At 39.4% G+C, this 215,166-nt stretch overlaps 2 protein-coding genes across 3 annotated transcripts in view; both read left to right on the top strand.

Moving 5' to 3' along the window:
* Positions 1–95,093: 95,093 nt before the first annotated feature.
* Positions 95,094–202,852, top strand: zmiz2 (zinc finger, MIZ-type containing 2). Of its 2 annotated transcripts, none has more exons than XM_028797914.2 (19): positions 95,094–95,584; positions 161,890–162,019; positions 167,796–167,910; positions 168,472–168,665; positions 168,802–168,994; positions 169,576–169,794; positions 175,753–175,932; positions 176,810–176,890; positions 177,136–177,307; positions 177,398–177,539; positions 177,677–177,887; positions 179,928–180,033; positions 180,263–180,420; positions 180,518–180,585; positions 184,072–184,140; positions 185,113–185,357; positions 189,191–189,360; positions 190,053–190,295; positions 202,673–202,852. In XM_028797914.2, exons 2-19 carry the CDS (start codon positions 161,970–161,972, stop codon positions 202,778–202,780), a joined length of 2,724 nt encoding a protein of 907 aa, XP_028653747.1. In that variant the 5' UTR covers positions 95,094–95,584; positions 161,890–161,969; the 3' UTR covers positions 202,781–202,852. The 2 variants fall into 2 exon arrangements, with proteins under 2 accessions (XP_028653747.1, XP_051792226.1); XM_051936266.1 differs by lacking the exon at positions 95,094–95,584 and adding an exon at positions 138,858–138,879.
* A 9,333-nt stretch (positions 202,853–212,185) lies between these two features.
* LOC114648709 (peptidyl-prolyl cis-trans isomerase-like) overlaps positions 212,186–215,166 on the top strand; it is a 4,665-nt gene continuing 1,684 nt past the window's right edge. Inside the window, exons 1-2 of the mRNA XM_028797895.2 lie at positions 212,186–212,365; positions 214,184–214,214. Of these exons, the coding sequence (XP_028653728.1) occupies positions 212,297–212,365; positions 214,184–214,214 (100 nt within the window). The 5' untranslated portion in view covers positions 212,186–212,296. The remainder of the gene's footprint in view (positions 212,366–214,183; positions 214,215–215,166) is intronic.

The following is a 215,166-nucleotide window of genomic DNA, read 5'->3' as shown; positions in this document are numbered from 1 at the left end:
GAGTGACCAGCCTTTGTCAAGTCGAGTCACCATTGTATTCTGACTCGGCCAATGCAGGATATTCACTTTGTTGTTTTGAAGCCATTCCTGTGTAGCTTTGGCCTGATTCTTGGGACTGTCGTTTTCCCAAGGTGTAGGTTACCTGCAGACTGCATCAGGTTTTCCTACAGCTTTTCTCTGTATTTTGCTGCATTGAGTGTTCCCTCTGCTAGCCTTCCAGATCCTGCTGCAGAGAAGCATCCCCACTGTCTGATGCTGCCACCACCACACTTCATAGTGAGGATGGTGTGTTTTTAGCAATGGGCAGTGTTCAGATATGACATTTAGTCTGGTGGCAAAAAGCTCAATTTTGGTCTCATCCGACCATAGAACCTTCTTCCGGCTGATTTCAGATTCTTCCACATGCCTAGCTAAGATTTCACGTGTGTGTTTCTACCAGTGCCTTTCTCTTTGCTTCTCCCATAAAGCTGCGACTGGTGAAGCACTGAGGCAACATTGGTTGTCTGCACAGCCTCACCAGTCCCATCCACTGTAGCTGGTAAATCCTTCAGAGTTCTCAGAGGTCTCCTGGTGGCCTCCCTCAGTCATTTTCTTTTCACATGGTCACTCAGTTGCTGTGGATGACCCACAGATTTCCAGCTGTGCCCTGCACTTCCCATTTCTTCATGGTTGGTTCAACTGGACTTCAAGGGATATTCAGCGACTTGGAGATTTTCTTGTCTCCATCCCCTGACTTGTGCTTTCCAATCGCCTTTCCAGTGAATTGCTTCGACTGTTCTTCTGTCTTCTTTGTGCTGGTTAGACCACCATACTGACTCACCACATGCTGATGCATATTCAGTCGCATTTAACGTTCAACCAACTGATATGTTTTCACTTTGACATTAAAGAGTCTTTTTCTGTTGATCAGTGTGTCAAAAAGCCAAACTAACTCCATTGTGTTACATAACAATAAAATGTGAAAAAATCTTGGGGGGTGAGGCACTGTACCTAAAAAACATGATATATATTCACATGATTTCACTGATGAAAAATTACATTTCTTAAGCATTTAATTTGTATTTACAATGTAATTCCAAAAAAAAATCAGCATAAATTCACAGAAAAGCCTTGTTAAGGACATGGAGTGCTAATAAAGGATTACAATTAATGGCAATAAAAGAATGTGCAAGCCTGCATTGGATTACGGGGGTCCGAGACACTGATGTCTGTACGGAGTTTGCATGTTCCACAGTGCTTGCCTGGGTTTGCCTTCTTGATTTTGCTCCCATGCCATCAAACAATCACAGGTTAGGTGAGCTGGGGGCAGACCACATATCAGCAGAGTGTGTCTGTGTGTGTTTGGGGGGCCTGAGATGAACAGCTAACTGGTTAGGACTTTTACCACCTTGCCCCCACTGGTGCCGGATTGTCTCTGGTGCCACACAGCTCTGATTTGCAGTGGACTCAGACAATACAATACAGTACAATACAGTTTATTTTTGTATAGCCCAAAATCACACAAGAAGTGCTGCAGTGGGCTTTAACAGGTCCTGCCTCTTGCCAGCCCCCCAGCCTTGACTCTCTAAGAAGACAAGGAAAAACTCCCAAAAAAAAAAAAAACCCTTGTAGGGAAACAATGGAAGAAACCTTGGGAAAGGCTGTTCAAAGAGAGACCCCTTTCCAGGGGTGCAGTGCAGTGGGTGTCAAACAGAAGGGGGTCAATACAATACAATACACTGAACAGAACAAATCTTCAATACAGTATAAAAATAAAAATATTACAAGTATGGAGCAGAATTTAACATTAAATGATATCACATAATATGATTTGGATTTGTTTAGAGTCCTGGAGATCTCAGCCATCAAGCTGCCTCCCCCCAATTGGCCATTCCACAGCTGAGACAGCTCTGGGACAGCCAATCCGATTAAAGGACCCCTCTACTCCACGATTCCTGTGATCCTCCATCAGGGATGACTTTTCCTTAGGCAGGCAAAACAACTTGGCAGGTGGGCCGTGGCACCAAGTGCCACATTTGAGTACCGAGAAGAGAAACAGAATAGGTGAGGGTTAGTAACAAATTATAACTATCAAGTTACTTATGTTTTAGTGTTAATGACCAGTGTGAGGGATGGGACCAGTGCTGAGCCCCACGGGACACCATATCTCACTTCTGTGTGTAATGATGGAGTACTGTCAGCACATTTCTGTACATATTGGAATCGATTTGATAAGTAAGAACTAAACCAAGCGAGCACAGTGCCTGTAAGCCCAACATCATTTTCTAGCCTGTGCAGTAAAATAGAATGGTCAATGGTGTCAAATGTTACGCTTAAGTCTAACAACATACTGTAATTACAGTGGAGTTTCCTTCATCAGAGGATATCAGAATGTAATTTACAACCCGTGTTAGTGACGTTTCTGTACTATGACCAGTGCAGAAACCAAACTGGAATTTCTCAAAAAAATTGTGATGCGTAAGGTGTGCCCGAAGCTGATTGGCAACTACTTTTTCTAGTATTTTAGAGAGAAAGGGTAAATTTGAAATTGGTCTATAATTATTAAGTATGTGTGGGTCTAGGTCTGACTTTTTAAGTAATGGTTTATTGACTGACACTTTTAGTGCAGTCTTGACCCCTTTAGTGTTTACACAGTTTGTTATGTTGCATCCTTGTGCTAAAATCATCTAAATTAATTTTCTCATCAAGCATCACTCAATACCCAAGAATGACAAAGCAAAAACAGGACTTCATAAATTTTTTTGCAAATGTATTAAAAGTTAAAAACTGAAATGCCACATTGGTACAAGTACCCGGACTCTTTGCTATGATGCCTGAAATCTGGCTGAGGTGCATCCTGTTCTATTGATCATCATGGAGATGTTTCTGCATTTTGTTTGGTGTCCACCTGTGGTCAATTCAATTGACTGGACATATGAAACGCAGGCAGCTGTTGATAGAAGGTCCTGCATTTGAGCAAAGACAAGCCATGAGGTCTAAGGGACTGCCTGCAGAGCTTAGAGATGAGATTGTGTTGAGGTACAGATCTGGTAAAAGGCTAAGGAGAAATTCCTGCAGCATTGAAGGGTCACAAGGTGGCCTCCATAATTCTTAAATGGAAGATGTTTGGAACAACCACCCCTCTTCCAGCCAAACTGAGCAATCAGGGAAGAGTTAAGAGAGGAGATTGAAAACCTCTGGCTGAGCTCCAGACAGACATTCTGTATGTAGATGGGTGAAATGTTTAGAAAGACCACCACCACTGCAACACTCCACAATGGCCAAATAGAAGCCTATTCCTCAGTAAAAGACACATATATGTCTGTTTGTAGGTTGCAAAATGTCACGTAAAGGACTCGCAGACTGTGAGAAACAAGAGGCTCACGTGGGATGAAAGCAAGAGTAGCGTCATGTCTGGAGGAAACCAGGCCCCGCTCATCAGATGGTGGCAGCGTCAACAGGCTGTTGGGTTGGGGACTGCGAAACTAGTCAGGGTTGAGGAAAAGCGACACGGAGAAAAGTACTTATGAAGACCTGCTCCAGAATGTTCTGGATGTCAGACTGGGCTGAGGGTTCACCTTTCAACAGAACAATGACAAAGACAGCACAGGAGTGGCTTTGGGGTAATGCTGAGAATGGTCTGAAGTGGCTCAGCCAGAGCCTGCATTTGAACCTAATGGGATGTTTCTGGAGTGACCTGAAGACAGCTGTTCACTAATGGTCCCAACCAGTTTGACAAAGCTTGAGAGAACCTGCAGAGAGAATGGCAGGACGTGCTCATATCCAGGGGAGTGAAGCTCGGCTGTGTCAGACCCAAGAAGACTCCAGGCTGGAATTGCTGCTAAAGGGGCTTCAATGTAGAACTGACCAAAGGGTATCAATGTGAAATTTCAGGTATTTTTTTTTGTTTAATAAATGTGCAAAAGTTCCTAAAATCTTTTTTTTTTGCTTTATTACTCTGGGCTACTGAGTGTTGCTTGATGTGGAAAAAAAATAATTTTAATGATTTTAACACAAGGCTGAAACATAAGAAAATTTGAAAAAATCAAGAGATCCAAATACTTTCTGAAGACTCCGCAGACCAAATGGATGGGATGAGAGGAGCCGCAGAACATTACGTCAATAATAACAGGACCTGCATCACTGGTCTGGTGTAAATACGGCTAATATTCAAACGGTGCGTTAAAGATGTTTCACAACAAATCTGATTTGCAGTTTTTTTAACATAACATAACCTCTATGAGCCCACCTAACCTTGGACACCAGTCCCTGCAAGGATCCATCAGGCATTCATTTACACACAAAGCCAAGTGCATGACTTTAAGTGAAGAGTACTTGATGGAAAAGCCACACAAAACTAAGGGGAACATGCAAACATCAGAATCAACCCACAGGTGCGTATTCTTGGAGTAAATGTTTTCATACAGATGTTGTTCATGGACCGCAAGGCAAGTGTGTGCCTTCAAGAAACACTTGGTAACACTTTAGTTTAGGTACTGCAGTAAAGCATCTATTACTCATTTACTCTTATGAAACAAGACCTTAACAGGTCTTCATGACACTTATGAAACTTCAGTACATTGGTTATTCCTCTCTGTGTGGTGTGGCATATTGATAAGATGGTCAAATTACTTGTTGATATGAAGGATTCACAGGAATTAAACTAAATGTATAACATCAGGGGGTGGCATTGTGGCACAAGGTAGCACTGCTGCCTCACAGTTAGGAGATCTGGGCTCGCTTCCCGGGTCCTCCCTGCATGGAGTTTGCATGTTCTCCCCGTGTCTGCGTGGGTTTCCTCCCACAGTCCAAAGACATGCAGGTGAGGTGCATTGGTGATCCTAAATTGTCCCAAGTGTGTGCTTGGTGTGTGTGCCCTGTGGTGGGCTGATGCCCTGCCTGGGGTTTGTTCCTGCCTTACGCCCTGTGCTGGCTGGGATTGGCTCCAGCAGACCCCCGTGACCCTGTATTAGGATATAGAGGGTTCTTGACGATAACATCAGGAGACACGTGTCTTAGTTACGCCAACTCACATCACTCCAAAGTGACGTTCTGTTAGCAGGTCACTTTACTGATGCTTCATAAGTATTATGGAGACCCAAAGAAGCCTTTGTTAAGGTCTTGTTACAGAAGCGTAAGTGTGTAATTGATGCATTTTTGCAGTACCTAAGCTTAAATGTTAACAAAAACCTGGCTTATTGTCTCAGACTCTTTAAAACATTAGAAAGGTTGTGACGAGTATAGGCCATTCGGCCCAACAAGCTTATCCATGTTATTTAACTAGGTTGTCCAAAATAACATCAAGTTGATATCTGAAGGTCCCTAAAGTCACACTACTTGGTCATGTATTCCATGTGCCTGTGGTTCCTTGTGTGAAGAAAAACTTTCTAACATTGCGTAACATTTGCCCTCTACAAAGTTCCAACTTTGTCCCTGTGTTCTCGTTGCACAATTTATTTGAAAATAACAACAGGGATCCACTGTACTAAGCCCTTCCGTAATTTTAAATACTTCAATCCTGTCACCTTTTAATTTCAATTTGCTGTAAACTGAAAAGATTCATCTCCTTCACCTTCTCTTTATAGCTTTTCACCATGTAGCCGTTAAGAAGGTAACGGTTAAGGAAAATGGAAGAATAGATTCCTCGATGCTATCTGTCAACAGCTTTTTTGCGGTTGCTTACGGGCATTCACGTCTGTATGCCTCGAACGTTTCACGTTTTGCAGTCCGATTCTTGTTGAGCGCCTACGGACAATTAATCCAGTTCTCGCTAGGTGGCACCATTAAACTTAGCAGCAATCCAACTGCCTTTGCGGCGAGAAATAACTACACAGTTTTTGTCATTTCAACACGGAATAAAAATGAGTCACATCGCTAAATCAGCACGCTTTTAGCGATCCAGAACAAAGACTCAACTGATACGGCCCTAAAGCGTGGAAAAAAACGGACCCATATGTCATCTTCAAAGTCCAAACAGGTAGCTAATGCTAAAAAATGTTCTGCTCTTAGCGGTTTAAAATAATTATGGTCATAAACTAAAGGGTCCTGCTGATTTCCACTTTGTTTTATTTCCCTCCCTCCTCCTCTTTCTTTCCTAACATTCCATTTGAGCGGGGAGAGCGTCGGCCCCATCCCGGCAGGGAGCGCACCTGATCGAGGGCTCAGTTCATCTCACACCGGTACATTATTCTGTTTTCTTATTCTTTTCCGAACTCTCCAGCCTCGTAAGGTCCTCTAATTCTTATTCGTGATTTTTTTTTCATCAGGTCTCAGTCCTCATGCGATCAAATTAAAGGTCATGTTTTACTGATTGCTGTTCTCTCCGCCCTTATGTTCACCTTAATGTGACCCTTCCTTTCTTCATTCCTTCCGTCCTCCCTTTCCCTCCCTGACATTTTTCACCTGCTAATTTCCGTCACACGTTTTCTGCCTGATGGCTCGTGCTTTTTTCAAAGGTATTTATTTATTTCATTATTTTAACTCGTGTTCACCTATGCCTTACTCTTCCTTCTACATCTCCCCTGCCTCTGCCAACTCAGCTATTCCTCGCTCCTGAAGCTCCACTAACAGGTTCAAGTTGCTATGGAGATCTTTGTCCTCAGCACAATCACAAACTCAGCTGGCGTGACGTCAATGACATGCTGTTCTCCGTGTCCTAAAAAATAATCATTAACCCGTTAATAGCGGAAAGGTGCAGTCTCCAGGGCACCTTCTGATCCCAATGAACTCCTTGGATTGAGGGATCGATTTACAGGGGTGACATTCCAGGAGGACGGGCAGCTCCCAACTGCGTTGTGATTGTGCCGTGCACACGCAAGCTGCTATTTTATTGCGGCTTTACGCGAGCAGCTGAAAACGGGCTTATCACCACGGACAGTGGGGCGGCAAGGTGGCGCAGTGCTTAGCGCGGTGAATTCACGAGTCCTGCCCTTGTCGTTACGCAGTTTGTGTGCTGTAACGTTGTCGTTTCACATTTCTGTCGACAACTGTGTGGTTAGGTTAAAAGCTAACTTAATTGTGAGTCGTGTGCCTGAGTGCGCTCTTGAAAGTAAAAGTGCCAAAGTGGTTCTTCAGAGCGATGCCATAAGGGAATTATATTTGCTTCCTCATGAAGGTTCCAGAAAGAACCTTACTTTAAATAAAAAGAAATAATAACAGATTTGTGCAATACTGGAAGCTTCATGATTTCAGAAGGACTCTTGCTCTATATCTCTTGTGTTCTTGACTTTGTATTTTCCTGCTAGTCAGCCTACTGTACATTAAAGATGTCTGTTTGTCTGCATATTTTCAAAGCCCGAAGGTCAAATTTCATATGCAAAGAACCCTTCCTAACCAATGGTCCTACAAGGAACCACACAACTCAATATAGTGCCATCCCAGAACCAGTGTTTTCAAGAGTGTGGGCATTGTGACGGACTGGGTTGGTCCATGCCTTGTGTCCAAAGCTGCCCATCAATTCTTGCAAGTCAGCCATCATATTACATGCACTTCAGAAGTGGTCATGCACCTGAAGATAAACATGTACAGGCCTAGCTGTCTAGATGAAGAAGGAGAAAAAAGACAAAATAAATAACAATTAAAATTAGGGAACAGGGTGCAGGGTGTATCCTGATGTCCTGGCTAAACTGCTCAGAACTGTCTAGCCACTCTGGACCCCTAATCATCCCCTGTCTCTGATTGACTAACTATGTCTCACCACTTCACCCCCTTATAGCTAATGTGTGGTGAGCGTACTGACGCAGGATGGCTGCTGCCACATCATCCAGGCGGATGCTATTATACATTAGTTGTGGCTCCCCACTCCCTATGAAAAGTGCTATATAACTGTAAAGATTATTAAGTTTTTAAATGTTACATTGACATACAAGCTGTACCCCTACTTTATATATCGATTACTAAATCTGCCACTTCCAATACACAAGCATGATTAGCCTCATCTAGCATATGGTAATGCCCCATCATCCAGCCCCACCTACATCTGACCCCGCCCCACCACATGTCCTGCCAGGAGGGGCACTTGGCTGCAGGCATGCAGGAATGCAGGTGTTTCACTGTACCTCTCTCAGGAGTGGTTGTCAAATGACTAAAAAGGAAAATTTTAAAAATTGAAGTTGAAGTAACCGCTCTCAATGTAAGATTGAAACAGTAAACTAATTTGTAACTGAAGTTGCACAAAATGTTTCTGCTTTAAGACAGACAAGTTTACAAATTCAGCAGTTCTTTTCAATGGGTGGTTTTGAAATTTCAAAAATGTGTACAATACACTTTATTCGAGATACGTCAATGAAAATGGAAATATCTTGACAAATATCCTAGAACAGGGGTAAGGCAATGTCAGTCCTGGTGGGCCGCAGTGGCTGCAGGATTTTGTTCCAACCCAGTTTCTTAATGAGCAGTCAATTATTGCCGATGAAGCCCTTGTTGCTTAAGTGACATTTTTCTGCTTCATTTTAGTGGTCTCGCTTGTTAAGGTTCTCCACCCTTAATTGCTTATTTCAATCTTAAACAGCTGCATTCAGTGTGTTAATGACCCCTTATTAGCAATAAGATGTAAATGACAAAGGAGCCTGCAGTTCTCCATCTAACTTGTTTCCATTTACATCTGTGTGTTCATCATGCACCGATTTAATAAAAACACTTAATAGAAAAATGTCACAGACTGAAAATGAACAGTTTTAGGCTTCAAATCATCTGGATGATACCCTTGGAAAGGAAAAAATCTACAAAATTAGAACCTAACATTGCAGACTAACAAGCCATAACATTAAATAAGGTCTGAGATTGGCAAGGATTGGTTTCTAATGAAGCAACTGGGTTGGAACAAAAACCTGTAGCCACTATGGCCCTCCAGGACAGACTTTGCCTACCTCTGTCCTACAAGAACAAGAACAATAAAATCGATCTGCTGGTAGCCAAGTTGTTTAATGTGAACGGACAGACCGGTCAGACAGACAGGACTATTGCAGTAGGTGCTTTTTGCATTATAAAAACCAATGAAAGGGACGCATGGTGGTGTAGTGAATATTGGCTCTGTCTCACAGCTCCCATCAGACATGGAGATTTTGCTGTCCACATTTTCCTTTGTCTATGTTAAGTGATCCGAGGCTCTGAGTGCCAGAAACTTTTTTATTTATTTATTTATTAATTTTTATTGAAATCATTCCAAACTATTCTAGTAGCATTAGACATAACCCTGGAAATAGTGTGCCAGTCCATCACAGGGTTACTTATGCACACAAATGCACACACCAATCAACCTAACTTGCATATTTTTGAAATATGGGAGAGGACCCCAGAGTACTAAAGACCTACACATACACAGAAGAAAATATGTGAGCTCCACACAGGCAATAACCAGTTACTACCACCGTAGTAGACATGGCCAATTCTGGTCCTGGTAAGCTGCAGGGGTTGTAGTTTTTCATTCCCACCAATTTTCTAAGCAAATGTCAAACTTGCCTGTTAATTGCACTTCTCCTCTAATTATATGGCTTGCTCCTGCCAACTACTGTATCTGCTGTCTCAGAATTAATAAAAATGTGACTTTAACTTCTTTTTGAAATGCAACTGCTTTGCCAAAGCCACTCATGTGTGAGGTGCATAAGAATGAGAAAACAAAAAGAAAATTTTAGGCATCACATCATTTTACAAACAGCTGGTTCAGGCGGCATTGGCTGTAATGTAGAAACCCGCCCTGCATGAGATGCCAGTTGGACAGAGAGCCCACCCACAAGGACACATCCAAAGTGGTTCACAGTAACCTGTACCTACCCATCGACCTGACTGAACAACAAACTGTGTTTGTCTGTGGTAGGAAATGACAAGAGGAATACTGGAAAACCTTAAGAAGTCCACACTGCAGCCACTCCAGTCAGACACCACAGCAGGGTTCAAGCAAACTGAGACAAAAAGACAGCCCACACCAACCATACCACCACAAACTTGAAGTCATTGAATTCAACATCTCAGTGGCATTTGGTTAGTCCTGCCTGTATTTGTAGCTCCATATGGTTGTGGTCTATGTGGACTTTGTTTCATATTCTCAGTGTGTCTGTTACAGTTTTCCTGCAGATACATAATTTTCATCCCATCGACATCCCCAAAGACATGCAAGTTTAATCAACTGGAGACCCTCAATTGGCACCATGTGTGTCAGTGCACATTACAATAGACTGTGTTCCCCATCTAAGGCTTGTTTTTCCTTGTTCCCGATACTACTGGGACAGGTCTTGATGCCAAGACCTGGTATCAGATTAGGTGGGTTTCAGAATGTTGTGTTATGAGTTTGTGCCAATAAGAAACATAAAACTGAACACTTTTTAGAGTCATTTTAATGTAACAGAATTTGAGATCTTCATATCTGGATTTTATACAAGCTACTGAGGTGGACAGCCCTTACTTGACTGGGATGCCTTTGAGATGGAAAGACTGGAAGAGAAAGCGTGCTCACATCTCCCCCGATTCACTAGATGGCAGTCCCCCTGGGTTGCTACAGCACCCCAGATTCCCAAAGGGCATACTGGGTCTTGGACTTTGGTGGCTCAGCCCTGTTGGGTTCTGGGGGTGCCACCAGGGGGTACTAGAGGGACTGTAGAGCCCTGCTTCTTTGGGCTCCCACCTTACCCAGAAGTGTTTCTGGACCAAGCCTACAGGACACTGGAAGTACTTCTGGGTATTACATAAAAAGAGCCAGCTGCCACTGCTTTGAGAACAAGAGTCAGGAGGGAGAAGTCAATGCTTGCTGGAGGAGGAATGGAGGCAGAGAAAGAGAGAGACGAAGAAGAAGACAAAGTGCTGTGGGCTGCTTTGTACTTGTAGTATTGTGCTTTTGTCTGCTGGACTTGTGTCTGCATTTGGCTGTGTCGGGTTTGGGAAGCTGGGGCACCCCCTGCAGGCCACACTACTTAACTGATGCCTTTATCCAGAATGAGTGCTCATATGTTTAAATAGTGGGAGCATTGGCCTCTCTGGTAGCTCATTTAAAAGGTCATGTTGTTCATCTGAAGAAACAAGCAAGCAGCCTTGTGGTTTCCAGTCCAGCTCTGAAGCCACTAAGCCGCACTTCCCGCATCTGTGTAAGTAGGCATCTCAAATGTCTCTCTAGGTGGTTGACTGTCCTTTTTTCTCCTTCAGATTCCTAATGCAGATTCTGCACTGGTGCCGGTCCAAGTAACATTAGGTGTAAGGCAGGAGTACCGAGGTAAGGTGAGTTAATACTGAGTAATCATTGGTGCCAGGGAGTGATGACATGTTACATACTGATCAACACATTCAAGTAAGAATTTGACTGTGCTATGTACACCAATGTGACCCTATCTACACTCACTGAGTGAATTCTTAGGACCACTATACTAATATTGAGTGGTCCCCCCTTTTGTTCTCAAAACAGCCCCAGCTCTTTGTGGCATGAATTCTACGAGATGTTGTAAACACTCCTTTGAGATTCTGGTCCATGCTGACATGATTGCAACCATGCAATTTCTACAGATTTGTCAGATGCATATTCGTGCTGTGAACCTCCTGTTCCACCACATCCCAAAGGTGTTCTGTTGGATTCTGATCCAGTGTTTGGGAAGGCCACTGAAGAACTCATTAACATGTTCATGAGACCAGTTTGAGATGGCTTTTGCTTTGTGATATGATGCATTATCATGCTGGAAGTAGCCATCAGAAGATGTGTAATTGTGGTCATGAAGGGCTGCACATGATCATCAGCAACACACAAATAAAAGCTGTGACATTCAAGTGGTAATTGATTGGTATTAAGGGACCCAAAGTGTTCCAAGAAAGCATTCCTCACATTATTACACCACCTCCAGCCTGGATGGTTGACACAAGGCATGTTGAGTGCCTGGATTCATGCTGTTGACACCAAATTCTGACCCCTAACCCCACATCAGTGTGCCTCAGTAGTAACTGAGATTCATCCAAGCAGGTGACATTTTTCCAGTCTGCAACTGTCCAGTTTTAGTGAGTCTGTGCCCACTGCAGCCTCAGCTTTCTGTTCTTGGCTGACAAGAGTGGAACCCAACGTGCTTTTCTGCTCACCACAGTTGTACAGAGTGGTTATTTCAGCTACCATTGCCTTTCTGTCAGCTCAAACCTGTTTGGCCATTCTCCACTGACCTCTCTCTTCAACAACTTATTTCCATTTACATAACTGTTGCTCAATGGATGTTTTATTTGTTTTTTTTGTACCATTCTTAGTAAAGTAAACTCTAAGAGACTATAGTGGGTGTATATCCCAGCAATTATGGAAATATTTAAACCAGATCATCAGGTACCAACAATCAAATTCACTAAGATCACATTTTTTCCCTTTTCTGGTGTATAATGAGAACATTCAATGAAGCTCCTGACCGGTATCTGTATGATTTTATGCATTGTAATTGCATGGACAGACAGGTGTACAGGTGTTTCTTACCATCTGCTCAGTGAGTGTATAACCTATCTTGAACAGGGATGCCAGTCTAAGTGCAGTGTACAAACCCACTAAAGGAGTTACCTGTGAATGTAACCGGCATGTCCTTGAGGATGTGGAAAAAAAATACAAATAGGGAGAACATACAAACCCCATATAGACAATGAATGGGTATGGCACAAAAAGCCAAGACACTGGATTTGTGGGGCAGGAATGATAAGCAGTGCCATGCAGTTTGGCTTGTAAACATTCTGTGTGTGTTTCTTAGGACATTCCAAGGAGCCCTGAGATGGTATTCTCCGTGAAAGTAATAAAGCTTGAATGATCGACCCTTGCAATGGACTGGCATCCTATTCAGAGTTGGTCGCTGGTTTGTGCCTCATTCTGTCAGGTCAGACGTTGACCTGTCATCACACTGGAATGGAAGAAATGGGTTCAGGAAATTGATGGATGAAGAAATATCTGACTGAAATATTTTCACATTGTGGGTGGTTGTGGGTGCCAGCTATACAACCGAATAGTGCCAAGGTGGCCAAAGAATTACAAGCAGGCCTGCTTCTATACTTTAGTGTTGCTGGACCACTAATATTACTTCAAAAGACGACCATTAAATCAACAAGCTGATTAAGAAAGCGGACTCAGTTATGGAGCACACTCTCGACCTTCTGGAGGTAGTAGTGGAGGAGAGACAAAGGAACTCAAGGGTATTCCAGAAAGAGAGTTCCAGGTTATGTTATCAGCAATGACAACACGGCCGTCTAACTAAGTGTGTAGCTGCAGAAGGATACACACACTTTTTTTGCAATACACCTTATAATCTATCTATCTATCTATCTATCTATCTATCTATCTATCTATCTATCTATCTATCTATCTATCTATCTATCTATCTATCTATCTATCTATCTATCTATCTATCTATTATAGTGCCTTTCATATCTATCCGTCTCTCTATCATACAAAGAAATCCCACGTGGTGAAGGCCAAACCCAAGTATAACAGATTTTTCCTCCTGTCCAACAGGTGGAGTGCCCAACTGCACATTCCCACCCACAAGTAACACACTAAGCACTCCTTTTCTGACCCACTGTTCCTCTCTAATGTGACCTCTACCCCCTCTTCTTCATGCCAGCTCATCCCTTTCCACCAGAAATCCTCCCATCTTCCAGCTCAGCTCTGGACTGGCCCTTAGAGACTTCTGAATTCTGACCAAGAACTCTTTCCAGGGACACCTCAGGAATAATTTCCAGGTTCAGGCCTAGCCTCTGGAACTTCAAGGGCTGTCCTTGTAGCCCTCCCTCTAGTGGCCACAGGTTGTCTCTTAAAGCCACCAGACAACCTTCAAGTCACTTGCCCACTTGTTACAGAGAACTATCCATAGCATACTGAGACTCCATACGCACACCTCTCATACTGGGGGATCTCCTTCCCTTCTTGGCCCCAACATTCTTCTGTTTCTGATGACCCCAAAAGTACCTGCTCCTCAGGTTATTAGTACCACCCAGTGCTGGCACATTATCCACATTTATAGGATCATCCAAATTTATTAATGAATGTGCCAACATTCTAGCATCTTGGAAAACATGACCACTTCCTACATGGTGCTCTGTGAAAGTATGGGGCATAATGCCACTGTTTGTGGCAGCCCAATTCCATTGGCATAGCTATTAGTGTAAACAATGCCAGTGCACTCTCTGCTAGGGTGTCTCAGGGTGTGGGTGCTGCCCTCAGCAAATCACAAATATCTTTCCTCTACAACCCCTTTTTTTTACCGATTGTGGAACATTTGTCCACACACTCATTTCATGACCTGGCTGGAGAGAAACTAAAGTATGAGCCAACGCTGTGGTCGATTTAAGCTGCCTCTGGGTACCCAAGCTAAATTATGCCCATTCCCTTTACTAGGATGCTCCATCTTTATTATAGTAAAAAAATAGAAAGTAACTCTAAATTGCCCCAGTATGTGTGAATATGTGGGCCTGTGTGCTCAGCAGTGGACAGATGACCTCTCCAATGTTGGTTCCCACCTTATACCCAGTCCTGCAAGGACAGACTTTAACTCTTAATGTTCCTGAACTGACTTACAAAATGGTTGGATAGATATTAGTCCAAGAGGATTATACAGTGTTACGATATATTTACAGACATCCAACCAGCATAATAACACGAGAGCAGAGCCTGCAGTCTTTGTCTCTGCATTGAACTCTTTACTTTTATTTCAGTTTGTGGCATAGATTTTCAGAAGAAGATAGATCAAATAAAGACAGAAGGTAAATACATTTGTATTTTTGAATTTGTTTAGATTGTACACTTTTGTAGCATGTTGGCACAGTTGTAGGGCTGCCCTCAAGTTCTCCCCATGTCTGCATGGGTTTCCTCCCACAGTCCATAGACAAGCAGGCTAAGTGGATTGATGTTGGTAAATTGACCCCTGGTGGGTTTGCATGTTCACTCTGCAATGCGCTTTCATCCACTCCAGGGGTCACATCCATAAACTTGAGTTTGCACAAAAAGAATTTTGAAATGTGCACACGTGGCTTTCCACACAAACATTGGGATTTATTTATTGACGGGGGAATATGTGTATATTTACTGTAACTCTGACCCTTACATACGCAACATTTTGGAGAAACTGGGAAATGGCGACACCAATGATCAAGTAGAGAAATGCAGCCAAACCAGCTAAGTGATGCAATACGTGTATAATAATTCAATTAACCAAGCTGTTATTATAATAGGTGTTGATGTTGCAAATATACTAAACTCAAAAGTAAAAGGATATGATGTTCAAACTCTGTTTTAGTTTCCTTTAAGAGGGCCAATGCTTCCATTTTGCCCATCAGTTTATATCAGCCACCTGTTCTCACTTCTAAGTATTAGAAACCAAAGCAAAGTAAAAACACAGGCGTGATTCACTCTCCGCTCTCATACCCTACAAGTTATTCACGGCCTAATGATTTGACACAACATGGCTTATTTGGCACTGCCTGAAGACCGGCCACACGAAGGGAATGAGATGTTAGGGACTGGTCGGATTTTTTTTTGCTTGTGATGAAGACTGGCTTATGAGCTCATTCAGACTTTCCAGAGCCATTCTTTTGGAACTTTGAGCAGAGTTGGCCCTGGCATTAGAAATACAGGCCGCCCAAAATGGGAGTACACCAGTTGATATGCCCACCAACAGTAGGCTTTCGGTTAACAGGCACTTACTGGAACGAAATAACAGACAGGTCAGGAATATCTCAGCTGTGTTATGCCCACTGTGCTGGAAGCCATAAACAACTGATGAGGTGCTACATTCAGTTTCTATATGGTATGGCTGCACTATGCAATATAAAAAGGAAAGCAGTGTTGTAGCAGTGTTCAGTTTTCCTACACTTATATTGCAATAAGGGCACCCAGCAAGAACAAAGCTGCTTTTATTAACAATAAGCAGTTACATTCCAGCAATACACAAGTCATCTGTGACACCACGATGAGACTGACAAACGTCACTGCTTGGTGGCCTGGGTCATCCTGATTTTGAGGCAAAACAATGTTGATCAGACAAAGTGATGGCTGGCTTGTTGGTAAGGGAACTGGCTGAAACCTCAGTGTTTTATATGGCCAGTACTATTCATTGTAACAGCAATCTGCTCATTACATATGCCAGGTGGTAGTGGCTACCTTCTCAGATGCTGGCACTTTACGCCTTTTGCAGACCCCCAGAGCGCAGAGGAGAGGTGCTACAATGGGATGTGGAGCACACCATACAACTCCTTAGATGCAGTTGGTGGCGTCTCATCTGGAGGGAGCCTCCTCTACCAGCTAATGAAGGCCTGAGGTATTGTGATTGCATATGCATGAGGTACATTACCATAGCCCATATATGGTTGATTTAGGGTGGCAACCATGCACATTCATTTTATTTATTTAATTTTTTATTTTGATATATTTTTTTAATTCCCGAGGGGAAAACTGCCTTTTTCACATGATCTTTAGGGGTCAGATGCTGGGTTCAGCGAATTGTACAGCAACCCCGGAGCAATTTTATTGTAGGCACATTTAAAAGACCACTGTGGTTTATAAAGATAAATTGTGTAGAAATTTGCATATGTTAGGCTTTATAAATTTCTTTTTTGGAGTATGCATTTTCCTGTTTTTTGACATACACATTTTTTCATGCTTGAATCCATTCACACTTTGACAAATGAGATCACTCGGCTTGTTCCTGCCCTGTGCCTGATGCTTACTGGGTTAGGCTCCAGCTTCCCTGCTATCCTGTATCACCTTACCTATCTCAAGATAATCATGCATCTTCTCTATATGATATCATGCCTTCCACATTGAGGACTAGGAGAAAATGCTTTCCAGGGTAGTTCATGTTACGGTGCAAGGGCAAACACACATCATGCTGTTGGTGAACAAATGCAGCAACTGAAGACAACTAAGAGGACACATGAGTCAACCATTTCAACTGATGTCTTCGTGTTCAGCACTGCCTTTAAGCAGCAACTTTCTGACACAAGACACATTCCACCAAAAAGTTGGGGTCTCATTTATGTGAAAGACCAGCTTGCTCAGGTATGCCAATTAATTGTCATGTTCATTACCCTTGTGACCACCGCTGGAAAGCCACATATCAGCCTCTTTATAAGATCAGATTATGATGACCTTATGACACTTCTACATTAAATCAAGAAGACCTCATTGATAATACTGGCATTGGATATTCTGGAAACTTCTGAAAATGTTTAATCAGAGATGAATAGTTGGTAGTTTTTTTCCTTGGGAGTTTTTTCTCGTCTTCTTTTGGATTCAACCCTGGTGAGGTGGGTGGGTGGTTTCTGTCAAAAAACAGGGCCTGTTAAAGCCCATTGAGGCATTCCTTGTGTGATTTTGAGCTCTACAAGAGCTAAACTGTTGTGTAATTACTTTGTGAGAAAGTAATGGATGAGATAGGATGATGCTTCTGAGAGGAAGAAAACCACTGGAGAAGCAGCTGAATGCATGATGGAAATGTAAACTGTGTCAAATAATCCCACCTTCTACAGAGATGTGGCGATTTTCATATCAAAACTTCAACAACTCCAATCATATACTTACAACTTGCAGAGATGGGACTCCATTCCCAACTTTGCAGCATCTGCCACTGACGTCTCCCCATCATCAGCATCCTGAACACTGGACTGGTGTCAGCAGCCTGAAGTAGCAGTCACATTGAGACCTCAGCTCATGTCTGGTGATGAATTCTTTCTTGGGGCTAATGATCAGCAGATTTGCACACAGAGATGTGAGGGACAGCCTTCTTAAATGGCATACAGCAGGTGTCATGGTTTGGGTTGCCACCACTTACAGTATCTCTCTTGCTTGTTAGGGGCAGAATGATGCTTGGCCTATACATAGTATCTACCACCTCACTTACAACCTTCAAAGATTGGGCTGCTTAGTGCCATTTTTCCCCTGAGCAATGTCCAACCACAGATGACGCATATATCCCAGAGCTGCTAGTGTGATGACAAACACCTTCCTTCAATAGCCATGTCCCTTCTACTTGTTCCGATAGAACACATTATAAATAATGTTCTGAAAAACAAGAGGAAGACTAGGGGATTTAACCAGAAATCCAGCTTATCAAGATGATACTCGTGTGGTGATGAAAATCAATATACACAGAAGACATTGCCAGCGGGCACCATGGTGTTTATTCCTGAATTCTCAATTCTACAACTCTATTTTCTCAAACTCATTTAAAGTTTCATGATTGGCTGGGCTTAGGCCACTGCTGCTTAAAAGGAAATAGGCCAGTGATCTTATGGTCTGCGGTGGGTTGGCACCCTGCCCAGGATTGGTTCCTGCCTTGTGCCCTGTGTTGGCTGGGATTGGCTCCAGCAGACCCCCGTGACCCTGTGTTCAGATTCAGCGGGTTGGAAAATGGATGGATGGATGGATCTTATGGTGTCTTTTTGCCTGCATTACCTTTAGTATAATAACTCCCATAAAGTCAGTGTAGTGGTCATTGCACTTTGTCTGTGGACCTTTGCTTCTGTGGAGGAGCAGTTTCACAAGATTTGATTCCATGACACATTCAAATATTAAACATTTGACAAATGAGAGGAGACTATTGAGGCCATCAGACTCATTTAGATAACTAATGGCTAAGCCACCCCAGTGCTTCATCCACATATTTACTAAAAAAGATCAAGGCTTGAACCTCTACAACATGAGCTGGTACTTTATACCAGGTTCCTATGAATTGTTCCGTAAACAAGTGCTTCTTGGCTTCAGTGTTAAATGCACTTTTCTTTCATTTGTGTCACTGTCTTCAAGGATATGTTTCATTATTTAAAAGAAATAATGTTGTTGGATTAACTTTATGAAATTCTCTATTGAGGACACATAGCTTCTCGTATTGTCAGCCATCAGGGTTTTATCTGATACTAACAGCCCTGACAGGAAGCCCATCCTAGACTGATAAATCATCCCCTTGCTCTGGTCTTATAATTATTTGTCACTCACATGTCACCCTCTCTGCATGTCTCTCTTCATTGAAATTGAAACACTGTGGTTTGGGTGCAACTGTTTGCATTTGTCACACAGTATAAGAAAAACAACCTGGAAAGGAGACTAGAATGTAAAGTATAAATGGCTAGCCCAAATCAGTAATGCCTGCCTTCTTATCGCTACTGTTCTGCTCTGGCTGTCTTCCTCATTACACAAAGCATCCATAGCTGCTCAAAACAGTTCAGCATCACAGGAGCCAGTGTCCATCGGGCTGCATTGTGCCCAAGGCAGGAACTGGTTACTGGGTTTGAATGAAGCAATGAACCAAAGTTGAAGAACATTAAGAAGTGGGAAGCAAACAGGTGTTGCCCATGCCAACACTGGGGGAGATGAAAGATCCACACAGACAGAGGCCTGAGCTTGAAGCCAATGTGCTGACAACAGAGTTAAACACTGCACCTACAATCTCAAAGGAATGGTTCCAACATTTTGTGAATTAGCTCAGTGAGTATAGATCAGAGTTTCTTAAAGTATGGGTCTTGACCCAAAATGGATCATGTAAGATCGGTATTCATTGTTGCATTAAATGGAAATGGGTTACGCATGGTTTGCGAAGTTTGTGGCAGTGAGTCTTTACAGACTGTGATAGATAGATAGATAGATAGATAGATAGATAGATAGATAGATAGATAGATAGATAGATAGATAGATAGATAGATAGATAGATAGATAGATAGATAATTACTTATATTTATGTACATATACTAGGGGGTTTTGCTCCCTGCTTGCTTTGCTCGGCAACCCCCGTGCTTGCGCTATGCGCTAGCCTCTTTGCGGTTCTGCCACTCACGAATGTGGATGTACAATTTACTAACTATTTTACATTACAACCAGTAATTAACCATATTAAAAATAGTAAAATGTAATAATTTGAAAGTAAATTATGTTTCATGTTGCATTAGAGTTATTTGTTGTGTAATACGATTTCATTCTGTTTGGCTTTGAAATTAACACGCAAAAACTTTTTAAACTTACACTTTTACTGTAAAACTGCAGTAAAAACAATTTTTTGAATTACATTTTCATCAATATCGCATTGAAGTTTGATTCTGTGTTTGGACTTTTTCGAATGTTTGGCTCTGAGAATTGTTAATTGTCTTTGCAAAAGCTATTCTAACGGGAAACTGTTTAATATGAAAATTTTAATATGAATGGCATATCAAGATCTCCTTTGTTGTCTAATGTTGTCCCCTGAAGATGTACTACATTACCTTTCTTGGATACACCCATTCTTTCTAATTTGTGTGGAGGAAGACTGGACGGTGTTAACGGTTGTAGATATTCTTTGGGACATTGTAAGTTGATGTTTTCATCTTCCGCACGATCACTACCAACTGTTTCAGCATAGTCTATTGATACGTATTTAACCAATTTGCCATGTAACCGATCAACATTTTTTGCATTAATTTATTTGACTTCATCGTTTCTCGCTGCTAGGATTGCCCGTGTGCTCATTTTTACTCTTGATAACCCTACATGATGAAATTCTTCAATAAGATCTGGACATAATAAGTCTTCTTTAATTGGGAACTTAAAATGAGGAAAACGTTAAAATTTATAAGAGCTGAGAGAGCAAGAACTGTGTCTGTCAAAAGCATTCATATGAATGAGAGGTGAGACAACCGTGTGCCTGGCTGAATATGGTTGAGAGGAGGGTGTTAATTGAAAACATCTCATGGCCAAAGTCTCGACTTGCGGGACTTGAAAAAATCTTCTGAAAAGTCTTGTCTTGTTGCTGGATTTTTTTATATAAGAGAGACATATACATTTTTCATACTTCAAAGCACTTTAAATACTGTATACAGAGGAGAGCTACTTCTACCACCACCAATGTGACAGCAATCATTCTTGCTCCAGTATGCTCACCACATGTTAGTTATTAGGTGGTGAAGAGATGAGAGAGATACCCAATTAGAAACAGGAGATGACTAGGGGGCCAGAATGGACAGGGTGTGGTGAGCAGTTTAGCAAAGACATTTGGGTACACCCTTCTTTTTTCAAAAGATGTCCAGAGACCTTAAATAAAAACAGAAAGTCCCATTCGAGTACTGGCCCGGTCTGCTTCAGGTGGATTAGTTGTTCTGAAGTGGCAGTGGTATGGCTGCTGACAATACAGACAGATAGATAGAAAAGACACTATACAATAGATAGATAGATAGATAGATAGATAGATAGATAGATAGATAGATAGATAGATAGATAGATAGATAGATAGATAGATAGATAGATAGATAGATAGATAGATAAGCTCAAAGGTTATCACTATCATAAGGAAGAACAACTACAAATAACTCCCTTAAACACATACAAGAAAAACAAAAACAGAAGAAGAACTGCTGACTTGGCTAATGATAAGAGAGCAGCTCCAGTTAGCAACCTTGAAGTTAACAGTCCAGTTTCTTAACCACTTAGCTATTCTCCCCTTAATGTTGGTCCAAGTTGTTTTCACTGCTTAGCTTTAGTCCTAGTATGTAACTGCTTAAAAGCATCAATAATAAATAAGGAAAAGAAAAGATTCAAGAGTGGAGTTTGTGACCTAAAGTTCAAGTCCACATCAGAAGCCAAACCTGCCTCTGTGACACATCCATCAGTTATCTGTAGAGCGTAGTCCTGTTTAGAGTCACAGAGACCTGAAGCGTATCTGTCCGTATTTTGTTCTCCTGTTTTTGGATCACAAGGAGCTGAAGCCTATCCATCCAACCATTATTTGTAGAGTATGTAGATCTGGGACTATGCCAGAAGCAGCAGGCACCAGGTATCAAGCAACCTAGGACAGGGTGCCAGTCACACACCCTTGGCTGATTTAAAGTTGTCAGTCAACTTAATCAGAAACTGCAGGTTAGCCCATGCAGAAACCAGAGAATGTACAAATTGTACACCAGCAGTGACTGATGGTGTTAGGATAAAATCCATGGCTGTATATGTGAGAAAGTGAAAGAGAGTGAGATGAGACAGAAAGTAAATGTGTAACCTGCCATTCTCAAAAGTACTTAATCCAAGTCAGGGGCACAGAGGTCAGAGGCTATCCCAAGGTGTCCATCACTTCTGCTCATACCCACCCATGCAAAGCAAATTTAGAGCCACCAGTTTACCCAAGCCTGCTCAATTTTGGGGATGTAGAAGAAAAGCCTGAATGAAAACTCACACAGGCACAGGAAGAATGCACAATTTCCAAACAGGCAACAACCAAGCAATACACTGGATCTATGAAGCAGAACCAAGCTACTGCAGCAGCAGACAAGTGACAGAAAGTGGATTTTCCAAATGAGTGGAAAATCAGCGATCAGGAAGAACCCCTACAGCACAAAGGAGCACAGCCACCCTGGTGTAGTTAATATTTTACATGTCTTCTGCTGCCAGCACACTGTTTACTGAACGCACCTCAGAAGAATGCTTTACTACAGGAAGAGAAAGAAAATGAGCAAATGGGTGAGCGCACTCAGCTAGAATGAAGGAAATCTGAAAAAAGGACAAATCTTGCAGTTATCTGCTGTAACCTGGTAGCAGATTGTAATGAATAGTTAGGATCAAAGCCGTGTCTCTGTGTGCGAGGTTGGCATCACATACCAAAGCAGACAATTGGCAGCCTGTGTGTAAATTACCATAGCTTTGAGACATCTGCCTTTTCCACTTATACTTCGGCTGGACTCTTTTTTAGACAAAGAAACCTTTCAGATCCTCGAAGTCTCTCCCCACCCCCGCGTCAACCAAGTGCACCGGAGAGGTTCCCGATTGGCAGAGAAACTCCCGGGTGCCATTATAGGGAAGGCAGCCAGTTATATCCACACAAGAAAAAAAAAAAACAGCTGCATATCCTCCAAATAAAACAAACAAAACAAAACAAAAAAAAAAAACCATGGATTTTGTAGCTGTGTGGAGCATTGCTGCTTTCCAGGTTATTCTTCAGTCACATGCTTTGGATGGAGGGGAGTGGAGGATCCGTTTTTGTTACTTACACATAATCCATCTTTCTAGATCAGGCAAGGCAAACAAATATGAATGTCCTGGCATAAAGTGTAGTCATGTGGGCCAGGTGGTGGACTTTACGCTGCCTGCCTGCCTCCTCCTCACTGTGAGATCTTCAGGAAGTCATCTCTCCCACATTTGTGCCCAATTTTGTATTTGGTAAGACACAACAAAAGATAATCCTCTCTGTTTTGTATTGTGGGCAGTAGACACTGCATTCTGATGCCCAGGTGAGGGTGCATTCTGGATCAGATTCATGTGTGGTAACACTGTGCAAGTGCAGGGATGCCCTCTGTTTTGGATTTATAGAAGATGCCATGTTCTAAGAAGATAGGGTTGAGTGAGGGTCAGTGAAGGGCTGGCCTGTTATGTTCATGGAAATTTGTGGATCATAAAAGTAAGAGACAGCAGTGAGGACTACTGAATAAGCATCAGCATCCATACCATTTGCACTTCAGAAGAGGTCATCCACCTGAAGCTAAGCATGCTCAGGCCAGGCCAGTACTTGGGTGGGAGACCAACCAGGAAAAGCTTGGGTTGCTGCTGGAAGAGGTGTAGGTGAGGCCCTTACCCTGTGGTCTGAATATGGACCCAAATGTCCCAGTGCAGTGACTTGGACACTGTGCTGTAAAAATGGCACTGTCCTTTGGATGAGATGTAAAAGCGAGGATGTGAAACTCTGGTCATTAAAGATCCCAGGGTATCCTTCATAAAGAGCAGGGTGTATCCTGAGTCATTCTGGTCCCCTAATCATCGTCTGTCTCTATTTGGCTAACTATCTCTCATTACCTAATAGCTAACATGTGGTGAGCATACTGGCACAAAAAATGGCTATCGTCACATCAGTAAATGCTTCACATTAGTGGTGGTTGAAATGGCTCCCCACTCTGTCTGTGAACATTGTTGGGAAAAATGACTTTTGCCCTGCACTAAGTAGATGTCTTAAACGATATGCCAAATTTATAGTTTGTTAATATAAACTCTGTGGAGGGGTTATAAAGTGAGTTCTAAAGAATTCACCCTAAGTGTATGCAAACGTCTGACTTCAACTGTATACATATATATTGTGATGGACGGCCGGCAGCTCAACCCGTCTGGGATGCCCGTGGAATAGAAGGATGGGGGAAGGCAGCTACTTGCCGACACTACTTCCCCCAAAATGCTAGATGGCAGCTTCCCTGGAGTGCAGTGGTACCCCGCATTCACGCAGGGCACTATGGAACATGGAGTTCGGACACACAGACCTGCTGGGTGCCGTGGGTGCCGCCAGGAGGAGCTGTCAAAGGACCTGGGGATATATTCTTTCATTGTAGCCCAGAAGTGCGAGGTAGTCCCGAGGATGGAAGCCCCTGTTCTTTATTGGAACCGGAAACGCCTGACAATCATGGAAAGACAGAAGCACTTCCAGGTCAAAGTCTATTTAAAGGACTGATGGGAACCCAGCAGGCGAGTCAGAGTTGGGAGGGAGTGAGAAGGAGCTTGCTAGGAGGAGTGAATTGTTTTATTAATTGGTGTTTATTGTGGATGTGGTGTTTATAAGGCACTATTTTGGAAGAGAAAAGAATTAAAAATCTTCTTATCTGTCTGTTGGGTTCCATGGGGCAACAGTGCCCTCTAACGTCTACAATATACATATATATATATATATATATATATATATATATATATATATATATATATATATATATATATATATATATATATATATATACTGTATATGCATATTTTGCAGCTCAAGATCCACAAAGGGAGAAAATGAGTCATGTATCTTAAAATAGTTTTTAATTCCTAAGCTTTCAACAACCTGTCAGGTGTCATCATCACAGGAAAATGATTAGACATACAGGAATCAAAGGCAATATACAGCTAGTGAAGGGTGGGGATGGAGGGGGAGGTTGTAAGGGGGTTGAGGCTGGATTAGTAGGGTGGGGTTCGGAAGGTGTTGGTCATAAAGACTTTTTTGTTATTTAGATGTTCTTCTTTTTAAGCCTGCATATGCTGGATTTAAGTCCAAGTGTCAAGATATCTGGTTCTCTTAGTATTGGCCCTGAAATTTACTTTCTCAGTGTCTTAGTTAGATGTGTGTCTGGTGGAACTTGTATGAGTGTACAGTATATCAGAGACCACGGGTCTTTCCTTCTGACAGCATTCGATGTTCCTGTATACGTGTTGTGAGTCTTTTAGATGTTTGACCCGCACGTACACTGCTGGGCATGCATTGCATTGAATGCTGTAAACTGTGTTTTTTGTCTCTGTTGTTGACTTTTTGCTTTTAGTATTGAAAAGGACAGTCTGTAAAGTGTGTGCTATCTTGTTCCCAAATCTGGACAGGACACATGCTGTACTTTCCAACATGCCACAATGATAAGGGAGGGTGTGGTACATGTGGTGGGGGACAGAGTTGGAGTCGACTCTTTGCTGAGGTCTGTGTCCCTATATAGGCATTGTTTAGTAAATGTTTGACGTGAATAGACAAAAAAGATAATGTCTTTTATTTATTTTGTGTCCATTATGTTACAATGGGTGTTAATCCTTTGTTAGTCCTAGCACTTATATATATATATGTGTGTGTTTGTGTGTGTCTGTCTGTGTGTACACAGTAATATAAAAATGGTTATTAAATGACAAGGTCTAGGCCAATGTTACAGTAAGATGATAAAAATTTTGTAGTCCCTGCCTTGAATTGTTTCAGTTTAACTTGCTTTGTCTTGTCTAAATGCATTTTGTCATCTTCATCTCCCACACTGCTCCTGGCTCTGTGACACACTGACCTTGAAGCATAATTCACTCCAAACCAATGAGGATTCAAATAGTTGGCCGCCAGGACTTCTTAAGTCTGCCCAGTCGATAGATGTTGACATCTTTGTATTGTGCTGTTCACAAGGAGAGCCTGAGCGTCAGGGTCACTTACCAGGGGTCGCTGTGCTTACTCAGAGGCTCTAGAACAAAGCATGTTGATAACGACATGCAAACCCAAGGTACTTTCTGTATGCTGAAGGGTAACGCTTTGATAGCACTGAGAAGAAACTGGCCAGCTGACTGTCCATCCTGACACTAAAGTAAGGGGCGAAATACCAGCATCAGCCTGAATGACTTGTCACTAATTTCCACAAATACATCACTCAGAGATGGCTACATGACTGTGAAATTCAGTCTAGAAAAGACACCAGTTGAAAAACATCCTACCAGAACAGCCCACTTCTCATTTCAAACCTTATGTATGACCTGTTTAGTCTCATTTGCAAAAACAGGCTCATCACACACTTACATTCCATGGTGAATAAAAATATCCTGCTCTTTTCTGAAGATGCTCACAAAGCATCTCATTTTCATCATCTGACCTCAGTAAGTCTACCAACTGGTAAAGATAGTTGAGTTAGACAGAACAGATCAGCCCAGTGGGAGTGTGATGTGAGTGTGCCCTGCAATCGACTAGTGACCTGTCATAGGTTGGTTATGGTCCTTCAACATAAGCTCTCACCACTCTATGATCCTATAAATGAATGAATATGTAAAATTAATATATATAAAAATTGCACAATAGTTCTGCACAGGTATATAGCTTTTGTTGATTAGAATGGAAGTAAAAGTCATCCATCTTTGATCTCTACCAGCAGTGGTGCTTTCAGGGTCATAGAAGCTGGAGCTTAACCCAGCAGCACTGAGCACAAGAGAGGAATCAGCCACGAATAGAGCACATTGAATCACACACACACACACACACACACACACACATGCCCGCACACACCCACCTCCCCCATACACACACACATTATGACAAAACAGTCCCACTCTTGTGTAATTAACAAGGGTCACAGGGGGCTGAACAGGATCAAAGGCAAGAACCAGCCAGGCAGTTGTCCACTGCAACGTCCAGCACTGCATAGTGAAAGAGGCCCGTGGCAATGTGCAGTTTTAAATACATAAAGGAGCCCTTGGGCTCAGGGTGGGTGCAAGTGCATTTGTGTCCATGGGGGTAATCAGCTGTTCTTGCATTCATGTGCGGATATGTGCAGCAGCCAGTTTCCTATAGCACTCCATGATTCCGTTGTGTTGTGACTTTTGTTTAGCGGTGAGAATGTCTGAGAAAAAGTTTGAAGTTTCAGAGTACAGATGGCGTAAACATTGTTGTGTACCATTATGTCGAGCTAGTACAATAAGGTACAGTAAGGGATGATTTATACTTCACACTCAAAACACGTAACGTGCACTCAACATTGCTACCATGCATTCCCAGCGTTCATTTGACGCATTTTATGAGCACGTCCTCAGAAATTAACACGACACGTGTGTGTGTTGTAGTACCAGCAAAAACTCACGGGGCACAGTGTGATAAAGTGGGAAAGTGACGTCAGAGTCTCTGTTTACTATCCACATGTAACAGCAAGCCACTCTGCAGATCCTACAAGATCAATGTATGTGCTTCGATGTTTGATGAATGGTTCGATGTGGCAAAGCAAAATGCTGACATACAGATGTATTCATGGTTGCTTTTCAAGCATCAAATATTCTCCATTGCAAAGACACGATACATTTTAAAGGTCTCACATACCATCTTCATTGTTGTTTGTTTTTTTCTTTTTTTTTGTGCACCTTCATAACAACATTAGAATGTATGGCAGCATATTTGAGGCACAGAGAAAAAAAATTAGGGACACAGTGAAAAGGTCTATTTTGTGATTAAAGTGGAAATTTTGGCTTTAATCTTAAAATTTCCACTTTAATGTTGTAGTTTATTTTGTAACTAGCAAAATACCCGCGCTTCGCAGCGGCGAAGTACTGCCTTAAAATTTTTATTAAGAAGAAAAGTAAACCTTTTTAAACTGAGGGAAAATATACCAATAATTATTTGTTAAGGATCTCTTTGTATACCACGTTGTCAGTTCGGCCCTCCGGTTGTAATATGACCAAGCTGTGCGCTGAGCTTACTCTTGAGCATGAAACGTATAGTTGGCCATGTGAAAAGTAATCTTGCCTCAAATCAATGCCAACCTTTTGTAGGGTCTGTCTCTGAGACTTATTAATTGTCATTGCGAAGCAGAGCCTTGCTGTAAATTGTTGCCTCAATTAGGTTCTTTTACAGACACGTGACCTGAAGTCTCGTGCTGTTACAAAGTTTCAGTGGCTGTAAGTTTCTCAGTAACATTATTGTTTCCCTTACCTTTAAAATTAGATTATGCTCAGGAGTGCCTGGAGGATTCAGAGTGTGGAGAAACTCTATCGGATAATGCACCGCATCTTCCACTTCTACAACTGCATCCACAGACTGATATGTTTTCGGTTGTGAAGGTAGTTCTTGAAGTAAAATGTGGTTTATAGTCATAGTCATGTCATTTCTTGGTGTCAGGATAGCTCTCTCCCTCAACCATGACACGTCATTTTCATGGAGATTTTGTAGATTGGGGTAAACATTTTGACAAAGGCTTTATAAGAGGCATTGGTGGTGTAGTCCAAAGATGTAGAATATTTGGCCATTTCGGTACACTTGAAAGCGACAACTGAACAATTCAGCAGCAGCCATCAACTCACATGCAGAACCATAGGTGAAGGGCTTAAGCATTTCACTCTTATAGTGTTCCAGTGTAGTATAATTATCTCCTGTACTGTCATCAGTCCACACCTTGAACCTGTCCCAGTTATTCAATACATAAGACACAATGTTCCTCCAGATATCAAGAGTGAGCCTGATATGGCTGTGCAATATGTAACACAGAGAATGGAAAAGGCAGGCGCCATCTCCGGGCATGGAAACCACTCTGTAAGTGACAGTTCTTTGATCGATGGTGATCACCTTGATAGACATGTTAATGGGGTACGATTGGAACGATAAAGGAAATGGGTACCTGAACAATGTAAGCTAAGTCTAAAATACCTACACAATAACTATAATCATAATAAACGAACAATAAAACAGCGGAGAAGCCATAGATTAAATAAAAATGCTGCAGTTATCAGCAGGGAGACGTGAATACCATGGCGAAGCAAGGAAGGGAATGAAGAGACCAGAGTGACGGATGGCCTTATATAGGCAGGCAGCCAACTACGTGGGAGGCATGGGGATGGGGGACGCAACGCCGCCTCACACGGCGACCGAGCTACAGGCTATGGACATATATGTACGTAAGTAGGATTCAGTTAGCGTTGGGAACCTGCGTACCAAATTTCTTGAAGATGGGCCCATAAGTAACAAACACTGTTGGACAGTTCAATATGGCGGCCGACAGTGGCGTCATACCACCGAAATAAGTACGTACATCGGTTTTGGTTAGCGCAGGGAAGCCACCTACCAAATTTCGGGAAGATGGGGCTATAAATAAGAAAGTTTAACATGGCGGACGTTGTCGACCGCTATTACCGTTACGCGTAGAATTTCGAAATGAAACCTGCTTAATTTTTGTAAGTAAGCTGTAAGGAATGAGCCTACCAAATTTCAGCCTTCTACCTACATGGGAAGTTGGAGAATTAGTGAGTGAGTGAGTGAGTGAGTGAGTGAGTGAGTGAGTGAGTGAGTGAGTGAGTGAGTGAGTGAGTCAGTCAGTCAGTCAGTCAGTCAGTCAGTCAGTCAGTCAGTCAGTCAGCCAGTGAGGGCTTTGCCTTTTATTAGTATAGACTAGCCAACCCGCGGCGTAGCATACGCCGCATAATTATATATTGATGGGTGAACACTTCCTGAAAGACACAGTTGTCCAAATGGGGTGGGTTTGAGGATACGACTGTAATTGAATGAAAAGATGGAACTCTGGAGAGAGCAACATACAATCGTTCATGACTGAAAACTGGGTTTGGCAGATACAAAGCTTGTGCTTATGTGCTAACTTTCCTGTGTTTTAAGAAACTGCAAAAGTGTTAGCTGCTTTGCTAGAAGGCGGTAAGCTAGGTGTGTGTGCTTAATTTGAATTAGAAAGGGTGACTGTCCTTTATTAGAACTTTTCCTGAGAAGAATTCAGTTTTTAGGTTAGTTTTAGTTCAGCTGATTCTTTTTCGGCCAGAATGGCTCATTTGCTGCACTTTAAGAGGAGCCATAGACATTTAAATGGAGCTTGCTATCTGCTTAGCTACTGGATACTTTCTAAGGAGCTCTGTCTCCTGCATTAAATCTTTCTGGTAAGTTTTCAATTAAGGATACATAGTCAATAACGTAAGGAACTGGACCATCCGGGAAATGACATTTGGGACTAAACAAAGACTTGTTGTATAATTCTTTATGTTGCTTATATTTATTGCTGAAATTGCTTATTATGCAAATAAATGTAAAAGCTTAAACCCAATGTCAATGTCCAATTACTGAATACTTGCATTTCTGCTTGCTCCGATTATTTATGTAGCGTTGTCTAGCCTGTGGTCCTTTAAGACATGAAGGATGCTTTAAGAAGTCTCCTATTGGTAGTAAACTGGGTTGACATTAAGGAATGAAGACAAAAGACCCAGTCCCAGTTGGTGAGCAGCTTTCCATCAGAGGTCTCTTGGGTGGCATATGCAGGGTACAATAAGGACAGTGAGACAGCTGGAAGGTTACAGACAACGGTTACCTAGCTGGTTTGGACATTTCTTTTAATTCCTCCCATTAAGAAAAGAACATAAGAGGTTAGTGTGTTATGTGCATGTCACAGGTGATCTGATTACCCAAAGAAACACATGGCCATTATTGTCACAGATGTGCAGAGCACAGTACAATTCTTACTTGCCTGTGCTAATCAACATGCGCTCTTTGACTATTGTTATTGGTATTATTTATTAATTTTTTGCACTTTTTAGAGGATTTGTTTGGGACTCCTTGATGGCTATCATGGGGTTTCTGAGGCCAAGGAATATGAATCAAACATTTTTATCTTATCATGGTTCCTGACTAAGATGTGATTTTTTAATGTCTTATTGTGGCACCATTTTAAATATTGACAGATGGTGTCATCTTGGTGATTTTTGTGTTGACCATTTCCAAGGCAACCTCTCTGAAGTCCTCAAGAACATGCTCTCGTGACCAATAAAGTGTCATATTGTGTGCTGTTGTGATAAAGACTTAACATGCACATTTCTGGATTAGTGAAAGACTATTTTGTCTCATTGGTTTTGACCCTGGCTCATACTCTCTGTTGTTCCTGTTTCATCTTCTGATCCAAAAAAAAAATCATTCTTTTTTGACAGAACATCGACACTGTGATTAATGAGTCTAATAACCTTACCTCAAATCTATTGTCTTAAATAATTACCTGCCCTAAAAATTTCAGTCTTTCTTACCTGAAAAATCTTAAAGAATTAAATTTAAAATTCAAGAGACAATATTACATCAAGGTAAGTGACTGGGCAGAACTTTCCCCCTAGAAATAAAAGCCTAGAAATAAATTGCTGAGTGGGCTATTTGGGAATGATTTAGTCACCCTGTGGCGTCTGATTCAATGCTCATCTTATGACTTTCTGTACATTTTTTCTCTGGTCTTACATCCCCCTGGTCTTCTCACATTCCTGAACTCCAAGGTTAATGAGCTGAAAGCTGAAAGAGCTTTTTATTATGAATTCTCTGGCTCCATACAACAGTGAAGGGAGAAGCCTTCAAAATGGTCCATTGACAACAAGCCAGAAAGATCTCAACAAAGATCTGAACCTATGTAAATAGGAGGCTTCATGCCTGTCTAGGCCTCAAACTGGTCAAAACTGGTCAAACTGGGAGTGCTGTAAAACTCTAGCTTGTACAGAGACAAGTTCCATCAGAATCTTTATAAAAGTGGATTTATTACCAAAAATAACAAAATACTCTAAAGATATTAAAAAATGAGGCAATCCTCAGCAAACAAGTCAAAATACAAAAAACAGAAATCAGAAACCTTAAAATGCTAGCCACAAAAATCAGTAAATACAAAGAAGCAATTAATGAAAACAAGAACTCACCACATCACCTAGCACATTCAATAAACAACAAGGGAGTGCATTACCCATCAGCCCTCAACTGTAATAGACAGGTGGCCCCACCTCTTGGGGAACCACCTGCAAAATAAATGGAACACAAAGACATTGAAAGAAACAGTAGATAAATATTTTTACATATCATAAAAACAACAAGACTGCTATGTTCCACCCAGGATTCCTTCCCTGGCTGGGGTTCAAATCTTTGTTTTATGTCCTTTTTGTCCATTTTTTAATCATCTATTGACATTAATATTTCTTGTGTTCATTATTTGTATTCTTTGTTTTTCATTTTATCTATGTATTGTAACAAAGGCGCTATATTGGTGCTGACCCAAAACAGACTGACACGGAGGCACATATAAAATAAACACAAGACTTTTATTTCTTTCTTCAGCTGGAGGGCACGTCTTCCCCGTGAACTCTCCAGCCACAACACAGTCCCACAATAAAAAAAGCACAAGCAAAACCAAAACACATCCTTTTAGTACTACCACTCCTCCCTTGAAGCTTCGTCCTCTCCTCCCGACTCTGGCCACTGAGTGGTGGTGGCTGGCCCCTTTTATAACCCACTCGGAAGTGTTCCAGGTGCTTGACCACCTGGTCCCAATTGCACTTCCGGGTGGGGCTGAAGATTAGTCCAGCCGGGTTGTGGAAACCAGGTAGCACCCCCTAGCGGCCAGCCCAGCTCCCAACCAGGCTGTGGAGGACTCCATCTCCCATGGAGCCCTGTGGGAGGTTGGGGAATCACTGTCAGCCAGGGAGGCTGCCCCCAAGTGTCTCGGGGGAGGTATTGAGCTGCCCATGGTTGCTTCCCCAGAACATATGCAGCAGGGGCGTTCCGGCCGGGAACGGGACCTGGCCGCCCGTCACTGTATCAATGACTTAGTTATGTTCTATATGTTTTGTGGGTGGTCCCCAAAATGAAGGGCTGTCCGCCAATCACCATCAGGACAGCCCTCTGGCCTATATATCTGGAGTATTTCCCGCGGGTCCTCCGTTTGGGAGTTTTGCTGAGTTTCAGTGTTTCAGCTGTGCTTTTGAAAATTTCTGGATTTTTTTTTTAACTCAGTTTGAATTTGTGATTTATGTGCCTAAGTTTGCTCGGGATTGCCTTATTTTATAGGCCTGCTCTATGCAGCTTCACTGTTTGGCAGAGCAGTTTTGAGGAAATAAAGCCTTTTTATTTTTATAAAGTTAGGTGTTTGCCCTTGATACATGCCAGGCTGGATGGTTTTCCCCTTTAGTGAGCATTTATAGAAGTACTTTTTGGGTCTAAAGTGCTTTGCGGCTCCCATGTCACAACAAATGCAATAAACATTTCAATTAAATGAGAAATGCACATAACAGAATTAATGGAAATAACAAAACTAAATGATTCAAACCAAGCAAATAATGAGAAACACAAAGAAAAAGAGCATGCACATAAGCCAGAGAAGAAACCCTGGCCACAGCCAGAAACTACTTCTAGGGTCAAGGAGGTTCTCTGGAGCCTGTCCAGCATGACGCATAGAGAGCAGACATGCATAGCTTAATGGGCCTGCCTGCTTCCAGATATGTCACAGTTCACTGACCCCAGTGCCACTGTCTATGTGCTCCCTAGGTGCTCTTTGAGCATTCAACTTTTAACTATTCCACGGTCCTTTTTCTAACCCATCAGAATGATGGCATGTACTTTGCTTGCCACATAATTTTAGTACCATCCCCTCCCCACCACCCCATTTCCTTCACATCCCAGCCATCCTCTACAATAGGCCTGGCCCGGTGATTCAGTTGTAAAAGTAGGGGTCTTGTGACGTGCACTGAGAACTGTGAAATTCTTACACAATGGGGCACAGTGGTTAGAAGTGTTGTAGAAAGTTGGCATTGAAATCCAGCTGAGTCATCATCTATATGGAGTTTTTGTGCTCTGCCCTTGTCTTCCTGGGTACTCTGTTTTCCTCCCACTTGCTAAAAAAAAAATGTGCATGCCAGGTTGTTTTTGACTCTTAACTGGCGTCATATGAGCCTGGTCATGAGTGTGACCATGTGATGAAGGGATGTCCCACCCTGGGTTGCTTCCTGTCTGTGACTGAATTAGGAATGTTCAAGGTTGGATAGGAAGACTTGCTATTATTGTTGAAGTAGCTCTGAGAGTTCACTTTGCCACAACCCCTTCTTTAGAAGGTAAAGTTGTTGTAGCTGGATGGCACTGTTATACACTCTGTTTAATTGTCCATATGTGATTTTTAAAAGCAGGGATAAAAGTAATCTCACCACCACACTGCTCTTTCTTTACAAATAACACATTTCATATCTCTCTGTCACACATGATTTAACCATTCACATTCCATTTTTTAACCTACAGTCACAGGAAGTCACTCATCACAGTTCTGTGATGCTGTCTTGGACAGAATATAATTTAGACATCAAATATAGACCACCTCAGACCACTCCAAAGTGAAGTTTTGCTACTAAGTAACATTGCAGAGATCATTAAACACTTTACTGATGCTTTGTAAGTGTTATCTTGTTACATAATAGTAAATGAGTAATAGATGCATTTTTGCAGTACTTAAACTAAAGTGCTACCAAGACTCTTTAATGTCAAAGTGAAGACAGATCTCTAAAAGGTTGTCTAGATAATTTACAAAGTAAAGCACAAAATAAGTGATCACAGAAGTATTTACCACTGTGGCACTTTGGAGGTGGGTGTCAACTTATGTCAACACATACGGGTGAAAGCAGATGTGGACATTAGGTCTAGGGATAGATGGCAGCAATCAGCCGTAAACGTACTGGCCATTACGTTTTAGTTTGACTCTCTTTGCAAGAAGGGAAGTTAGCTTCGTTTTTTGACCTCATTCGATTTGACCTCAATTCCCTGCGTTTGTATGAGTAGTGAAGAGCAAACAACAGCTAAAATGGCATCAACATCTGGCGAGAAAGCAAAGCGAAAAATACTTTGTGGACAACGTTTGCCATATTATCGTTGAATTGGACTCTGAGTTTTCAGACTCTGATTTTGATGCAAGTGATCTGGAGATCGAAAAGGAAAGTAAGGTACCAGCATTAGCTGATCTCCCCCAGCTGATTGTGGTGCTGAACCTGCTCATTTAGCTGATGTGCACCACTGCAACGTTTGCTTGGGAGGACTACCTAGACATCACTCTGTGGGAGACACGCTGGCTATAGGACTTCACAAAGTAACTTCAAGCTGTTCTTTCCAGAAAGTTCATTTCTGCTGACTGATGAGACAAACAGTAATACCAAACAAGCTTTTGATTCCCAGGCTAAGCTTGCACCACATTGTCATTTCCCAAAGTGGAAGCCCACAACTAACGACGAAATGAAGGGCTACATGGAATTGCAGACTGAGATGGGACTGGACTAGTGCTATAACTATAGGAAGCACTGCTCCAGATGTGCTCTGTCTCCTGGAACTTTTGGACAAGTCATGCAATGTGACAGGTACATGCTACTGCAAAATTTCATTCATTTCTGTGACAATGAGAAGCAAATCACGAGGGGTGAACCAGGGTATAACCCCCTGTATAAAATTCAACCTTCGCTGGACCTAACTGTACCAATGTACAAACAAGTTTATCAACCTGGCTGTGATGTGTCTGTGGACAAGTCAGCGATCAAGTACAAGGGGCACCTGTTTTCCCTTCAGTATATGCCGGACAAACCGAAAAAGGATTTTGTGTTGGCAAAAACAAACACTGGTTTCTGTCTAAAAATTATCAAGTATATGGAAAATATTCCTTTCCTCAAATGGACCATCCCTTGACGAGTGAAGTTGTTCTGGATTTACATGTTGGTAATGAAAACACAGGTCACGTAGTGTACTGGGATAACTTCTGCTCATCTCCACAATTATTCATTGAGTTACAAAACACTGGAACTGGAGCATGTGGCACAGCTTGGGTAAACTGGAGACATATGCCTTCGCAACTGAAGCCAGGTAAACTGAAAATCAAATGTGGTTATGATCCAGTTTTATGTGTGCAGAAAACTTGGTGGTAGTGGCATAGCATGATGTGACAACTGTTGTCTGACAATAATTCACACAAATAACAGCTGTGAAAAAATGATTTGTGATAAGGGGAAAGCCAGAAGTCAGTAATATATCAGGAATATAATTCGAAAATACCAGGAGTCGATCAATTGGATCAGATGCTAGAATCTTACACCTCAAGTTCACAAAATGGTACCATACTGTGTATCATCATGTGCGTGAGGTTGAACTGACCAATGGCTTCATACTGTACAAGCAGGTAAACAGCGATAGGTCAATGAATGCAGCTGATTTCCACGTCCACTGTGAAATGAGGAAGGCCATCACAAAGAATGCTTCCAGACAGGCTTGACTAATTTTCTTCATTCCTTTAAATAATTAAAAACATTTCAATCATGTCTCCTCTTAAGTTTCTTTTGATTAAATTGTGTGACAGATTATTGGGTCCCCATGACCCCTTGAACCCTCAGACCAGACGTCAGACACCAGATAAAAGTCAAAATGAATATTTATTATAATAATAAGTGCACAAAGCACCCTCCACTCCACTATACTCCAATAAATCGCCAATAATAACCAATAATCAATCAATACAATCCTCCACTCCCAGACGTGTTGCCACCCTTCCACCCAGCTCAGCTCGACGTCTGGGATTTCCCATAGTCCTTTAATAGTCCTTGACCTGGAAGTGTTTCGCCTTCTCTGTCCACGTGACTAGGAACACTTCCAGGTCATATAAACACTCCAGTTCTTCACCCCGGAAGCACGTTGTTCCTTCCGGTCATGTGTTCATGACGCACTTCCAGGTTATAGGGCACATAGCACTCTGTGAGCCTCCCTCCAGCGGCTCCTAGTGGTCCCCATGGTATCCAGCAAGGCTGTTTATAAAAACTACAATGTCCATATGGCCCTGCTGGAATTTGGGGCACTTCCATGTTGTTGGGAGAGCTCCATCTAGCGGCTTGGAGGTGTGGACCGGAATATTTGGCCGGCCATCCCTCACAATTGTAAAGGCTCAGCTCTTTCAATCTTTCCTCATAATTCATCCCCTATAACCCTGGAATAAGCCTAGTCGCTCTTTTCTGGACTTTTTCTAGCACTGCGATGCACTCTTTGTAGTCGGGAGACCAAAACTGTACACAGTACCCCAACTGAGGCCTTACCAGTGTGTTATAAAGCTTGAGCATCACCTCCTTGGAGTTATTCTCCACACATCAGGGTGCTATATAACCGATCATTCTGTTAGCCTTCTTAATGGCTTCTGAACACTATCTGGCAGTTGACAGTGTTGAATCCACGATGACTCCTAAATTCTTCTCATAAGATATACTTTCAATTTTCAGGCCTCCCATTGTGTATTTAAATCTAACATTTTTACTTCCCATGTATCATTCTTTACATTTACTTACATTAACTTTCATCTACCACAAATCTGCCCAAGCTTATATGCTCTCCAAGTCCCTCTGTAATGACTCAACAGATTCCAGATTATTCACCAGGCCACCTATCTTGGTATGATCTGCAAACTTAACCAGCTTGCTATTTATATTCCTATCCAAATCATTTATGTATATTAAATAAGCAGATGCCCTAGCACTGACCCCTGTGGAACACAACACTCATTGTGTAGGTGTAGGTTTGGCCACCATACTGACTCACCACAACTATGGACCTTCCACATTCAGGAAAATGTAGACTACAAACCCCGGACGGGTGAACTCCATTGAAATAACTCTGTGACTTCTAAAGTCAAGTGGCTGTACCAGGGGTTATGGTTAAGGAGAATACTCCTGTGATCAATGATGTTGTGTTCAGTCAGTCAGTCAATCATCATCCAACCCGTTATATCCTAACACGGGGTCACGGGGGTCTGCTGGAGCCAATCACAGCCAGCACAGGGTGCAAGGCAGGAACAAACCCTAGGCAGGGTGCTAGCCGACTGCAGGGCACACACACACACACACACACAGACAGAGCACACACTAGGGACAATTTAGAATCACCAATGCACCTAACCTGCATGTCTTTGGACTGTGGGAGGAAACCCACGCAAACACAGGGAGAACATGCAAACTCCACGCTGGGAGGACCCGGGAAGTGAACCCAGGTCCCCTTACTGAGAGGCAGCAGCGCAACCACTGTGCCACCGTGCCGCCCCATGTTGTGTTCTAAATCACTAATTAATTTGGACCACTTTACAGGGGTTAATTTTTACTTTGACATTATGGAGTTTTTTTGTAACCATTGTGATTCTATCTGCTTCCAAGAGGGTGAATACTTACAGGTACAGTAAAGTACAATACAAGGCAAACCAATCACCACACGTTCCTTGCATGACATGCAGATAATACCATAAATGTTCAACAGGATAACACGTCAATAAAGCTAGGGTTAAAGGTCAAAACGAAGTGTCACATAATAAGTGCAGGGGTGGCATATTTCAAATGAAATCAGAGGAAAGCCGGCTCTTCAGCTTTTGTTTAGTAAGTGCATTCCAGAATGTGAAGCTGCCTGGACGATAACTTGGCTGTGGCCGCCCCTACACATGGCCTCCCAGATCAAAAACCTTGAGGCCGCAGGGACAGGCAGTGGGCGGCAGTAAGGAATCTCCATTCAAATAATGTCAAGTTTGTTTTTTCCTCATGTGCAGCACACTTACAGTACAGAACAAAAAGAGTTCACTTCTCTTGTGAAGAGTGAAGCGCCACAGCAGTGCACACACACACACACACACACACGTACACGGAGACTAGCAGTGCAGGAAAGTGGCACCTAGCAGCTTGTCCAATCATGCGAGCCCCTGCCCGGTCGTCAGCCATGCGCTGCACACTCACTGTTATTTTTGGTGCTTGACTTCCCAAGAATGTCTCTCATCAGGCCAGAGAGGTGCTGTCAAGCGAATGGAATGTGCAGCCCTCAGACCAAAAAAATAATATTGACTTAAAAAGGCCAAAAACAAGCCACTCAGACAAGATTTGTGAAAGCTTGTTTTGTAAAAGCAGGAGAGCATTCTTGCACAAGTCTGACTGCTTTGTTCAGGGCAGCTCTGTCACTTTAGAAACGCATGGTGGTCTGTTTTTAAGAGGCTTACAAAGGGAAATCAATGGTACCATGCAGGTCAACACCACCAGTGTGTTCTCTTTGAACAGAGATCTGTGTACACTTGGTCAGCAAGCTAATGGCTTACTTGGAGACCATGGAAAAGGGAAAAAGAGACACTGATTTCAAACCTGCTGAATCCAAAACAGGGGTGTGGGGTACAGGAGCTTATCTTAACAGAAAGGAACCAGCCTTCAACACTACCCATCCGTCACTGTCGTCACCCTCACACACCTGACAGTAACAACAAGTATTGGAATGTGGGAGGAGAATAGAATACTCAGAGGAAAAAACACTCATGCAGATACTGGAGCAACATGCAAATTCCAAACAGTCAACCACCAGGCATGGGACTGAACGGCCACATGCTGAATTCATGAGGCAGCAGAGTTAATCACTATGCTGCCATGCTGCCTATGGGAAATATATGCCTGTGTTAAACCATTGGATAGCACACTGCGTACCGATAACAACTCATGCACCTATGATCTGACACAACTTTTTCCTTCATGGCTACATCCATCCACCCTGCTACATTTTCATTTAAAACGTGGACATTAGTCTTTGTTTTCGCCTTCATCCACACTACACAGGTGTTTTTAATCCCTGAAAACTCAGTCTTTGAAATGCCCCGCAGAGCAGCAGACTTCTGAAAACACTTGGTCGGCATTGCAATGTGAATAGGCGAAATCTTAAGACTTAAAAAAAGTGCAAACTCCAATCACGCTCTGATTTGCTTATGTTAATTTTGTGGCCTTTCCCTGATTGGATCAGCTCATTACAACATCTCATTCTCTGATTGGTCACCCTTTTCGGAAGAAAATCATATTCTTACACACGGGGCAGAGAAGAGTGGCTTTCCATGGTGCTTGTTATGTTGCTTATCTGTATGCATTTAAACTGAGTTTGGTAGAGTCTGAATGAATGAATGAATGAATGCCAGCAAATTCAAGAATAATTCAAGTGGGACAGCATGATAGCCTAAGCTGAATGGGTCATCTTGAAAACAAAAATCATTAGGTAGGACAGTGCACTAAAAAGACTTCAAGACTAAGACACCCCTTGCTTTGGGAACACCCATCAAACTCAATGCAGGATATATATGACCACTGCCTGCCATGATGCTTTTAGTCGAGATTTGTGACAAATACTTACTTGTGATAGTTTGTGCAGCCAGTTTATACAGAGAACTAGAGTTTAAATATGAGCTGGACTGTGGCATTTAAAGGCTGCTGGGCAATTTAGCCAACCATTTTTGACAGGGTAACCATGTTTATAGTCTAGCCCAATGGGATTGCAGAGGTTTCCTTGCTTTTTAACAAAATGCAAAAAAAGAAAAAACTCCCAGAGTGGTGGTGCAGTTTGCATGAAAACAGGAACAGAACATCTGCATGAGTAGGCATGCAAATAACCAAGTCTGCATGTCTATTAAACTCACTTCTACCACTAGAGGGCCACACATCATGCATACCGTACATAGCATTCTCAAGACCACTAAAGCCAGTTCAGGGATACTGGGGGCCTATCCCGACAGCACTGGGTGCAAGGTAAGAAATAACCCTGTACCACTTCCCAACACTCACACCGGGACCAATGTAGTATCACATGTTAACCTACCTAGTAAGTGTTTGGACATAGGGTTATTACAGGGGTTCAGTCTCAACCAGGTGAGGACTTTTGCACATTGTGCGCATGTTCTCTCCCTGCTTGTCTGTATTTTTCCTCTCTGCTCTCTAGTTTTCCTATCACATCCAAATATCGGATATGATCGTCTAATTGGTGACTCTAGATTAACACCATACGATTATGTGTAAGTATATGCCTGAGTGTGCCCTGCAATGGTTCCTCCATTGTGCTTGGTGCTGCCAAGAAAGGCTCCTGCCTAAGCTATCCTGAACTGGACCAGACAAGTCCAATAAACAATAGATGGACTGGATCATTGCCACCACATCTTGCCGCTAGCGCTTGATGGTGTATTTATTGTGGGTTGCGTGAAGATCTGACTGAATTTAACTGAGGCCGAGTGGGTTTTGTTCATGAAATCAAGGAGTCAGCCTGTGTCAGACAGTGAGATGATACTAGTGATGAGTGGGAGGCCCAAAGTAATAACACTACAAGACAATTGGGCCATCTCAGAACTTAAATACATTTGTAAGAAAAAGTATGTGAACCCTTTGGAATTCCCAGGATTTCCATATTGATTACTAATAAAATGTGGCCTGATCTTCATCAAGGTCATAATTATAGACAAAAACAATCTGACTAAACTAATAAAACACAAGCCGGTGCTGTATATTATATCATATTGAGTATTTTGAGTAATCATTGATAGTGCAGGTTGGAAAAAATAAAGTGAACCTCTGGGTTAGTGACGTCCCCAAAAGCTGATCAGAAGTGTGGGTTGCACAGGTCCTTCACCCTTTAAAAAAAGGCACACACCATGGGTACTGGCAAATCTATTCTCAAGAACGATTGATTAGTGTGAACCATGCCTCCGTCCAATAACTATCACAGGACCTTAGAAAATGCATTATAGAGACACATGAAGCTGGAAAAGGCTAAAAAGGCTAAAAAAGCATTGCTGGGTGTTCATCAATCCAAATGGAAATAATCCAGGACTGTAGCTACTCTCCCTAGTAGTGGACATCCTAAAATGATCACTTTTATTGATGTGTCCACCATGAAAAACACTTAACAAGAATGGTGTCCGTGAAAGGATGACACAAAGATTATCACTGCTGTCAAAAAAAAAAAAAATCACAGCACATGTCAAGTTTGCTATGTTTGAAGGAAAAAAGAGCACTGCACACCAACACCAAAACATCTTCTAGACTGTGAAGCATGGACGGCTTGGACTTGCTTTGCTGCCTCAGGGCTTGGAGTCATTAAGGCGAACAATGAATTTTAAGGTATATCGAGTCATTTTACAGGTGACCGTAGTAAGGGCAGAAGTCCATTAACTCAAGTTTAAAATAGGTTGTGTGGTGCAACAAGACAATGATCCAAAGCTCACAAGTAAATCAGCTAAAGAATGAATGAAAACAAAGAAGAGCCAAGGCACAGTCCTGACCTTAACCTAATTGATCTGCCATGGCATGACCCGAAGAGGAACATCAGTGAACTGAAATGGATTTGTAGGGAGGAATGGTCCAAAATTCATCCTCAACGTTGTGCAAGTCATATACGCATCCATCCATCCATCCATTATCCAACCCGCTATATCCTAACTACAGGGTGACGGGGGTCTGCTGGAGCCAATCCCAGCCAATACAGGGCGCAAGGCAGGAAACAAACACCGGGCAGGGTGCCAGCCCACCACAGGGCGCAGTCATATACGCAGCTACAGGAAATGTTTGGTGGAAATTGTTGCTGCTAAAAGAGGATTTGCAAGTTATTCAAATCAAGGGTCCACTTACTTTTTCCAGCCTGCATTGTAAATGATCGCTCAGTGTGCTCAATAAAGACATAAACTGTATGACTCTTTGCAAGTTATTAGTTTAGTCAGATTGTGTTTGCCTATAATTGTGACTTTGATGAATTTCAGACCACAGTTTATTAGTAGTCAATGCATGAATTCAGGGAATTCCAAAGGCTTCTTGCAACTCTAAGTACTTTTCATCTTCTGTGGAGATGTGCTGCAATCTGTAGATCAGTCATTCAGAGTGGAGACTCCACAGTGTCCTTTATAATGGCAACACTTGGCTGCACATCAATGTATCTTGCTGGTGTTATGCTCAAGTAGCCTAGGCTAATGCAGGCTGGCACTGGGTCTTTCTTTGAATTTATGTTCACTAGATTAAGAAACAGGAGTGGGCATGGACAACATTCTAACAAAACAACGTGCTACAAGCATATGTAATTTGAGATGCTATTGCCTACAGTAGCTGTTTGCTTCTAATGCTTGTTAACAGTACAAGAATACATGAGGAGGAACTGCCTTCTTGGAAGGCCTACGTGGTGCCTAACTACACTGAACTGTCATTTCCCATGACTACCCATACAGTTTGGAAGAGCATTTGTGGGATATTTTCAAACACCATCCATTCAAGTCTGCAGTCTTTATGGATTACTGGTCCAAGGATGAATGGAGGATGTTGTCCTGGACACCACTTGCTACTTTTATGACTCCATGCCATTATGCATAGTTGTACTGATCATTTTACCCGTTGCTTTGTCCTCTACATATGACTCCTTTGATCTGGTTTGAGAAGCATTTTTTTGCTCATGTGACACCTATTCTATATGCTGTTTCTAGGTTCAACTATTCTGTGACACAGAGGGCATGCTGTACCTCTTACCTAACCAATCCCCTTTTCATATAGTGTAGTAACACTTGGACCTTCGGTCCTCAAAGGAAGCTCCTTTAACTTTTTTGTGGGCCAATTATTTTTTTTTTTCCGTTTTGGCCCAAGGTTGAATATTTTTTCCAAAAAACTCAGTTTTCTGAAAAACACACAAATAAATGGTTCACACTTAAATCAATATTTATTTATGACAAATGTCACTATGTTTTATGTTCCATGAGCCTCTACACTATGTGAATTCACATACCTATTGCACAGCAATGTCCTGCATGGTATAGTAACATTAGAAGCAGCTAATTGTGTGCATTGCCACATCACACTGCTTGCAGTATGTGTTACACTGGTTCCGCTGTTTCAGACGTTTGCTGCTACATACTGTTACTACTAACGCTGATGCTGTCAGCTGCCAACTGCACGATGCAACTGCTGCAGGCAGCTGGTGGTGGCCAGTGGCGGTATGCAGCAACAGATGCATGAAACAGTGGAACCAGTGTAACACATATTGCAAGCAGCATACTGCTAGGAAATAGAGTCGAACTATAATGTAACAGTGGGGTCTGTTGATGTTTACAGCTGATTACTGCACTTTTCTACTGGATGTCGAGTAATGTCAACATCTGCCTCAACGATATGTGTTGACATAAAGTCGACACCTGCTCTGAAAGAGTTAACGAAACAAAGCACCCTAGATCACTCCATCAAGGTTGCTGCAACTGTCCTTCACTGCTGGCCCATGTCGCCACACCTCTTTCCCTGTCAGACATGCTACATACTCACACCGCTACTGTATACTGTATAGACGTGCATACTGAACAACATTGTTAAGGAATCCCTAACATCTCCAATTCTTTGGTTGTACATGACTTTCTGTTGTGCTTGGAGTGTATGACTTGTATTTGCAATGAAAATGATCAGTCACCCCATGCCATGCATTGTATTCAGAGCAGAGGTTCAGTTCCTGCTGTCAGCAATGCCACAAAGTTCATGCATCTTTTCTTGTCCTGTCAGCTAGGGTGGCACAAATGTGTCGCCCCCTGCTGTGAGCAGAACCAGAAGTCCAACTACTTGGTTGAGGTAGCCCGTACATCCAATTCTTTGTTTGCGTTATGTGTTTCACAACATAAGCTCTAATTAAGACGAAGAACAAGGTACAAGTCCAGGTGGTTTATGAGTTTTTTGCAAGACAGATGGACAGGTGGGGTTTCCCAAACATGTGTGAGTAAGGTTAAGTGACGGTAATAAATCGTCCCTGTTTAAGGGTGTGATTGAATGGGCCTTGTTTTGGACTAATGACAGGTCCCTGATTGTGTCCAGTCCTAGCCAGAATAAGCCCTGGGCTCCTGTGACTCAGAATTGAATTAAGGTGGGTTCCAGATGATGATCTATAGAACTCTACTGGCTTTTTGTTCAGGGTCACAGTTATCTCTGTAATAATATGAGAGCCATATGGTCCATCAGTTAATATCTCCAGTTGTTTCCTCTGTCATTTTCTCTCACACACAGCTCCCTGGCCTAACAAGAGGCTGAGCTAATAAAGGCACTGCTACAAACAGTAAAGATGCTGTCTGCTGCTTTTACAAGTCTTGCCTGGATGTCCTCGGAGAGAGAAAAAACAAATGACCCTATCTGGAGTGGTTTCCATGGAAACACTTCTTAAAGCAGCACAGAAAGAGAACAACCCGCCTGTGGAATCTGGCCAACTACAATGATCAGCGGTATTCCATTGCTGAAATTTCAGGTGTGAGTTCACATACTGTATGTAATTAAGAAGGCTCCTTCTCACTAGCTAATGATGCATAGAGTGGAGGCAGTGCACTCTAGGGTGGGAGCATACGCCATGACAACAGGATAGTCAGTGCCCCCCACAGAGCAGGTAGCATACAGAAAGTGCGTGGGCGCTGGGAATAGAAGATGATGAGGAGACAGTCAGGGAACATGACACAGGAACAGAAGTCAGCGCCCACAGAGCAAGTAGCATAGAATGGGTGAGTGGGCTGCTAAATCAAATACAGAGGAGATGGTGAAGTAATGTTTCATTTATACAGTGCCCTCACATAGCACACCATTACAAGGTACTTTACAAAGCAAAGAAGGGAATCAGTGACTAGTGAGTACCGTCACCTCTTCTCATATTTTAATGGAGGACTCTCTCCCCCTGCTCTTCAATTGAATGCTAAAGTATGCCAGTGTTTGAAGCTTCCCACCAACTGAACATTGATCAAAAGTCATAGCATTGAGTACCACCAGTAATAGGGATAACGTACAAGTAAACTAACTTTGAAGGGCCTGCATAAGTAAAGATGAACTACTTTGAGGCAGCAGCGGATTGACAGGATGAGCTGACAATATGGCAGAGCGAGGATCAGTCCAGCTGTTAAAGAACATTCAAATTAGAAGTAATAGTCATAATTGTAATCAATTCAAATGCAAGAGAGCTAAGGTGAGTTTTAAATATGATTTGAATGGAGTCACTAATACAGCATCAAAAACCATTTAGGGAGGGAATTCCAGAGAGCAGGATCCACATGGCTGAATGAGTGCAGGCTGAAAGTATTTGGAATAGTGAGCAGGCCCACATCAGAAAGGGGGCTGGCAGGTGGGCACTGTTAAAACAAGAAATGTGTGTAATAATTTTTATGACCAGGAGATGATGATCATAGACAAAATATGTAGTCAAGGAAACGGCAGCGGTCAAAACTATGAGATCTGAATAATGTGGCAACTCAAATTGAAGAGGAAAGACGACAATCAAGAGTTGAGGAACAAAATGAAAACCTAACACTAACTATGCTGAGAAATGCAAGATGTAGATCCCTTTACCGAGGGATAGTTGTTGTTGTGACCCCTGCTATATTAAGAGCATCACATTTGGTGATGTCAGCAATGCGACAGGCAAGGCCACGTGACACTACACAAAAACAATCCATCCATCCATCATCCAACCCACTATATCCTAACTACAGGGTCACGGGGGTCTGCTGGAGCCAATCCCAGACAACACAGGGCGCAAGGCAGGAAACAAACCCCGGGCAGGGCGCCAACCCACCACAGGGTGCACACACACACTAGGGACAATTTAGAATCGCCAATGCACCTAAGCTGCATGTCTTTGGACTGTGGGAGGAAACCGGAGTACCTGGAGGAAACCCACGCAAAGTTTTCACAGGAAGGATATCCAAACAGCTTACTGATTTCATCCATCCATTTTCCAACCCGCTCAATCCAAACACAGGGTCACGGGGGTCTGCTGGAGCCAATCCCAGCCAACACAGGGCACAAGGCAGGAACCAATCCCAGGCAGGGTGCCAACCCACCGCAGTGCTTACTGATTTGCACAAGCCAACATCCTTCAGTGAATTTCAGCAGGTATCACTCCCTCTGTTCAAAGTAGAGAAAAACTAAGCAAAATGACAGCTTTTATTGGCTAACTAAAAAGATTACAATATGCAAGCTTTCGAGGCAACTCAGGCCCCTTCTTCAGGCGAGATGTAATCAAAAGAAATCTCTTTACAGCACGTGGTTCAACAATAGTGCAATTCTGCAGTGGAGCGCCCATGTTCACTTGATCCTGGCTTCTACTAGACTAATGGCAGAGTTCTGCACTGTGTCTGTTTGATCTACCCATAAGCCATCATGAACATGTTGTAGTGTGTCCATTCCTATCCATTGCAGTTACCAAGTAATTTTCAAATTGCCTTTACTTTTTGATTCGACCTTGTATTACTGGTACAAGGCAAGCAAGGATGAGATGCTAATCTGGGGGAAATGGAATTAACGGCTTTAAAATCCAGCAAAAGTGTTTTAACAGAAGACAATTATCAAACGTGAAGTCAGTGCAGTCATGTCGGTCATGGGGCGTTATGCTTGTCAAGTCAACTCATGCTTCTGGTCATGGATACTCAATACAAAGAAATTTTATGTCTCCTCATAACAATTGACAATAAAACGATAACAACAAACAACACACAGACACAAATAGCATACATAACATGAATTCATGTATATATGTGTATATATACACATATCCAGTATATGCTGTAATGGGAGGCGACACTGGACTGATGGCCTGGCCATGATGGATGATGTTCCCTTTCTTGGTCAGAACAATAAAATGGATGGACAGGGGGAGATAGCCTTCCAGTATTGTATGCTTCCTTGATACATTTGGTAGCAAAATTCCTGCTGCCGGTGCATTCATGTACACACCCGGAGGTCATACTGGGAACTGTAGTCCCATTAGACAGCCCTGCTGCGTTCTGTGGTAGTCACCAGGGTGGAGCTCCCGGAAATGATTGTTCCTACTTTAAATGGCTTCCACCTTACCCACAAGTGCGTCCTTCATGCAATGTCATGGCACCGGTGTGGAATCAGGGACAACAGATGGAGAACACCACTTGCTGGAGGAGATTTTGGGAGAAAGTAGAAGAATTTGTGATTTGTGTCTGTTTATGTGGAAGATTCAACTCACTGCTGACTGAATTATACACACACACACACACACACACACATACTGTATATATATACTGCCTTGTCTTGAGCTGTGAGACTCTGTGAAGTAAATGTGTAAGGATGGTGTCACCTTTATAAGAGACATAAATTCATTTGGTTTTTGCCAAGTTTCTATTAAGCATATCATATCACGGTTGGAGTCTGTATTGAATTCTGATAGCACCAATGCTTTGCCATTAAGCTATCTTATGTTAAACAATGTGGGTTTGTTGTGCACAGTTTATTTTAGTATACTGCAAATTTGGCACACTGACACTCTTATTTCCAAAGCCATGAGTGGGATGGCGTATTGCTGAACAAATGCTGCTGGTGAACTTTCTATTCGCAGCCCAGCTTGTGGCAGCGACCTGATCCACGTTGTAAATATTTTGGGCATCGCACAAAAGCAGTTTCTTTTAGGACATTTCAGTCTGACCATTTGCTCTGGAGAAACTGTTTAATATGCTAAAGTTTATCACAAGAGTATTTCAGCATAGTAGAAGGTCAATACTTATCTGATTATAGTAGAGCACACTTAAGCAGGGCAGAACAGCAGAGGGGTTGCATAAACGAGAGGTGCTAGTAACAGCTAAAAATCTAAAAATAGAAGCATAGCCTGATGCCACTGGAGGACTGATCCATTAAATATGTAGGAGATATTATAATATGTGCAGGAAGATAAACCATATAAATATAACCATGGGTATTGCAGGTGTGATCACCTTAGAGCCACAAGCCAGGCAGGTGTGAATATCAGATAATTTCTCTAGTTGAAGTATGTATAGAAGGCAGTAACAGGAATCCAGAATATCCATTTTAATTAAGAAGACACAATATTCCCAGATACTAGGTCTCCACAATGCAAATAAAAATTATCACAAATCAGGCAACAGGTAGGAGTGGGCAATCAAAAGAAAGTTTCATCCAGTGAACCACAAAAAGATTGATGCTGCAAACTCAGTCAAGAATAAGTCCATAAAAATAAATCCAAATCAATACAAAAAGTAATCGGTTACATCCATAAGGTATACATACAGTAAGAAAAAGTGAAAGAAGTGCAAAAAGTGCAAGTTTCAATGCAAATTTTAGTGAAAAGTGTTGCTAACAGTGAGGGGTGGCAGCAACATGCGTGTGCCAGCATTCCAGTACTTCAAGTACTTGGAAGTCCACCAGATTGGACTGGTCTAGGAACACAGAGAAACTATATAAGAAAGGGCAAGAACAGGCTCTTTAACCTCAGGAGACTGTGCTCCTTTAATGTGGGAAGTGACATCCTTCACATCTTCTGTAACTCTGTGATGGCCAGGGCGATTTTCCACACTGTGGTGTGCTGGGCTGGTAACATCACTTCAAGAGATTCTCACTGAATAAACAAGCTAATTGATAGGGCAAGCTCAATTTATAGGACACACTCTGGACCCCATGGAAGTCGTACTTAAGGAGACACTGAAAACAATAACTGAGTGCCATTATGAACAATGCTGCGCATTCTGTCTCTGACACACTAACACTGAGGACTTTCATTCAGCAGAAGTGTGTCAAGAAATGAGACTGGGGCTGCTTCATACCAATGACAAAATGCCTTTATAATGCCTCACTGTGACTGTGACAGCCGCGTCACAACTTTTCTTTTGAATTTTCTTGCTTTATAGTCATTTTGGTATGTGTTCCGACCAAAGTGTGTGCATTTATTAAAAAAAGTTTATTTTATTCTTTGTTAAATAGTATTGCCTAGTTTTATTTTTATATTTTTTCTTTCTTCATCTTGTAAAGCACTTTGAGCTACATCATTTTTATGAAAACATGCTATATAAATAAATGTTGTTGTTGTAGTTGTAAAAAGCTAAATTTCCCTCTGAGGACAAATGAAGTTCGTTCTTCGTTTGTTCTCTATCTATCTATCTATCTATCTATTGCAATTTTACTTACATTCTTAAACCTAAATTGGCCCAGTGTAAAAGTGGGCCCTGCAATGGACTGGTACTCTGTCCAGGTCAGTCCCTGCCTTGTGCCCAGTGCTGCTAGGATATCCTCAGTTCCTCTGAATTGAGAATGTGTGCAGCTGTTTATGCTTGAAATAACATGCCACTTGATAGTCACATCAAAGTTGGTATTAAGACGACTAGTTTTCACAACCCCTTATTGAGGTCATCTGGCTTCTCTAATAAGGCAGACAAATAAGCAACTGCTCTGCAAAGACAGAGCTGCTTGAATATCAGGAGGAAATACTCAAGTTGCCAGTATGGCTCCAGGTTGTGACACTAACAGCTCTAGGCCACTCAAATGTGGCCTTTCCTCTTTCAACTGCTACTGTCTGGATGTAGAGTTCAGTTTCTCTTCTAATTATCAGGATGAAACACTCAGGCACAACACAAGTGACAGTCTGAGTAGGGGTGTGACATGTTTTGTGAGAACTGTGTGAAAACTTGCTCAGAGGGGATATGCTAATGCTGTTCATTTAAAGTGCAGAATTTTCAAGTGTAAGCATAATTTCTAAGCTGCTAGGTGATAGGAAATAAAAATCAGGCCCTTAGGTTTCATTTATGTTTCTCCTCACCCCTGAACAGCTATTGGTATGATCCTTTTTGTCCTGGTTTGGCTAAGTGTCCTCTGACTCAAGGTTTGCAGTCCCTGACTGTGTGGAGGTGGGGGGTGGGTGTACAAATGTTAAGGTGGAGCTGCAGCCAGAAATATTAAGGTGTATTTAGTAAGTTGGAGGAAAAGCCTGTCTCTTCAGCACAGAGAAAACTGCCGTAGACTTTGTCTGAATGCTCTAAGAGAATTGTTAAATAGGTACACAGAAAGCTACACATTAAAATAGAAAGGAGCCGTGCAGCAGACCTCTGGCAAGCTTTATACTGAACCTGACAGTTGTGGTGCTCTGTTTATGGGATGTTCTAATACTGAGCTCCAAAGTGTGACAAAAGTAGTGTGAATATCACAGGCATGACTAGGCTGGTGAACATCATGAGTGAGACACAGGAGATTCCCAGATCAGGCTGTGGGGGTTCCCCTGAGGTTGGTGTACTTGAAAAAAACAATAAATTAAATCAATTCAACTCCATTATGAAGTCATTCAATTAAAAGAATGAACATGTTATTTTGATGCAAACTGTCAAATTTAAGTCAGAGACCATGAAAATGTTACGAAAACACAACATTATCAGACCTACTTAATTCAATTCAGGGCTTTTGGGGGCTGGGGCCTGTTCTTGCAGCATCAGGCCTGTATGGTGTTTTGACTGAGACGCAACTTTAAAAATTATGCAAATAATATTGGATTCTCTTTTCGAAAGTTTTGAAGTTCATAGATCATATGTGTTTTGTTCATATTTAACTTCTAAGATAAAAGAGAGAATTTTTTATTTTGGTAGTGTTTTCATTTTATTGTGATACATGAGGGACATCATCCATGCAACACTTTATAAACCAGCGGAAAGGAGTCTGCTTTATCTGAGACTGAAATTGTCCTAAACATTTTATCTGTTTCTCTTTATGTTTTGTTACTGAAAACTTCAGCAATTCTTTGTAATTAGTGTTTTTGCTTTGGTGTATCTATTTTTGACATTCTGGCGACTTTTTTCACTTATGGTCCATTTCCTGATTCCTTCTTGTCAGACTTTCTTTGCATGAAAAGCATGGGGTTAAAAATGCAGGTGGGTTTACCTAAGCTGCAGCTGAGCTGAACTGTTGGCCATTTGTTGCGAACTTTATTAGTAGAGCTTTCTTTGTTTCCACTCTGCCATCTCACTACAGCAGTACAGATGGGTGACCAGTCCATCACGGGACACACTCACTCACACTCACACTCTCTCTCTCTCTCTCACACGGGGCCAACTCTGAATCACCCAATTAAGCAAGACTTCAAGTTGTGGAGGAGAAAACCCCATGTAGGTATAGGAAGAACATCCAAATACCACAGGGACGTTCCAAGCCCACGATTCAAAATCATTAACTACTAATCACTATGCCATTGTGCCATGCCATGTTTCTCTATGTCATTATTTTTTATTCCATCTTATAATTTTGGTGGCATGGCACTGCAGCATTTAGCACTGCTACTACAAAGCCTCAGAAGACTGTCCAAATCTAGTTTTGGTCATGTCTGTGTGGGTTCTTCTCCAGGTGCTCCAGTTTCCTCCAACTCTCTAAATTTTGGCAGATTAGGTTACTGGTACTTGAATTGACCCAGTTGTGTTTTGAGCTCAATGCCCTTTTAGAAAATGGACAAGTCTATCTATCTATCTATCTATCTATCTATCTATCTATCTATCTATCTATCTATCTATCTATCTATCTATCTATCTATCTATCTATCTATCTATCTATCATATAATGCCTTTCATATCTATCAATCTAATTATACAAATTAAGTCCTACTCAAACGATTCATTTATGTCCATTCACTATAAAACTCCTTTTGACCAGTTTAGGACTGTGCAGGATGGAGCCTAGCTAGACAGCATTGTGCAAAAGACACAAACTATCATAGGGAGGAATGGTAGTCCATCGTACTGTCAGGTAACATAGTTGCTAGAAATTTCCCCTGCTGTTACATCCATACACATAACAACTAAAATACAATTAAACAACACAATATACAATACATGACACAAAATTATATACAGTAGCAGTGAAATATGTTTCATCCATCCATCCATTTTCCAACCCGCTGAATCCGAACACAGGGTCACGGGGCTCTGCTGGAGCCAATCCCAGCCAACACAGGGCACAAGGCAGGAACCAATCCCGGGCAGGGTGCCAACCTACCGCAGGACACACACAAACACACCCAGCACACACTAGGGCTAATTTAGAATCGCCAGTCTACCTAACCTGCATGTCTTTGGACTGTGGGAGGAAACCAGAGCGCCCGGAGGAAACCCACGCAGACACGGGGAGAACATGCAAACTCCACGCAGGGAGGACCCGGTAAGCGAACCCAGGTCCCCAGGTCTCCCAACTGCGAGGCAGCAGCGCTACCCACTGCACCACCGTGCCACCGAAATATGTTTCACAAAACACAAATATATAAAACAATATAAAACCTGCCCAATACAATATGAAGCAAGTCTTTAGAAACTGAAAACAAACATTATTTATATTGAATGGAGATGAACAAATGAATCAGAAACTGTGTTTAACTAGAATGACTGTAGTAGGAAATAAACTCTTTCTATGTCTAGCAGTTTTTGCCTTTAATCACTGGAAACGTTTCCTTGAAGGCAATAACTGAAAGAGACAGGTGTGTGTAGTCTGCTTATAAATTGAAATGATTCCAAGCTGTTCACAGTGACACCATTTATAACCACGGGTGTAGAATCAGAATCAGAATTCACTTTATATTTCTCTTTATATTATTGGTGCAACATACAAGACCAACACTGAATACAAAGGATAAATATAAGAAAATAAAATACAATATGATAAAATATGATACAGCATACAAAGGCAATACAAAAATAAAGAGATAGTAAGATTAAAATGTCCAGGCAGTCTAGTGTGCAGGTATATATAGATACTGAATAGAAGCACAGACCTAATTAGAAAGTGAAGTGTCAGTCCTTTTCTAACCCACTTAGTCCTGAGCAGGGTCACAGGGGGTGCTGGAGCCTAGCCCAGCTAGCACAGGGCACAAGGCAGGAACAAAGCCTGGACAGAGCACCAGTCCATTGCAGGGCGAGCACACACATCCCAAACATAGAGCATGGCCAATCTATTATCTCCAATCCACCTAACATGCACGTCTTTGGGAGGAAACTGGAGCACATGGAGGAAATCAATCCAGCCATGGGGAAAATATGCAAACTCCATGTAGAAAGGACTCGGGACGCGAACCCTGGGAAGATGAAGAGTGTCTCCTAAAATCCTCAATTATTTCTACTATTTTCTAGAAAGTCAAGTTAAGATTGGTGTGGGGTCACCAACTGGCCAGCTGATTCGCCTCCCTCTGATGTGGCACCTCGTCCCTGTCTATGATCAGGCCAGTCAGGGTGGTATCATCAGCAAACTTCAGCAGTTTAGCAGAAGGGTCACTGGAGAAGCAGTCATCGGTGTAAAGAGAGGAGAGGAGACAGAACTCAGCCCTCAGAGGACCCTATACTCAGGGTCAGGGGCCCTGACTGATATTCGCCCATCTTCATTGTTTGCAACCTATTACTGTACTTAGAAAGTCAGAGATCCAGAGATACTGTATGTAGCACAGTCCACATTCATTCTGAGACATCTGCAATCGAGAAGCCCTGGTATGATTGTATGAAATGTAGAACTGACATCCTGGTATTAGTAGCTGAGGTGTCTAAATGCTGATCTACCTGATGGTACAGTAAGCAAACCGTAGTGGGTCAAGGAGAGAATTTGTGACAGATTTGAGATGGTGAAGAATCAGACATTTAAATGTTTTGGAGGTTAGTGCCCCTGGCCTATAGGCATTTAGACAGGAAATAGTTTTCTTCTTAGGCATATGGATGATTGTAGCTTCTTTGAAACAGGCTTGGATTTTGCCTTGAGCCACAAACTGAGTTTGTAGTGACAGGTGCTAACTGGCCAGCACAATGCTTTAGTGGGGAGTGAGAAATGTTGTCTCGATCAGGAGCTTTACGATAGAAGAGCAAATTGACTTCATGCTCAGAAATGTGGAGAGGGGAGGTGCAGTTGGACTGTAAAAGAGATAAGTCCTGGGTCCTTTGATGTCCTGAATGGTGGAGGTTGGGGGCCTTTTCAAACCTGCAATAAAAACTGTTCTACTGGTCAGGTGGAGGGGGATTAGTCTGTGACAAGAAGGGCTTGCATTCATAAACAGTAAATACTTGTAAAGGATTCTAGATAGAGGAACTACAATTGAGAAATTCTGTTCCATCTTGACATTATTTCTTTCAGAATTTTTTTAACGGTCTGGTCCAATAGACAATTGCCAGTTAATCTAACACATCTTTGGATGTGGAGGCTGAGTACTTGGAGGAAAACTCGTCTAAAATTGAGGAGAATGTGCAAAGTCCTCACAGGTGCCAGGATCAGCCCCAGGGTTTTGAACCTGTCAAGCTTGTTATAATGAACCGCTTTATTAAAATAATACAATATCAAACAGTAAGTCTGTATAGTCAAATTAGTTTAGAGATGCTCCTTCATTGTTCTTGGACTTGAATAGGAAACTTCAAAAAAACACCCATTCATTTTCTGACCCACTTGTCCATTTAAAGGCTACAGTGAGTTACTGCCTATCCCGACAACAAGAACTGGCCCCATCCATAGCAAGACACACTCACACACATACCCAAACCTTCCCACTCCACCAAGATTACAGTTACCAAACAACCTAACATATGCCCAGAGAAAAATATGTACTGATATACAAATGTGCCACCAAGCCAGAGTTTGAACCCAAGACCCAAGGGGTGGTATGAGGTGGCAGCGTTAACCACTGTGCTACACTTAAGAATTGAAAATGCATTTCAAAACTTTTCAAATTTTGCAAAATATTTTGTAGCTCTCTTGTAATACCAACACTGAAGACTTTCGGCTTGTGTTTTGAATGGACTGGCATCCCCATTTCCTTGATTGATCTAATTATTTAAAGTCCTCCTCCGCAGTCTAATGTGTTTGGCCTTAGATAAATGTTAAAAAACACACACCTGTCCATGTCTTTGCTCCTCACCCTTTCAGTAGTCATTGTGTTCAACTCCCCCTTACATTTCTTATCCTCACATTTTCACTTTCGTTCTCCCACCCCAGCTTCTGTTTCCTCCCTTTGTTTCCATGGGTCTACTGCTCATATTTCTGCCCTTTCACCTCTCTCCTCCACGACAGAAAGAACTGGGCTGGTACACTTTGTACTCCCAAGCTTTCAATCGCCAAGGATGAACCAAGTTGTCTGAGGCACTCATCTTCTAGGCCTCCAAGAACAATTTAGATTAGTGAGTTATCTATCTGGCCGGTTTCCAAGCCTGCCTTTTCCATTCTAGTGTTTTTTAGGGTGGAATCAATTTAGGGAGCATTATGGGTAACACTGAATGGAATAGCAATCCATCATAGGGAACATTAAGCTAATCACAGCAAACCAATTTAGTTGCCAATTACCTTAACATGTGGGTATTTGTTAACTGGAGGATGAAATGAATTATTTTTCTTCCTCTTCATCTTTTCCCACTTGTATGTAGGTCCAAGGAGAATGAAATGAATTATTTTTCTTCCTCTTCATCTTTTCCCACTTGAATGTAGGGCCAATGTATTTGATCAACTTTCTCCAAACAGTTTGGTCCTGTACCTCCTCACCAGTCAAGCCCTTTTCCTTCAGATTTTCTTTGACTTTATCCATTCAACTCTGCTTTGGCCTTTCTCATTTTCTCTTCTCCTATACTTTCATTTCAATCACACTTTTTCCCACATATTTATTGTCTCTCCTTATCACATGTCCATACCACTTCAATCTACTTTCCTGTACTTTCTTAGACATCTCTCCCACGTCTATTGAGTCAATGATTGTCTCATTTCACATTCTGTGTCCACTTCAAGGCTCTTATTCTTATTCTAGTATTATGTAACTCCACACATTTATCTAAACCTCATTTCTGCAGCATTTAACTTCTTCTCCTGTGCTTCCTGACCACCCAAGAATTAGCTCCATATATCATTGCTGGTCTTACAACTGCCTTAAAAACCTTACCTATAACCTTCACCAAAACTACTTCTTTTGGGACTATAACCAGTCAGTTTGGGCATCAACTGTCAATTTCCTGATCTTCCTAAGGTCACTTCTTCCTATAAACTGTCACCTTACTCCTCTCTATTGCACATAATATTCAGTAATGAGATCAATGATGTTGACCAAACGCTGCTACTGGGACAGACCACAGGGTGTGATGATGTGGGTTCCGCTCCATGCTCCCATCTTGCTTCTGGGAGCTCTGGAACCCGAAATCATCAGTAATGTCGATGAGCTAGGGAGTGAGGCACAACATTGAAGCAAGGGGAATGTTGCAAAAAGTGCAAAGTACTTTTATTTAAAAATCAACAAAACAAAACAAGTGTTCAAATAAATAGTGCTGTGCATCAAAACCTTCAAATAAATAATCCAATAAAAACAAGGTGAAATCATGGAGGTTAAAATCCAATAGAAAAAAATCTTTTAAAACCCGAGGTTAAAACAATGGCTGGAAGCTTTCCTTTAACACAAAGCCCTGTGCCTTTCTACTGGTGACTCCCCTTCTCTTGTCTAGGCCAGGGGTAGGCAACGTCGGTCCTGGTGAGCCGCAGTATGTGCAGGTTTTTGTTCCAACCCAGTTCCTTAATGAGAACTCAATTATTGCTGATGAAGCACATATTGCTTAAGTGACATTTTGATGCTTCATTTTAGTGGTCTCGCTTGTTAAGGTTCTCCAACCTTAATTGCTTATTTCAATCTTAAACTGCTGTATTCAGTGTTTTAATTGCTCCTTATTAGCAATAAGATGTAAAAGACAAAGCAGCCAGCAGTTCTCCAGCTAGCTTTTTTCCAATTACATCTGTGTGTGTTCATCATGCACTGTTTGATTTAATAAAACACTTAATAGAAAAATGTGACAGACTGAAAATGATCTGTTTTAGGCTTCATATCATTTGGATGATATCCTTGGAAAGGAAAAAAATCTACGATATAAGAGCCTTACATTGCACAGACTAACAAGCCATAAAATTAAATAAGGTCTGAGATTGGCAATGATTGGTTTCTAATTAAGCAATTGGGTTGGAATGAAAACCTGTAGCCACTGCGGCTCACCAGGACCAAGGTTGCCTACCCCTGGTCTAGGCTATGCACCAGGGGAGCCACCCTACCTGCAGCTGACCTTCTCTCTCCCTTGTCCTGCTGGTCTGTTCGCCTCGCCGATCCCTGGCTCCGGTAGGCATAACCAGACCATGACTTGGGCTCCCCAGTGACCAGGGCGCTCACGCTGGGGCTTTCACATCCCAAGTCCCGACTCCCGCTGCCTTCTTGGCCTTACATGGCAAGCCAATTTTCTTTCCGGCACTCCTGCTCTTCAAAAAATGCTCAGCGGGAGCGACCACAATCGACTGCTCCTCAGGTGCCGGCCAAACACCCAGGCTCACTGCTCAGCTGCCCGCAAGCCGGCGCTCACTCATTCTTCTCTCTCTCTCGCACCGGCTTTCTTCTCCCTGCTTCCTGACACCTTCTTCTCCTGCAACCTCCGTTCACTTTTCCTTTTCTTTTCTCTCGTAGCCGCTTCACGCTTCTATTTATCATGAGGACATGAATCAGATGTGGCAATCAGCAGCTCCCGGCAACAATTACGGATGCGGACGACTCCTCACCTGTTCACTTAAGAGAGGACCGCCCACATCACGAACCTCCCCGGGAACTGCTTCCGGCCACACTACCACGCCCTCTCTAGAAGCCGCGAAGATGGCGATTATTTATTTAAAGTGGCCTTTTTGACGTGAGCTGTGGACCCGCTATACCACATAGGGATTGTGTTTGTCATGCTTTTTACCTGCTCAACCAGAAATGTTTTGGAAGAAAAGTCTCTGTCAATATTGAAAGGGAAAACAACGGTTCAGCATTAACAGCCTCAAGTCTATTTGAGATAGCGTCTCCCAGCTTCTAGCCAGTTCTTTTGACCAGATTTGCTGGGTTCCTTGTGTGGCTTGGCCATTTTAAGCTGTGTCACAGACTGTTGTATGGGTTAGAATTAAAATGTGCTAATGTGAAGAAGCCTTAGTGTTGATCCAGCACTTTGGGACACTGTCATAGCTTCAGTAGGTGGAATGAGCTGAAACAAATTTTCTTGAGTTATCTGCATATATTTTACTGTGTCTGGGAATTAAAATGTTTCTCAATGTTCATAAGGGGCACCACCTCAGAACGTATCAGATGTGTATAGTGTGGTTGGGCCTCATTAGTTTCCCACTGTCACGCATGCAGGTCTGAGGATCACACTCCAAATTCTTCCCAGGTATGTACCGGGCCAAGAAGGGGTGCTCGTCTTTTTCTTCATACATAGTACCGAGAAACTGCCCAGTGAAGGCAACTGACTCCGCCCCTTCCAGCCCCTGGGTTATAAAAATGCAACCACAAGGAAGGAGGTGTCAATTCTTCACAAATTGCCCAGCGCTAAGGAGCTGCATAAATTCCCCAAGGCATACCAGAAAGCCACTTTTTTTTGTGTGGTGACTATTTTGTTTCCTTTTGTGCTTGTTTTGAACTAAAATTATATAGGGATGGCCTGGTTATCCCTCGGATGACCACACTACCTTTTATAATATTTAGCAATTTGGCCTGACAGCTTAACTAACTAGGGCCTGGCAGTCAGCCTGTTACTGATGAAGCTAAGGCACAAGGTAAAAATACAGTGGTTAGAAGACAATAACAAGAGCTTACTACCTAAATAATGCATCAGTGGAAGAATATCATAATACATTGGAGTTGAGGAAGAACTGTGGGACTTTGGTTGGCTATGTTTTTGTCCTGGGCAAAAAAGATTAATTTTGAGCTATGCTAATAATCCATATGTTACAATGGTGTAGTGCATATGATAAACCGGACAGTAAGCATGTCATCCATCACCAATTTGTTGGACCTTATTCCAATACAAGGTCACAAAAGAATGCAAGGCAGGAACCAACCCTGGAAAAGACGTCCATCACTGAGTACTGTCCCATATTATTCACAATGTGATCAACATAACTTTCACATCTTTTGAAATCCAGAAAAATACAAACTGCTCCCAGTGAATGAATGCATTCCAGAGATGTAAGGCAGTAGCCCTAGTTACTATACCACCTTAGGAAAGTAACTTTCAGGTCATGTTATTTTCTACTGTAGATACTGTGTGTGCTACCTGTAACTAAGTGTGTGTCTTTCATCAAGAAACACATATTAACCTCTTAAGGCCAACACATTACTAACTGTAAGGCTCACACACATCCATAGTTATGCATAGCTTATTAACTCAGTTCCAAATTTCAGTCTGTACTGTTACCTCAAAGTGACATGGAAGATAAGATTTTTTATGTCATAGGTCAGAGTGTTAAGCAAGTGTGGCAAATCTGAAGCAGCAACCTTGACTTCTGAAAGAGAGCAAAACAAAAATACAGTAAAGTGAAAGACATCTCAGTCAGGTACTTGAAGACAGAACTTGTGTTGACCAACAGATGAAAATTGACATTTTGACCCAACAGGCAGTATGGCAGTGTCTAATGTAGGTCACTGCAAAGCATAAGACTGACAAATCCATACCACCAATGTATGACCCTCACATTGCAGAAAGATGGAAACAATTACTCTCCACTGTCTACATAAAGCATCCCAGGATAATATTCACTACTGAATAACACCATGCTGTGTACTACATAAGGATAGGAAAAAAATTAATATTTTTACTACATTTTCGAATGTAGATTAAATGATGAATGTGTCACAGTTATACAGAATGATACCTTTTACTCCAGTATCTATGTATGCTTTGGCTTCCATCACCCATTAACTTTTGGAATATGTGGCAGCTTGGTACTCCTTATTTAAAGATTGTTTCATGTTGTTATGATAGTGCAGACATTAAAGAATCGGGAATATGCAGCACTGGATTTACCTTTTACTCTACCTGTTGTTGTCAGCCTTTGTCCACAGTAGACCTAATTTGACAGGAAGAATAGAAGACTATCTAATAAAGAAAAGCAATTAATATGCATTGTAAATCAAAACTCAATAGCTTTACATAACAAAATCAACTATATGAAATAAGTTTAAAATCTTGACATAACAAAACCAACTATGTGAAATATTTTGAAAAATTAAAAAAAAAAGCACTAGTGAATTTGGCAATGGCCAAATCAGTTGAGGAAAACAACTGCAGTTGGTGATAGGGCTCAGAAGAATAACTTTGAAATTAATGTGCAATCAGAAATTAAAGTCTGTTAATCTTAGGACGCACTCACACAGATGTCCAGACTTATTGTTATTATTGTCACTAGTTACTTGAAATGTATTTACTATATCTCTTTATTATAATAAAAAAATCTTGGGGCGAGACGAGACTAATCCTGTGACGAGACGTGACTTTTTGAAGAGACTTTTTGGAAGGAAGTCCCGCAAGACGGAGACTTTTACCATGAGATTCTTTCAAGTCACGCCATACTTACAACTATTTTCAAACAAGACCATGGTCATCTGGTGCATTCCAGCACTTAACCTGAACAGACACCAATCCATTAAAGGGCATACTTATGAACACACACACTTACGAAGATCCAGTTTAGAATCACCCATTCATCTAAATATGGCAGTGAGAAACGATGAAGTCAAATGAATTAAAGCGAAAATTGTTGATTGGTTACACAGCAAATTGATTAAATGTGTATCATTAGACTATGCTGAAGCAGTTGGTGGTGATCATTGCGGAAGATGAAAACATCAATTTACAATATCCCATAGAATATCTAAAAGCATTAACACCGTCTGGTCTTCCATTGGCCAAATTACTGTTGAAAGAAGGATGTATCGTGATGTTATTGTGTAATTTATGTATGAGTGATGGGCTATGCAATGGAATAAGATTAGTTGTATTAAAAATTGGTTGAACAATTCTAACATGTCAAATTGTTGCCTCACATTTTTATGCAATCGTTTTGTTCACCCCACTGAATTACAGCTGAAAGTCTGCACTTCAACTGCATCTGAGTTGTTTCATTTAAAATTCATTGTGGTAATGTACAGAACCAAAATTAGAAAAAAGTTGTCTCTGTCCAAATATTTATGGACCTAACTGTACCTTTATAATTGCGAGATGGCTGTCTTCAAAGTGTCCTGCCTCTCACATGAGAGTATGTAGGGTTAAGCAGTGCAGGACCAGCTTTTTGTCTGGTACAGTATAGCCTCAGAACTCTGCATTAGTAATAGTCTGGAAAATGGTTTACAATTCTCATTTATTAAACCCATTGATCGGCCGGTTTTCACCATAAAAAAAAGCAGTACAACATGACATTTTCATACCCACTTAATTGTAATTCACAGTCAGGTGGAGATGGTGTCTACCTTGTTGGCAATGGGCACAAATCAGGATCCAATAAAACAGGGGAACAGTCCAATACAGGGTCTACTCACATGTACATCCACAGTCTCACAAAGCAAATAGAATAATCAATTAAACAAAACATACTCACTTGAATTCAAAGCCAGTACACTGTATCCATGAAGTAGCAGTGCTAACTGATGTGTCCTTGTGCTGCCCTACATATCAAGTAACTCACATAACATTCTCAAACCTGCTTAATCTGTGACAGGGTTACTGGGGGCCAGTTCCTATTCTAGTGGCAGTGGCAATGAGGCAGTAAACATCTTGAGACAAGTTGCCAGTCCACTGCAGGACCCATTCATGCACACAGCCACACTCACACAGGGATTAATTTTGAATTGCTAATTAAGCCAATCATCCCATGTGTTTGGGATGTATACATGCAGATAATTTGCAAACTCCACACCAGCAATGACAGAGAAAGAGATTCAAACACAATATCCATGTAGCAGTTATGCTAACCACTGAGCTACTGTGCTGCCCACCAAGAAACTGCCTGAATTTAAACAATTTTGTCAAGTACTATTTAAAATGCTGTTATTTTTATTTCTGGCAACTTACATAAAATGAATGTAATTTTATTGTCTTTTAATATATAATGAATGGTTCTTAAACTGAAAAATCTTAATTGAAACTGAGTAGCTCCAGAGGAGACATGCAGACTAAATGGATAAATCGAAATGCTAAATGAGTTTCATTCATATCTTGAAACATTTGTCCACCATTTGGCTATGCAATTCTGCTGAGATCTGTCAAAGCCTGCTTTCGGGTGCTTTACCATGTATTGGCATGCTGTGCTGGGCGGCATGGATAACAGCAATGTGGCAATCCCCTTAAGACTGTAATCATAATTAATTTAACTCTGTATTATTCAGTGATTAGGGGCTCCGCTGCATTGAAACTAAGTAGACAAGGGAGGTCAACATGCTGCTCTGAGGATTTACTTGTTATTCTTTTCCGACTTTACAAATGGAAAGCAGGTCACTGGAAGAACAAAGGTGTTATGCAATGAGTACTGAAATTATTATAGCCTGATGATACACATGATTTATCTCACCTCAGAAATTTGGACAGAAGCCTAATTTACATAGCCAAAGCTTTGGGATCAAATTAGAATTGATTTAATGCTGGGTACATCACCCTAAATGCATATGTGTTTGAACATTTACACAGATGAGTATGTGAAAGCATATTTTACTATTCATTTTTTTACATTGTTTAGTCTAAATTAGGTATCATCCACTTTCTTGAATGACTAACATTAGAAATATATAAACTTATTTACTGAAATGCACACAAATATTTATTGACTAGTCATTTAGCTCGTTAACAATAACGGGCGCTAGAACAGTAGTGCATAAACATTAGTAGGAACAGTCTATATTAAATGGCAAGGGACTTTGACCTCATTATTTTTGTTGGTCGTATTTTTCTTTCTTTCAGCCTTTCTTTTGTTGATGTTTACTTGCTGACCGTTCTTTGTGGGCTGCCGCCGTGTATTGTGTGTGTTTAATTTTCTGTGACAGTAATACTGTCTTGTACGTCCGTAATATACCTTTAATTTTCTCTGGCGGTAATACAGGCGTGCGTGTTGGTAATATGCCTTTAATCTCCTCTGACAGTAATACTGGCTTGTATGTGGCTGTAATATGCGTCACTGTATTGTGTACCTTTAATTTCCTCTCGCAGTAATACTGGTTTGTATTTCCATAAAACGTCTCTAACTTTCTCTGACAATAATATCATGCATCGCACCGTGCTCCGCGCACGTGCACTTCACCAGAAGACACACACACACGGACACCTGGACGCACACAGGGATTTTATTAAAGAGGATAATCACATAAAAACCTTAATCACATAAATGTCTTAAAGCATCTTAGCATTTTGTTTCTTGAGATATGTGCACATGCTGTTTACTGTTATCTACTTAATAACTCATTAAAATAATATCTTATGTTATTATTGGTTTAATGATAAATGAACATTCACATGGCACAGTATCCCATTGCTGTGATACAAGCTACAGGGACACTTACAGTTACCCCAAAAACCAGGATGAAAACCAGGAAGGACAAGTGGGGTCATTATAGAAGATAAAGCACACAAGGGAGACAACAACCAAAAAGAGTAACACATGTACAAAATAAATAGATAACAGCAAACCTACTGTCTCTCTGGGTGTTCTGGTACAAGGCTGTAACCCTGACAATTAGACGGGGTGTCTGTTTCACTTCCTGCTACTGCATCAAACACTCCCCTTCCTTATCTCCTGTACCTCTGTTTGTGACACTCTGACCTTACGTCTTCCTACTAGTTCAGCCTTTCAACACCTTCAAGCTTAACACTTAGCTACAGTGTGGCTGGGAGGAGAATTTAATCTCCAGCCAACAACTTCTGGAACTCCTTATACCAGACACTTGACTCACAATGTAAAGGACAGGCAACTTACAGGTAGTCTGTGCAGCAATTGACCACACAATTCTACTGAGATATTAATTCAAGCATTCATTTCTAGTAGGACTGAACAGCTGCAATGTGTTATTCACTGGCTGTTCAAACTGTGCTTTATGTAGTTTTAAGTCAATTAAAAATGCTGTTTAAATAATTATTGCAAGTACTAGAAAGTATGACCACATAGCTCCTTTTCTAAGGTCTTTATATTGGCTTTGAGTAAAGCTTTAACCAATTTCAAAATCCTCCTTTTTTACATATAAAGCCCCAAATGGCTAAGGCCTTACTTACGTATTTGAGCTAATCATTAAGTACAAAACAGAGAGCATTAAGATAACAAGATGTCGTACTACTAAAGATTCTAAGGATATACAAAATAACATTAGGATTTCAAGCTTTTAGTTACAGGATCCCAAAGCTGTGGAATGATCTGCCTGCTTATATAGGAGATGTCCTTTCAGTCTCAGCTTTTAAGCCCAGGCTTGAGACTCACTACCTTAGCAGAGCTGTCGGTTAGTTGTGCACACTGCATCTCTGTATGTTAGTCATTTGTACAACAATATAAATAATACAATTATAATGACACATCACTAAACCACCTCTATTCTGTTTCTCATCTTGGTATCCTGCTGTGGCACTTGGTGCCACTTCGGTTTGTCCAGGGTGTTTCCCTGCCTATGTAAGGACACCAGAGAATACTGGGAGCTTTGGAATCATTGAATGGAAACATTCTGTCATTAGATTAGACTGACCAGTACAGACTTGACTGGAGACTGCCAAGAAGGCAGTGGGAGGCCAGTTGGCAAAGTCTCCACAACTCTGACTGCCTTTGTGTTACAACTGACTATGGTGGTTTATTTTCTCCAGCGATGATGCTAATTGGAGTTTTTGTTTTCCTCTCCTCTGTTGTCAACAATTAATTAATGGACAGATGATGCTGATCTCCATTTATGTTAAGCAGTTTCAAACTACTTTGTTTCCTGTTGGCATGCTATGCTGTGAGGCATAGACAACAACAATGTAACAATCCCCTTAAGACTACAATCAGGGCCCCATGCGTATTGCAATAGGTCTCCTTGCAGTCTCTTGTCAGAGATTCATAGTAAATAAACATAACTGTTGTCAGTTTTTTTCTTTCATTATTAGGAGCACCTTGTAATGCCGTGTGCATGTTTTGTTAGACCCTCCGCTGCCTACAATTCGGGAAACCCAATAAACGTTTTTTATGGGTTCTTGTAATGCTTGTGAACAACACATCATACTGTACTTGATTTCTTGCACCACACATCTACATTAAGCACTTATATTTTTGAGTCATTCAGTTCATATTTACTAGCTAATTTGTACCATGTATGGCGTTTAAATGTTATTAAGAAAATTATGATGCTTCTTCTCACCATGTATTGCCACTGTAGTTATCAAAAGGTAAAAAGATAAATTAGGATTATATCAGCCATGATCTGTGCTTTTCCAGATACCTCTGACTAACTTAATGCTACTGGTATTTTGGCAGGTTTAACAGCAAGACAGTTAACCTGGGGATACAAAATACCACCAATGTCATATTAAAAAAAACATAGGACAATTAAATTTCATTTTGAAATTTATTTTGTAAAATTATACAATTGGTGGAGGGGCTGAATATGTTTACAAGACACTGTATACATGTTTATATTGTATTTCTGATGTTGCTGGGACAGGTCCTAAAATAGATCAAAAGGGTTTCAGAATGTTATGTGTAATCTTTTGTTACATGTGGTAAGGCATTATTTAATGATCTATTTCTGTTTAATAGTGCAAAAGTTTATTATTCCTGATACAGTAAGATACCAAGGACAATACACATATTTTAACTGCTATCGGAGCTTTAGATCGCTAATAATGTTGCCTACATAGAGAGTTCTTCAGTTTCTCATCAGTTTCTCTCAGCTGTTATGACACATAACATTCTGAGCTTTAATTTGTTTCAGATTTAGCTTGGTCTGTGTTGTACTTCTATCTGAAAAATAAGAAAATTTAAAAAATGTTCCTTTTTGTTATCAAACTGGCTATCTGCTGTCAGGTATTGCTCTTTGTAGCGAACAAGTCATTGTACTATCTGCTTTTTGGTTACTCAGTTGAGTTTTGTAATACAGTGATAATTATTATCTAAATAAAAACACTCTGTTGTACACTCTTAAAAATCAAGGTGCCAGAGTGATCCCATAGCAGAACCATTTTTAAATCCCAATAGAACTATCCGTATGAAGGTTCAAGTAAGACCTGTCTGTTTATTCAGATCTGTAATAGGCTCTATACAGTAAATAACCATAAATAGATGGTAACATTCTAGTGAAATACTAATGGATCCGGATTTTAAAAGAACTCTTTCTGCATATGTCCAGTAACACAGGCTAAGTCCAAGTTTTTTCAATGTTAATGCCCAGTAGCCCGCCATATATTAAACATTTTGTATTTTTTTTTACACACATATTAGAAAGTTTACCAAAGCACAAAGAACCAACTTATATGCAACATATTTGAAGAAGCTGCCCCAGAACTAGATGGTGCTTTGTCAATCAATGGCTCTGTAAGGAACTACACAACCCAGAAAAGAAACCTACTGTGCCATTATATAACATTTATTTTTGAGAGTGTAAGGCTACAGTCGAGTCACCTGCACAACTGAAATGTGAATGACCAAGCTATTGACAAAAGCACTATTTTAAATTACCCAACCTGCTTTTGTCAGAAGGCTTTCTACACATCTAAAGCATCACAAATGAAAAGACATTATGTTATGCTATTTTTCAATACAGTCCTTTTTAGAAGCAAACTCCCTTAATCTGCTGAAACTATGTACATTATTCCTTCTTTCTAAGACCTAACCTGCATAAAAGACCATTTTTATACCTGTACATAAGCTATGGAAGTATAATAAAATCCATTTTACACCTGCAAACAGGTTGCAAAAGAGTAACATTTGTGTATTAATTGATTTCCTTAATCCACTTAATTCAATGCAGCATTACAGGGAACCAGTGCCTGGCCTGGCAGCATCAAGCACTACACGGATTCCAGCCTTGGAATCAGTGTCAGTGTTGCACACTCACACACATTAACTCACCCTCACTTAAATAGTCATCATTTATCCTAATAGGACATACATAATCCAACATTCTCAAACTGCTTAATCCAATTCAGGGTCACAGGGGGCTTGGAGTTTATTACAGCAGCACTAATGTGGCAGAAAAACTGCCAAAAATGGGAGTACATGAAACCTCCACAAAACATTATGTTTCAAAAACTGTCTTTGGTATTTTATAGTAAGAAAGAAAAATACTCATCCTTTCAGGACCCATTAAGTATGCAAATGTGATTAAACCCTCAATAGATTCTTCACAAAACAGCAATGCACAGAATGATTACTGGGTATTTGGGTGCTTAGATCGTGCACTTTAAGTATTCTTTAAAGGCAAACTCTCTCAATTAGACTAGAATGTTTGTTCTGCACATCCAAAATAGAATAAATGATAAAAATGATACTAGCACGTCTAAAAATATGATTGGAATGATGTAGTAGAATGATCATAAATTATAAAAATTTTCTCATTTCACAGACTTCCTGTTCAGAGTTGCTAGCAACTATCTGATTTTCAACTAAAACAAATACTTCCAAGCTGGTAGTGGAAGCAGTTTGCTGAGATTAACACTACTGTCTTGCAGTCTATAGCCCACCGCAAAAAAGAAAGTTCACGAGAAATTTGTGTTATTCATCCACATTACCAATATTGTCATGTATAAATCTGTGACTCCAAACTGGCATTACATACTTTATGTGAGTGTGCTCTACTATAACTAGCATCTGGTTCCAGGTCAGGTTTCTGCCTTATTCTGAAAGAATAAACAAGTTAATAAAACTTACAGGCTGAGTAAATGACTAACTATAATTTTTACTTAACATAAACTGGTATAAGGTGGTTGCAGGTTACACAACTAATGTTTTTTATGACCGAGCATCCTGAGTTCATATTCTATACTTTTGGTCATCAATGTGTAGTTTGTCTGCATGGGTTTTCCCCTCACATGAGCAGGTTGGTTAACTGGTAATAAATCAGACATCCTGTGCAAGTGTACATGTGAGTGCCTTATGCCCAATGTATTTTGGCAGGATTGAAACTGACTCTGATACTGCGGAAATATACTCCGTCCCCTGAGATGCTGACTTGGATTAAGCAAGCTTAAGAATGTTAGTTTTTTTTTCCTCTCATAGGAGTGTATTTTATCGAACTGCCCTTTAGAATTTTGCACCCAAAAATATGAACCTATAATTAATTTGAATACAAGTTTACATATTATCCTTAAAAAAACATACGTTAACACCCCAAGACATTGCTTGTCACTGCATACATTTCAGTTTTATCTCTAGTGCTCCCTTAAAAGTATACTCCACTCAAAAAAATATATTTTTAAGTTACTTACCCTGTGTGTTTTTCAGTGATTGAGAAAAAAATGTTCATCTCGTTTTCCAGAAAAATAAAGATGATAAAATTATGATAGAACTGAATTTCTTCTTTATGTCTGGTGCAGATTTTAGTTAGAAAATACATGCATTTTGCATATTGTGGGCATGATAACTCATGTTTTTACATGGATACTTTAAATATTGATTACTGAAGTCCAGCGTGGGTCACCATTCTATCATAAACTCTTTTTTATCTTCATTTTCAGTTTAAAATGTTTTCTCAGTCACCACTACAAAATACTTAGAGTAAGTAACATATAAAAACATAATTTTTGGATGAAGTATTCCATTCAACCATTAAAATCTGAATTTTCTTTGAAATTATGTGAACAAATTACCTTACTTAAATGAAAGATTTACAAATTTTAACACACCCAAACTTCAATCTGTTGTGGAAAATACGGAGAGCTCTCCTCATTTTGCAGCATATAACCATGTCAGATTTTACCTTTTGAGCCTGTTAGGAAGCAGTCTTTCAGCACAAGACAGACAAACAGAAAAAGGAAATGACTGGCTTTCATGTGAATGTTTTCAAATGCTGTTCCACATTTCTTCAAATCTCACTCCCTTTTCCAGCTCTTGGTGAGGTAACAGTGTTTTGACAGGTTTGATGTGTAGTGAAACCCCATCATCAAAACCTTAGAATAAGAACTTAAACAAATTATTAAGTTTAGATGCTGTATATAGGGCAAAAAATTAATTTAAAAAAACCCCAACAAAATATGCAATGCTTGCCAATTTCACATTTCCTCTGCTTATTCCTAATATTTTACAAATATAATTTTTAAAAGTAATGTTAAAAACTGCTGGAAAACTTGTAAAATCTCCATGTTTTTTGTTGCCATTAAATTACTTTATTTAAATGACAAAAAAAGCAGGAGGCTACTGCATGGTTGAAGGGCTTACACACGGAAATACAGAAAGCAAAGGTCACCCAAGGTCAGTCCCAGCCATGCCTTGCTCCAGTTGTGGGGCTAAATGGACAGCCAGGCAGTAACTCATAAAAAGCACATGGCTTGAGCAACAGGAAAGCCATTTTGCCCAATATTTGTCATCATTCTGTACATAGAACCACTGCATTCTGATGAGTCCGCACAAGTTTCCATTGTTTCCTGATATTTTGAGAGGTGCTCTTACGCTTTACTGCAGTGCCACAATGTTCTGCACGCCAGACTCGGTGACATCCCTCCCCCACTCCATTGACTCCAAAGTCACTTACCTTCCAGGAACTTGATTCTCACTCCAGCGGTTCTCAAGCACACAGTGCACTCCAGCCTTGATTCACACTCTGACAGGGAACCTAAGCCTCCAGTGCACTCATTTAGCAAACTCTGCTTTATGTATGTGAATATACAACTTGCCTTGCCTATAGCTCACTTTTTCAAAACTTTAATTTTGTTGGGCAAACAGCCTTGATTCAAGTGTTAGAAACATTAAATCTGATTTTTGTTTGATCTACACTATGACACACTACTCCAAATGATTAACAAATGCACACATATTCATGAGGGTCACACTGTAGCATGACGTTAGCGCTTTTGTATTACAAATCTTCACTTTAATACTGCACCCAGATGTTATCTATGTGTAATTTGCAAATTTTCTAGTTGTGTATCTGTGTAACCTTTCCTCCAAAGACATGCATGTTAGATTAACTGCCATTTGTAAAAAATAAGAATTTCACTGTACTCTGCTACTGCCACTGTTTCTGAATGGATGAGTAGCAATTTTCGCAAACTAAATAAGGACAAATCAGAAATCTTAGTGATTGGCAAAAATGGATATAATGAGGGTATTAAAAATAAACTTGACCCGTTAGGCTTGAAAATCAAGACAAAGGTAAACAATTTAGGGGTAATTATTAACTCTGACCAAAATTTTAAATCATATATTAATGAGATTACTAAAACAGCATTTTTTCACTTAAGAAATACAGCAAAAGTTAGATCCCTTATAACTTTGCAAGATGCTGAAAAATTAATTCACGCTTTTGTTTTCAGTCGACTAGATTACTGTAACGTACTCCTCTCAGGACTACCCAAGAAAGACATCAATCGTTTGCAACTAGTGCAGAATGGAGCTGCCAGAATCTTAACTAGGAAAAGAAAATTTTCAAGCACATCTCTCCAGTTTTGACGCCACTACATTGGTTACTTGTGTCATTTAGAATTGACTTTAAAATAGCGCTTATGGTTTACAAAGCCTTAAATAATCTTGCTCCATCATATATTTCGGAATGCCTTTCACCTTACACTCGTAAATCGTAACCTTATCTATCTATCTATCTATCTAGATCTTCAAATGAGTGTCTGCTTATAATTCCAAGAGCTAAACTTAAAAGAAGTGGTGAGGCAGCCTTCTGCTGTTATTCACCTAAAATCTGGAACAGCTTATCGATATAAATTCGCCAGGCTAATACAGTTGAGCATTTTAAAAAACTGCTAAAAACCCATTATTTTATCATGGCTTTCACATAGCTTCGTTCTAGTGTAACCCTGATAGTCTGTATATGCATTTAATTATCTTTTTTTTTTTTTTTTGATGGCTCCAAAATCTGTACTAACTCCTACTTTCTCTGCTGTTCCTTTTCTGATTTTTTTGGTGGTGATTTGCGCCACCACCACCTGATCAAACCACCGTGCCATCCCTATATTGATGGATTGAAAGGCAGATGTCCACTTGACCATCATTGTCTAATTCTTCCATGTGAAGCCTGCAAAACATGAAGACAGATTTAGATCATTTGTTAGGTAGAATGCCTAGTGGGGGCTGAGCGGTCTCATGGCATTGGAACCCCTGCAGATTTGGTTTTTTTTTTCTGCAGCTTTCTGGAGTTTTTTTTCCTCTGTCCTCTCTGGCCATTAGACCTTACTTTATTCTTTGTTAATTAGTATTGCCTAATTTTATTTTTAATTTTTTTCTTTCTTCATCTTGTAAAGCACTTTGAGCTACATCATTTGTATGAAAACATGCTATATAAATAAATGTTGTTGTTGTTGTACTAAAATAGTTTTGCGTGACATTGGGGGGTCTACATGACTAGGACTGGATTGTGTGTTCATTGTTGTCAGAAACAACAATAACTACATCCCTAAACTGGATTATGCAGGTTAGATAAAAAAAAAAAACATTTTTAGAAAACCAATTCATAAATAAAACCTATGAATATATAAATGTACAAATCTCTGAGTTAGTACTTGATGAAACACTTCTGTTCACTTAACATGCAAAACTGAATTACTATACAGTAGTCTTGCATAGACAGAGCACACCTACTGTGCATGACTTAATATTTTAGAATTCCTTCATTTAAAATTTGTTAAACTCACTCCAACAGTATGTGCAACAGGCTGCTCCTTTCAAGTAATTTCCTACATTTGCAATTGGACTTAAGTCAGAGCAGTGACTCTGCATATGAAAGGATAGTAACCTTTTTGTTCTTTAGCCTCTCAAAAGTTAAATTTGGCTTTTGATTTGGATAATTCTAATACTAAAAGGTACACTTATTTTGTTTAGGACCTTTTCTGCATTTAGACTTCCTTTCTAACTTGATAATTTCACCTTTGGGTTATAGAAAAAAGGAGCCTGTCTTTATGTTCAGCTCACATTCTTACCAGTATACTGCTTATTTTCACTCATCGGACTTGTGCTAATACCACCTTGTGCTAATTCTCAGTGCACTCAGAATGGGAAAAAGGTGTAAAACCTTTACCAAATCCCATAAAAGGGGTAGGGCCTTCCCTTAACAGCCCACAAATAGGCCTCACCCCAGGCAGTGGGACCCAAAACACTACTCCCAGTCTTTAGCCTGGCCTGACCCCACATATCGGACACAGGCTTATAAAGAACAATAACAACATTTATTTATTAGCTGTAAATGAGAACAAGCCATTCAGCACAACAAAGCTCACCATTTCTTCTAATAAAATATCAAGCCTAGTTTTGAAAGTACCTAAAGTCTTACTGTTTATCATGCCACTTGGTAGCTAATTCCAAGTGTCTGTGGTTCTCTGTGTAAAGAAAACCATCTTAATGTTTGTGCGAAATTTACTCTTGACAAGTTTCCAACTGTGTCTCGGTGTTCTTGATACACTCATTTTAAAATAACAGTCTTGATCCACTGGACTATTCCTTTCATACTTTTAAACACTTCAATCATGTCACCTCTTAATCTTCTTTTGCTTAAACTGAAAAGGCTCAGCTCTTTTAATCTTTCTTCTTAATTCATCCCCTGTATCCCTGGAATGATCCTAGTCACTCTTCTCTGGACCTTTTCTAGCACTGTGATGTTCTTTTTGTAGTCTGGAGACCAAAACTGCACACAGTACTCCAGATGAAGCCACACCAGTGCAATATAAAGCTTGAGAATAACCTCCTTGGACTTGTACTCCACACATCGTGCTATATAACCTAACATTCTGTTTGCCTTCTAATGGCTTCTAAACACTATCTGGAAGTTGATAGCGTAGAGTCCACTATGACTCCTAAATCCTTCTCATATGGTGTACTCCTGACTTTAAGACCATCCATTGTGTATTCAAACCCAACATTTTTACTTCCTATGTGTAATACTTTACATTTACTGACATTAAATTTCAACTGCCACAAATCTCCCCTATATGCTGTCCAAGTCCTTCTGTAATGACTGAACAGATTCCAAATTATCTGCCAATCCACCTATCTTGGTATCATTTGCTAACTTAACCACCTTGTTACTTATACTCCTATCTAAATCATTTATATATATTAAAAATAGCAGTGGCCCTAGCACTGACCCCTGTGAAACAACACTCTTAACATCAGCCAATTCTGATTAGGTTCCTCGCACCATCACCCTCTTCTTTTCGTGTTTGAGCCAATTCTACACCCATCTGCACACAACACCCCAGACATCTCATGTGGCACCTTATCAAATACTTTCTGAAAGTCAAGATAAATAATATACTATGCTCCACTTTGATCATATACTTTTGTTGCTACCTCATAGAATTCCAGCATGTTGGTAAAACATGACCTCCTTCTTCGGAACCCATGCTGACTATTCAGTAAAACTCCTGTACTTGTCATGTGCTGCTCAATCTTATCCTTAATAATTCCTGCCATTATTTTTCCTGTGATGCACATTAAGTCACCCTTTTTATATAACGAGTTAATATTTGCCATTTTTCAGTCCTTCTGAATCTCCCCATTGTGTAGTGACTTCCTAATTTCATATAGAATATTTTCATACAAACAAAATAGCTCAAAGTTCAACAAAATCCTAAATGTTCAAAATACATCAAAATGACCTTCAAGGATATTAATGATAAAAATAGAAATGGTATTTATTTATATTGTGAGAGAACGATTTAGAGGTAAAAGTAGTTAAGTGTTTTGGTTTGTAATGCACAGTAAAATATATAAACATTTGTTTTAGAAATGTAAACAGACTGCTGAAATGGCTAAGTAAACAAGCAGAATGTTCCGTGGGGATGGTTCAAGAAACTGGCTGATCTCATAAGTACAGATAAGTACAGAAATACAGATTTCATAACAGAATAAGAGCTGAATTCAATGAGTACTGAAGAACACGGATATAAAGGACAAAGACTTATTTTAGGTTGCTTATGCTTTATGCTAAAACACCTTATGTCTTTTAACTAATCAGAGTATGATTGGTATGCATTAATCAGCACTTTTATGTAAATTCAATTATCACTAAGTATGAACTTCCACCATTATTCTAGGATCATTCTGTAACAGACTGCTGTGATGGATGTTCTCTGTTCAGTATTTACTGAAGAGTAAATGATGCAGTGGACAAGTGTTCTCCTGCCTGATTATTTACTCAAAATGATTTTATCAGACTTGTCCAGGTTGAGGAAAAGTTTATTACTTTAATTAATATGTTGATTTCTACCACAATAACAAACAAAGGAGGACAAAATGGCAAAAAATAAACACAAAAACAGACAAGAAAGTAATTTCCTTAAAGGCAATCCACAGCAAACAAAATCCAAGGTTAAATCCAATTTTCAAAAACCACAAAAAGAAGCAGAATGTTTTATCATTGGTTGCTGCCTCTTGACATTAAACGACCTGTTCATTGCCAGATCAAGAAAGATTGCAGTTACCTCCACCCACCCCAGCAGCCATCTGTTCATTAAATTGCCATCACAGAGGAGGTACAGGTCTATTACGTCCCGAAATACACTTCATCTCCGCAGCTTCTTTATTCAAATTATTCAGATCCTAAGTGAACTTCCATTGGTTTATTCCTAACTGTTTTTGCAACATACATCTGGTAACTGTGTTGTTTGCCTATTTCAAAATACTTCATACTTGCTCAACTTGTACTATTTTAAATCTATATTATTTTGTACAGTTTTTGGTTTATTTAACTGTTGAAGTTTGTAAATGCTTTGTTCAAAAAAAAGTTGTACTTGTATATTGGTTTGCACAGTGTCAGGTTAATTGGGGATTTAAACTTTGTTGTCTTGAGTTGGTAATGTCTTGCATCCCATGTTTTGCACTTAATCAAAGTTAATTCTGGTATGTTTCACATTCTAGCAATGAAGTGATTCTGAAAGGTGTCCACAAAAAGCACTTCAGCCTCCTAAGATTTTTTTTTGTGTGGTGGTGGACAAGGTATTTATAGAAATGCCTAAATAATGCTCCTGAGCTTACTAACTTTGTGTTACAAATACACATCCAAGGGCAGGCTGCACGCTGCAGAGACCAATCTTGCTTTCAGGTTTCCCAGCCCTGAAAGGAATTAAAATTTAACCTCTGAATATCTTAACAATTGGAAGTTTGCACACTGCTGGGGGCAATCCTGCTTACAGTTTTCTACCCCTACAAGGCCTGAACTTCTAAATAGCCTAACAAAACCCAGCAGTCTACACCTTCTGGATCACAGATCACAGCCTACTCCTAGTTTGCTAATTCTGAAAGGACTTAACCTGAATGAGCTCAACTCATTAGATTACTGAGCCTCTGAACACTTATGACCTCAGGTTAGGATCCTACAGAACCTGGATAACTAGTTTAATCCCTCATTCTACAGCATCTCTGACTCGCCAATGTAATGTCAGTAAGCAAAAAGGTTGTTTAAGTGAGATGACAACAAACTTTACTCTCATCTAAATTTAAGTTTATTTGTAGAGAAACCAGACATATTAAACACTAGAACTGAAAATAGAAGAAAACATACAACTTGAACAATTCACACCAAACTCCATAGAGCATGCTTCACATCAGAGAGTTTGTTTGGCTTTTTAGATTTTGCAGTCTTTATCTTCTTAATCCAGATATGCATTTCTTTAAAGTGCAAGACATAGATCAGTTATGATGTGTGTGAACACTGGGACAATTTCTGCAGGTGGCTAACCAGACAGAGATGTCAAAGAAGTACCTTCTTACAAACATACGGACACTGGTTAGTTTTCTGGAGCATAAACTTGTATATTTTAATACTTATAATGTTTTTGTTTCAGCATATCCCCCTATAATTTCAGTCTTATCTGCATACATCCTAATATCCTCTTCTTCCTGAAAAACATGTATTCATTCCTATGAGTCACTGTGTGCCTGCTGACCAGTCCCTCTTTCCAAAAAGGCACTTGCTTGTTAAACTCCTGTTTAAATGCACATAATCAATAATGCTGTCTTCCCATATGAACTATAAAATATAGTCTTGTTTACACAGTTTTTTTCACTTAAAGCTGCATCTTATCTAAATAACTCCACACAAATTAAATATTACAAGTCTGATTTATAAACTGTAAAAAGCCTTATTTTTCTCACCCAAATACAAAAAAGCTCCCAAAGAACACACTCTCTAAACAATACTGAACCACTGAAGAATCCAACCCTCTGCCTCATAATATATAGGCTGAGGGTGGTTCATAAGCAATGACATCAAGGTGGTCCCTCCTGTTCCTGTTGGGGTTCCACCCGCAAAACACAAGGGACAAATAAGAACACATAATACATAGTGTATAAACAAACAGAATATTATTAGAAGAAATAAATACAAAAATGCAATAACATTGGAAAAATAATACTGTACAACAACTGAAGAAGATACAAAGAAGAAAAATAAACAGATGTCAAAACAGGCCCTGGGTGAAACATGACACCACGACAGCTTCCATTTCCTGCTGACTTGCAGAGCAAACTTAGCATGGTTAGACCTTAATGTCAAGATTTGGCAGAAGAAATAGAAAGGAAAAAATAACCCTTTCTTAGAAGCAAAACCCAAAGCCACAGTAAAGGGATTCAAAGAGGAATTGTCACAATATAAATGTTAATAGATAGATAGATAGATAGATAGATAGATAGATAGATAGATAGATAGATAGATAGATAGATAGATAGATAGATAGATAGATAGATAGATACTTTATTAATCCCAATGGGAAATTCACAATTAATTTCACTTTTTACAAAACAACAGTAACTATAACATTAAGGAAAAAGCAGCCATTTAGACCTGTATATTATCTCAGGCTAAGAGAAATATATATTTTGCATATGGCTTCTTTTGCTTTTAGCACAAGTGTAGCAGAGCGCATGATCACTAACAAGTTAGAAAATTTAGGCATGGTATAATATTTAGGTGAATTTTGGATATTGACATCAAAGAGACAGAAATGAAATTTTTGTTTAGTAAATATTTTTGTATCTCAGTCAAATTAAAAAAATAACAGTGATAATACACATTTTTAATAACATTTTACAATATCGTGTAGTGAAAAACAGTCCAAATACGCTTGTGGTGGCTCACATAAAATACTAAAAGAACCACCTGATGGAAAGTTAAAACCCATATTGAAGTTCATCTGCCAAATTCTGCTGATGCTTAAATAACAAAGTAGGCTTTGTGCCTCGGGGACCAAGTTACCTAAACTATTCTATAACATTTTACTAATTATTTACTGCTCCGGTGCTGATCTTTCTTTTCATAAAATAGGTCATTACGATAGAAATTTACAAGAAGAATTCATAACTAATTGAAGAATTACAGTATTTGATGGGTTCCTCTACAGTATCTCTTTCTCTTCCACGATTTGGCTCAAAAACTAATCAGCACGTTGTCATCTCATAACAGCATTAAGTTTGGAGTGTGGTATTTTTTTTCTAGCCGTTTTAACTCCAGACCATCCTCAAGAAACTATGACACACAGACAAACGCGAGCGCGTGCGCACACACACACACACACACGCACACACACACCTACACAGGCAGACAGGCATACTGCCATCATTGAGATATCAATGTTTTCGATATCAGGGGAGCCTAAAATGTCGAGATCCATCAAAAACCGGAGATTATAATTTGTGACAAATCTAAAGCTTTTGCTCCTCCCCCATAGATGATAAATTATGGTGGGGGAGGGCGCAAAGCAAAGATCTTGCACAGTTGTTAATGTCAATGTGGTTTGGGATTTGTGACATACACGGATTACAATCGTTGGACAGAAAAATCTCCTCTGGCTTTACAGGATCTTCCATGATGCTACCTGCAAGGCTCAGATGTGTTACTTCCCAGTGTGGCTCAGAATGCAAAACAAAGTCCTAAAATTCTGGGCCCAACTATCAAGTTCACACTCTTACTGTCACTCTGTATTCAAAAGTCAAGTCTCCAACACCAGCTCATATGCCCTGGCATAGTTTCTCACTAAGCTGATCTATGTTAGCCATGAAAGGAAGAACACAATCAACAAGACCACAGTTGTTGCTCAAGAAACTGGGAAATATATATTGGCCACAATAAAATCTGTAATAGAACAAACTTTTTCCATGGGCTGTCCAATTACAGAGGTCTATGCATTCTCAGAATTAAACTTCTACCCAATTAGGAGAAGACATCTGAACAACAGAAAAAGAAGCCAAAAACAACATAGCCTGCTAGAAATCTAAAGGGGCAGAAGCCATAAACAAATACATTGTCTGTGTAAGGACATTTATAAATAAGCATTTGCATGTATAAACAGCACATTTAGCTGTATATAGATTTCCTATGGCACCATATCTAGCGTATCTTGCCTATAATAAAGATGGTACTCATTGGTCCATGTCCTGGCCTAATTTCCATTTTTAAGTCAGTATGTCAATATTTTTTCTCAAAATTGTTATTCTGCACACCTCACAGTAGACTTGACTTTAGCTTTTTTGAGTGGATTTCTTCTTGTTAATCTCAAATACACTGCAGAAGTAATGAAGAGCTTAACATATTATTTAAACACATGCCCATTGACCAGATTTGGACCAGAATTGTCATGGTCCTTTAGTTTGCTTTTGATCCCTCTTATTCTCCTCCTTCCAGAATTCATTTTGAAATTGGAATCTCATCTAGCCAAGGTCTTGCTGCTGGTATATGTCTTCTTAATGACGGCCTTGACTGTTATCCTGTCAATATTAAAAGCCTTTAAATTCTATCTTTATTCATCTGTAAATCTGTACCATTCACCTTCTTTACCTAGGAAGTCTTTTTTTTTTTTAAACAGCAACTTGTTTCTCACAGTTGACTCTTTACTTTGTAATGCACTACACCTAGCAGAGGAAGTCTAAAAATATACTGATTTCATTTGAAAATAGTGAGAATCAGCACAATTAAACACACAACAGGAGGTTAGTTAGCTTACTATGTGAGTATAAAGGCAGCTAAGTATATCAGAGTTAGTTAACATTGATACCATTATGAGCAATGAACACTTACTTAACCCACTTCTATAGCATTTCGTTCATTTTTAGAATCTTTCAGGACTCACCAGTTCAGCAGCAGTATTGTGCAGTGGTGGTTAGAGCAGCTACCCAACAGTTCAAGAGTTCTAGATTTGAATTAAGTCAAGTTTATTGTTATGTGTAAACAATACAATGAAATTCTTACTTATGGTCTCCCCAGAACAGTTGATAGAAAACACAATGCCAAAAAATACATGAAAAGTATACATAATATGCATCATACACGTAGTGTTCATATACACAAGCATAATATTTGTTCTTATGATTGACTGTTGAGTGACTTAATGCCTGTGGGTAGAAACTGACCCTGAATGTACTGGTTCGTTAGCTAATGGCTCTGTAACATCTGCCAGAATGGAGGAGTAAGAAAAGCAACCATGCACGATGGCGGACGTCTTCAATTAACACTGTTTACCTTTGTAAGGCAGCGAATGTTGTACACATCTTGAAAAGAAACCAGCTGGATGGTGGTAATATTCTATGCCACCTTCACCACCCTCTACAATGTTTGCAAAGCAGGTGCTGTACCAGGATATTATGCTACCAGTGAGGATGGACTTCACTGTGCACTTGTAGAAATATGCCAGAATAGATGGAGAAATGTGAGCTACCTTCAGATGTCTGAGGAAGTAAAGGCACTTTTTGACAAGAGCCAAAATGTGTTGTGCTCCCTTCACTTTGTCAGTTATGGTTACTCCCAGAAGTTTAAAGCTGCACACCCTTTCAACAGCATTCCATTCAATGCAGATGTCAGTGTGGTCTGCCTTCTGACATCTATGACTAGCTCCTTGATTTTGCTGACATTACAAGCTGTTGTCCTGGCACCAATGAGTCAGCAAGTAACTCCTTCATTGCAAACTGTCTCAATACTGGCCAATGATAGTGCTGTCAACAGCAGATTACATGGTGGAGTCATCTCTGGCCACACTGTCATAAATGAACAAGGAGTTCAGTGGTGGGATCAGCACAATACCCTGTGGAGTGCCTGTGTGTTGGATATTAGCATAGGAGATGTCATCCATCCATTTTCCAACCCGCTGAATCCGAACACAGGGTCACGGGGGTCTGCTGGAGCCAATCCCAGCCAACACAGGGCACAAGGCAGGAACCAATCCTGGGCAGGGTGCCAACCCACTACAGGCATAGGAGATGTGATGCTGACAATCCATACATGTTGAAGTCTGGTTATGAGGTCTAAAATCCAATTGCAGAGGGTGGCACAAAGTCCTAAATTGAGAAGTTTGCTAGCACAACAATGTTAAACACCAAGCTGACACTTATAAGCAGGTCTTTGGCATAATAGTTTTTATTATCCAGATGTGCCAGGATGGTATGAAATGCAAAGAATAGATCATTCTATGTGGACTGGTTGTGACAATAAGCAAACTGGAGGTGATCATGACTAGAACATTTGCTTTAATGTTATTTTTTTTAATGCTTTAATAATTAATTCTGTGCCTAATTGTTGTTTGTGTGAACTTGGCACGTTCTCCGCATATGTGCATGGGTTCTTCTCCAGGTACTCCTGTTTTCCTGTCATAGCCCAAAGGAGGTTCTTGTTAAGGTTGACTAGTGAATCTAAATTAGCCCTGTGGGTGTGTGTGCATGAGTGGTCTAGGTGATGGACTATTGCCTTGTTACCCTGTAACCCTGAATGGATTATCAGATTCTAATTTGAAATGGTAAATTTATTATGTGTAAGTTACAAGTACATGAAATCAGTGTGTCTTTTATTTGTATTTTAGGCTGAAAATTACATTTTTTTAAAAGGGTGTGTTGATTTTCTGTAGCTTTACAATTTGACTGTGGAATGTAGGATAAATATTTCTGTGTGCACATATTAAGTGGATTCTTTATTCTTGTTAGCAAAATTAGCCTTTTACATACAGAATTATTTCTTCCAAGAGGTGCTGTTTACATGTAAACTCTCCTCAGGTTATCTAAAATAATAGCAGAACCATGAAATAAGCGCTAAACTGGGTTGAAATTCAAAACAAAGTCGGTCTTTCTTGATTTTTCACAGCTTTGCAACTGATGAAGCGCAGAGAAAAAAAATGAAATCAAGCTATCAAAAGAGATGAACAACCAAATTTTGTTACACACTGTGGCAGTATGTATGTTGGTAGCTGGCACTTAAAATCTGATGATTACATAAGGTTTATGAACTGCCATAAGAATGATGCTGTGCTGAGCCTGTTTAACTGGAACAACTTTGATGTCCTACCACAATGGGAATCAACTTCTGAAAGAGCAACATGCAGAGATAAAATAGAAAACGGCACACTTGATGGCACATGACTATTGAACAGCACCTTCTGATCAGTATATCCAATTTAACTGCTGTGTTATGAAATTATTTTTGTTTTCGACTAACAATATGAGCTGTAACTTTAAAACTACATCCAATACTAAATGCTTGTGCATTTCCTGGAAGAACCTTAATTCACATAAAACAAACATGAAAAAAAAACTTTTGAAACAAGATGAAGATAAATGGTCACTAGGAAAACAAACAAAATACATTTAATATATAAGCTTACAGCTTGTTTATTTTAAATTACAGTATACTTTATCTCTGTTCAAACGCTAATGTTAAATGTGAAGAAAAAAAAAAAGGTTAGCTGAAACTGCTAGCATATTGGCAATAAGAAAGTTAACAACTAACCTTGGTAATTATATCCCTAAAAAAATGATAGATTTTGTCCACTTTTAAAGCTTGTGTTACGTAATGTTTTTCAACAATATTCTTTACATCATTAAAATCGATTTTGGAAGATAAACACGATCAATTGTTGGCTAATTGACAGGAAGCAGGTTCAGCTGTCAATGTGTCCCTTCCAAATTTTGTGAAAAGGGCTAATTTGCTTGCTCCTTCAAACAGATAATAAAAAGGCTAAAACTTGAAACATACTGTACATATAGCATTTAGATAAGGTAAAATGGCCAAAATGTGTAATCTAAGTGACTTTGATCATCTCAGAAACAACCGTCATCCCAGGATTTTCAGACAGTACCATTTTTACAGTTTACAGATGGTACAATAAAAAAAAAATATATCCAGTAAGCAACAGCTTAGATGGTGAAATTAGCTTGTTAATGAGATAGATCAGAAGAGAATAGCCAGACATGTTCAAACTAATAAAAAGTCCAAAAAAAAATCAAAAACTTTGTAAGAATTTTGTGCAGTGGGGCATTTCGGCAACCACAACATTTTCTCATGTTAAAATAGGTTGTCTATATCAGTGGAAGACCATACCAGTTTCTATTCATGTCAGCTAAGAACAGCAAGATTAGGTGATATTTGACACTCAATCTGGTCTGTCAAACCTCAAATTCTGCTGTGACATGAAGACAGTAAGATCAGACTTTGGCCTAAACAGCACAAATTCATAAATATAATACCTAAGCATTGTTACTGCCAATGCATCCCATTATGGCAACAATTTACCATTTTTAAATCAATACAACGAACAGGATGATGCACAATATTACAAAACACATATCATCTGAAGCTGGTTCACAAACATGGCCATTACAGTCCCTGCATTTTAATCCAATACAGAACCTTTGGGCTGAGGTGGAGTGGGGGGCTTGCACAAAATGTATGGCTGGATAATCTGCAGGGACTAGGTGAGGTTGCTGTGTCAGCAGGAACTAAAATCCCTACTTCCAGTTTCTTGTTGAATACAGGCTATTTTGATAGCAAACAGGGTGCTACCTGGTACTTCACAATTCAACATGATAAAATGGCCTGTGAGTGTATGCATCTAATACATAAAGCTTAATGAGTGTGTGTGTGTGTTTTTGTGATATGCCCACATCCATTTTTGCTGAACTTTGCACAGATTCCCCATTTGTACAAGTGAAGACCAGAGGCTATGTTTCATTTAGAAATTCAGTTTGTGCCTCCATTCCTAATAGAATATGCATGCACACACTGCACGTGGTCACAAGAGCACATGTACTACTACTACTACTATTACTACAACACTACACCCCGACTTTGGTACACTGTTAACCTTGCATTCCCATGTGCAGTATACAGAACTAATTAGTCTCAGAGCTCTCAATCTTCTAGCCAACAAATCCCACAAGTAAACTTTGCTCAGTATAACACATTTTTATGCTGCCTGCTACACTAAGCTCATATCTTGCGGATCCCACGGTTTCCTGTCTTACTGTACTCCTCCCCATCTGCTTCTCAAATCGGATATTCTTGTGGCACAAATTCAGAAGATTCACAGCTTATTAGTTTACTGTGGTTGCACTTGGTGAAATATATCTACATTATTAAGAAAGAAGTTTGAAAAGAAGAATGCTTTCATTCTTTGGCAGGTTGCAAACACATTGACTTACCTTGCAAATTAGCATTAAAACTTTTATATGAGGCCCACCCAACCCCAGCTTCCACTAAGAAAACAACCTCCGGAAAATGTGGTTTGGTTCTTGACACTGCTTATGAGAAAGGTGAATGAGCAAAAACAGAAACTATGTTTAAGTTCAGGGTGACAACAGACTGTGTCCTAATGCCTAGCTACTGAACATGTGAAAGTTTTATTTTACCATGTAACTGAAAAATATCATTAAAGTGTACAGAAATACCTGTAGAGCAACTAATTTTTCTTACATTACAATCAGTAAAATAAAGAACATACATATTTGAAAAACAGTAGGAACACCAAAGCTATATTCAAAAGCAAGAGATCCTTTTCTCTGAAATTCAATAAAACTGAAAACCTAGATTAGCACTTTTAACATTAAGTTGTGGTAAATCTTAATAGAAATTACTTTTTATTTTAAGATTTTTGTCACATTATTTGAAAAATGATTTCTAAGGCAGTCTTTAGCATTAGTGATTTTTGTATGTTGCAATACTCACTAAACATCTTTCTTCAGAGGTTCATTCAATTTCAGCATTGACATTCTGTACTTTTACAGCTTATTAGAAGAAGAAGATGATACATTTGTTTGGTACACTGAAACCTGCACCCAAATATCACAAGATATACACCAGTAAAGTTATTGTGACAAGAAAACAGCAGAGAAGCACACTTGTAGCCACCCATTCAAAAGCATTTACCATTTGTGGTGATCCATACCACCACTGGACTAAAAATCTGTTCTGCCACTTTAAAGCAAATCTGCAGCTACTCTGGTCCAAATCTTCTATAAACATTTTATTTCTCAAACCTATACTTCATAATAGAGGTACATTCGGTTTCAAAGGACAACGCTACCACAAATGAAAATCCATGACACAATTTTGGAAAGAAAATAGGATTCATAAAATGAAGATATTGGCGTTAATCTGAAAGCTGGTTTGTTTTGAGTTTGCCAAAAATTCCTGTCCTTATCTATGCAGGCATCCAACTCTGTTGCTGGCCTTTTATTTTTAATTTTGTGGATCTGATTAAATATATTTTTAAATGAATGAAGATCAAAACCTTAAAACCACTGTAGCTATTACTGTATTTTTCTGCCATATGATTTACAGTATAGTCTCTTTACTTTGAGAGATATTTAGTATTACAACATTACACCCTATACCGTTTTACATACGTTATATTTAGGCAGCATTTAACCTCCCATGTTTTTGATGTGGTGAGTGTTTGGACATATTAAAAAATGTATTATTGTTGTGTCCTGCCCTTTACACTTTGCAAATGTTTTATTTACAACTGAGGCACTGCATTTATGATGAACTTTTATTCATTCCTTTTGTGAAACTTGCTATCATGTAATGAAAACAACTGAACTAACATATCGCTTACTTTCATTATTTCTTACTTTGTTCTCTTCTTGGTGAAACGTTTAACTAAAAGATGCAGTTTGTATTTTTTAAATTTGGAGTATGACATGCATACTTACTCACTTGCAAACATACAAAAAACAAACAAAAATCATACTAAAACTGACATGGACGTTCTTGAATGTGCAGGATTCTTACTAGGACTAGGTGTTAATATCCCTAATTATTCAGCACAACAGTTGAAAACAGAAGTCATCTTGAATGGAGTGGAATTTGCCACAGAATTGCGTGGTGGAACCAATGTGACACATCTACAGTTGTGTGCCCCGACTTCATTGGGTGTTTCGGCCGCTTATCACAAGACACCCTCCGCCAGGGTTGGCCCACCCCTGGTTGATCAGGCCCGGGTGTATGTTGCATGGTGACACCACTCGATCAATTGGCAGCCCATATTAAGTCCCTACGTTTCGGCCACAGCCAGTGACTGCTCCGTTCCGCTACATTGGCAAGCTCTTTAATTGCCTTCCGTTGAGCCTGCCCTCTGATCCCTACTTCCTTCAATAGCCTCGTGGTGGAACTGGCTATAAACCCTCTGCATCCCACCTCCACTGGCCACACTTTGATGTTCCAGCCCCGCCCCTCTGCTTCAGCTGCTAAACTGGCATATTGCAGCCTCTTCCGTTCGAATGCCTCATCGATAGCATCCTCCCATGGGACTGTCATCTCAACGATGAAGACACGCCGACAGGACTTGGACTAGAGCACAAGATCTGGACGCAGGTTAGTTGTCGCAATTTCGGGTGGGAAGGTGAGCCTCTGATTGAGGTCCACTCGCAACTCCCAATCCCGGGCTAGGTTCAATGGACCATTATCTTGGAGTAAAGGCTTGGTCCGCTGTTTCTCCCCTTCCCGCACGAAGGTTGTTCTCTGTTGGATGATACTTTGTGCTTGTAGAGGCATGGCGTTAATGTTTATTCTCTTGTTCTCAATTTCAGCTGCCAAGCATCTCAGCACTTGGTTGTGGCGCCAGGTGTATCTTCCTTGAGTTAAGCTGGTCTTGCAACCCACCAGTATGTGTTTGAGGGTTGCTGGGATAGCGCACAGGGGACATGCTGGATCCTTTCCATGCCAAAGATGTAGGTTGGTTGGGAAGGGCAAGACGTCGTATGTGGCTCTGATGATAAAACTTAGTCTATTAGCCTCCATGCTCCACATCTCGCTCCAAGTAATTTTCCTCCTCTCCACACCATCCCACTTCATCCAGCGGCCTTGTTGGGCTTGGGAGACCGCCTTGGCACACCTGGCTGCTTCCTCCTGGCGGCGGACCTCCTCCACCACCATTTGCCGCCGCTCCATTGGAGTAGCCTTTTGCCATGTGGGTGTTACTGCTTCGAATCCAAAGCCAACTCTACCATGTTGGACATGCCCCACTACATCCCGGTGTCTGAGGGCAGCCTTTGCCTCCGCAACTACTGCCGATGGCTTCCATTTCCTCCCTGTTGCTAGGGTTGGAGCAGCTCCTCTGACAACTGAGTCCCGGGATTCTGTGAGAGTCATTTCCAGCCTTGATTTCGCGCATTTGTACTCCTCCACTAGGCTTGAAATTGGCAAAGAGAGGGCTCCGTTACCATACAGGCCAATGCTGGTGAGGCACCTGGGCAGCCCAAGCCACTTCCTCACTTGTGCGTTCACTAGTCTCTCCAGCCGGTTGGCCTGGGATAATGTGACCTCATAGATAGCAATTGGCCACATGAACCGGGGCAGTAGCCCAAATTGAAAGCACCACAGTTTCAGCTTCCCTGAAAGGGCAGTGTTATTGATCTTATTTAGGCCGTTGATTGTGTCCTGCCTGAGTTGTTCCACCTGCTTCGAGTCTTTGAGCTCTGCACTATACCAACGGCCAAGGCTTTTGATAGGCTTCTCCAGAACTGTTGGTATTGGTTCGTTGTTAACCTGGAACCTCTCATTGGTAAGCTGGCCTTTGACTATGGAGATACTGCGGGATTTGCTGGGTTTAAATTCCATTCGTGCCCACTTGATGTTTTCCTGAAGTTTATTCAACAGACGTTTGGTGCATGTGTTTGTTGTTGTTATTGTTGTCATATCATCCATGTATGCCCTGATTGGGGGGAAACGCAAACCAGCCTTCGACCGTTCCCCTCCAACCACCCATCGGGAGGCTCGAATAATTAGCTCCATCGCCATGGTAAACGCCAGTGGAGAGATGGTACAGCCCGCCATTATGCCTATCTCAAGGTGCTGCCAGGCCGTTGTTCTAGTCTGTAATGTCACACAGAATTGCAGGTCCTGGAAGTAGGCTTTGACCAGCCTTGTGATTCCCTCTGGGACTTGGAAGAAATTGAACGCTGCCCACAAGATCTCATGCGGCACTGACCCAAAAGCATTGGCAAGATCTAGGAAAACCACGTGCAGATCTTTCTTCTCCTTCTTAGCTGTCTGTATCTGGTGCCAGATGACATTTTGGTGTTCCAGGCATCCTGAAAATCCTCTTATCCCTGCCTTCTGCACTGAGGTGTCCACAAAATTGCTCTTCTGCAAAAACGCTGAGAGTCTCTGGGCCACAACACTGAAGAATATCTTTCCTTCCACATTCAGGAGGCTGATCTGGCGGAACTGATCGATGGTTGCAGAATTCTTCTCTTTGGGAATCAGGATACCTCCTGCCCGCCGCCATTCCTTCGGTATGACTCCTTTCTCCCATGCCACCTTCATTAGCTTCCAGAGGTACTTCAAAACGCCTGGCGCATTCTTATAGAGCCTATATGGGATGCCATTGGGCCCAGGGGCTGAGGCTGCTCTTGCCCGCTTTACTATCGTCTCAACTTCACTCCATGTTGGGGGCCTTAATTCCAACTGGTGCTCGGGTGGTTGAATTGGCGGCATGTCATCTGGAATCCTGGCTGGCACATGCCTCTTGTTATCGGAGTAGGTCTTCCTCAGGTGCTCCTCTAGTTCCCTTATAGGTGCTTTTAGGGTTCCAGTTTTCTCCTTTACGAAGAGATCTTTAACAAACTTATGGGGGTCTCTGTAGAAGCAAGTCCTCGTTCGTTCTTTCTTCTTATGTTTCTTTCTTAGGCATTCTGCTCTTCGCAGTGTTGCAGTTCGCTGCCTAATTTCGCCCTGTAGTGCCTCAAGTCCTTTCCTTTCCAATTCTGTGGCCTTTCTCCATTGTTTTCTCAGTTTCCTTCTTTCTTTCACCAGTCGTTCGATCTCTTGTTGTCTCCTGGACTTTAGGTTGACGGATGGATCCTTCTGCGTCCTAAGATTTGTGCTTTTCACCCCAAATCTGTCTGTTCCATAGCTGTAAATGATCTCCCCGATCTTGTCTAGCTTTCTTTCCACGCACCCTTTCAGCCCCTCTAGAAGATGGACGAGGTCCGTGTCTGTGGTTTCCCACTCCTTTTTTTGGCAGGATTTAGGCCATAAGATTTGAGGCTTCCGTCTCTTCATCTTCCACTCTACTGCTATCTGTGGCTGGATGGGTTCTGGACTCATGAGCGTTGGCGGCTCTGTGCTTGATTAAGCTTCGTCTGGGGTTCTGATACCCTGTGGACTGTGGTGACTAACCTGCCACTGGGCTTCACTCGACTGATTTGCCCTACCTCTAAAGAAGTAGTGGTCAATGCGAGGCCCCTCGCAACGCTCTCTCAGGCACTTTTTCCTGCCCTGGTGTATCTTGAGACCCTTCTCTGATGTTACCTTTTTCCAGCCACAGATGCAGCTTTGAAGCCTGTGTCCCGCCTGTTCTCTTACATCAACTCCTGTGCTGAACAATTGGTTCATTGTCGATTCCATTCCAAAGTCTGTTACCGTATAATCCGCCGTCGAGTCATCTTCCGCCCCCGCTCTCGCAGACTCAGGGGGTATTTTTCCTTTTGATCTTGTTGTAGCCATTATTGGGTAGATCCAAGTCACTATATAGTGCAAGGCTCCTGCTAGCATGGGTAGCTAACCCATGCCGGCCCCTTTGGGGTCTATTCCCTCCTGCCAGCAGTCTCTTCAAGCCGTCACCAGGTCTTTCCCAGGTTGTCAGCTGCCCTTTCGCAGCAGTCACTGGTTTTAACACCAGACATCAGGATTCTTACTAGGACTAGGTGTTAATATCCCTAATTATTCAGCACAACAGTTGAAAACAGAAGTCATCTTGAATGGAGTGGAATTTGCCACAGAATTGCGTGGTGGAACCAATGCGACACATCTACAGTTGTGTGCCCCGACTTCATTGGGTGTTTCGGCCGCTTATCACAAGACACCCTCCGCCGGGGTTGGCCCACCCCTGGTTGATCAGGCCCGGGTGTATGTTGCATGGTGACACCACTCGATCAATTAGCAGCCCATATTAAGTCCATAATATAATGAAACTTAAAATGAGAAAAAAATAAACCAGAAAAGCTTAACAAAAATAGAAAACACTATTAAAACATACTACAGTTTTCACAAGCTTTTAAATACAGTATATGGAGCTTTGGAGTTTAGGCATTTATACTCCAAAATCATGGTTCTTGTTGATTAATGCATGCTGGTAAATGTTTACTGTACTCTATATGCGACAACTTATAGGAAAAACCTCAAGGTTGGTGGAAGGACTGGCACTCCAGCCACCATCAGAAAAACCTCATACTGTTCCAGTGTGGTGCTGAGGTGTTACTTGCTGCACTCGGATCCCAATCCAGGTGGTTCGTCAAGTGAATCACAGTCTGATTATTTGGATGGTTACCTACCATGTACCATTTGTGGCTGGTCGGCCAGTTGGCAAACCATTGAAATAATCAGATTGCGATTCAGACCTATAAATGCAATACTCCGATCTTCACCCTGTCAAGTAAACGAAACAGCTTTTGTGGCGCAACTTTAGATGCTTCACCTCAGGCGCTGAGGTCCGAGGTTCCATTCCCATAAGTGAAAGTAAAGGTTTGTACACCTTTGTGTACACTCTTTGTATTATTTGGCAGGTACTGCATCATGCGTGTACATGGAAGACAGCTTATGAGCTTTGGTGAAGGTAATTATATGCCAGACCAGGGTTTGGCGCCATGCACTATTCCCATATCTTCTCCCTCTGCAGAGTAGAAGACACACTACAGCTATTCCATCGCCATCTTTGATGTCATTTTCATGTCTGTCAGCCTGCACCCTTCCCTTCCTGCTACTGAAACTAATAACCCAGAAATCAGCCATCTTGTTTCAGTTCCTATTATATATAAAAACACATCTATCCATCCATTGTCTAACTCCTTATCAGGTTTGAGGTTGTGAGGACCTGGCGTCTCTATACATGTGACAGTTTTATACTGCTGTCCTAGCAGCATTCAGCAAAAAGCAGGAAAAAATATACAAGAAGTAAGCAATACTAACAACATGAAAAATAAACTACAGAAAAAAAAATATATTTTGATTGGTGTATTATACCTAATTCTAACACAACTAATACACATTACTAATCATATAACTGATACAATTTGTATTCATCCAACATAACACAAAAGTTATTTTTTATACTTTTTTCTTTTTTAAAAATTGCATATTTTAGCTTATTTCAAATATACTTGCAAGTGTCTTCTTTGATTTGGACACTTTTGAGTAAAAAGGGCAAATAGCAGAAGACAAACAATAACTCTAAAGAGGAGTTCCACCTGATGATCATATCCACCAGGGAAGATGGATTTAAAACTCTGACAAACTGGCATTTTTAGATTTGCTTACATAAGTTACACTTCACACCAAAGTAATTTAAAACTCACAACTCTATAGTACAATTGCGTCCATCTTTCCACAGTTTATGTACTGCTAGATTAAGTGACTCCCTCAGATAGGATTATTCACTGGACACTAAAGCTGCGGCCTTATGCTTCATAGTTCAGAGCCATGGCCAGTGGCTGCACTTCTTTATACATGAATAGACACAAGTCTGGTATCTCTAACTAGTATCACAAGTGCACATGTAGTTTATTTAAGAGGCAATATTTTCTCTGCCTTCTCTGCCACAATGTGTGTGCTCAGCCCTGCCACTGAAAACATAAGTTACAATTATTTTTTAGTCTTCTCTATGACTAAAGCAGGAACGAACAATTAAAATAGTATTGTTTATGTATTACAATTGTATAAAAATAAGTGGGAAACTAGTTAAAATCTCAATATAAGAGAGTCAAGCACACAAATTAAAGTGAAGAGGTGACACAATGAAGGGAAAAAAAAAAAACAAATTAGATGTTTAAGCAAAGAGAATGCAAAATATATTCCACAGTCAGCCTGGTAATACTGATGAGAATGGAGAGCATTAAAGTGCTCACACCTGAAGTCTAAAGATTCAAAAAACATGCAACTATGTAGGCCACAAATGGGCTTTTCAAAACCAGACCATCTGAAATAACAAAATGTCAATGATTCTTTTTGGGGGGGGGGAAAAAAAGAATGTAATGGCCTATCACAATTAAATTAACCATAATAAATTATAGAAGGTTTGCAAACGATGCAAGGGTCTGTTCTTACATCACAAATTTTCGCTTTGGAAAAAATAAACCAGACCTGTAAGATAACTGGAAGACTGCTAGAATTAAAATGTTACTGGGAATGCATAATTAAAAGGAGTGGTTGTGTATTCTATTATGGGTTATAAAAGACCATTGTAAAGTGTAAGACTTTTACATTTTAACTACAGACAGTATCTAACAGAACACATCACTTAATCTTAACAGTTTTACACTATTGGCTCTATAGGCTACAATACCTCACTTGATCAATCAGTCACTCAGTATGTGTTGCACGACTACCAACTGAGCAGAAAAAAAGAAAAAAAAGAAACAGTGCATACGAGACACAGCGGATGTATTAAGCAGCCTTCAATCAACTATCCATTCATCTACCCATTATCTGTAACCACTTCATCTTTCAAAGGGTTGCAGTGAGCCATGCTGTAAACCTGTTAGCACAAAGCATTTAGCAAGACTACACCCTGGATGAGATGCTTATCCATCACAGCACATCCAGTCAATTTTACACAAGCCTCTTACATAGCTAGACACTACCACAAAGCTCTTTACGCAGCTCACGCAAGAAAGGCTTGCTCACCAACAAGACAGCATTCTAAAATCTATACATACAAGAACATTTTACAGTGAGACTCCCATTCAAGCTTTACACAGCTAAACCCACCATGATTTGATATAGTCATTGATCATTAAATTGATTAATCGTTATATGCAATAAATAGCACTTGTCATTGTGAGGTGCCATTTCAAAGCAGTTTTGTGCAACAGACCTAGCAACACATTAGGCTGCCATCCATCTATTTTCCATCTATCCTGCAGTTCATCTATAACCACTTCATCCTTCTAAATAAAGGTCACATACACCCCGAATGTTCACTTAGCTTGTTGAATTACAAGGCTGGGCTGTATTTATGAAAGCTGCTGGGCAATGAAAAACCAGTAAAACTGGAAAAATGCAACACCTTTTATTAGGACAGTGACATTAAATTCTTAAAAAGCAGATGTGACAATATACAGAGTCAATGTTTTATTAATATCTATTCTTGAACTATTCCTTTATGATTTTTTTAATCCCAAGTAGAGATTCCACATTCTATTAATCTGAATGGGTTTTCCTTCCACAACCCTAATTGCACACAAGGACAAGTTAATTAGCTACTCTAATAGGTGCGAGCATAAGCAGGCCCTGCAATGGACGTCTAGGGCTTTTTCCTGCCATGACCCAGATGCTGCAAAGATAGGCTACTGCTTCTACAACCCTGAATTAGACTTTAGCAGGTGTGTGAATGTTATTCACACTAACAAGGTTTTATAATGTCAAGAAATTTGCCTTATTAGTTACAGTTTTGGACCGCGTGCACCAAAATGACGAAAGTGCATTAAGTGTTTGGATCTCCAAGGGATGCCCTGTTAATATGCCAAATATAATGTGATTCAATCACAATATTGTAGCTCTCCTGATGAAGATATCATTCCTCTAGGGTCCTGAAAGAACATCCACTTCCGGCTGAGAGGCTTCTTATATAGCAGCTAAGGTGGAAAAGGCGGGATGGCAGTAACATTACAAGTCTGCCGGGAAGCCCTCAGGCCAGATGTGAGAGACATGTTTACTGGTGGTGTGACACTATAAGTCTTTCCCCTGTTAGTTACATGACAAAGACACTCCCTAAGTCCTTGTATGACAACTATTAAACACAAGAGTGCATATTACATCTTCACCAGTGACCCAGTGAGAAGGCAAGGACAAACCATGTAACCTCCTAGAATTTGTATTACTGAAAAATTAAATAAAAAATTATTTTCTACACTGTACATATAAAGCATCCTAGCATTTTGTTCATTGCTGAAAAGCACCCTGTGACAGTGAGAAAGTCCCGTAATTTTCCAGTGAATTAACTACACATACATAGAAAGAACTGTTCTCTAACCTGAAAGTTACGTCATTTTGGAAAAATGCATCTGCTACTACACGTAGATAAATGGAAAATGCTTTTTATTTTTATGTATCACATTTGACACAAATGATCCTACAAATTTGCCTACCACTTCTAAATCAATTAGCATTTTCATAAAGAATCATCCACAAACACTACACAATAAAAATAAATGTTTTACTTGGGGTACAGTCATGTCAGGTCGCTACTCTCAGATGTCAACTATTTATTTTGTTTCTCACAGAACCTTTAAGTGTAAGCCAAGAATATGCCAGTCTTATAACAGAGCATTTTCAAGCCTTCGTTTTCCAATTTACAGTCGTGGTAGCACTGAGGACAAAGCAGTAATTAACCTTCTGTCCATCATAGGGCCCACTAACTGACACACACCCACAAAGTTAATCCATACTCCAGTCACCTGTAAAGGAGTCTAGAATATTAATAATAAACCTTATTTATGTTTCCAGTGGCAACTGTTTGTTTTGTATAGCCAGTGTAAAATTGGGAACTCAAGATTATGGAGGTTCCAGCTTTTGAAGAACTGTAAACATGTGGTGCCATCTTGAAATATCAAACACCATAGTTACCTAGATTATGAAACACAATGGTGCCTGACCAATGCCAATCACTAACGTAAAATGTGACTGCAAATAAGTCACTTAAGCGTCAGGGCTTTTAGCCTGCAGAATGTATCTGAATATTTTCAGAGTGCAATTTTGATTTAAGCCCTATGGATAAAAAGAAGTAGCTGATTAAATAAATGATAATGAGAGCATACCTGGGAGGTGCAGTTGATAGCACTACTGCCTTGCAGCTCTTGAGTTCTGGGCATTGCTTGTGTGGAGCTTGCATGTTCTCCCTTGTGTCTGCAAAACCTGATTTATAAAGGGAATACTGGACCCAGACCGGTTAAAAATATGAATGTGACCGTTCATAGGCTAAGATTCAACCCTGTGTCCAGCTCTGATAATATGAACACCAGTTCTCTGAGACCCAGAATGAGATACAGTATGTAGTTTAGAAATGGATGGTCAAATTAGACAAATATCCAGCTTACATCGGTGAAGGGCACTATACAAAAATAAACTGAACTGAATAAAGAAACCGATCACTGCGGCTTACATTTCACAATCAAAAGATGCACGTTTAAACCTTCCAAGAAGAAGCTCTAAAGCCAAAAGGACAAGACAAATTCATCGAGATATCAAGTAATCAACTACCGGTCATTGTAAAGTGAATCTTAATACGGCGGTAGTGCGCTGCAGAGTAACGCCGTTTAGCTTAATAACTACCCCCCTCCTTCCCAGCCATTTATCTCGCACGACCATAACCAAAGCAGTGTGTCAGAGCCACTATGGCGTTTTTCTCAGAGCCAGCCTCTGGGAGGAGAGTTAGCGGACGTGGGTTGTCTTGTCATATCGTGCACTTATCACTCTATTGCTCTTGTCTGCTGGTGAAGGCAGGCAAGAAAGAAAGGGAAAAAAATTGCTTTTTTTTTCCTCCTCCGACACACAAAGCCTCCACCATCGTGAGCTCATGAATAAATTACAGCAGCCCATTGTGCAATAAGCAGGGGAGCCGATCGTCAGAGGCAGCCGTCTTTCTAGCCGCTCCGCCGTGCACACTGCGGGCTCAATGCCGCCGCCGTCAGCCGCGGGGGAGAGAGCAGCAGCAACAACACGGGCCCTGCGGGAAGCAGTTGCCGCCGTCAGATAAAAGAGCCCGAGGAGGCTTGGGCTGTATTCGCCTTCTTGCCTGTCCACATACTCACGGAGTCGGTATGGAGCTCAGGTGTTGAACACCTTCACACGCTTTATCTTTTATCACCACCCCTCCCCCTTTCTTCTTTGATTTTTGAGACGATCACCGGTAAACAACTGAAAGAAAGAAAAGAAGGACGAGGCTAGCAGAGGGTGTTTCACGCGCCGGCGGCTACCGCTTCGAGGTAAGTGCCAGATCGAGCCGTGTGAGCTGGGGATGGAGAGAGGGCAGAGGAACCGCGTGGAGCGGAGCAGTCTGCCGGTGGTGTAGGGCCACGGGCTTCGAAGAGCTGTGAAGTGGATGGCACTTGACTTGATGTATCTAGAGACAAAATGTCCACCATTGTTTCACCTCTCCGTATGTCTCCGCGGTTTGTCATGTACTTTTGCGCCGAATTGGTACTCATCTGTTTTGTGTTAGTGCGGTACGTTTTGTAGGAGCGATTTTGTCTCGGCTACTGCGACGCACGCGCTTAGTGTCAGGCAACGGTTTTACCCCCTTTAGATAGGGTGGAGAAAATGTACTAGGGTATGATTTTTTTTCTACGTTCCTTATTTGTATATCTAACGTATTATAAGAAATCGAGTGAAGATTATTACAGGGGAGAGTGCCGTCCTACCTGCGTGTCGCGGCTAGACAGAATGTGACCGACAAATGAACGTTACTACGAGCTGCTAAAGTACGAGTGCTCGTGGGCACCGGTACGTGTTGTCGCCCGCGCTGCGAAGCCATACTGGTGTCGTGACTATATGTGCGTGGTTGAGCACCGCGTGGCCGTTGAGTAACAGATACGCACGAGTTAAGATCGCGCGTGGCTCACAAGCTGGTTGTGAACAGCTCCCCCCACCCCCCGAGTACTTCACACCGGTCTGTGCAGGCCCTCTCTCTGCGCATGTGTGAGCGACGGTGAGATTCGAGACGTTAAAATAACCGCAGCGCATTCTTTACATTGCTAGCAAACGTGCAGGCGAAATAGTGTAGAGTGCTATTGTTGTGAGTAGGAAAAGATGGCCTACACTTCTGTGGTGATAGTTTTCCATAGTGATTTTCACGTTTCACAAACCAACTGCTTCCTTTACAGTATTTCATCTAATTTACTTCCAGTATGATAAAAAAGGCTCTTTTTTTAGTATTTTGTCATTTTAGAGTGGTGGGAACAAACTAACAAGCTTTCATTCTAACCGTCCTCTTGATCAGAACCAGCCTTACCAGTACATTGATTATAAAGTAATATTACTTTGCAAAGTGCCTAGAGTCGGCACAGCAGTCCTGGGTTCAAATCCTGTATATCTAGCCTCTCTCTGTATGGATTCTATGCATTCTCCAAGTATTTGTTGGTGTTTTCCCAGGTTTTCTACCACAGTCTAAATTGTAAATGGCCTCCATGTAAGTGTGTGCATCAGTGTACCCGAGTGATGTAATGGGACCCTATCTGGTTATGCCAAATGTTGCTGAGATTGGCTGTAGCTGTTTGAGACACTAAAAGTGGAGTAAGCAGGTATATTAAATGAAATAATGGATAATGTATTGGCAGAGTTGTGGCTTCACAATGCAGTAATGTTACTACTGTATCTGTATGGATTAGGCACATTCTCTGTGTTTTAGTGAGCTTTCTCCAGGGTTCCTCTCGTATACTAAGGAAATGCAAGTTAGGTGGAGTGGCACCTCTAAAATGGCTTAAGGGTAAGTGTGCATGACAGAGTTAGCTTTTGCCTTGTGTCTGATGGAGTCAGGACAGGCCCCGGCCCTCAGTTACTCTGCATACAAGAAGTGTTTTTTTTTTCTCTCCAAAATGGATGTATACATTCTGTGATAGAGGTGGTATAATGTCACAGTGTAGTTGTAGGTGCTGATGCCTTGAGGCTCCATGGACTCGAGTCATTGTTTTGTGTGGTATTTGCATGTTCCTTCCAGCATTTTAGGTTAATTGTTGACAATACATTGGTGTGGTGCCTTCCTTCTAAACAAGGTTTCCTGTTTCTGCCTAATGTTCCAGAAAACAGCATTCCAAGATTAATTTTTGTTCATTCAGAACTTTTACTTCTAAGATAATACAACTGTAATTGTTTTACATAATCTGTCCAAATACTGTACATTTAATACACTTCAGGGTCACCGCATGTTGGTGCCTATCCTGGTAGCATCAGATGCAAGGCAGAAAACAACCCTAGAAGGTGCTTTGGTCTATAAGAGGCAGCAGTTGGATCATGGAAGATTAATAAACCCATGCAGCCATCTTATAGTAAGAACCCAAGTTGTTAGTTGAACTGGGAGTAGAAGCTATGTGGTGCAATAGTGTTACCATGCTTGGTGGGAGAAAAAGCCAGTTACCCACTTTTAGAGTCTCATGAAATGAATGGTTCGGGGAGAAAAAGGGCAAACATCAAAACACACAAAATGCACCCTAAGTAACAGTCAAAACCCTTGGAGAAGCACACTGGTTATCATACTGTTACCTTCCATCTTCCTTGGATAGGGCAACCTTTATACTCATGTGGCTTGTCTCTTGCTCTTTTTAACTTTATGAAAAGTGTGCAGTTTGTAATAAGCAACCTTAGAAGTTACTGCTTCTCTTCCTTTTTATATGCCACCTTTCATAGTGAACATTACCTCAAGGCAATCTGCAACCATATTTCTACAACTTGAGGCTACAGGGGCTAGTAGACCTTAAGAAATACTTCGGTTAAATTGCACGTGTGGTAAGATTGTCATCCCTAGCTGGTATGAAAGGCAATTTTTTCACTTTTTAGAATGTTTCATTTAGCTGGGATGAAACTAAAATCAAGGCCCAACCCCCACAATTGTAATGCTGACTTCTTGTAACTAACAGTGACAGTATGGTGTGTGTGTGTGTGTGTGTGTATATATATAGGAGAAGGACTAAGCTGTGGAAGAAGGAAGTGGGAGTATAGTCTGCCAACATAAAATCAACTTGAAAGTTCAGAAAATAATGAATGTATGAACTGAGGATTTATTATTGACAACTTAGTACACTTGTATGATTACATTGGAAATACAAATACATTAATTCTCAAATGTGCTTAATTGAACTCAGGGCTGATCCCAGCAGCTGTGGGTTTAAGGTGTGAAATAACCCATGACAAGACACCAATCAATTGCAGGGTAATGCATGCACATTTATATTTACATTTATTTACTTAACAGGTGCTTTCGTCCAAAGCAGCTTAAAAAAAGGGCAACAGTATGAAGTAAACATCAATCTTGGGGACTATTTGGGTGGAAGTCGTAAAGGACAAGGGTGCAAAATTGATTATCATATGTGAAGAAGGCAAAACAAAATATAAGCTAGTTATAATCCTCCGATTTACAAAACGTAAATTCACCAAAAGAGAGAATCTTCAAACGCTTCTTAAACACATTGAGGAATTCAGAGTTTTGAATGGAAGTGGGCAGTTCATTTCATCAGCCAGGAGCTACATATTAAAAGTGTATGGACTGAGTATTGATGCCACACAGAAGTGGCATCACCAGGTGCAGTTCAATGGCAGACCTGAGTGGTCAAAAAGGAGCATAGGACCTCACAAGTGCCTCCATATATAGGTGCAGAACCAAAAACTACTCTGTAGGCAAACATCAAGGATGTGAACGTATTACACACACACACAGACACACACACACACACTGTCCATTACTCATTTTCAATTTAGAGTCTCAAGTTAAACTATCCTGCATGTCTTTGTGCACAAGGAGCTATGGAGCCAGACCTTTACATAGAATAAAGCAATGGGGGGACACAGTCTGCTGCGCTAAAGAAACCATTCTTTGGTCAAGTAAGCTTATACTGATCATCTTTAGTGTGGGATGGTGATATTGTTACACTGTTTCTGTAAAAGACATTCAGCTTAGTAATTGCAACATTTTGTTTAATGAAGTGTTATATCTTATAGGTATTCTTTTTTTTTTAATCTATCATTTAAATAAAATGTTAACTTTTGTAGCTGTTGTTTTTATCCAAAGTGACACACAAGTTACAAATGTATATATTGACTTTATAATTCCATAGCAGTACATTTTTAATAAAATAGTATATATTGTCACCGTTAATTGCATTAAGCAGATTATGTCAATGTGCAGCATGGTAGTGCATTGGTCAGTGATGCTGCCTCACCTACACAGTCTAGGAATCAAAATCATTATAGTAGTTGCCATGTTTCTCTCATGTCTTTTTGAGGTTTTTCTGCCAAATAATGCAGAATTGCATATTAGGTTAATTTTTTTTCTCTCTCTGCCTGATGGTTTAACAGCCATTTTCTGGCACATCCAAGTTGGCTAGCTGCTCTCCAAATTTTTTGGAGTATTTGAGCAGAACTTTTTAGCATTCTTGATGACAACCTCCTTTAGCCACCTTTTATTGTAACCCCAGATCACAGGGGGACTGCATATTAGGTCACCTGGCAACACAGGGTTGGCTCAGTAATAGTGAATGTGAGTGTGAGCACAAATGTGTCTCACTAAGCACTTGTCCAGTTTTGGTTCTCACTTTGCATCCAACACTGACCCAAATGAATGGATTAGAAAATGGATAGATCAGTTCTGTTTAATTACCTCATATTTTTATCCGGATGATATACAAATCACAAGAGTACCATTTAGTCATTTCTAAATTTTTAAACATGCTGCACCTGTAAAGTAAGTTTGTTGTACAGTGAACTTTAATAAGCTGGCTCATTTACCAGCAGGCCATACTTCAAGTCACTGTTTGCACTTCTGTTTTGTTGCATAAAATCCACCTAACATTTTTGATATTGTGCATAGAGAGAGAGAGAGAGAGAGAGTTATTAACATATAGGTGAAAGAGAAAAGTGGCTATAGAATTTTAGATTTTTGACCAGGTCTTATAAAATTGCATTTCTGGAATGATAGTTAAATATGGTGTGCAGAGTCAGTTTTAGTTCAAGGGATGTGTGCTGCAAAAAGGAACAGCAAATAAGGTTTTCATGCTGCCTGTTTAGTTAAAGGCTGAATTTAGTTTCTGATTATGAAATTAGTTGCAGTGGAAACCCACAAATACTCCCTGAAACCACAGTGTATCTCTCAGTTTACTAGTCTTATTAGCTTATCCTTTATGATCTTTGAACAGACTGATCCTTGGACAGCAGACACCACTTCATAAACCAGTATGTCCAGAACTCTTTTGGATAAATTATGTTGACTTTTACAGCTAGTAAGAGGAAAGAGAGGAGAGGCTAGTAAATTAGTTTAATTCTGTATCGTAAGTTATCTGTATCTAAGTTCATCAAATGTGACCAATATTGCTGCTGGTACAGACCCCTGGATCCTCCTTTATAGAGTGAGTAGGCTCAGAAAGTGGATAGATGGATGGGATATTTACTGATGCCTCTTGAATAAATAACTGAAGCAGTGTCTAAGTGCAACGTGAGAAATTAAGTGATGACATGTAGTGTTTTTGTGTTATTCTTAATTTAATATTCTGCGGTTATGCTTTCTCATTTCTTTCTTTATTGGAGAAAGATTTATTTGTTGTCTGCAAACCGTACTGTGTTGTGCATCTTAGCTTTCCAGCTGCTGCTAGGTAATCTGTAATACATTGGCAGGAAGGCATTGTGAATAATGCTATCACAGTGTCATCTCCAATTGGTTCACTGCATCACTCTCTGGTTTGTGACATAAGTAAAGGTGTGCAGAATTTGTGCCTTTCTGACTAGCCCAAGGCGACTCATTCAGATATGCAGGTGTTTGTCCCTTGGAAAGTGCATTTTCAAGGTTAGATGGAAGAAATCTGTGATCTCTTGTGTTCAATATTCATTTTGTAGATTGCTACAATTTGAAATCACTTTTTTTTGTGGAGTTGTATTGTGTAAAGTGAACAGCAACATCTTTAAGGCCCTTGCTTTTTAAGGGCATATATGTAGTACTAGGGTGTTGTACCGTGTTAGCCATTGTGAATGTAGAGAAAAGCCAAGTAAAATGAAACCTTTTATTGGCTAACTAAAAAGATTACAATATGCAAGCTTTTGAGGCAACTCGGGCCCCTTCTTCAGGCAAGATGTAATCATTACATCTTGCCTGAAGAAAGGGCATTACATCTTGCCTGAAGAAGGGGCCTGAGTTGCCTCGAAAGCTTGCATATTGTAATCTTTTTAGTTAGCCAATAAAAGGTGTCATTTTGCTTGGCTTTTCTCTAAGGGCATGTATGAAATGCATTTGCAAATCAGCATTTTTTACACACCAATGTAAATGTAAGATGTAAAACTGAGATTTTGTCAGTGGCTGAAGTTTCTGCAATTCAGAACAACAGCAACATTTTGACAGTAGACTAGTTTTGGAATGTGGTGTGCCTTATGTGCAGTAGACTTTATTCATCAATATATGTATAGCTGTTAAAATGTACATTTTCATGATAGAGATGAAGCACTAGGCCATTTTACTTAATTTCTTATCCACCAATCCATTTATTGTGTAAATGCACCTTTTCCATTAAGTGTTTTTTTTTTTTTTTTTTGGAAGTTATCATTGGGCACATGGAGGAAAATAGCCTTGGGCAGGAATCGGTCAATTACAAAGGACATCTATAGAGAACAACAGACCTACCAATTGACCTATCATGCATATCCTTTCGATATGGATAAAAACTTATGATAAGTTATTAAAGAAAACTTACACAGACATGATGAGAATGTGCAAACATGCCACTGATAAGGTGTAATCAGGCCAGGAATTTAACTCTGGCTCCTGGAGCTCCGAATTATCCAAGCAGACATTGGTAAAAACTGGATTGTTTAGAGTAAATTCTTTATTGGAAGTTTAAAATCTACTAGAAAAAGTATATCACTACAATAAACCATTGTAACTTTTTGCAGAGCTGTTCAAAATCTAATGGCCACCTTTAAGTGTGCGCTGAATAGTTGCTATTAATTATGTCTAAAGATGCACCTTCAAGATCAATTTTCCCATCCTTTTTAAATTGGGGATATTGGGTGTGTCTTTTTCAGCAAGGTAGAAGTAGAATTTTCAATGAGTTGACATATATAGTTTTAGTCTGTAGTAATTTTATAACAAACGTTATAAATTTAAGATGTCTGATCTTGACTGAAAAATAATTAAAGCACCTACTGGCAAATATCATTGTATTCTATTAGAATCTGTAGTTAGTGGGGATGACCAGACAATTATTAATTTCAGTCTTTGGAGTTAAAATCTGCTGCAGAGTATTTTTGCATAATCAAAAAAGCAAAGAGTAAATGTATGTTTTGTCTTAATATAGTAAATCATGGCTGTCAAAATATTTTATATTAGGCATTGAAACAAACCGTGAGAGAGATACTTTGATGCCCAAACACCCGAAGATACAGCTCAAGTGCTGGTAGGGTTTGGCCCAGTCTTTGGACCTAGAAGGTAAACCATAAGGTTGAAGATTCAGTCCCGTCCACAAACTGTGTAGTAACTTTCCATTGCACCAGGTAGTATAAGTGTATCATTGTTTTTAAGGCTAAACCTTGTACAGTTACAAAGCAAGTAAATGTTTTTATACATAGTTATAAAATGTAGAAGGTTTTCACCATAAAAGCCTCTATATAAATTTTGTTTCTTTTTCTTTCAAATGCAAGTATAAAATTAAAATAAACATTGCCAAATTGACAAATTTAGTTTTGAGTTCTAACATATAGCTAAAGTTTTGTGTTTTATTTTATTCCTGGGTCGATATTTAGGCTGTTTCAGGCAACTAGGGCAAAGTTCATCTTCCTTGTTTCTTCTACTGAGATGCAGTGGATCCTGAATTGAAATACAAGCACTTCATCTGTATGTAAAAAGGATGAAATCTGATCCCAGGGTTTTAAAGTAGACCCTGTGAAGCTGCTTTCTCTGACTTGGTGGGTTTCACCCTGTTGTCATGGTATCTGATCCACCATTCTGTTAAGGTCTGCCCTTAATAGCCCTGGTTCCATTTGGTTGCTTGGGTGATTTGGATAACTTACTGCTGAAGTTCCTGGCATAGTGATTTGCAAGAGCCACAGCCTGCTGGGAGATGGTCCTTATCAGTTTTTGAGCAATCAGTGTTGCTTAGTCCCTTAAATTCACATGGAGCGTTCTTTGTGTGTATTGTTTGAAATTTTTAAAATCAACCAAATTTTCTCAATGGGTAAGTAACTATGTATTCCAGTGCCCTGTATGTAGTAAAACTGAGTTGATTTAGATAAAAGTTAAAATTGCTTAATGGCAGCTACTTTTAATTGCATCTTTAATTTGCTTTCTGTCTTGATTTTTATGTTAATGGTGCTAAGAATGGGGATAGACTATTTCATATTAATTGCTACTTCATGTCACTTTAAAATCAGTAATTTTTGTACATAAACTTCATTTAAACTGAACAAGCTTTGGACTTTAGTACGCTCACGACCACCCTGACCTTTATGGCTACTGATGCCAACCAGGGTAACATGGCTGTTATAAGCAACATGGCATTGTTGTAAATCTTGAGTCAGACCTAGTAATTCCTTCACTACAAGTGGAGCTTACCGACCAAACTGCTTTGTGATTAAATGACCAGTCCAGGTTTTACAAGGATAAACTGGTTTTCGTAAAAAAAAAAATAAATAATGTATTTCAAAAAAAAAAAATAATGTATTTCAAATGCATGAAATAGACAAGTGTGTCCGGTTTTCCCACATTACCACCACAACCCTTAACAATTGTGCCATGGCTGTCTTAATAAGGGGTCTGCCCCTCTAGTTTGTGGCAAACTGTGGTATACCCTATATGCAGACTAAGTCTGAGACAAATACATTTTTGAAAATGTGTCTGGGCCTTCCATCTCACTGTTGTCTTAGAACTTTGTTTGTGGGACATTGTAGAGCAATGAAATGAAAGACTAGATTCATATATTATTTGGAGAGGCGGAAGAGAAAAATGTAATGTTGCAAACCCCCACTGATAACAAAATTTTAAAGACTGTTTTGGTGATAACACACTCTTGTGAAGCAGAGCCTAAAAAGTAATTTTTACAAATCTGTATTTTTTTTTCAGTACAAATTATAGGTTGCCAATTATGTATGTGTTTCCCATCAGTTAAAAAAACAATATTTGACAAGTGAGGTTGAGCATGGTCGGTTAGCCATCAAGACTACAACCAGTTCATACTAATTAGAATGTTGCTTGCTTTGCCTTTTCAGATATTACAGTTTCACCTGTTGTATAATCCTGTAGAAATTTACAGATGATCAGATATTAAAAATTGAAGCTTTTGAGCAGAAATGCAAATTAATTTGTTGGTTCTGGTAATACTTACTGTACCATATATATGGGTGTTTCAAATGACTATTTCATTTTCACTGAAATAGTCATTCTTTGTGTTTTGGTGGTTTGGTTCTGAGGTTCAGAGTTATCTGATATCAATAAAAATTTTAATTTGTAGATCTGTGGGAAGTTTACATCATTTTCTATGCATGCTTGTTAATTTTACTCTGTTAACAAATTAGTAAAATTAATTCCTTCTGTTTTTTGGACCCACATATTCAGTGTATTCCTATTCTTACTAAGGATGCTTCCACTGTACAACCCAGTGTGCTTTACAATAATTTAAAATATAACATTATTAGATCTTCTTAATTGAATTTATAGTAATGAGGAGGGGGGCTATGAAGAGGAGCTTACCCTGGACAGGATGCCAGTACATTGTAGGGCCCACTCATATACACACCGACATGGGGTCAGCATAGAGCAGATTAACTTCTCCTGCATGTGTTTGGCGATGCAGGAAGAAAACCAGAGTATCCAGTGAAAAACCTACGTGGGCAAAAGGAGAATGTGCAACCTCCACATGGACAACAACTGGGCATGGGGGTTCCAACATTTGTGACAATATGTCCATTCAAAGCAATGAAAATGATTCTTGTACTACATTTTAATTATAATAAAATAATATCACAAGCCTATGCAGCAGCAGCTCCAAGTGAAACCACATGCCTTAAAAAATGAGTCTTCGTTCTGATTTCAAAGTAGTGGCTGTTCGGGTCTCTCTAGTATTGGTAAGCAGCCTATCTGGTGCTTGGAAGCTAGTGTTGGAACTATACTAAAGTTTTGACTTCAATGTCAATGCTAGCCTTTGGAACTTATTATTAGTACCAAAAATGGTTCAGAAGCAAATAACGGATAACTCCAAACAAACTATCTTCTTTCATCACTCCTGGTGTGCCACTCAACTGTGTACTGCAATGTGCACCACTTTTCTCTTGATAGCTGTTGAATTCCCATTCATAGTCTGGGGATGGGGGTTGGACCCTGTGAAGTCGTGATCACACCGAAGCCTGTGGTCTACATAACGGACGTTTTTCAATATCTATATTACCAAGTATCAAGGGAAGAGGAGGAGGAGGGGTATTGAGAGGAAAACCGAGCTGATGTTTACTTCTGGTATTGATAATCCCAAAATGTTGCTACTTTATCATTTTAAAATGTGGATTTTTCAGTACAGTTATACAACACAACCCTGTTAGAAGCAGGGATATTAAGTTTACTCTGGAATCATTTAGTGCAAGGCAGGAACCCATGCTAGAAGTGGAATTTAATTCATTTTAGGGTAAATGAATATGAGCTAGTGGTCAACAAAATGCACATACTGTATCTTGGAAAACAATCTTTGCAAACACAGGGACTACAGCAATATTCCCTGCAGATACAAACCCAGTCTCTAGGTAGGCATAATTGATAGCAGCAATCCTAAGATCGCCTGCTTGCATGACAAAAGCAGGCAAACACTTTCACGTCATTTGGGACTTTATTTTTTACAGTAGTCATCAATAAATGCATTTTAGTGTTTAAACGTTTTTTTATGTTTTCTTCTAATATGTCTGCAGTAACAATTTAAAAGACTAAAGACAATCATATTTGTGAGACTTCAGTGGCACAGTTAGTACTGCTGCTTCAAAAACCCAGCATTTTGAATTCAATTCCTAGCTCAGTAATTGCCTGTGTGGAGTTTCCCTATGGGATTATGGGTTCTTCTCCATGTATTTGTTATGTACCTGTTTATCCCATGGGAACACCATAACACTTCTGCCTTAAAAAGCTGTGACCAATTTCAGTTGTCAAGTCAGGTGCTTGCTGTAAAGAGTTTGTATAGGTTTACTCGGCCAGTATTCAAATTGACACAATTTATTGGCATATGTGATTGGAGCTAGTATTGCTGTTGGGATACACTCTGAACTTGGGTAAAGTGGGTTTGAGAAAGTGATGTTTGTGAGGCCATCATTAGTGTTTCAGTAAAGTAGCATCGCTTACATGAGTGCTAGTGTGTGTGTGATAACTACATTTCTCAAACATCAAACCATATGTAGTGGAGTTCTGACAAAATGAGGTACAGCTTACATATATAGATGCTGCCTGTGTCATTCCTCCACATGAGCACAGAAAGTGTGGATATCCTTAGCTTTTGGTACACAGTTTTAAAATAATGTCTTTCATTATCTGCACTTTTCAAATGGAGTTAAATGGATTAAAAACAGTGCATCCATGATCATGTGTAGAAATTATAGTAGTATTCATCTTGTAATCTACCGTTAAACAGTCCCACTGCCATATTCAGTTTGAATCTAACAGTCTTAATGGGAAGCAGTGACTAATACAGTGGGGGAAATAAGTATTGAACGTATCAATATTTTTTTCAGCAAATGAAATTCTCACCAGACATTGGTATTAACTCAAGAAATCCCAAAATATAAAGAATTCACAATATTGAAGGCCATAAATAAAGGTATGTGTAATAAAATGGAATGAAACAAGGAAAAAGTATTGAACACGCTAAGAAAATGCATGTTCAAGGCAAGGAACCAGCAGAAATCCGAAAATAGAATGTAATTCCACCTCCAATTTGTGCAAATTTATATCAGCTGGGTTAGTACATATTGATGGGCAATAAAAAGGTGTTTTGCTACCAAAGTGTCACACTGGTAAAAGCAAGCAGCTCTCTCAAGGCCTTCGCAACCGGATTGTTGCAAACCATATCAATGGAACTGGTTACAGACATATTTCAAAACTTCTGAATCTTCCAGTAAGTACCATTGTGTCCATTATCCACAAGTGTAGGGAACCTCTCTCAACCATCAATCAGCCACGTACAGGAGCTCCGCACAAGATTTCTGACCCAGGGAATCAGAAGGATAGTCAGAAGAGTAGCCCAAAAGCCAAGCACCACTCGGAAAGAGCTCCCGGGAGGCAGCAGGTACAATTGCTATGCCTCAGTGTTAGCGCTGCTGCTTTGTATTACAGAGATTGTGGGTTCACTTCACAGGTCCTTCCTGTGTGGGAGTGCTTTGAGTAATGAGAAAAGCACTTTATAAATGTAAAGAAGAATTATTACAGAGAAAACGATAGGTAATGCAATCCACCGGCATGGCCTGTATGCATGCTCACTCTGCAGGTCTTCATTGCTACAGAAAAGGCATGTTGAAGCTTGCTTAAAGTTTGCTGCACAACATTTGGGCAAGCCTATGAAATACTGGGAGAATGTAATCTGGTCAGACAAGACCAAAGTTGAACTATTTGGCTGTCATATTACGCAGCATGTTAGGAAGAGAAATGGCATTGCACAACACCCAGAAAACACTATACCAATAGTAACGTTTGGAGGTGAATGCATCATGGTGTGGGGCGGTTTCTCATCTTGGAGTACTGGCAGACTTCATATCATTGAAGGAACAATGAATGGGACCATGCACCAAGAGGTTCTTGAATAGAATATGTTGCCATCTACCAGGATGATGAAGATGAGTCATGGGTGGACCTTCCAGCAGGACAATGATCCAAAACATACAGCAAAGGAAACTCTCAGTGGGTTTCAGAGAAAGAAAATCAGGTTGTTAGAATGGCCCAGTCAGTCACCTGACTTAAATCCAATTGAACATTTGTGGAAGGAACTAAAGGTCAGGGTTCACAAGATGGTCCCCCTGGAATCTTCAAGATTTAAAGACATTCACTTTAAAAGAATGGGTCAAAATCTCACCTGAGCACTATAGGCGATTTGTCTTCTTCATACAGGAAGCGTCTTGAAGCTGTCATTACAAACAAAGGCTTCTCCACTAGGTAATAAATTGTGTTCAATACTTTTTCCCTGGGTCATTCCTCTTTATTACACATACCTTTTATTTATGGCCTTTACTTAATGTTGTGAATTCTTTATATTTGTGGATTTCTTGAATTAATGCCAATGTCTGGTAACTTTTAAAAATATCGAAGAGAGTAATAGCAAAAACCTGACAGATGGGTGTAACCACAGATGATGCTGCAATTACCCTCCATGAACTAAAATACATGTCACTTAATTATCACGGCCACCAAGAGTCAGAAACAGCCAAATGGATAAAACAACATAATTAAGATGGAAGGTGACCCTAATCAAAACTTCGGTCTCCCTGTATTTTGTAAATAATTCAAATGGGTAAAATGAGTCAAATTTTGCAATATGAAGGACAGTCAAGGCAAGTGACACTGAGTTTCCAGATTTACTGAATGTATTTGTGCATAACTAGTAATATGTGTTTTTATTAAGGCGTTTAGCATATATCTGTTTGTGTTCATTTGACATGCTGTGTTACTACAAAAGTAGTGTTATTTTTCAAGAATGGACTCTTTCTGTGTAGTATATAGAAGGGATTGGTTGGCAGAAAATATTACGTGTGTCATTTTAGCGACTAGCTTTAAGAGAAAAACCTTTCTAAACCATCTGGTAAGTTGTCTCATGTTTCAAAGAAACCCTACACTGCCTAGTATTCTGGATTATTAAACAGAAAACATAAAGACTAAGTTATGATGAATGTATGATGATGGATTTGTTGATTTGATTTGATTTCATTATAAATAAATAAGAGAAACTTGAATCCATGAGCCTGAAGTATGCTGCACAAAGCAAATTTATAAATGGTTTTGACTTCAGCTATTAATTAATCTTCTATTATTTCTATAGTATTGCTAAATAGTTTGTTGGCATGATTATATAATCAAATGAAAAAAATGTAACATTTGTATGCCTATTTTTTTTTTTAATTTTTGCACTACCCTGTAATTTTACCTATTTTATGAGTAATTTACTAATATAATTTGCTTGTAAATTCATTTTCACCATTTGAATAATAGTTCCACAACAAATATAAGCAGTGGGAAGTTCCTTCTCACTGGCCTCACAAGAAAACTACTTTAGCTGCTTTTGTTTTCAGGACACAGATACTAAGTTTTTGATTGAAATCTAGTAGTGGCTAAGGCGCTGGACTGTAAAGCACAGGTTGCTGCTTCAGTTCCCATGACTGATTTGTTGTGTGATCCTGAAAAATCTCACAGTGCTCTAACTGCAGAAATATGGAAGCCAGTATATTTTGCACTTGTGATTTGTAAAGTAATTTTAAAGTAAAGAAAGAGTAAATGAATCAGTTTCAGGTCTCCTGATACTTAACAACTATTGGACAAGTATTCCATGTCCATCCAACAGCTTGGTCAATTCTTTTTTGGTTCATATGGAGGAATAAACACCTTTCAATCAGATTGACTTATTTTTAAATATTGTCTGTTTGACTCAATATCAAGGTATTGACTTGACTTTATATGGCATCTGCTTTTGTAAAACATCAAATGGTTTCCTTTTACTTTCCCTACATATGCTGAATATTTATGTAAAAGCAAAACACAGAAATAGTCTCAAAGTTTTGCTTTTGATGAGCTTTCAGTAGATTTGCATTTTAAACATATCCCTGAACGCTTTCAGGGTGATTGTGTGTTTCAGGTTCTGAGGCCGTTGACATGAAACTCAAAAGCAAGTCACATGGTCATATGATTCAAATGGAACTTGCCACACCTATTAGCACTATAGAATTATAACTACTGGTCTAGTAGATTTTGCTGTACATTTACTGTAGATACAGGGAACAGATCATGATTGGTTAGAATTAAAAAAAAAAAAAAAAATCACGCAGGACACATGAGATTATTTAGTTTTACTACTCTGTAACCCAGCAAGGTTGTTTTCTGCGTAGTAAATAGTCCCATGACTATGTTGCTTAAAAGAAACATAGCATCACAACTTTTCAGGAGGTTTGCAGGGAGAACTGTCTTGTGGCTAACTCTCATGGTCTTTGGTGCCTTGTGATAATGTCTAGCTTGCAAATAGTAGTTTATTCAAGGTCATTTGTTCTGCACTTGGACTGATAGTACAACAAAACAACCTGGTCTATCAAAAATCCAACCATATTTGACTGACTGATCCAAGAAAGGAAATATATAATAAATAATATAATGATGAAAGTGCAGTGCAGACTGAGAGCATAAGGCAGTTTAATCTGGCAACAAAACATCAGATATAGTTAGATGAAGAGAGGAGGCATGACAGCACAGTGGTAGATCTTTCAGGCTTCAAGAAATCTGGGTTCAGATCCCACTGTAGCTTGTTGCCTAGTGTCACAGGTGGCTGGGGGGCGACCTGGCCCGGACACCCCGGAGGACCAGAGGAGGACTTGCGCCTCCCCCAGACCACGTGGGGGCGACCGCCCTGGTGGCTATGGGGACCACGGGTACAGAGCTTTGAAGCTCAACCCTGTAGGGGCACGTGATCACTGCCAGGGGGTGCCCCAATGCCTACGGAGCCCTGGACCTCAGCACTTCCGCCACACCCGGAAGTGCTGTGGGGAAGAGGATCAGGGACACCTGGAGTGCTTCCGGGTGTGGAGGCGGTACTTCCGCCACACTGGGGAGTGCCAGCAGAAGCTCATCGGAAGACACCTAGAGCACATCCGGGTGTGTTTAAAAGGGGCCACCTCCCTCCATTCGATGGCTGGAGTCGGGAGGAAGAGGACAGAGCTCAGAGGAGAGGAGTGGAGGCGGTCAGGAGAAGAGAAAAGCATTGTCAAGAGGCCAGGACTTTGGGGTGATTGGTGCTGTGGCACTGGGCTTGTGCGTGTTGACCATTGTAAATATTCTGTAAATAAACGTGTGTTGGGTGACAAAACAATGTCTGCCTGTCTGTGTCCGGCCTGTTCCCCACGCTATGCATATTCTGTCCATGTCTGCATGGGTTTTCCTCCCACATTCCAAAGACATGTTGACGAACTCCATGTGAGTTAGCCTTGTGATGGACTGGCACCCCACCCAAGTTTTATTCCTGCCTTGTCAGCATAGTCACCAGCTCCAAGGCCCTCTTAATTGAATTGAGCAGGTTTGGGAATGTTATGTTATGATAGATGTGGAGAGTAGTGGGGAGGAGAATAAGATCTGGGATCAGGCAATGAAGAGTGTTTAAACTGTCTGCAGTCATTTAAAAGGGTAATGAACAGTGAAAAATGGAGAGGAGCCAGACGAAGGGGCAGAAGAGAACATAAAATCAACTGGAGCCAGACAGAAGGGCACTGGAGATGGGATAAGGGCACAGGCTAGACTTGCAGACAGTGGAATATGATATGGGAACTGGAGCCAGACACTGGAATTTCACTACAGGGAGGAATATGTATAAATGGTCCAAAGAGGTAAGATTACTTGTTAAATTCAGATGAACATGTTGATCTCCACGGACCTGCTCATTTAACTTGTAATTTATTTAATATGTTGCTTTACATTTGATTGGATTTTTTGTTTTTTTTTGCAAAGTGCTTTGTGATGGTATTCTTTCTTGAAGACAATAATTAAATGAGTTAGTTACTTGTTCCTGCTGTGTAAACTGGAGTGCTGACCACATCTGAGTAACAAGGCTTTATTGCCTGAGGTCAAGATCACCGAGCAAACACCTCAATACAAATAGATTTTTATGATATGGTTTATTATGAAGACGCTGTATTAAGTAAAATCAGGCTGAATCCAGGATATGTTCTCCTTTGTTTTCTGAGTGCAGATCATGTTTTGACTTGGGACAGCTGAAAGGTGGGCTTAACACCACCTTGTATGTATATTTGTGCATGTCCCACTTGATTTTTCTCTTTTTTGTTGAAGCTACATTTCTTATATTCATACTAGCAATGTGGTGTTGTGGTTAAGACCTAAAACCGGAAGGTTGCTGGTTCGATCCCACCTCCAACTCATTGTTGGAGCCTCAGCAAGTCACTTACACCTGAAGCATAGGCAAGTTAACACTTGTGTAAGTCACTTACCAATATGATTGTATTTTTTTCTTATCTTGTAAGTTTCCTTGGGTAAAGATGTCAACCAAATACAAAAAAAGGTCCTTTTTTGTATTTTGTTTTGAACTGAAAATAGAGAGAATGTGTGCTTGATTTTAATAAATTGAAATTGAATTTGCTATTTAAGAAAGGGGGCTTAAGGGGCTGAGGTTTGATCTTATTAACAACAGCAATTTTGGCTTAGCTGGCTGTATCAGGCTTGCTGTACACTTGTAGATTTTAGGCTTGCATGTATTTTGACATGAGCAAGTGTGGCTTCTACAGTCTGGACGACTGGTCTCATTATGCAGGGTTTTTCCATGATGGGTTCAGTCAGTACATGGTGGATCACTCTGATTTTGGAATTCTCTTGCCAGACTTTTCCGTTAAGTCACATTCTACATGATAATTATTTTGAACAAAGGATGTTTATTTTATGGATGGCAGACACTGTCATCCACAGCATGGGTGTGTGATGTACAGGCTTATTTTTATTTCTTTTTTTTGTCTCACTTTTGTCAACTGTTGGGTGGAGTGCCTTCACCTCATAGGCTAAATCTTGAGTGACCAACACAGTGCAACTGCTAGCACTCCAGAATGTGCTTTAACATCATGACGTGGGTGACACAGTGACATGTCTGCTCTGTGGTGTAGGACTTGAGGGATGGCTCATCAAATGACTTGCCTGAGGCTAGACAGCAGCTGCGTTAGCGGGGTTGTGAAAGTAAGACTGTAGTCATAAGTCAGTTTTCAGCCTCAAAAAGCTAAAGATGTTCATTGACTCATACTTCATTTTATGCAGCATTTTTTTTCTATCCAATGCAATGAAAGGAAACCTTCTAAAAAAACTGCCTACTTTCACCCATCTCTGTTGAAGATGGTTTTTTTTCTGGAGGTAGTGTGGCCCTATGTGTTACTTTTAATTATACATAGAGTTCAGTTCCACTTCTGACCTTGAGCAAAACATGTAAAAATATATACTGTGTGTAGACAGCTGTAGGGTAGTTGTGTGCTTGCAAAGCACCTTGGGATGCCTTTCACTAAAGGAAACCCATCTGTCCATTTGTTAAGGTAATCTGATAATGAAAGCAGGGATTTCTGTGTGGTTACTTTCTGTCTGCCCCTTATATTTTAGTAAGAATCACAAGAGTGCTGCAGCTTACAGGTTGGGGTACAGAGTGCCTGGAGAGAACGCACGGCAGCCTCCACAGTGTGCCATTCATAATTTAGGCTGAGAATAAACAGGAAACTCTATGCTAAGCCATAGGTCACTTCGGAGTTGTCCTTGCAGGAATCCAAGAATCGCGTGGGTGGATAGAGCTGTCTGGCATCTCGGCAGAGTTTTCTGTCAGACTCCTTTGTGTGCGATCATGATGGCACAAGTTTGCTAGTGTTGTTAGCTCCATGTCTTTATCTGTTTTGAAATGTAGTGTATTGGCTGCAGGGGATGTGAGTGATGGTTAAATCTGCTGCCAAGCTTTTTTCTTATCAAGTAAAACTACTAATGCTGTTGTCAGGCTCTGCTTTCCAAAAGGTACCAAAAGGTACATGCATTGATATATTTTCATTGGCTTCACTGGATTTTTTTGTTATCTAGCTGTGACGTTGTGGAGTGATTATGTGGTCGGTGATGGCTTGCACTATGCATATAAAAAGCTTGTACCATGGTCTGCTTCATCTAAATATTTCATGTGAAGTAATCATAACAGTTGTAATGAGAACAGGCCATTCATCCCAACAAGCTCATCCATCCTATCAAAAATAAAATCAACTCGAGATTTGAAGGTCCCTAAAATCCAAGGTCAATGTTAAGTGCCATTGCCTCAACATCCCAAGTTTAAATCATTGTCTCTATCTGCTGTGGAAAGCCAGCCCCAGACACAGACAGACAGACACCAGAATGTCCATAATGCATTACTTTATTAATCCACAGCACCACAATGCCTTATTCTCCAACAACTGTCTCTTTTTCTCTCTCTATATATGACTTCCACTCCCCTCCTCACAAGCTCCGCCAACAACTGTCTCTTTTTCTCTCTCTCTCTATATGACTTCCACTCCCCTCCTCACAAGCTCCGTCTCCTTCCTCCCAACTACGGCTCGTCTACTGGAGGGAGGCAGCCCCTTTTATAATGACCTGGATGGTCTCCAGGTGCTCCGTCTGACGACACTTCCTGGTATGGCAGAAGTGTCAGGAGAACACCCGGAAGCACTCCGGGTGCCCCTGAGATTTCTTCCTGCAGCACTTCCTGGTGTGGCGGAAGTGCTGCCGTCCAGGGTTCCATAACTGTCCGGGCGCCTCCTGGCAGTGGCCACGTCCTCCCACAGGGTTGAACTTCGGAGCACCGTGACCCCCATGCAGTCCAGGAAGGCTGCCCTCCTGCGCTCCGGGGAAAGTACTGTCCCCTTTCCGGTCCCCTGCTTCTTCCGGTGTCCCGGTGGGGCAACGTCCCCAGGCGTCTGTGACACTGCATATTCTCCCAATGTCTGTGTGGGTTTTTTCACCATATGTTCCAGTTTTAATGCTGTATATCAAAGGTGTATGTGTTAGGTTAATTGTTGAGTGGTCCCTGTGATAGACACTACCCTGTCCAGGCCTGGTTGCTACCTCATGACTGAAGTTACCTGAATAAGATACACAATGGAATCCACAATAACCGTAAATTTGATATAGCAGGTTTTGGAATTTGTAGTATGTTACAAATAAGCTCTAGGCATTGTTTGGGTGAAGGTTTAACTTGTATGTGAAGAAATATGTAGACAAGAGAACAGTATCAATTTTAAGAGTATGTTTTTTTACACTTGTTTATTTGCCTGATGTTTTATTTTTTTCCAATCTAGATTATAAACTACAAGTTTAAAGCCTAATTTTTTCCCATATTTTAGGAGGTTAAGTGAATTACTCGGGTTCACACAGGGAGATGTTGACAGGACTGAATTTTTCTTTCCATTGTCGTAACCACTATGCTGCATTACCTTACAACAGTGTGCTTGAGCAGACATGTTTTAGCAGGTCATACAGTAGGGGTGAATCATCAGAGTTTCACCTTTGATTCAGGACAGCCATACATCCAATGTGCAGTTGGCATGGTTTAATCACTGTGATGTACTGCATGTCTACATATCTTTGTGCAATCTGTAGTAGAATGCCATCAGATTCTGTTGTGCTTTATACACACAGTTCTAATTTGTGAATTTAAACCAACAAACTTTTTTGTTTATATAGCACCTTTGCATGGTAAACACTATCCAAGGCACTTTACCATGACAAATAATTAGTATAACTATTTATTCAGATATGATTTTTCAGTTGGAGCCTAAGAAAGTGAGGCGATGTGCTCAGTGTCACACAGGGAGTCGAAAGTGGAGACTAAACCAACAACCTTGTGGTTATTTAAACATTTGCATTTCTTAATAATATTTGAGAACTTTAAAAAAAAAAACAAAGTTATTTACATAAAAAGTGTATATATTTATGATACATTTATGGCATGGTGTTCCTGTGGTCCAAGTTGATGTATTTATTTTTTTATTTTGATACATGTTGTGTCATGTTGTTACTGTAACTAAAGGGTGGCGTGGTGGAGCAATGGTTCCTGCCTTGTTCCCAGTGTTGTTTAGGTAGGCTGAACCCTCCCATACCCCATACAACCTCTGAATTGTCTTAAGCAGATTTGAGAATGTTCTGTTTCTGTACACTCTGGGCTTCTAAAAGGAAATGCCTTGAACATGTACTGATGACGCCTGGCTCAAATCACTTAGCCATTTCGTGTCCTCATCCTGATAAAACTCTGTACCAACCTCTTTTTATTTAAACTCTGTGTTCAATCACAGAAGTATGGTCTTTATTGAAATTTGAACTGGTGTGACTTTTATTTTGCTTTGCTAATTCTTGTCACACAGGAATAAATGTAAGCTTTTGGCTGAGTGCTAGAGTTGCACTCGAGTTAATGACATCATGACGTGCATTAGGAGAAGAACATGACGTTCATGCATAGTTTACTGAAGGAATCAATCTACTGACTAATGCTTCCTAATCACAGTAGTTTTACCAAGCACCCCATGGAATGTTACCTTTCAGCTAGTGTGAATTTAGCGTAGGCTTCACCTGTGATGCTTGCAGCACGGTGGTTTTGTGCAACATGCTAGCTAATTACATGGTACAAATGTGTAGTAATTAAGCAGTAGATTTAAGCCTTCAGTGTGCATTTACTCATCACTCACTTGTAAATTGTCTTTTTCCCTTGATACTGTTGATTCTTTGGTTTCTTGTGCCTCATGTGATTTAGATATGTGGCTTGTATTTTCCTAAGAAAAAACTTTGTCTGCTCTGGTCTTTTTGAGAGGCACCAATCACTGTTAGACACATTCAAATCACATGTGAAGGCTCAGTTTTGTTCTCAACTGTATTCATGTTCCATTATTATGAAACAACTATACTGATCCTTATATCCATACTGTAATCTCCTGTCATTCAACTACTTCAAGTCAAGTTGATTTTCATGTACATAGTACAATGAAATACTTTCTTGCAACTCTCCCTCTGATTAGTGACATTAATACAGTGCTAAGAATTGACAAAAAGACAATGAATACAGCATCATGCATTTAATACAACAAATTGTCACTGAACCCACATGTGAATGCTAATGATCCGTACTACCAGAACAAAACAGGAAGGAAAGTAACTGTGCAGGATGGCTGAAGTCTTTAATAATACTGTTTGCATTTACAAGGCAGCATGTGTTACTTGTGTTTTGAACAATAGACAGAAAAAAAGACTTTGTGGTACTGAGCACAGCAGGTACCATATAGGATTCTATGAAGCCAGTGAGTATGGACTCCACTATGCACTTGTAGAAACTGGTGAGTTCCTCAGACATCTTAAGGACAATATCAGAGATGTGTTTAGCTTATTTCATCAGTGAAGGTCATGTGAGTGATAGTTATTTAAAGCTTCTGGCCTTTGCCACATTTATGCTTGCATGTATTCACTTAGATGACACTTTTATCCAAAGCAACTTGCAAGAGAGGTTATCGTAGCTAGGTAAATGGGGGACTGTTTTAAACAAGTGTTGCAGAACAAAGTTGCACAATTGACCATCACAAAATGAAGAGAACTAAACCAAACAGAACAGCAGAAGACTAATTATTCTTTTGTTAATTACAAGGATCTATCTAAGCTAATATTAATTAGATAGACACTAACAGAACAAGAGAAACTTCAAATGCTTTTTAAACACAATAAAGGAGTCAGCAGTTTGGATGGAAGTGAGCAGCTTGTTCCACAAGCTATTACCTACAAGTGAAAACAGTCTACATCGACATCTGATACTTCATGGAGATGATACTACTAGATGCTGCTCATTAGCAGACCTAAGTGGGTGAGAAAGGCCATAGGACTTTCATGTACATGGGTGCTGATCCTTTGACTACTCTTAGTAGGCAAGCGTCAAGAATTTGAACTTATCACATACTGCAACAGGGAGACACTGGAGTGACCTGAAAAGAGGAGTGGCATGAACCCATCTTGGGATATGGAATACACGACATGGTCACTGCACTTTGAATCATCTGCAGCAGCTTGATACTGAATACAGGTACTGGTGGTAGTGAAGAACTGCAGTAGTCCAGACGTGACGAGATCAAACCCTGGGCTAGGAGTTGTGCTGTATACTCTGTTAGATATTATGTTATACATAGCAAATCTACATTAACAAGAGACACTTGCAATGTGGTCAGTAAAGGAATGCTGGTTATCAATCACCACTCCGAGGTCTGTAGTGATGTAGACGGGATTGTAGCCTACCTCCTGCTTCATGAAGTCTGCAACCGGCTCTTTGATTTTAAGTTGTTCCCTACTTATGTACTCTTTAGCTTTTAGTTTATAGATTTTATTATGTATTTTAAAGCTTACTGTATATACTGAAATGGATCCTTATGTGCTTGGTAAAGCACTTTTAGGATGCTGTACTCTGAATCATACTTTATAAAGTACTTTTATTTAAAGTATCTTATTTTATAAAATGATTGATTGATTGATTGATTGATTATGATACTATAGTTCTGGCTGGTGGACATACCATTCCTGAATAACCTTGTTTGTGCACCACTTAATATGAATTCTTTTTTTGAGACCACCCCTATCTCTGAGTTCCATTGGCTGTCAATTTCCCTTAAAGACTACACAGCCATATTCATGCCATTGTTTCCACTAATGTTATTCAGTGGCTGTCATTTGCAGAAGAATTGGTGTAGGAGGGGATTTGGGTTACAATAGAGTTTCTCAGGAGAACCGGGTACAAGGTGGGGAACTGCTCTGGACAGAGTGGCAGTCCACCACTAGGTTCACTTACACACACCTACACTCATATTTATACTGGGTCAGTTTGGAATGGCCAGTTAATCTAATCAGCATGTCTTTGGGAATAAAGAAATGAAAACCCATGCAGACATGGAGTGAATGTGAAAACACCACACAGACAATATCTGGGTGTGGGATTCAAACCCCAAACACTAGGTCTGTGAAGCAGCAGCACTTTAATATTATCTATTCTAAATTTTCTTCATTCTTTTTTGTTTGCATGCACTTTTTGTTGATTATTAATGACCAAAAGCTGGATCGATTCTCCAGTCATTTGCTTTCTTATATTGGGCAATTTTTTCCAGGCTGGAGTCAAGCTTTGAGCCTGAGCTGTGATTTGGCACTGCTGACCTCCAGAGTGCTTGTCTTTACAACCCTTATTGTTGTTTGTTTACATTTCAGTCGGTGTGTTAAATGTTCTCTCAAAATAAAAATGTCCTATGCAGAAAAATCTGAAATGGTAAAATGCTCAATTTCAATCCTGAAACCATGGTACTTAATATTTTGATTTTTTTTTCTAAATCAATTTTCACCTATAACTTTCCTTAACCATTTATTTCATTTTAAACTCCGTAACCTTAATACCATGTCACATTACGCAAGTATTCTAGTAATTTTCATTTGTAGCCTTCATTTACTAGTCTGCTAATGTGGCATGCCCAATGACTCTATCCAACTAGTCTGTGACTTGCTTCAATAAAATCAAAAAGATTTATTTTTTTGTTTAGTTGTAGGGGTGGTCTCTGTTTACATAAGAGCTGGCAGCCAGTCAGTGCTCAGCTGGAAGTACAATGCATATAGTGGAGCAACGCAATAAGGAACATAGATGTTTTGGACCTCACAAACAGAAGAGAGCTTGTCATTCTTAATTTTTGTGTTTTACATATCAAAACAGAATAGAAAAAAGAATAAAGAGGGTTGTGACTGTGACTGAACTCATTGTACCTTTAACACTTCATTAAGCACTGTCTCCATCTGGCAGCACATTATTGGCTGTCAAAAAAAGGGTAATACTACTGCGGTGGAATATTGGAACTCGTTCGGTAAATGTGGCATGGACCGTAATTTTTATTCATTTAAATTGACATTGTCCAGCAAATCTGACATACCCCACTACTAGAAGCAGCATAGTACGACATTGACTTGGGCATCTCTGAATAACAGTTATTCTAAAGTTTAGTTTGTCACCACACCTTAAAGTACAATTTAATGCTGAGTTACTGGTACCCCTGGTGTAGAAAAAATAAAATTGTAGCAACAATAGTATACAGGGAACATTGACATGGCAGACATAGATTACTAAACATAGTAACGGTAATAAGCTGTGGCAATAGATAGCAACACATCTGCAGTTGTGCCAAATTAAATAAATAAATATCAAGCTTAATAATACAACATGTACCATGTAAAACAAATAATGGAATCTTGGTCACAGGTCAAGCAGAAGATTTTATGTAACTTGATAGTTTAATAGTCTGGAGGTAAAAACCTTGAGTGACTCTGTTGGTACTAGGGATATCACAATATCAGAATTTTTGTATTCAAAACCAACACCAGTGAAAATTTATCATACTCGATACCGTTCAGTAGAGCGAGAGATAAAGTCCTATCTGTATATCTATACCACTGCAAAAACAGAAATCCCATTCAAAGCTTTTAATTAAAGTTCCTCCATTTATTGAAGTGAACAATATTGTGCCTTTTGCTGTAATCCATCAAGTAGTTACCCAACTATCACTTAAATAAACTAGTACTGGCATTCGTAAATATCAAAATACAGTTCAGGGCTTGAATTTTAGTAGTACTTATAAAAAAAAATATGTATGTATCATGAACTACCTGATGTATCTTAATATAGTATGCACATGTTAAATTCATTCTGACATTTTCTGTCCAGTAACCAAAAACTACTGTTTAAAATCCACACTGAATATTAAACTTCAAACATTATTATATATGTATTGTTGAAATAGTGAATTCTGAGAATTCCAGATATCTCCATTTAAACCAACTCTTTTAAAGCTGTTTTTTATAATAATATATTTTTAAAGTTAGGTTTGTAATATTTGCTATTGTAAGATTTTTTTTTTTAAATAATTTGTCTCAACTTTAAACGTTTCTGTGTGAAGTGAACTTGTAAGTTTTACACAAATCCTTTATTTCAGAACATCTGTTAAACAGCCCACCCTGTGGTGGGCTGGCGCCCTGCCCGGGGTTTGTTTCCTGTCTTGAGCCCTGTGTTGGCTAGGATTGGCTCCAGCAGACCCCCGTGACCCTGTGTTAGGATATAGGGGGTTGGATAATGGATGGATGGATGTTAAACAGCCTTTGTTTTGCTGTTTTCAAGGTTTCTTACATGACTAATCAGACTTTATTTTTATGTACATAAATAAAGGTGGAAAGAATCCACAGTATCCGGCTGACTTTCTGAGCCTCCTCAAATGTGAAGGTGGTGCTAAACTTTCTTAACAAGAGACAAGATGTTGATGGGCCATTAGAAATCCTGAGTAATGTGAACCCCAACAACATAATGCCACTATTTCCACAGTAACCCCACACTACCATCAGTTGGAGTATGACCTCTTCTAAATCCCCTTAGAAAGATTTTTACTGTTGCACTCAAATAAACTTAAACAGACATCCTAATAAAAAAGTCAATATGAATACAAAATTATAACTGTGCAGCATGTGTGTACATGTTTGAATTATTTTTAGTCTGTTTTTAATTTTTCTTATTGTGAAACCTACTATTAAATACGCAGTAGGTTGATTAGCAAGTCTCGCATTTCTTTCTCAGCTTTGTAAACCTTTGTCATTCTACCAGTATTAGGCTGTACTTTTTTCACTTGCTTTAGAATATTACAAATTCTAATTTAAGTGCTTGCAACCTAACAGTGACAGGATAAAAACCACCATGATCCCAATTCAATCACAACCACAGAATTTACTAGGCAATATCATAACACAGTACTCTAGTCATTGGTTTATCCCAGATCTATCTATTTTTTTTAGTTGTACAATTATAATTTAGCAGTAAGAGCTTCGGCCTCTTGGAATTCTGTGTATTGTTTCCAGGTCAATAAACTGATTAGTACCAAGGTAGACATTTTTCTGCCAAAAAAGGCCTGCAATCCACAGTGGAAAAATGCTGACAAAGCTTCATGTTCAGCAAAACCAAGGAAGTGCTGTGCTTGGCTAAATGTATACCTTATTTACCTGTGGAAATGAAACTTTTGATAGATGGTTCAATAATACTATATTTGGTATCTAAAATGATTTATATTCATTCTTACATGTTTATAGCTCCATTATTTATATTAAGCATTTAGGTAAACCACAAGCCCTGCTGTATCCTGCTTTGATGTTTCTCCAGCCATGAAGAGCTCTCCCTGTTACCACTCGCTAATGTGCATCTGGTCTCATTTCTTTGTAGCATGTACAGATGGAGACTAGTCAATGCAAGTAAGACCAGGAAATGTTGTGTAAGGAAATAACAAAAAGGGTTACCCTGGTTGCCATGGCACACTTCTGTTTCACAGGTCCATTCTCGGGCACAGCTGTTCTCAAACATAGTAAACAAGCAGAGACACAAAGCAAACACTGCCGCTGGCCCACTAAGTTTATCTCACCTGGGAGTTTTAGTTAGAGTGATTCTGCCCTTTGCCCTTCTTGTGACAGGAAGACAAAATTGCACACATCTTTCTGTGACATAACCTCCTAACTGCATTGGATAGTTTTAAGTAGTTGCAAGATAAATATAAATGCATAGCTGGATAATGACGGCATGCAGTTTGACTACTTCACATACAGTGAAGCAGATTTAAACATGGTATCATAATTGATTCAGTCAGTCACCTCTATGCAGTCAGTCAGTCATTGTCCAACCCGCTTTATTCTAACACAGGGTCATGGGGGTCTGCTGTAGCCAATCGCAGCCAACACAGGGCACAAGGCAGGAACAAACCCGGGCAGGGCACACACACACACAACCACACACCAAGCACATACTAGGGACAGTTGAGGATCGCCAGTGCACCTAACCTGCATGTCTTTGGACTGTGGGAGGAAACCAGAGCACCTGGAGGAAACCCATGCAGACACGGGGAGAACATGCAAACCCCACACACAGAGGACCCGGGAAGCGAACCCAGGTCTCCTAACTGTGAGGCAGCAACGCTACCACTGTGCCACCTCACCTTTATGCAGCAATTTATTAATAATTTTTTTCACAAGTCACCTATAAAATGCAAAATGCATATAAAATGGTCTTACATTAAACAGCTGTTATATTCATAAAGTCCCTGTAATGGGCTGACAAACCATCCATGATTGGTTACTAACATTGACCCTGAGTGAGTCTCCTCACCTTGATGTGCTCCAGGTGTACTTGAGGTTTGGAGACAGATTAAGTAGTACTGAAAATATATTATAAATAGTTAAGCAATTTCAGGGACCTGCAGGCAACGCAGGAGACAGCCCTGCACAGGGTGCAAAACAATCATGGGGGGTCTTTCGTCTCAATAAGTAAATGTAATCCATGAATAATCTGGATAAATAAACAGGACAATGCCATATTACATGTATATTTTCTGGTATTTAGTACATTGTATTAAACCCATTTAGGAAAGAAAGAGACAATAAAGGGTAAACTGGATGTAATTGCACATTTGTGAGGGCTAAGGAGGTTTATCTTCAATTTGAATGCAAATATAGGAATGGAAATTGTCACACACTGACAAAGGGAGAATGTTCTTACAATATGTACTGTATGATAACCAAGGAGGGTTGCTTGGCCTCTAAAACGTTTGAGGGTCGCCATCATACCATAGTAATTGCTATACATGCTTCAGCTATTTAGTCTTTTTATAGTGGTTGTAGCAGAACTCGCCATGACAAAATATTTACAGTGCCCACAGGAAGGCAGTGAAAAACCAATAATTAATTTGAATAAATAACAAATCATAATGAAATAATGGAATACAAACTTGCAGAAAGAGGAAACATTTGACTATATAGGAGTAGTAGTTTATGAACAGCACAGAAGAGCTGAAATGATTAAAACCTGATTGAGAAAACTTAATCTGTATATAAGATGGTAAGAGATATCTGTCACACACAAACTCATGCACCCCTGGCCTTTGTAGGTCAATCTTGGTCTCGGTCGACAGCTTATGCTGTGACACACGCAGCGCAACCCATGAATTGGGACAGTTGGGGTTAAAACCTAGTTGGGCTTTAAGTCCCTCTCAAGGCAGGCACAAGTCTCTACTTTGACAGGAAATACATAGCTATGTATGGCGCTGGCCTTTTCAATGTGCCACATATCTGATACAACAACTATGGCTAACTGAACACACCACTGTCCAACACTGATGCCACCTATGAACTGAAGGTGTGGCCCACAGTATAAAGTTTTATGGCTTCAACACAACATGCATTGCCCAATGCATCATTGACAGGAAAGATCAGTGGTGCGCAATGTGCATCATTGCTGACACTGCAACTACAGCCAAGTTTGCACGCCTCTGGTATGACATGAAAACAACCTCAGGCACAGGAAACTATTGGAAAAACCTTGGTGGATTGACTAGGAGTGCTGCATTTTGTGAATGTTGCATATACTACCTTTTCCAACGTACATTCATGCTACATACCTGATAGGAAAAGAAACGCTCCGACCATGATAACCTGCATTAAACAGACTGGCTATTTTACGCTGTACTGATAGAGGTGAACTGAAAATATTTAATTTACATGACCTGGCAGCACCAGTAAAAACCTTTCTCTACTATTTCTTGATACACAGACTTATATCATGTGGAAAAAAATTAACTGCTGTAACACCACAAAAATACAACTCTCCAAGATGCCCACTTAATTATTACTGATGAGGTTTCAATGCCCTCAAATGTAGTTTTGACATTTGTGGATAAGGCTTTACAAGACATCTCGTATATGTACCTTTCAGCAGCAAAGCTGTCATACTTGGTGATAACTTTAGACAAGTCTTAGCTGTTGTCCCCATGGAAATAGAGTCTCCATTACTGAAGCCCGCATTAAAAGTAATCCTTTTTTCAATCAGGTTATCAGGTTTTGATTGATTAAAAACATGGGAGCTGCTACTAAACAACTGCAATTATGGGAAGTGGTGCAGTCAACACTACTATTCAAAATAATGATAGCGCTGTGCTCATTCCTGAAAAATGCATCCCTGAATATACTAAGGAGGCAGATGATCAGCTACTTTTATGCATTTGATTTGTCTATTGAACATGATTTGATTTGTTACATCAAAAACATCATCATCCTTTGCCGAAAAAAGCACATCATATGCAACCTCATGGAAGGTGAACTAAAGATGTTCTTCAGTCCAGTCAGTATTACTTCTGAAGATGCCAATTAATAATTTAACTTCCCCACTGAGTTCATTAACTCTTTGACACCTTCTAGACTATCATCTCACAAGCTAACTCTAAAAAAAGTAACCATCACCATGGTTCTTACAAACCTTAATGGCAATAAAAGAATAGCCAATGACACCAGATGTGTGGTCACAATTCCTCTTCAAAACATGACTAAAGTGGGGGTCATCATCGGATCCTTCATTGGTTAAAGGCTGTTTTTACCTTGCAAGGATCTCTGCACTGAGGACCACACAGTTCCTTTTTAAATTCAATGCTGAACATTCCCCATTTGGCTACCCTTTGCAATGACCATCAATAAAAAAGCTCAAGGCTCAATTATAAAGCTGTAGACTTGAACATTCAACAACATTGGCATCTTCCTGGATTTACCTATTTTTTTGTCATGGACATGTGTATATTCTATTTTCAAGAGTCTGTATACAGTATATGAAGACATTAAAATCAGGATTTTACTTACACACTTCTCATCAAAGAAAAGTCATGTAAACTTTCTATCTGGTATAAATTGCTTCCTGTTTCTGTTTTCCATGCCATTTTCTTTTTTGGAATAAAACATTTTTTTTACTTTGTCCTTCCAAATTGCACAACTTCTGGCTTTTTTTTCCAGTTTCTTTTATTTGAGGACCAGAGGTCCGCATGTCCCACTGCTAAGAAAATAAATACAGAATCGGTTGATTCAATTGATCTAAAGTGCACAAAACGTGGGACTTGACTTTACAGAAAAATTCTACAGAGTTGGGCTGCACATCTATGTGTGCATTTCACATAAAGTTTGAGTCAAATAAGCAGGCTTTAGAAGAAGTAGCAGGAGAAGTACTGTACATGGTGACAATAAAGCATTTATCAAATAATATAAATCAGATGAAGCAAGTTTGTCAATGAAAGGATGGACTAATAGGACATAAACAGAGTTGTAGGAACTTAGGAGTTAATTGTTTTTTTCCTGATCTTTTCTGAGTTACACTGTTTTTATATTCCAATTTGTAACAAGCAGGTTGCACACATGGGAACAGCACTCGGGCAAGAACTGCCATTCAAAGTCAAAACACTGAATATATGCACTTATTTGTTTAACTGAACTATAGTACAGTGGTTAATGCTTCTGTCTGTAGGGTCCAGCATTTTGGGATCTTATCCTATGCCTAATCATATTGGAGTTTGTATGAAACTTTTTTTAGGTAGTCTGGTTCTGCTGTGATTATCATGGACGAGCACACATCCATGGTTAGTTCAGATCTTGCTATCAGTGATGCCTTGAAAGAATTCCATCTACACCCCATAACCCTGAATTTGATGGTGTTTTTTTTAATAATATAAATAAGCTAACATGACTTAGGGATAGGTGGATGAAGACGATGAATGCCACACAAGCTATAAACCATTTGTACTGCATGAGGTGTAAACAAAATAGTATATAGCACAGGTAAAACAAAGTGCAAAGGTGAAGACTAATGTGTAAAATTATCACGGTTATTTAAAACTAAAAAGACCTGATTAGGTCTAGAAAGCAGCAGCTCCTGGTGGTTTGTGCCTTTGTGTTTCTTTAAAAGTTATAGTCATTTGTTCAGTGTGCTTACTTGACAGACCAAAAGGATGGATTTTAGCCAGTATCTGCAAAGGACAAATGGGTGCCAATGAGTTTATACAAACACATTTGCCATGAACTAAAGCAGTAGGTGATGTGGAAAAAGCATGTGACTAAGTGCCCGGTTCTGTTATAGGCTAACACCTGTAAATATTAGGCAAATGATTGACAAGCCAAGTAGTGAATGTAAGGATAGCAGCTATTGGTATTCCTTTAAACTCAATCTGAGAATAATAATTTTCAGGGTTCCTTCTCACAACTCATGTTAACAGGTGATCATCCACTCCTATAAATCTACTATAGGTGTTGTCTCAGCAAAATGCATTATCAGAAGCATATTTGTCTTTGATACTGCCTTGCTTGCAGCATTTTCCTTGAAAAGGTTATGTATGTGCAGCTCAGTACATAGCTCCATACATAGCATCTGCACATCTTAATGTTTTGAGCTTCTGGCTAGGATACAGAAGAACCCTTTAAATAAGTGTGCTTCCTTTTTGTCTTTTATCAGTGGAGGCCAGCACTGCTGGAGTTAGCTGGCTGGAGATAAATTCTCATTATGCATGTGTACATTCTGTAGTTTTCACTTTTATTTTGTTGGCTTTTAGTAGCTTATCATTTATAATGTGGCCCAGGCAGACATTACTAGCTAAAAAATGAAAGAAGGGGAATTTAAAAGAAATAATAAATAACCGGAAGCAAATCAGTTGTTATAAAAGGATTATTTAAGGGTATTTAGACAGCAGAACTGGGTCCAGATCAGATGCTGATGATAGCATTTCAACAGGTCAAGTGGCTTTATTGACTTACAATCCACTCTCAGTATTGCAGAATATGGCACGAAATAACATTCCAAAGGACTGCGGTGCAACATATACATAAACAGAGGACAAGTGCAAGACAGGTACTATAATATAAATGGCTAAATAAATAATGAATGGAAGTAATGGTAAGTGATAATCTGAAATAGATGGTAATAAATAAAATCAACGACTAATAATAAAAAATGACAGTATTAACACGTCTAACAAATGTCCTTCATATAAATAAGCTACTAGGAGCAGATCTGAGAGTGGTGGGGAGGGGCAGTACAGAGTTCAGAGTCCAGACTGCCAAGGGGTACACTGTACACTGGGGTGTGGGCATCATGATACGAGTTTAATGGGTGATCAAGACATTTTAAGCCTACCCTTATATGATGTGCCAGCAAAACCAAATAGGTTTGACTGTTGAACACATCCCCATGAGCAGCAATATACTTGTTGTAACATTTGCAAATCTTTTCTGTGTCAACTAGATAAAACATTTTGCCTTTAATGGACAACCACTCTTCTATTGCTGAACTGACTTGTGAAGTCTTCATCATAAACATAGCATGTCCCAAGGAGGTAACTCTTCGCACTTGAGAACAGATGATAATCACAGTGTGCCAGATCCAGAGACTAGGGTGGGTTTGGAATCTCTTCGAATCCACATTTTTAGAGAGCAGCCTTTGCAACCCATGCAGTGTGATCCTTGGCACTTTTCACCACTGACTGCCTTAAATGCCAAAGCATATCCTTCTAACATCGGTAAGTTATGAGGGCCTCTTCAGGACTGTAATTAATGTGCCTTCAAAGCAATTAAAAAAAACAAAAAAAAAAAACTAAACTGACCTTCCCAGGTCTGGCGTGTTTTTAAGTTTCATCCCCTATCATGAAAGCAAAATTTCTAAAATTCTCCCAGCTTGAATTCAGCAGCTTTTGAGAGTCTCATTGGAGAACCTTTTGTCTTGACATACCATCCCCAGGAATTTAAATATTCCATAGTATGACTATTTTTTCTGGTCTTCAATTGTTAATTACTGAACTATTATTAGATAAAACTACAGGTCATGATTTCCCCCAAGGGTAATCACAAATTTTTGGGCATTTTATTTGACGAATGTCATCAGGTAATCAAAAATAATAACATAATTCTTTATGCATACCATGATTTACCTTATGTGGACATATTAAATTTATTCACTTTCATTTTTTGTCCTGAAAAATAGATACTGCTTAAAACCAACACTCAAAAATCAAACGTTATTGTCATGTGAATTAGTAAATATAAAAATAATTCAGAATATTTTAATTTACCCAAACTCTTTAAAGCTGCTTTTACAGACTGTGAAAAGCATACCCCCAGACACAGACAGACCGACACCAGGATGTCCAAAACACAATTCCTTTTATTTTCCTACAGCACCACAATGCCTCCAACCCTCTTCATTCTCTTTCTCTCTTCTTCTTCTTCTTTCTCTTCTTCTTCTCTTTCACCTTCGACCTCCTCTCGCCCTCCTCACAAGCTTTGTCTTCTTCCTCCCAACTCTGGCTCGGCTAGTGGAGGGAGGCGGCCCCTTTTATTATGACCCGGATGAGCCCCAGGTGCTCCCCCTGACATCCCTTCCTGGTGTGGCGGAAGTGTCAGGAGAGCACCTGGAAGCACACCGGGTGCCCTTGGGATTACTTCCGGCAGCACTTCCTGGTGTGGCGGAAGTGCTGCCATCCAGGACTCCCTAACTATCCGGGCGCCCCCTGGCGGTGGCCACGTCTTCTCACAGTGGTGAGTGTTCTGGCTCCATTCCTGTGGCCCCCAATTAGGCCCGGGCGGCTGCCCTCTCGTGGCCGAGGAGAAGTATCGTCCAACTCGGGGACTGTCCAGGCGTCCCGGCCGGGCAGTGTCCCTGCTCATCCGTGACAAGACTTATGGGCATGCTTTCTAAATTAGGTTTGTCAGAAAATGTTTTTTTCAGGTTTATGACATTTTCTGTCTTCATATGAAGAGTAAGATGTTAATGGACAAGCCAGTTTAATTCAGATGTCATACCTGATGCTTTAAGTTTGCTAATCTTTTTCTCCTTTTCAAATTTGTTACAACTTTAAGCCTACCTTTATGAAATCAAACTTGTTCATTTTAAGATTACTATTTCAAAATTCCCAAAAAACTGCAGGTATTCTGCTGTTTTCATCTACTTCACATAAATGATCCAACTTCACTATTGTTTTTGCCTGTGTAGTAATACAGAATTAGTTATTGCATTGGACTAACTGCAAGTACAGAAATTAGTCCTAACTGGAAATGTAACTGCTGTACCATTCAAATATTTGGACTAACTGCAAGTACAGAAATTAGTCCTAACTGGAAATGTAACTGCTGTACCATTCAAATGTTTGTCGTGTGCTTTATTCAAATTTTACTTGTGGTACTAATAAACTTTACTTACATGAGTGGTGCAAATGTAGTTGTTTCTGATTTTTTTTTTTTTTGCAATCAAGTATGACATTTCAGTAGTCACACCAGTTGCTTGTCTCTTGAGATTATGTGTTTTGTTTTTTTTGGGTCTTTATTTTGCCTTATACAATTTCTTGTATTAGGAATTTGTTAGTTTTCACATACCCCTTGGGGTTAGAGTGCAGGGTCAACCATTGTACACTGCCCCTGGACCAATTACAGGTTAAGGGTCTTGCTCAAAGGCCCAGCAGAGTAGGCTCTCTTTTGGCAGTGACGGTCATTCGAACCGGCAACCTTCTGGATACCAGCACAGATCCTTAGCCTCAGAGCTTTCTTTAACATATTACGTGTTGTATAAGTGGAGAGATTTGCCTTGTTCTTCAAAACATTAACAAACATGCGGCCAATGTGAAAATTCTGAAACACTAAATAATTTTATTTTGGAATAATGTATACTTAGATATGTGTGAGGTTGGCACCCCATTCAAAATTGAATCCTGTGTTATGCTCACTTGCAACCAGGATAGGCACTGACTCCTGGTGATCCTCAACAAGATATGCCAGTCAAAAAGTGAATAATAGGACTGACAAGTATAACCAAGGATAAATGCAATAATTCTGTTTTTCTCATGTCAGTGTATAGTACTGTATTAAAAAGCAAATTATCTCTCCACTCGCTAAACTTGCTCAACTGACATGATGTTTACAACATCTCACACGTATAATGTGCACAGATCATATATTTTTATTTCAGATTATATCATGGCATTAAAGAGGCAATAATGAAAATCTTTTTTTTTTTCCCATGAAAGTGTAGTAAGATGCTCCCACTTTAAAAAGTTAAACCATGGAGCATTTTTAATTAATGGACATCCCCAGTCCCGTGCCGAAATTCAGTCCTCAGTAGGACATCTTGATGTGTAACTGCAACTAAGGCAGCTGTTTCTCTCTTTTTCTCTCTCTCTCTCAGCTCACACTTGCCGCTGACAGATTTTTTTTTTTTTGGTGCTCCCTCGCATATCACCTAGTAATTCTTCAAATACAAGCAGCAGTAAGTGTGTCACAGGTTGAGAACCTCTGTGCTAGGTAATTAGATGCTGTGGTGATTTCTGGGCAGTCAACATACATGGACCGTGCTCATGTTTAATTGTTCATGAAGAATGGATTTAAATGACCTGTAACTAATCCCTATAAGGTCTACTGTCTCAAACTGTTACTCTTTGATTCTCCATGATATTTTTTTCTAACATAGCAATATTTTCTTTTTGTTGTCAATGCCAAAGGCCAGCCAAACATTGAATCATCTTCAGGAGTTGCCCTCTTATAATAGAATCGTGCAGTTCATCTCTTTACTGTGGCATATGAGGGGGACTGGTCCTAGTACACATGACAAGGCAAGGATGAATCTCACAAGACATATTGTTCTGTATCTTTAAAAATTCAATGACTAGCTTGATATTTGATTTTATAGTTTTTGGCATTCGTGTTGACTTGGTTTTCAAACAAGAAACATGCACTATACACCACAAAGGGGTACATCACATGTTATAGTTCTTGGGGTGGAAAAAATCTTTGGACACTTAGAAAATCCACTCCAATGAATAACTCTTTCAGATTCAGTCTCAAATTGTTGACCAATGCTATTATATGGTTGTGGTCTGCGTCTGTCTGATGCAGTAGTATGATCTCTGATGAAGGTACAAATGGTATCAAATCACAGCCTAACGTACAGTACTAACACTCAGCAGTTGCCTGTTCACCCTCAATGTGTTAACAAAACAATAGGTGAATGTAAAATGTTTATATACTGTACCAATATCCACTTAATGACAGCACCTATCATAAGCAATAACATAAAAAGTCTGAGCAATACTTATTTTTTAAGTAAAAAAACCTACATTACAACACTGTGTACATGGCAGTATCCTGGTCCTCTGCAGGGCTCAATGATAAAGCGAAGCAGAAATAAATGTGCAGTGTGCAATCCAGCAACTGGAACTGATTAATAAAGTGGCAGTTTAGTTTTAATCCAGCTATTTGCAATAAATGTGTTGAAACAGTGTGATCAGGTGACACAGCAGCCAGTGTTCTTTACACAAATCATCCTGGCACAGGTTGAGATGAGGCTGAAGTTGGTTACTTATTCATTGGTTACTTGTAGCTGAATTTAAGGTGGAATGGAAATTCTGAATATTTTGAGATTGATTTTTAGTTTGTATTGTTTTACTATTTATAATATTCTTAGCATTATTTTTGAGATACGGCCAATGAAGGCAAGAGTTTAGTGAAATTGTAGCATTAAGAGAGATTACAAAAGGAGGCTGTGGGAGGGAAAATGTAATAGTCCTGTGCATTCTCCTATTTGTTCTTCTAGCATCTCGTCATAGTAATTGGTTGATATAGTGGTCACCCACTAACTTTTTGTATTTGTCCATGGTCTTTAAGTATATTGGGTCAGAAGCAGATTTCCAAATAAACATATAAATGTAGTGTACATATTAATAGCATTAGTTCTAATTTAAATACATGCTCAAGAAATATGTTTACTGTTATTTTTGTAAAGTGTAACTGTAGTGTTAGAACCACTATGTTTCAACATCATTTATTTCAGGTTAGTGCATTCCTTTGTGCATTTTCAATTATTTATGTACATCTACCAATATAGAATAATGAAACATTTTTGTGGTTATTTAAAGTTATATTGCCAGGCAAGAATGCTGAAGGGGTGAATTGCCAGTTTGTTACAGACCAGTCCAATTTGGCATTATTGCTGATTCATTTCCCTGTGATATTCCGCAACTCTCCCTTAGACTTAAAACAATAGTTTTTCTTTAAAAATGAATCCAGAAACAAATCTTATCATCATTATTCTTATTGCTCATGTTGTTCACTTTCAGCTGCAGCATCTCCATGGGTAAGTTTAGTATCGCATACAGCAGGCTAATGACATAAGGTGTGTTTACGTTTGCATGTTAAAACTATTTGTGGCTGAATCTACTCTTTGAATTGTTTTTATAAGGACTGTATTCTGTTATTTACATATTACTGTGTTTTATTACCTCATACCCCTAAAGTAGACAAAGTGAGTCTGAAACTGGATATACAGTGTGTACTTCATTACAGAGGATGTTAACCCTTCTAGATGTATTGTTTCACACTGAATAGGATTTGTGTTGAAGTCATTTTTATATCTGGTGCTTAGACTTTTAATCATTTTCACTTTATTTTAAAATTTTCCACATGCATTATATTGAACTAAAAGCAGTGTACTGAATGTTGGTACCTAGTTCTTAAAAATAAATGTTAATGAGTTGTAAACGTAAATATCCTCTTCAGCTGTCCTGCATAAAACTGAGGAGGTAATTCTTCAAAACAAGCTGCTTTACTATACTAAAGAAGGAATAATAGTTACAAACTAATCTGCTTACGTAGGAAACTGCACATTTTAAAAGGACAAGGGCAGCCATGGGTGTGATTATAGTAGTATTAAGGAGAGTAGTTTAAGTTTAATTTTGTTTCACTTCACTTTAAAGTTGAAGTTGTTTACCTGGTGAGGGTTGCGGTGGCATCATGCTGAGCTAGACAGACAAGGCTATCCTTGGCAGAATGTTCCAGCTCTTCATGAGAAATTCTCAGATGTCACTAGAGCAGTTGAGAAAATCCTTCCAGCATTCCTGGGTCAACCTCCGAGTCTTCTTCTAATGGGCTGTGCCTAATGCCATCTCATGTGGGAGGCACTTGAAGCTAAACCCACCTTAACTGTCTTTTCTTGAACTACAGAAGGAGCAGTTCTGCTCCCAGGCACCACTGTATCACTAAACATCTTACCCTGTCATGGAAAGTGAGCCCAGGAACCTTGTACATAAGCAGTGTTTTGGCTGCTTGTAATTGTGATTTACTCCTTTTGGTTAATTAGCCAGAGCTTGTGACTGTTGGTGAGGACAGAAATATACAATGAACAATAAATTGAAATCTTCATCTGAGGGCTTATCTCTGCTTCACCATTATACAGTGGGGCAAAAAAGTATTTAGTCAGCCACCAATTGTGCAAGTTCTCCCACTTAAAAAGATGAGAGAGGCCTGTAATTTTCATCATAGGTATACCTCAACTATGAGAGACAAAATGAGAAAAAAAAAATCCAGAAAATCACATTGTCTGATTTTTGAAGAATTTATTTGCAAATTATGGTGGGGAAAAAAAATATTTGGTCAATAACAAAAGTTCATCTCAATATTTTGTTATATACCCTTTGTTGGCAATGACAGAGGTCAAACGTTTTCTGTAAGTCTTCACAAGGTTTTCACACACTGTTGCTGGTATTTTGGCCCATTCCTCCATGCAGATCTCCTCTAGAGCAGTGATGTTTTGGGGCTGTCGCTGGGCAACACGGACTTTCAACTCCCTCCAAAGATTTTCTATGGGGTTGAGATCTGGAGACTGGCTAGGCCACTCCAGGACCTTGAAATGCTTCTTACGAAGCCACTCCTTCGTTACCTGGGCGGTGTGTTTGGAATCATTGTCATGCTGAAAGACCCAGCCACGTTTCATCTTCAGTGCCCTTGCTGATGGAAGGAGGTTTTCACTCAAAATCTGACGATACATGGCCCCATTCATTCTTTCCTTTACACGGATCAGTTGTCCTGGTCTCTTTGCAGAAAAACAGCCCCAAAGCATGATGTTTCCACCCCCATGCTTTACAGTAGGTATGGTGTTCTTTGGATGCAATTCAGCATTCTTTCTCCTCCAAACACGACGAGTAGAGTTTTTACCAAAAAGTTCTATTTTGGTTTCATCTGACCATATGACATTCTCCCAATCCTCTTCTGAATCATCCAAATGCTCTCTAGCAAACTTCAGACGGGCCTACACATGTACTGGCTTAAGCAGGGGGACACGTCTGGCACTGCAGGATTTCAGTTCCTGGCGGTGTAGTGTGTTACTGATGGTAGCCTTTGTTACTTTTGGTCCCAGCTCTCTGCAGGTCATTCACTAGGTCCCCCCGTGTGGTTCTGGGATTTTTGCTCACCGTTCTTGTGATCATTTTGACCCCATGGGGTGAGATCTTATGTGGAGCCCCAGATCGAGGGAGATTATCAATGGTCTTGTATGTCTTCCATTTTCTAATAATTGCTCCCACTGTTGATTTATTCACACCAAGCTGCTTACCTATTGCAGATTCAGTCTTCCCAGCCTGGTGCAGGTCTACAATTTTGTTTTTGGTGTCCTTTGACAGCTTTTTGGTCTTGGCCATAGTGGAGTTTGAGGTTGTGGACAGGTGTCTTTTAATAATAATAATAATAATAATAATAATAATAATTCATTATATTTCTATAGCGGTTTTCTCAGTACTCAAAGCGCTGTCTACACAGGGAGGAACCGGGAAGCGAACCCACAATCTTCCACAGTCTCCTTACTGCAAAGCAGCAGCACTACCACTGTGCCACTTGTGAGGATTTTTTTATATTGATAACGAGTTCAAACAGGTGCCATTAATACAGGTAACGAGTGGTGGACAGAGGAGCCTTTTACAGGTCTGTGAGAGCCAGAAATCTTGCTTGTTTGTAGGTGACCAAATACTTATTTTCCACCATAATTTGCAGGTAAATTCTTTAAAATCAGACAATGTGATTTTCTTTTTTTTTTATTATAATCATTCCATACAAATAGATCAATTTATAACCAAACAAATTAAAGACAAATCAAACCCCACATCCTGAGAAGGAGAGCTTAGCTAAAGGAGAATTGCTTAGGGCTTTTTAATAAGACAACATTAAGCAAAGGATAGGGAGAAATAAATATATATGTAAATAAGAGATGGAGAAGGGAATTAAATGCGGTAATGGTTATTTCTCTTATTCTAAAATAATATTGATCAGATCCTGCCAGGTTTTGAAAAAATTTTGTACAGGTCCTCTAACTGAGAATTTGATTTTTTCCAATTTCAAATAATATAAAACATCGATTTCCCACTGACTTATCAGAGGAGAGTTAGGATTCTTCCAATTTAACAGAATGAGTCTGCGTGCCAAAAGTGTAGTGAATGCAATCACCGTTTGCTTGTCCTTTTCCACTTCAAGTCCGTCTGGAAGGACACCGAACACAGCTGTTAGTGGGATAGGAGGGATTGTGACCCCAAGGCTGTCTGAAAGGCACTTAAAAATTTTTGTCCAAAATGATGTTAATTTGGTGCAGACCCAGAACATGTGACCCAGTGAGGCAGGAGCTTGGTTGCAGCGTTCGCAGGTTGGATCTTGCCCTGGAAACATTTTGGACAGTTTTAAGCGAGACAGATGAGCTCGATACATAATTTTTAGTTGAATAATTCTATGCTTTGCGCATATGGAGCTCGAGTGAATTCTCTGCTTTGCTACCTTCCACTCCTTTTCTGATATATTGATTAGATCTTCTTCCCATTGTCCTCTTGGAACTTTGAAAGGAAGGGACTCTAATAGGATTTTATATAATGCAGAAATGGTGTTTAATTCCTCGGCATTGAGCAGTATTTTTTCCAGCATTGTGGAGGGTGTGAGGTGGGGAAAATCGGGCAATTTCTGTTTAACAAAATTTCTAATTTGAAGATAGTGAAAGAAATGTGTAGCTGGGAGGTTGAATTTTGAACGTAATTGTTCAAAAGATGCAAATATGTTGTCTATATAAAGATCTCTGAGCATTTTAATCCCAAAACTTTTCCAGGTATTAAAAACTGGATATGTTTGCGAGGGTTGAAAGAGGTGGTTTTCTTGCAGAGGTGCCACCGATAAAAGATTTTCCATCTTAAAATGCTTTCTAATTTGGTTCCATATTCTAAGTGAGTAAAGCACAATTGGGTTATTAGTATATTTGCGATAACTTGCATTTTTTGGAGAGCAGAGCAGGGAGTATAAAGAAGTACTACAGGATTTTATTTCTATTGCGGAACAGGCCTATGTGTGTTCATTTATTTGTGTCCAGGTTTTTATGGCTTGTATGTTTGCTGCCCAGTAATAAAACTGAAAATTAGGTAAAGCCATGCCACCTTCTGCCTGAGGTCTTTGTAGGGTTGCTCTTCGGATACGTGGGTGTTTTGAGTTCCAAATGAATGGGGTTATTGTTGAATCTAATTGCTTAAAAAATTATTTATTGATATATATTGGAATGTTTTGAAATAAAAACATCTATCCAGGTCTTGCTTAATTTTTTCCATACAGACGGCAAAATTTTGTTGATAAAGAGCTTTTATGTTTACAATTTTGTTTTTGGTGTTCTTTGACAGCTCTTTGGTCTTGGCCATAGTGGAGTTTGGAGTGTGACTGTTTGAGGTTGTGGACAGGTGTCTTTTATATTGATAACGAGTTCAAACAGGTGCCATTAATACAGGTAACGAGTGGTGGACAGAGGAGCCTCTTACAGAAGAAGTTACAGGTCTGTGAGAGCCAGAAATCTTGCTTGTTTGTAGGTGACCAAATACTTATTTTCCACCATAATTTGCAAATAAATTCTTTAAAATCAGACAATGTGATTTTCTGGATTTTTTTTTTCTCATTTTGTCTGTCATAGTTGAGGTACACCTATGATGAAAGTTACAGGCCTCTCTCATCTTTTTAAGTTGGAGAACTTGCACAATTGGTGGCTGACTAAATACTTTTTTGCCCCACTGTATGCTCTGGCACAGTGTTTGCAAACTTGGCATCACTGCACCAATTCATTAATCTCCAAATTACTTCTGTCTTCACTCATGAATAAGATCAAGAAGTTCTAGAACTCCTTCATATGGGGCAGCTACTTATCCCTTACTTTACCTTATCTGGTTTGGGGGGACGACCATCACATCAGATTTGGAGGTACTCCTTGTCTTCCTAACTGCATCACAGTCCACTGTCAATCATCCAGCGGAACTGCAACTTACTTGCTTTTATTAAATTAAATGTCAACCTTATTCTTTGATGGACTGTCCAGGATTGGTTCCTGTCACCTGCTCCATTCTCCTGCCACCTGATGTGGATTAAACGGGTTTGTGAATGTTACAGTGCATTATTCTCATTGGATTGTGTTGTAGAGTTCTGCACTTTTAAAATTAGACAATCAGTGAACAAGTGGTAGCATTTATCATTGATTTTTGTCTGTTCTGACCTTGAATCAGGGATAATAGTCTTTATTAAAGAAATCATAAGGAAAAAGCAAGTTTTAGCTTATCCAGAAATTATTTGGAACTGTACTGGCTTAGTCCTCTCCAAGACATGATAGTTAGCTGCACGCCACATGGATTTAGGACAAGGTTCTTCTGTAGGTTTGTGTTCCAGTCTTAGAGTGGTTTTACTGTATTTACAGCACGGATTTCATGCTTAACTTTGCCATCATCATGTGTAGTGGCATCAGCTGGACTGGCCATATGTGTTTTGAATAGTCATGTAAAGAGTAATGAGAACTGTTTTTGTATAAAAATCTAATCCAATATTATTATACGTTTTATATGCTAGGAAATTTGCTTGTCTTGCACATTCAAAGACCTGATCAGTACCTGACCTGGGGCTTCAAACTGTATAAAATTATAGACTACTCTGTCTCATGGGAGGGGGGGGGGGCTGCCATTACCCTTAGGGGAGGAGACAGCCTGGCTGGGAGGGGTCAGACAGGACAGTGGGGAAGAGGGGTGTGGGGAAATTCAGTGACTGCCAGATTAGTCAGTCAATTCTTCAGCATGCAGTAGCTCTTGTGGTGATTGAGAGCCAGTGGAGTTCTGAAGAAGGCTGTTAGGTTCATAAGAAGTAAGTATTTAACCTTTGTTTAACTTTAAATGTATGCTTCTTAAAATATCCTGCAGCTATTTTGCTTTGTTTCAGTTGTGAAAAGTAATGTAGATTCTAGATATCTGATTCACAATGGAGACCAAATTTGCATGTGGGAAGGTTGTGAAATTGTGTGTGCCTAAACAAGAGAAGAAGTGAGCTTTACTGCATCTCTGGTGATTTTTAAACTGGGAAGTTCATGAAATGTTTTTAGTGTTTCTTGCATGAAATTAGATGTCTGCCAAACTGCACCCCCCATCCCACCCCACGCTATCAGCACCCACTAACAATTAATGCTGCATGGGCCTTTGATCTCACTGACAGCACATTTCTTAAATTACTTGTTTTATTCCATGTAGCCTGTTAGCCAAGCTGCTGAAGTTTTGGATTGGGTATGCCAGAAAACTAAAGGCCCCCCTCCCCCTTACCATCTAACTTTCACCTTTGACCTGTATAGATAAGACCACATTCTCACAAGGCTTTGCTTTTTTAATCTTTATGCTGCAGCTCCTTGAATTCCCATGGATCTTTGTCTCTGAGTGCCCACTGAATAGTATGCTGCTGTTGAATCTGTGCCAAGTTTTCTTAGAATACTGGGCATGCTATTTCCCGATGCTCTCCTTTCATTTAATTCTTAGATGGGAGGAAGAAAATCCTCAAGTCAGGAAACGCAAGCAGCTAGAATAAAATACACACAGCCTGTATAATATATAAAGAAGAAAATGTCAGGTTTTGTTTTGGTCATATAATTCCTAGTCCAGATGAACCCAGTTTTGTTAATGCAACATCTGATATCTGTCATCCAGCTGCTGTAGTTTTTAATGGCACAGCTGTGTGTTTTAAATATTTTATCATTGGGTGTAACCTCAAATTGTAATTCCTGGGCACTTACTTAATCCGAAACTCACACAAGACAAATGACCTGACCTTAACGACTGCATTTTGAGCTGCTCAAAGGCTTGGGAGTAGAGGAGACACAACCTTGCATGATAAAAGAAGCTCCTGCATTTCAGAGAAAATTAAATTAACTGTACTTCCCCTGCCCCCAACTTATTCTCAACCCTTTGGCTAATGGGTGTAGAGGGGGTTGGGGGCAGAGCAAGATACACTTTTGTAACACCTCAACTGGTCAGGTAAAAGTTGCTGTCAGCAGACACACTGGCCATAGAATAGGGGGAGGCAGAATAGCTTGCAGACTGCAGCCATCATCACATGAGGCCCCAAGAAGGTAGTTTCTTGAAAGTACTTCCTCATAAAGGTTGACTTATTAGTCAATCTTTACAGGAATTGTACAATCTACAGCTGGAAATACAGCCTTGTGGGTCTTTTAGCAGTTGTCTATCATGTCCACTAACATTTGTATTACTCTTCATCCTTTTCTTGGCCAGATGAGAGCAATTATCTTGAATTTCCTGAGCTGAGAAGCATGAAGCACTAGTTGTGGTGTCTCTGGCATTTCTTTATCTGAAATTAGTTAGACACTCCGTCTCTAACCCACCCCTCCCCCTTCAATTCTATATTTGCCAGATCTTATAAAAAAAATTGGTAATAGTTTAATACAGTGTTCAAGGGAAGTATCAACACCAGTTTAAGCAACACCTGCATATTGTTTCAGTAATCTGTAAAGATATGTAAAGAGGGATGTCAGCCTCCTCTTCAGGTGTCTCATGTTTTCCCTTTACTACCATTCCAAATCAATCACAAATACACTGGGTCATCATGATATCCTTCAATCTATATACTGCTCACAGATGACACATTCAATTTCACCAATTTGAATCTTGCAGATATATTCCCAAGCCGTGTATTGCATAAAGCTATGCAACCTGCAGAAATGAGTATGGAGTGCAACATCCAGAAATGAATGCAGTGATAGTGATGAACACACATCAGAAACTTCAATTTTACAACCCACGTGAAGAATTCATACTTTAAGGCTGATACAGATGTGTGTGTGTGTGTGTTTAAACTGTAATACTGCAATTACTTGGATAAATTTTGGTGTGCAAGCACATGTGCCATTTTCTCGGCAAGTTTTGTATAATTTTTTTGTTTTTTTTTGTTTATTATCACCAATTTTTGCACATGGCCAAGCATATGCTATCTTAAGCCACCTCAAGGGCAAAAGTTAAAGTAAAAGTTCTTGATACAGAAAAGTAAGCAAAATTAATTACCAATGAAGACTGAGTGTTAACTCAAAATATTGTGTATAAGGAAGAATTTTCTGCTTAAATATATTATTGCGTTACGTAAGAATACAAGCATATATACCACACACATTTAAGAAAACAAGTTACTTAACAATTTTTCTCATCCTATATTTTCACTTACAGACATAAGCACTTCTTTCTTTTCAGGACCTGCTGTTATGGGTAGTTATTTAATAAGCAAAGGATTTAGTGGATTTTAATCACAATGTCTGTATTTTTAATCAATAGTATGTTTTTAGAGAGGGAAGAAGGTGTCTTGCTTTTCTGTTGGCAGTCAGACTTGTTCAAAGAGAGCCAGAATGTCTCAATGTCTTCATTGAAATGAATTTTTAAGTCAGAAGTAATATCTTTTTAATTATGGAAATGCTGAGCATATGCATCTGTACTCCTTGACTTTTAAGTTTCTTCTAAATGAAATAAATGCAAAATGTATGTACAATGTTAGGAAATTTTCTTTATTGTTAAACTGCATTCTGCTTTGGTCAGTTTCGGTCTGGTTTAGCATCACTGTTTTACTTTGCAATATTGTGATGGCTATAGATTACACTGTAGTTATTTAATTGTTTCATCAAGACTGAAACAACTGAACAGTTATTTTCATTTTTTTGGTACTAGGAGAACACTATAGATTGCCCGATTCCCTTCAGGTTCACATGGTGCTTCAGAGGTGCAGAAACCCTGTAGTTCATAGTCTAAAATCTAAGCCACTAGACCACAAAGCTTGAAAATAAGATAAGGTCAAGTGACTCATCACAACAATGCGTGGGGCATGGTGTAGGTGGAGAAAGGCAGACTATCAAAATAAAATAAGACAAAGATTTGCCTCTAAGACAACACACCCGTAATTTGGTTTTGCAGTTACAATTTCACTAAACAAATGAAAAATTTTACACTCAGCTGGGCTTATCCAGCTTGTGATAATCACAGTGTGAGCTGTCTTGCATTCCAAAGTAGGTAGTCATCCAAAGTTTCACAAGCCTTTATTGGTGTATTAGCTAGATGCAGTGTTAGATTTCAAAGTATTAGATATCAAAACAAGTAGTTATCAAAGGTAAAACGGTACATTGTTTTGTTAAATGTCAATGTAAAACAGCTCTGTATTTTATGGGTGTCACTTAAGAAAAATGCTATTTGCAATAGACTTCTGTGAAAACATAAAGAAGCAGCATTCTCAATTCTCAATTTCATACTCAGAAACACAGGAAAATGAGTAAAGAAATGAATAATGCATTGATTAAAAAACACAAAAAACAAGGAATGATTAAAGCAAAGCCAAAGTAAAAAAGATATTAGACCCTATCATGTGGCTACCCATCTTCAACTTCTTCCCTAGAAAAACCAAGGACTTTCCCTTCCTTCCTCCTGTCTCTTTCTTTCTCTTTCTCTTCAAAACGGTGCAATTTTTGCTCCTGCCAGTGAGTCTTTGCCCGGCTCCTTTTCTGATTCCATGAACACACCTCCATTAACAGAGGTGGCCTCCAAAACGTAATCCAGGGCTATTTCCTCTTTAAGCCTCAGAATCACTTTAATGCTCTGTCACATTAAATGACTTTTCCAGCGACTGTTCGTTGCAGACTTCATTTACATACTCTTAGCGACTCGTAGGCAGTTGCGGCACACTGCCATGCCCGGCAGTTGTGTAATCTGACATCATCAGTCCCAAGAATATCAAACCTAGTTATAGATACATACTCTGTGTATGTTACAGTTGAGAGAACCAGTGCTTAGCCAGCAGTACAATTCATATAATGCAGCTATGAGGAACATGGAGGTTTTGGACCTTGCAAACAGAAGTGAGTCTTATCTACTGGATGTTTCATCTTTTACCTGCAATGAAAGAATGAATGTAAGCAAAAAAAAAAAAATAATAATAATAATGGCCAAGATTGCAGCTGAACTCCCTATACCCGGAAATCATTTGTAGATCATTGGCTGTGTATGGCAGAAACATTATTGGGATTCAGAAAAAGGAGCAAAAAAAAAGTTGTCAAAGAGTCACGCAATTCGTCATGCCCTGTGATTTTTAATCCTCAAATGAGACATACTGAGGCAACATGATCAGCAACTGTAGTCTTTTAAGTTTGACATCCCCTCTGACTAGAAGTTGTGTAATGTGCCACTGCCTTTATGGATATAAGAAATGCTTTATTCCTCTCCAGCACTGCTAGCTTACATAAGAATCCAGCAGATCCCAGAAGACCGACACTTCTGAATTGCCATTTCACTTGCTACCTGCTTGTTCGACAAGGCTTCCCTCTCCCTTTTTGATGATCTTATAAAATCACTTCAGGAGTAACCACAGCAAATGCAATGCTTACGCCCCACTGAAATCCCCTCTTGGCTTTCATTGGTGTGCTCTGACTGCCTTATTCTGTTCCCTGGTTTTATACTACCCTGTTGGTACCATTGCCCTGGGAATACCCAACTAGCCAGGAAACTATTTTCTGTCAAAAAATGAGGCTTAGGCAGTTTTCACAGCAATAATGATGGGCATGTATCTCCATATAATTTTTCTTTTAAATCAGTGGAAAGCAAGGAGTCTTCATTTCTCTTTTCCCTTTCTCAGTTTGGGCCCTATTAAGTGCCATGTGGCAATCATGAAATAATTGCCGACTTGCCAAGGACAGGTGTTTGAATGTGACCAAGATTGCTTTTAACACACAATCCTTTAGTTCCCAAAGGATACAGTCTGTATGAGTGTTTGGTGTAGGGATGAAAAAAAAAACATGTAAGTGGTCTAATTGGTCAAAGATTCTAGGACCATCCCGGCCTAATTAATTATAAATGTGTATGACATTAGGAAGTCTAATAGGTGGCTGCCAGCTGACCTCTAAAGCAGTTTGTGCAAGTGGATGCATGTAGTGAACTACCATTAGAAACATGGAACTGACTCTGTGCATCAGTTAATGGCTTCCCAAACACACCTTGTCAATTTTGGTCTCTAAGGTACTTGCCTATTAAATCTATCCCCTTAATTCCCAGTGCCTCTGCACAGTAATTAACTAGCTTTGTAGTAAAGCAGCCTGTTGTACAGCAGCAAGCAACCGACTGCTCAATATAGGGTACTTGTTTCAGCAGGCAAGAAACTTACTTAAATTTAATGCACAGGGCTTTAACCATTTTTTATTAAGGAGATGGTCACAATGTATTGCAAGAAGAATACAAGTAATGTAACATGATGAGTGTTGCTACAAGTGTAAATTCAGTGTAATCTGATTAGTTAGTAAATGGATGAGTGTTAAAAAAATGAATGGATAGATGGAAAAAATAGTACAGACAAAGGACAGATGGATATATCCCTAAACATCTGGAAGAGTGGATATTTGTGTTAAATAACATTTTGTTAAGACTTGAAACACACAGTTAAAGAATTCTACAGTCTGTCACCCATACATCTTAGTGTTTTTGTTAGTACTGCTACATTATTTAACAAGTTAAAAAAACCTATCAGTTTAAACTTTTCTTATTATAACAAGAGCCCTCTCATTAATTTAGCACATTTGTCACAGGACAATAAACAGATTATACCAAGTGAAAAATGCACACCTTAACCTTTTATTTAGAATTTACAACTTAATGTGTCATACATTCTGACTTTTCCATAGAAAGCACATGTAAAGGCACTGCTTTTCAGTATTTTCACTAAGCACTATAATCATTATTTTCGTCTGCTTTGCACTGTATACTTAGTTAAAAAAAAAAAAACAAAAAAAAAAAACAGTTCAATGTTTGTACTGTGTGTAAGACAATGGCAAACAACATACGAAGCAGTAGCTTTTTACAGGGCACACAAACATATACAATCTTGTCAATTTAGTGTCATCACCTAACCCCCAACGTGCGTATTCTTGTCCTGTGGATGTAAACCAGAACATACAGGGAGAACATGTGAACTCGACAAAGACCAAAGCTGTGAGGCAGCCATGCTAATAAGAACTAACCCACCATGTGACACCAGGAGAGTGAACAAATCTTTACATACACATGTTCAGAATAGAGTACAAGGTCGTTCTCCTCACCCATCAGTGCATTTATGGACATGCCCCCCTTTACTTACAGGAACTCCTTACCCCTCATACCTCCTCACGCACTCTCCACTCTGTACACACTAACACTCTCCAAGTCCCTAGAACCAAGCTTCGCAGTATGGATGATGGGGCTTTTTCATCTGTGGAACGCCCTCCCTAACTACCTGAGAGACCCACAGTCGACTGATGCTTTTAAACGAAATCTAAAAACTCATCTTTTTAGAAAGACATTTTGTTAAAGTAGTTATAGATTTTCTTGTTTTATTACTTTATTTTTACTTTGTAGCAATATAAATAAAATTTATTATTATTATTATTATTATTATGTTTTATTCATATAACTTGTGCTGTGTTCATGTGCTAGTTTATGAGTCAGAAATTCCATGTCAACACCCTATGAACTCAGAAGTATGAGTGGGCAGGCCATAGAAAGCAAAGCTAGGGAGTTGTGACATAAAGCTGACTTTTCACCTTGGTCAATTGTATAAAATAAAAATAATAACCTGGTCAGCCAGAAATGCCATTTTTGTGGTTGAAAGGCCATTATTTACAGTGAAGTGATACACATTTAACATGTTTAGTGTACTTAATTTTACAAAAAAATTAAGTTTATCTTTATATGCCTTTTTTCCCACAACCAAATCAACATCAACCTTGTGTTCCTCTGAATAGTCCATCCACAAATTAGTGTGAATGTACTGATACATGAAAGAGAAATGTCACAATTCAGAGCTCTGAAAACTGTGATAGCATGTGAATGGAGCATTCAATGTGGTCACTGAATGTGTGATGAAATTTTATGCACCGTACTGTACAGTGATTCTCATTTGTACTTGCCTAAAACTGAAACTGAAATAAATAAGGTTATTTAATTAGAAATCAGTTTTAATATTAGATAACATTCTCAAACCAGATTTATCTAGTTCAGTGTTGTGGGGAACCTGTCTAAGCAACTTTATCCACTAGCCAAGAAGGCCAATTATTTCACTGCAAAAATGCAAAATAACTATTGTATATTTAAATACTGTATGTTCATCTAACCTGGGATACAGCTTATAATACATAACTTTACACCACCACTGAAGCTCAAACATGAACTATTAAATGCATTCTGATATATTGTATACAGTGATCCCTCGCTATACCGCGCTTCGCCTTTCGCGGCTTCACTCCATCGCGTATTTTATATGTAAGCATATTTAAATATATATCGCGGATTTTTCCCTGCTTCGCGGGTTTCTGCGGACAATGGGTCTTTTAATTTCTGGTACATGCTTCCTCAGTTGGTTTGCCCAGTTGATTTCATACAAGGGACGCTATTGGCAGATGGCTGAGAAGCTACCCAACTTACTTTCTCTCTCTCTCTCTCTCTCTCTCTTGCGCTGACTTTTTCTGATCCTGACGTAGGGGGATTGAGCAGGGGGGCTGTTCGCACACCTAGACAATACGGACGCTCGTCTAAAAATGCTGAAAGATTATCTTCACGTTGGCTACCTTCTGTGCAGCTGCTTCGTGAAGCGACATGCTGCCCGGTGCTTCGCATACTTAAAAGCACGAAGGGCACGTATTGATTGTTTTATCTGTCTCTCTCTCTCTCTGTCTGCTCCTGACGGAGGGGGTGTGAGCTGCCACCTTCAACAGCTTTGTGCCGCGGTGCTTCGCATACTTAAAAAGCCAAACAGCCCTATTGATTTGTTTGCTCCTTTGAAGAGGAAGATATGTTTGCATTCTTTTAATTGTGAGACAGAACTGTCATCTCTGTCTTGTCATGGAGCACAGTTTAAACTTTTGAAAAAGAGACAAATGTTTGTTTGCAGTGTTTGAATAACCTTCCTGTCTCTCTACAACCTCCTGTGTTTCTGCGCAAATCTGTGACCCAAGCATGACAGTATAAAAATAACCATATAAACATATGGTTTCTACTTCGCGGATTTTCTTATTTCGCGGGTGGCTCTGGAACGCAACCCCCGCGATGGAGGAGGGATTACTGTACTCAATATTACCAAACGTTTAGAAATCTTTTTAAAACCATTAACACATAATCGGGCATGAACCATTTCTTTATTTTGCCTTTAAATAAGCTTGGCTGTATCACATGTCAAATGTAGTAAGTGCAAAGCAGCTCTGTACAAATTAAATAAAGAAGTACACTTATTTGGTCATTCATTAATAAGTAGTAATTAGTGTTCAAGAATCTGAGCTACTGCGAGTTACTGAGTTAGGAGGACTGCCTTTGGCTAGATGTTTAAAGTCAATTTAAAATGATTGACACAAGGATTCACTCTTTTATAGAAAAAACTCTCCATTTATTCTTCATATGCTTGGGAATGATGCTGAATTAGCCAATGAATGTTTTACATGTATCTAATTAATTTTCACTGGTGTGCCAAGTTCTTGCAAGTGTAATTCCTAATGTTTGGCTACTATTGTCTTTATTATTCATTGTGCCTGAAAGAATAACTAAGAAAGGTTTCAGTTGTATTTTGGCATTCTTCACATTTACTCAGCATGGAGTTTTGCCCTAGCATGTAAAAACAATTGGGGACAAGCCCCCGTTCACATAGTGCTTAACTTTGAACAGATAACAGGAGTGCAAAGTGAATGTCATTTTCATTTTCAGGAGCTTGATGAGGTTTCTGGCCACATTTTTGTTATTACTTTGATTTCTTCTCATTTAAAATGCAATATGATATACTGTATCATTCAGTTTTAGATGTGTTCCAAATTATAGATCAATGGTATTCTCACTTTGTTTCTACTTAGGGATACTAAAATCCTGTAAAAATGAAAATAGAATGATGGACTTTGTAAACTCACAAGTGTATGACTGACAAAAAGGCAGAACATACAAAGTATGTTAATACTTACTTTACAATGTCTGTATAATTTTAAGCAACACATTTTTATGTACATTTGTCACCAGAATTTATATCACGTTTACAGATTTTATCCATGCAGTGTCAGAAAATGCTTTGGTGCAGGATGACTTTAGCTGAAGGTTATCTTGAGAGTAACATAGACAAGGCAGGAATCAGTCCCAATTAGGACAGCAATTCTGAATCTTATTCTTTTTTTAGTAAAAATGCGATATGGTCTCCACCCAGCAAATTAAAATACTGCAAGGAGTTCACTAGCTTACATATTGTAATTATCCACAGTAGTGCAGTGGTGAAGTCTGGGGAGCTGCCAGCATCACTAAATGAGCATATTTAGAATGAACCATGAGTTAAATTTATTTTTAAATCTTCCTGATGTATAACATATTTGGAAAGTGATGTGTGGGCTTCTATACAAATGTCTACTTAATTTATGAATTAAAGGGAAAAATCTACATCTTCAGTCTTCCATTGATACATGTTTTCATTTCAAGTGAGATTTTTTTTTTTTTTTAATTTGGCAAGGAAAACTTTTTAAAGGTGTGGCTTTTCAAACAGCAGATTGCCCATCATGCACTGTGAAACTAGTAAGGCAGCACAGCTTAGTTTTCAGTCAAATATGAGCAGTGGGGTGTTCTTCCTCACTCGCCAGGTTTCCATCCAAGGAGTTTTTGCGAAAAAATATTTAGCGCTTCAAATTTTTTTACCGATATAGCTGATGGAAATGCTAATTATAGATAAAATGATGTACATGTCGACATAATATTTTTCCGTTTAACTTTAGCGCATAAATTCCATATCGATACTTCAGATGTCGCAAAAACTACATTGCAAACACTTTTTGTCAGAAAAAAGGGCTTTAACGCAAATAAATGTGTCACATATCACGTGCAATCAAAACGAGAATGGCGGAGCGGTTCGCATGGTCTGATGAAGAGAGTTTTTTTTTTGATTAAACGTTGTTATTTTGTATTAATTCAAATTTCAGTTTTAATTAAAAACCTTAAGGGAAGCAGGTTACAGTACTAATTCAGTTGTTATCGCACTGAGAAGGGATGTTGAAAGGTAGGCTCACCTGTACAGATCCGATGCTGCAAACACAGCTGCATCATGGGCACTTTCAGGAGTGCCAACGCAAATGTCTCGTATCATGCACCTGTCATCAACAAGGGCCTGGAGAACAATAGATGGCCTCCCTTTGCGATTAATGTAATCGCGGTAGCCTTCCGTCGGGGGAAGAATAGGCACATGCGAGCCATCCAGCGCACCGTAAATCTGTGGCACAAGATGCACCAAGGAATTGCGGTATGCAATTTCATTGGCCTCCGCTACAGTCGGAAGTCTGATATAACGCCGCATTAATTTTTCTTTAATAGCGGTGCACACAGCATATACACATCGATGGACGGTAGTTTTACTAACCCCGAAAGTTTCTCCAACTACTCTATACTCGGCGCAGGTTGCCAGCTTGTAAAGGGCGATGGCAATCCGCTTTTGGGTTGGAAACGGTGGTCGGTGGCAACCTGTGATGGGCGCAACATCAGGACTGATGAATCCACACAACATCTCAAACGTCGGCCGTGTCATTCTAAAATGTTGCAGCCAGAGATTTTCTGTGAAGTGTCTCTCCACCACCTCCTCCCAGAAGGTCTTATTCCGTCGTCTCTCCCATACCCGTGGGTTTCGTCGCACTGGGGTACTTTCTTCGAGCTCTAGGGCTATCAGACAAGCAACTGCTTCATTCTGCTGTCGTCTTCGGATATTATGTACAATTCCACTTATTTGTGAAACTGAAATAACAGTAAGCTGGTAAATTTCAAAAAACTGTCTGAATAATCTCTCCATTTCTTTGTTTCTTTGTTTAGTGGAGGGGGTGTAACGTGGAAAACAAAAGGTAGATAATTTGCGACATACACAAAATTATGTATGGAAACGGCTCAAGGGCAGATTTTTTTCGCGATACAGCAAAACTTATGCGACAGTTCGTTTTGGGGGGGGGGGGGGGGGGGGGATGACGTCATCACGCACACCATTTTATCGATAAAAAGCCAGCAAATTTTGCACATTTTTTTTACGTATATTCTGTTTGTCGATAACAAAACGTCGCAAAAAACTGGATGGAAACTTAGCTACTGACCAGACAAAAAAACAACTTAAGCTCATTGCTTTCTTTAAAATAATATTTTAATAAATGTAATAAAATACCACGTAACGGTAAGGAACTGGACTGTGAAATCCCAGACTATCTATTGCATAGCTCTGTATTTGTGAAGTGTCTTGTGGTAGATTTTACATCATTCATTTTCTAAGCTGGAAAGATACAAGACAATGCAGCACTGCATTTCTGTATGTTGGACGTAATACATGTTTGTGAAGCCCAGAATGAGCTAAAAATAGAAAGGCTACTCGGGTCATGAATTAATGTGTGTTTTTTTATCAAACCATATTTCTGCAAAAGGTACAATAAAATTCCATTATGATGGAACTTTTGTTCAGGTTTTTGGAAATTGAGAGAAAGGGAGAGTTTTAAAAACCACCCTTACTTAGCAATCTTTTTTGACACAATGTTTCAGTCTGTCTAGAAGGTATTTGTTTACATGTTAAGTGAAACTTCATTCTGTTGTTAAGTTGCTTATATGGTTGTAATTGTACATCTCTTGTAATCTTTTACAAACATAACTAACACAAAATCTTCTATATTGGTTTTAGAATGTAAGTCTATACACATTTGAGACTGCTGGCACATTTACAAATAAAACTGAAAACATTTGCAAAAACATCTGGACTGTGTATACTTGGAATGTATGAGATTTTAGAGTACCACATACCAAAACTGAAAAAAACAAAAAAAAACATGACTCTAATATAGTACACCAGGAGGTACCACCATTGTAACACTCATTTCACCTGTGAATTTTACATATACAGTTACAGGCAAAAATGTTAAGTCGGTTTGCCTAAATTTTTGTACTACTAGGAAACATTTCATTTACTGTATTAAAGTAACAGTACACCAAGTTAATAATGTTTAAACTTTTAGAACTATAATATTGTGTACTTTATACGTTGTGAAAGATTATTTTAAATGTGTGCTGTCTTCATGGCTTGTCTTCTCACATCCCCAAAGAAATGCATGGCAGGTTTATTTGTGACTTTAAATTGGCCTTGTAGGAGTGTTTCCTATGATGGCCTAGCACATTTCCCCAGGATTGGTTTCTGCTTTGTTCCATGTACAGCCAGAATAAAATATAGTTACCCACAGCCCTGAAACAGATAGATAAACATGCTAGAAAAAGGATAGATGTACCATTTAAAGGGATACTCTTCCTTCAATTTTTTAATATGTTACTTACCCTATGTAGCTTGTATTGAATCTCATCTTTTTATGCAGAAGAAAGATACTGACATTTTGATAGAACAGGTGTTTATGGAGACTCCAACGCTGGACAACAACAAACAGTATCAAAACCACCAATGAGAAAATCTTGCATTACTCGTATTTAAACATCCGCATGTCAAGTCATCAAGTCAGGCTACTGCAGATGTTCAGGGAAAAAAAATTTATGCTGGGTGGTGGAAGTTCCATTAGCTGAAAGGCAAAAAAGGTCTTTTTAAACAGGGGGTGCAGACAAATAATTCAGTAGAGCACAATCATAACTGTACACTAGATCTCAGAGTCTATCTGCCTGACAGCATTGTCATACAATAACATAACTGCTTTTTAGCTGCCCTTGGCAGTTACTGCCACACTGTTGTACTGTTACAAAGCCATGGCAAAATTGGCAAATGCAGTTTTTAGTGGAGCAGTGGGGACTAGGATCACTACTGTAGGTGAGGCAGGGTCTTAATGACAAGCTGGCACAGAGCAGTTAATGTGGGGATTGACTAATCAAATATGCATGTGTGACAGAGACACCGACGTAGCCATCCCTCATTGGCAGCTCCAGGTGTCAATAGCACATCTCCTACACTACCATATAAAAGATTTAATTAAATGGTAAGAAGGAAGAGAACTATACATAAGGGAAAGGAAGGCATATACAGTGGAACCTCGGTTTGCGAGCATAATTCGTTCCGGAAACGTGCTCGTAGTCCAAAGCACTCGTATATCAAAGTGAATTTCCCCATAAGAAATAATGGAAACTCAGATGATTTGTTCCACAACCCAAAACTATTCATATAAAAATGATTAATACAAAATATAAAGTAAAAATACATAAAAACAAATTAACCTGCACTTTACCTTTGAAAAGAATCATGGCTGGTGTGAGTGAGTTTCTAAACTCTTGTGGGATTGCACCCAACGGGATGACACGTACCAAAGCAATCGCAGTCTCCCAGCGCTGTAGCAGTTCTCCGTAAAAGATCACGGACATGCTATAAGCGCCTGCCGTCAATGGGTGATACAAGGAACATTATAAATGTGCAGGGCCCTGCCTGACTGCTGTGTCTGTATATAAATAACCGCGCTGTTGCTGTTTCAAGCTGAATAAAGCTTGTGTTGCTAAAGTACTGAGACTCAGCTTCTTGTTTTAGGGTGCAAAACGGGGACTTGCACGTCCCAGCACACACACACGCACACAGTCACAATGCTAATGCTGTAGTAAACACTATACGCTCGTACGGATGTTGACTATATGAGTGAGGCACGCCGACTCAGACGGAGAATAGAAGACGATTGCCCACAATCCTGCAGTGAGAGAGAGAGAAGAACCATCAGCTCAGTTGTGATCACATGACTCTCAGCAGACAATCTACTCGTACTGCACGACCTCGCTCGTTTATCAAGTGAAAATTTATTAAAAATTTTGCTCGTCTTGCAAAACACTCGTAAACCAAGTTACTCGCAAACCGAGGTTCCACAGTATTTGAAAAGCATAAGTGAGAGAGCGTCAGTCGGGATGAAGTCTATAGGGGAAAATGAGCAAGGAGTGTCGCTTAATGGACATGGATCAAGCCCTGTTGATGACTGGGATGAGCTTGGGGAGACTGAGGACTCAATGGTCACAGTGGATGACAACAAAGTTGATAGTGAGTAGAGCAGGTTCTGGGAAACTCTCAGTGGACACAGCAGAAGTGGTTGGCAGGGAGCTGAAAAGACTGGCATCCTTGACCTCTTGAGTCTGCACATTTAATTGTTGAGCGGGAGCAGAAGGGACAGGAGATTTGGTGAAGGGAAAGGAACTATGGTTGACCGTGATCTTGAATGTTTTGTTTATTTATTCTCAAAGTTATGGTTTTTAAGGATGTTTTTATTAAAAGATATTTATTTGAACTGCACAATGACACTGAGTTTTTTCTTTTTTTTTTTGTAGTAAACATGCACTTTTGCACTCCTTTGCACCAAAAACATGTTTTTATGTCACCAGTTGCTACTACAGGATGCCTTGATAAGGGACAGTGCCATGGCATGGGGCATCACATGTGTCTTCAATGAATTTCCATATAGTATGTCTTTAGCCAAGAAAAAAAAAATCAAATATTGCCTGTAGAATGGGGAATTATGTTAGTTCACATATTTTATTATGTTGCTAAAATGCAGAGGTTCTGTGCTTGTGGTGGTACATAAATTTGACAGCTTCACCATATGCAGCACTCTTGCATATTAAAAGTATGGCCTGACAGGTAAAGAATTAGGCTGGAAACCACACAATGATGAGTGCAGCTCAAATCTTTGGCGCACTGCACAAGCCTTAGTGAGTATTTAGACCTGTCTGTAGTTACTCTGTCCATTAAGCATATTTAAAAATTGCTTTATATTCTGATGTATACACTATGACACTTTGGTACACTGGATAATTTGCTACTTCACAGGTCTTGGACCCCTGTTTTTTGTTTTTACTCTGTCCATTAAGCATATTTAAAAATTGCTTTACATTCTGATGTATACACTATGACACTTTGGTACACTGGATAATTTGCTACTTCACAGGTCTTGGACCCCTGTTTTTTGTTAAGTTTCTTCTTTATAGAGACAATAGGTGAAATGGCAAACTGTCCAAATTTGGCTGCTGCTTTGTACTGGCTGAGTTTGGGAAATTAGTTCATAACAGGTCTTAAGGTTTTGAGTACTGAAAATGGACAGATACGTGTACAGTAAGTATTGGTAAAAGCTCTGGAATTGTACACATCGTCAAAGGCAACCTTTAAGCGTAACACTGGAAAATGAAAAGATGTTGCATATTGAAAAAGAAAGACAAATATTTTTTATACCATGGTAGTAACATTCACTTTTAGTTAGTGTAAAATGGTAATGGGAAAATAGACATTTTTGGAGAACTGTCCTTTTAATCTGCACAGCTGTTTCTCTGAGTTGGATGTGCCTTGCTTGTTGTACTACCTTAGGGATGATTCTGTAATGTCTATAAATACAATGCTGTACATGTTGTAGACTAAGTATTATAGCCTGTATTATATAGCCTTCAAAGTTCAAAGATACTTTCCAAGGCCAGTTTATTTTACATGAATAAGAATTTATTGCCCATCACACATTAAAAGTCGGACTGTTCAACTTTAACAGAATGGTTGCCAAGTTGACCATGTGGTCGGCTACAACACATATATATTTGACTTTTACTCATTTAACACACAGTTTTTATATCTGAATGAATCATAAATCCCTGAAGAGAAATTTTGAAATTATTTCCGAAATGTTAGTCCAGGGAAGGCAAAATTAAGTTCACAAATTAAATAAATTGTTGGAAAAGTGCAACATGCATAGCACAAGTGTTACTTAAACTCTTGTTGCATTATATGTCAGAGTTACTCAGTGTGGTATGGAGACTTTTAAACTTCCAGGTTGCAGGTTTAGTTCCTGCCTTGTTCATACAACCCTAAGCAAGTCATTTAACATGGCTGGGCTCCAACTGCAAATAAATTCATGTGAACAATTATAATGTATTCTAATGTTGTAAGCTGGATATGATAAAGACATTGACCAATTATATACTGTACTGTAGTAATAATATGTGTGAAAAGTGGTTGGCCTCAACCTGCATAACTGGACCAGCAGTTGAACTCCATTACATTCTAAAATAAAAATTCTCATGCTTATACCATTTAATTATATTTTTAGTTTAATTTTCTACCTAGTATTTTTAATTAAAATTACATCTGACTGCATTACTAAGAATATTTATGTTCCATCCCTCATCCAGTTTTGTACTGATTAAATATTACGTGTGGTATAAACCAAACACCGCACGTCACCCTGATAATACCATCACTATAGTGTAAAGTGTGGTGGCAGCATTATGTAATCTTGTTATAAAGTTAAGGGCAGCGGTCAGTTTTGCAATAAAGACTTTTTGATCTTATTTACTAGCTTGGTGTTTGAAATATCAGTACTGGTTCAAGGTCTTGCAGTTGTCAGATCACTGTTCAGACTATCAGCCCTCTTTGAATAGTGCTACAGTCAAAAAAAATGTTCACACCTGGCTCAGTCTGTTAGGGGAGCTAGTGGTTTCATTTTACTGATTGTGGAATGAGAGTAAGCGCGAGCGAAAGAGTGAGCTGGACAGAGAGACTTTGTCTGAATTTGCAGCTGAGCCTCTTTTCAAACCATTTAGTGTGCATCCCGCCTGCACGTGGCTTGTGCCGCAGTCCAGCGAGGGAGGTAAGAGCATCATAGTATTTCCTGTTTTTGCTGGGGAAGGGGATTTCTGCTTTTGCATTTCTTTAAAACCCTTCTGCAAAAGAGCAAAAAAAAAAAAAAAAAAACCAGATCTTGTATGAACTGTGCATTTTGTTTATGTCAATTGCAAAATGACCATTTTTGTTGTGTCACTGCCTGTTACTATAGCTGTCTGTTCCAGGGTTCACTTTATTGTGTACTGATAGTCTCACAGGCATTACCATATGTTTATAGTTTAAAGAAACCTAAATGGTGACCTTGTAAGACACAAAAGCAGCAGTCGGGGAACATCATAAACACAGGAAGAACTAAAAAATTATAAGGTATTTGTAACATTTATAAAACGGAGAGGATCAATTGAGAAACCACGCCATAAATGTACTTGGTTAGGAGGCTTATTTCTATCTCTGTATAAAAAGTTTTTTTTTTTTTTTTTTTTTATATAGCACCCTTCATTGTGCACAAAGAGAGGAAATGCTTAAGATAGCAAGCATGAATGCATTTCAAGACACCTAGACCATGGAGCAAATGCAGTTATTAATTAGAAATATCTGAATGATAGGGACAATTATATAATATACATAAATTAACTAATTAAGTTAATTACTTACACTAACTACATACTTTGTCAGGGGAGTTGCAACTAGGATTTACTGCTGTGGACGTTGCTTCTCGTTTCAGTGTCGCATTCACTTTTGAAAACTTCTTGCCCACTGGCCAACTTTTTACACCTTATACAAAAAAGTGCTTCCTGTCAACTCCATTTTCAATGATCAATGGCTTAAAGTGTGCTTATGAACTCCAGAACTAAGCTACCTTCTGGGTGTTTACACACACAGATTACTGAGGGCTATTGTGAGCACAAACAATCAAGAGATGACTGAGAAACAAGAAATCATACTCAAAAACGAGTAAGGGTTAGAATACTGGTGATATCCTAACAAAAATAAGTTACCAGAGTCAAAGGGTGCAAAACAAAAATCAAAGTCAGACTCTGAAGATGGTCATAACCAAAAAAAAAATCCTGATGCTAAAGCCTGTTTAGAAATAAAGGTAACTAAAGCTGTGCACAGAGGGATAATGTAACCTGCGGACACCACCATATTTATATTGTTGCTTTGTTAACGAAAATTACCATTTAAATTATAGTACTAGGGTGTTGTACCGTGTTAGCCATTATGAATGTAGAGAAAAAGCCAAGCAAAATGACACCTTTTATTGGCTAACTAAAAAGATTACAATATGCCAAGCTTTCGAGGCAACTCAGGCCCCTTCTTCATTGCCTGAAGAAGGGGCCCTGAGTTGCCTCGAAAGCTTGCATATTGTAATCTTTTTAGTTAGCCTTTAAATTATGAAACAAAATGTAAAAAAATGTCAAATTAAACTATCGTGAATTCAAAATCTGAAAACAGACAAAAATATTTATACATAAACAGTAATTCTACACTGATACGGATTCAGGGGTCCTATTTTAATTCTGCATGTCTGCAACTCTTGGGAGTCGTTTTGGGTGAATTACGTAACAAACTAGAGGGAAAGACAGTTATTCTGTTTTTCTGCTTGTCCAGATAATACACCATCAGGAAAAGCCTGATCCCTGTATTACTTCCATTATATTGCTGTCCAAAGGTTCTTGGAGACAACATTTCAATTTCAGGGCGTGTTTGGCTCACGCACAGTAGTAACCCTCAAATCCTTCAAGGAGGCCTTGCTGACATCACAATTCCTTATTATGCATAAGCCCATTCTATACTTAAAACATTGCTACTCTGCATGCATTTTTACCTTTTCTGGTTTGTAACAGTAAAAGAGTAAAAAATTAACTGGACTAACAAACAAGTACAAACATTTATCAAAAGAGTTAATGCTGCTTATAAGATTTGATCCATAACAATAAAGAATATTAAAGGAGTTGGTAAAAATTGGCAATCTATGTAGTGTAAAATAGTGTTAAGAAAAAAAGAAAACCAATAATATATAAAAACTCACTAATTTCCATGCATCAGTGAACAGGTAATGTCCTTTTAGAGTTTCATGTTATGATGGAAGGACTTGTGAACTAAAGTTACCAGCCCCATTTCCTCTCGTTCCTAATGTTAATATAAAGGTGGCAACAGTAAGCTCCCCTCTAAATTGTAGAGCATAGCCGTAAGACAGAGATAATTGTATTTCTTTCTGGCAAGGTGCAGGAGTAATGCACTGAACTGTAGAACCTAGTGGTGATCCTCTGTTTACTTGTATGAGGGACACTTGCCCAATGGCCAACTGCACTTCATGGAGATGTGCTTTGCCAAAATGAGGCTCTTTGATATGAGATTAGAAATTGTTTTTTTTCTCCCAAGCAGTTCAGTAAGAGATTTTCTGTTATTTAAAAAAATGTGTGTTTTTTTTTGTGGACATTATGTAAATAAATATGTTAAAAATTAATAGCTGCTTCTGCTGCAGAGACATGCCAAATAACTTGTAAACCTCACATGATTTTGAGTACAGTATTTTGCGCACCATAAGGTGCACTGGATTGAAAGGCGCACTCTCAATTGCGGGGCTTATTTCTGTACTTAAGCCATACATAAGGCGCACTGTATTATTCGGCGCATGCAAAAACAAGGTAACAGAAGCAAAACAATGAGTTTAGTTAAACCTTATTCTACTACGTATTTAAAAATACACTGACATTGTTTTTTGATCAGTCTGTTGTCACAAATCCATCGAAGTCCTCACCTTCTGTATCTGAATTGAACAGATGGGCAAGTTCGCCATCAAACATGCCGGGTTCCCTCTCGTCATTGTCGGAGTCAGTCTCGTTACCAGGTGGCTGTTCAGCAATGATTCCAGCTTTCGCGTAAGCTCGGACAACAGTCGAAGCAGACACCTTAGCCCAGGCATCCACAATCCATTCACATATGGTGGCGTAACTCACCCGGCGCTGCCTCCCAGTCTTAGTAAAGGTGTGTTCGCCGTCTCTCATCCATCGCTCCCATGACGCTCGCATCTTCACTTTGAACGCCCTGTTTACACTGATGTCCAGCGGTTGGAGTTCTTTTGTTAATCCTCCCGGAATGATGGCAAGCTCCGTATTCATTTGCTTCACTTGTTTTTTCACAGTAGCGGTGATATGGGCACGCATGGAGTCGCAGATCAACAAAGACGGTGATGCATGGAAAAACCCGCCTGGTCTCTTCACATACACCTCTCTCAGCCACTCTCTCATTTTCTCCTCGTCCATCCAGCCCTTTGGATTGGCCTTAACGATGACTCCGGCTGGAAACTTTTCTTTTGGCAGCGTCTTCCTCTTAAAAATGACCATAGGTGGTAGTTTCTGTCCATTACCGTGGCAACCAAGAACAACAGTGAAAGCCGACTTCTCATGCCCCGTGGTGCGTATGGATATCGTGCTGGTCCCCTTTTTCTCCACAGTATGGTTCACGGGGATGTCAAAAGTGAGAGGGACCTCGTCCATGTTGGTGATGTGGTTGGGCTGGATTTTTTTGTCGTTAATCTTGTTGTTGCAGTAGGTGCGGAAGATGGTCAGCTTTTCTTTGTAATCCGCTGGCAGTTGCTGCGCCACGGTAGTTCGTGCGCGGATGGCGAGATGGCGCCTTTTCATAAAACGAAAGCACCAAGACAGACCTCCTTGAAAGTGTTCGAGCTTCATGTCTTGTGCTATCGTTATTGCCTTCAGTCGAATGGTGACCGTAGAGACGCTTCTCCCGGCTGCTCTTTGTTCAAGAATCCATTGTTCAAGTTGGTCTTCCAACTCTGGCCACCTCGCCTTGTTCCCGCGGAAACTCTTTTTTGTCTTTTTAACTTGGCGCAATTCATTCTCCTGCTTCCTCCACTTCCGAACCATAGATTCATTGATTTTAAATTCTCTCGCTGCTGCTCTATTCCCATTTACAACCGCGTAACTGATAGCCTGTAGTTTGAATTGTGCATCATAAGCATGTCTCTTCTCTGATGCCATTTTCAGGGTCCTTAGCCAAACAAATGTTGTTTCGCAGTGCACCAGTAGTACAATATACCTACCTGCCGTAGGCGTGGCGGAGGTAAGTGTACGTGGCTTTACGTAATGTTCTGCGATTGGTTTATCGCTGCCAGCGTTCGTAGTGTACGTATTACTACGTCCCTATGTCGGCAGGAATTGGTCCGACAGTCAATCAAGCGGAGCGCTTACTAAAATGCACAAGATTTTTATAGATTTTGGAACTCAGTGCACACATAAGGCGCACTGTGGATTTTTGAGAAAATTAAAGGCTTTTAAGTGCGCCTTATAGTGCGCAAAATACTGTACATGGTGTTCTGCAACTCTGTACTTGTGCTATTGCAGTTTTCTGGTAGGTCTGACCACATTTCACCTTGATCATGTGAGAGAGGTGTTGGCTGCCATGCCAAGATGTGTTGCTACTCTGGTTGCTCCTGGTAAATCTGTCTCTGTCTCTCTCCTACTGTGTATTTAATACACAAGTGAATAGCAAAGTAGGAATAGGATTTACACCTTGGGAGATTAATTCTTTTTGCGAGAGGTTTCCTTTGCACAATTGTCTACTTGAGGAGTGCTGTCTGGCATGTTTTTCTGCAGTAAAAGACCTGCAGAGTGTGTATGACATGCATGTTGCTTGGGTATGCTTACCTTGGCGCTCTGGAGAACAAGGGCTGCAATGCAGTGCTCGGTGCTCACATGGTGGAGGGGTGGGCAGGGGGAGGGGGATCCCCTCTAGCAGTCTCCAGTGCAGGAAGGTGCAGTGCAACAGTTAATTGGGCGGCATTGTGTCTGTGTGTTTGTGTGGGAGAGAGGAGAAGCTGTGTACATTTCCTGTCTGAGTGGTGCAGCGTCAGCTCCTGCTTGGGCAGAACACCAAGTTTTCCTACAGCAGACCTCCGTGTTCCTGCTGCACATGCTCTGAGCTCAATACTGTGGGCAGTGGCTTTTGGAGAACAGAGGGTTTCTGTTAACATACAGAGAAGGTGGGATGTGTCTGCCCATTTGCTAACCAAACGGGCTTGAGGGAAATTTGACCAGCACCTTCCCGACACCTTTTCATTTGTTTCTTAAATTTTGCATTTTTTTGTTTCCATAGAATGACACAACTAGGGATCCTTTGACTGTGCTATAACTGAGCAAGTCCCTTTCTGTGTCTGTTATGCAACCCAGGTGTTCACAAAAATGGAACTAATAGGGTGAAGGGTCACATCTTGAATATGTTTAGAAGAACAGCTACAGCTTCACAAAGCTGTATGGTATTTTAAGCAGTTTGAGCAGCTGCTTGGGAGTCCGAACATACCCAGTGAGCCCGTATTTTCCACCCCAACAAGCAAATGCTACAGGTGTCAAAGAGATGAAAGTAGGATAGGCTGCTCCTGTGCTTCCCTCTGTGGCATGGAATAAAAGACTAGACTGATTGTTTGTGGCTTTCAGATTGGGAAGGGAATGCCACTCTTATTTTCCTGTGCCTTAGGGTAGTCCAGATTTACAGATGGGTAATATGGTGCATAATTGAATAGTGGGGATAGCAAATTCATTAACTACTAAATTTCTTATCTTTAGGCAGTGTTACCTAAAAGCTTAATAACAAAGTACAAGGCTTCCACATCAGTTGCTGGTGCTCCTGCATAGTGTAACTGACTTTTAATGTGCTGTTGATAATACATGTAAGAAGCTGTACTTTACATCTGTACTTCTAAATCACCTGGGGATGGTGTTTGCTATAGAAATAAGCGATTTAAAATAAAGGTTATTTTTTCCATCATTATTTACTTTTGGATAAGTACTGATATATTGTTGGGCTGTGTGATCACCTGTTACAAAATGGAGATTTGCACCACTGGTGTTTACCAAAAACAGCCATGGAACATTAAAGTAAAAAAGTTCAAGTTGGTTGAAACATCTGACACATCAGCACCATTAAGTGATAAAAAGATATACTGCCTTACTAGAAGATGAAATCAATGGGAAAAACAAGACTGTTTGATAGGTTTTATTATTATTTGATCTGGTGGCTACAAAGCCAGATTTTTTCTGAACTCATCTTAGTCACTTGTTTGTCACAAGTGTGTCATTGTCATCAATCATCTTCCAGTCAGCAGAAACTGACAAGGTGGCCTTTAGGAAATGTATTTAGCCTGTATTCAATCTTCAAGTGAATTTCTGAAGAGAATAAAGAAATGAAATTATAATGGGCTTGCTTGAAATGACTTCCTGCATCTTACTTATCCTGACATGAGTTTTCCTTTCTTCTATTCAGGCTGCCTGAACTTCTGATGAGTTCCTGAGGTCCCTTGTACGAGTCCCTCACAACTCACCAGTGATCTGTGACACCATCCAATGAATTCCATGAACCCGATGAAACCCACCTTGCCACCAACGCCTCATAGGTAAGGACTGGGAATGAGGAATGTCACCTCTGTGGCTTGAGTCTGCTCAATCTAAAGTTTGTTGTGTACTGTGAACCAGTTTATTAATACTCTTACCATTTAAAAAAATTACAAGCCCTACAGACATCTTTAAGACTTAAGAGAAACAGTGGACTTGAAGAGGTTGCCAAGGTTCATGTGAGGCTGTGAGCGGTACTTTCCTTGTCTAACTTCCTGTTGCTAAGTGATTCACTTCCTGTGGGTTTTAAAACCTCCCTCCCTTCAACAGCAAGACTAAATATGTGCTGTCTTTCATTGTGCTTCATTTACTTCACTTTAATCTGCTAACAGTGTGGTAGATCTTTCAACTGAATTATCCAGTATTGTATGCGATACCACAAATGCTGGGCAATCAGGGTTAAGTAAATAGGACTGTATTATAAATGGTAACTATAAGCTAAAATCTTTCCAAATGTGCATTATTTTGTATTATCGTACTTACTTCAAGCTCAGTGACACATCCTTTTTGCTTTTATTCACTACAGGTGATGACCAACTGAAACTAGATTGTACATCCTGTAACCATATATTTGTTGTTGTGCCTGTCTGATGGCAATACACATTTTTTAGTCTGTGTCACAGCATATTTCTGAGCTTTTACAAATCTGATTGGAAAAATACCTGGACCTTAAAAACACACTGCATTGCAGGCAAAACGGTCACTTAATACGAATTTTTTATTCTCAAAATGGTTCTGGTCATTTTCTGAACATGACTTAATCCAGTTTTTAGATTGCAAGGAACAAAAAAACACTGTGGCACCACTGGATGCTAATTCTGGATGAAGCAGAAGTCCATCACAGGACACATCCTCTAACTCGCGCGCGCGCACACACACACACACACACACACACACACACACACACAAACACTCTAACTCAAGTCCAGTTTAGAACTGCAATTAACCAAACTCGAACATTTTTGGATGTATAAAAAAGACTGTAGATGGATGTAGACTGGAGACTGTAGAGCTATGAAGTACTTTGCCATTGGAAACTATCAAAAAAAAAAATAGATAAAAAAAGGTTAAGTTAATAACCGTAAGCATTATCACAAAGTGATTTGTAGAGGAAGAACAAGACTATAGTGCCATATGAAATATGCAGACTTATCAGTACAATACAAATCAAAATAGCAAATATAAATATGAACAGAAATGTAGAACAAGAAGATACGAAGAGCTGAAAAGTATACCTGACCGATTTTAACAGTAAAGGCCATATAAAGATACAATTACAATTAAAGTTACAATATAAAAATGTGAAGAATGGTGCATGGTAAAAGTGAAAACCAAAATTACAGTCAGGTCCAGTTGGGAAGCATGCACTTAGTACAGCGCATTGCTATAACCACTACATGATGAAACAGCTTTGGATCCTGGATGGCCACCCCCCAGGCAGACACGCGATTCAGTCGTACCCTCCCAAAATGACCATCTACAGTGGGTATAGAAAAGAATTACCCCCTTCTAAATATTCCCATTTTTTTTGCTTTACAACCTTACATGAAAAACACAAACCAATATTTTTTCCAGCTTTACTACTCAGTGCAATCTATAACATCCAAATGAAAGATATCACAGCTACAGTTCAGAAGAAATTTAAAAAATAAAAAACAAGAAATACTGAGATTAATAAAAAAGATCACCCCCTCCTAAACTCAATCAGGTGTAAGTAACCACCATTTCCATTGCAGACCATGGTTACTGGCTTTCACTTGTGATCAGTTGTAATCAGTGTGATTATTCAAGCATAGAAACAGTTGTTCCTGGAGCATTCGGTTGCTTGGTAGTACAACTGACTATGGGTGGCAAGCCACTTTCAAAAGATCTCTGGGATAGAGTTGTGGACAGACATAAGGTAGGAGCTGGATACAAAAAAATCTCAAAGGCTTTACCAATCCCAAGGAGCACAGTAAAGTCCATAATAAAGAAGTGGCAAGTGTTTGGTACTACTAGGACCCTCCCTGGATCCGGCTGTCCCTCCAAACTGGATTGGAAGACTGGTAAGAGAGGCTACCAAGGGGCCAATGGCCACTTTGAAGGAGTTACAGGATTTTATGGCAAAGAGTGGTCATTGTGTGCATGTGACAACAATTTCACAAGTGCTCCACAATTGTGGCTTGTTCAGGAGGGTCACAAGGAAAAAGCCACATTAAGGCTCGTTTGAGCTTTGCCAGAATGCACCTTGAAGATTCTGATGCCAAGTGGAAAAGGTCTTATAGTCAGATGAGACCAAAATCAAACTATTTGGCCTCGATACCAAATGGTACACCTGGCGGAAATCGAATGCAGCTCACCATCATCAACACACCATACCTACAGTAAAGCATGGAGGTGGCAGCATCCTGTTGTGGGGGTGTTTCTCTGCCGCAGGGCCTGGGGCTCTCGTTAGGGTAGAAGGAAAAATGGATGGGGCAAAATACCGTCAAATTCTTGAGGAAAACCTGCTATCCTCTTCCAGAAAGTTGAAGATGGGCAGAATGTTCTCTTTTCAACATGACAACAACCCGAAGCACACAGCAAAATTGACCACACAGTGGCTGAAGGAGAAAAAAGTGAATATCCTCATATGGCCCAGTCAGAGCCCAGACCTAAATCCCATTGAAAATATGTGGAAAGATTTGAAGATAGCAGTCCACCAACACTCGCCATCCAATTTGACCAAACTTGAACATTTCTGTAAAGAAGAGTGGGCAAATATTGCTCAATCTAGATGTGCAAAGCTGATAGAGAAGTATCCTAACAGACTCAAGGCTGTCATTAAAGCAAAAAGTGGTTCAACAAAATATTGACATTGGGGGGGTGATCCTTTATTAATATCAGATTGTCTTGTTTTCGATTTTTTTTTTTTATAATTTTTCTGAACTGTAGCTGTGATATCTTTCACTTGGATATTATAGATTGCTTTGAGTAAGTAAAGCTGGGAAGAAGTATTTTTTGTGTGTTTTCATTTAAGGCTGTAAAGCAAAAAATATGAGAATATTTCGAAGGGGTGATTCATTTCTATACCCACTGTATCTGCCACAGCATTACATAGGTGTCCCCTTTGCCTGGTCCTGCCGCTTGGATCCTCAACAGTGAGGATCATGCGTGCTGGATCACCCTCAGGGAATCGCGCCACATGGCTGTAACTGATGATTCCTCACAATAGAGGTAATGTGCCTCATTCGGGACTCCACAAGCAACTGCTAATTTGACACACAGTCAAACCAGTGCTACCCAAGAATTTTCTGAAGAGACACAGTACCAAAGGAGTCTCTCAGGTCACTGGTTAACATCCGTGTCCTGCAACCATAAAGCAAAACAGGAAGCACCACGACTCTAAGACTTGGGATTTTCATCCTTTTGCAGATATCTGGAGCACCACACAACCCATTCCAGTGACCTCATGACCCCTCCCCCCCCATACTCTCCCAATCTGTCTACTGAATTCATAGTTACAGTACTTGAAAAATAATTGGGGATGGAACTAACCAGCAGACCAATGTAGTGTATAGACTAGCAATGTCAGTGCTTTCAATATTGATTAAAAGGAAATGTTGAAGATCTTAAGTGAAGAGTCATAAACTGAAACCAAAAAGAGAAGCACAAGATTTTATCATCAAGGTGTATGGAAATAGAACTTTGATCCAGAGAAGGGAGAAGCAAACCATGAAAGTTCTGTAACAGGGATTTTAATGTAGAACAGTGTGGTGCTGGGTATGTGACTTTTGGAAATTCTGGCAGAAAAAGGGGCCTGACTTTATAATATAACATTCTCATACCTGCTTACTCCAACTCAAAATGGCAGGAGAATATTAGCTCTGTATGGTTGTTAAAGTTTTGGGGGAGTATAAATTTGGCAAATTTTTGCAGGACACTTTGATACATTCCTGATCTTGGCAAATGAAGAGGTGTATGTGCCTGTGAGGGGCCATGTCACAGGAATAGAGTTTTTTTTTTTTTTTAATACAAATTACAAATATTTAACTGGATATAGCCCACAAACACTTTTTTAAATAGCTGAAATTGCAGTTCCCTTAGGAAACAGGATGGGTACAATGGAGATGCGTTTTAGTATTCGCGATTCAATAACAGCTTTCAGAAGCTTCGGTGGTGGATCTCAAAGAGTGTGTGCCTTGTCTGCTGTCATCTGGGTGGTAGTCTGGTGCTTTTGAGCAGAAGGGTGAACAGTTGCTGGCACACATAGAAAAGGACCCAGGGAAAGTTCAGAGAGTCTCGGAAACAGTTGACACAGTAATGTCATGCGCACACAGGAGGAAGTTTTTAAAATAGTTTTAGTGAGTTCCTATTGGAATGCAGACATGTAGTATAGCTAGTGTCACTACATTTGCAGTGATTGGTAGACTCCTGAAAGCATCGCAGGGGATTGGACGGTTTAATGCCTGTGTAGATGCTAGGGGTCATTTTTGACTGATCCAAACTTCTGATCATTTGTGTAGCAGGGAGGACAGCGGAAAGGCGCTTTGGAGTAGACTTTCTGATTTACTTAGAGGAGTGGAATCATTAACTGGGGGGAGAGGTGATTAGCTTATTTTACTGTTTGGATTATTTTTGTTTTTGATTTCTTTGGAATAACTTCCTCAACTTTCATTATTCTTCTTCTTAGGAAGGAAACCTTTTTCTTTGTGTGTTTGAATTTAATTTTTTATTGCAGAGCCCTAGAAGCTACAGTCTTGTATATATTTGTAGATAGTACTTATTTTTTCCTTTTTGCCTTTTATTATTTTTGTTGCCATTTTTGTATTGACTGCGTTATTGAAATTGCATGACACTGATTTTTGGTTCGTTTTCATATGCTGTTGCTGCAATTAAAGGACTGTCTAAGTCTGTGTGTGTCTCATTCACCCCTGATTTTTGTTCAGTTCATAAACTGCTAGGTGCCAAGAGGTTAAGGGTTGTGCTAGGGTTCAAGAAGCACAGGGCATCACATTTGGTAGCAGCATTGAGAGCCCCATGGGAGACTGAAACCTGAATCCAGGGGCCCAAATCCTTGGTAACAGAATAAGGAATAACTTCAGCATTGAAAACAGTCATGCCTGCTTCAGCCTGCTAATTGAGAATAATAAATTCTCAAAATCTAGCATTAAATTTTAAAAATGTTATTTGTTTAGCTGATATTTTCATCCAAAGAGTCAACAATTTATAACATATAATAGTTTTTTCCCCATGTTAAAACAACAGTAACACTGTCAGACTGCAAGAATCACAGTTATTCTGTGGTAGAGGCAGATCTAGCAATGCAAATTTTATGCTTTACAGTCCACTATCTTAACCACTAAGCAACAATGCCAATATTACTGTAAAATGAAACAATCAGTCCACCTTGGATATTATCAGAATGTACTTACGAATGTTTAGCCAAAAAAAAGTATAGCTATAGGCACTTGTACCCTTTTGGGTTAAGTTAAAAACAACATGTAGTATTTCATCAAACCCTTCTCATGGGATTTCAATGACAGTTTCTTTCTCTTTGCAGCATGAGTACATTGATTGACTCTGCCGGCATTGAATCTCAGGAGAGCACAAGTTTTCTTTAAACCTGACCTCATCCTTCCCTCTATATACATTGTGGCTTGTTAATTTATTTTCTAAAGTTCTTTGGTCTGCGTGAGTAGAGGTGCCTTAAAGCTATCTTGCCTGGTCAGTTAGCTGTATGAATGAACAAAAAACGCCAGTTATACTGTATTACAGAGCAGCCTACTAATGGTGCCTATCATTTTGTCTCTTCTGTAGTGACGGCTCCTTCCCATATGACTCTGTTTCGTGGCAGCAAGGCAGCAACCAACCAACAGGATCACTGTCTGTGGTAACAACAGTGTGGGGCGTGACCAATAGCTCCCACAGCCAGGTGAGCAGCAACATGTATTCCAGCTTATTTGGGTGCTTCCGTTTGCATTTGTCATGTTATACAATAACAGTCACTAGCATTTCTCACAGTATGCATCCTAACGTCCCACATATGTGACAAGTAATCTGTGAACTTCTGTGGCTTGGTGTTGTTTTTGAGCATCCTGCTGTCATACTCACCACACAAACAATTTTGTCGGGTCTTTATGTACAGCTGCTTCCTTTATCTTAGAATTTTAATCAACTTGAGGACCTATTAAAGATGTACACATTTTGTAGACTACAAGCTCTCAAGTTTCAGTTCTTGACAGAACCCTGTTGTAGTTGGTTGTGTAGGTTTCATAAGTCCAACTGCACTTTTAAATAAGTGTTTATGATGTAGAAAGACCTGCGCATCGTTTCAGCTCTTGGTCATTGAGAACATCACCTACTTCTGCATTTTTTTCATATTGCGAATGTGCATGAAAATTGGTAATTTAACAAAGATTTAGGTTGATAAAATGCAGTATTTTGATAATCTTTTTTTACATCTGTCTGCCTTTTTGCATTTGTGTTTCAACAGGTATTGGGGAACCCAATGGTCCCTGGAGGAAACTCTGGTGGAAGTCACATGATACCAGGCAATAACCCAGCAATGAACTCTCCACAGTTCATGAATCAACAAGGATATGGGGAACCTGTGCCCAGTAAGAGTTACTTGCAACAGGGCATGTACAGTCGAGGGGGATACCCCAGTGGACCAGGCTATGGGGGAAGGTAAGCAATGTCTTAACACTTAACTGCACTAGTGCTAAAATTGTAAATACAATGGAGGAATATATATTTTTCTGGTACTCAGTCTTTCTCTTGTGACCAGCTGCTTTTCAATGACTCTATTTTTCTATGTTTACAGCTACCCTGGTGCTCCTACTGGTCCTGCTTCTATGGGCATGCAACCCCATGGCGTCCGACCCCCAACAGACTTCACCCAGGCAGCGACAGCAGCAGCAGTGGCTGCAGCTGCTGCAACAGCAACCGCTACTGCCACTGCTACAGTGGCAGCTCTGCAAGAGAAGCAGAATCAGGAGCTAAGCCAATATGGTCCTGTAAGTGTGCAAGTTATAGAACAGATACAAAATTACAAGAAGTCAGAATTTTACAATAAATACTACTGAAGAAACTTCAGCAGCATGTACCACATTAATTGCTGCCTGAATCTGTTAATCTTTGACCCAGACTGCTTCAGGAACATTTCTTTCAGTGTACCTATTGCCCTACCCCCACCCCCACCCCCTGGGTGCTGAAACAGGATGCAAGCCGTCCAGTTTCTTCAAGCTACTGAGATTGCACCCAGCAGGAGTAAACACCAAACAAAGCAACCACTGTGCTATGTCTGCCAGGCAGACCACACCTCCTGTAGCAAATTTCAGATGGCTGTTGCTAGAGAAATACCTGCTCCCCCTGGTGGTGTAAGTTTGTAATTAGGTTTGTTATCAGGCTGGGTTCTAGAGCTCCACTGATTCCTGATTGAAGTCTACAAGAGTTGGATCTTTTGTTAGTGTCACATGGAAAACCTGTTTTTTTAAAAAAAAAATATATATATATATATATATACCCTTTTACTGTAGGATGTTAGCAGGGTTTTTTTTTTCCCTCCTTCTTGAAAGGTCTTTGTTTTTGCTTGTAGATGGGCAATGCGGCTTCCTATAACAGCCAGTTTCTGCCCCATTCGGCACCTCGTGGTCCCCCGGGCATGGGGCCTTCCAGGCCGTCAAGTCTTGGACCCTTATATGCAGCAACACAGGGCCAACGAATGCAGCAGCACCCTGGCTACCCAGGGCCACCTCAAGCTCAGCAGATGCCAACCCGAACTCAGCAAGGCCTCAAGAGGCCCTACACTGGAGAGGTGAGCTCATCTGATACCAACAGAGATTGAAAAAGATGGCAGCTGTGTTTTAAATTACAGAGGCTAGGTCTATACTATTGCATTTTTTTTTTCAAAATGAGTTTTTAAACAAAAACAATCTCCGACCATACTGTAGTTTTTACATTGTTTACAAAAGAATCCCTGTCTACCCAGAAATGCCTAAAATACGCAAATGATAGAGTTATTGGCCTACAATGGGCTTGCTAACATCATCCACAAACTCCATGAAGGGACTGTGTGCTGAAAAATTCAGAGCCCTGTGAAAATCAGATTCCTGTGTGCTTTTTGCACTTTCAAAACTATCCGCACAGGCAGAACTCTTGATAGCATATATTCAAAGAAAAGAAAAAGAAAAATTCTTTAAGCAGCCAAAGTGCTATGTGCTGATTACACTTGAAGGTAAACAGTCTTCAGAACTGGTGACAATCGTGTTGTCATTAAATACAATACCTCTATGTTAATTCATGAAATGACTGATTATAAGTAGTCCACAGCAAAAGGAATCAATCTTGTACCAAACAACATTTGTAAAACTACAGTGGGGCAAAAAAGTATTTAGTCAGCCACCAGTTGTGCAAGTTCTCCCACTTAAAAAGATGAGAGAGGCCTGTAATTTTCATCATAGGTATACCTCAACTATGAGAGACAAAATGAGAAAAAAAAATCCAGAAAATCGCATTGTCTGATTTTTGAAGAATTTATTTGCAAATTATGGTGGAAAAAAAGTATTTGGTCAATAACAAAAGTTCATCTCAATACTCAATACTTTGTTATATACCCTTTGTTGGCAATGACAGAGGTCAAACGTTTTCTGTAAGTCTTCACAAGGTTTTCACACACTGTTGCTGGTATTTTGGCCCATTCCTCCATGCAGATCTCCTCTAGAGCAGTGATGTGTTGGGGCTGTCGCTGGGCAACACAGACAGGCCTGGTGCAGGTCTACAATTTTGTTTCTGGTGTCCTTTGACAGCTCTTTGGTCTTGGCCATAGTGGAGTTTGGAGTGTGACTGTTTGAGGTTGTGGACAGGTGTCTTTTATATTGATAACGAGTTCAAACAGGTGCCATTAATACAGGTAACGAGTGGAGGACAGAGGAGCCTCTTACAGAAGAAGTTACAGGTCTGTGAGAGCCAGAAATCTTGCTTGTTTGTAGGTGACCAAATACTTATTTTCCACCATAATTTGCAAATAAATTCTTTAAAATCAGACAATGTGATTTTCTGGATTTTTTTTCTCATTTTGTCTCTCATAGTTGAGGTATACCTATGATGAAAATTACAGGCCTCTCTCATCTTTTTAAGTGGGAGAACTTGCACAATTGGTGGCTGACTAAATACTTTTTTGCCCCACTGTAACTCAGTAGCAGCAAACATTCATCTTTACTGTTATTGTGCTTTCTCCATCCAGTAATATTGTGAGCTTAACTACATTCTACACCCACCCACTTTATTTCCTTTTTATTAGTTTTGCTGTGGAATGTGATCTTCCTTACTGAACAGATTAAAGTTTAAGTAATAAACGTTGTTTAGAGGCTGTCAACTGAGCTATTTACAATCTGGTTTTTTGGGGGCTCTGAATTTTTCACAGTGGTAATGACACTAACCACATGATTTATTGCTGAAGTGTAGCAACTGGTAAGTAATTTGCTTTTTACATAAGTATGCATCATTCAAACTTTAGAAAACATAATTTAGATGTATATACAGTAGGTAAGCAGTAAGGTTGGGCGGTATCCAAATTTTGATACCGTCAAACCTCCTCCCTATTTTACCTCGGTATACGGTATTACCGTGAATAATAAAAAAAATGTGAGGTAAGGCTCAGACAGCGTCACCAAACTGTTGGCTTGTGCCTAAACCGTTCAGAAACTGAATATCAAACACTAATACTGAAACAATAACAAAATAACATGCAGAACAATATTAACAACTTTTATTAGCAACAAATAGCAGTTTATAAAAAAGTGCAAATACAACAGTCAAACAGAATTAAATTAACATAAACATCCAGAACAGTTTTTGCGCGGAGACGCGCACACAAATCAATTAAATTAAATCACACCGCCTGAACAACTTTTAATAACAAAGAAGAGCAGCTTATAAAAAAGTGCAAATAGACCCACAACAGTCAAACAGAGTTGAATTAACATAAACATCATCCATATTATAAAAAGTATTGCAAAGCAATAGTCCTAAACAAAAACTTCTTTCCAGTCTTCTTTCCAATATTGTTTTTAACGTAAACCAAATAAAAATACCTGAATCAATTAAATAAATAAAAATAAACACAGTGCGAATAGGAACGAATGGCAAGTGGCATCAATCTAGTCAAGATTTTTCGCTAGAAAAACCAGCATGTTTACTTTGTCTGGCTTAACAGGGCACGTTGTGGACCGACAACTTTACCAGCGGTGCTGAAAACCCGCTCCGATGGTGTGCTTGTGGCATAGACGCACAGGTACTTTCGTGCCACTCGCGACATCTGGGGAAAACGCCTGGCAGAATTTTCCACCAGAAGTGGGTCCTCGTCTCCTTGAGTATCTGGCTCCAAACAGTAGGCTGTTATTTCAGCTCCGACTCGGTCCTCTACGGCAGGGGTCCCCCACTACCGGGCTGCAGCCGTCTGACAGCCGGGCCGCGAGAGAACTGCCAGCAACGGAGACTCACTCAGACTTTTCAGAACGCTTGGCGGGCGGGGCTTTGCAGCGGCGCAGAGAGAGGAGAGAGACGAAGTGTCAGAGAGTATTACAACAAAGTATTGTTACGGTCCCGACAGTTTCCCCATATGACTCGAGTCTATAGAAATCGCGTTACTACAAAGTACATTCAGCAGATGCTTTCATTACAACGAAGTGACCTTGAAATGCCTGAATGAATCATCCACAGAGCAGTTAGATCTGTGGTCGCAGCTCAGATGTGCACGTTTGCACAACAATCCCCAAACAGAAACATTGTAAAAAAAATTCTTTCTTCGAACTTTCCTCGTTCTGTTTTTTTTCTTTTGCTGTTTTTGTTTTCTGTGGTTTTCAGTGATACCTTTTGCTTATTGCTTGTCAACATTTGAAAAACATCCATTGGAATTTAACTCATTGTCACCCTCCTATAGAAACGGCAGACACGAAAAAAACGGTAACAGTGTTAATGTTTGTGATGTGCAATCTGTTGGAATGGCAAATGCAAAGCATATGTCTTTGTTATATGCAAAAAGAAGAAAAATCTCAGGTTGCAAACGTATGCGAACTGCTTAATAACTTAATAATAATAGAAATGTTATGTAAATTGTGTATAAAACTGCCACTCCCCCCCCGACCGGTCCGTGGAAAAATTTGCATCTAATAAAGTGGTCCTTACTGTCAAAAAGGTTGGGGACCACTGCTCTACGGTGCCGATGCCGACGGGACCTGCCATTGCATCAGATTTTTTTTGCAGCATACTTCCCAGAGTCATCTTTTTTCGTGAGGGTGCAGGTTGCGCCTCTCCCTCTTCCACTCTGATGGCCACTGGACCTGCTGCCTCTAAGCTCACGATCTCAGCCTGTAATTCAGCCTTGGTCTCAGCCAATGCGTTGTCATCCATCTCATATCCTCCACGGGAACGAGGGTCGAGGAAAGTGCATTTTCGCAATATTTTGCGCACTGAATTGGATTCATACTTGGCCTCCAACTTTGTTAGAATTCCAGTTTTGATTGACTTTGTTAGCTGGAGGTCATTTTCTGACGCAGCCAACACATTGTCCCTGCAGAGCTGTAGTATGGGGAGGATACAGGAACTGGTCACATAATTTTCTCCTGACAAAATATCAGTGAAGTCACCGACTGGTTTCAGTGCTTCGTGAACAGCTTTCAAGACGTCCATGTCCTGCCAGGTCAGGGACAGGCTGCTCCTTCTGTCATCAGACAGGACGTGTCTGATCGCTTGGGCCTGCTCGAGGATGCACTCCACCATTGCCAGTTTGGAGCCCCAGCGAGTTGCGCAGTCCTGCCGACGGATGGATGGATGAATTAATTAATGAATGATGAATAAACGAATGAATGAATGAATAGGCCTAAATAAACGAATGAATGAATAAATAGGCCTAAATAAACGAATTAATGCATAAATAAATAAGTCCATTAATGTATATTATTCCATTTGGTCAACTTTGCATGCACATTTATTTTAGGCTAAATAAGTCCCTTATGCGCATCAAGCCTGCATTTATTTGATAAAAAATACAGGAAAAAAATTACAATTTAAAAAATGATTTTCTATTTTAATATAGCCTACTTTTCAATATAATTTATTTATGTGATGCAAAGCATATATATATAATATCTATATATGCCCCTTTTTTTATATTTGAGCCCCTGCCCCTGAGGAACTCTCTGCACGTTTTATGCTTACCGTTATGAGACTATGTTTTGGGAGTCCCAAGTCCACTTGCTTCTTGTGGAGTTCATGCTTACGTTGCCAGCTGTGTGAAAAGGCCCCGACAATATTACGGCATAGTCCGAGGGCGCGCTCGGTTTTTTGCCTCTGGTCATGCAATCCATTTGTGACAGCCAAGTTTAGATTGTGACCGAAGCAGTATAGCCACGGCCAATGCAGAGACCTGATTGCGGCATGAATGTTGGCAGCGTTGTCAGTGGTTATGGCTGAAAGTTTTTTTCTCGTCAAGTTGCCATTCCTGAAGTGCAGCTCTGAGCGCAGCAGCAAGATTGTCCGCTGTATGACTCTCAGGAAAATACGTAGTTTGGAGGCATTTGGATTCAAGTTTCCAGTCAGGTGTAATAGTATGGACAGTCAGAGACATATATGGTGTCATGTTAACTGACGACCACATGTCAGTTGTTAAGGAATAACTGTCTGCCGCTGACAGCAGCACTTGAACATTGTCTCTAACTTTACTATATAAATGTGGGACGGCTGTTTGTGAGAAATATTTCTGTCCAGGCAGCTCGTACTGGGCATCTAGGACCTTTACCATGTCTGTAAAGGACTTTTTTTCCACTGTGTGGAAAGAGACCATTTCCTTCGCCAAGTATTTTGTCACTGCATCAGTACAGGTTTTCCAACGGACACTGTCCCTTTTGTACTTTGTTGCTTTCCCGAAGGCCCCATTATCGTCGGCTGCATACTGGCGGTGGACCTAGATGTTGTTGGTCCTGAATCAGGAGGCGTTGAAACTGTTGCACTGAGTGAACTCGGGTCCATCCTCGCAGCAGTGAGTGGATGGTGGTTTCGTATATGCGACCTTAGGTTCGAGGTATTTCCATCTCTCGCGGTCACCTTTTTGTTGCACAATTTGCAAATTGCCTCGTCTGTATTTACCGCCTCTCCCTTCTCATTCGGTCGAAACCCGAAATACTGCCAAACTGCAGAAGTTGTGTTCTTTTTCGAGACCAGGTCACTTGGTGAGCGACTCGCCATCTTTCCCCACCTCTCTCTTTCTCCTCCACGCTGTCACATGATGACAACTACGCATACGCATTTTTAGGCATTAAATAAATTATATTTAATATTTAATCCTTGTCTCCCGTATAAGTGCATTGTTTTTATGACGGTATAATGGTATTGAAACTGATACCGTTGCTATTTTTAGATCCCGTGGGATACCGTATTACCGCCCAAGCCTAGTAAGCAGTACAACAAGCATGATGGAAGCAACTCTTTAATGCCGGCTATATTGGAAGATGTTTTACTACTGTGAAGGGTGACTAATCATTGAATGAAATGCTATAATGAGCAGAATCCTATCAGGGGAGGGCCACAAAATAAGTCTACATTTTAAGAGGTCGAAAATGACGGGGTAGTGTGAATGAAAGGCAAAAACATAGACAAATGTACAGTATGTATTTTAAAATGAAAATGCCTTAGTTTGGACAGAGCCTAAGAGATCCAATCTGCACTTATTCTGTAAAGTGTTTATTTCCCATTGTCTTGTTCTTCAACATACTAGGGTTACCCCGGACATCCTTATGTACCTGGAAATGCCACTGCTGTGCAGTACCATACTGCTGCCCCTCAGCGCTCTGCACCCTCGCCTTCATACCCTGGCCATAGGATGCCTGTGCAGCAAGGCGCTATGAATGTGGGACAATACCCTTCAGCTCCTGCAAATTCTGGGCAGTACTACAAGGTATGGTGGGATAATGAGTGTGGGGTCTCATTTTTCCATTGATAGACTAGCAATGGAGTTATTGTTTGATTAGAGTTTGTTTAAATAGCATCCTAAGAATAGACAGTCTTCACCTCAAATGAGATAGTCGTTAACTGTATATTGTTCATCTAATTGTTTACAGCAAATTTAAAACAATCAAAATCATCCAATGATAGCTTTATCTGAAACTTATAATGCAAAAAATATGAATTGTTAATGATTTTAGAATTTGTCATGTTAATAGCTAGTTTCTGGCTGGTGTCTTAATCTTTACTTAATTTAAAAAGTAAATCGTGTACTGTTAATAACCTCTGGGGACTTGCAGAGGGTATACTAGCTAAGCAACAGCATTTGAACCCCAATTTGTGCTGTGTTTGTATGTCATGTTTACATGCATGTCCTCCTACAGTTCAAAGATTTCCTTTTAATTCCAGTCTGTGAATTTAATTTACACTGTGTGTGTGTGTGTGTGTGTGTGTGTGCCTCGCCATGAACGTGTGCCTTCTCTGGGATCAGCTCCATCTGTAGCTCCCTGTGATTTTGTACTGGAAAAGTACACAAAGAAAATAAATGGATGTAACCTCAAGTACCTAGGGTAGAATAATGGCTAGGAAAAATAGCACTATGAACTGGATACTACACCAGATTCAGATGGTACAGTCTTAATCCTAGATTGGGTAAGGTGCTAAAAATGTAAGGTTTGCAGAAATTTCTGTTTGCCTCAAATATATACAAGGACATTTCATTTTGTACCATATTACATTTTCTAGTACACACAAACAACCTATTTTATCTTTCACAGGTAGACATTTATAAACTTTTTTTTTTTATAACATGTAAACCTTCTCTCCCAAAGGCAGCTGACCAGTTCAATGGACAGACAAATAACCTACCAGGAGGCACTTATGGCAACTTCAACCAGCCAGCTGTTAATGGGGTATGCACAAGTTTCTAAATAGTGGATTGTGTTCTCTTCGGTCTGTAAGAAGTTAGGTAGTATCGTGTATCGGTAATATTTATTACTTCTTTAACCTCCTGGATTTTACAATATGTTTAGTTTAAAATAATGGTGATCCTAATACTGAGTAGTGCAAAACTATGTAAATTAATTAGAGTCCATGGGTAGAAGATCAGTTTACCACAATATAATATTTAGTAACCATTCCTTTTTTCTCCTTATAGCCTGGCCGTGCAATGCCGGGGTATCCCAGCTCTCCTCTGCCAGGTAATCCAACACCTCCTATGACGCCAGGAACCAACATCCCACCTTACATGTCTCCAGGACAAGATGTAAAGTCCCCCTTTCTACCAGACATCAAACCTAACATGAATGTGCTGCCCCCACCACCAGATGGTACAGATGATATAAATGAATGGTATTCTTTCTTGTCACCTTTGTTGCAGCTTAGAAGATTTTTGCCATTTTTTTTATTTTGTTATTCAGGTAGCCCCAATGATGACCTCCGGCTGACCTTTCCAGTGCGAGATGGTGTTGTGCTGGAGCCATTCCGGTTGGAGCATAATCTTGCTGTTAGCAACCACGTCTTCCAGCTGCGTGATACGGTTTACAAGACACTGATGATGAGGTAAGGTTTAGAGAATACATGTGCAAGTGTATTTAAAGATTCTGACTACTTAAATACTAAGTTTCTCTTGTTCTCCATGGCCTGAAAAATGTCTAGTCCATGATTTAATAAACTCTTGTGTCTGCCTCCCCCTCCAGGCCTGATCTGGAGTTGCAGTTTAAATGCTACCACCACGAAGATAGGCAGATGAACACAAACTGGCCAGCATCTGTGCAGGTCAGCGTAAATGCAACGCCTCTGACCATTGAGAGGGGAGACAACAAGACTTCCCACAAACCGCTGTATCTGAAACATGTTTGCCAGCCAGGTCGCAACACCATTCAGATCACGGTTACAGCGTGTTGTTGTGTAAGTAGCAACTTCTTTTTCTCTCTAACATATTATAACATTCACAAAACTCTGAAACTAATTAGGGTGGTGTTTCTTTATGCAGTGAGTAGTTTTTTTTTTTATTTCATTAGCTGAGACATAAATAATAAAAAAAAAACATTAAGCTATCTTAATTTAAACTTAGCATTGGTCCCAAACCTCTACTTGTTATATGGATTTTGTTCTTGATTTCTCTGTACCGTTTATTTACCCTGTTCATATGTATACATGTTTAGGAACCATTGCAGTATAGTGTGTATACAGTGTCACCATTTCTTTAAATGTGATCCTGTGTTTATCATTGTTTTTCAAAAATTTAAATTTCTGATCTCAATGAGAATACTGGTAAGAGTAAATATGCATATTAACAAAAAAGTGTCAGAGGGCAAATTTTGAGACACAGAACATTGATTTTGATATCAGAATATTGAATAAGGGCTAATTTCATTATTAAGTATTCTACTAAATGTTCAATAAGCCTGCATTCATTCAACATATCAAGGTTGCTGCAGCATGCAGAATTTAGTCAAAATGTATTCTGAAGCTTATACCCGGTTGTTGACTCTGTGGAGTTTGCACATTCTCCCTGTGTATTTCCACTTTCTTTCCAAAGATGTCCATTTTAAGGCTATGAACTTCAGATGACTTTTCCAACTTGACTTCAGTCACAGCACATAATCTTAGCACTCGAGGCAGTCTGTGGCATGCTCCTCTGAAGGCCAGTTATCTAGTCTGACATACCCAGTGTCTCACTCCATCTAGTCGATGATTCACCATGACAGTTTTGTCTTTAGCCATAAGGGCAGCCTGTGCATTCATGACATCTGACTACCAATGATTGCTCATTCAAAGGCATAATACATATAGTACAGTGACAAGGAATAAGGAACACAGGTGTTTTGGACTTCACAAATAGAAGAGAAGAACATCTGTCTGATGTCTAGTGTTTTACATACCATGACAAAATGGGGAAAAAAGAAAATAGAAGGGCACAGATTGTTGCTGAACTCGCCCTACCTGTTAACCTGTCACGTAGCACTGGCTCCATCAAACAACACACTGTTACTTGCCAGAAAAAGGGCAAGCATGACAGACCTGGAAAGTTGGCATGCAGTCACGCAATTTAAAACACCCAGTGAAATTTCAGTCATTTAAACTGACATAGTCCAGCGATGACAACATCAGCAACTTAGTCGGTAAGTCTAACATACCTTCTGACTATAAATCATATAATATGACATTGGCATTAAGGTTATCTGGTGACCCTAAATTGGCCAATGGAAGTGGACTGCAGTAGATTTGCACACCGTTGTGGGTTGATTTCTGCCTTCTGTCTTATACAACCAGGTACCTACTGTCCATTAATTTAATTAAATGGGTTTAAGAATGTATGGCTGACTTTATTATGAAACCAAAAGACTTTATGACACTTTTGAATTTGTAAAATCAGCATCTAAACCATTTTTATCTCTGAAATAACCAATACTAAAAAGGGACATGCACAGATTTTAGAATTATTATAGACTTTTTCTTATCAAAAGGCAGTTATCTATTAAGTATGTTCTTTAGTGAAACACTGTATTGTTGTAAATAGTAAATAACAAGAGAGACAAGGACCTATGATTCTTAACAAGGCAGAGTATATGCTCCAGTGTTTTTTTTTGCCCAGTTTCTAGCATGTTAATGGTAACTAATATTAATTGTTTATTCTTTGAACTTTGCCCAAACCACTTGTAGTATTGCTAAATAATATATTTGTCGAAAACAATTTTTTAATTATGTTTTAAAAATTGATGTTTTACTTTTAGCAAAATACATCAAAAATTGCAAAATTCACGGTACTTTGTTGTAATTTTTGCTTTTTTGATAGAAAATGAACTAAACTCATAATTCTAAGAGTTTAAGTAATTTTTTAAAAAACTATTTTCAATTATTTTGAAATTATTTTCAGACTTTTTAAAATTGTAAACAGTTTTTTTCATTCCCGTCACCACATTTCTCTCTTTCTCTCAATTCCAGTCGCATTTGTTTGTACTTCAGTTGGTTCACAGGCCTTCTGTACGGTCAGTGCTGCAAGGTTTAATGAAGAAGCGCCTGCTTCCTGCAGAGCACTGCATCACCAAGAGTGAGTTTTTATCTTAACTATGGTATCTGAAATAAATCTTTGAAGGTCTGTCTGTAAATACAACCCCTCCATCTGTGTTTCTCTCTGTCTCCTTACATTGTCTTCTGTATCATTGAATATTCCTGTTTACTCATCATGTCCCCTCTGTGCACTTCTCCCACATTAACAAACTTTCTTTTAAATCCCTAGCCATGTTTGTTTACTGTTCTTCTTTCAACCCCTAACACAGTAAAGCGAAACTTCAGTAGTGGAACAATACCAGGTACCCCTGGACTTAACGGTGAGGATGGGGTAGAACAGACTGCCATCAAAGTGTCGCTGAAATGTCCCATTACATTCCGTCGGATCCAGCTGCCTGCCCGTGGGCATGACTGCCGACATATACAGGTATGGACAGTACTTGGAATGGGAAGATGTTCGTGAATACTACCTGTGGGAAAAAAAAATGCAGTCATGTGTAATTATAGTCTTCCACTACTTGCAGTGCTTTGATCTTGAGTCCTATCTGCAACTCAACTGTGAACGAGGAACCTGGCGTTGCCCTGTTTGCAAGTAAGTAGTTTTTGAAGAGATACTGTTCTCTATGTATCTGGTTATCGTGAAGAGTGACACTATTCAAGTTTTTGTTGCATCTGTGACTTTCATGTGAGTGTTTAGTTTCATTTAGGATTTTAAACACCTGAAATTCTGGATTAGGTTGCTGTCATGCCCTAAATAACTGAATTTGGAATTCAGTTTCTTTATATACCTACAATGCAAATACTTGCTTTCTCTGTATATTTTGCTGTTTTCCTTCGGTAGCACTATGAGTAGAATCACTCATATTTCAGATGTAGTGTCAGTAGTATGCTATACTTTGAAAAAACTCATTGACATATTCTACATATTTTTTGCCTTTCTAATTAATACTAATGATTGGGTGGTGGATGAAGAACATTGTCACAAAATATCCATTCCTATTTCAAATTTTAGGATATTTGTTAATAATATGTAGAACTTAATACATTCTAATTATGAAGTTCATTTTTGGAGTTTCCCCAGTTTTGAAGAGAACCTTAGCATAATTTTATTGTGTTTACCGGAAATTAAACATTTTACACCTATTTTTACATCTGCAGGTTTACATGTTTACACTCATTTTTATTTACACATATAGATGAATTTGTCAAAAAACAGCATGGTACAGTAGAGAAGTGTTTTAATGTTGCTGGTTCACAGCTCCATGAAACTAGATTTATACCCTGGCCTAGTCCGACTTTGCATGGATTTTGTCTGAAGGTGTTCAGGTTTCCCTTCTACATCCCAATATATGTGCATTAGGTAAAGTATGGTTATGGAAGTGAGTGTACTCTGTGATATCCTGGTACATCATTCAAGGTTGGTTCCTGGTTTGTACCAATGGTGTCAGGATAATCTTTGGCCCCTGACACCTTCACATTTAGATTAATTAGGATCAGTAAATTCATTAACAGATACATATAGCAAAATATAAATAAGTTAAACGATTCTGACACACTTTCCACAGGAAATTCATATAACATTTCCTGGTTGTGCATTTTGTTCAAATTACCCAGGCTCGCTGATCTCTTTGGAGTCAAATTACATGTTACACAGATGCCAGCTGTAGTATATGAATCAATCTTATGTGTAGATGCTTAATTTTTGACCACAACCTCTGTTACATGATTGGGAAAACTACTTTTCCAACCATAATTTTCAGACTCATTATAAAGTCCTCAGCGTCAAAAGAACTGATCTGCCATGGAAAAGCTGAGCTGTAAAGAAGCACCCTGTTAAGTTTATTTTATTTGTCTGGCACTTTCAGTAATACTATTTACAGTGTGATATGCATACATGCAATCGAAGTGTGCATTAAATGGCCTTAGCATTCCTTGAAGTATCCAAAAAACATGCTGAAAATAAACTCCTTTGCTATTTTCCAACACTGTGAAATTTTAAATTTCAGAAACATTTTCACAAATTAGATGAAACTAGCTTGTCAACTCTTGTTCACGTAACTTTGGCAACATATTGTTTCTTTTTAAAGGTTAACAAAATACTTTTATTCTACTTTGATATTTATATCATGCACTCCATGTATATAGAAGTACAGTACTTCTTAATATATCCCTAATCAAATTACTTGTGTGCCACACCACTTTTGGTGAAGAACTTGTTTTCAAATAACTTGCATCCACCCTGTTAATTCCTTCCACTTCTGTCATGTCACCTTTTATTCTCTGCCTGCTTAAATTGAAAAAAAAAAAATAATCTCATTGAGAGATACCTTGTCATTTGCACATAGATATGCCGTCATAATTGTATTGTACAGACGAACCATAACCACATTGACTTGCGCTCAACACAGATTACTTTATAACATCCAAAGTAGCCCTTTTAATGTCTTCTTTACAATGTCAAGTTGTAGTCTTTTTTTTTTTTTTATGAAGTGTTTTCAAGTTTTAGACCCCTTACTACTTTCTTATATGTAATAATGAGTAAACCCTTATATTTATTTAAAATAAACTTTATTTGACACAGTACATATGTACCCAATTCAAATTCTTTCAAGTTCCATCTGCAGTAATTATGTTGACTCTGAGGTGTTAATTAGTTTACCTACTTTATTATCATCTTCAAACTTAACCAACTTTAAATTATATTCCTATCTAAATCATTTATAGAAATTTACAAAGCATATTTGCCCCAGGACTGATCCATGATGGATGCCACATTTAATCTCCTCTTATTTAAAAAAATGTATTATATGATAACCATTGTTTTCTGTGTTAAAAGATAATTTATTACATTCTGGTGAGTCTTTCTTTTTTCTTATAGTATAATGAGGCAGGTTTATTGAAGGTTTGGATTTATTCCAGACAAAATGTAGAGTATATGTGAGTGTATGTGTAAACTTGCAAACACCTGTCAAATTGTTCATTTGAAGAACTGACAAAACACACTGTATGTTATTTGAAATGTAATGCTATTTCAGACCAATTTAACATAATCCATGTGATAAATCTAGATGAGTTGGCATCCTGCAACAAACATATCTGGCTGTAACACTCCCATTATTTTTAATCAATAAATTTAATTCAATTCATATTCCTCAACATTTGGGGATCGCAGTATTGTTTATTTTAGAGCTAGGTCTCAATACACAGTATCTTCCTGTTTCTGTCTCCTGTGTATGATGCTAATGATGCTGGTTAGATAAAGAATTTTGTGTCGTGGAGAAATTTCACATTTCAACCCTCCAACACTGGAAACATTGGACTGCCATAACAAAGACTACATAAAATAAACTACAGAATCACAGACTATTTAAAATGCTTAAGAGACATCTGTATATTTTGGGTGTAAATTTAGTTAATTTTCCCCATAATTTTCCAGGCTAGGAATATACAGAAGTACAAAGTACAGGTTGTGCTTGTGAGTTTGGTTTCACTGTGAGTTCATTATAGAAAAATATAGCCAGCAGTTTGGTGTGAATTGGTGGACTGCCGCAGCAAAATTTGCAAACCATAGTCTGAGCTTATATATGCAAATTTCTACTGTAAAGAAGAAAACTAACGAAGATGAAAAGGGGAAAATTTAGCAAATGCATTTATAACAGAAAAAGGGTTAAGGAGTAGGCGCTCCTTCACGTGGGCAAGTAAACGATATAAAAAGAAATGATGACAGATGCCTGTGTCAAACCACCTCCGCCTGAGCTACCCTACTTTCACTAATGAATCACTGAATGGCTCTGTAATAGGTGTTTTTAGAGCTGTAAGAGGAAGCCTAATGAAATGACTTAATGCATAAATGAAAATTGTTAAGCTACATTGATGTTTATAGAAAGAAATGAAAAAGTAAATTCTATTATTGAACAGGTAGCACACCAAAGTTGGGGGTGGGGAATTGCGGGTTTTTTCAAGTAAAAACATTAAGAGGACTGTCAGGACAGGTCAGCATAAAACCAAGATGTCCTAAATGTTGGTAATATGCCTAACTAAATATTCTCTCTGTCTTGCTCTTATTTTTTTTTTTTAGTAAAACTGCTTTGTTGGAAGGGTTAGAGGTGGATCAATACATGTTGGGAATCCTTATTTATATCCAGAAGTAAGTGCAACAATGCTATAATAAATGAACATATAGGAAGATATGCCATCTTTTTTTCATTTTGTCTCCTGTATTTCAGATTTCAGGGTGCAAAGTGGCACAGTGGTTAGCACAGCTGCCCTGCAGCTGTAGAGCACTGGCTTCACTAGGATTTCTTCTGTTTACTCCTGTTTCTCCCTAGATGGCAGAAACAGGATTTGGAACAGGTTAACAGGCAACTCTAAATTAGTCTTGTAGAACACCATGATTTCATTCTTCCCTACACCCTTGTGGTGATTTCACTCTGCAGTGTATTGGTTGCTTCCAGCTTTGTGTCTGATACTGGAAGGATAGACTTAGGGAATCTGCAGCTCTGTCTTAAAATAACCAGAGTTCAAGAAACAAATACATATTATCAGGCGATAGCTGGTAACCCTGTGCCACCTGTTACACAACATTCATTATCATGAATCATACTGATCTACCTTTATCATGGGAACAAATTTAGCTTAGTGTTTTACTTTGTTGTCAGTATCATTCAGCGCCTTATAACGTATACAAACTCGTAAGTGCCAAGAAGCAAAGTACATTTCTCTCAGCAAATAAGTAAGATAAATCACTACAAAGAGAAGCATGTTACAGGGTGCCCTAGAACAAAGCTACCTTTCAAGTATTGGTGTTGAAGGTAGCATTAGGTGTTTCTACATTCTATAGCTGCTGTAAATGATTAATGCTGAAGTTTGTTATTTAATCATGATGAAATATATCAAAAACCATGCTGTCCGGTTTTTACTTTGTGTAGACATAATTTTGTGCAGCCAATCTGAGAAAACAGACAAATTCCAAACTATTTTCCACTGAATTCTTATTTCTTATCTTCTCAGTAATGTAGCATTCCCTGCCAGTTTTAATCCAGTGGCATAATTTAATTATAGTGTTATCACTAGGGTGACTTTCCTTTTGGTATTTAAAACTCTTTCTTGTCTTTGGCAGCTCTGACTATGAGGAAATCACCATCGACCCTATGTGCAGCTGGAAACCTGTCCCCATTAAGCCTGATCTCCATATCAAGGAGGACCCAGATGGACCACTGCCCAAGCGCTGTCGAAGTATGAGTCCTAGTCACATGATCATGCCCAATGTTATGGAGATGATTGCAGCTCTTGGGCCAAGCTCCTCTCCATACCCTACTCTGCCACCAGGGGGAAGCAATACCACACCAGACTATGCAGGCCAGAGTAAGACTTGATAATTTTCCTATGTATACCAATTTATAGCTGTATTTTTTTTTTTTTATATCAGTGAATATGTGTGTATCACTATTTCAGGCTGTAGATGTTGCTATGAACAGCAGAAGTTGTATCCCTTAAAACACTAGTCAGCATAACTAAATTAGGAAAAAAATGTCCTTTCTATTTGGATCTCTTTTCTTTTGTTCTTGTTAAATACATGTCCAATTACATATCACTCTGGACACCCTAAGCTCAACACCAATAACAGTTATTACAGAATTATTTTAATTGTAACATCATGGAATCCCTGCTTGCAACAATATGTAGCTCCACTAGAATCTAAATCTCTGAAACTCTTCCACTTGTCTGTTCCTAGAATAGTAACTGCGGATGGATTGGCTTTTATGCAGAATGTAATTCTTCCCAGGAAATTATACTCAGTCTGCATGTTGCTGCATAGTGTTACTTAGATATGCCTTTTAGACTTCCAAAGTCTTAATTTTGTACTAGTGCAATTTAAACAAATAACCAACTGTTTCTAATTACCTTCAGATATCTGGATATATTTGATGCGCTGTCTGGAGGTTTATGTGACATTCTCCTGCATTCTGACGTGACTGAGCACATAATAAACTGCAGTGTTTCATTTGTACTGGTTCAGCAACACAGGGTCTTTGAAGCAAGCCTTTAGAACAGTAAAAAAGTATTTAATTAATTGATAAGTTGCATATTAATTTGAAAGTGTTGGAGCATAGCAATACTTCATGTTACAAAGACTTTTTGCCTATAATAGTTCCAGTATGTATTAACACTGCAGTTATGCTTTACTGAATCTCCATCTCAGTGTATTGCTGAAGGATGTTAATCTTTACCCAGAACAGTTTTGTTGCAGTGGAATGGAACTACAGTATGTGAACATATTGAAATTGTCTTCCACTGAAGTTGTCTTATATTGACTGTTATGTCATTATTCTTTACAATAATTGCTTGTTTTGTTCATTTTAGCTCTTGGCAGAATCGAAAGGCTGTGTTGTTAAAAAAAAAAAAAAAACAAGTTCATGCCGGGAGGGCTGTAGGTTTTTATTGAAAGAAAATCTTAATCAGTAGTTAATTTGTAACCTGTTAAAGAGCCAACTCCCTTACATACCTTTTCTGATTATATAATTCTATACAGTAATCCCTCTTCCATCGCGGGGGTTGCGTTCCAGAGCCACCCACGAAATAAGAAAATCCGCGAAGTAGAAACCATATGTTTATATGGTTATTTTTATATTGTCATGCTTGGGTCACAGATTTGCGCAGAAACACAGGAGGTTGTAGAGAGACAGGAACGTTATTCAAACACTGCAAACAAACATTTGTCTCTTTTTCAAAAGTTTAAACTGTGCTCCATGACAAGACAGAGATGACAGTTCTGTCTCACAATTAAAAGAATGCAAACATATCTTCCTCTTCAAAGGAGTGCGTGTCAGGAGCACAGAATGTCACATAGATAGAGAAAACAATCTGTAGCAAACAAATCAATAGGGCTGTTTGGCTTTTAAGTATGCGAAGCACCGCGGCACAAAGCTGTTGAAGGCGGCAGCTCACACCCCCTCCGTCGAGAGAGAGAGAGTTTGTTTTTCAGTCAAAAATCAATATGTGCCCTTCGAGCTTTTAAGTATGCGAAGCACTGTGCAGCATGTCGCTTCAGGAAGCAGCTGCACAAAAGATAGCAACGTGAAGATAATCTTTCAGCATTTTTAGACGAGCGTCCGTATTGTCTAGGTGTGCGAACAGCCCCCCTGCTCAATCCCCATACGTCAGGATCAGAGAAAGTCAGCGCAAGACAGAGAGAAAAGTAAGCAATCTAGCATCTCAGCCATCTGCCAATAGCGTCCCTTGTATGAAATCAACTGGGCAAACCAACTGAGGAAGCATGTACCAGAAATTAAAAGACCCATTGTCCGCAGAAATCCGCGAACCAGTGAAAAATCCGCGATATATATTTAAATATGATTACATATAAAATCCGCGATGGAGTGAAGCCGCGAAAGGCAAAGCGAGATATAGCGAGGGATCACTGTATTCTAACTACTTGGCAGTGAATGTTATTTTTCCTCTTTTAAGGTGTGTAAGTATTGATCTATACTCAAGATTTCTGAATCACCTTGCACTATTCAGGATCTGATATTTGAGGAAAATTGCTTTTGTGATATAATTCTAATTAACACTCAATACTTAATGCCTTATAAATAGTTTAAAATAATCAACAATGCAGAGAGTTCTGTACAAATACTTGTAATAAAAGAAAATTTTATACTGCAATAATGGGGCAGCCTTTTGGTGACTCTCCACACAAATATGCTAGTACAGTCGTTCTTCGGTATCCACAGGGGACTGGTTCCAGGATACCCTACACATACCAATATCTGCGGATGTTCCGGTCCCATATGTAAACTGGTAAAGTAATTTCATTTAATTTATGCATATCCTCCTGTATATTTTAAATCCTCTCTATATTACTTACAAGAGGGGACCTAAACGTTCCCGGAATTGTTGGGAAGGGAAAAAAAAACAAAAACCTTTTTATACAACTTACAGCAATTCCATTTTAGTCACTGACAAAATACTCTACTCTCCTTGAGATGCCATACACTTGTTCCAGCACTTCTTCCATTCCTAGAAACATTTCTTGTACTCATCCTTTGCTACTGTGTGTAGGGCCTCCTATGATGATTTCCTTCAGCCTCATTTTAATTTGAAGAACAAAAAATTGACAGGTGAGCTGTCAAGGTGCAAAATGCAACTTTGCGTGTGGCATTATTCAAATGCTTTGCTTTTTTTCCCTAATGCTTTCCCCGCAGATGCTTCATCAGTTCAGTATTATGTCACTGATAAACAGTCTGTTTACGAGGAAACTGTTGTATGAACAAGACCATTACTACAAAAAAATGCAGTCATCATTTCTTGATGTTTAATATGACCCGACATGCTTTTTTCGGCTCAGAGAAATCTAATCGCTGAAGTCACACACATGATTGTAAAACGTGATCAACTCAGCACAATGTCACTTGACAGACTGATTAACAAGACTGTAGGAATATGATACCTATCAGCTTATTTGGTAACTTCATCCTTCCCTTGTGTTATTGACTGATTCTTGGAATTTTTGGGCCCCCCCTTGCATAATATGTAAAACAATGTCTTCTCACTGAGAGATAGCACTTTACACTTCCTCTTAGCCTTTGAGGGCTTGTTTAGACCATTTAATTGCTTTTTAGGAGCCAGTTATTCACAGAAGCGAAGAGTGCACAAAACACAAGCAGCAGACAAATGAGATGTGAGGCAAATAATGCTCAAACAACGAGACTGAGGATCTGTAAAAAGTGAGGGGCTAGAGGATTGTATGCCAACACATCAGTTCATGTTGCAAACATAAGTTTTGCTTTTTGGAACTTTGTAGAATTTTTTTATCGGAATATTTTTAATCCATAGTTGTGGAATCTACAGCTACGAAGTTCCGACTGTACTTACTAGGACATCTATACTGTCACGTTCTGTTGTCACACTTCTCACCCTCCAGGAAAACCATCACTGTGCTTTCAGGTTTTTTTGAATATGAAGCTATTTTAAAAAGGAACTTAATTAAAAATAAATTCAATACTAGGCACAGATTTATAACAAAAAACCTACCCACTAGGACTTGCATTACCCATCCCCAATGCAGACAGTTTTAAGTTTTTTGCATCTTTGAGTCATTTGTCCCATGTCACCTTTGCCAGTGTTACCTCATATTTTACAAAGATGTGGTTATACATCAATTCCGCTACAACTTTTATATGTTTTTCCTCCTGCAGATTCAAGCTACTCGAACCAGCCAAATTTCACCGACTTCCCCTCAAACAACCCTGGCACTCCATCCTTAGGTGACTTCACTCCTGGACCACCCCCTCTTTCATATCAGTCTGACTTGCCAAGTGGATTGTTGACCCCTGAGAAGCCACTTGGTCACCCCTTGTCAGGACAGGTCAGTAAATCTTATATTGAAACTTTTCTAATAAATTCTGATATGCCCAAGTAAGTTGTTGGAAGCTGCTTAAACATAGATAAGTTGCAGTTGCAGACAGCAGAGATCATAAAGATGGATTTACCCATCATGCTTTCTTGTAAATGTCTTTGTCTGACGCACACAATCTCAGCCAGTAGATACATTTGTTCGAATGGAAACCATCTGTATTCCATTACTTATGCACAGTAATGCTGTTCAGTCTAACATGTCTGCTTCTCAGGTCTTTGCATCGACAAGAAAGCCTGGCTTGACTAGTGAAGGATTCTCTAATTGGCATTTCTTATCTGTATACTTGTATATGGTTGAGATAACAATAAAGTTCACTTTGACTTCTTCAATTGTTGTGTGTATTAACATATACACATCTCTCCAATGGGTGTGTGTGTGTGTGTGTGAGAAAGAGAGACTATATTTGGTCTTATTAATATACTTTTGACTTTTATTAATTCAAAAATATAATTGAACACTGCAGTTTCCTAGAATCCATTAGTGAATTGGTACATCAAAGTCCTCACTTCAGTTCTTTTCAGTTGTCTTCTTCCTGTTTAGTCTTAATGCAAGTACAAGCTCAGATGTGCTACCTAGAACTGTGTTGTTCTGTTTTGTTTTATTGCTTTGCTTAACTATTTGTCATGTAACTTGCTACCTAGATGTCACATTCGGGAAGATTGGACCCATCTCACAATCCATTACAACAGCAAAGCTTACACGGAAATCCTCATCTTGGCAGCCAAGCTGGTCCTCCCCTTCATGCACGCTCCTCCTCTCAGAGTGCTCGGCCTCAACAAGCAACTATGAGCGTTCATGGGCAAAATGATAATTCCTTTGGTTCTGGTCTTGGAATTCCACCAGGACCAGCTGGTTCTGGAGAAGTCCCAGAAGCTTCCCTTGATGTAAGTTTGACAATGAATCTCACTGAATTAGAAATTTATTATTTACCTTGTACAGCAAACGTTGGCAGTGTCCATCTTGGATAGCCACAGTGGACTAGCTTTATTCTAGATAATTTCTTAATTAGATGCCAAGCTTTGGTTGTTAATGGAGCTTTTTCTTTAATTTTGTTGCTGCAAAAATTCACAAGAGGGTGCATTTACTTGAGTAAATAAGTTGAAATATTCTATGGAATAGCCTGTATTAATACCCCACAGTTAGTAAATGTTTTTCTTTTAATCCTAAAAAAGGCGATGAAAAAACATTTGATAGAGGCAAGTAATACTGAGTTAGCTGTTTAGCAGCTGGCTACATTTTTTGTGCTTCACTGTTGACTGTCTAAGGAATAAAAAAAAAAGGGCAGAATCTTAACAGGGGAGTTAGCTAAAATGAAGCAGATAATAAAACACTGAGAAGTAAAACACACTCTTAAAATATCTACGATGCAGATTGCGACCTGAGGGAAAGTTTCTAAATAACAGCAGGTACTGACCTCGGATAAAGAATGAGGTCTGAAAGTTACTCTGTAGGCATTATGGCACTCCAGTGCTGGGTTTACACACCATAATCACATAAACATTTTTAGTATTAACAGTAATTAATTGATTTTGATCACATGTATTTTGCTGTGACCTAGGCTTTAATAATATTCTGTAAGTACCATATATACTCACATATAAGTTGGGTCTTGAAACCCGAAAAATCGATCATAAAATCAGACCCTGACTAATACGCCCGTTCAAAAATGTGGCACTTTTTTTTTTTTCTTTCATCTTCTTGCCTCCTCCAATCTCGCATCAGTTTCTCAGACGCATCGAATTTTGTTGCAGCAGTGCAGTTACCAATTTCTTTTGCTATTTCAACAACGCTTAATTTAAAACCAGCTTCATATTTTCTTCTGATCGAATGCTCCATCGTAGATGAGGGGTGCTCTTACGATAAAGGTGTATGAGGGTGTGAGATATAAAAAACAAATCAGTGCAAACGTTGCTTCAGAATAGTTCGGGTATTACCGTGTGGTCACGTAGGTACAATAGAGAGAGAGAGAGAGGTTTGGAGCACTCATTGATAACAGCTCATTGCCACACCCACGTAGAAAAAAAGGCAGTGTGCTCCATGGTTACTCTCTCTCAGGTGGGTGTTAGCATATCATAATCTCTTGGACCAATAGCGTGAGTTATCAGAATTCGACTTATATGGCTGACATTATAAAATACCAGAAATTATACGATAAAATCAAGTCCCGACTTATCCACGGGAGAACTTACCTGCGAGTATATACAGTACTTCAAATATGGAAGAGTTTTTACCATATGTAATATTAATGTGTTCCTGATTTGTTTTTTATTAATGGTAACATTTTTTACTGGTTTATTTTGCTGTAATAATCAGGTCAGATGTATTTTTCTTTTTAAATGGGGGGTATACTACATAGTGCACTGTACAATTTATAAATCCTCTCTATGCTTTCTGCCTTTATTAGCATTACTTTTTGTTTATATGACGCAGTGTCCTTACATCATCACAGTACATTACAATTTTTTATTTATTTTTTTACTTTTTACAATTTGCATCAATTTGCACACAGGCATATTTAGTGATATTACCAAAGTCACAAAGTGAACTGTAGGCATAGACTGAACCACCAGCTCCCTAAAGGTAACAAATCAAAAGAAACAACAAACATACTAAAGTTGTACTTTAATACTTCATAGACATCGAAGTGTAATAAAGGAGGAGCTCATGTCAATGTCTTCTTTAATAAAACACAAATAATAAATCTTTATGCTCTTTGTGGAAAAGAGGTAGACAAACTATAGAGGCTTTCCAAAACCCTACACAAAGCTGGAAAGATATTGACAGCTATTTAGGGGAATTTTTATAAAAAAAGTTGTCTGTTTAATTTATCCCACTAATGTTTACAGAAGCTACAGAAGATAACATTTTACCAAAAGCATTGCACCAGGTGTCAAGTGCTGTTTTCTAAAGAAGAATAAAGACCTTAGTGTGAATCTTACTCATAATTCTATTGAACAACAATGTAAAGATCCTGCAGAAAGAATGAAAAATAGTGCTGTCTTTTATGGTATCATATAACGTGACACTTTTTCATACATATCCTCGACTGGGGAGAAGCCTGCATGCATGAACTGAATACACCTACCAGGTGACTTCCTTGATTATATTCTTCAAATCACTGTCACTGCCTCCATTCTCCTCTCAGCCCTTTTCTAACCCAAACCAGTACGCTGTGTTCCTCTTCCTCTCCACTTCAGGATTCATTTGTTTTTAAGCAAGAAGACCTTCATTTATAGCCTGTTCCTATGATTGGTTGTTACCCAAAACATACTTATTCTGGATTATGCTGGTGTTCCCTTTTAAATCATATTTTGACAACACAATACAAAGAGTTAAATACTGAATGTAGAACGTCCTACGCCAGCCAATAAACACTTTTAGACTCCATCCAACACCTTTTTAAAGGAATACTCCACACACACATTATTTTTTATATGTTACTTACCCCACATCCTTTGTAGTGGTAGCCAAGAAAATGGTCTGAGTTCATATTTTCACCTAGAATAGAGTGAAAGAAGTTTAAGTCATAACAGAAGGCAATAGTAACCAGTGTTGTACAATAGCAAATAATGTGAAAAACTTGAATGGGAAAAAAAGAAATAAAAAGTCTTGTTATCCAGTCGTTATGCACAAAATGAGAAAAATGTTTGCTTTTCTGTTACATAGTTACTTCCTGAATTATTAGCCCACACATAAATAGGAAACCTAAAACATCATGTGATTGACTTTTTAAATTGAACACCCTCCTCTCCCCCTCATTCATTGGTTAAGAGTGCGATCTTCATTTCAAAAACTGACTTCACAGTTTTGGAATTATTAGGAAAAAACATTTTTACACTACCCTGTCCACGACTGGTTCCTGTACTATACATAGTCCTGCTGGGATTCTGCAGTACAGCAAATAATACCAATAATAAAATCGATGTTCTCCTTGAAGTGACTTGTATCAGTCACAGATGTTCTACTTTCCTGTTTTCCGAAGAATTCCATGATATACCTGTGTTCGGTCTGTGAAGATGGATAAATGCTTTTGATCAACAACGTTCAAGTTTCACTTTATATATACATTTTTTTAAAACTAACATTATGTATGTCCAGTGTTCGGTTCCACTTATGCTCTGCCTATCTTGCCCTGAAGTGGTTGTAGCTTCACTAGTTGCACAAATGGGTAACTTATTTGCATATAAAAAATCTACATATATTTATACTCCTAAGCCAATTTTACATGTCAATTATATGATGTGACAACACTGCATTTTCACTGATGCTGACTTAGGATCTTGATTGGCCATGATTTAAACATATGAATTCTTCCACCGATTTATCTAAAAAGATCATTTGTGTACCCCACCCGACTGTTTAAAGCAATATCAACTGACAGTAGAGATAAATCACCTTTTAATAATTTTAAGCTTCTTTGCAACATTACCCATCACAAAGTTCTGCAGCATATTTCACAACTAAGGAATGCTGTGCTACATCACACTATGCCAATAAATAAACATGTAAATAGTGTTTACCATCACCACCACATATCATAATTGACAGAATGTATTACTAATGTACGTTATTCCCAAAAAAACACTGGAACATTTAATCAGTATAAAAGCAAGCCAGAGTAGGTCTTGCCCTTTGTGTTCTGTAGCTGAATGGGAACTTTTCTACAGTGTAAAAAGTGTGTAACAGGCAGTGAGACAGGGAAAGTGCTCCAGTCCTGTGCAGCCTATTTAGGTTGTCTCACCCTAGTGACACCCCAGTTTGAGACCTCAAAACAGGACTTCTTTCATTGTACTTAAATGACCAGATGCCATGAACATGTTTGTAGATAATAACTATCATAAAACAAACTCTCACTGAATCCAAATTCTTAATAACTCAAGCCAGAGAGACCATTTCTCTTGCCTTAGGTATTTAAGAAGTCCACTATAGGGCATCATTCTGCTTTGAATGTAACATCCACAAGCTAAGTGAGTAATCCCATAAAATGGGCTATTTATGTTTAGTTTATACCCAGTACACAGCATTTATTAACAACAGCACTGACAGAGAGACATAAGATGAAAGTACATTAAAATATCTGCTCATTAACAGGAATAATCCATGCAAAAGTGATATGTATATACTGTATATATTTTATAAAAATGCAATTACACGTGAAGGGTCTTCCTGTTTTTGCACTACATTTATTTTCAGTTATTTATTTAACAATATTTTACTAAAAAGTACATGTAGTTTGTCCACTGTGATCATATGACTGAATGGCTTGAAGTATAAATTTTGGGACACAAATAACGTGAGATTTTTCATGGACATTTTTCATAATGTTTGCTGTTGTCCAGCGTTTTTCCACTGTTAGATCCTGTTCTATCAAAAACTTTGTTATGATCATTCTCCAGAAAAACATGATCCTGAAAAATTTCTCTGTCATCACTTCAAACTACCTGGGGTCAATAATATAAAAAAAATCAAATTTTTGGGTGGAGTATTCTTTTTATGCAATGAAACAGGAAAAACACTTCTGCTCAGTTTCCTTTGAATTATCCCATCTTCATTATAGAGGTTTAGACTGCAAAATACAATATGTAATCAAATGTTACTGTGAGGATTGATCCAGATAGAAGTACAGTGTAAATGTTTGTGGTCGAGATCCAAATTTTTCTCCCCGTCAATGTAGCATGGATCTAGATCTGTCTGATATGGGCACACTTCATTTTTCCTGGATGGAAGCATAAAACCCTCCTTTACACCCTAGCAAGCTCTGCAGACTCTCAGTAGCTCTGCTTTATATTTTGTCAAATAAATCCTGCATGTACATATACAAAATAACACATAATGACAGTGTATCTGCAGAAATATAAATATGTGCTAATGGGTCTGTAGTGAGAAGGCATATATTAAAAATTAACACATGCAGCACAGTTTTTAAAGTGAACATTTTTCAGATGAAAATTATTTGCCCAAGTTCATAGAAATATGTGTCACAATGAATTATTTAAATATATGAAATCTGTGTGTATTTCTGCCTTTCTTTTTATCATGCGTTTGCTGTTAAATATACTATAAGAGCCTTTAGTCAAAAACTAAAGCTCAAATAGACACTAGAGCTTATTTATAAAACTCTTTTTAGTTTGAATGGATAGCAGCTTGATATTTTTATGCCTTCTGGGAAGACGTTATCATAAGGGTAGAAGATGGATTATTTAATTTTGGTGAAAAATCAGAAATACAGTAAACAGAAAACAGAACTTCACTAACTGTTGCAGTTGCATCTGCAATATGCATGCGAGAATAAATAGCTTAAGAAATTTTGAGCCTATCCTGGCCAGGCCCAAAATGGAAAAAACTCTGAATAGAGCATCAGACTAAAGCAGGCCACACAATAAAAACACCCACGCTCACTCATGCAAGTTAATATTTCCATCAATCATAACCTGCACTAACCTGTATAAGGGGATGTTACAGTTGGAATATATAATCTAATTTGTTTTGGAGCATAACTAAAATTACAAACAAAATGGTTTAAGTGTAGGATATTCCCAAAACAGGATTTAGCAATCCAGGTGCTTGAAATCTGTGCATTTGAGACAAGAATGTGTGTGATCTATAAACAATGTTTATGGCATGTTTAGTGTAGAATGAATGAGATTATATTTTATAAGTGGTTGAATTTCATTGCTTTTCTGAAATTTGTTACCTCTCTTCGTGCCTGTAAGTAGCATAATTGTTGTGCTTCTTCTTCCCCAACAAACTGCAACTGTGGGAAAAGCACAAGAGTATGTACTGTATGTATTTGTAAAGTTTTTAAAGGAAAAACACAAACACATTTTCAACAACTTTAAACTGAATCTGGAAGAATGAATATAGAAAGTCATTTTTAAACAACATAGTGAGGTATTTCAGTGTGCAGAAGAAAATATATTACCTCAAATGTAGCTTACCTGGACAGAATAAATACACTTATAATAATTTCATTTGAATGTAAATTGCTTCTCAGTGACATGCTGTACTCCAGCAGTGAAAAGTCATCTCTGTGATAAATATAGAGCTGCTGATCATAATATTTGTCTTTTGTACAAAGCATGTTGAATATCAGTCATATAAAAGACAACAGAACATCTAAAGTTGTTTTTGGTGACGTCATGTTATAAGTGATGTTAAACTCCTTCAAAGATCCTTCCCCAATCACAATATATTACATTTCAGTGTGTTTTTTAGTAACCTGCAAAACAAAAATTAATTTAATGTCTAAAATTACAATGTTAAAAAATTTAAATATAGACCGTGCTAATAAAAAGAGTAAGAAGCAATATGAATGTCAAACATGCAGCTTTAAAAGAGAAACCGGTGTCTTGCTTAGTGTTTACTGTAAATGATTACTGGAAGGAAGCTTTGAAAAGTTTGAGACTATGAAGTTCAAAGGTCGTCCATATGTACTGTTTTTTACTTTGTGTTTTTTTTTTTTTTTCTGCTATGCCCACAGCCACTGTTACATCCTGCACGATCAGCAACTCACAATGCTTGATTGCATACAGCAGGTGGCCTCCAGTTGGCTGATGGCATATAACTTAATGAGCAACAAAAATTTTTGGTCAGACCATCTGCTGGGAGTGCTTTGAATTGCGTAACTCATCCTGCAGGTGGCAGCTTTGCCACCTGCCATTTAAGACTGTTGGCTGAATTACTCACAAAATATATTTTATTCAATGTTTTTCATCCAAAAGACAGACAATTTAGGTTGACTGGCCCTGTGTGAGTTATGTGTGTTTCAATGAATGCTACGAACAGGTTTTTTAAGGTTCTATATTAAAGTATATTTTTATAATTAAACTATAGACCACAGGTGTTAACTGTTTATTTTTTATCAACAAAATGAAATTCTGTAGGCTTATTGTTCAGTGACCATAAAAATACTAAAATAAATAAATAAACTTAAAATACATACTAATAAAATATGTAAAAAATGTGTCTATAATGCATATGGCATAAAAGAAAATAAAATGCTTTTCATTGATTACAAGCTCTCATATTGTTTATTTTTTTCTGTAATGTACCTATTTGAAGCAAAGCTTAATTTAAAAGAAAGTAGTTTTCACCATTGTCTCTCTCTCTTAATACAGTATACAGTCATATGAAATAGTTTGGGAACCCCTCTCAGCCTGCATAATAATTTACTTTCAACAAAAAAGATAACAGTGGTATGTCTTTCATTTCTTAGGAACATCTGAGTACTGGGATGTTTTCCGAACAAAGATTTTTAGTGAAGCAGTATTTAGTTGTATGAAATTTAAATCAAATTTGAAAAACTGGCTGTGCAAAAATTTGGGACCCCTTGTAATTTTGCTGATTTGAATGCATGTAACTAACTGCTCAATACTGATTACTTGCAAAACCAAATTGGGTGGATTACCTCGTTAAGCCTTGAACTTCATAGACAGGTGTGTCCAATCATGAGAAGAGGTATTTAAGGTGGTCAATTGCAAGTTGTGCATCTCTTTGACTCTCCTCTGAAGAGTGACAGCGTGGGATCCTCAAAGCAACTCTTAAAAGATCTGAAAACAAAGATTGTTCAGTCTCATGGTTTAGGGGAAGGCTACCAAAAGCTATCTCAGAGGTTTAAACTGTCAATTTCAACTGTAAGGATTGTAATCAGGAAATGGAAGGCCACAGGCACAGTTGCTGTTAAACCAGGTCTGGCAGGCCAAGAAAAATACAGGAGCGGCATATGCGCAGGATTGTGAGAATGGTTACAGACAACCCACAGATCACCTCCAAAGACCTGCAAGAACATCTTGCTGCAGATGGTGTGTCTGTACATCTTTCTACAATTCAGCGCAATTTGCACAAAGAACATCTGTATGGCAGGGGGATGAAAAAGAAGCCCTTTCTGCACTCACGCCACAAACAGAGTTGCTTGTTGTATGCAAATGCTCATTTAGACAAGCCAGATTCATTTTGGAACAAAGTGCTTTGGACTGATGAGACAAAAATTGAGTTATTTGATCATAACAAAAGGCGCTTTGCGCTGTCAAACTTGGTGGAGGTTCCATCAAGCTGTTGGACTGTGTGGCTAGTTCAGGGACTGGGGCCCTTGTTAAAGTCTGGTTGGATGAATTCAACCCAATATCAACAAATTCTTTAGGATAATGTTCAAGCATCAGTCACAAAGTTGAAGTTACTAAGGGGTTGGATATTCTAACAAGACAATGACCCAAAACACAGTTCAAAATCTATAAAGGCATTCATGCAGAGGAAGAAGTACAATGTTCTGGAATGGCCATCACAGTCGCCTGACTTGAATATCATCGAAAATCTATGGGATGATTTGAAGCAGGCTGTCCATGCTCGGCAGCCATCAAATTTAACTGAACTGGAGAGATTTTGTATGGAAGAATGGTCAAAAATACCTCCATCCAGAATCCAGACACTCATCAAAGGCTGTAAGAGGCGTCTAGAGGCTGTTATATTTGCAAAAGGAGGCTCAACTAAGTATTGATGTCATATATCTGTTGGGGTGCGCAGATTTATGCACCTGTCTAATTTTGTTATGATGCATATTGCATATTTTTTGTTAATCCAATAAACTTAATGTCACTGCTGAAATACTACTATTTCCATAAGACATGTCATATATTAAAAGGAAGTTGCTACTTTGAAAGCTCAGCCAGTGATAAACAAAAATCCAAAGAATTAAGAGGGGTTCCCAAACTTTTTCATATGACTGTATATATTTTCCACACAATCAATTAATTCACATTGGCAATTAAATACTGCTTAAATGTAAATATACATGCATTTATAGGTTGTAATCATTTTAACTTATTAATTGCACTACAACTTTTTTGCTGTTAAAATACACGTTTACAATATTTATACAGGTGTTTTTTTTTTTTTCTTCAGTGTATTGGCTAGACATTTGGAATTCTTGAGGTGGTGTTATAAATACGGATTACCATTTTAATTGTGTAGTACTTGTTTCTTACCAAAACTGTGTATGACACACAGCAATAACTAATAAACACAGTACAAATCTGTTAAAAAGCCTCAAATGTATCAAATGTTCATAAGTTGTTTATCAAGAAGACACAAGGCTAACATGCTTAACAAATAAGATACATTGTCTGTTATGCTAACAAGCCTACTGTTTATTAAGCAGCAATTTTAAATTCTTCTTTATGTACTTAAAACAAGCACACAGTCCAAACTGAAACTAAAAGGATCTGAATTTATTAAAGTAGTTTTTCTTGCTATTTGTCTAACTGCACAGGAGAACAACTCCTTCAATTCCTTTTTCTCAATAAGCTTTATGCACACAGTAGTGCTGACATCCTTCCGGTGAAATCTCAGCATGCTCAGTCACTTCCTTTCTCTATACAGCAGCTGTGATTTTTGTTTAGTGGTAAGAATGTCTGTGAAAAAGAAATTTAAGTTTCAATATACAATGCTGAAATCAGTTGTGTACCTTTATGTTCAGCTGGGAGAAAGTACAGCAAGGTACTTAGTTTTCATACATTTCCCTCTGATGTGGAAACCTGATCTAAATGGATTGTTGCTATCCAGAGAAAAAGCTTTACGGTTAGGCCCCACACCTGAATTTGTAGCTGGGATCTTAAAAAAAGAGTATTTTTGCAAGCCACGGTCTAAGACAGGGTGGTGACTGTTGAAGAAGAGAGCAGTTCCTGCATTGTTTGGGTGGAACAATTTCTCCATTACACTTTCAAGACCACAGCAGTTCCTGCATTGTTTGGGTGGAACAATTTCTCCATTACACTTTCAAGACCAGGGCTTTTTCAAAGGAGAAAACGACCAATGGAGGATGACGCATCGGACGAGTAGGAAGAGGATGATAAAATCCTCCCAAACCATGACTACACTTTTTAACATTATTAGATTATATGATTCACAGAAACTTGACGAACAAGAACCTGTCTCATGAATGAGCCTGCACTGAACCTGCAGGATTACCTACGCACAAACTGTTGAGACTTTTGGCTTTTTCTTAATGATCTGTAGCACTGAGCCCTAATAGTACCCTCTCCTTTATCTGAATCCTTGTTTGAAACTGAATTAGACAAAGATGTTAGGAAAATTGTAACAGGAATTGACACATTAGCGGTATCACAACGTTAAACTTGACTTGTACACAAACATGTTAATTTGTCCAGATCTTACCTACGTAATGGTGGATATAGCTTGAAACATATAGTTTGAAACCCTTCTCCTTTTTAGCTCCTGACGTGTGGCATAATGTTTGAATAATGTGATTTGCGTTGTCTACCATAAGTCACATCTTGAAGTGATTGGGTGAAAAACATCATAGCTAGTCTGTTTTGGTACTGGCGCCGGAAGTAAGGTAGCAGGCTTATATGAAATCCGGAAGATAGTGTGCATATAGTCAGTTGAGTATATATAATATAAAATATTCCAATTTCCTCTAGCTCTCTGCTATATATGGAAGAGTCCAACAAGGTTCAACTTGCTGGTCTTTGTTAATGCAGTAGGAAGTTTGCTGCAAAAACAGATGTCGCTGGCTCAAATACTGTAATACCTTGCATAAAGGAGCGCTGTAACTAAATTACTGTAAAGCTTAGAAAAGTAGGGGCTGAAAAAAATCAGCTTTAGTGATTGACCAATTTACCAATTACAGATCGAGTCTTTTTTTTTTTTTTTAGTGAAAATTGGACGATCGATTGGAGCATCTGTACTGGTAACCCTGGTCAGTTCTTGCCTTGGCTTTGATATTACCAGAATAAGTTCCAAGTGACGCTGTGTCATGATAAACATGTTTGGAAAACTACTACTCGTTAAGTAGTTTACACACAGGCCTGGATGAAATGTACATGCATGTGCACACACACACGCACACACACAGAAATGTAAAGAACTGGACTCTGTACTTTCGGTTTAAAAGTCATGTTGGATACATGTATACTGTACTGCTATACTGTTGAAACCAATGCAGACTGCGTATTTTGTCCTAGTTGCTACCGTGAAACTGTTACAGGCTACGGGGCCATTTTTTCTTCTAGGAAATTTTACATTTTGGGCACACCGACACAGTTACTCGCTGCTAATCACATACTTCCTATTCTGCACTCTAGCATTAATTGTAAACATAAGGAACCTAGTATGGTCAGGTGAAAGGCCAGATGTGAAGCATCAGATGAGTTTTACCTCTCATGGATACCCTAATTTTATTAAACAACAGCAGGCAAATTGGCTATAAATGAAAAGTTGTGAAAGTGTCACAGGGGCAAAACAAAGATTTTTTTCTTTTTTTTTTTTTAATTTATAAATGTGTAAGTCGCATCTGTTCATCTATTGTGAAGTAATTAACACTCAGGATTCTTTTAATTAGGCTTAACTCAATTAATCCATTTTTCCTGTAGTTCATGATTATTTATTGGTAACTGCTGCCTATCTTAGCATTGTTTGCAAGGAACCAACACTGTGTAGGGTGCTAGCCCATCACTGGACACAGTGACAAGATTCCTAAGCTCCTTCAGACTAAGCCAATTTAGTTGATAATTAACCTAAAACATACATTTTTTTGGATTACAGCAGAACACTCCTGGAGTACCCGAAGAATAATTAATATGCAAAATCCTGCTCATATGATGGGCTAGAATTTACACCCAGGAATATCGTGCTGTCAAACAGTAGTTCTAACCACTGTGCTAGCCTTCTGTTAAATTATTTATTTCCATATAATTTTTATATTTTTTCATATTTATTCATTCTTAACTTTTTACTCAGTGCTTACTAGACAACTTGTGTATAATATTCACCCTTGGCAATGAAAGACCTCGGAGTATTGACAATGAGCCCCTTGCTCCAGTACCAAAAATTATTACCAACATCAGAGATTAAGTACTTTATTACTAATGCTGTGTGTTCTATGGTTTAGTAACTCTCTGGAATGTTAGATATTAATAATGGTGATTGCAAAATGTAAAAGCTCCATGTAGAAGTTTTTCTGAATTATTATTATTATTACTAAATGATAACAGAAAAAAACATACAAAATAACATGCAGTACATTCTGGATCCTGTTAGAAGAGTTGTGGATATATAAAATTTCACTGAATCTTGGTTTGGGTGTATGTGTGCATGTAGGACAGTGTGAAATGTTTCAGCATAGTATATACAAGCTAGACCTAGTGCTTTGCATTCTTGCCTTTCTAATCAGATTATTTGTAAATGCAACTGTCCTCAGTGTGAGCAGCTGAGTATCTCATTCATGTCTGTCTCTTTCTCACTCCAGCTGCTGCCAGAACTGACAAACCCAGATGAGCTGCTGTCCTATCTTGGCCCTCCTGATCTGCCAAATAACAGCAACGATGACCTGCTCTCACTATTTGAGAACAACTGAGAAGGAAGCAAGCAGTCCACGCAAGCTCGTACATAAATGTACACTGGCACAAAAAAAAACCACAGACAACAACCATGGAAACTGATTTCCTATAAGCAGCTGACCAGGCCCCCAACAAGATTTAAGGTTTCATCCCATCCCATTTCATTGCTTCTGGTAACCAAGGAAACTCAAATTATTTAGAGAAGTAGAAGGCAAAGTTGGAGTTCTGTTTGAATATTTACTGATCAAAAGAAAAGAGTCAGGAAGGAGAAAATCAATTTCAGATATCCCTGTGGCTCTTTTTGGGCTCTTTTCTTATTCACATAAAGGCCTGAATTTATATTATTTTATTGGAAAGACTGGCAGGGTGCAGCTCCTGCCTTGCCTGAATTTCTTCTTGCAGGCCTTGCACATACATGCTTGCTTTAATCTGTCTGCCAGTTTGCACTTGTTTTGGCGAGTCAGATTATTGATAATGGGTTCAAGTGGCTTGGCATTTTTCCACTAATTTTTACAAATACATTTGATTTGGCATTGGCTTGAAGGAGAGGGAAAGGACAATGATAACTTTTAAAACTAAGGTGATTGTTTCACAGAATTGGCAATAACTCATTTTTTACTTTTTCTAATTTTATTTTTTAAATTTTAAACTGAGCTTATCTGTATTTTAGAATACTTTTGTATTCTTTTACTAATTTTTTTAGAATACTTTTGTATTCTTTTACTAATTTAAAATATAGAACTGACGGATTTCCAAGTTGGCCCAGTTTCTAATAAAACAAGGCCTCGGTTATTGGAAGACGTTTTTGCTCATGAATTCTATCCTAAATACTGAAATGCCTGCTAATTCAGCAAAAGGACACAGGTAACTAACAAGATGATATATTATTTATTTAGAAATAATAAACTTTTAAGTTATTCATAGTTATATTTTAGTACTCATCATAACTGTGAAATCAGGCCACAGTATTCTCAGAAAGACCCTTCATTTTAGGAGGGCAGGGCCTAATCCATTTGAAGGACTCTATGATGATTTTTAGCCGTATTTGCTAAGGATAATATACTCATAAGGCAAGTTGTGCTGCAAGATGAAGTAATGGAGCCCTTGCATTCCATGCAAATGGAACTGAATCCCTCTCCTTTTTTCTGAAAAGGAGACAGCTGACATTCTTGTCAGAAGGGTTATCAAATTGACTGGGGCTTGGTCTGCTGCTGTGAATGGGGCAGTTGGATATTGAAGGACTTACTTTTTAATTTATTTTTTACAAAATCTGTTTCTGGGATATGATAATTGGGATATGAACTGTACGGAACAGTCATCCTCCAAAAGCTTGCACACAAATGTCTGGGACCATGACATACCTAAAGAAAAGGTTTCTGTATTTTATTTTTTTCAGACAGGCAATGACTTGCTCCTTCCCAAAGGGGAAGACTGTGTTTCTATTCAGAAAAAAAAAATGTCTAAAGAGGCTGTGCTACAAAATAATTGTAAGATGGATGTTTTATAATTAAATTAAATGATCTTGATTTGCAACTGTGGAATGATGCAAATAAAATATATTATGTCTCTCAAGAAAATATATACAAACATTTTGAGAGAATATTATTATGAAATTGGAGGGGGCACAATGATTTTTCTTTGTAAATAATGAAGAAACACTATCAGACATGTATACAAGCACACCGAATTGTGCATCACAGGACTGTAGCTCATGGTTTTCTTGTACTGTATATTATTTAAAAAATATACTGCCTTCACACGCTAATGACCTGGATCCTCAGTGTGTAATATAATCTAGAGAAATGGAATGTGTTATTGTGTTTCATTTCAAGTTCTGTGTCTATCATTCTTTTGTATTATTAAAGATAATTGGTGTAAACTGTTGCATCTTTTAATGCTCTGCTTTGTTTGAGCTTTGTATGTTGAGGGAGCAGTACCTAACAATGTAAACACTGTAAATTATATTGTTTTTCAATGGTTAGATAGAAAAATCTTCTAATTTTCCTTATGTTGCTTGGCACATACTAGAAGTGTGTATAAATTACATTTACATTTGCTTATTTAGCTGACACATTTCTCCAAGGCAGCTTACAACATTTATGATACAATTGGTTCAATTTCTTTTGGTTTTTCCAGCTGGAGCACAGGCAAGTCAAGTGACTTGCTCAGGGTCACACAGTGTCGGGATTTGAACCAAATTGATAAGTGTTCAAAATGTGGCAGTCACCACATATAATGACAGATTTCTCCAAATTTCGTCCTCTCATCTGTTCTGTTATTGGTGTACACATATAAGATTATGTCCACAAATAACTTCACACACTAGCAGATTTACACTCATGTTTCAGACACTCCATATCCCCTAAACCTGGGATCTTGCAGAATTTCTCATAATCAAAAAGTTCAAAACGGACATAATAGAGGACAGTCAAGTCGAGATTGATACAATAGTTTGTGCATTAATATGTAGTGAAAATTTAAAAAAAAAAAAAAATCTGAATGATGCCAAGGCCGGGAAGACAGGTTCTGCATGGCTTGTACATCTGGCAATGTGAGTTCTTCCTCTTGTTTCTTATTGGCTATCTGTCTTTCATATGTGATGTCAATGTGAATTAAAAAAAAAAAAAGTGCTTCCTCCACTCTACAGGATTTGCGTTGTAAATATTGAATGTTTAATATTTACAGTCAACAACTGGGATGATTCGGACTAGCTTTTGAGTAAATCAAGGAGGTTAAGATAAATTATTCTATACCGCACATTATACAGGAATCTGGGAAGATAATCATTTAAGATCTGACTGAAACTGGGACACATTTTGTGTCTGATTATTCTATAATGTTTACCTGGCAATAAGCTCCAATTGCAATTGTACAGCTAACCTTGCGTGTGTCTTACAAGTGTCTCCATTGCAGTTTCCTAAAGCTTTTATTCTCAGTGATACAGCAGGACAGAAATATCACTGCAAGGAGATCACCAAAAAATGACTTTTAAACAGCCCACTGTGTTACTGGCCTATTTTAACAACAAGCCTCAGTGATATATTTTAACTATAGCATTTCTGACGCATTTCTATGTAAAGAATTGATCAGCTGGCAGTGCTGCCCTAATTTTCCATGTTTTATAGAACAGAAAAATCAAGTTAAATTACCATATTGTTTTAGCCAGGAACTGTGTTGCCACTTGTTGAAATGAGGAGGCAGAGTGAACAGTGGCTGCATCTCTGTTAAATGAGGATGGAAACCAACTACTACTAGTAGTGAGAAAACTAGATCAAGGACGTCATACTGAGGTCTGTGTTCCAAGCATTTTTTTAACTGCTTTATTTAATCACTCTTGCAGTTATTGGAACATTGCATTTATTCAGATCTTGTTTTCCTGTTCACCTTCTGCCTTGACAAAAAACTGAACACTTTGCAGAAAACCATAAAGTTCTGTGAACCAATAAGTTCATTATCCGTAAACTCGCTAGTTTTTCAGTTGTTCCATTGTAATGAACACACGTGGATGCAAACTATCAATTTAGGTGATCCACTGGTGGCTACTTCGATAACTGTCAGCTTATTTTGAAAACAGGATGCAATTAGACAAAAAAAACCTGAACTATATTGATGGAAAATATAAACCTTGAATCCTTCTTCTATGTAGTCTCATTTTTTCAGTCAAGTAAAAACTGTTAGTTTCTGAGAATGTGGATAAAAGTACTACAGTAAAGTGTGCTATTTGCTATCAGCAAGAATTGGCTTCTAATTAAGACACTGGTTAAAATTAAAGCCTGCAGGCTTTACAGGACCTGAGTAGAAGGTAACTGAAGTCAGCTGATGAGGACTGATAACCTGCAGTGCAATGGCACAAACATTCCTTTATATCTACAGTTGAGGGCTTTCGCTGCACATTCCTTTATAGCTACAGTTGAAGGCTCTCGCTGCATTTGGTAACAGGAAGTTGATCCCTATATATAAAAAACAAAACTGTTATTATATCTTTTCACTCTGCAACTCCTGAAATGAAGCACATTCCACTAAAGTAAATAACTCCTACCAAATACTGTGCTCAAGAAGCATAATAACTATGTAAATGTATAATTTGGCACATCTATAATACCGCTTTTTCATTACAATATGAAAAAGATTTAACTAATTGTCTTTGTGAGGGACACTGGTAACGTGTAGAGGTAGGTAGACCAATCAATTCCATCCTGTCCCAAGCAGTAGTCTCAAGGTGCTTCTGGGAAATCAAAAGAAATTTTTAGGCAAACCAACAGAGAGATACAGTATAATCCCCCCCACAATTTCCTAGGTCAGCCCTTTGTTCTCTCCCTGTGGGCCATCCCTAAAAAACATCCAGTGGGAAGACCAATTTGAATTTCCCCTTGGGATTAATAAAGTATCTATCTATCTATCTATCTATCTATCTATCTATCTATCTATCTATCTATCTATCTATCTATCTATCTATCTATCTATCTCAATTTGGTGCCTAGTTACATGGCCAAAGCAGCTGAAATAGCTCCTTGGATCTAGCATTGTGTATTATTCAGCTATCACTGGGAGTGACCCTAACAAACATGTGCAGGTACCTCACTTATACCTGCAACCTCAATCCTGATCTCATTACCCAGAATTCATGTTAATAGATGATGCTGGGGATGTAAACTGGTAGGTAAATTAAAAATTTGTCTTGGGACTGAGCATCTGCTTTACTTCCTTTATGACCTTTGATTTCACTAATGGGGAAAAGCACTGAGGTACTTTATTTCAGTGATTATGGTGCTATCTCCTAACCTGCAGAGCCATTCTCTTCCCAGGACATATCTTGACCTTGTATTTGGAGATGCTATTTCTCATCTTGATCACAAATGACCCAATGCATGCCAGAGACTAAAGTCTGATTTGACCAACAGAACAAGATTTTCTGCAAAGAACAGAGACGTAATCTTCATATTTTGCACCCTGATATGTTCAAGAAAATCATGAACTGGGAGGGACGACAATGGAAACCCTTCACAAAATCCTGCACCCACTTTGAACAAACAATGTAAATACAACTCTTACTCCAAAAAGTTGAGACCAAATGTCATGTACCTGCAGACCTGAACCGCACACGGAGGGTATCATTTACCAAAAGATCCATAAGAAATTTGACAAACAAGAGGAGACCGCTCAGTCCATTTAAGCTTTGTTTGTTTAGCTAATAGCTAAGCTGTCCCAGTTTTTCATCCAGATATTTCTTAAAGGTTGTCAAGGTTTCTCCTTTAACTATATGCTTTGATATTTCATTCCAGATTCCTACAATCCTTCGCGTAAAGAACTGTTTCCTAGCTTCCGTCTTAAATATACTTCCCCCATTATCTCCACTGGTGTCCGCCAGCACATGATTCACCCTTGAGCTGAAAGAATTCTGCTGGATCTACTTTATCAATGCCTTTGAGGATTTTGAAGAGCTTGATTAGGTCCCCACGGAGTCCCCTCTGCTCAAAACTAAATAGTTTTAATTTAAGTCTGTTGGAGTGACCAGAACTGCTACACACAGTACTCCAGATGCGCAAGAATGCTAAGCAATAGGTACTGCTTACTTACAATATGCTGAAACATTTCAAACTCTCCTGCATGCACACACACTTGCACCACCAATGCTATGGATGTGTGTGCATAAGTAATAAGGTTATTATTTATTTGGCTGACACCTTTATCCAAGGTGCCTTACAACATTTGATAAAACTGGTTACATTTCTTTTGTGTTTGAAACTGGAACACAGGCAGTTGAAGTGACTTGCTCATGGTCACACAAAGTCACATTGAACTCACAACCTCAGGATTTAAAATCCAAAGCCTTAATTGCTATGCCACACTGCCTGCCTATACCAGAGTTTAGAAGTCATATACCTTCTCCAAGTCTACAAGTTGCATATATCTTCTTCTTTCGGCTGCTCCCGTTACGGGTTAGCACAGCGGAACATCTTCCATATCTTTCTGTCCTATGCATCTTGTTCTGTTACACCCATCACCTGCATGTCCTCTCTCACCACATCCATAAACCTTCGCTTAGGCCTTCCTCTTTTTCTCTTGCCTGGCAGCTCTATCCTTGGCAGCCTTCTCCCAATATACTCAGCATCTCTCCTCTGCACATGTTCAAACCAACACAATCTCACCTCTCTGACTTTGTCTCCCAACCGTCCAACTTGAGCTGATCCTCTAATGTATTCCTTTCTAATCCTATCCATCCTTATCACACCCAATGCAAATCTTAGCATCTTTAACTCTGCTACCTCCAGCTCTGTCTCCTGCTTTCTGGTCAGTGCCACAGTCTCCAACCCATATAACATATAGTCATATGAAAAAGTTTGGGAACCCCTCTCAGCCTGCATAATAATTTACTTTCAACAAAAAAGATAACAGTGGTATGTCTTTCATTTCCTAGGAACATCTGAGTACTGGGTTGTTTTCCAAACAAGATTTTTAGTGAAGCAGTATTTACTTGTATGAAATTAAATCAAATGTGAAAAACTGTCTGTACAAAAATGTGGGTCCCCTTGTAATTTTGCTGATTTGAATGCATGTAACTGCTCAATACTGATTACTTACAACACTAAATTGGTTGGATTAGCTCGTTAAGCCTTGAACTTCATAGACAGGTGTGTCCAATCTTGAGAAAAGGTATTTAAGGTGGCCAATTGCAAGTTGTGCTTCCCTTTGACTCTCCTCTGAAGAGTGACAGCATGGGATCCTCAAAGTAACTCTCAAAAGATCTGAAAACAAAGATTGTTCAGTATCATGGTTTAGGGGAAGGCTACAAAAAGCTATCTCAGAGGTTTAAACTGTCAGTTTCAACTGTAAGGAATAGAATCGGGAAATGGAAGGCCACAGGCACAGTTGCTGTTGAACCCAGCAGGTCTGGCAGGCCAAGAAAAATACAGGAGCAGCATATGCACAGGATTGTGAGAATGGTTACAGACAACCCACAGATCACCTCCAAAGACCTGCAACAACATCTTGCTGCAGATGGTGCATCTGTACATTGTTCTACAATTCAGCGCAATTTGCACAAAGAACATCTGTATGGCAGGGTGACGAGAAAGATAGATACTTTATTAATCCCAAAGGGAAATTCATATACTCCAGCAGAAGAAGCCCTTTCTGCACTCACGCCACAAACAGAGTCGCTTGTTGTATGCAAATGCTCATTTAGACAAGCCAGATTCATTTTGGAACAAAGTGCTTTGGACTGATGAGACAAAAATTGAGTTATTTGGTCATAACAAAAAGCGCTTTGCATGGCGGAAGAAGAACACCAGGATAATGTTCAAGCATCAGTCACAAAGTTGAAGTTACGCAGGGGTTGGATATTCCAACAAGACAATGACCCAAAACACAGTTCAAAATCTACAAAGGCATTCATGCAGAGAGAGAAGTACAATGTTCTGGAATGGCCGTCACAGACGCCTGACTTGAATATCATCGAAAATCTATGGGATGATTTGAAGCAGGCTGTCCATGCTCGGCAGCCATCAAATTTAACTAAACTGGAGAGATTTTGTATGGAAGAATGGTCAAAAATACCTCCATCCAGAATCCAGACACTCATCAAAGACTATAGGAGGCGTCTAGAGGCTGTTATATTTGCAAAAGGAGGCTCAACTAAGTATTGATGTAATATCTCTGTTGGGGTGCCCAGATTTATGCACCTGTCTAATTTTGTTATGATGCATATTGCATATTTTCTGTTAATCCGATACAATTAATGTCACTGCTGAAATACTACTGTTTCCATAAGGCATATCATATATTAAAAGAAAGTTGATACTTTAAAAGCTCAGCCAATGATAAACAAAAATCCAAAGAATTAATAGGGGTTCCCAAACTGTTTCATATGACTGTAGCTGGTCTCACTAACGTCCTGTAGACCTTTCCTTTCACTCTTGCTGATATCCGTCTGTCACAAATCACTCCTGACACTCTTCTCCACCCATTCCACCCTGCCTGCACTCTCTTTTTCACTTCTCTTCCACAATCCCCATTACTCTGTACAAGTTGCATATATGCAGGATTGAAATAAAACTTCCATGACCCCACTAATACCTGTGCAAGGGCCAACAACTTGTGAATAATTCCGTGGCCAGCATAGGGTCTGCATCGTTCCACCTGGATATGAGGTTAGATTATCAACCACATTCTGCATTCCTGTATCATGGCTTAGGCAATTCCAGGGAGGCTCGAGTGCATGGTCTCTTTTGGCCATAAACCTGTGAGGCTGGAAATGAAATGTCATTTAAAATGTTTAACTCTGATGTCTTTCGTAATGTTTTTTCCTCATTGGGATACTATTAAAGTATATGACTTAGTATCCTACCAATGGACCTGCATTCAGAAAAATAAGAAATCCTTGCTTTTTTATCCCGTTAAGTGACAAATGCACACTATTAACTGAAAAAGGGTATTGTAGTTAAGTAGCTATATGAGAGAATAGAGCTTCATTTAGTTTTAGGATTAAAAATGAAGCATTTTTTCAGTAAAGAAACTGATCCAGCTCTGTGCTCAAGTGTGTTTTTATTCCAGAACGAATGACATTTACAGCAAGACACCTGCATGGAGGATACTGCTGTGCTGCAGCTGCCTCCTGTTTACTGAAAAGGTCTAAAGCTGAAGTAAACGAGCTAATAAAAGGGAGACGTTAATAACTATAAATATAAGCCACTTAAAATTTAAATGTGTACATTCAAAAGAGTATATGTAATAGCACAATATGCATTACTACAATGTGGCAGGGTAATAAAGGTACATATTCAATGTAGGCTGAATTACTTAATTTCCCTTTAAGTAGCATCACATTCCTCGCATCTCTTGAGTCTGGAGTTTGTCGTTATTTAAAAAGAAAAAAAAACATCAAGAGCTTGTTAACACACTATACGATAATTCACTTGATAATTTACCTTTTATTGGGAATGAAGAGTATCAGCAAGGACACCGCATTCACAATATAAAAATTATGATCTAAGAATACCGAATATGTTTAATTGTTACACAACCGCACTGGTACGCCATTGTGTTTCCAGCTCGGCAAAAGCACTGCATCAGTAACACAGGACAGTTAGATCCAAAATGGCGCCTGTTCGCTGAGGTAAAACAGTTTCTCGCCTTCGAGCGTTACACTACACATCGGCTGACATCTTCGCCGAAATATAATTGGGCGGAATTCCCCAAGAGGAATCAGAGTCTATTCTTTCATTGGGTAACGTACAAGCCAATCAATGGACACACCTTCTGGCGGCAAATCTTGCGGAGCCTTGAAATAAACTATGCGGAAATGTCAAGAATCGCTCGATTGTCATTGGCCACATTAGCCTTCAATTGACTTTCGCCGAAATTCTTATTGGCTGAAATGATTTGTGGCGCTGCCCCGTGACTATAAAAAAGCTGCCATTGCCGGTACACGTTTTGTTCGGAACCAACCGCATAGGGGTTTGGACCAAGATATTTCTGGCTCCAAGCTTTGATTCCCCCTTCATTAGATTCAGGGTCACTTAGTTAGTTTAATCATGGCAAGACAACGCGTTTTTTTCGATTTAGAAGCAGATGGAACGCCACTGGGAAGGGTTATCATGGAGGTATGTTTTATATCTTCTGCAAAATAAAACCAATTTGATTTTCAGCACTTGCACTGTGTAAGATCTCTCGTTTTGAATTTTGCAGTTTCTGAAGTATGATTTACGTATGTGTGTAGTCGGCTAAAGTGTTGGCTTTGCCGCATTTCCGGTCCCAAGTGTGTAGTGAGCTCTCTGAATTGTAAGCTTTTCCTGTAGATGTATTTGTCAAGTTCAATACGGTAGTGATATTTGATCCATTGCGTCGTGTTTTATTGATTTTTGTGATTAACCAGTAAACAGATTGTTCGATGCTCATTGCTGTGTATGCTTTAGTGGTTGAGGAAATTGTGTCCTATCTAAGGGCTAGTTTTTCCCGTTTCCTTTTTTTTGTGTGTAGGAAGACACGGCGCCATTTCATTGTGGTGCAGCGAATGCAGTTGAGGGGCCATTTTGGGGTGAAGGTGGAGCATTGATTTAACGTGATTAATGCCGCTTTATTCTATGCAATAGAGCAGCGATAGCTGCCGTGTAGTGCGTATTGGCACAAGTGATCTATTCTCCCCAGAGACTACGACTAGAACACGAAGGATGGCCGAGATGCTAACTGGCTCCCAAGTCAGGGTGGGTCTCTGTCTTTGTTCTTGGCTGCGATAGCTTCTAGGAAAGCGCCATTCACGGTTTTGCACACACTCCGCGATTCTAAATTTGTAAATATTACAACGCTGCGTTATTTAAAAGTAGTTTGCCAAGTCGGCGGCCTATCATAAATTATGGATATACGCTTTCTTTTTTAGGTTTTTTCCTCTGCAAGCACTGCGCATATTCGAAACTCGAGAAAAGCGGCCCACAAATGCAGCACTCGCGCGTCATACTTCCTATTTGCGCACGCCCAGTGCGCGGCTCCGATGTGACATGGGTCGCGCGCATTCTCCACGTGCTTACAGAAGCGCGCACTATTACTAAGGGTGTGGGCCGAGTTGGATTACGCCTACTGTTGCTGTTTAGAAGTAGTAGATCCTGGCTAGTACCGTACCATTTTATAAGCCCCTCTATTCCTGAGCATTGTGGTCATGAATTAGTTTAAGCAATTTTCAGAGTTCAGTTTGATATTCTGATGTCTTTACTCATTTTCAAACTTTGAATTGCTGATGGTCTATGGGTTCTCAAGGTGAAAAAGCACACTTACTGATTCTTATGTCCTGCAATGCAGATAGGTTAATCGATATAAGCCAGTGTTTGTTGTGTTAAAGGGTTCTTGCATTATGATATGTAGTAACACTTACAGTTGAATGTAACTTTTTTTTTTTTTTTTTTTTTTTTTTTTTTAACATAACTGGTCATGCACAAATGGTTGGTCAGTGGTTTTCCTTGCCCTTGTATAGAACTTTTTGGGCTTGTTGAAAATCTCATTGAAGTGTTTAAAACCTACTTTGAGCAAATTAACTTAAAACATTTGTCAAGATTGGACTGAACTGGTTTTAACAATTCAGTGTAGCATTTTTTCCAGTTTGGAGATGTCTTTTTCCAAGGTGTCTTACAACATTTGATACAATTGGAATTTTTTTTTTTCCCTCAAATTAAAAAAAAAATACTAGAAGTTACTTGCTCATGGTCAGTGTGCCAGTTGTGGTTTTTGAACTTGCATCCTCGGGTTGAATTCCAAAGCCTTATCCACCATGTTGGTAGTGCATGTTGCATTCTAACATGCAGTTTATGGTTACCCAAATTCAGGTTGATCTAGTATATAGAATATAGTAATTCATGTTAGTATCTTGTGATATATTGAAATGATTCCAAAATATTACTGTATAGTTTACTTACTGTTTCTGTTTCTTATAGCTCAGAGGTGATGTTGTTCCAAAGACTGCAGGTAAGACATTCTTGCTTTGCAAGCCTTTTTTGCAGGTGGAGTTTGTATAAGTTGTGCCATAAAGCACTTATGTCCAAGTTGTCAGGGAGATCTGTGTGGATATGGAGTGTTATTCCAAACGGTTTTATAATTGACATCAGTGAGTGTTATGGTGCCAAAATTCTTCGTCAAAACATAATTAAAACTTGATCAACATTTAACATTTGGCTACCCTTGAAAGGGATATTTGTCTCAAGATCTTATTTTGGGGGGGGGGGGGCGTCACTTGAGTAACTGTTCCCCAGTAGTGTGTGCTCATTTGTCTGCATTGCACTTTGTTTGTGTGTGTGTGCAACATCCAGAGTTAGTCACAGCTTTAAAAGTGTAAATGTGTTAATCTGCTACCTCAGTTTAATTGAAAAACTTATTAAATTGGTTAAAGTTTAAGCAAGGGGGGGGTCCTTTTGATCTCTTAAAAACCACTGCCTTAAGCCGTTACACTAGGGGTGCACTCACTGAAAACAGCAATGTTTTTTTAATATGCTTCCCTTCAGTGACGGAAAGATTAGTGATAGTGCTGAAGGCTTGTGGGATGGGGGCTGGGGTGTTGTAGGAGTTTCTTGGTAGTTTTGCCAGCCAACTTACATTATTTGGCAGTGAACATTTGGCTGCCTTCCAAAATGACACACCCATACTTAAGTATTCATAATATGCCTTATGCTCAGTGTTTGTAGTGCAAAGCATATTGCAGTCCCCATATGTAGCTTAGGCCCAGCAGCAGTTCACAAACAGCACTGCTTTATAATCCAAGACCCTTTGTACAAAGTCCGGATAATGTGGTGCCTGACCTAGAAGGTAATGTAGACATTGACTCAGTTTTGGTAGGTCACTTAAAATACTCTGGGGCATCTTATTTCCAAATTTTAGAAATCTTGTGCAGAGCTGAAGTTTTTGTTCCAAATTAAGTGGTTGT

The sequence above is a fragment of the Erpetoichthys calabaricus genome, chromosome 1, assembly GCF_900747795.2.
Source record: "Erpetoichthys calabaricus chromosome 1, fErpCal1.3, whole genome shotgun sequence".
Taxonomy (NCBI): domain Eukaryota; kingdom Metazoa; phylum Chordata; class Cladistia; order Polypteriformes; family Polypteridae; genus Erpetoichthys; species Erpetoichthys calabaricus.
Note: the sequence above shows the minus strand (reverse complement) of the source record. Positions and strands in the feature narration are given on the sequence as shown.

Bases quoted from the DNA above. Each gene is read 5' to 3' on its own strand.
- zmiz2 (XM_028797914.2), top strand. From the start codon at position 161,970: ATGAATTCCATGAACCCGATGAAACCCACCTTGCCACCAACGCCTCAT. The intron at 169,795-175,752 runs GTGAGCTCATCT...TCAACATACTAG, and splicing joins AGAGGCCCTACACTGGAGAG to GGTTACCCCGGACATCCTTA. The intron at 180,421-180,517 runs GTATGGACAGTA...CACTACTTGCAG, and splicing joins ATGACTGCCGACATATACAG to TGCTTTGATCTTGAGTCCTA.